At 47.4% G+C, this 288,358-nt stretch overlaps 9 protein-coding genes, 4 long non-coding RNA genes and 3 pseudogenes across 27 annotated transcripts in view; 4 read left to right on the forward strand and 12 right to left on the reverse strand.

Moving 5' to 3' along the window:
* Window positions 1–1,282: 1,282 nt before the first annotated feature.
* On the reverse strand, window positions 1,283–29,599 carry LOC140419507 (uncharacterized). 8 transcript variants are annotated; one of them, XM_072503398.1, is made up of 3 exons: window positions 26,560–29,540; window positions 25,487–25,602; window positions 1,283–2,281 (listed from the first exon to the last, which is right to left on the reverse strand). In XM_072503398.1, exon 1 carries the CDS (start codon window positions 29,379–29,381, stop codon window positions 28,257–28,259), a length of 1,125 nt encoding a protein of 374 aa, XP_072359499.1. In that variant the 5' UTR covers window positions 29,382–29,540; the 3' UTR covers window positions 1,283–2,281; window positions 25,487–25,602; window positions 26,560–28,256. The 8 variants fall into 8 exon arrangements, 7 of the variants coding, with proteins under 7 accessions (XP_072359499.1, XP_072359494.1, XP_072359500.1 ...); XR_011945831.1 differs by lacking the exons at window positions 1,283–2,281; window positions 26,560–29,540 and adding exons at window positions 14,908–15,301; window positions 29,558–29,599; XM_072503393.1 differs by lacking the exon at window positions 1,283–2,281 and adding an exon at window positions 14,908–15,301.
* A 45,390-nt stretch (window positions 29,600–74,989) lies between these two features.
* Window positions 74,990–77,153, forward strand: LOC140419499 (uncharacterized). The gene is made up of 2 exons (XM_072503380.1): window positions 74,990–75,575; window positions 75,706–77,153. The coding sequence occupies exon 2, from the start codon at window positions 76,037–76,039 to the stop codon at window positions 77,039–77,041; it is 1,005 nt and encodes a 334-aa protein (XP_072359481.1). The 5' UTR covers window positions 74,990–75,575; window positions 75,706–76,036; the 3' UTR covers window positions 77,042–77,153.
* A 7,373-nt stretch (window positions 77,154–84,526) lies between these two features.
* Window positions 84,527–87,766, forward strand: LOC140419500 (uncharacterized). 2 transcript variants are annotated; one of them, XR_011945828.1, is made up of 3 exons: window positions 84,527–84,626; window positions 84,996–85,087; window positions 86,674–87,766. It is a non-coding gene; the product is annotated as an uncharacterized lncRNA (long non-coding RNA). The 2 variants fall into 2 exon arrangements; XR_011945827.1 differs by having other exon boundaries at window positions 84,558–84,769.
* A 7,979-nt stretch (window positions 87,767–95,745) lies between these two features.
* LOC140419511 (uncharacterized) lies at window positions 95,746–99,686 on the reverse strand. Of its 2 annotated transcripts, none has more exons than XM_072503406.1 (2): window positions 99,585–99,686; window positions 95,746–97,546 (listed from the first exon to the last, which is right to left on the reverse strand). In XM_072503406.1, the coding sequence occupies exon 2, from the start codon at window positions 97,179–97,181 to the stop codon at window positions 96,147–96,149; it is 1,035 nt and encodes a 344-aa protein (XP_072359507.1). In that variant the 5' UTR covers window positions 97,182–97,546; window positions 99,585–99,686; the 3' UTR covers window positions 95,746–96,146. The 2 variants fall into 2 exon arrangements, with proteins under 2 accessions (XP_072359507.1, XP_072359508.1); XM_072503407.1 differs by lacking the exon at window positions 99,585–99,686 and adding an exon at window positions 98,967–99,575.
* Window positions 99,687–102,969: 3,283 nt separating this feature from the next.
* On the reverse strand, window positions 102,970–103,832 carry LOC140419521 (uncharacterized). Its single transcript, XM_072503425.1, has one exon. The coding sequence runs from the start codon at window positions 103,741–103,743 to the stop codon at window positions 103,126–103,128; it is 618 nt and encodes a 205-aa protein (XP_072359526.1). The 5' UTR covers window positions 103,744–103,832; the 3' UTR covers window positions 102,970–103,125.
* A 2,228-nt stretch (window positions 103,833–106,060) lies between these two features.
* LOC140419524 (dolichyl-diphosphooligosaccharide--protein glycosyltransferase subunit DAD1 pseudogene) lies at window positions 106,061–106,552 on the reverse strand (annotated as a pseudogene).
* A 5,753-nt stretch (window positions 106,553–112,305) lies between these two features.
* Window positions 112,306–158,437, forward strand: LOC140419508 (uncharacterized). Of its 2 annotated transcripts, none has more exons than XM_072503401.1 (3): window positions 112,306–112,343; window positions 112,775–113,796; window positions 117,133–119,960. In XM_072503401.1, the coding sequence occupies exons 2-3, from the start codon at window positions 113,775–113,777 to the stop codon at window positions 118,209–118,211; spliced, it is 1,101 nt and encodes a 366-aa protein (XP_072359502.1). In that variant the 5' UTR covers window positions 112,306–112,343; window positions 112,775–113,774; the 3' UTR covers window positions 118,212–119,960. The 2 variants fall into 2 exon arrangements, with proteins under 2 accessions (XP_072359502.1, XP_072359503.1); XM_072503402.1 differs by lacking the exon at window positions 112,306–112,343 and adding an exon at window positions 156,042–158,437 and having other exon boundaries at window positions 112,379–113,796; window positions 117,133–118,188.
* Window positions 127,797–136,653, reverse strand: LOC140419512 (uncharacterized). Its single transcript, XM_072503408.1, has 2 exons — window positions 136,459–136,653; window positions 127,797–129,619 (listed from the first exon to the last, which is right to left on the reverse strand). The coding sequence occupies exon 2, from the start codon at window positions 129,186–129,188 to the stop codon at window positions 128,166–128,168; it is 1,023 nt and encodes a 340-aa protein (XP_072359509.1). The 5' UTR covers window positions 129,189–129,619; window positions 136,459–136,653; the 3' UTR covers window positions 127,797–128,165.
* Window positions 150,719–155,664, forward strand: LOC140419529 (uncharacterized). The gene is made up of 3 exons (XR_011945840.1): window positions 150,719–150,783; window positions 151,738–151,844; window positions 155,285–155,664. It is a non-coding gene; the product is annotated as an uncharacterized lncRNA (long non-coding RNA).
* A 5,005-nt stretch (window positions 158,438–163,442) lies between the features above and the next one.
* On the reverse strand, window positions 163,443–197,401 carry LOC140419525 (uncharacterized). Its single transcript, XM_072503429.1, is given in 4 exon segments — window positions 163,443–164,332; window positions 185,384–186,697; window positions 195,060–195,182; window positions 197,321–197,401. Coding segments are annotated over 3 exon segments (2,172 nt in total). The 5' UTR covers window positions 195,158–195,182; window positions 197,321–197,401; the 3' UTR covers window positions 163,443–163,572.
* LOC140419520 (sodium/potassium-transporting ATPase subunit beta-1-like) lies at window positions 169,118–171,020 on the reverse strand (annotated as a pseudogene).
* Window positions 197,402–230,959: 33,558 nt separating the features above from the next.
* Window positions 230,960–244,253, reverse strand: LOC140419527 (uncharacterized). 2 transcript variants are annotated; one of them, XR_011945837.1, is made up of 4 exons: window positions 244,006–244,253; window positions 243,824–243,881; window positions 243,408–243,465; window positions 230,960–231,196 (listed from the first exon to the last, which is right to left on the reverse strand). It is a non-coding gene; the product is annotated as an uncharacterized lncRNA (long non-coding RNA). The 2 variants fall into 2 exon arrangements; XR_011945838.1 differs by having other exon boundaries at window positions 230,960–231,738.
* LOC140421367 (uncharacterized) lies at window positions 236,396–237,503 on the reverse strand (annotated as a pseudogene).
* Window positions 244,254–251,986: 7,733 nt separating the features above from the next.
* LOC140419531 (uncharacterized) lies at window positions 251,987–255,475 on the reverse strand. The gene is made up of 3 exons (XR_011945842.1): window positions 255,365–255,475; window positions 253,397–253,512; window positions 251,987–252,140 (listed from the first exon to the last, which is right to left on the reverse strand). It is a non-coding gene; the product is annotated as an uncharacterized lncRNA (long non-coding RNA).
* A 6,300-nt stretch (window positions 255,476–261,775) lies between these two features.
* On the reverse strand, window positions 261,776–266,314 carry LOC140419515 (uncharacterized). The gene is made up of 2 exons (XM_072503411.1): window positions 266,248–266,314; window positions 261,776–262,901 (listed from the first exon to the last, which is right to left on the reverse strand). Exon 2 carries the CDS (start codon window positions 262,783–262,785, stop codon window positions 261,919–261,921), a length of 867 nt encoding a protein of 288 aa, XP_072359512.1. The 5' UTR covers window positions 262,786–262,901; window positions 266,248–266,314; the 3' UTR covers window positions 261,776–261,918.
* Window positions 266,315–286,845: 20,531 nt separating this feature from the next.
* Window positions 286,846–288,358, reverse strand: part of LOC140419519 (uncharacterized) — a 10,654-nt gene continuing 9,141 nt past the window's right edge. For all 4 annotated transcript variants that reach the window (XM_072503420.1, XM_072503421.1, XM_072503424.1 and 1 more), the window contains exon 2: window positions 286,846–288,358. This exon is cut by the window's right edge and continues 2,057 nt beyond it. The gene's annotated coding sequence lies outside the window, so the exon portion shown is untranslated.

Here is a 288,358-nt window from a genome sequence, read left to right on the forward strand (position 1 = left end):
AAGGACTTGGACAGGTTAGGAGAGTGAGCAAAGAAGTGACAGATGTTATAGAATATGGAAAAGTGTGAGGTTATGCACTTTGGAAGGAATAATCGGGGCAAACTATTTTCCAAATGGGGAACGACTTCTTGTTAGGTGAATTGGACATTCTGAATTCTCCCTCTGTGTACCCGAACAGGGGCCAGACTGTGGCAACGAGGAGATTTTCACAGTTGCAGGGTTAATGTAAGCCTACTTGTGACACTAATAAAGATCATCATTATTATTATTACCTGGAATTCTGTGTACAGTTCTGGTCGCCACATTATAGGTAGGATGTGATTGCACTGGAGGGGGTGAAGAGGCGATTCACCAGGATGTTGCCTGGGATGGAACGTTTCAGTTCCGAAGCGAGGTTGGATAGGCGTGGGTTGTTTTCGCTGGAGCAGAGAAGACTGAGAGCCGACCTGATCGAGGTGCACAAAATTGTGAGGAGTGTGGTCAGGGTGGATAGGGAGCCACTGTTCCCCTCAGTTGAAGGGTCAGTCACAAGGGGACACAAGTTCATGGTGAGGGGCAAGATGTTAAGCAGGGGGGTTGAGGAAAAACCTTTTCACCCAAAGGGTGGTGACGGTCTGGAACGCACTGCCTGGGAGGGTGGTAGAGGCGGGTTGCCTCACATCCTTTAAAAAGTACCTGGATGAAGACTGGCATGTCAGAACATTCAAGCCTATGGATCAACTGCTGGCAAATGGGGTTAGGTCGGTAGGTCAGGTGTTTTTCGTGTGTCGGTGCAGACTTGATGGGCGATAGGCCTCTTCACTGCTGCTGTTGATACAATGTTAGGTGGCATTGTAGGCAGCCCAGACGATGGCATAAAATTGCAAGGAGATATTGACAGACCAGGTGAATGGGCAAATTTGTGGCAGATGGAATTCAGTGTAATCAAGTGTGAGGTTATCCATTTTGAACCAAAAAAGAATAAAACCGAGGACTTTCTAAATGGAAAGAGGTTAAGTACAGTGGATGTCGAAGGTGCATAGATCCTTAAAATGCCACGAACAAGTGCAGAAATCATCAAAAAGGAATGCCAGCATTTATATCTAGAGGATTGGAGTATAAAGTCACAGAGGTTATGCTGCAGCTATACAAAACCCTGGTAAGACGCCACTTGGAGAACTGTGAGCCATTCTGGGCACCACACCTTCGGGACAATATTGTGGCCTTGGAGGGAGTGCAATATAGATTTACTAAAACGATACGCCACGATACCTGGACTACAGGGGTTAGGTTACGAGATAGATTATTGATTGATTGGTTTTATTTATTGTCACGTGTGCCGAGGTACAGTGAAAAGTATCGTTCTGCGGACAGTCCATAAAGATCGTTCCATACATGAAATAAACCCATAGGACCTACATAAATACAGAGGCAAGGGGTGAGCATACACAGTGCATTCCTACTCAGTAGAGAAGATGTGTGAAGAGATCAGTTCAGTCCATAAGAGGATCATTCAGGAGTCTGGTATCAACGGGGAAGAAACTGTTGTTGAACCTGTTAGTGCGTGTTCTCAGACTTTTCTCTGATGGGAGAAGTTGGAAGAGAGAATAACCCGGATGGGAGGGGTCTTTGATTATGCTGCCCACTTTCCCAAGGCAGAGGGAGGTGTAGACAGAGTCAGTGGATGGGAGGCAGGTTCGTGTGATGGTCTGGGCTGTGTTCGCGATTCTCTGTAGGTTCTTATGATCTTGGACCAAGCAGTTGCCATACCAGGCTGTGATGCAGCCAGGTGGGATCCTTTCTATGGTGCATCTGTAAAAGTTGGTAAGAGTTAATGTGGGCATGCTGAATTTCCTTAATTTCCTGAGAAAGTATAGACACTGTTGTGCTTTCTTGGTCGTAGAGTCGGCGTGGGTGGTCCAGGACAGATTGTTGGTGATGTGCACACCTAGGAATTTGAAGCTGTCAACCATCTCCACGTTGCACCATTGATGCAGACAGGGGTGTGTACGATGCTTCGCTGAAGTCAATGACCAGCTCTTTAGTTTTGCTGACATTTAGGGAGAGATTGTTGTTGTTACGCCACTCCACTTGGTTCTCTGTGTCCTCCTGTCGATATTGAAGATGTCGAGGGATATGGGGGATAGTGTGTGAAAACGGTGCTGAGGTAGATCAGCCAATGATCCCATTGAATGGTTCAGCAGGCTCGATGGGCCGAATGGCCGACTGCAGCTCATATTTGTTGTGGTCTCCTGGACAGGAAGCTGTGAGCTTGGATTTGTCAATCAGCCTGAATCAGCACCTTCAGGAGAATAGGGAGGGTGAATATTAGATACAGCATAGTGAGAATAGAGGGAGATTGTGTGGGATGGAGATTTTCAGCTTTCAGGGAATAAGAGAGGAAAAAATGTGACATAGAAACTAGAATTGTCTGTTCTGAGTTTCTATCCTGTACTGACAGTGATGAGTTTTGTAAATTGTTTTTACAGGATATTAGACGAGGAATTACAGACAGAAATCTCAAACATCAAGTCTCGATCTGACAGTCACTCCCTTCCTTGGAACCTCACTATCTCCCGCCTTTGAATCTAGAAGGAGAAATGTTTTCCCGAACTGACAGCTAAAGATTTCAAACATCAGTGTGACTGGAAAAACACCGAGACCCACACAACACACACCCGAGTGAGAGTGTTCCAGTGAACTGACCGTGGAAACATCAGTGTGACAGGAAAAACACCGAGACCCACACAACACACACCCGAGTGAGAGTGTTCCAGTGAACTGACTGTGTAAACATCAGTTTGATTGGAAAAGCACCAAGACCCACACAACACACACCCGGGTGAGAGAGTTCATAGACTCCCAGAATTTACAGTGCAGAAGGAGGCCGTTTGGCCCATCGAGTCTGCACCGGCCCTTCAAAAGATCAGCCTGCCTAAGCCCACACTTTCACCCTATCACAGTAACCCAATAACTCCACCCAACCTTTTCCGACACTAAGGGCAATTTATCAAGGCCAATCCACCTAACCTGCACGTCTTTGGACTGTGGGAGGAAACCAGAGCACCCGGAGGAAACCCACTCAGTCACGGGGAGAACGTGCAGACTCCAAACAGAGAGTTCCAGTGAACTTACTGTGGAAAGAGCTTTAACCAGTTACACAGCCTGAATAAACATAACATTCACAGTGAGGAGAGACCATACCCATGTTGTGTCTGTGGAAGAGGCTTCAATAGATCATCCAACCTGGAGAGACACGAGGAGACCCATAACATGGAGAAACCGTGGAAATGTGGGGACTGTGGGAAGGGATTCCGAGCCCCATCTGAGCTGGAAACCCATCGACGCAGTCACACTGGGGAGAGGCCATTCACCTGCTCTATGTGTGGGAAAGGATTCACTCAGTCCTCCAGCCTGCAGAGACACCAGCAAATTCACACTGGGGAGAGGCCATTCACCTGCTCTCAGTGTGGGAACGGATTCACTCAGTTATCCAGCCTGCGGACTCACCAGCGTGTTCACACTGGGGAGAAGCCATTCACCTGCTCAAAGTGTGGGAAAGGATTTACTGAGATATCCACCCTGCGGACCCACCAGCGAGTTCACAATGGGGAGAGACCATTCACCTGCTCTCAGTGTGGAAAGGGATTCATTACTTCATCCACCCTGCGGAAACATCAGCGAGTTCACACTGGGGAGAAGCCATTCACCTGCCCTCAATGTGGGAAAGGGTTCCGTTTATCATGCACTCTGCGGATCCATCAGCGAGTTCACACTGGGGAGAGGCCATTCACCTGCTCTCAGTGTGGGAAGGGATTCATTACTTCATCCACCCTGCGTATCCATCAGCGAGTTCACACTGGGGAGAGGCCACTCACCTGCTCTCAGTGTGGGAAGGGATTCAGTGATTCATGCACCCTGCGGAGACATCAGCAAGTTCACACTGGGGAGAGGCCGTTCACCTGCTCTCAGTGTGGGAAGGGATTCTCTCGGTTATCCACCCTGCGGAGACACCAGCGAGTTCACACTGGGGAAAGGCCGTCCAACTCTCAATGTGAGACGGGATTGCATGCTTGATCGGACCTGCTGTGACACCAACAGTTTCACAATCGATTCCAGAGGTTGGATTCTGCTGTTATTGTTTCTGCTCTACACCCAGGACTGCATTTTGTTCATTCTGACAGGTGGTCAGTGGGGATGGTCGGAGGGTTTCTTTCTGCTGCACTGGCCGGTCTCACCACTTTGCCTCCAGTGGGCTGATGCTCTTTGAGCCTTGTTGCTAATACCTGGCTTCAAATTGCACAAGGATCGCAGAATGAAAGCGTGTTTGGAAGTTGAAAATATTTATTTTCCATTTCTGTTTCAAACCCCTCAAAGCGGGCCACGTTGGCATGGAGATGGACCCTGGTGGTTACATGGTTCCATTTATTTGTGCGTTACAGAAGAAAACTATCAGGATGTCAGGATTAGGGTAGCACAAGTGATTAGCACTGTGGCTTCACAGCGCCAGGGTCCCAGGTTCGATTCCCTGCTGGGTCACTGTCGGGTGGAATCTGCACGTTCTCCCCGTGTCTGCGTGGGTTTCCTCCGGGTGCTCTGGTTTCCTCCCACAATCCAAAGACGTGCAGGTTAGGTGGATTGGCCATGATAAATTGCCCTTAGTGACCAAAAAGGTTAGGAGAGGTTATTGGGTTACGGGGATAGGGTGGAAATGAGGGATTAAGTGGGTTGGTGCAGACTCGATGGGTTGAATGGCCTCCTTCTGCTCTGTTATGTTCTATGTTCAAGGTGAGGGTCAGTTTGTCTGAGGTGGACTGGGAAACTGATTGGTGCAGAGAATACCTAATATTTAAGGAATTATGAATTCCCGTGGCGGCTATGAGGGAGTAAGTCGCACATTTGGTAGCTCCCGCTGTGGCTGGACATTTGGACCTTTCCCCCTGACTTTTTTTCGGTTTTACACGCTAAACTCTAAGGTGGAGGCAATTGGGCACTGTTTCCACATATTGGTGTGTGGAAAAAAGAACCAGACGTGCACAAAAGGCAGAAATAAGAAGACAAGCAAGGGCTGGGTTGAAGCTGCAGCAGAAGACAACATGGCTGATGACTGGACCCCTGGTGTGACGGCCCAGCCATCAACGGAGCAGTTGATGCAGGTCATCCAGGATGGCTTTGCAAGGCAGACACAGGACTGGCTACATCCGATAAAATAGTCGATTGATCGGCTGGAACACAGATTGGACGCCCAGGATCGGGCGATCCAGAAGCTGGAGAAAGTGCTAGCGATCAGGAGGAGCACCAAACGGTGGTGGAGCTGGAGGTGGGGATGCTGAAGGATCAGCAGAAAAGGCTTCTGGAGAAGGTAGAGGACCTGGAGAATAAGTTCCGCCGGCAGAACTTAAGAATCGTTGGACTCGCGGAGGGGACTGAGGGAGCTGATGCTGGCACATACGTCGCGGGTATGTCTCAGAAGCTTTTGGGAGATGGGGCATTTCCCCGACCTGTGGAGGTGGACAAGGCATACAGAGCGCTGGCAAGGAAGCCGCAGCGGGGGACCCTCCGAGGGCGATGGTAGTTAGGTTCTACAGGTTCCTTGACAAGGAATGTATTCTTCAGTGGGCCAAGCGTACGCGGAGCTGTAAGTGGGACAATGGTATCCTGTGCGTTTACCAGGACCTGAGCGTGGAGGTGGCCAGGAAGAGGGCCAGCTTCAACCAAATCAAGGCAATCTTTTTTAAGAAGCAGGTGAAGTTTGGGTTGTTGTATCCGGCTCGTCTCTGGGTCACATATGGGGACCAGCACCATTATTTCGAGTCGCCCGAGGACGCGATGGACTTTGTGAAAAGAAAAGGGCTGATGGCGAACTCAGAACTTTTTGAACTACGATGTAACTTTTTGATGCCTGTTTGTCTTTTTTCTCTTCTGTATTTGAGTTCTGTTTAAGAAGGGGGAAGTAAAAGTTATTTGTTTCTTTGTTCTGGTGGGGGTGGGTGGCAGTGCCTTTTACTTTGAATTACTTTGAATTGCACTACTGTGGGATTTTCTTTTAACTGGGTGATTGTTTGGGGACGGCTAGATGAGAGAAGTTGTTTGGATGAGGGGAGGGAGGGAACAATAGATGGGAGACTATCTGGCGCCGGAGGCGAGGGCCACCAAGCTAGCTGGGTGAGCTAGCTCACGGAAGCAAAGTGGGGGGGGGGTATATGGTTAGTTTATGGCATGGGTTAGGTTACAGAGTGTTGTTGCTGGGAGAGGGGAAGGGGGGTAGTTGTTCTGCTGACGAGGGAGGGACTTGGGTTGAGGGACAGAGTGGAGGTCGGGGCTGCCGGGGGGTGGGCTGGAGGAGGCGCGGCGCCAGACACAAAGACTGGAGGGGTCGCGATTTTGATTAACAAGCGGGTGCTATTTGAGGTGGGCAGCATAGTTTTGGATGGGGAGGTCATTATTTTATGGTTAGTGGTAAGCTGGAAGAGATGAAGGTAGTTTTGGTTAACGTGTATGGGGCAAATTGGGATGACGTGGAATTTATAAAGAGGAGTTGGGGAAGATACCTGACCTGGACTCGCACAAGTTGGTCATGGGAGGGGACTTTAATACAGTTATCGATCCCGGTCTGGATCGGTCGTTTTCAAAAACGGGTAGGGTGCCATCAACGGCAAAGGAACTGAAAGGGTTCATGGAGCAGATGGTGGGGGTGGGGGTGGGGGGGGGGGGGTGCGGGGGGCGGTGGATCCATGGAGATTTAGGCAGCTGACGGTGAAGGAGTTCTCTTTCTACTCCCACGTACATAAGGTTTATCCCCGGATCGATTTCTTCATCTTGAGCAGGGCTTTATTGGCGGGGGTGGTGGATGCGGGGTATTCGGCGACTACTGTCTCTGATCATGCTCCACATTGGGTTGAACTGCAGGTTAGTGAAGAAGGTTATCAGCGCCCGCAATGGAGGTTAGATGTAGGGCTGTTGGCGGATGAAGCGGTGAGCGAAAGGCTGAGGAAATGCATGCAAAATTACCTGCAGGTAAATGACATGGGGGAAGTCTCAGCAGCGGTGGCCTGTGAGGCGCTGAAGGCAGTGGTGAGAGGGGAGCTGATTTTGATCCGGGCCTACAGGGATAGGACAGATAGGGCAGAGACGGACCGACTGGTAAAGGAGATTTTGCAGATAGATAGGAGGTACGCGGAGACCCCGGGGGCAGAGCTTTTAAGGGAACGGCGGAGGCTGCAGGCTGAGCTTGGCGTGCTGACCACAGGGAAGGCAGTGGAGCAGCTTAGAAAGGCAAGGGCAGCGATCTACGAACACTGGGAGAAAGCCAGCAGAATGCTTGCACAGCAACTCAGAAAGAGGGAGGCAGCTAGGGAAATAGGGAAAGTAATTGATGGGGAGGGGAACTTGGTGGGAGATTCGGCAGGGGTGAACAAGGCATTCAGGACTTCTATAGTAGGCTGTACAGGTCAGAGCCCCCCACGGGGCCGGAGAAGATGAAACGTTTCTTGGAGGGGCTGACTTTCCCAAACGTGGGTAGGGAGCTGGTAAAAGGGCTAGGGGCCCTGATCAGGGTGGAAAAGATATTGGAGGGCTTGAAGGCCATGCAGTCGGGTAAAGCAGGGCCAGACGGGTACCCAGCGGCATTCTATAAAAAGTTCTCCGGGATATTGGGGCTGGTCAAGGTTTTCAATGAGGCAAGGGACAGAGGGGTTCTGTCCCCGACGATGTCACAGGCCACAATTTTGTTGATTCTGAAACGGGACAAGAACCCGGAGTTATGTGGGTCTTACAGGCCGATATCCCTGCTGAATGTGGATGCCAAACTGCTGGCCAAAATTTTGTCCTCCAGGATTGAGGATTGTGTGCCGGACGTCATCATGGAGGACCAGACGGGGTTTGTTAAGGGCAGGCAGTTGGTGGCCAATGTAAGAAGGCCCCCGGAAAGTAGGGAGGTGGAGGTAGCAGTTGCGATGGATGCGGAAAAGGCTTTTGACCGGGTTGAGTGGGATTATTTATGGGAGGTACTGGGACGATTCGGATTTGGGAAGGGCTTTATTGACTGGGTCAGGCTGCTGTACCAGGCTCTTGTGGCAAGTATACGGATGAACGGGACAACTTCTGACTATAGATTGCACCGGGGGACGAGACAGGGATGCCTCCTCTCCCCACTGTTGCTCACATTAGCTATAGAGCCACTGGCAATTGCTCTGAGAGCTTCAAGTAGTTGGAAGGGGCTGGTCCGGTGTGGGGGGTGGAACACAAGAGTCTCGCTTTATGCCGACGACCTGCTCCTATACGTTTCGGATCCAATAGAGGGGATGGATGAAATTATGGGAATATAAGGGGAATGTGGCCAGTTCTCGGGGTACAAACTAAATATGGGGACAAGCGAGATGTTCGTAATTCAGGCGAGGGGTCAGGGGAGGTGACTGGGTGAGCTGCCGTTTAGGTAGGGGACAGTTTTAGATATCTAGGTATACAAGTGACGTGGGACTGGGGCCGGTTGCCTACATTGAACTTGTCCCGTTTAGTAGAGCAAATGAGGGGCGACTTTCGGAGATAGGATGCACTCCCATTGTCGCTAGCTGGGAGAGTGTAGACGGTGAAAATGACGGTCCTCTCAAAGAACAAAGAAATGTACAGCACAGGAACAGGCCCTTCGGCCCTCCAAGCCCGTGCGGACCATACTGCCCGACTAAACTACAATCTTCTACACTTCCTGGGGCCGTATCCTTCTATTCCCATCCTATTCATATATTTGTCAAGATGCCCCTTAAATGTCCCTATCGTCCCTGCTTCCACTACCTCCTCCGGTAGCGAGTTCCAGGCACCCACTACCCTCTGCGTAAAAAACTTGCCTCGTACATCTACTCTAAACCTTGCCCCTCTCACCTTAAACCTATGCCCCCTCGTAATTGACCCCTCTACCCTGGGGAAAAGCCTCTGACTATCCACTCTGTCTATGCCCCTCATAATTTTGTATACCTCTATCAGGTCGCCCCTCAACCTCCTTCGTTCCAGTGAGAACAAACCGAGTTTATTCAATCGCTCCTCATAGCTAATGCCCTCCATACCAGGCAACATTCTGGTAAATCTCTTCTGCACCCTCTCTAAAGCCTCCACATCCTTCTGGTAGTGTGGCGACCAGAATCTCGAGATTTCTGTTTGTATGTCTCCCCATCTTCATTCCGTGGTCCTTTTTTAAGCGGGTCAACAAAATTATCATGGGCTTTGTGCGGGTGGTGGAGGTAGTAGTTGCGATGGATGCGGAAAAGGCTTTTGACCGCGAGTGAGGAAGGCGATGCCCGAGCGGAGTCGGGGAGAGGGGGAGCTGGCGCTGTCGAATTTTAGTAACTATTACTGGGCGGCTAACATAGCCATGATTAGGAAGTGGGTGGTGGGGGCGGGGTCAGCCTGGGAGCAGATGGAGGCGGCTTCGTGTAAAAGCACCAGTCTGGGGGCGTTGGTAACGGTGCCTCTGCCGTTCCCGCCAGCGCGGTACTCCACCAGCCCCGTAGTGGAGGCTGCCCTGAGAGTTTGGGGACAATGGAGGAGGTCTGTGGGAGCATCGGTCTGGTCCCCAATTTATGATAATCATCGGTTTGACCTGGGGAGCATGGATGGGGGGGTTCCGAATATGGTGGAGGGCGGGGATTGAGAGGATGGGGGATTTGTTCATAGAAGGGAGCTTTCCGAGCATGAGGTCTCTGGAGGAGAAATTTAGGTTGGTGAGGGGGAACAATTTCAGATATCTACAGGTGCGGGACTTTCTGCACAGACAGATACCATCCTTCCCACTCCTGCCACTAAGGGGGATCCAGGTCAGGGTAGTTTCCAGAGGATGGGTGGGGGAGGGGAGCGTCTCTGACATCTACAAAGTACTCATGGAGGCAAAGGAGACGCAGACAGAGGAGCTGAAGCGTAAGTGGGAGGAGGAGTTTGGAGGTAAGATGGAGGATGGCTTATGGGCGGACGCATTGAGTAGAGTCAACGCGACCGCAGCATGCGCCAAGCTTAGCCTGATCCAATTCAAGGTGGTCCACCGGGCCCACATGACAGTGGCCCGGATGAGCAGATTCTTTGGGGTAGAGTCCAGGTGCGCAAAATGTGCGGGAGGACCAGCGAACCATGTTCCCATGTTGTGGGCGAGTCCAAAACTTAGGGGATACTGGCAGGGGTTTGCTGACGTCATGTCCAAGGTATTAAAAACAAGGGTGGCGCCGAGTCCAGATGTGGCGATTTTTGCGGTGTCGGAGGACCCGGGAGTCCAGGAGAAAGAGGCGGACGTTCTAGCCTTTGCTTCCCTGGTAGCCCGGAGATGAATACTGCTAGCTTGGAGGGACTCAAAGCCCCTGAAGTCGGAGACCTGGCTATCGTACATGGTGAGCTTTCTCTGCCTGGAGAAAATTAAGTTGGCCCTGAGAGGGTCACTCTTGGGGTTCGCCCGGAGGTGGCAACCATTCATTGACTTCTTCGCGGAAAATTAATCGTCAGCAGAAGTGTGGGGGGAGGGGGGGTCAATTAGGCAGGTCCTGGGGTGATGGGAGTTGTATTGTTCCATGTAAATTGTTTATATTGTTGTTTACAATGCCAAAAAATACCTCAATAAAATTGCTTATTAAAAAAAAATATTGAAGGAATTATTACATATTTATCAGGGGGTCGGTTTGCTCAGTTGGCAGGATGACTGGTTTGTGATGCAGAGCAAGGCCTACAGTGAGGATTCAACTCCCGTACAGGCTGAGTTTATTCATGAAGGCCCCGCCTTCTCAACCAAGCCCCTCGCCTGAGGTGTGCTGACCCTCGGGTTAAATCACCACCAGTCAGCTCTCTCTCTGTCAAAGGGAGAGCTGCCTATGGTCCTCTGGGATTTTTGGACTTTTATTTCACATATGTACAACAAATATAGATTCCTTTAAGGAACAAAAATCATTCCAACAGGAAAAAAAATGTAACCGCGGCGAACAAGAAAAGTTAAAGATCCCATCAGATCAATGGAAGAGGCTCACAACCTGGTCAAAATAGTAGTAAACCTGAGGATTGGGAATTTCCGTGAGAATTCAGCAAAGGAGGACCAAGAAACAGATAAAGCAAAATATAATATGAGAGCAAACTGGGGAGAAACATAAAAAACGACTGGAAAAGCTTCCATCGGTATGTAAAAAGGAAAAGATTGTCAAAGACAAATGTGTCCATTCCAGGCAGAGACAGGACAGTTCATAATAGGGAATGAGGAAATGGCAGAGAAACTAAACAATGTGTGTCCGTCTTCACAGAGGAAGATGCAAAAATTTCCCCAAAACACTAGAGACCCAAGGGCCTCGTGAACACAAGGGTCTGGAAGAGATAAGAATTAGTGAAAAAGTAGTACTGGAGAAATTAATGGGGTTGGGAGTGAATAAATCCCCAAATGCTGATGATCTACATCCCAGTGTTGGAATGAGGTGGCTGTAGAGATCGCTATTCCTCATTCTAAATTCTCCTGGCTCTATCTGAATGGACAAACCTTTGTCTGAGCCAAACGTTTCCTTTTTACGTACCTACAGAAGCTTTTAGTCCATTTGTATGTATTTTGCTGGTTCACATTCATATTCTATTCTCCCTCGCTTTCTCAGTATCTTGGTCCTTTGCTGTATTATAAAATCCTCCCAATCCTCAGGTTTATTATTATTTCTGATAACTTTATCAGCCTTTTCTTTCAATCTTATCCAATATTTCACTTCCTCTGGTAGTCACGGTTCTCTTGATGTTTTGGGGTTCTTCAGCCTTGAAGGAATGTAAATTGTGTAATAATTATTGAAAGTCTATCCATTGCCTGTGGACTGTCACACCTTTTAATGTATTTACCCCAATCCACCTCAGCTAATTTGTCCCTTCTACCTTCATAATTTCCTTCAAACTTAATACTCTGGCTTCAGATTGGAATACCTCATATTCAATATTCTGGTCACTCATCCCTAAAGGTTATTTTTCAGCGTGATTATCAATTAGCCCTTTATCATTGCATAATATTAAATCTACAAAAGCCTGTTCTCAAGTTGGTTCCTCAACTTACTGCTGTAGATAACTGTCCCTAACACACACACCGGAAACTTGTCCTCCACAGCATTAGTGCTCATTAGGTTTACCCAGTCTATATGCAGATTTTATGGTGCCCATTAATGTTTTACCCATTCTGCATGCTTCTCTAATCTGATTAATACCATGTCCCACACAACCCCTGCTGTTTGGTGGCCTACAACAGCTCTTACCAATGTTTCCTGCCCCATGCTGTTTCTTGGCTCCACCCAAACACATTCCACATTTTGTATTCCTGATCTGAGATCCACCCTTACTAATGTTCTGATGCCGTCCCTTATTATCCGAGCAACACCACCTCCTTTTCCTTTTTTCCTGCATCATCAACAAACTCAGTGACCATACCTTTGGTCCTGTCATCAAAGTCATTGATATGAATTGTGAAACGTTGATGTTCCAGCACTGATCCCTGTGACACACCGCTCATTACATCTTGCCAACCAGAAAATGGCCTATTTGTGCCTACACTCGGTTTTCTGGCAGCTCGCTAATCTTTCCCTGTGAAAGACAGTTCTGGGATTAAAGACTGCCAGACGGCGAAAAGAACGGAAGTAAATCCTCGGGAATGAATCATCACTTTGGACTGATTCTGAGACAATTAAGTTTCGACTTCCAGGGCAGACTAACTAATCGTGGAGTGCGACTTTAGATTGTGTAACTTTGGTACGGTAGCACAGTGGTTAGCCCTGTTGCTTCACAGCGCCAGGGTCCCAGGTTCGATTCCCACTTGAGTCTGCACGTTCTCCTCGTGTCTGAGTGGGTTTCCGCCAGGTGCTCCAGTTTCCTCCCACAAGTCCTGAAAGATAATAATCTTTATTATCACAAGGTGGCTTATATTAACACTGCAATGAAGATACTGTGAAAAGCCTGTAGTCACCACACTCTGTTGACTGTTAGGGTACACAGATGGAGAATTCAGAATGTCCAATTCACCTAACAGCACGTTTTTGGGGGCTTGTGGGAGGAAACCAGAGCACGCGGGAGAACCCCACGCAGACACAGAGAGAACATGCAGACTCCACACAGTGACCCAAGCCGGGAATCAAAACTGTGACAATGGAGCAGTGAAGCAACAGTGCTGACCACTGTGCTACTGTGTTGCCCACAATGTGCTTGTTAGGTGAATTGGACATCCTGAATTCTCCCTCAGTGTACCCGAACAGGCGCCTGAGTGTGGCGACTAGGGGATTTTCACAGTAACTTCATTGCAGTGTTAATGTCAGCCTACTTGTGACAATTATAAAGATTATTATTAATATTATAAACGGGCAAAGTATGTGTAAGTTAAAGTAGCTTCTAGTTTATTTGTTGCATTAAAAGTCATAAAACGTGAAGTCCGTTGTGTGATTCTTTAATTTGTTGACTGAGAATTCAATTTCTTTTTCTTGCTGACCTGCATGGAGTTTCCAATCCACAAATATTGACTTCCCATTTGAGTCTCGGGCACCTTTCTGTCTGTATCGCTCGTGTCAATGACAGCCAGGTGTTGGAGCTGAGGGCTGAATTTAGCTGAGCATAAAGGGGCCTATCCACTAATACACAGGAAGGCACTGGAGGCCTGACTGGGAAACGGATCTCGTACTAATCGGGGGGGGGGGGGGGGTGGTGACTGGGTCTGATCGTAATGCGACCCCCAGGGTTCAGTGCCCCTGTGTCCAAAGCACGGAGTCGTAGGAATGGAGTACAGAGGAGCTGAAGGAAAACCATTTGGGACCGGAAGATTGTGAACATCTTTTTACTCTGGTTGTCTTTAATCCTCAAGTAATTTTCTGTTAGTTTTTTTAAACCATGTTCTGTTTCGTCAATTAACTTTTAACCAGAAAATATTTGAATTTGTTGGACTTTTCCTGATTAAATATGTTCACTTTCGGGAGAGTGGGTGAGAGGGATTGACAGGCTCTTTAACAGAAAGTGAGTCCCTCTAAGGTAATTGGCAAAGGAGCCAGAGGGGTTGAGGAGATTTGATTTTTCTTTTGACACAGTGTTTGAAAATGGGTTTAAGGAATCAATCGTGACTGACGAATTTATCAAGGTTCACTGAGGAAGTGACAAGGGATGTCAATAAAGGGGAACCTGTAGATGTGCTTTATCTGAATTTCCAGAAGATATTTCCCAAGGTGCCACATCAAAGGTTATTGCACAAAATAAGAGCTCAGGGTGTGGGGGCAACACATCAGCATGGATAGAGGATTGGTTAGCTAACAGGAAGCAGCCAGTAGGTATAAATGGGTCATTTCTGGGTGGGTAAGATGGGACAAGTGGAATGTCACCAGGATCAGTGCTGGGCTCTCAACCATTTACAATCTGTATGAATGTGTTGGATGGTGAGATTGAACGTATGACTCAAATGCAGGCAGGGAAGTAATTTGTGAAGTGGATTGTATGTGTGGAGCAAACATTTCAACATTTGTTACTGAAATGTGGCAACAAGATGGAACAATCCACAAACAATTCAGGGGCTGATTTAAAGGAATAACTAGGCCGTACTTGCATTACTGTCTGTGCGGAGTCTGCACATTCTACCAGTGTCTGCGTGGATTTCCTCCGGGTGCTCCGGTTTCCTCCCACAATCCAAAGATGTGCAGGTTAGGTTGATTGGCCATGATAAATACCCTTAGTGTCCAAAACAAAAAGGCTGGGTAGGGTTACGGGATAGGGTGGAGATGTGTGCTTAGGTAGGGTGCTCTTTCTAAGGGCAGTGCTGACTCGATGGGTCGAATGGCCACCTTCTGCACTGTAAATTCTATGGAGGGAATGTCACCATGGGAACAAAAAGTCCCTGGTTTCAGTTGGTGATTGGGGAGAAGGGTTAGGACAGGTGAGGGAGAAGGTTAATACTGTCATCATTCAGAACAACACAGACTATAAAGGAACAACTGAGGAACTTCTCTGTCCAATTTAATATTCACATAATATATTCAGAGACAGAATGACAGGAACTTGCAATCAGTTTGCAGATAACTCCGATATTTTCCATTCTTAAATATTTTGTCTTGAAAGATACCAAATGGGATGAAGCCAAATCTTTAAAAGGCAAATTCTTTGGTTCAAATCGCCACTGTGCTGTCAGTGGAAAGGGTTAACTTCTCTGCTCTCAAGGGTGTTGGAACAAACGTGCTCAAATGTGCACAACTGTGTTGACTTTACGTAACACCATTTTAAACTTTGTTTTCTCAATTCTTTTGGCAACTTGTTCTGCTTTGCCCAAATGTGTTTTCTCCTCTTTCTTCAGGCACTTTTCCAAATGACTCAAATAAAACTAAAGAAAAATAAAAGTAAAACAATCAGCTTTCACAGGTAACCAAAGCTTCAACCTTCTTAGACCAAAAAGACTTAAAGAGGGTGGAGCTTCCAAATGATTGTGAAACCCAATGCACAACGATAAGGCTGAAGTTTAACTTAAGAGAATCCAACTTTTCTCTGCCTTTTACAATTGTACAAATAAATTGCAATTCATACTTAAAGATTTACTTTCACTCAGTAATTATGATAAGAAGTCTTACAACATCAGGTTAAAGTCCAACAGGTTTGTTTCAAACACTAGCTTTCGGAGCGCAGCTCCTTCCTCAGGAAGAAGGAAGGAGCAGTGCTCCGAAAACTAGTGTTTGAAACAAACCTGTTGGACTTTAACCTGGTGTTGTAAGACTTCTTACAGTAATTATGATGTTACTTTTCTCAGCACAGACTCCTTAGATAAAATCTCAATTGTTCACTTCTCTTGTAGCTGGTGTGTGGAGAAGATCATGTTCACTGTAAACATGTCAGCACAGAAACCGCACTGTGCTTCTGGACACACTCAGTCTGCAAGTAGATGAATCTTGTAAACTTGACCCTCATGAAGGTCTTCCCAGTGATGCTAAGGAGTGAGACATCCCTGTAGTTGTTGCAATCTCCTCTGTCACTGCTGTTTTTATAGGTTATGATGATTTTAGCATCATACACATGGAATTGTTCCGACTTCCCAACAGAGGAGGTCATGAAGGTGTGACAGTCGATGGGATTTTGTGTTTGAGGAGTTCAGCTGGAATTCCATCCTTGCCGGGCACCTTTCTGCTTGCTCAGCAATCAATGGCCTTTTCCAGCTCAACCATGACAGGAAGCTGCAGGAGAGTCAGACAGCGACTGGGAGATGTCCGTCTGACGGAGCACAGCTGTCAGTCATGTTCAACCCAGCGGGACATCTGTTTACATCTGTCAGGATGTCACTCTCTGAGATTTCAGGGAACAACTTTGGTGATGGTCAGACCCAGAGCCCTCTTCTTCCCAGCACACAGAGATTTCTGTTATCTTTTTAATATAAATTTAGAGTAACCACTTATTTTTTTCCAATTAAAGGGGCAATTTAGCATAGCCAATCCACCTAACCAGCACATCTTTGGGTTGTGGGTGTGAGACCCATGCAGTCATGGAGAATGTGTAAACTCCACGCAGACAGTGACCTGGGGCCGGGATCGAACCCGGGTCCTCAGCGCCATAGGCGGCATTGCTAACCACTGAGCCACTGTGCAGCCCGAGATGTCCATTATCACAGGCCGTTTGGAGTTATTGACGTTGGCTGATCCAGTGTTTATTTGCACAATCTCTCCATGTTTTACACAACTGTCTTGACTACTTTCAAGTGATGCCTTGTTCTCGGTGTTGGGTTTATGTTGTACATCAGGTCGGCTTTGCTTTTTGCTTCAATGACAGATGTCATCTCTGCTGAGGGGCTCTCAAACCAATCTGTGTTGTGGGTTCCACCTTTACCTTCGAATCCTGTAGGATCGTTACAGTGCAGAAGGAGGCCATTTGGCCCATCGAGTCTGCAGCGACCCTCTGAAAGAGCACTCAACCTCGGCCCACTCCCCCGCTCTATCCCCTAACCCTGGCTGCTGCTGCTGTGTCAGAAATCATTGAACACAGTGACTTCCAAGTTTCATCAATATCAATGTTGATTGATGAAGTTTTTATTGATGTGCCTGTGAAATATTTCAGTTTAGTTTAATGCTCCTTGATAATGTAATTTCACAATGGACATGTTACTGTGAGGAATGTGTGAGTAACAATTGTCAGCAAGGATTAATCAGCACTTTCTAATTGGAGATGTTAATCAGTGGAACCTTTCAAACTCTGAATTGTAGATTTTGTATCAAACGTCGTTTAGGATGATCCTGTTAAAGAGTTCTTAAATGAAGGAGAATATCAGACGGTGTGCTTTGAAAATGGGACATCGCAGCCTTGAAAATTAGTGACATCTTAAAATATTAAACTGCAGCCAGTTCTATGGTTTGTTCACATCAGCAGAATCAAACCAGATATGGTCAGACCATCAATGCTGGATGTGATTAACAGCAGCATAAACAGTAAAATCCAATCCCTGAACTCACTGGTCAACTTGCTGATGTCGCAGCTCATATTGTGACTGAGTGAATCCCTTCCCACAGCGTCGATGGTCGGTCTCGGCCCTTTGTGAATTTGTTGGTGTGCACTGAAGGTGGATGATTTCCTGAGTGTCTTTCCAATGAAACTACAGCTGAATAGCTTCTCCAAAGTGTAACTTCACTGGTGTCTGAGCAGACTGGATGATTGAGTGAATCCCTTCCTGCACACTGAGCAGGTAAACGGTCTCCCGGTGTGAACACGATTGTGTACACTGAGATTAGATAAAGACGTGAACCACTTTCCACAGGATATGGATATCTGAGGACTGAGTAAATGTGTTGGTGTAACATGAGTCTAGCTGACTGAGTAAATCCCTTCCCACACACCGAACAGGCGAACAGCCTCTTCTCAGCATGATATCGCTGGTGTAACATGAGGCCAGCTGATTGAGTAAATCCTTTCCCACACTCAGAGCAGGTGAATGGTCTCTCTCCTGTGTGAATACGCGGTGGGTTTCCAGCAGGCATCGATAATTGAATCCCTTCCCACAGTCCCCACATTTCCATGTCTTCATCATCCAGATGTCCTTGTATCTCTCCAGTTCGGACACCCAGTTGAAGCCTTGTCCATACAGAATACATGGATGTTTCCTCCTCCACACGAATGGTGCAGGCTGTGTATTTGGTTCAAGCACTTTGCGCAGTCAGTGTTCTGGAACTCAGATGTGCCTGTGTCTCTGTGCTTTCCCAATCACATTGCTGTTCGTACTGTTCTCCCACAGATAGAACAGACAAACATTTCTCAAATAGAACATAGAACATTTCTCCTTCACATTCAATGGCCGTTGATTAACAGCTACTCATGAAGCCATTAACTCCGCCAAATGCTGTTGTAATATTTGGTTGAGTTTCCAGTCTTTGAATTCTCCCCTTTTAATCCCCTGTAAAAGGAGTTTACAAAATCCATCGCTGTCAGTACAAAATAGACATTTAGAAAAGTCAATTCTAGTTTCGCTGGAATGTTTGTTCAATTCTTGTTCCCCCAAAGCTGTAAATCCCAGTCCCACACACTCTCCCTGTGCTGAAATCCAAATCCATCTCACCATTTCTTTCCTCCACTGGCAGTTTTCTCCCTCCCTCTCCTCTGCCTGGGTTCAGTTCTCCAGCTCCTGTCTGCAGACTGACAATAAAACCAATGGGTCTTTTTGGGGGATTGGGGCCTCCAGCGGGTGTTTGTAAATCCTCCCCACCCACCTGCCAGGGTTTCCTTCCTTGCCAGAGATCAGAGTCCTCATTGATTTGAGTGCAAAGTGAACACTCTTATTTCTTGTCCTCCTCCCCCATCCTCTGATGTGAACCATCCTCCAGTGTCTGAAGCAGGATGGTGCCCGTTAACCTGGGCCTGTTCCCAGGTTGCGTTTTGTACTTTAACCTGGTGTAAGACTTCTTACTGCGCTCACCCCAGTCCAACGGTGGCGTCTCCACATAATGATTGTGAAGGGTTTGCTCCAGCTCACAATGCCCGGGGAGTGATTGACGGCTGCTCCGGACCAATAATGCGAGGGCTCGGGACTGGCGGACCGAGTGGGAGCGGCTGGTCCTCCAACCAATCGCAGTGAATGAGGGGCGGGGCTGAGTCAGGATCTCCCTCATTGACTGAGAATCTGCATCATTCTGAGTTCTTCCCATTGGCCGCGGGTTCCACAACCTCATTTCTTGCCTGAGAGGTGTTGACCAATGGGAAGATTTGAGGACCGGATGGACTCGGTCCTCCAGCCAATCAGACTGCGGGCTGTGTGTGAATTACGACTGAGTTTACGATTGAAATGTCTTCCTGAGTCAAACCTCGGAGTAAAACACTTTGTTTCCACTTCAGCGAACTTTAAAAAAAAATTCCATTGCCCGTTCTACAGAACTGTTACAAAAAGCAACAACAAACGTTAACCCTGTTTCTCTCGCCACATGTGGCACAGTCGGTACCACTGCTGCCTCACAGCGTCAGTGACCAGTGTTGAATTCCGGCCTCGGATGACTGTGTGGAGTTTGTGCATTCGCCCCGTGTCTGTGGGGGTTCCCTCCGGGTGCTCCAGTTTTCTCCCATGTGCAGGTTTGGTGGATTGACTATGCTAAATTGCCCCTTAGTGTCCAAAGATGAGATGGGTTTACGGGGCTAGGGGAAGGGAAGTGCACCTGGGTGCGGTGCTCTTTTGTGGGGTAGGTGCAAACCCGATGGGCTGAATGGCCTCCTTCTGCACTGTAGGGATTCTCTGATGCTGTCAGACCCGCTGGGTTAATGTCGCATTTACTGTTTTCAATCTACATTATACACATTTTTAATCCACTAATTATATTTATTGAACCACTGTACCATCAACTACTCGGAGCAGTGTGTTGATGTTTCAGCTACTTTGTAGGATTTTCGCTCTCACAGTCTGATGGGTCTGTCTGGGGGTATTTCCCTGGTACTGTCCATGTGTTTGGGTGTTTGTGTATTTTAGGGAACATGTAGAACTTCCTTCGTTCTGCCCGTTGTCCCCTCAGATATTCCCATCTGTTTTTGGTTAATGTGTCTGGGGTCTGAGTTCTTCTAGTCTGTCTCCAATTCTCCTTCCTGTCTCGGGCATATGGGTCAAGGTAGCTTGGTGTTGTGATTCGTGTTGTTTACTTGTCTGTCTGTCTCCAGCAGGTATTGTTGTCTCTCGATAATGATTGTGCTGATACCCTTATCTTCTGGTCTGATGAACATATCCGTGTTGGATCCAAGCTCCCGGATTGTCTGTCTTCTCTCCGGGTAAGATTCTGTCTCTTGTATTTCACTGTGACAGGGCAGAGACCCGATTGAAGGGATTCAAACATGGGAGTTCTGGGAAAGATGGGCAAGGATTTGGGAGGTGACAACATGTTCAAAGAGTTTGGAGAGGAGAGGGAGGTTGAAGATGGGGCAGTAATTTGTAAGGATGGCAGGGTCAAGGGTTTGTTTTATTGAGGGGGTGATGATGGCAGATTTGAAGGACAGAGGGACAGTAGCTGAAGAGAGAGAAATGTTGACAATATCCATGGACACAGGGTAGTTGGCTGATCAGTAGCTCAGTGGGAATAGCGTCGATGGAGCAGGAGCTGGGTCTCATGGACAACAGAAGAACATAAGAATTAGGAACAGGAGTAGGCCATCTGGCCCCTCGAGCCTGCTCCGCCATTTAATGAGATCATGGCTGATCTTTGTGGACTCAGCTCCACTCTCCGGCCCATACACCATATCCCCGAATCCCTTTATTCTTTAGAAAGGCATCTATCTTTTTCTTTAAAATGTTTAAAGAAGGAGCCTCAACTGCTTCACTGGGCAAGGAATTCCAGAGATTCACAACCCTTTGGGTGAAGAAGTTCCTTCTACACTCCGACCTAAATCTACCTCCCCTTAGTTTGAGGCTATGCCCCCTAGTTCTGCTTTCCCCGACCAGAGGAAACAACCTGCCCGCATCTATCCTATCTATTCCCTTCAGAATTTTATATGTCTCAATAAGATCCCCCTGCATCCTTCTAAACTCCAATGAGTACAGTCCCAGTCTACTCAACCTCTCGTCATAATCTAATCCCCTCAACTCTGGGATCAACCTAGTGAATCTCCTCTGCAATCCCTCCAGTGCCAATATGTCCTTTCTCAGGTAAGGAGACCAAAACTGAACACAATACTCCAGATGTGGCCTCACCAACACCTTATACAATTGCAGCATAACCTCACTAGTCTTGAACTCCATCCCTCTAGCAATGAAAGACAAAACTCGATTAGCCTTCTTAATCACCTGTTGCACCTGCACACCAACTTTTTGCGACTCGTGCACCAGCACACCCAGGTCCCTCTGCACAGCAGCATGTTTTAACATCTTACCGTTTAAATAATAATCCATTCTTCTGTTATTCCTCCCAAAATGGATAGCCTCACACTTGGCAACATTGAATTCCATCTGCCAGACCCTAGCCCATTCACCTAACCTATCGAAATCCTTCTGCAGACTTCCGGTATCCTCTGCCCTTTTTGCTTTACCACTCATCTTAGTGTCGTCTGCAAACTTTGACACATTGCCCTTGGTCCCCAACTCCAAATCATCTATGTAAATTGTGAACAACTGCGGGCCCAACACTGATCCTTGAGGGACCCCACTAGTTACAGGTTGCCAACCAGAGAAACACCCATTTATTCCCACTCTCTGCTTTCTGTTAGTTAACCAACAAGATGAGCTCTGAGAGGGCATGAGGGGAGATGGGAGAGAAACTAGAGAAAGATGTGGGTTCAAGCTCGGGAAAGGATGAAATTTAGAGACAGTTTGGTCCGGTGGGCTCGTGGAAGGGAGGGAAGCAGCAGAGGCAGCTGATCGGATTTACTCAATCTCTGTCACAAAGAAGCTCCACAAGCTCCTCACACTTCTTGTTGGAGGTGAGGATGGAAGAGACAGGGGAGAGCGAGAGTACTTCAAAAGGAACTAACTTGTGTCAAAGATATTGAAATGTTTCAAGACTGCGTATTTAACACAAATCTAATTTATTTGACTTTTAGCAAATATATTAGCCCCTGTAAATGGGCTGGAGTTTGTTATCAGCAGAAAGAGACCCAAATGAACATGGTTCAGTCCTGAATGTGAGGAACAGTAAAATCCAATCACTGTGGTTACTTGTGGCCTCGTTGGTGTCTCAGCAGGTGGGATGACTGAGTGAATCCCTTCCCACAGAGGGAGCAGGTGAATGGCCTCTCCCCAGTGTGCATTCGCTGGTGCTTCAGCAGGTTGGATGACTGAGTAAATGCCTTCCCACACTTGGAGCAGGTGAATGGTCTCTCCTCACTGTGACTGCGTCGATGAGTTTCCAGCTGGGATGGGGAAGTGAATCCTTTCCCACAGTCCGCACATTTCCACGGTTTCTCCTCAGTGTGACTGCATTTGTGTCTCGTGAGGCCTGATGATCGACTGAATCCTCGTCCACACACACAACACGTGTACGGTTTCTCCCCACTGTGACCAATGCTTTTTTCGTCCATGATCAATGATATTCAGCAACGATAAATTGAGGACTCTGTCAGATCCTGATGTGACGCTTGGTTTGCGTTTCCGGACTTTGAAGCCTCCCCTTCGAACACCTTGTAAAACTGATTGAAAACAGAAAATAGGGAGTGAGAGAGAACCCACAAAAACACAAAGGCAGATTGTGAAATTGAGCTGAATGAATCTGGTCATTTGTGGGGAAAAAGTGACCGTGAAAACTGCTGGATTGTCATAAAAACCCAACTGTCCTCTTTGGGAGGAGAGAGAAAGAGGTGAAGAGGGATTTTGTACATCTACAAGACATACTAAGAGAGTAGTTGGCAAAGCAACTTCGATCTTGAGCTTCATAAACAGTAACATTGATACCAAAACTATACTTCTGGTGGCACAGTGGTTAGCACTGCTGCCTCACAGCGCCAGGGACCCGGGTTCAATTCCGGCCTTGGCGACTGTCTGTGTGGAGTTTGCACTTTCTCCCAGTGTCTGCGTGGGTTTCCACCCGGTGCTCAGGTTTCCTCCAACAGTCCAAAGAAGGGCACCTTAGGTGGACTGGCCTTGATAAATTGCCCCTTAGTGTCCAGGAATGTGCAGGTTAGGTGGGGCTATGGGGTTACAGGGACAGGGTAGGTGTGTGGGCCTAGGCAGGGTGCCCTTTCAGAGAATCACTGCAGACTCGATGGGCCGAATGGCCTCCTTCTGCTCTGCAGGAATTCTATGGTTCTAATTCTATTCTATGAATCTTTATAAAACTCTGGTCACCACTCTTCAGGAAGAATGTGAAGGTTCTTGGAGAAGGTGCAGAGGAGATTTACCAGAATGGTTCCAGCAAAGGAGGTTGAGGGGAGATTTGATTCAGGGACACAAGATTATGCCAGATTTCCATCGGGTGGACAAAGAAACTCTGTTTCCATTCACTGATCGTACAAGCAGTCGGGACACAGATTTAAAGCTTTGGGTAAAACCTGGATTGAACAATACAAGATCCTGAGGGGTTTTGACAGGGTGGATGTGGAGAGGATGTTTCCTCTTGTGGGAGAATCTGGAACAAGGGGGTCACTGTTGCAAAGTGAGGGGTCACCCATTTCAGATGGGGATAAGGATTTTGTTTTCTCTTGAGGGTTGCAAGACTGGGGGTGGCACAGTGCTTAGCACAGCTGCCTCATGTCGCCAAGGACCCGGGTTCGATCCCGGCCCCGGGTCACTGTCTGTGTGGAGTTTGCACACACCCACAAATCCAAATTAATGGCAGCACGGTAGCATTGTGGATAGCACAATTGCTTCACAGCTCCAGGGTCCCAGGTTCGATTCCGGCTTGCGTCACTGTCTGTGTGGAGTCAGCACATCCTCCCCGTGTGTGCGTGGGTTTCCTCCGGGTGCTCTGGTTTCCTCCCACAGTCCAAAGATGTGCAGGTTAGGTGGATTGGCCATGATAAATTGCCCTTGGTGTCCAAAATTGCCCTTAGTGTTGGGTTGGGTTATGGGGATAGGGTGGAGGTGTTGATCTTGGGTAGGGTGCTTTTTCCAAGAGCCGGTGCAGACTTGATGGGCCAAATGGCCTCCTTCTGCACTGTAAATTCTATGATCTATCAAAGATGTGCAGGGTAGGTAGATTGGCCACGCTAAAATTGCCCCTTAATTGCAAAAAATGAATTGGGCTCTCTAAATTTATGTTAAAAAAAACAGGGCGAGAGAGTAGATTCAGTAAGGATGTTCCCAATAGTGCGTGTGTCCAGAAATAGGGGTCACAGTCTGAGGATACGGGGTAGACCATTTTGGATAGAGATGAGGAGAAATGTCTTCACCCAGAGAGTGGTGAGCCTGTGGAATTCGTCGCCACAGGAACTAATTAAGGCCAAAACATTGCATGTTTTCAAGAAGTAGTTAGATACAGCACTGAGGGTGAAGGGGACCAAAGGATATGGGGGGAAAGCAGGATTAGGCTATTGAGCCTAATCAGCTCTGGTCGTAATGAATGGTGGGGCAGGCTCGAAGGGCCAAATGGTCTCCTCCTGCTCCTATTTTCTACGTTGCTCCGTATCTCTGCATGTAAATGGTCCAGGAGGTATGAGGAAGAATGTTTTTACACAGCCAGTGGCAATGACCTTAAACTTTCTGCCGATGACGGAGTTTGGAAATAGACACAATGAATGATTTTTTTTTTTAATTGGATAGAAACCTGAGAGAAATAAAGCTGTGAGGATACAGAGACAGAGCAGGAGAATGACTCTGACTGGATTGCTCCAGATAATAATAATAATATTTATTGGTGTCACAAGTAGGCTTACATTAACACTGCAATGAAATTACTGTGAAAATCCCCATCTCGTCACACTCCGGCTCCTGTTCGGGTGCACTGAGAATTCAGAATGTCCAATTCACCTAACAAGCACGTCTTTCGGGGCTTGTGGGAGGAAATCGGAGCACCCGGAGGAAACCCACAACAGACACGAGGAGAACGTGCAGACTCCGCACAGACAGTGACCCAAGCCGGGAATCAAACCCGGGTCCCTGGCGCTGTGAAGCAACAGTGCTAACCACCGTGCCGACTAGAGAGCTAGCATGGACTCAATGGACCGAATGCCCTTCTCTGCCCTTTTTTTTATTTTTTAAAGTAAATTTAGAGTACCCAATTCATTTTTTCCAATTAAGGGGCAATTTGGCGTGGTCAATCCACCTAACCTGCACATCTTCAGGTTGTGAGGGCGAAACCGACGCAAACATGGGGAGAATCTGCAAATTCCACACGGACAGTGACCCAGAGCCGGGCTCGGCCCTGTGAGGCAGCAGTGCTAACCACTGACGTGCTGCCAGCTGACTGAATTTTTTGTCTAATCTCGCCTTGTAATTTAACCCCGGGGGGTTCAGATATCACTCGGGTAAATCTGTGCTACACTCCCTCCGAGGCCACTCTATCCTTCCTCAGGTTTGTTGTCCAGAACTGAACACAATTCTCCAGGTTTGGTCTAACCAGGGTTTGTGAATCTCGGGGCTTTCCCAGTCACACTGAGACCTGAAATCTTCACTCACAGACAGAACAGACACACCTTTTACCTTCCACACCCAGATGCTGCTGATATTCAGGTACTAATGAATCGAGTGATTCTGTCAGATCGCGATGTAACGTTTGGTTTGTGTTTCCCGTCTGTTAAACCTCCACTTCCAGTATCCTGTAAATTTACAGAAACCTCACTGTCAGTTTAGGATCGAAATTCACAACATTCTCTCCTCATCAACTTTGATTAAATGTATTCCTGGAGGTTTAATTACATGACCTGCCCCCCCATCCTCCAGCCATTAATCGGTCAACACATCCATCCTTGTGACACTCTGCCTTCCTCGGCCAATTGGGAAGCAAAAGGACTCATTACCTTACAGGACAGTGTTTGACTAGGGCAGCATGGTGGTGCAGTGGTTAGCACTGCTGTCTCACGGCACCGAGATCACAGGTTCGATCCCGGCTCTCGGTCACTGTCTGTGTGGAGTTGGCACATTCTCCCCGTGTTTGCGTGGGTTTCACCCCCACAACCCAAAGATGTGCAGGGTAGGTGGATTGGCCACGCTAAATTGCCCCTTAATTGGAAAAAATGAATTGGGCACTCTTAATTTATTTTTAAAAAGGACAGTGATTGACTGTAAGTCAATCAACCTTCATCCCATTTTCAATATTTTTATATCCACTGAAGAGAAATGTTCAAAAATCTTTTTTACTGTCCGAATGATTTTCCAGAGACCCAAAATTAATATTTTTACTGTCCTAATCATGTTCCAGAGTCACAAAAATATTTTTGACTGTCCCAATGATTTTCCAGACACCCAGACATGAATCTCACCAAGGCAGAAGGTAAAATTTTAATTCATTGAAAGTTTACTGATGACCATGAAACGATTGTCGATTGTTGCAAAGACCCATCTGGTTCACTCCTGTCCTTCAGTGAAGGAAATCTTCTATCCTTACCTGGTCTGGCCTACGTGTGATTCCAGATCCACAGTCAGCTGGTTGTCTCTTAAAATGCTGTCTGAGATGCCCTCAGTTCAAGGGCAATTAGTGCTGGGCAGTGAATGCTGGCCCAGCCAGCGACACCCACATCCCGTGAATGAATAGAAAAGAAAACTGCCGTCCTTACCTGGTCTGGCCGACACGATTCCAAACCACAGCAATGTGGTTGACTCTTTAAATGCCCTCCGAGATGGCCGAGCAAGCCACTCAGTTCTCGGGAAATTAGGGATGTGCAATAAATGTTGGCCCAGCCAGTGACTCCCACAAATGATTAAAATAAAATCCTGGAGACTCCAGTCAGTCAATCCGGAAGATTTGGCATCTGGTGCAGGCTCGCAGCGCATAATAATAATAATCACTTATTGTCACAAGTAAGCTTCAATGAAGTTCCTGTGAAAAGCCCCTAGTCGCCACATTCCGGCACGTGTTCGGAGAGGCTGGAACGGGCATTGAACCCACGCTGCTGGTCTTGTTCTGCATTACAAGCCAACTGTCTTAGCCCACTGTGCTAAGCCAGCCACTTCCCTGCGGCGCATTGTCCTCTGTAAAGATGGCGTCCGGTAACCCGGGCCTGTCACCGCTCAGCTCTCACTCTGTTCGGTGCTGTTTAAGACGGGACCGTTAACATTTTCCTCGGGAGTTGAAGCCTCCACGGGGTATTTATGAAGCCTCCCGGCTCACTCCGCAGCTTCTATCACTCCCCGGCCACCCACCGGCTCCAATCCTGAAAGTCGCTCGATTGTTTCTTTCCCGCTCCTCGCATCGTCAGCGACAATCTGAACTGGGCCTGCACTGCACACAGCCCGAACAGCGCATGTGCGAGGAGCTTCTGTCATGTGGATAGAGCACATTCTCAGCTGCTACTCATGTTGGGTAATAAACCCACCATTGAAATGGATATTTTTGATATAAATTATGCTTTGCAAACTGACTATGCTTACACACAAAGGTCGATAACTCCAGGTCCTGATAACCCGAATGGTGCTGTCAGAATTCAATATGAGGATTGGTTTTGAGTTTCCCGTCTTCGAATCCCTTTCTAAGCCCCTGTGAAAGAAGTTTACAAAGGCATCACTGTCAGTCCAGTCATGAAATTCAGGAAAGGCAAACTTTCTCCTGGTTTGAGTTTGCTGTGTGTAAATCCTCCCCTACAAATCCCCTGTAAAAGGAGTTTCCAAAATTAATCACGGTCAGTCCAGGATAGAAATTCACAACATTGTCCCCTCCTGCTCCCTGGTCCAGGATGACCGCTCATGCCCCCCGCTGCACACTGACCCTCTTGTCATCAGCAGTGATTTGAGGGTGGTGTCTACTCATGGTTGTGAGTTTCTACCTGGGTCTTCATGTGGCTGAACAGAGCCGCAGAGCTTTGGACACATGGGGCAGGATGACTAATAAGACAGTGAAATCCAGAGACCAGGATTGTCTTCCTTTTCTTTCCATCTCCGCCACCACTTTGCCTCATCAATAAGACATTGGGACTCAAAGACTAATCCAGTTTGATGGACAAGTTGTCTCCATTCTGAACAATGGGGAACAAGCTCCTCCCACTCATTGTAACATCGCCCCCGACAAAGAGACAAATGCGCATGCGCCCTGATGCACATTAAACAACGTACGAAGTCTGACAACACCAGGTTAAAGTCCAACAGGTTTGTTTCGATGTCACTAGCTTTCGGAGCGCTGCTCCTTCCTCAGGTGAATGAAGAGGTCTGTTCCAGAAACACATATATACACAAATTCAAAGATGCCAAACAATGCTAGGAATGCGAGCATTAGCAGGTGATTAAATCTTTACAGATCCAGAGATGGGGTAACCCCAGGTTAAAGCGGTGTGAATTGTATCAAGCCAGGACAGTTGGTAGGAGTTCGCAGGCCAGATGGTGGGGGATGAATGTAATGTGACATGAATCCCAGGTCCCGGTTGAGGCCGCACTCATGTGTGCGGAACTTGGCTATAAGTTTCTGCTCGGCGATTCTGCGTTGTCGCGGGTCCTGAAGGCCGCCTTGGAGAACGCTTACCCGGAGATCAGAGGCTGAATGCCCTTGACTGCTGAAGTGTTCCCCGACTGGAAGGGAACATTCCTGCCTGGTGATTGTTGCGCGATGTCCATTCATTCGTTGTCGCAGCGTCTGCATGGTCTCGCCAATGTACCACGCTTCGGGACATCCTTTCCTGCAACGTATGAGGTAGACAACGTTGGCCGAGTCGCACGAGTATGTATCGCGTACCTGGTGGGTGGTGTTCTCACGTGTAATAGTGGTATCCATGTCGATGATCTGGCACGTCTTGCAGAGATTGCCATGACAGGGTTGTGTGGTGTCGTGGTCACTGTTCTGAAGACTGGGTAGTTTGCTGCACACAATGGTTCGTTTGAGGTTGCGCGGTTGTTTGAAGGCAAGTAGTGGGGGTGTGGGGATGACCTTGGCAAGATGTTCATCGTCATCAATGACGTGTTGAAGGCTGTGAAGAAGATGACGTAGTTTCTCCGCTCCGGGGAAGTACTGGACGACGAAGGGTATTCTGTCGGTTGTGTCCCATATTTGTCTTCTGAGGAGGTCGGTCCGGTTTTTCGCTGTGGCGCGTTGGAACTGTCGATCGATGAGTCGAGTGCCATATCCCGTTCGTACGAGGGCATCTTTCAACGTCTGTAGATGTCTGTTACGCTCCTCCTCGTCTGAGCAGATCCTGTGTACACGGAGCGCTTGTCCATAGGGGATGGCTTCTTTAATGTGTTTAGGGTGGAAGCTGGAGAAGTGGAGCATCATGAGGTTATCCGTGGGTTTGCGGTAAAGCGAAGTGCTGAGGTGACCGTCCTTGATGGAGACGAGTGTGTCCAAGAATGCAACTGATTTTGGAGAGTAGTCCATGGTGAGTCTGATGGTTGGATGGAACTTATTAATGTCATCGTGTAGTCGTTTCAGTGATTCTTCGCCGTGGGTCCACATTAAACAAAGCTGGCGGCCATTAACCCGAGCCAAACATGAGGAGCTGCAGCCCCGCTTGGTGCAAATGGGGTCCCAGAAACTTTTTCCCGAAGATTGCAGCTTGCAACAGCTTTACACAACGTTTCTGCCCACCCCCGAGATCTCTCGCTCCCTCCATATTGTTAAACGCCTCGCACCAATTTCGGATTTAAGGAGGCGCTCTTCTCCTTCGCCATGACCCACACTGCGCATGCTTCAATCACAGCCCCGCCCCTCATTCACTCCGATTGGTTGGAGGACCTGCCGCTCCCGGTCGGTCCTCCAGTCCTGCACCTCCTCCTCCTATTGGTCTGGAGCCGCCCTCAATCACCTGGCATTGTGATGGTTCCAGATGGTGAGAGCGGCCACAGGCTCAGGCTGACTCGCTGATTGTCCAATAATAACAGTGAGAGTCTCAGTGGGACAATCAGACAATAATAGTGGAGATGGGGCCCAGAGGATAAACAGCAAAGGATTCACTCACTTTGAGAGTAACAAACACAGTGTCTGTTCCAATAATAAGAATCAGGCTGCAATGTGTGAGTGAACACATCATTGGATCCAATGTAGAATCATAGAATCTCCTCAGTACAGAAGGAGGCCATTCGTCCCATTGAGTCTGCAGCAACCCTCTGGAAGAGCATCCTACCTTGGCGAATTCCCCACCCTATCCCCACAACCCCTCCCAGTGACAATTTAACACAGTCAATCCATCTGACCTGCACATCTGTGGACTGTCGGAGGAAACCAGAGCATCCGGAGGAAATCTGCGCAGACACAAAGAATGTACAAACTCCACACAGACAGTGACCCAAGGTCAGAATGAATCATAGAATCTACAGTGCAGAAGGAGACCATTCGGCCCATCGAGTCTGCACCGGCATTACCTGATCTGGCCAACTCACTGGAATGTGGTTAATTCTGAATTGCACTCTGAAATTTCGTAGTAAGCCATTCAGTTTAAGGGCAATTAGGAATGGACAACCAAGCTGGTCTTGCCCGTGACACTCACATCCCATAAAGAATAGAGAAAATCAAAGGGCTGTTTCCAGTGCCGGTTTCCAAGGAATCAGTACTGGCCCTTCACTCCTGGTTACATCATTGATTTGAGAGTAAATGTGGGAACATGAACAAGAAGTTTACCTGTGACACAAAAATGATTAAACACTTGATAGTTAGGAAGAAAGCTGTAGGGAAAACAAGGCAAAGGATTACATGATAAATGGCAGGACAGGACTAGTTAGGCCAGAGCTAGTTTCCTGTACACAGGAAGATTGCACTAGAGAAAGTACAGAGGGGATTTAACAACATCAGCCAGAAATTAACAATGTTTGCTCTGAGGAACGTTTGGATAAACTGGGACTGTTTTCTTTGGAACAGAAAAGACTGAGGAGAGACCAAAATTAAATTATGAAAAGCAGCCTGGCTGGCTCAGTCGGCAGAGCAAGGGAGTCTTAATCCCAGGGCCGTGAGTTCAAGACCCACGTTGGGCGCTTCAGCTTCTTTAATCTGAGAACAGTGAGCTGAACTGTTTTATGGGTGGCACAGTGGTTACCACTGTTGCTTCACAGCACCAGGGTCCCGGGGTTCAATTCCCACTTAGGACACTGTCTGTGCGGAGTCTGCACGTTCTCCAGTGTCTGTATGGGTTTCCTCCCACAAGTCTCGAAAGACGTGCTTGTTAGGTGAATTGGACATTCTGAATTCTCACTTTGCATACCCGAATAGATGCCAGAGTGTTACTACCAGGGGATTTTCACAGTAACTTCATTACAGTGTTAATGTAACCCTACTTGTGACAATAATAAAGATTATTCTAAAGGTATAACATTCTGGGGGATCATGGTGGCACAGTGGTTGTGTGCCTGCGTGCTGGGGACCCGGGTTCGATCCTGGCCCCGGGTCACAGTCTGTAAGGGATTTGCACATTCTCCCATTGTCTGTGTGGGTAGGTGGCTTGGCCAAATTAAATTGCCCCTTGATTGGAAAAAAATAGAAATTTACATTTTTTTTAAATTCTGAGGAATCTAAATAGATTGGATAGGAAGGTCCTATTCCCTTTGGTTGAGGGATACATATAAAAGGGGGCAGAGATTTAGGGGGGGACGAGGAGGTTTAGAGGGCGGTGAAGATCTGTGGCATGCTGCTGAAATGATGGCAGAAACCCTCATAACATTTAAAAAGTATTTAGATATCTCAATTGATGTAACTTAAAAAGCTACAGACCACAATCTGGAAATTGAGATTAGGCTCAATACTTACTTTGTAGCCACGATGAGCTGAATGAAATGCAACACAAACAACAAACTTTAATAAAATCTGTGATAGTAACTCTCACCACTAAGAAGATCAGCAGTTTGCTAAGTTTAGCGGCCAAGTATGCTAATGTGGTAATTTTAAAATTTACCTGCACACATAAGAGTACAACAGCAAATTATTTAACTTCCCCAATGTGATCGGTGTAATTAGTCTCAAATTTAACCCGGAATGGTCATTTAAATTTTCCCAGTCACTCTAATATCTGAAATCTTTATCCACGGACAGAACAGACAAACCATTTTACGTCCCAATGATATTCAGGTCCTGATGAATCGAGTAAGCCTGCCAGATGATGATGTGATGTTTGGATTGAAGTTCCCGTTAGTAAATCCTCCTCTTTCTAAAGGAATTTCCAAAGGAATTTCACTCTCAGTCCAGGAGAGAAATTCACAAGATTTTCTCTTCCGGGTCCTGGAGGCAGCGCATGCGCCCTGCTGCACCTGAGAAAGATGACGGCCGCGCATGCGCCCTGCGGCATATCGCCCCCGAATCAGATGACAGCCGTTAACAGGGGCCGATCAGAGAGAAAAGCGCCGATGCGGCCGCCCCATTCCGTACAGACACCGAACTGTGTCAAAAGTGCCTGAACCAATTTATCAGCCTGAGTAACGTAATGGAATAATGGCGGATAAGACTACCCGGAATGCGGGGGCCGATGAATACGCCCTATCTCCGTACTCGCATTCCAAGCATTGTTTGGCATCTTTGAATTTGTCTATATATGTGTTTCTGGAACAGACCTCTTCATTCACCTGAGGAAGGAGCAGCGCTCCGAAAGCTAGTGACATCGAAACAAACCTGTTGGACTTTAACCTGGTGTTGTAAGACTTCGTACTGTGCTCACCCCAGTCCAACGCCGGCATCTCCACATCAGCCCTATCTCCATCACAGTAGCCAGAACGCGCAGGCGTCAGAATGTCCCGCCCCCGGAAGTAGCCTCTCTGTGCGGAGCATGCGGGGTGCTGCTCCGGGCAGAGCGCAGCTGCAGTGAGAGTGAGTGCGGCTCCCACAGGCTGAATGAGAGTCGCCGCAGGCAGGAGCTGGAGAACTGAAACCAGGCAGAGGAGAGGGAGCGAGAAAACTGGGAGTGGAGGAAAGAAATGGTGCAGACGGTGAGATGGGTTTGCATTTCAGCCCAGGGAGGAGGGAGAGTGTGTGGGACTGGGATTGACAGCTTTGGGGGAACAAGAGAGGAAAAAATAGTCCAGAGAAACTAGAATTGTCTGTTCAGAATTTCTATCCTGGACTGACAGTGATGGCTTTTGTAAACTCCTTTTACAGGATATTGGAAGTGAAGGATTGGCCGACAGAAAACTCAAACCAAACATCACATCGAAATCTGACAGTCACTCGATTCATCAGGAGCTGAATATCATCAGTCTTTGAATTTGGAAGGAGAAATATTTGTCTGTTCAGTTTCAGCGGTGCGACTGCAAAAGCACCGAGATATAGGAGAATACTGAGATTCAGGCTACTAGACTAGAAGGGCTTGAGGTTCATAAGGAGGAGGTGTTAGCAATTCTGGAAAGTGTGAAAATAGATAAGTCCCCTGGGCCGGATGGGATTTATCCTAGGATTCTCTGGGAAGCTAGGGAGGAGATTGCTGAGCCTTTGGCTTTGATCTTTAAGTCATCTTTGTCTACAGGAATAGTGCCAGAAGACTGGAGGATAGCAAATGTTGTCCCCTTGTTCAAGAAGGGGAGTAGAGACAACCCCGGTAACTATAGACCAGTGAGCCTTACTTCTGTTGTGGGCAAAATCTTGGAAAGGTTTATAAGAGATAGGATGTATAATCACCTGGAAAGGAATAATTTGATTAGAGATAGTCAACACGGTTTTGTGAAGGGTAGGTCGTGCCTCACAAACCTTATTGAGTTCTTTGAGAAGGTGACCAAACAAGTGGATGAGGGTAAAGCAGTTGATGTGGTGTATATGGATTTCAGTAAAGTGTTTGATAAGGTTCCCCACTGTAGGCTACTGCAGTAAATACGGAGGCATGGGATTCAGGGTGATTTAGCAGTTTGGATCAGAAATTGGCTAGCTGGAAGAAGACAAAGGGTGGTGGTTGATGGGAAATGTTCAGACTGGAGTCCAGTTACTAGTGGTGTACCACAAGGATCTGTTTTTGGGGCCACTGCTGTTTGTCATTTTTATAAATGACCTGGAGGAGGGCGTAGAAGGATGGGTGAGTAAATTTGCAGATGACACTAAAGTTGGTGGAGTTGTGGACAGTGCGGAAGGATGTTACAAGTTACAGAGGGACATAGATAAGCTGCAGCGCTGGGCTGAGAGGTGGAAAATGGAGTTTAATGCAGAAAAGTGTGAGGTGATTCATTTTGGAAGGAATAACAGGAAGACGGAGTACTGGGCTAATGGTAAGATTCTTGGCAGTGTGGATGAGCAGAGACATCTCGGTGTCCATGTACATAGATCCCTGAAAGTTGCCACCCAGGTTGAGAGGGTTGTTAAGAAGGCGTGTGGTGTGTTAGCTTTTATTGGTAGAGGGATTGAGTTTCGGAGCCATGGCGTCATGTTGCAGCTGTACAAAACTCTGGTGCGGCCACATTTGGAGTATTGCGTGCAATTCTGGTTGCCGCATTATAGGAAGGATGTGGAAGCATTGGAAAGGGTGCAGAGGAGATCTACCAGAAAGTTGCCTGGTATGGAGGGAAGATCTTACGAGGAAAGGCTGAGGGCCTTGAGGCTGTTTTCGTTAAAGAGAAGAAGGTTAAGAGGTGACTTAATTGAGGCATACAAGATGATCAGAGGATTGGATAGGGTGGACAGTGAGAGCCTTTTTCCTCGGACGGTGATGTCTAGCATGACGGGACATACCTTTAAATTGAGGGGAGATAGATGTCGGACAGATGTCAGAGGTAGGATCTTTACTCAGAGAGTAGTAAGGGCGTGGAATGCCCTACCTGCAACAGTAGTGGACTCGCCAACACGAAGGACAGTCAAATGGTCATTGGATAAACATATGGACGATAAGGGAATAGTGTAGATGGGCTTTAGAGTGGTTGCACATGGAGGCGCAACATCGAGGGCCGAAGGGCCTGTACTGCGCTGTAATGTTCTATGTTCCCTGAGTGAGAGTGTTCCAGTGAACTGACTGTGGAGAGAGCTTTACCCAGTTACACAGGCTCACGTCATTCACTGCAGGGAGAAATTAAATGGCTGTTTGTGTGTGGACAAAGCTTCAACCGGGAGAAACATGCGGACACCCTCACCATGGAGAAACTGTGGAAATGTACGGATTGTCGAAAAGGATTCAGTTACCCATCACAATTGGAGGTTCATCGTCACAGTCACACTGGGGAGAGACCGTTCACCTGCTCCATTTGTGGGAAGGGATTCACCCATTCATACAACCTTCTTACACACCAGCGAGTTCACACTGAGGAGAGGCCATTCACCTGCCCTGTGTGTGGGAAGGGATTCACTCGGTCATCCCACATTGTGACTCACCAACTTGTTCACACTGATAAAAGACCGTTTACATGTCCTGACTGTGAGAAGAGTTTTAAATGTAAAAAGGATCTGCTGACACATCAACGTATTCACACTGGGGAAGAGACCATTCTCCTGCTCCCTGTGTGGGAAAGGATTCATTCAGTCATCCCACCTGCAGACACATCAACGTGTTCACTCTGATCACAAACTTTTTAACTGTCCTGACTGAGAAGAGCTTTACAAACAAAAAGGATTTACTAACACACCAATATGCTCACACTGGGGACTGACCGTTCACCTGCTCTGAGGGAATGGATTCAGCCGTCCAAGTGCCCTACTGAACTACCAGAGAATTCACACTGGGAGAGGCCATTCACCTGCTCTGACTGTGGGAAAGGATTCATTAATTCATCCAAACTTCTGATACACCAGCAACTTCATACAGGGGATAGACTGATCACCTGTTCTGAATGTGGGAAGGGATTCACACGTTCATACAACCTTCTGACACACCAGCATATTCACAGTGAGGAGAGGCTGTTCACTTGCTCAGTGTGTGGGAAGGGATTCACTCGTTCATACAACCTATTGAATCACCAGCAAGTTCATACTGGGGAGAGGTCGTTCACCTGCTCTGTGTGTGGGTAGGGATTCAGTCAGTCATCCAACCTGCTGACATGCCAGAGTTCAAACTGGGGAGAGGCCGTTTATGTGCTCCATACGTGGGAAGGAATTTTCTCATTTATCTTATCTTCTGAAACATCATCGAGTTCACACTGTGGAGAGGCCGTTCACCTGTAATGTCTGTGGAAAGGGATTTACTCAGTCATCCCACCTGCTAACACACAAGCGACTACAAGGTTTGGATTCTACTCTGATTGATGCTGCTAATTATGTCCAGGACTGAATCAGGTTCACTCTTGACAGTCTTAATCTGCTGATGAGATTTAATATTCTGAATAAATGTGAAATAAATAAGCTTGGTTTGAAATATTGCAGATTTTTGTCTTTCCCACCTGAGTGTTTAACAGCACCTGGCTGGAGCTCAGAAAGGACAATCTGGAGGAGGATCACATGGCAGGAACAGAACTTCAGCCTGGACACAGTCCTTCAGGGTCACACTGAGAGGGATAAAAGACACCTCTCTTCACTGACAGCAAAGTCCCGGTGTGGGTTAATCCTGAGGTGTGAGAGAAATGTGTCCCAGCCGCTCTCTTCATGGTTCAGAGCTCCTAGGCACGGAACAGAAGCTCCTTTACAACTGTGTTCAGAGTCAAGAAGAACAATGGTGAATGCTGGAAACGTGCTGTCAAATCAGAGATTGGTGTAAAACTGGGATGTTCCTGATTGAATGTAAAGCAGCTGGTTTAAGTTTCCAGAGTGAAAATGTGGTTATGTGACAGTCACAATGAATTAATTGAACAGAAACCTACTTAAAATAGATTGTTGAAGTCTGCGTTAAAATAACAGCTGGAGGAGCTCACAGGAGCCTGGTAACTGCCGGGACAATTAGACAACGGTTTGATTCCCAGATAAAGAAGGATTGCCCAGCTAAATAATTCTACAGATTCTCTACCCTCTGAGAGAAGAAATGTCTCCTAATCTCTGTCCTAAATTTGAAATCCCTTACTCTGAGATTATGCCCTCTTGTCCTAGACTCTCCCACAAGAGGAAACAAGATGATTTTTCAGGCTGTGTAAATGGTTCCACAGACAGTTCACTGGATCACTCTCACTCGGGTGTGTGTGTGTCTCGGGGCTTTTCCAGTCACACTGATGTTTGAAATCACTTCCCACAGTCAGAACAGACAAGCACATTGACAGTTTGTGATATTTAGATCCTAATGAATTGAGTGACTTGTCAGATCTCGATGTTATATTTGGTATGAGTTGCCCAGCTGCCAATCCTCCCGTCCTAATGCCCGAAAAAGAAGTTTACAAAAATGATCACTGTAAGAATAGGGTAGAAGTTCACAACAGATCATTCTAGTTTCCATCAAACCTTCTTTCCTCTCTTGCTTTCCCCAAGCATGTGGTCCAGTCAAAATAAAAGACTAAAATCAACTAGAAATCGCAACAAAAGTGCCGGGAACCTTCCTAACTGAACCAGAATATTGTTCCCAGTGTCTCTGAAACACTCTGTCCGCTGAGGTATACACTGGTTGTGGAAGGTGTCAAGCATTCCGGCGGGTACCGCATGCTCCCTCTGCAGGGCCACTGGGAACAGACAAGACCACGGAATAGAAGTCGGCAGCCAGAGTAACCCCCCCACCCACCCATTAACACCGCCAGTTACTGTGAAAAGGGCCAAGTCGGCACATTCCGGCGCCTGTTTGGGTACACAGAGGGAGAATTCAGAATGTCCAATTCACCTAACACCACGTCTTTCGGGACTTGTGGGAGGAAACCGGAGCACCCGGAGAAAACCCACAGGGAGAATGTGCAGACTCCACACAGACAGTGACCCAAGCTGGGAATAGAACCTGGGACCCTGGAGCTGTGAAGCAACAGTGCTATCCACTTTGCTACCATGCCGCCCATCCCACCCAGCTACAATGCACTGTTTTAACCAGACCCAAGAGTAGATTCAAGATGTCACATTCGGCACAAGGATACTAGATATTATAGACTGTAAGATCCACAAACTCTGTCAAGATGGCTGCAACTTAACAGGTTATTATGGACATTAAACTGTGGGCAATATCCGATTCTGTGACCAATATTTAGTTTAACACGGACCTGAATAAGGAAACTTTGCAGCCACCTGTAAAGTTTAAATGTCTCATTGTGTCAGGATGAACCACCATTTGAGGAAAATGAAATCTCTGGACTGTTGGATGTTGGACTGTTGGACAGGAGAATGAGCTCGAATTGGGACAGAGTGAGTGAGTGAGCATCGTAAACTGCGATTGTATCGGGGTGTTCTGGGTCTCAGAGTTGTAACCCTGCAGTTAATCGTCAGGGATGCATTACAATAAACCCTGAACAAAGCAAAAGTGTGTGTGAGAAGCATCTGACGCAGCAGGAAACAGCTGAAACAGCTGAGCTGAATGTCTGCCAGTTCAGCCACAAGACTGAACTTATTCCAGCTTCCAGGTCCTTCCACCTGAGAACCAACGTCCTGGCTATTCACCGACAAGAAGCTTCAGAGCCTCATGATAATTATTTATTTCTAAAAGCGCTTCACTCCAACTAAAGGACCTGCTCAACAAGAAGACAACAGGCCTGCAGCGATATAAAGATTGCAGCCTACATTCCATTTTCATCATTACAGCTTCAACTTGATTATCATAGAATTTACAGTGCAGAAGGAGGCCATTCGGCCCATTGAGTCTGCACCAGCTCTTGGAAAGAGCACCCTACCCATGTTCAGCCCCTCCACCCTATCCCCATAACCCAGTAACCCCACCCAACACTAAGGGCAATTTTGGACACTAAGGGCAATTTATCATGACCAATCCACCTAACCCGCACATCTTTGGACTGTGGGAGCACCCGGAGGAAACCCACGCACACACAGGGAGGATGTGCAGACTCCGCACAGACAGTGACCCAAGCCAGAATCGAACCTGGGACCCTGGAGCTGTGAAGCAATTGTGCTATCCGCAATGCTACCGTGCTGCCCACTAATTAGTTGATCTGTAACTAATTTCTGTGTATGTGTCAGTGAGTGTGAAAGAGACGAGAGACTGAGATGTTCAAACATCCAGGGAAATAGTGTGATAATAAATAACCTTTCCTTTAAAAATCACCAGTAAGCCTGCTGCTGAAATGTATTTTAAATAAAGAAAAATCACACTTGAGGGCAAGGAAATATCACACAAACATCCTGATAAATGACTGGAAAGGACCACGAAATGTAATCAAACGCTGTATAACCCCCTTCAGGTCGCTATACAGAGGCTGCAGCCTCTCACGCTGAATGTCTACGTAATTCAGAGATACCTCCAGGCTACAAACATCAGCTTCGGCCTGGGAGTGGGTGAAAAACAGGCTAGGTGGATTGGCCACACTAAATTGCTCCTTGGAATAAAAATGAATTGGGTACACTAAATTTTTAAAAAAGAATACCATGACAGGGAAAGAGTCCGGATTAGAACCTGAGTTAGTCCGAGATATAGAATGTATCCGCGATAGTTTCCTAGAACAGTATGTAATGGAACCTACGAGGGAACAAGCGGTCCTAGATCTGGTCCTGTGTAATGAGACAGGATTGATTCAGGATCTCATAGTTAGGGATCCTCTCGGAAGGAGCGATCACAATATGGTGGAATTTAAAATACAGGTGGAGGTTGAGAAGGTAAAATCAAGCACTAGTGTTTTGTGCTTAAACAAAGGAGATTACAATGGGATGAGAGAAGAACTAGCTAAGGTAGACTGGGAGCAAAGACTTTATGGTGAAATAGTTGAGGAACAGTGGAGAACCTTCCAAGTGATTTTTCACAGTGCTCAGCAAAGGTTTATACCAACAAAAAGGAAGGACGGTAAAAAGAGGGAAAATCAACCGTGGATATCGAAGGAAATTGGTAGAGGGATTGAGTTCCGGAGTCGGGAGGTCATGTTGCAGCTGTACAGAACTCTGGTACGGCCGCATTTGGAGTATTGCGTACAGTTCTGGTCACCGCATTATAGGAAGGACGTGGAGGCTTTGGAGCGGGTGCAGAGGAGGTTTACCAGGATGTTGCCTGGTATGGAGGGAAAATCTTATGAGGAAAGGCTGATGGACTTGAGGTTGTTTTCGTTGGAGAGAAGAGGGTTAAGAGGAGACTTCATAGAGGCATACAAAATGATCAGGGGGTTGGATAGGGTGGACAGTGAGAGCCTTCTATGGATATGGCTGTCACGAGGGGACATAGCTTTAAACTGAGGGGTAATAGATATAGGACAGAGGTCAGAGGTAGGTTCTTTATGCAAAGAGTAGTGAGGCCGTGGAATGCCCTACCTGCTACAGTAGTGAACTCGCCAACATTGAGGGCATTTAAAAGTTTATTGGATAAACATATGGATGATAATGGCATAGTGTAGGTTAGATGGCTTTTGTTTCGGTGCAACATCGTGGGCCGAAGGGCCTGTACTGCGCTGTATTGTTCTATGTTCTATGTTCTATGCAAACCATCCCTCCAGATCCTTGCCCTTCATGGATTTAATGAAGGCCAAGGCAATAGTTGGATTACTGAAAGACTTGACGGAGTTGTTGGATACCATTTTTCGGGTCTCACGATAAAGCCTGACGTAATTCACTCCCCACAGGATTGAGCTGCCTTTGAACTTCATCGAAGCATGAATGCTTTGTTTGTGTTGCTGCCGAAAGTCCTGAATCCACCCTCCCTCCTGGAGCCAGACGCCACCTCACCGTGCCAGTCTCCAGGACCTTCTGGCGATCTTTCCAGTTGTGGAAGTGAATGATTACAGGCCTGGGATGAAAACTATCCCTCAGCCTCAAAGACCGATGCACCCTTTCTAATTTGAAAAACCCAGGCTTCACATCCAGCTTGAGAAAACATGGCTTCTGGTCCTCGAAGAATTGACGGGAGCCTTACCCTCCACACCTTCTGACAGGCCGACGACTCGGATGTTCTTTCTCCGACCCTCAGTTCTCCAAGTCCTCCAGGACCTCCGCCAGCCACTCGGCTGGTTTTCAAAGGATTGAATTCTTGCCCCCGTTGAGGAGGCATCTTGCTGAACGTTCAGGATTCTCTCCTCCGGATCATCGAGCCTCTTCATGGTGTTTTGCAGCTGGGCCTCATGAGCTCACAGATATTGAGTCAGCACACTCCACCTCTGGTCAATAACACGGATAATATCAGCAGTCATCATTTTCGCCGCCTCCCAGAGAGCTCCGGAGAGCTCGGGGTCGAGAGACCTCCCGAGTGTCAGGCCGCCATGTTGAAAAAGGGGGCTCCATTTCCGCTGAATCCACCTGCGCTGTTTTATTGGTGCATTTCTTCACTTTTCTGGCATAATCCTACCAGACCGAACCCTGAAGTCTTCCAGGACATAACAAATATGAATTCAGGATTAGGTAGATGAGTGCCGGGCGATCAGGATAAGTGACAGATTATAGGTGAGTGGCACCAGAACCTGCAGAAAATCAGCTACTCCCATGCCAGTGTCACATGCCCCCCCTCTCCCCCCCCCCCCCCCCCCCCCCCCCCCCCCGCAGGGTTATGGGGAACTGGCAGGAAAATGGAGAGAAAGCTGAGATGAGGAGGGATTTCTTTATTCGAGGATGTGGTGAAGCTTTGGAATTCTCTACCCCAGAGGATTCTGGAGCTTCAGTCATCAAGTATTTTCAAGATACAGATTGATAGGTTTCTAGATACTGAAGACGTCGGGGGATATGGGGGATAGTGTGGGAAAACGGTGCTGAGGTAGATTGACCAATGATCCCATTGAATGGTTCAGGTTCGATGGGCCGAATGGCCGACTGCAGCTCATATTTGTTATGATCCCCTGGACAGGAAGCTGTAAGCTGGGATGTGTCAGTCAGCCTGAACCAGCACCTTCAGGAGAATTAGGAGGGTGAATATTAGATACAGCAGAGTAAGAATGGAGGGGAGAGTGTGTGGAATGGAGATTTACAGCTTTTGGAGAACAATAGAGGAAATAATATTTCATAGAAACTAGAATTGTCTGTTCTGAGTTTCTATCCTGTACTGACAGTGATGAATTTTGTAAATTGTTTTTACAGGATATTAGATGAGAAGGAATTACAGACAGAAATCTCAATCATCACGTCTCGATCTGACAGTCACTCCCTTCCTTGGATCCTGAATATCATCGGCCTTTCAATCCAGAAGGAAAAATGTTTCCCCGAACTGTCAGCAAAATATTTCAACCGTCAGTGTGACTGAAAAAGCACCGAGACCCACACAACACACACCCGAGTGAGAGAGTTCCGGTGAACTGACTGTGGAAAGAGCTTTAACCAGTTACACAGCCTGAAAAACATCACAACATTCAGAGTGGGGAGAGACCATACCCGTGTTGTGGACAAGGCTTCAACTGATCATCCAACCTGGAGAGATGTGAGGAGACCCAAAACATGGAGAAACCGTGGAAATGTGGGGACTGTGGGAAGGGATTCAGAGCCCCATCTCAGCTGGAGATTCATCAACGCAGTCACACTGGGGAGAGGCCGTTCACCTGCTCAAAATGTGGGAAGGGATTTACTCAGTTCTCCAGCCTGCAGGCTCACCAGCGAGTTCACACTGGGGAGAGGCCATTCACCTGCTCCAAGTGTGGGAAGGGATTTACTCGGTTATCCACCCTGCAGACACATCAGCGAGTTCACACTGGAGAGAGGCCATTCACCTGCTCTCAATGTGGGAAGGGATTTACTCACGTATCCAACCTGCGGAAGCACCAGCGAGTTCACACTGGGCAGAGGCCGTTCACCTGCTCTCAGTGTGGGAAGGAATTTACTTGGTTATCCACCCTGCAGACACATCAGCAAGTTCACACTGGGGTGAGGTCATTCAACTGCTCCCAATGTGGGATGGGATTTACTCCATTGTCTGACCTGCGGAGACACCAGCGAGTTCACACTGGAGAGAGGCCGTTCACCTGCTCTCAATGTGGGAAAGGATTTACTGACGTATCCAACCTGCGGAGGCACCAGCGAGTTCACACTGGGCAGAGGCTCTTCACCTGCTCTCAGTGTGGGAAAGGATTTACTCGAGTATTCAACCTGCAGTCACACCAGCGAGTTCACACTGGAGAGAGGCCGTTCACCTGCTCTCAATGTGGGAAAGGATTTACTGACATATCCAACCTGCGGAGGCACCAGCGAGTTCACACTGGGCAGAGGCCGTTCACCTGCTCTCAGTGTGGGAAAGGATTTACTCGAGTATTCAACCTGCAGAGACATCAGCGAGTTCACACTGGGGAGAGGCCGTTTACCTGCTCTCAATGTGGGAAAGGATTTACTGCCGTATCCAACCTGCGGAGACACCAGCGAGTTCACACTGGGGAGAGGCCGTCCACTTCTCAATGTGAGACGGGATTGCATGTTTCACCACACCTGTTGTGACACCAACAATTTCACAATCGATTACAGGGGTTAGATTCTGCTGTTATTGTTTCTGCTCTACACCCAGGACTGCATTTTGTTCATTCTGACAGGTGGTCAGTGGGGATGGTCAGAGGGTTTCTTTCTGCTGGACTGACCGGTCTCACCACTTTGCCTCCAGTGGGCTGATGCTCTTTGAGCCTTGTTGCTAATACCTGGCTTCAAATTGCACAAGGATCACAGAGTGAAAGGGTGTTTGGAAGCTTGAAGATATTTAGTTGCCATTTCTGTTTGGAACCCAGCAAAGCATGCCACGTTGTCATGGAGATGGGCCCTGGTGGTTACTCATTCATCCCAACTGCTGACACACCAGCAGATTCACAATGATGAGAGACCTTTTAAATGCAGGAAGTGCTTTAAATGTTCTCGGGATTAGATGTCCCATCAAAGAGTTCACACTGACGCGAGACCGTTTAAATGCTGCCACGAGGTGACATCATCCAAAAGCACCGTGTTAGTTTTCACATGTACACTGACAACACCCAGCTCTACCTCACCCCTCTCCATTCCTCCACTGTTACTGAATGATCAAACTGCTTATCCCACATCCGGTACTGGATGAGCAGAAATTTCCTCCAATTAAAAATTGGGAAGACCAAAGCCATTGCCTTCAGTCACCATTAGAAATTCCGTTCCCGAACTCCCGAGTCCATCCCTCTCCCTGGGAACTGTCTGAGGCTGAACCACACTCTGCACAATCTCCGTGTCAGATTTGACCCCAAGATGAGTTTCTGACCCCATATCCACACCATCACTAATACCAGATATTTCAGTCTCCATAATGTCACCTGTCCACTCCCACACCAGCTGCTGCTGAAACCTCATCCATGCCCCTGTTACCTTTAGACTTGATTCCAACACATTCCTGTCCAGCCTCTCTCATTCACCCCACACGGAAATGGGAGATCATCCAAAACTCTGCTGACTGTGTGTTTTCTCACACCAAGTCCTGTTCACCATCACCCCTGTGCTCACTGACCTACACTGGCTCTGACTGAGCAATGCCTCCATTATAAAATTTGCATTCATGTTGTCAAATCCCTCCTTGGCCATGAACATCATCAGCCTTTAACCATGGAAGCAAAGAGCCCTATTCAATGTGTGGAGAAACAGTTCACGTGGTCTGAATGTAGATGATATTTTAGCCGATTATCTGACCTTTCGAACAATACGTAGTCACACTGGGGAGAAATCTTGGAAATCTGGGGATTGTGGAATGGATTTAATCAGACCTGGAGATTCATCGACCTGTTCACACTGAGGAGTGACCGTTAATGTTCTCCGTGTGTGGGAAGGGATTCACTCAGTTCACCAGCCTCACTTCTTCATGGTCAATCTGTACTGGACTGTTACCAAGTGCAATGTATCTTTCCTGAGGTTTGGGGCCCAGTACGGAACACAGTTCATGCAGCAAGTGAGGAAAAGACAGCAGGAATTTCTCTAATCTGTGATTTACAAGGACACATTCTCTGGTTCCCAGCAGTTACGTTTCTTTAGTTATTTCCTCATTCTCCCTAAACTACCCTGCCTGTTAATTCTATTATTTCTGATAATTCCATTACTGTAGCTATAAACATCACACATTAGAATTTAATCTGTTCCATTATTCACTCTGGTTTCAGTTTATGGTGAGGTTAATAACAGACAACTCTGTCCTCGGGCCCCCCCCCCCCCCCCCGCCCGCCGGCCGCCCCCCCCCGATCCGATTCGAGTTTCCAATGAGTCGATTCTGTGGAATGGAATGTCTGATCAGCGTTTCCACGGTGACCTGTCTGCAGTGAAGAGCCTGCTTGAGTTTCTAATTCAGATTAAACTTCTCTGTCCCATAACACACATTATATCAGACTTTGGATGTCAATGTATTTCAGCTATGTTATGTTAATGTCTCCAAAACCCTAAAAGGAGTTTCAGATACACAAACTTTCAAGTGTGGCAGGACAAGTTGATAAAGTGTTTAAAATTCACAATGGATCCAAAGTTTTATAATTCTGGGTGTGGAGTACAAAACGGACAGAGGTCATGTAAATCTGTACAAATCATTGGTGAGGCTGCAGTTGGAATATTAGATCAGGTTTTGGGGATCTTACACCAGGAAGAATGTCAAGGCCATGGAGAGGTGTAGAAGAGATTCACTGAGATGATCCCAGGGAAGAGAGGCTTTAGTTACCAGGAGAGATTAGAGAAACTGGGGCTCTTTTCATTCGAAGAGAGGCTGACTGGAGATCTAAGGGAGGGGGTTCGATTCCGGCCTTGGGTGACTGTGTGGAGTTTGCACTTCCTCCACGTGTCTAAGTGGGTTCCTTCCGGGTTCCGGGTGTTCCGGTTTTCTCCCACAGTCCAAAGACGTCCAGGTTAGGCGGATTGGCCATTCTAAAAGATTTCCCCTGAGTGTCCAAACGTTAGATCGGGTTACGGGGATAGGGTGGAGGAGTGGTCCTGAGTGGGGTGCCGTTTTGGAGGGTCTGTGCAGACTCGATGGGCCGAATGGCCTCCTTCTGCACTGTAGGAATTCTATGGTTCTAATTCTATTCTACGAATCTTTATAAAGCTCTGGTCACCACTCTTCAGGAAGCAAAGGAGGTTGAGGGGAGATTTGATTCAGGGACACAGGATTATGCCAGGTTTTCGATCAGGTGGACAAAGAAACTCTGTTTCCATTCACTGATCGTACAAGCAGTCGAGACACAGATTTAAAGTTTTGGGTAAAACCTGGATTGGACGATATAAGATCCTGAGGGGTTTTGACAGGGTGGATGTGGAGAGGATGTTGCCTCTTGTGGGAGAATCTGGAACAAGGGGGTCACTGTTGCAAAATAAGGGGTCACCCATTTCAGATGGGTGACAGTGCGGAGACTGCACGTTCTCCCCGTGTCTGTTTGGGTTTCCTCCGGGTGCTCCGGTTTCCTCACACAGTTCAAAGACGTGCAGGTTAGGTGGATCGGCCATGCTAAATTGCTCCTTCATCTCCAAGGATGTGCACGTTGGGTGGGGTGGACCTGAGTGGGGTGTTCTTTCACAGTGTTGAGTCCGCTCCAGTCACAGCCGGACTCTGCGCATGTGCGAAGTTGTGTAATGTGGATCGCGCACATTCTCACCTGCAGTGCATGTTGGGTGATTAACCCGCCATTGAAATCTATATTGGGATATAAATCATGCTTTGCGAACCGATTGTGACTGGTAATATTGGGCCAACGTAACAAATATATGAAGTCAATTAATACAGCACCTAAATAGTACGGGCCCTCCACCACAGTTCTGTCCTGGGTGTGATTGACAACAGTGACGACAGTGAGATGTGAACTCATTGGGGTCTCAACAGGTTAGGGTGAACAAGTGATTTTTGTCCCCATAGACCGAACTGTTCAAACCTGTTGGAGTTTAACCTGGTGTCGTAAGATTTCTTACTGTGCTCACCCCAGTCCAACGCCGGCATCGCCACATCATTACTGCTTAACAGTTGACTTTTTCATTCTTAACCTGTCCGTGATGACATTAAGAATAATGTGTCAGAGAAAGACTGGATTTCAGCTCGGTGACACGAGACTAGACTAAAGTTTACTTCATAGGATTGTTGAGCTAATGTCTCCATATTATAAGATGGATCGAGAAGGCCCGGAGAAGAAGCAGGAGAGTATGCCAGAATGATGTCTGAATGGGCAGGTTACACCCAGCAAGAAATGCTGAGGCCTAATGAGCCAATCTAATCGGGATTTGATGAGAAACCTCTTCAGCCTGAGTGGTGAGAAGGTGGAACTCTGAGCCTGGCCAAACTGGCCATTAACAGGTTTAGGCTGGGGGGGGTGTCGCCGCTCTTCCACGGCTATGTTCACAGCCGGGTGTCCCTGGAGAGAGCACGTGGTGTCTGCCGGCACGGCTGAGAATTTCCATGATCGGTGGGCACCGCGGGGGTTGCAGCTCTTCATTTCCCCCAGAACCACAGCATGATTTGAAGTTTGTAACTATCCTTCGGGGGGTTTAGATTTTTGTTGTCCCTTTAAAGGGCTTCTCCAACTCACTTAATTCAATTGTTTGATTTGTTACTTTGACCCATAGTCTGTTGCTCAAAAGAGTAAAAAGGGGAAATGTATTATGTATTGTTGACATTGTGTTGCATAAATACTGATACAGACCAATTGCTCTGACCAGCCTGGCCCTGTGCTGTAGACTCAATGGAACAGAGACAAATGTATTTATTTGAGATCTGCCTGTAGTGGTAGAAGCAGAGTCTACCAAATAAATTCAGGCCAGAACTAAGGGCCATGATGTTATGATCTCACATAAAGAGTGTGGAGCAGTCGCAGCATCTGGGTTACAATGAACATTCATCTTCTGAAAGCCCTTGTGTGGCCTGTGACAATGTGCGGCTGTGAAAGCTTGAGTATAAGAATTGGCAAGTCATGTTGCAGCTTTACAGAAACTTAGTTAGGCCACACTTGGAGTATAGTGTTCAATTCTGGTCGCCACACTACCAGAAGGATGTGGAGGCTTTAGAGAGGGTGCAGAAGAGATTTACCAGAATGTTGCCTGGTATGGAGGGCATTAGCTATGAGAGGTTGAATAAACTCAGTTTGTTTTCATTGGAACGACAGAGGTTGAGGGGTGACCTGATAGAGGTCTACAAAATTATGAGGGGTATAGACAGAGTGGATAGTTAGAGGCTTTTTCCCAGGGTAGAGGGGTCAATTACTAGGGGGCATAGGTTTAAGGTGCGAGCGGCAAGGTTTAGAGGAGATGTACGAGGCAAGTTTTTTTACACAGAGGGTAGTGGGTGCCTGAAACTTGCTGCCGGAGGAGGTGGTGGAAACAGGGACGATAGTGACATTTAAGGGGCATCTTGACAAATATATGAATAGGATGGGAATAGAAGGATATGGACCCAGGAAGTGTAGAAGATTGTAGTTTAGTCGGGCAGCATGGTCGGCACGGGCTTGGAGGGCCGAAGGGCCTGTTCCTGTGCTGTACATTTCTTTGTTCTTTGACATCATCATAATCACAGCCCTTGAAATCGTTCCTGATAAAATTACCAACTATTCTGAAATCTCCATTAGGTATAACTCCCTCACTGAAAGCATACTTCTCTGGCAAAAAAAAAACCGCACACAGCTTTTGCACAGCAGAAAGGAAATCATTCATCCTGCACTCCAAACTCTGAATGATTTGGGATGTTGCTGATCAGAGTCCAGGACAAATTGTTATTTGTAAGGTGAAGGTACATCAGCAGCTGGAGTTAGTGAAGGGGGTAATGGTAATAACCAGACAGACTGACCCAAAAGATAAAACACAATCATTGGCATCGGTATGACAGACTCCAGTTAGACCTGATTTTAAAACTTTTCAGGACCCTGACCCTGATGTGATGGTGCAGAGGTGGGACACCATCGCAAAGACATTTCCTCGTCCCTCACAGCAAGTAATTATCATAGAATTTACAGTGCAGAAGGAGGCCACCCGGCCCATCGAGTCTGCACCAGCTCTTGGAAAGAGCACCCTACCCAAGGTCAACACCTCCACCCTATCCCCATAACCCCACCCAACACTAAGGGCAAATTTGGACACTAAGAGCAATTTATCACGGCCAATCCACCTAACCTGCACATCTTTGGACTGTGGGAGGAAACCGGAGGACCCAGAGGAAACGCACTCACACACGGGGAGGACGTGCAGAATCCGCACAGACAGTGACCCAAGCCGGAATCGAACCTGGGACCCTGGAGCTGTGAAGCAATTGTGCTATCCACAATGCTACCATGCTGCCCTCTTAGTAAGGTCTCACCCATCCTACATGATGAGGTTTTCTATCACAATGTGGCTCTAATTTGACATGCATTACATCTTGATGTCTTGCAAAAGAATTAATTTTGTTTAGGGATCAGATTGGGGGAGTGTTGCTCTTTCATGTCCTCCATATATTCATAATAACTACTGGTGGCTGAGGAAACCCCAGGATGTTCGTCAACACCTGAACCTGTGTCCAAACTAATCTGGCTGAGCGAAAGGAAGACTAATTGGGAAGTTCCACATGATGATCTGGATAAATTGGGAGGAACAAGTCATTTATTGGCTATTCACAAATGAGTGAAGGAAGCACAGTATCTGTGTTACCATGGGGATAAATGTGTCAGGTACAAAATGAAAAGAAAAATGTCCGATAACTAGATTGTGAATAAATACTGTGCTTGATTTTTTTCCAACAGGGACGAGATGTAGATGGTCACCGTGCTTGTGGACTGTGGCCAGGCTGAAATTCGGTTCTTGATCCCCACCCCCTGCCCCACCCACTCCAGCCAGGTGATATTAACATTTAATTGGGAAAGCCAAAGAGTATCAGGGGAAGGTGCTAGTCCAGAGCTTTCTCTATGATAGTTCTCTCAATGCTTGAATTATGATGAAACTGTTATTACCTATCCCTGGGTCGCCTCTCGTTAGTTGGAAGAAGTCAGGCGCCCAGAACTGTATACAATATTCCAGCTAAGGTCCAACAAGTGTCTTGTGCACGTTCAACACAACCAGCTTGTTCCTGTAGTCCATGGCTGTGGAAGGTAAATTAATGAGTTGCCAACTTCGAAGCATGCTGAGAAATGCTTGACTATCGTTCAACACTGCTTTTGAACGAAAATAAGTAAGTCAGGTAACATAAACGAAATACTGCTTAATATTCTGGTCTCGGCCTTATTATGACAACACAGTGTCCTCCGAAAGATAACAAAATGTGTACTCGAGTTTTTAAGCCACCGCCATGCTACCCTGAGAACATACGTACTACGCATTTCATCTTACATACTTTCCAAGGTCTATTTAATATAAACATGGCTGTTTACTTCAAGCTGTTATTTCAGACTATAAAAATATGCTTTCTTGGGTCGAATCTCAGAGTGCAGTGCCCTGGCTTTGCAGCCAGAACACTCTCGCTCTGCAAATATATTTGTGTAAATAAATTTCCTTAAATCGAACCTCAAGGAATTTGTCTTTATTATAATTTCCACGACAATGGCCTTATAAATCAATCTCAGAATATTATATGCTTTAACTGCTCTCTTCATCTATCATGTCACATTTAATGACTTCTGCACAAATACACCCAGGTCCCACTGCTTCTGCATCCCCTTAAGAATTTTATCCATTATTTTATATTGTCTCTCTATGTTCTTCCTTCCAAAATGTATCACCTCACACTTCTCCACATTGAATTCAATCTGTCGACCATCTGCTCAGTCCGCCAGCCTGTCTTTGTCCAATTTGAAGCTCTACACTGTACTCTTCACAGTTCGTAATCCTTCCAAGTTTTGTGTCATCTGCAAATATTTTAATTGTCCGCTGCAGACCATCAATCTAGATCATTAATATACACCAGGAAAAGAAAGAGTCCAAATACAGGCCACTGTGGAACACCACTACAAACATTCCTCCAGCCTGAAAAATATCCATTGACTGTTACTCTCTGCTTCCTAGTATTCAACCACTTTTGTATCTATATTGCTACTGGCCCTTTCATTCTACGCACTATAATTTTTCTCACAAGCCTGTTGTGTTGCATTATATTAAATGCCTACTGAAAGTCCATGTACATGATATCAACAGAATTCCCTCATCAATCCTTTCGGTTACCTCCACAAAAAACTCCAGCAAATTAATTAAACATAATTTTCTCTTTAGAAATCCATGCTGGTCGTCCACATAAGCACTCATTTTTCATGTGGCGATTAATTCTATCTGGAATAATTGATTCATGAAGCATACCGAACAACTGGTGTTAAACTAACTGGTCTATATACTGGAGCTATCCTTACAACCCTTTTTGAATAAAGGTGTAAGATATGTAATTCTCCAGTCTGGCACCTCCTGGAAAGACTGGCGAATCATTTCAGCACCCCTGAAATATACATTTTCACTTCAACAGTTCCTCCTTATCAATTTTAAACCTATTTATGGACAGGGCTTTCTAGTCTGCCTACATGGCCTGGGTAGCGTCCATCTCCTTCGTAAAGACAACCAGTTATTTTTGTATCATTTTGAACAGGGTGGGATTCTCCGTTGGCCGACGGCGGAATCGCGAAACCCGATTGGGCGGAGAATCGGTTCCGCCTCTGAAATTGTGGCGAGCACCTATTTCAAGGGAAATCGCAATTCTCAGGGTAGCATGGTGGTGCACTGGTTAGCACTGCTGTCTCACGGCTCCAAGGTCCCAGGTTCGATCCCTGCTCTGGGTCTCTGTCCATATGGAGTTTGCACATTCTCCCGTGTCTGCGTGGGTTTCGCCCCACAACCCAAAGATGTGCAGGATTGGTGAATTGGCTATGCTAAATTGCCCCTTAATTGGAAAAAATGAATTGGGTACTCGAAATTTATATTTAAAAAAATTACAATTCTCTGTCGCCTTGACATCATTTGCATATCATTAGCAGGGCCAACCCGGTATTCTCAGGGGCCTCCATGATTCGCCTCCAAAGGCCTGAATTCTCGACGGTGAGGTTCATTTGTGCTTTTAAAAATCGTGAAACAGGCTTCGGGCTGCTGAGCAAGAGGGGGTATGGAAAGTGTCCAACAGTGCCATAGTTTGCTGACAGTTGTGTTGCTGGCCAGGAGACTTCTGCCAGGATTGGGGGAGTAGTAGGGGATGGCCAGGCGGTGCACAATGGGGTGAGGGTGGATGGGCACAGAGCACAATTGCTGCAGCCTGCAAAGTAGCCATGCAGCTGCGCTCGCCGGGGACTGCCCACTGTGAAATTAGCACCACAGATCGTATGGGTGTCCCCCAGGGCACTCCCCTAGGTGCCCTTGGGACTTAGCTGACCCATCAGTGGGATGGACGCACTCCAGTGCAACCAATGCCATCTTGTTGGCTGGGATGAGTGTGTGTGGGGAGTGTAATGTGTATACTCTACTCCCTGTACACACACGACTGCGTGGCAAAACTTGGTCCCAACTCCATCTACAAGTTTGCTGACGATACGACCATAGTGGGCTGGATCTCGAATAACGACGAGTCAGAATACAGGCTGGAGATATAGAACCTAGTTGAGTGGTGTAGCGACAACAATCTCTCCCTCAATGCTAGCAAAACTAAAGAGCTGGTCATTGACTTCAGGAAGCAAAGTACTGTACACACCCCTATCAGCATCAACGGGGCCGAGGTGGAGATGGTTAGCAGTTTCAAATTCCTAGGGGTGCACATCTCCAAAAATCTGTCCTGGTCCACCCACGTTGACGCTACCACCAAGAAAGCACAACAGCACCTATACTTCCTCAGGAAACTAAGGAAATTTGGCATGTCCACATTAACCCTTACCAGCTTTTACAGATGCACCATAGAAAGCATCCTATCGGGCTGCATCACAGCCTGGTATGGCAACTGCTCGGTCCAGGACCGCAAGAAACTTCAGCGAGTCGTGAACACCACCCAGTCCATCACACAAACCTGCCTCCCATCCATTGACTCCATCTACACCTCCCGATGCCTGGGGAAAGCGGGCAGCATACTCAAAGATCCCTCCCAGCCGGCCTACTCACTCTTCCAACTTCTTCCATCAGGCAGGAGATACAGAAGTCTGAGAACATATACGAACAGACTCAAAAACAGCTTCTTCCCCACTGTCACCAGACTCCTAAATGTCCCTCTTATGGACTGACCTCATTAACACTACACCCTGTATGCTTCATCCGATGCCAGTGCTTATGTAGTTACATTGTATGCTGTGTTGCCCTATTATGTATTTTCTTTTCTTCCCATGTATTTAGTGATCTGTTGAGGTGCTCGCAGAAAAATACTTTTCACTGTACCTTGGTACACGTGACGATAAACAAATCCAATCCAATCCAATATGCGGCCACAGCATGTCAGCCTCCCGTGAGTCAATCATGGACTCGGTGAATCCCGCACCGTTTTAATTCGAATTGATTGTGTTCCACGTGGCTCCGGTCCTAGCCCCTCCAAAGTCACTGGATCGGTACTCCCTCCCTGCCCTGTTCTTTTTTGAAGTCAGCCCTTGAATTGTGTGAATATAGTTTCATATTTCCACACTTCAGTAACAAATGTGGAAATGTTTGCTCCACACCCACAGGGTTTCATCTGTTTAAAGCTACAAACAGAAAGGTCCAGTTTTTTCCTGGGGTTTGAGACAAATCAGCTTTCAAAATGCAGAGGTTCAGCCAATAAGGGAGAACCGGGCTCAGCCCCGCCCCCCCCCCCCCCCCCCATTCACACCGATTGATTGGAAGGTCAGTGCCGCCCCGTCTTCCTATTGGTCCAGAACTTCCGTTAATCAGTTGGGCATTGTGATACAGAGCATGCGCAATCCAACTGCTGTAGATGGACACCAGTGCATAGGCGTAGAGACAGAGTTAGGAGCATGCGCAATCCAACTGCTGTAGATGGACACCAGTGCGTAGGCGTAGAGACGGAGTTAGGAGCATGCGCAATCCAACTGCTGTAGATGGACACCAGTGCGTAGGCGTAGAGACGGAGTTAGGAGCATGCGCAATCCAGGTGTTGGCCTGGGCGACGTGTTCTTTGTCCCGGAGAAGCGGAGTCAGCATCAGGCAGTGGGTGGGAGGATTTGGAAACACTTTGTGGATCCGCAAACCCTTTACAATCATTGTCAGCTCCCTGGTTTGCAGCTGCGGGGCTTCTCCCTCCCGGGAACAGGCCCAGGTTAACGGGCACCATCCTGCTTCAGACACTGGAGGATGTTCACATCAGAGGATGGGGGAGGGGGAAAATAAATAAGAGCTTCCACTTTGCACTCAAATAAATGAGGACTCTGATCTCTGGCAAGGAAGGAAACCCTGGCAGGTGGGCAGGGAGGATTCACAAACAGTCGCTGGAGACCTCAAACCCCCAATAAGAACCTGCCGGTCCCGGGTTTCCAGCTCCCGGGGATTGTTGGCTTCAGATGCGGCCAACTTGGTGAAGGAACAGAGTGGGCGGGGCTTCAGGGTCCCAGTGATCAGGAGGAAAAATTATTAATTAATTGACTTTATTCTCACTTTGCACAGGGGGGCTTGAGAACTGAACCCAGCCTGAGGGGAGGGAGGGGGTAAACTGTAAGGAAAAGAATTGTGAAGGTGATGTGCAGGGTTTGCCGAGCTGACCAACTCTCCTGGTGAAAATTCAGGCACAGTCTGCACTGAAAGACTGGCGTTCTGCCAGAGCTGGGAGCAGGCCGCCTCGGGTAAGTGTCTGTTTCTGGGACACAGAAACAGGAAGGAACATGGTTCTGTGCATTGAGAAAGGTCCAATCTATGTGACAGACAACATCTAGGCAGCACGCAGTCTGAGACAATGGACTCAAATACATTCCAGTAAAATATGGGACTGTTCGTCACCCCGGGTTTTGCATCCACCCCGGGAGGTGAGAGTGCATGGGATTAGGATTTACTGCTTTACAGGTACAATTGAAGAAAATATGCTTCATGGAAAATAGAATTGTATGTTCAGAATTTCACTCCTCTATTTAAAGTTTTGTAAACTCTTTTTCCAGTGCATTAGAATGGGTGGATTTACAAACAGGAAGCTCAAACTGAACATCTCAGCATGATCTGGCAGAGTTACTGAGTCACCACGGCCTGAATATCATCAATCATTGAATTTAGAAGGAGAAATGATTATGTTTTCATAGATTTTACATAAGAACATAAGAACTAGGAACAGGAGTAGGCCATCAGGCCCCTCGAGCCTGCTCCACCATTCAATGAGATCATGGCTGATCTTTTGTGGACTCAGCTCCACTTTCCGGTCCGAACACCATAACCCTTAATCCCTTTATTCTTCAATTTACAGTGCAGAAGGAGGCCATTCGGCCCATCGAGTCTGCACCGGCTCTTGGAAAGAGCACCCTACCCAAGGTCAACACCTCCACCCTATCCCCATAACCCAGTAACCCCACCCAACACTAAGGGCAATTTTGGACACTCAGGGCAATTTATCATGGCCAATCCACCTAACCTGCACATCTTTGGACTGTGGGAGGAAACCCACGCACACACGAGCAGAATGTGCAGACTCCGCACAGACAGTGACCCAAGCCGGAATTGAACGTGGGACCCTGGAGCTGTGAAGCAATTGTGCTATCCACAATGCTACCGTGCTGCCCAATGCTACCGTGCTGTCTGTGCGACACCATTTAAAACATCAGTGCGACTGGAAAAGCATAAAGACTCACACTGGAGTGAGAGGTTCCAGTACACTCAATGTACAAAGAGCTTTAACCAGTTAAACAGCCTGTAAAAATCATCACACGATTTGCAGTGGGGAAAAAGCGTACTCGTCTTCAACTGATTGTCCAAACTGGAAAGACGCAGGGAAACTAGAATCATGGAGAATCCGTGGAAATGTGAGGACTGTGGTAAAGGATTCAATTCTTCATCCAGGCTGGAAATCCATCGACGCGTTCACACATGGGAAAGGCTGTTCTGTGTGTGAGAGGAGATTCACTCAGTCATCTGCCCTTCGGTTACACCAGCGAGTTCACACTGAGAAGACGCCATTCAGCTGCACAACCTGTGAAGAGAAATTCAAGTCCTTATCCATGCTCACTGAACACCAGCGAATTCACACGGGTCAGAAACCATTGTTTCTCCTCTTTTCCTGCTGTCTCCCATCATGCTCTCTCAGCGCGCATCTTGTCTGTGAGACTTACCCTTTGCTCCTTTGACCCAATTCTCACTAAACTGTTCAACATCAAACTTCCACAATCATATAATTTACAGTGCAGAACAGGCCATTCGGCACATTGAGTTTGGGCACTCTTTCCTTGGGCACTGGCCCAAGGAAAGAGCATCCTTCTCAAGCCCACACCTCCACCCTATCCCTGTAACCCAGTAACCCCACTTAATCCTTTTGGACACTAAGAGCAATTTAGCATGGCCACTCCGTCAAACCTGCATATCTTTGGACTGGGGGAAAACCGGAGCACCCGGAGTAAACCCACGCAGACACGAGGAGAACATGCAGACTCCGCACAGACAGTGACCCAAGCGGGAATCGAACCTGGGACAGTGGAGCTGTGAAACAACTGTGCTAACCACTGTGCTACTGTGCTGCCCCTGATTTATTGGATTCGAGTTCAAATACCAGCCACGATGGAAGCATCTGCTGTGGTGGGATTTGAACCTGCATTCTCAGAGAATTGTGCTGGGTCTCAGGATTACTCATCCAGTAACAATACCACTACAGCATCACCTCCCCAGTCAAGCGCTTTGCAGAGCTCGTCCGGGATATGAACCTGGGACATCTCGCATTTTGGAAAGCCCCGAAGCGAAAATCATACTCCACGGTTTCGACGGTATCTCCATGGAGTCAGTGTCTTTGTCGTTTCCTCTTTAGACAATCAAGTGAAGCTTGGTCCTCACACAGAACACGTGTATGGTTTCTCCCCTAAGTGAATGTTGTGGTGTTTTTTCAGGCTGTGTAACTGGTTAAAGCTCTTTCCACAGTCAGTTCACTGGAACACACTCACTCAGGTGCGTGTGTGTCTCGGTGCTTTTCCAGTCACACTAATGTTTGAAATATTTTCCCACAAACAGAACAAACATTTTTCACTCCACATTTATTGTCTGAGGATATTCAGGCCCTGATCAATTGAGTGACACTGTCAGATCTTAATGTGATGTTTTGTTTGTGTTTCCTGTCTGAAAATCTTCTCCTAATGCCCTGGAAAAGGAGTTTACAAAGGCCACACTATCAGTGCAAGATAGAAATTCAGAACAGACAATTCCAGTTTCTGCGTTACATTTTTTTTCTCTCTTCTGTCCCCAAAACTGTAAATCCCTGTCTCACACACTCCCCCCTCCTCCCTGGGGCTGAAATCCAAATAAAGTATTTGATCATTATTTCTGTATCCTTTTACCAAAGTTATATAATTAGAGGCAAGAATATGCTTTATAAGTCACTTCATTCATGACTTGTGACAGACATTAATCTGAATCACCCTGACTGACCAATTAGAATAACAGAGGTGAACCTTGTGTCCAGAACAGACCATGTGGAGATTTGACGTGAAGATTGTTTCTCCAAATCTTCCAGGGTTTCCTTTGTTCTTCCTCTCCCTCTCGAACTAAGTTATACCGGATATCAGACTTAGAGCTCATTCTGGTTCTCTTCCTGCTGACTAAATAACTTCAATCAAATATGGAGAAGACTGAATCCACTGGTCGGTCCCTGCTCCAATCTCCATTCCTGAATACCAACTCTATCCATCTCCCTGGCAACAGTCTGAGACTTAGCCAGTCTCTTTGTAAACTTGGTTTCACACTTGATCCAATATGAGCTTCTGACCTCATAGAATTTACAGTGCAGAAGGAGGCCATTCGGCCCATCGAGTCTGCAACGGCCCTTGGAAAGAGCACCCCAGCTAAGCCCACAGCTCCACCTATACCTGTAACCCCCAACCTTTTTAAGATACTAAGGCAATTTGCCATCATCACCTCCCAATTCGACAACTCCATTACACACCTGACTGCTCTACTACACTCTACCTCTGTAAACTTAAAGCCATCCAAAAGTCTGCTACCCATGTCTTAATTCACAGCAAGTTCCTTTCCCCTATGATCCCTGTGCTCCGAGACTTGCATTCGCTCCCAATCAATTCTCACCCTCGTTTTCAAATCCCCTCCATGGCCTCATCTCTCCCTGTGTCTGTCATCTCCTCCAGCCCCACAACCCCCTGAGATATCTGCTCTGATCCTGGACTCTTGTGCACTTCCGATTCCAATTACTCCACCATGGATTTGTTACCTCGGCCGCAAGCACTATATTCCCTCACAAACCTCCCCGCCCCCACCTCACTTACCTCCTTTAAGATGATGTGGAGATGCCAGCGTTGGACTGGGGTGGGCACAGTAAGAAGTCTGACAACACCAGGTTAAAGTCCAACAGGTTTGTTTCAAACACTAGCTTTCAGAGCGCTGCTCCTTCCTCAGATGAATACCTTAAGATGCTCTTTAAAACTCACCTCTTTGACCCTCCCGGCCGAGCCCAGCATCGGCACTGCGCATGCTCCAGCTCACAATGCCCATGAAGTGATTGACGGCAGCTGTGGACCAGTAGCAGGAGAGGATTGGGCCTGGAGGACCGAGTGGTTGCAGCGGGTCCACGAACCAATCGGAGTGAATGGGGGGCGGGGCTGAGCCCGGTCTCCCACGTGGTCTAGAGCATGCGCAGTACCGATGACAACTCAGGATTCAGACGGTCGGGTGGAAATCCTCAGCCGGTCAAATTCGCTCGGGTGAGTTATGAGGGAGGGATGGAGCCGGCGGATGGGTCGGGACGATTCATAAAAACCCCGTGCAGGCCCCAAGCACCGAATGCGAAGCTAGGATACAGCAGTTGAACCGGCGAAAGCTGCTCGGGCTTTTCCCCGAGACAGGCCCGGGTGGCCGGGCGCATGCGGAGGGAGGGAGAGTCTCGGTTTTTCTCCGCCTCCCATTCACTCTGATTGGCTGGAGGACTAGCCGCTCTTGTTCGGTCTTCCAGCCCCGCCCCCTCTTAGTGGTCCGAACCCGCTGTCAATCAGTCCCCGGGCATTGTGAGCTGGAGCAAACCCTTCACCATCATTGTCAGCTCCCTGGTTTGCAGCTGCGGAGCTTCTCCCTCCCTCCCGGGAACAGGCCCAGGTTAACGGGCACCATCCTGCTTCAGACACTGGAGGGTGGTTCGCATCAGGAGGATGGGGGAGAGGGACAAGAAATAATAGCTTCCACTTTGCACTCTAATCAATGAGGACTCTGATCTCTGGCAAGGAAGGGAACCTTAGCAGGTGGGCGGGGAGGGTTCACAAATACCCGCTGGAGACCCCAAACCCCCAATAAGACCCATTGATTTTATTGTCAGTCTGCAGACAGGAGCTGGAGAACTGAACACAGGCAGAGGAGAGGGAGGAAGAAAACTGGGAGTGGAGGAAAGAAATGGTGCAGATGGTGAGATGGGTTTGGATTTCAGCCCAGGGAGGAGGGAGAGTGTGTGGTGTGCTGGGATTGACAGCTTTGGCGGAACGAGAGGAAAACATGTTCCAGAGAAATTAGAATTGCCTGTTCAGAATTTCTATCCTGGACTGACAGTGATGGCTTTTGTAAACTCCTTTTACAGGGGGTTAGAACTGGAGAATTTGCACACAAACTGAACCCAACAAAAAGGTTTGTCTTTGCGAATTCTATCTTGCATTGACCGTGATGACTTTTGTAACATGAGAGATTACAGCTCTCAGGAGAGATTAATTGGAGTGGGTCCTTTTTTCTATCGACAACAACAAATTAAGCAGTGACCTGCTATAAATCTTTTAAATTACCAGTAGTTTGGAGAGGGGCAATGTGAGAGAGTGACAATCAATAAACAACAAGTCATAAATACAAGAAAGTTACAAATAAATCCAAGGGGACAATACGGACAAAATTATTTATTACAGATTCAGAATGTGCAACTCATTACCATGGAAAGGAGTTGAGGAAAGTGCTGTGATGTTTTCAAAAGGAAACGGGACAAGCACATGAGAGAAAATGGAATCGAAAATCAGCTGAAAGGCTGAGATTTGATAGGTGTGACAGTCGGAGATGTGTGCCGAGTATTGACAGCAGCAAAATCTGTGAAAGAATGGTCTGTTTGTGTCTTATATATTCACAGTATTTCAATGTAATCTCCTTTTACAGAATACTTGCAGATGCAAACATCATATTGAGATCTGACAGAATCACTTGATTCATCAGGACCGGCCTTTCAACGTGGAAGGAGAACTCTGTTTTGTCTTTCGGAAAAAAAATCAAAAATCACTGTGATTGGAAAAGCACCTAGACACAGACATCGAAGTAATTTTCCACAGTTAGCTGAGTTACAGAGGAACTGAGCTTCAACCAATCACATGGCGTGAAATTGAATTGCAGCATTTACATCAGGGAGACACCGTACTCAGGCTTCAACTGATGATCCAAGTTGGAGAGACATAAGGACATTCGCACCAAAGGAATCAAGAAGCAGCAATAGGACATTCAGCCCCGTGAGCCTGTTCCACCATTTAATAACATCACGGCTGATCTGATAGTGACCTCAAATCTGCATCCCACCTACACCTGATAACTTGTCGATAACCATGAAGAAAGCATGGAAATGTGGGGACTGTGGGATGGGATGCTACTACCCGTCTCAATTGGAAACTCATCGACGTATTCACACTGGGGAAAGGCCGTTCACCTGCTCCGTGTGTGGGAAGGGATTCACTCGGTCATCACTCCTCCTGAGTCACCAACTTGTTCATACTGATCAGAGACGTTTTAAATGTGCTGACTGTGAGAAGAGCTTTCAAAGTAAAAGGAATTTATTGATGCATCAACACACTCACACTGGGGAGAGGCCATTCATCTGCTCCGTCTGTGGGAAGGGATTCACTCAGTCACCCCACCTCCTGACACACCAACTTGTTCATACTGATCAGAGACCTTTTAAATGTGCTGACTGTGAGAAGAGCTTTCAAAGTAAAAGGAATTTACTGATGCATCAACACACTCACACTGGGGAGAGGCCATTCATCTGCTCCGTCTGTGGGAAGGGATTCACTCAGTCACCCCCACCTCCTGACACACCAACTTGTTCATACTGATCAGAGACCTTTTAAATGTGCTGACTGTGAGAAGAGCTTTAAAAGTAAAACTTATTTACTGATACATCAACGCACTCATTCTGGGGAAAGGCCATTCACCTGCTCCGTGTGTGGGAAGGGATTCACTCGGTCATCACTACTTCTGAGACACCAACTTGTTCATACTGATCAGAGACCTTTTAAATGTGCTGACTGTGAGAAGAGCTTTAAAAGTAAACAGAATCTGCTGAAACACCAGCGAGTTCACACTGAAACAGAATCATAGAATTTACAGTGCAGAAGGAGGGCATTTGGCCCATCGAGTGCACCAGCCCTTGCAAAGAGCACATTACTTAAGCCCATAGCTTCAACCCAACCTATAACCCCACCTCACCTTTTTGGACACGAAGGGCAATTTAGCATGGCCAATCCATCTAACCTGCACATCTTTGGACTGTGGGAGGAAACCGGAGCACCCGGAGGAAACCCACGCACACACAGGGAGGCTGCGCAGACTCCTCACAGACAGTGACCCAAGCCGGGAATCAACCCTGGGACCCTGGAGCTGTGAAGCAACGGTGCTAACCACTGTGCTAGGGTGTGGGAGGAGATTCACTCAGTCAAACAACCTGCACAGACATCAGCAAGTTCACAGGCAACAGCAGGGTTTGGATTCAGCTGTTGTTGCTGCTGTTAGCCACATCCAGGACTGAATGATGCCTGGATGTCTGTTTCCAGTGGGGCTCCACAGTTTCCGGTATATATCAATGATTTAGACTTAAATGTATGCACCAGGATTATACAAAAGTTGCTCATGTGTATTAGACAATGAGGGAGAAAGCCACGGACTGGGTCAGGTGGATAGAAAAGTGGTAAATGGAAATTTAGATAATGAGAGGTTAGGAACACACTTCAGTTAACTCCTGATAAAAATGAGGTCAATTAAGGAAAATGGGAAAACTGATTGGTGGGGAAGCTACAAATAATCCTTTCTAAAAAAATTAATTCAGAATACCCAATTAATATTATTTTTTCCAATTAAGGGGCAATTTAGCGTGGCCAATCCACCTAACCTGCACATCTCTGGGTTGTGGGTGTGAAACCCACGCAGACACGTGGAGAATGTGCAAACTCAACACGGACAGTGACCCAGGGCCGGGATTCAAACCCGGGTCCTCAGTGCTGCAGTCCCATTGCTCCACGTGCTGCTTTGGCTACAAATAATTCTAATAACTTTATTGAACAGTTCTCAAATGGAAAGGCACTTGACCACATTACACAAAGGATCTGCAATAGACATTTGGTCTACCAGGTCATATTTAGGGCAAGATTATAAACAGAGAGCATTCATAAAGTGATTATAAAAAGAAGCAATGCTGAGCAAGGCTAGGAGAGTGAGCAAAGAAGTGGCAGATGGAATACAATATGGAAAAGTGTGAGGTTATGGACTTTGGAAGCAGACATAGACTGTTTCCTAAATGGGGAAATGCTGAGGAAATCACAAGCACAAAGGGAATTGGGAGTCCTTGTTCAAGATTCTCTTCAGGTTAATGTGCAGGTTCAGTCAGCAGTTAGGAAGGCAAATGCAATATATTCATGTCGAGAAGGCTAGAATACAAGACCAGGGATGTAATTCTGAGGCTATACAATGCTCTGATCAGACCCCATTTGGAGTATAATGAGCAATTTTGGGTCTCCTATCTAAGGAAGGATGTGCTGGTCTTGGAAAAGGTCCCGAGGAGGTTTACAAGAATGATCCCTGGAATGAATAGCTTGTCGTACGAGGAACGGTTGAGGACTCTGGATCTGTACTCGTTGGGAGTTTAGACGGATATGGGGGGATCTTATTAAAACTTACAGGGATACTGCGAGGCCTGGGTAGAGAGGACATGGAGAAAATGTTTCCAGTTGTAGGAAAAACTAGAAGCAGAGGACACAATCTCAGACTAAAGGGCGATCCTTTAAAACAGAGTAAGAAGTCTTACAACACCAGGTTAAAGTCCAACAGGTTTGTTTCGACTCACTAGCTTTAGGGGCACAGTTCCTTCCTCAGGTGATGAGGAGGAATTAAAACAAGAGATGAGTCGGAATTTCTTCAGTCGGAGGGTGGTGAATCTGTGGAACTCTTTGCCACAGAATGCCGTGGAGGCCAAATCACTGAGTGTCTTTAAGATAGAGGTAGATAGGTTCTTGATGAATAAGGGAATCAGGGGTTATGGGGAGAAGGCAGGAGAATGGAGATGAGAGAAATATCAGCCATGATTGAATCTGCTCCGCCATTCAATGGGCCGAGTGGCCTAATTCTGTTCCTATGTCATATGATGTGAAGAAAAACATTCTGTGCTGCGTGTGGGATCATGAAGGCACTGCTCGAAAATGTGGTGGAGGCAGATTCAGTTGATGCCTTGAAAATAATTGGACAACTATCTGTTACTATCAGATCAGCCATGACCTTATTAAATGGTGGAGCAGACTGGGCTGAATAGCCAACTCCAGCTCCTTGCTCATCTATTCGTATCTTTTGAGGAGAAAAATATCTGCAGAGTTCAGGGCCAATGACAGGGGATTGTGTCTGTTGCAGAAAGTTGGGTGAAAACAGCTTCTTCCTCGCTATTACCAGACTCCTAAAGGACCCTCTTTTGGACTGACCTGATTAATACTACACTCCTGTATGTTGCACTCAATGCCTTTGTCTATATATTTACATTGTGTACCTTGTGTTGCCCTATTATGTATTTTCTTTATTTACTTTCTTTTCATGTACAAAATGATCTGTTTGAGCTGCTCGCAGAATAATACTTTTCACTGTACCTCGGTGCACGTGACAATAGACCAATCCAATCCATATCGAGGGAGCAATCTGCCTCTCTTGCATTGGTGCACTGCATTTCCCTCATAACACAGAGGCATAGAAGGTGACAGCACAAAACAAAGGTTGTTGAGTGCCTTTGTTTTGTGCTGTCACCTTCTATGCCTCTGTGTTATGAGGGAAATGCAGTGCACCAATGCAAGAGAGGCAGATTGCTCCCTCGATATGGATTGGATTGGTCTATTGTCACGTGCACCGAGGTACAGTGAAAAGTATTATTCTGCGAGCAGCTCAAACAGATCATTTTGTACATGAAAAGAAAGTAAACAAAGAAAATACATAATAGGGCAACACAAGGTACACAATGTAAATATATAGACAAAGGCATTGAGTGCAGCATACAGGAGTGTAGTATTAATCAGGTCAGTCCAAAAGAGGGTCCTTTAGGAGTCTGGTAATAGCGAGGAAGAAGCTGTTTTCAATCTGTTCGCGCGTGTACTCAGACTTGTATCTCCTGCCCGATGGAAGAAGTTGGAAGAGTGAGTAAGCCGGGTGGGAGGGGTCTTTGATTATGCTGCCCGCTTTCCCCAGTCAGCGGGAGATGTGGACAGAGTCAATGGATGGGAGGCAGGTTCGTGTGATGGACTGGGCTGTACTCTCTGAAGTTTCTTGTGGTCTTGGGCCGAGCAGTTGCCATACCAGGCTGTGATGCAGCCAGACAGCATGCTTTCTATGGTGCATCTGTAAAAGTTGGTAAGAGTCAGTGTGGACATGTCAAATTTCCTCAGTTTCCTGAAGTATAGGCACAGTTGTGCTTTCTTGATGGTAGTGTCGATGTGCGTGGATCAGGACAGATTTTTGGTGATGGAGACCCTGTAGCCCAGTGCAGGAGAGGCTGGTTGTTGGGCAGTGTGAGCTGAACATACATGGCTGGATAAAGACTGAGGCAGATGTCAAGTACCTTGGAGTGAAAACAGGTCTGGAAGGAGTGGGTCAAAAAACCTGGGGAGTTGCATTTTGCATGAATCGTGAGTGTGACCCAGTGACAATTATGAACAGTAAACAAACCTATCACTGATTTGATGAGATGATTTACCGTGTCCCAGGTGTTGTAAATACTGTAGATCAACCTGCTTTCTGCCCATGTCTAAGTGTTATCTTAGACCAAGAATAATGTGCTTCTGTATTAAATAAAGTATCCAAACTTTTCATTGTGCTTCATGCCCAGCATCTTGCCTAACTGTGGATCTTCTGTTTGGCTGACTGGGAAATAGAATCTTCCTGTTTACTAATGGCTCTATGGCGGCTGCGTTACCCAGAATCCCCCGCGCTGCAGAAAGTTCCCGATCAGTGAGTGTACGAGGCCAGTGCGCAGGTGCAGTGTGGGCGTGTGCTCGGAGCATGCTCAGTGTCAGTCATGGTGAGAGAGTGAGGAGGAGCTGGGTTGAACACAACAGTGAGCTGTACCCCTGTGAAAAGGGCATCTGCCAGTCTCTGTTTGACTCTCCTGCAGCTTCCTGTCATGATTGAGTTGGACAAGGAACCCTCATCATTTGAGCTGGAAAAGGCCATTGATTGCTGAGCAAACAGAAAGGTGCCCGGCAAGGATGGAATTCCAGCTGAACTGCTCACACAGAAAGTCCCATCAACTGTCACACCTTCCTGCCCTCCCCTTTTGGGCTGTGAGACTGGTCCACAAAACATATCTGATGCAATAAAAACAGCAGTGACAGAGGAGACAGCATCAACTACAGGGACATCTCACTCCCTAGAGTCAGGGGAAGACCTTCACTTGGGTGATGTTTAAAAGATTCATCTACTTGCAGACTGAGTGTATCTAGAAGCACAGTGCGGTTTCTGTGCTGACAGATCTACAGTGAACATGATCTTCTCCACACACCAGCTACAAGGAAAGAGAACAATTGGGATTTGATCTAAAGTGTCAGTGCTGAGAAAGTGAAATGTTCTAATTACTGAGTGAAAGTAAACCTTTCAGTGTGAATCACAATTTACTGGTACAATTGGAAAAGGCACCAAAACGTTTCGATCTCTGAAGATAAACTTCAGCATTGAAGTTATGTTTCGGAGCTCACAAGCTGTGGGAAGCTTTGTGAATGTTTCCTCTTCCCTTTTGTAAACAAGCAGAGAAGTTAACCCTTTGCCCTGACAGCACGGCAACAATTTGAAATAAAGACTTTGACTTTTAAAGATTTGGCTTCATCCCATTTGTTGGGGTCATATTTCCGGCTGCGGGAATCATTACGGACGGGATGGAAATTTGCCGGAACATTTAAAAAAATAATCCTACTCTTTATTGTCACAAGTAGTCTGACATTAACACTGCAATGAAGTTGCAGTGAAAAGCACCCAGTCAGCACATTCCGGAGCATGTTCAGGTACACAGAGGGAGAATTCAGAATTGTCATGTGAGAGTACCTTTAAGAACTGTGTGTTTATCAAATAGCTGTAGTGAAGACAGACAGCCCAGCTCCACCCACACTCTGATATCACTGCAGCTATTTGAGTTTGCACATTCTCCACGTGTCTGTGTGGGTTCCCTCCAGGTGCTCCAGTTTTCTCCCACCATCCAAAGATGTGCAGATTTGGTGGATTGCCGATGCTAAATTTCCCCTTAGTTACCAAAGGTGAAGTGGGGTTACGGGGAAATGTCAGAGTAAGTGCGCCTTGGTGGGGCGCTCTTTTGTATGGTTCGTGCATGCAAACTTGATGGGCTGATTGGCCTCCTTTTGCACTGCAGGGATTCTGTTGAATTAATCTCACATTTTCTGTTTTTACTCTATATGACATACCTTTTCAATCCACTAATTATATTTATTGAACCACTGTACCATCAACTGCCAGGAGCAGTGTGTTGATGTTTCAGCTATTCCAGCATTGAGTGACTGTGTGGAGTTTGCACATTCTCCCCGTGTCTGTGTGGGTTCCCATCAGGTGCTCTAGTTTTCTCCCACCGTCCACGGGTGTGCAGGTTATGTGGAATGACCACGCTAAATTGCCCCTTTATAATATAATCTTTATTGTCACAAGTAGGCTTACATTAACACTGCAATGAAGTTACTGTGAAAAGCCCCGATTCGCCACATACCGGTGCCTGTTCGGATACACAGAGGGAGAATTCAGAATGTCCAAATTACCTAACAGCACGTCTTTCGGGACTTGTGGGAGGAAACCGGAGCGCCCGGAGGAAACCCACACCGACACAGGGAGAATGTGCAGACCCGACACAAACAGTGATCCAAGCTGGGAATCGAACCTGGGACCCTGGAGCTGTGAAGCAACGGTGCTAACCACTGTGCTACCAAAAATGTTTAGTTGGAGTTACTGGGTTACGGGGATGGGCTTAAGTAGGGTGCTCTTTTCAATGGCCTCCTTCTGCACTGTAAATTCTATGATTCTGTAGGATATCCTCTCTCAGTCTCATCCGATGGTTCTGTCTGGTGGTATTTCCCTGACGTCAGCAATGTTGCTGCACAGTGCTAACCACTGTTTGTCTCTTGTATTTCACTGTGACAGGGCAGAGACCTGATTGAAAGGATTCAAACATGGGAGTTTTGGGAAAGATGAGCAAGGATTTGGGAGGTGACAACAAGTTCAAAGAGTTTGGAGAGGAGAGGGAGGTTGAAGATGGGGCAGTAATTTGTAAGGATGGCAGGGTCAAGATTTTTTTTATTGAGGAGGGGGTGATGACGGCAGATTTGAAGGACAGAGGGACAGTACCTGACGAGAGAGAAATGTTGACAATATCCATGGACACAGGGTAGTTGGCTGATCAGTAGCTTAGTGGGAATTGGGTCGATGGAGCAGGAGCTGGGACTCATGGACAAGATGAGGAGCATGAGGGGAGATGGGAGAGAAACTAGACAAAGATGAGGGTTCAGGGCTCAGGCAAGGATGAAATTTAGAGACAGTTTGGTCCAGTGGGCTCGTGGAAGGGAGGGAAGCAGCAGAGGCAGCTGATCGGATTTACTCAATCTCAGTCACAAAGAAGCTCCACAAGCTCCTCACACGTCTAGTTGGAGGAGAGGATGGAAGAGACAGGGGAGAGCGAGAGTACTTCAAAAGGAACTAACTTGTGTCAGAGATATTAAAAAGTTTCAACACACTGCGTATTTCACACAAATCTTATTTGACATTTAGCCAGAATATTAGCCCCTGTAAATGGGCTGGAGTTTGTTATCAGCAGAAAGAGACCCAAATGAACATGGTTCAGTCCTGAATGTGAGTAACAGCAAAATCCAATCACTGGTTATTTGTGGCCTCGTTGGTGTCTCAGTAGGTGTGATGAAGTGGTGAATCCCTTCCCACACTCGGAGCAGGTGAACAGCCTCTCCCCAGTGTGGGTTCGCTGATGTACAATGAGCTGAGATGATTGTGCGAACACATTCCCACAGTGAGAGCACCTATACGGTCTCTCGTCAGTGTGAACACGTTGATGGCGTGTTAGATTCCCAGAATTTTTATAGCAATTCCCTCTTGGCAAGAGTAGCCTACTTAAGCCCACGCCTTTACCCGATCCCCGTAACACAGTAACCCCACCTAACCTTTTTGGACAGTAAGGGGCAATTTAGGCAACAAGACCAATCCACCTAATCTGCACATCTTTGAACTGTGGGAGGAAACCGGAGCACCCGGAGGAAACCCACGCAGACACGGGGAGAACATGTAAACTTCACAAGGGAGTCACCCGAGGCCAAAATTGAACCTGGGACACTGGAGCTGTGATGCAGCAGTGCTAAACATTGTGCTACCGTGCCTCCCTTGTGTCATCGTGCCGCCCTCATCTTATTTTACATTTTAAAAATACAAATGTAACTAATATGTCAGCTGTGTTAACAGGCTTTTCCCGTTTACCTGATACATGATCCAAAACTGGAATGCCAACGTGACCTTCAGATCTTTAATCGTTTGGTCCTTCGCTATGAAATGGCCGCCTTGAATCGCATTTACTCTCTTCCTCAATCAGCCTCTGCAATGCTTTTCTTAAACTTACCTGCTTGGCCAATTATCCGACATCTGACACAATACCCTCTCATGTAGTGAGGTGTCACATGGGGAAGGGAATCCTTTCCCACAGTCCGCACATTTCCGCGGTTTCTCCTCAATGTGACTGCATTTGTGGCTTGCGAGGCCTGATGATAGAGCGAATCCTCGTCCACACACACAAATCAAGTACGGTTTCTCCCCACTGTCAACGATGCTTTTTCCTTCCATGATCAAAGAACGATGATATTCAGGAGATGATAAATTGAGGACTCTGTCAGATCCTGATGTGATGCTTGGTTTGAGTTTCCGGACTTTGAATCCTCCCCTTCGAACACCCTGTGAAACTGATTGAAAACAGAAATTAGGGAGTGAGAGAGATCCCACAAAAATACAAAGGCAGGTTGTGAAATCGCTGAATGATTCTGGTCATTTGTTGGGCCGGCACTTGGAAAAAATGACCATGAAAACGGCTGGATTGTTCTAAAACCCATTTGACCTCTTTGGGAGGAGAAAGAAAGAGGTGAAGAGGGATTTTGTATATCTACAAGACATATTAAGACAAAGCATATTCGAGCTTCAGCTTCATAAATTGAAATATTGATACTGAAACTATGCTTCTGGTGGCAAAGTGGTTAGCACTTCTGCTTCACAGCTCCAGGGTCCCGGGTTCAATTCGGGTCTCGGGTGGCTATGTCTGGAGTTTGCAATTTCTCCCTCTGTCTGCGCGGGTTTCCTCCGATTTCTTCCCACAGTCCAAAGATGTGCAGGTTAGGTGGATTGGCCGTGATAAATTGCCCCTTAGTGTACAAAGGTTAGTTGGGGTCATTGGGTTCCAGAGACAGGGTGGAGGGGTGAGCTTAAGCTTAAGTAGGGTGCTCTTTCCAAAGGCCAGTGCAAACCCGATGGGCTGAATGGCCTCCTTCTGCACTGTAAATTCTATGATTCTGCACTATAGGAATTCCATGAAGCTCTGGTCACCACGTTTCAGGAAGGATGTGAAGAGGGCAGCACGGTGGCACAGAACGTTATCCCTGTTGCCTCACGGCGCCGAGGTCCCAGGTTCAATCCCAGCTCTGGGTCACTGTCCGTGTGGAGTTTGCACATTCTCCCAGTGTTTGCGTGGGTTTCGCACCCACTACCAAAGATGTGCAGGCTAGGTGGATTGGCCACGCTAAATTGCTCCTTAACTGGAAATAATTAATTGGGTACTCTAAATTTTTTTAAAAAGGAACGATGTGAAGGTTCTTGGAGAAGGTGCAGAGGAGATTTATCAGAATGGTTCCAGCAAAGGAGGTTGAGGGGAGATTTGATTCAGGGACACAGGATTATGCCAGGTTTCGATCAGGTGGACAAAGAAACTCTGTTTCCATTCACTGATCGTACAAGCAGTCAGGACACAGATTTAAAGTTTGGGGTAAAACCTGGATTGAACTATACAAGATCCTGAGGTGTTTTGACAGGGTGGATGTGGAGAGGATGTTTCCTCTTGTGGGAGAATCTAGAACGAAGCGTCACTATTGCAAAATAAGTGGTCACCCATTTCAGATGGAGATGAGGATTTTTTATTCTCTTGAGAGTTGTAAAACTTTGGAACTCGCGTCCTTAAAAGGCAGCGGAAGTAGAGTCCTTGAATATTTTTAAGGCAGAGTGGGATAGATTCTTGATGGTCAAGGGGGTGAAAGGTCATCAGGGGTAGGCAAGAATGTGGAGTTGAGGTTAAAATGAGATCAGCCGCAATCTTATGCAATGCTGATCAGGATTGAGGGACCGAGTGGCTTGTTCCGAGTTTGTATGTAAAAGGTACAGGAGATATGAGGTGATATGAGATGTATGTTTTTACACAGCGAGCGGTAATGACCTGAAACTTGCTGCCTATGAGGGAGTTTGAAAATAGACACAACGAATGATTTGATTTCAAAAGGAAATTGGATGGACATCTGAGGGAAATAAACCTGCGAGGATACAGGGAGAGAGCAGGAAAATGGGACTGACTGGATTGCCCCAGAGAGCTAGCATGGATTCAATGGGCCGAATGCCCTTCTTTGTGCCATCATGTCTCTGACTCTTTTGTGCAATCTAGTTTTGTAATTTAACTCCGGGGGTTCAGATATCACTCAGGTAAATCTGAGCTACACTCCCTCCGAGGCCATTCTACTTCCTCAGGTTTGTTGCCCAGAACTGAACACAGTTCTCCAGGTTTGGCCTAACCAGGGTTTGTGAATCTCGGGGCTTTTCCAGTCACACTGAGACCTGAAATCTTCCCTCACAGACAGAACAGACAAACCTTTTACCTTCCACACCCAGATGCTGCTGAAATTCAGGTTCTGATGAATTGAGTGACTCTGTCAGATCGCAATGTGACGTTTGGATTGTGTTTCCTGTCTGTTAGAACATAGAATTTACAGTGCAGAAGGAGGCCATTCAGTCCATCGAGTTTGCACCGGCTCTTGGAAAGAGCACCCTACTTAAGCCCCACACCTCCACCCTATCCCCAAAACCCCACCTAACCTTTTTTGGACACTAAGGGCAATTTATCATGGCCAATCCACCTAACCTGCACATCTTTGGACTGTAGGAGGAAACTGGAGCACCCGGAGGAAAACCACGCAGACACAGGGAGAACATGCAGACTCCGCACAGACAGTGACCCAAGCCGGGAATCGAACCTGGGGCCCTGGTGCTGTGAAGCAACCGTGCTAACCACTGTGCTACCGTGCTGCCCTAAACCTCTACTTCCAGTATCCTGTAAATTTACAGAAACCTCACTGTCAGTTTAGGATAGAAATTCACAACATTCTCTCCTCGCCAACTTTGATTAAATGTATTCCTGGAGGTTTGATCACATGACCTGCCCCCATCCTCCCGCCATTAATCGGTCAACACATCCATCCTTGTGACACACTGCCTTCCTCGGCCAATTGGGAAGCAAAAGGACTCATTACCTTACAGGACAGTGATTGACTGTCAGCCAAACAACCTTTATCCCATTTTCAATATTTTTATATCCGCTGAACAGAAATGTTCAAAGAAAATTTCAAAAAAATCTTCTTTACTGTCCTCATGATTTCCCAGACACCCAGACATGAATCTGACCAAGGCAGAAAGTAAAATTTGAATTCATTAAAAGTCTAGTGGTGACCATGAAACGATTGTCGATTGTTGCAAAGAGCCACCTTGTTCACTGATGTCCTTCAGTGAAGGAAATCTTCTATCCTTACCTGGTCTGGCCTACACGTGACTCCAGATCCACAGTCAGCTTGTTGACCCTTAAAATGCTCTCTGAGATACACTCAGTTGAAGGGCAATTAGTGCTGGGCAGTGAATGCTGGCCCAGCCAGCGACACCCACATCCCGTGAATGAACAGAAAAGAAAATCTGCCATCCTTACCTGGTCTGGCCAACACGATTCCAAACCACAGCAATGTGGTTGACTCTTTAATGCCCTCCGAGATGGCCGAGCAAGCCACTCAGTTCCAGGGAAATTAGGGATGGGCAATAAATGTTGGCCCAGCCAGTGACTCCCACAAATGATTAAAATAAAATCCTGGAGACTCCAGTCAGTCAATCCGGGAGAGTTGGCATCCGGTCCAGGCTCGCAGCGCATGCGCCCTGCGGCTCCTTGTCCTCTGTAAAGATGGCGGCCGGTAACCCGGGCCTGTCACCGCTCAGCTCTCACTCTGTTCGGTGCTGTTTAAGACGGGACCGTTAACATTTTCCTCGGGAGTTGAAGCCTCCACGGGGTATTTATGAAGCCTCCCGGCTCACTCCGCAGCTTCTATTGTTCCCCAGCCACCCACCGGATCCATTCCTGAAAGTCGCTCGATTGTTTCTTTCCCGCTCCTCGCACCGTCAGCGACAACCTGAACCGCGCATGCGCTGGGCACAGCCCGAACCGTCACAATGCCCAGAAGTGATTGGCGGCGGCTCCGGCCAATAGGAATAGAGCGGGCGGGAGCCGCTGATCCTCCCGCCAATGGGAGCGAATGAGGGGCAGACTGGACTGTGAGTGAAGCATGCACAGTGCAGGTGATGGGCAGACGGGTCCACAATGGGTAAAGGGGGTGATGGCGGGGCGGAGGGTCCGGCGAGTGGGCGGAGAGGCTCCAGAAACCCCGGGAATAAATGGAGCGGATCCCCCTCCCCCCCGTTTACACCGAGCTGGGCTGCAGCTTCCAGATCAATGAAGAGCCGCTTTGTATCAGGTTGGCCATTGGTTCCAGAGGTTGTTCCCTGGTCTCCAGCGTCGCTTCTTTATCAGTAAATCATTGAATTGTTACAATACAGACTGAGGCCATTCAGCCCGTCCTGTCTCTCTCTGCAAGAGACTATCAGCTCCTCCCACTCCCCTGTCCTTTCACCAACAAGACCAGCAGCAAATATTCCCCATCCCCAGTTACCTGTGGAGAAGATGATGTTTGACCTTCTTGAACTGCTGCAGTTTGTGAGGTAGCATGGTGGCGTGATGATTCTGATGTGATGTTGAGTTTCCCAATGCCCAACCTCCTGTAAAATTGACTGAAAACAGAAAAGAGCGAGTGTGACAGTGAAATTGAGCTGAATTAATCTGGTCATTTGTGGGCAGGCACTAGGAAAAAGTGACCATGTAAACTGCCCCAACTGGTTCAGTAATGTCCTTCAGAGAAGGAATCCTGCCAACTGGCCTGGGCCAACACAAGATTCAGACTACTATAGGAGGAGGGAGAGGGGAAGAGAGAGTGAGAGAGGTGGGAGAGGTAGGCAATGAAGGAAAGGGTTTTTATACATCTACAACTTGACCAGAAGTTTGACAAATTTCTCAAACCTTCAGCCTCCTTCACTGTAAAGGACCAGGGCAACATGTGTATGGGAATGCTATCACCTACAAATTCCTCTCCCAGTCACACACCGTACTGACATCCTGTACTGGATGAGCAAACATTTACTGCATTTAAACATTGCAAAAAATGATCACATTGTCTTTGCTTATCTGCTATGAACTCCATTTCCTCAACACTTACTTGGTAATGGATTTTGTAAAACATTTTTTTTTTCACATTTTGGCTTTTGTTTATTTTTAATGACATTTTTTTTTTTAGATTACCCAATTGTTTTTATCCCAATTGAGGTGTAATTTTAGCATGGCCAATTCACCTACCTTGCACATCTTTTTGAATTGTGGGGGTGAGTCCCACACAGACACGGGGAGAATGTTCAAACTCCATAAGGACAGTGACCCAGGGCCGGGATCAAACCCGGGTCCTCGGTTAACCACTGAGCCACCGTGCCTGCCCCTAGTGATTTATTTTATAAACTTTTTTACAGAATATTACAAGGGGAGAATTTACAGATGGAAACTCCAATCAAACTTCACATCAAGTTTTAACAGAGTCACTCCATTCAGCAGGACCTGAATATCATTGGCCTGTGAATGTGGTAAAATAAAAGTTTGTCTGTTCCGTCCGTAGGAAAAGATTTTCTTTTATAAAAATAAATTTAGAGTACCAAATTATTTTTTTACAGTTAAGGGGCAATTTTGCATGGCCAATCCACCTCACCTGCACATCTTTGGGTTGTGGAGATGACACCCAGGCAGACACGGGAGGATTCACCCACAGTGACTCGGGGCCGGCATCGAACCCAATTCCTTAGCGCCACAGGCAGTGTTAGCACTGCACCACCGTGCTGCCCCTAGGGTTGAGAGTTTCCGACATGGATCTTCATGTGACTGAACAGAGCCGCACATGGAGTCAGACATCCGTTGAGTTAGTGGGATTCAGGGAGCAGGATTTGGTTCTGTTTCTTTACTTCTCTGTTGCTACTCTGATCATAGATATCTGGGTCTGTGCAAATCGGGGTAATGGAAGGTCAAGTAACCAGGACAAAGGATAATGCAGTTTGCTGGCCAGGTTGTCTCCATTCTGAGCAATGTGGAATAAGCTTCTCCCAGTCATTGAAAATGTTGCCCCCTACAAACATGGCGGCCGCACATGCGCTCTACTGCACATTGTCCCGCATAAATATGTCGGTCGTTACCCCGAACCGATCACTGGAACCTCGCGGCCCCGCTCCGTGAAACGGGGGAACTAGGAAGTGATCTTTACGGGTATGGACTTGCACAACATGCTTAGAAACCTTCTCCACTCACCAGGCAGATCATCGCTCCCCGCGTTCCACAATATTCATCTTACCCTTTGTGGATCCGAGATAACAGCTTCTGGGCATCGCCATTACCCGCAGTGCGCATGCTTCAGACGAAGTCCCACCCACCCTCACTCACTCCGATTGGTTGGAGGACCAGCCTCGTCCGCTCACTTAGCCAGCCCCGCCCCTCTTTCTATTGGTCCGGAGCTGCCGTCAATCACTCCCCGAGTATTGTTTGTGGAGCATGCGCAGTGCGGTTCATGTCCAGGGACAGAAGCTTGTTTGTCTCATCTTCAGGCGGGAAGAAGGCGGATAAGCGGAGGCAGCGTCAGGGGCAGTGGGTGGGAGTGGAGGCCTCAACACCCCCAATAACAAACTAGCGGCACCGCCTCAACACCCAACACAACGGCAGCTGCCGCTTTCTCCCGGTGCCGGGCCCCAGTGGACAAATGTGGCTTCAGGAAGGAAATGCAGCAATGGATTTGTTCAGGAGAAATTATCTTCAACTCACTTTGCTGATCCTGAACATGAAATGAAAATGAAAATCGCTTATTGTCACAAGTAGGCTTCAATGAAGTTACTGTGAAGCCCCTAGTCGCCACATTCCAGCGCCTGTTCGGGAATTGAACCGTGTTGCTGGCCTGCCTTGGTCGTCTTTAAAAGCAGCGATTTAGCCCAGTGTGCTAAACCAGCCCCAGATCCTGGAGCAGGAGGAGAGAATGGGGGCAATTTCCTGCTCTCACACTGATGGATTTGTTAATGCAGATAGTAGAATTTAAATTCAGTGAACAATCTGGAATTTAAAGCTGTACTCAGTATTAATGACCTTGAACCATTGTGGTGAGTTTATGGGAATGGCAAAATGTATGCGACTGGAATTTGCAGCTTTGGGAAATGAGAGAAACAATTATTCCCCAGAAACTAGAATTATCTGTTCTGAATTTCTGACATGTGTAAACTGATTTTACAGGGTTACAAGGCATGGATTGACAGAAAGGAAACTCAAATCAATTATCACATCGAGATCTGACAGTCACTCAATTCATCAGGATCTGAATGTTATCAGCTTTTGAATGTGGAAAGAGAAATGTTTGTCTGTTCTGTCTGTGGGAAAGGATTTCAAACATCATTGTGACTGGAAAAGCACAGCGACACACACACACCCGAGTGAGAGTGCTGCAGTGAACTGACAGGAAAGAGCTTTAACCAGTTGCACAGCCTGAAAAACACCACACCCTCACAGCGAGAAGAAACTGTACACGTGTTCTGTGTGTGGAAGAAGTTTCAACTGATCATCCAAAATGGAGAGACAGAAGGACGCCGGCACCATTGAGAAACCGTGGAAATGTGGGGATTGTGGGAAGGGATTCCGTTTCCCTTCTGAGCTGGAAACTCATCACCGCAGTCACACCGGGGAGAGACCATTCACCTGTTCCGAGTGTGGAAAGGGATTCACTCGACTAACACATCTGACTGCACACCAACTTGTTCACTCTGACATGAGACCTTTTAAATGTTCCGATTGTGAGAAGAGCTTTAAAAACAAATTTAATCTTCTGACGCACCAGCGAGTTCACACTGGGGAGAGGCCGTTCACTTGCTCCGAGTGTGGGAAGGGATTCACTCAGTTATCCAGCCTTTTGACACACCAGCGAATGCACAGCGGGGAGAAACCATTCACGTGCACTGATTGTGGGAAGAGATTCGCTCAGTTATCCAATCTTCTGACACACCAGCGAGGTCACACTGGAGAGAAACCATTCACCTGTCCTGAGTGTGGGGTGACATTCGCTCAGTTATGCAAACTGTTGGATCATCAGCGGGTTCACACTGGGGAGAGACCATTCACATGCTGTGTGTGTGGGAAGGGATTCGCTCAGTCATCCACCCGGCTGAGACACCAGCGCATTCACACTGGGGTGAGACAGTTTATCTGCTCTGAATGTGGGAAGGGATTCACTCAGTCTGCCCAACTCACCTCACACCAACGTGTTCACTCTGACGCGAGACCTTTTAAATGTTCCACCTGTGAGAAGAGCTTTAAAGGCAAAATGGATCTGCTGATTCACCAGCGCAGTCACACTGGAGAGAGGCCGTTCACCTGTACCATGTGTGGGAAGGGATTCACTCAGCATTCCCTCCGGCTCAAACACCAGCGCAGTCACACCAGGGAGACATTATTCATCTGCTCTGTGTGTGGGAAGGGATTCACTCATTCATTCACCCTGCAGAAACACCAGCGAGTTCACAAGCGATTACAGGGGTTGGATTCTGATATTGCTGCTGTTAATCACATCCAGGACTGAACCATGTTCATTCTGACAGTTGGAGTTTGTTTCAGTTGTTGTTAATTATTCCTGTGACTCGGCCGGAGTTTAATATTCTGTATATAGATTAATTAAATTAGATTTGTGTTAATGACAGTGTTCCAGTCCTTGATTTCTGTCAGATAGGAGGAAACTGATTGATGTCCTGTTCCTGACTGTTCCATTGTTGTGTCTTTTCTGATTTGTTTTGTATGATGTGGTAAAGTAAAGAGTAAGACCAGAGAGAAAGGTAAGAATATGGGAAATGATAAACAGATTGTGGCAGGAAGAGACGGAAAGAACACATTTAAAATTACATCAGATAAACGTTACAAATATAATAAAAGAACAAAACCAAAGGCTCTGTAGCAAAACACAAGTAGCATTTGAAACAAAACTGATGAATTGCCAGCACCTATAGAAATAAGTAAGTACGATCTGATGGCCATTGCAGACATAGATTGGGACCTGAATTTTTTTATATTCATTCATGGCATGTGGGTGTCACTGGCCAGTCCAACATTTATTGCCCATCCCTCATTTCCCTTCAAAAGGTGGTGATGAGCTGAATATTGTAATGCATGTGAAATTTAAGAAGGACAGAAATCTTGGAAAAGATGGAAGAGTGCCTCTGTTAATTGTTGATGGTGTTAGCACATTAGACAGGGATGACCGAAGTTCAGGAAACCAGGATGTAGGAATGGTTTGGTTTGAGATGAAAAATGGTAAAGGCAAGAATTTACTTCTGGGAGTGGTGTGCAGGCCTCCTAATTGTAACTACACAGGAGACCAGAGTTAAAAGAAAGAGATAATGGGAGTTTGTCAGAAAAGGTACAGCGATAATCAAGGGGGATTTTAGTAAAGTTATAAACTGGAAAAATCAGATGGTCGAAGGTAGCATAGGTGAGGAGTTCACAGAATGATTTTGCGATAGTTTCTACAATCAGCACATTTTGGAGCCATCCAGAGGGCAGTTTATACCAGACATCGTATTGTGCAAAAGGATGAATTGATAACCTCATGGTGAAGACATCCCCAGGTAACAGTGATCATAATTTGATTGAATCTGACATGCAGTTTGAGGGGAAGAAGATTGAGTCCAAGACGAGTAAGTTAAGCTTAAATAAGAGCAATTATTTTTATTTATTTATTCATTTTTTAAAAATTTAGGATACCCAATTATTTTTTCCCAATTAAGGGGCAATTTAGCGTGGCCAATCCACCTAGCATGCACATCTTTGGGTTGTGGGGGAAATAAGAGCAATCATTAGGGCATCAAAACAGAGCTAGCTAAAATGAATTGGCAAATGAGCTTGTGTGTCAGGTAAATAGAGATTCTGTGCCAGACATTCAAAGAGATATTTCATTATACACAGAATAGATATATTTTCGTGAGAATGGAAAATTCCAGGGGAGGACCCAGCATCTGTCTTTAACTAAAAAAGTTAAAGAAATATTGATATGGGCCAGGGTTTAAAAAGCTCCAAACTATTTCATGGAGTTCACCTGACCTCCAATAGTTTATCAATTTTGATTACGAGGAGCACAAGGGCCTACTTTTCAGGTGTTATTCAACAGAGGCCTTAAACACTTTCAAACAAAACAAAGATAATTCGACAAATTCAGCTAACATTTTATAAGCACACACACTAAGCATTTTTATCAACTGCAAACATAAATACCCCACACAGCTACAGTTCTCTCTCTCTCTCTATATATATATATATATATATATATATTTATATATATATAACCCTTAATAACTTCCCTTTCAACTGTTTCAATTTGATATCAATATCCACTAAACTAGGAAAAATTATTTTACCCAAAACAGTAGGTTTGAATTCTTTCCAGAGAACAGTTATCACTTTTAAATTATCAAGTGATCTGGACACCTTTTAACATGCAGAGGGAGACAAAATAAACCTTCTTTGTCTGAATTCAGCTTTCAACTGTCTAAACCGAAAGTAAAACTCAGCGCCACAGCCCAGCTCCACCCACACAATGACATCACTGAAGCCATGTGATAATAGAACTCATTTCTTAAAGGGACAATCACATTACAATATCAATGTTTTTTAAAAATTATATAGCAGTGCAAAGGCAGATGACAGGTCAGAACATTTGGCAGAGTATAAAAGCACAAAAATATTAATAAGATGAGAATAATTAGAGTACCAGAGAAAGCTGGCGAGAAATATAAAGACAGATAGTAAGAGTTTCTATGGATATTTGTGGAAGTAAATAATTCAAGTGAGTGTTGATTCTCCAGAAAGCTAGTCTGGAGAATTAACAATAGAAAGTAAGGAGATGTCAAATGAATTGATCAGGTATTTTCATCAGTCTTCACTATAGAGGAATCACGTAACATTCCAGAAATATCCGTAAATCAAGAAATTGAAGGGATGGAGGAACACTCACCAGGGAAGTGGTAATGAGCAATGTTTTGAGTCTGCGAGCTAACAAAACCCCGGTTCCTGGCGGACTTCATCATCAGGTCTTGAAAGAAGCAGCTTAAAGAGGGAGTTGATACACTCTTTTCATTGTCCAAAATTCACTAGATTCGAGGAGGATCCATTAAATTGGAAAATAATAAATGTAATTCCTTTATTCACAAAGGGAGGGGAACAGGTGGCTGGAAACTACAGGCCAGTTAGCCTAATATTAGTCATAGGGAACATGTTTGAAGCTATTATTAAAGATGCAATGTCAGATCTCTTAGAAAAGTCAAGGCAATCAGGCAGTGTCAACATGGTTTTATGAAAGGAAAATCACATTTAACCAATTTATCAGAGTTACTTGATGGGGTCACATGACTGTGGATAAAGGGGAACGGGTGAATGTACTGTCCTTAGATTTCCAGAAAGCATTTGATAAGTTATATCAAAGGTTATTACAGAAAATAAAAACTCAGGATATAAGGGATAACATACTGGCATGGACTGAAGATTGGCTAACCAGTGGGAAACAAAGAGTAGACATAAATGGGTATTTTTGTGATTGGTTAGATGTGATGAGTGGTGTGCCACAGGGATCAGTACTGGAGACTCAACTTATTATAATTTATATAAATTACTTGGATGAAGGTACTGAAGATTCTGTTGCTAAATTTGCTGATAACACAAAAAAAGGTGGGACACTAAATTGTGAGGAATGCAATACAGCCACATAGGGACATCGATAGGTTAAGCAAGTGGGCAAAGGCCTGGCAAATGGAGTATCATGTGGGAAAATGGGAAAATGCACATTTTGTTGGGAAGAATAAAACAGGCAGATTGTCCAAATGGTGAGAGACTTTTAGAGTTCTGAGATACAGAGGGACCGAGGTGTTATTGTGCATTAATAACAAAAGGCTAGCATGCAGGTACAGCAAGTAGTTAGGAAAGCTAATAAAATGTCATTTGAATGTTAATTGAATATTTATTGTGCGGGGAATTGAATACAAACTGGGGAGGTTATGCCTCAGTTATACAGGGCATTGGTGAGACTGCACGTGGAGCACAGGGTACAGTGTTGGTCTTATTTTTTTTTTTAAATCCAATTGAGGGGCAATTTGGCGTGGCCAATCCACCTGCCCTTCACATCTTTGGGTTGTGGGGGCGAGACCCACGCAGACACGGGGAGAATGTGCAAACTTCACATCAGACAGATCTCCTTATTTAAGAAAGGCTGTAAGACCATAAGACATAGGAGCAGAAGTAAGGCCATTCGGCCCATCGAGTCCACTCCACCATTCAATCATGGCTGATTTCAACTCCATTTACCCTCTCTCTCTCCATAGCCCTTAATTCCTCGAGAAATCAAGACTTTATCAACTTCTGTCTTAAAGACACTCAACGTCCCGGCCTCCACCGCCCGCTGTGGCAATGAATTCCACAGACCCACCACTCTCTGACTGAAGAAATTTCTCCTCACCTCTGTTCTAAAGTAACTCCCTTTAATTCTAAGGCCCCCGGGTCCTAGTCTCCCCTGCTAATGGAAACAACTTCCCTACATCCACCCTATCTAAGCCATTCATTATCTTGTAAGTTTCTATTAGATCTCCCCTCAACCTCCTAAACTCCAATGAATATAATCCCAGGATCCTCAGACGTTCATCGTATGTTAGGCCTACCATTCCTGGGATCATCCGTGTGAATCTCCGCTGGACCCGCTCCAGTGCCAGTATGTCCTTCCTGAGGTGTGGGGCCCAAAATTGGTCACAGTATTCTAAATGGGGCCGAACTAATGCGTTATAAAGCTTCAGAAGTACATCCCTGCTTTTATATTCCAATGTTTGTTGGACGTCATTCAGAGAAAGTTTACGAGATTAATACCTGGAACGGACCTGTGGCCTTATGAGGAAAGGCTGGATGGGCCAGGCTTGTATCCTCTCCAGTTATGAGGAAAGGATGGATGGGCCAGGCTTGTATCCTCTCCTGTTATGAGGAAAGGATGGATGGGCCAGGCTTGTGTCCTCTCCAGTTATGAGGAAAGGCTGGACAGGCCAGGCTTGTATCCTCTCCAGTTTCGAAGAGTGAGGGGTGACTTCATTGAATCATATAAGACTCTGAAGGGTCAAAGCTAGTAGAATGCTTGCGCAGCAACTCAGGAGGAAGGAGGCGGCCAGAGAAATAGGCAGGGTAGTGGACGGTTTGGGGAACAGAGTGGATGACCCATCAGGACTGAACAAGGTGTTTCGAGAGTTTTACAGGAAGCTCTAAACCTCGGAACCCCCTGGGGAGCCGGAGGAGATGCAACGTTTCTTAGACGGACTGACCTTCCCAAAAGTGGGTAGGGGGCTGGTAGATGGACGTGGGGCCACGATCAGAGCAGAGGAAGTGCTGGGGGGCTTGAAGGCCATGCAGTCAGGTAAATCCCTGGGGCCAGATGGATACCCAGTGGAGTTCTACAAAAAACTTCTCAGAGATAGTGAGGCCGGTGTTGACTAGGGTATTTAACGAGGCGAGGGACTCTACCCCCGACGATGTCACAGGCTACCATTTAGCTGATATTAAAACGGGATAAAGACCCGGAAGCGTGTGGGTCATACAGACCAATCTCCCTGATCAACGTCGACGCCAAGCTCCTGGCTAAGGTCTTGGCGTTTAGAATTGAGGACTGTGTCCCGGAGGTGATCGGGGAAGACCAAACAGGGTTTGTGAAAGGCAGGCAGCTGGTAGCCAACTTGAGAAGACTACTCAATGTGATCATGATGCCCCGGAGGGCAGAGAGGTAGAGGCAGTGGTGGCAATGGATGCCGAGAAGGCCTTTGACCGGGTGGAGTGGGACTATTTGTGGGTGGTACTCGGACGGTTTGGGTTCGGGGAGGGCTTTGTTGACTGAGTTAGACTATTGTACCAGGCCCCAAAAGCTAGCGTGAGGATGAATAGGACAACATCAGAGTACCTTAGAGTACACCGAGGGACCAGACAGGGATGCCCACTCTCCCCGTTGCTGTTTGCATTGGCCATAGAACCTCTGGCGATTGCCATGAGAACTGCGAGGTGGTGGGGAAGGGAATGATTAGGGGAGGGGTGGAAAACAGGGTATCGCTGTACGCAGCCGACCTGCTCCTCTACGTATCGGACCCGCTGGCTGGGATAGACAGTATAGTAGGAATATTGAGAGAATTTGGCAGGTTTTCAGGGTACAAACTGAACATGGCTAAGAGTGAGATGGTTGTAGTGCAGGCGAGGGGCCAGGAGAACAGGTTGAAGGAGCCACCATTTAGGATGGTCGGGGAAAGTTTCCGATACTTAGGGATACTGGTGGCACGAGACTGGGGCAGACTGCATAAGCTAAATTTGACTAGAGTGGTGGAACAGATGAAGAGCAAGTTCAGGAGATGGAATGCACTCCCGCTATCACTTGCGGGGGCAGTGTAGACGGTACTGGGCGGCCAACATAACCATGGTAAGGAGTTGGATGGTGGGTTCAGGGTCTATTTGGGGGTGAGTAGAGGCAGCTTCCTGCAGGGGCACCAGTTTGGCAGCCCTGGCCAGGGCCTCCCATCGCTCCCGCTGGCCAGGTGCTCCACCAGCCCGGTAGTGGTGGCAGCCCTACGGATCTGGAGCCAGTGGACAAAGCATCTAGGGAAGGTGGGAGCATCGGTCTGGTCTCCAATATGCGACAACCACTGATTCGCCCCTGGGAGTATGGACGGTGGATTCCGGGCATGGTGGCGGGCGGGGGTGGGAAGAATGGGCGATATGTTCTTTGGGGGGAGCTTCTCGAGCATGAGAGCCTTGGAGGAGAAATTCGGACTAGTAAGAGGGAATGACTTTCGGTACTTGCAAGTGTGTGACTTCATACGTAGACAGGTCCCAAAGGCGAGGAGATGGAGGAGGGGGGTATGGGCGGAAGCCCTGAGTAGGATAAATTCAACTGCAACATGTGCTAGGCTCAGCCTGATTCAGTTCAAGGTCGTACACCGGGCCCAAATGACGGTGGCCCGAATGAGTACATTTTTTGGGGTGGAGGACAAATGCACTAGGTGTGCGGGAGGGCCAGCGAATCATGTCCACATGTTCTGGGCATGCTCAAAACTTCGGAGATACTGGGAGGGATTTGCGGATGCCATGTCCCAGGTACTGAAAACTAGGGTGGTGATGAGTCCAGTGGTGGCAATTTTTGGGGTCTTGGAAGATCCGGGGGTCCAGGAAGAGGGGGAGGCCGACGTCTTGGCCTTTGCTTCCCTGGTAGCCCGGCGACGTATACTGCTGGCATGGAGGGTCTCCAAGCCCCCAAAGACCGAAGCATGGCTCTCGGACATGTTGAGCTTTTTAGAGCTGGAAAAAATTAAGTTTGCCTTAAGAGGATCTGTATTAGGGTTCACCCGAAGGTGACAACCATTCATCGAATTCTTCGCGGGGAATTAAATGTCAGCAGGGGGGTGGGGGGGGGAGGGTTAGATTAGAGTAGAAACGAGGGATAAATAGGCGGGTACTATTTATGAGAGAGGATTGGTCTTTTGCACTATATTTCTGCTTTGTGTTGATATTTGCACATTACTGTACACTGTAACTGGTTACAATGCCAAAAAATACTTCAATAAAATTGTTTATTAAAAAAACGACTATGAAGGGTCTTGACAAAACCGGATGTGTGGAGGATGATTCCTCTTGTCAGAATCTAGAGTCACTGAATATTTTTCAGCCGGATGTAGTATTTTATCGATGGTGGGCGGCAATGTGGAATTATATTCCAATCTGATCAGCCATGATGGTATTGAATGGTGCAGCAAGCTCGAGGGGCTGAGTGGCCGCCTCCTGCTCCCAATTCCTGTGTCGCCCTGCCTCGTCCCCTTCTCCTTCCATTGGTCCGGTGCTGCCGTCAATCATTGCCTCAACATTATGAGGTGTCAGGTGAGAGGTCAGTGTCGGGGGGCGGGGTTTACAAATACCCAGTGCGGCCCCAGAGCCGAATGTGAATAAATTAACATTCTCCACTCTGTCTATCCGCCACTATTGGACATGCGCAGTGTGACTTCGATTGTTGCATGGCGTGGACTCCGGTAGCCGCATGCGCAGTGTGGACTCCGGCAGCCGCCGCCGGGAGATCATTTGGTTTCCGCGATTAGACAGAAACAGCCGCTTGTGGCCGGGTAATGGAGGTGGCCGAGTGGGTGCTGAGGCTTCATAAACACCCAGTGCAGGACTCAAAACCCAAATAAGACCCGATCGGTCCCGCGTTCGCACCAAATGGGGGCCGCGGCAGCCGAAAAGCCCGAAACCATTTCAACCAAATGTAATAATCTGCAGCAGGGCGCATGCGCGGTGCTCCTTGTCCTGTCAGCAGGAGGAGAGAATGCTGTGAATTTCTCTCCTGGACTGACAGGGATGGAGTCTGCAAACCTCTTTTACAGGGGCTTAGAAGGGGAGGATTTGCACACAGAAAACTCAAATCAAGAGAAATGTTTGTCTCTTCTCAATGTTTGATCTTGGACTGACAGTGTGATGACTTCTGTTTACAGGACGTTGGAAGAGCAGAATTTGAAGACGGAAAACACAAAACAAACATCAGATCAAAATGTGACAGAGTCACTCGATTAATCGGAAACAAAATGTAAGTCTGTGGCAAAAATATTCAAACGTGTGTGACTGGAAACGGGGATGAGCAATATGGAGAGATGAAGTGAAATGAAAATCGCTTATTGTCACAAGTAGGCTTCAAATGAAGTAACTGTGAAAAGCCCCTAGTCGCCACAATCCGGTGCCTGTCGGGGAGGCTGGTACGGGAATTGAACCGTGCTGCTGGCCTGCCTTGGTCTGCTCTAAAAGCCAGCGATTTAGCCCTGTGCTAAACCAGCCCCAGATCTGAAAAGAAAGGTGAGAATTTTAAATTGATTTGCTGTTTAACCAGGAGCCTGTGTTGATCAATGAGGACAGGGTGATGAGTGAGTGAATGGAAATTAGTGTAGAGGACAGAGGCAGCAGAGATTGGGATAAACTCAAGCTTATCACAGGTTGAATGTCGGAGGCTGGTCAAGAGTGTGCAGGAATAGTGAAGTCTCGAGGTAATAAAGGAGTCGATGAGAGTTTCACAAATCTGAGACAGGATCAAGTCCAGTGATGTGAATGAGACAGAAACTCCTTCGAGGAGCTGGCAGAGATTGTGGTCTGAAACTCAGCTGGCGGCTCTGAAGATGTTAAATGGACTGAAACGTTAACTCTGTTTCTTTCTGGACAGATACTGCCCAATCTATTGAGTTTATTCAGCATTTTCTATTCTTATTTCAGATTTTTAGAATCTGGTAGCACAATGGTTAGCACAGTTGCTTCACTGCTCCAAGGTCCCAGGTTTGATTCCCGGCGTGGGCCACTGTCTGTCTGAAGTTTGCATTTTCTCGCCATGTCTGCTCCCAGACTCCAAAGATATGCAGGTTTGGTGGATTGACTGTGCAAAATTGCCCTTAGTGTCCAAAAAGTTTAAGTGGGGTTCCTGGGTTAGAGGGATAGGGTGTCGGTGTTGGCTTAGGTAGGGTGCTCTTTCCAAGGGCTGGTGCAGATTTGATGGGCTGAATGGCCTCCTTCTGCACTGTAAATTCTATGACTGTATTTTGCTTTTATTTTAGTGAAGTATTTTCCCATGGTTATGAACAGCCTGGGTCAGCCTCGCACTGTTTTCATGGTGAAGTGATGGAGTCAGTGGGTCGGGAGTGGAGTTTGTCGTGGGAACTGAAGACAGTGACTCAGATCTTTCCATATTTAAATGGAGGACATTTCTGTTAACCTAGTACTGGATGTCAGACAAGTCAGGATGGTGTGACTTGGATTGTAACTTGAATATGATGCTGTTCACATACGCCTGCCACCCTGGTCTTTCGAGGTGGTGGAGGTTGATGGTTTGGGAGATTCTGTCAAAGTTCTGGCTGAGTTTTAGATATATACAATCCACTCCCTCATGCTGCTCCCACCTCTCTCTCTAAAGGCGAGTTGTCTTGCATCGGCCCAGACCACTGACTCTCTTCCCTGAAGGACATTAGTGAACTAGTAGAGTTTTTACAACAATCCAGCAGTTTTCATGGCCACTTTTCCCTAGTGCCGGCCCCACAAATGACCAGATTCATTCAGCTCAATTTCACAACATGCCTTTGTGTTTTTGTGGGCTCTCTCTCACTCCTTTTTCTCTGTTTTAAATTAATTTCTCAGGGTATTAGGAAAGCATTTGCAGCCAGGAATCTGAAACCAAACATCACATCAGGTCCTGACAGTTGCTCAATTTTTCATAACCTGAATATCATCGTATTTTGAAGATGGAAATAAAAAGCACAGTTCACAGTGAGGAGAAACCATGGAGATGTGGAGACTGTGGGAAGGGAGTCATTTACCCGTCTACACTGGAAACTCATCGACGGACTCACACTGGGGCGAGGCCATTCACCTGCTCCACATGTGGGAAGGGATTCACTCAGTCATCCGACCTGCTGAGTCACCACCGAGTTCACAGTGGGGAGAGGCCATTCACCTGCTCTGTGTGTGGAAAGGGATTCACTCAATCATCCAACCTGCTGATACATCATCAGCGAGTTCACACTGATGAGAGACATTTTAAATGCCCAGACTGTGGAAATGGCTATGTAAATTTCCAGGAACTGGTATACCATCAGCGTGTTCACACTGACGAGAGACCATTCAGATGCTCTCACTGTGGGACTGGGTTCAAGAGATCAGCTGCACTCACTATACACCAGCGCACTCACACTGGGGAGAGGCCGTTCACCTGCTCCGAGTGTGGGAAAGGATTTAATCAGTCTTCTTCACTGCGAACACACCAGCGGCTTCACGCCAATGAAAGACAATTTGTCTGCTCTGAGTGTGGGAAGGGATTCACAGATTCATCTAACCTGGTGACACACCAGCGAGTTCACACTGTGGAGAGACCATTTAAATGCCCAGACTGTGGGAAGACTAAAAAAATTCTGGGGTTCTGATGCACCATCAACGTGGTCACACTGATGAGAGACCATTCAGATGCTCTCACTGTGGGGCAGGATTCAGGCGATTATTTGAGCTTGTTCTGCACCAGCGCACTCACACTGGGGAGAGGCCGTTCACCTGCTCCGAGTGTGGGAAGGGATTCAGTCAGTCATCCAATCTACTGAGACACCAGCGAGGTCACAAGCAACTACAGTGATGGAATTTGGTTGTTAATTACATCCAGGACAAAACCATGTTTTCTGGGGTCCAATTATCGGGTTTATATCTTGCTTACAGCCAAATAAACCAACTTTTTAGCATTGTATTAAGCAGTGTGTTGAGTCTTTTTCCTATCTCAAACATGAATTAGTTCCTTTTGAAGTGTTCTCCCTGTCCCATCTCTGAAATCCTCACCTCCAACAACAAGCGAGGAGCTGATGGAGCTTCTTTGTCACTGAGATTGAGACAATCTGACCAGCTGCCTCTGCTGCTTCCCTCCCACTAACCCACCGCGGACAGACTTTTGTTTCTGAGCCCTGAACTCACACCTTTCTCCAGTTTCTCCGCCATCTTCTCTCGTGCCCTCTCAGTGCTCATCTTGTCCACGAGACCCACATTCTGCTGTATTGACCCTATTCTCACTGAACTACTGATCACCCAACTTCCCTGTTTTACCTGATAATGTCAACGGGTCTCTCTCTTCTGGTACTGTCCCTCTCACCTTTAAACAAACCGTCATCACCCATCTTAAAAAAGGATCTGTCCTCGGCCCCTCCTATTTCTTATCTATAAGCTGCCCCGAGGTGACATCAACCAAAAGCACCGTGTTAGTTTTCACATGTACACTGACAACACCCAGCTCTACCTCACCACCATCCCTCTCCATTCCTCCACTGTTACTAAATTATCAAACCGCTTATCCCACATCCAGAACTTCCTCCCATTAACCTTGGTCACAGCCATTATCTTCAGTCACCACTATAAATTCCATTCCCTAACTCCATCCCTATGAGGTAATACTGGGATACAGTTCCCTGTGTTTGTCAAGCCAGGAATGTTTATTTCTAAGCAAGAGAGACACACACACACACAGCTATTCCTGTAATCAATGCATTTCTGAAGATTTTATTAGGTTACAAGATAGTGATTTCTTACAGATCTCCCCACCTTCAGGAGGGATCATCCTTATTGACGTCTCACAATCTGATTTCTGATTAACCCAGCTATTTCTAAACAACAAGCTTATTTTCCGAATTTCTTGTTACATTCCATAGATAATATTCTAAAGTTGCTGGAATGATCAGAATCAGCAACACAAGCCCTTGAGCTGCCACCGAGAATAAATGTAAAATCTTTTCCAGTAAATTGCGATCATTATTGACTAGATTCATCCCCCCCGCCCCCGCACACCATCTCTCACAATTCTAAATTATTGGCATCGTAAACACACCTGGTTGAAACAAAGGTTCAGGAACAAACTTCAAAGATTCCCCGGTCCCTCTTCACCTGCATCCACCTTGTGGATATTTTCCAAATCCAGATTTGAGATCTCTCTTCACTTTAATTTTACTCCCTCTGATAGATGCCAGTGTGTTTAATTCTGTCCTGATTGTTTTAAAGTCAGATTCTCTGTGCAAGATATGTCAATGTCTTGATAACTTAAAATGCTCTGTCATTTTTTAAAATAAATTTAGAGTAACCAATTATTTTTTTCCAATTAAGGGACAATTTAGGGTGACCAATCCACTTTCCCTGCACATCTTTGGGTTGTGGGGGTGAGACCCACGGAGAAAAGAGGGAGACTGTGCAAACTCCACACGGAGTGTGACCTGGGGCCGGGATCGAACCCGAGGCCAACACTGGATTTGCGCATGCTCCAAACTCCATCCGTACGCCTGCGCGGTGGTGTCTAACTAAGTAGCCGCACTGCGCATGCTCTACATTGCAATTCCCGACTGATTGACGCCATCTCTGGTCCAATAGGAAGAGGCGGCGGGGCTGGAGGACCGGGTGGGAGCGGCTGGTCCTCCAACTAATCAGAGTGAATGAGGGGCAGGGCTGAGCCTGGATCTCCCTCATTGGCTGAAACTCTGCATTTTGAAAGCAGACTTGTCTCAAACTCCAGGAGAAAACTGGACCTTTCTGTTTGTGGCTTTAAACAGATGAAACCCTGTGGGTGTGGAGCAAACATTTCAACATTTGTTACTGAAATGTGGCAGCAGGATGGAATAATTCACAGGCAATTTAAGGGCTGAGTTGGAGAGTTAACTGGGTAGAAAGCACATGTCACCATTAGAACTGGGAGAGTCCCTGGTTTCAATAAATTATCCGGCAGAAAGGTTGGGACAGGTGAGGAAGGTTAACAAGAACAAAGGAAGCTGGAAAAACTCAGGTGCTCTGCCAGCATCTACCATGAAAGAAACAGAGTTAATGTTTCGAGACATGGAACCTTCGTCGGAACAGAGGAAGTTTAATACTGTTAATACTAATTCTGTATAGCATGCAAGACTTTTCACTGTAAACTAATACATGTGACAATAATAAATCAAATCAGCATTCAGAAAAGCATGAATGATAGATGAGGAACTGATCTTAAAGACAATCTCTTGTAGTTTGTCTGGAGGAGGATGTGATGAGTCAATTTTAATGTGGTTTTACATTTGTTCATGGGATGTGCACATTACTGGCTAGACCAGCATTCATTGACCAACCCAAATTGTCATTCGGGTGATGGGGGCTGCCTTCTTGAAGTGAAAATTTGAGGTTACTATCAGGTCACCCGTGATCTTATTAAATGGCAGGGCAGGGTTGAGGGGCTGAATGACCTACATCTGCTCCAATGTTTGTATGTTCACTGCAGTCCATGAAGCGGGGGGACACCCAAAGTGCTGTTAGGAAGGGAGTTCCAGGATTTTTACCCAATGGCAGCGATAGAACAGCGATATAATTCCAAATCAGGATTGTTTGTGACTAGGAGAACTTGCAGGCGGACGTGGTCCCATGTACCTGCTGCCCTTGTTCTTTAGGTGGTAGAGTTTATGCTAAATTGCCCTTTGTGTCCAAAGATGTGCTGGTTAGGGGGTAATGGGAGTTACAGGTATGGGATGGGGGAGTGGGAGGAGGGTGCTCTTTAGAATGTTGGTGCACACACGATGGGCTGAATGGCCTCCTGCACTGTAGGAATTCTATGGTTCTATGGAAGGTAGAGGCCGTGGGGTTGGAAGATGCTGTTGAAGGTTAAATGATGTACGTTTTCTATGATGTTAACAAATAATCAGATGAAAAAGTGGAACTCACATGAGGAAAAGGATTAGTGGCATCAAGATCAATGTATTGCTCGCAGAAATGATCCCTGTGATAGCAGATGTCCCATTGCTATTGGCAAGACCAATGTAAATATTTAAAATGGAGGCCATAGGTGTGTTGTAGGCACACAAGGAATTTGTGAACTATCAGGATAATAGTGAGGGGAAAGGCATCGAGTTGGAAAGCAGCAGACACTTCATGTTGTTCCAGGAGAAGTGGGGTCTGGTTGTGCAGATGGCAGGTTTGGCACAGCACACGGTCAGTCTGTGGATTGGATTTGTTTCTCACGTGTACCGAGGTACAGGGAAAAGTATTTTTCTGCGAGCAGCTCAGACAGATCATTAAGTACATGAAAAGAAAAAGAAAATACATAATAGGGCACCACAAGGTACTCAATGTAAATACATAACACCGGCATCGGGTGAAGCATTCAGGGGTGTAGTGTTAATCAGGTCAGTCCATAAGAGGGTCGTTTAGGAGTCTGGCAACAGCGTGGTAGAAGCTGTTTTTGAATCGGTTCTTGTCTGTTCTCAGACTTTTGTAACTCCTGCCCAATGGAAGAAGTTGGAAGAGTGAGTAAGCCAAGTGGGAGGGGTCTTTGATTAAGCTGCCCGCTTTCCCCAGGCAGCGGGAGGTGTAGATATAGAGTCAATGAATGGGAGGCAGGTTTGTGTGATGGACTGGGCTGTCTTCACGACTCTGACGTTTCTTGCGGTCTTGGGCTGAGCAAGGCCCTGTACAATTGCGGCAAGACATCCGTGCCCCTGTACATCAATCCTCTCGCTAAGAAGTCCAACAGACTATTTGCTTCTTTACTACCTGCTGTATCTGCAATGCTTACTGTCAGTGACTGGTGTACGAGGATACCCAGGTCTCGTTGCACGTTCTTCTCTCTTAATTTATAGCCACACAGATAATATTCCCGTACCAGCCTCCCCGAACAGGCACCGGAATGTGGCGACTCGGGGCTTTTCACAGTAACTTCATTTGAAGCCTACTTGTGACAATAAGCAATTTTTATTTTCATTTCACCTTCCTGTTTTTCCTACCAAACCTCACATTTATCCAAATTATACGAATCAGCCATTCATTTCCCCACTCGTCCAAATCACACTGAAGGATCTCTGCATCCTCCTGACAGCTCACCCTCCCACCCAACTTTGTGTCATCTGCAAATTTGGAGATATTACATTTTGTTCCCTCATCTAAATCATTGATGTATATCGTGAATAGCTGGGGTTCTAGAACCAATGCCTGCGGAACCCCACTGGTCACTGCCTGCCACTCGGTAAAAGACCTATTTGTTCCCTGACTGCCAACCAGTTTTCTGTCCATCTCAATACGGTACCCAGTCCAATGCGTTTTAATCTTACACGCTAATCTCTCATATGGACTTTGTTGAAAGCCTTCTGAAAGTCCAAATAAGCCACATGTACTGGCTCCCCTTAATCAGCTCTACTCGTTGCATCCTCAAAGAATTCCAGCAGATTTCTCAAGCATGAATTGCCTTTTATAAATCCATGCTGACTCTGATGCTCCCACTGACTGTGAATCACTTTGGGATGTTCAGAGGGTGTGAAAGCTGTGAAATAAATACAAGAACTTTCACCTCCACATATATCCACAGGGGAGTTCTCCTGATGCAGTGTGACCAACATTTGTGTTTCAACTAACATCCAAAGAAACACTGAATTAATCAGTCACTGGTCTGCTTGCTGTTTGTGGAACCTTAGTTTGCACAAACTGGCTGTGGTGAAACAATAACAACCTGTATTTATATAACACAATTAATGTAATAAAACATCCCAGGGTGTTTCAGCTAACATGGGGAAAGTAGGCGGTCAGCAGTTTAGTCAGAGTGGGATCGAGGGAGAAGGCAGGTCTCATGGACAAGAGGATATAGAAGGAGCTAAAAGAGAGGAGAGAAACTGGACGATGATGCGAGTTCAGGGCTTGCACAAGCCGGACCTTTAGGAGCCAGTTTGGCCCTGTGGGAAGGGAGAGAATCAGCAGAGGCAGCTGATTGACTGTCTCAATCTTAGCGACAAAGAAGCTCTTGGAGCTCCTCACACTTGTTGGAGGTGAGCATGGAGGAGACAGGGCAGAGGGAGAGCACCTATTTCACAAGTTGAGCCATTTGGCCCATTGGGTCTGCTCCACCATTCGATCATGGCCGATCTTATCCTGGCCGTAACTCCACCGTGCTGCCCATTCTCCAAAACCCATCACCAATTTAAAAACTGTCTAACTCCGCCTTAAATTTACTCACTGTCCCAGCATCCACTGCACTCTGGGGTAGCGAATTCCATTTCACAACCCTTTGGGAGAAGTAGTTTCTCCTCAACTCTGTTTTAAATTTGCTACCTCTTATCCTAAGACTCTGACCTCTCATTCTAGAGCTACAAAAGGAATAAACTTGTATGAGAGTTACTAAACCGGCTGCGGCCAAGGTCCTGAGGGGATTTATGGATCAGATGTGGGGAGTGGATCCATGGAGATTTGCTAGGCCAGGGGCGAGGGAGTTCTCCTTTTCTCATGTGCACAAGGCTTATTCACGGATAGGCTTTTTTGTGGTGAGCAGGGCGCTGATCCCGAGAGTAGAAGGGAAGGAGTATTCGGCCAGCGCAATTTCGGATCACGCCCCACACTGGGTGGGGCTGGAGTTTGGGGAAGAGAGGGGCCACGCCCGTTGTGGCGCATGGATGTGGGATTGTTGGCGGATGAGGAGGTCTGTGGGCGGATCCGGGGGTGTATACAGAGGTATATGGAGGCCACTGACAATGGGGAAGTCTCGGTGAGTGTGGTCTGGGAGGCGTTGAAGGCAGTGGTTAGAGGGGAGCTGATCTCCATCAGGGCTCACAGAGAAAAGAGGGAGAGGGAGGGATTGGTGGGGGAGATACTGAAGGTGGATAGGAGATACGTGGAATCCCCTGAGGGACTGCTGAAGGAGTTCCGGAGCCTCAAACGGAGTTTGCATTGCTGACCACGGGGAAAGCTGAGGCCCAGTGGAGGAAAATACAAGGAGCAGTGTACGAGTATGGGGAGAAGGCGAGTCGGATGCTGGTGCATTAGCTGCGGAGGAAGGAGGCGGCTAGGGAAATTGGGGGAATCAGGGACAAGGTAGGAAATACGGTGTGGAGTCCAGCTAAAATAAATGAGGTCTTCAGGGACTTCTGTGAGAACTTGTATAAATCTGAGCCCCCGGAGGGGGGCCGGGGGTGTGTGTGTGTGGGTGCGGCGGTTCCGGGACCAATTGAGGTTTCAAGGGTGGAGGAGGAGCAGGTAGAGGGTTTGGGGGCCCGATCGGGATGGAGGAGCTGGTTAAGGGGTTGGGGAGTATGTAGGCGGGCAAGGCCCCAGGACCGGATGGGTTCCCGATTGAATTCTATAGGAAGTTCTCGGAACTGTTGGGCCCGTTGCTGTTGAGAACTTTTAATGAGGCGAGAGAGAAAGGAACTCTTCCCCCGATGATGTCACGAGCACTGATCTGGCTTATTTTCAAGCGGGACAAAGACCTGCTGCATTGTGGTTCGTACAGGCCGATTTCACTCCTCAATGTGGATGCCAAGCTGTTGGCGAAGGTCCTGGCCACTAGGATTGAGGATTATTTCCCGGGAGTGATACCTAAGGATCAGACGGGATTTGTGAAGGATAGGCAGTTGAATGCAAATGTGCAGAAGCTCCTGAATGTGATTATGATGCCCTCGGAGGCGGCGGGGTGGGCAGGCAGAAGTGGTGGCGGCTATGGATACGGAGAAGGCCTTTGATCGGGTGGAGTGGGAGTACTTGTGGGAGGTGCTGGGTAGGTTTGGATTTGGGTTCATAGGGTGGGTTAAATTGTTATACCTGGCCCCGATGGTGTGTCGACGAACCGGTTGAGGTGAGAGTACTTTAGACTATACCGTGGAATGAGGCAGGGGTGCCCCTGTCCCCCCTGCTGTTTGTCTTGGCGATTGAGCCATTGGCCATGGCGCTGAGGGAATCTAGAGCACCGCATCTCACTATATGTGGATGATTTGCTTTTGTCTATTACGGACCCGGTAGAGGGGATAGGGGAGGTTATACAGACCCTCAGGGAGTTTGGAGACTTCTCGGGGTAGAAAGCTTAATATTGGGAAGAGCGAGCTCTTTGTGATGCATGCGCGGGGCCAGGAAAAGAGGTTGGAGGAGCTGCCACTCAAGATGGTGGAGAGGAGTTTTCGGTATTTGGGTATTCAGGTGGCCAAGAGTTGGGAGGTCTTGCATAAGCTCAATCTGGCGCAGTTGGTGGACTAGATGAAGGAGGACTTTAGGAGGTGGGACATGCTACCGCTCTCCCTACGGGTAGGGTGCAGTCTGTCAAGATGACGGTCCTCCCTAGGTTCTTGTTCGTGTTTCAGTGCCTGCCCATCCTCATCCCCAAGGCCTTTTTCAAGCGAGTGAGCAAGAGTATTATGGGATTTGTGTGTGGGCCCCGAGGGTTAAGAGACTGTTCTTGGAGCCGAGTTGTGGGATAGCGATATTTGGGGTATCGGAAGATCCGGGAGTGCAGGAGTCGAAAGAGGCCGGAGTTCTGGCCTTTGCCTCCTTGGTAGTCCGGACAAGGCTCTTGTTAATGTGGAGGGACGAGAAGCCCCCAAGTGTGGAGGCTTGGGTCAATGACATGGCGGGGTTTCTTAGGTTGGAGAAGATAAAGTTTGCCTTGCGAGGGTCTTTGCAGTGGTTCTCCAGGCGGTGGCAACCGTTCCTCGACTTTCTCGCGGAGCGTTAGATGGAGGTCAGCAGCAGCACCAAACCGGGAGGGGGGCTGGTGGGGGGCTGATTTATTTTCCTTTTTGAAAGGGGCGCTTGCCCTATTTTGTTTTGAGTTGGGTGTTAATCGTTTAGAGGTTAAGTTGTTCTGTTTGGTTGGCATGTTGCCCTTTTTTATTTGTATTATTTTCCCTTTTGGAGAGTTTTGTAAACTTATTGAAAAACTTTGAATAAATACATTTTTGAAAAAAATGAGAGTTACTAAAATATTCAGCACACTGTGTGTTGAAAATAAAGCTGATTTATTATTCATAGAGAAATATTTTAAAATATAAATTTAGTGTACCCAATTCATTTTTTCCAATTTAGGGGCAATTTAGCGAGGCCAATCCACCTACACTGCACATCTTTGGGTTGTGGGGGCGAAACCCACGCAAACATGGGGAGAAGGTGCAAACTCCACACGGACAGTGACCCAGAGCCAGGATCTAACCTGGGACCTCAGCGCCGTGAGGCAGCAGTGCTAACCGCTGCACCACAGTGTTGCCCCTTTATACAGAAAATTAATCATTCTATCCGGGTTGGCCTTTATTAACATCAGCAGAAACAGATTCAATGAACATGGTTCAATCCTGGATGCGATTAACAACAAAATCCAGTCACTGTGGCTACTTGTGAATTTGCTGGTGACTCAGCAGGGTGGATGGCTGGGTGAATCCCTTCCCACACTGGGAACAGGTGAAATGCCTCTCCCCAGTGTGGACTCTCCTATGTTTCTGCAGGGTGGATGAATCAATAAATCCCTTCCCACACACAGTGCAGGTGAATGGCCTCTCCCCAGTGTGAATCCGCTGGTGAACAGTAAGTTGAGAAGCTCGTCTGAACCCAGTCCCACAGTCAGAGCACCTGAACGGCCTCTCGTCGGTGTGAGCACGCTGATGGAGCATCAGGTTCCCAGCACTTTTATAGCATTTGCTGCAGTCTGGACATTTAAAAGGTCTCTCGCCAGTGTGAACTCGTTGGTGTGTCAGCAGCATGAATGAGTGTTTGAATTTCTTCCCACACTTGGAGCAGGTGAACGGCTTCTCCCCAGTGTGAACGCGCTGGTGTGCAGTGAGTTCAGAAGATCGCCTGAACCCAGTCCCACAGTCAGAGCACCTGAACGGTCTCTCGTCAGTGTGAACACGTTGATGGGATATCAGTTCCCAGGAACTTTTAAAGCACTTCCCACAGTCTGAACATTTAAAAGGTCTCTCCCCAGTATGAACACGTTGATGGCGTATTAGCTCCAGGGAACCTTTATAACACTTCTCACAGTCTGGGCATTTGAACGGTTTTGTGTCTGTGTGAACCTGCTGGTGTCTCTGCAGGTGCTGAGACCGAGTAAATCCTTTCCCACATTCAGAGCAGGCGAATGGCCTCTCCCCTGTGTGAACTCGCCGGTGTCGCAGCAGTCCTGATGATTCAGTGAATTCCTTCCCACACTCTGAGCAGGAGAAAGGCCTCTCCCCAGTGTGAACTCGCTGGTGTGTCTGCAGACTGGATAACCGAGTGAATCTCTTCCCACACTTTGAGCAATTGAACGGTCTCTCTCCAGTGTGAACTCGCTGATGTACAGTGAGGTCAGACGATCGCCTGAACCCAGTCCCGCGGTGAGAGCACCTGAACGGTCTCTCATCAGTGTGAACACGTTGATGGGACATCAGTTCCCAGGAACCTTTGAAGCAGGTTTATGGTTTCTCCACTGTGTGAACTTGCTGGTGTGCAGTGAGATCTGGTGATGAATTTAACCTCTTTCCACAGGATTTGCAGTTGGGGCATCTGAAAAGTCTCTCTCCAGTGTGAACTCGCAGGGTGAATGACCGAGTGAATTCCTTCCCACAGGACGAGAAGTGGTCTCTCCCTTCTGTTACTGCACCGATGAGTTTCCAGCAGAGACAGGGACCCGAATTCCTCCACACAGTCCACACATTTCTCAAAACATCTGATGATATTCAGATCCTGATGTGATGTTTGGTTTGAGTTTTCCACCCACAAATCCTCTTCTTCTAATCCTCTGTGAAATTGACTTAAAACAGAAAATAGGGAGTGAGAGAGAGCCCACAAAAATTCAAAGGCAGGTTGTGAGATTGAGTTGAATCAATCTGGTCATTTGTGGGGCCAGCACTACCTAAACATGACCATGAAAATGGCTGGATTATTGTAAAAACCGAACTGTTTCATTAATGTCCTTCAGGGAAGGGAACCTGCCTCCCAGTCTGGACCTACACAAAACTCGGACCCCTATTGGATCATAAGAAATAGGAACAGCAGTAAAATATTCGGCCCATCGGGTCTGCTCTGTTAATTACTACGATCGTAGATGGCTTTGGTCTATTAACTCCACTTTTCTGCATCTCCTCAACTCCCCTCACCCCCTGAGAGATCAAAACTCTCCATCTCAGCCTGAAGTATATTCAATGATGGAGCATCCACAACCCTCTGGGATAGACAATTCTACGTGACGAGAGAGAAAAAATGTGAGAGAAGTGGGAGAGAAAAAGATTGAGAGGTGGGAGAGAGACAAGTGGTTGGGAACGACAGGGTATAATGGAGAGATATTTTATAGATGTAAAACTGAACCACCATTTGACAATCTCCCAAACCCTCAACATCCACCACATAGAAGGGTCAGTCTAGCAAGCGAATATGAACAACATCATCTCCAAGATCCCGATCAGGTCAAACACCATCCGATCTGTCTGATGTCCAATACTGCATGAGCACACATTTCCTCCAGTTTAATATTGGGAAGACCAAAGCTGTTGTCTTTAGTTCCCAGTATAAACCACACTCCCGAGCCAATGACCCCATTCTTCTCCCTGGGAACTTTCTAAGGACAAACTAAACTATTCACAACAATTCCCAAACTGAGATTCTGACCAGATATTCACATCATCACCAAGACCACCTATTTCTGCTTCAGTTAAATTGCTCAATTCCACTCTGCTGCTGAAACCATCACACATTCTTTTATTACCTCTAGATTTAACAATCCTAAAGCACTCCCAGTCGGCCTCCCACATTCAACCTCCCTGTATTCTGGAGGTCATCAAAATCTTTGCTGCCTATGTGCTTAGTCACACCAAGTCGTGTTCCGCCCCTGTGCTCGCTGACCTACAAAGGCTCCAGTTTAAGAAATCACTGCATCCTTGGTGTCCATTCCCCAGTTTCCAAGCCTATAAACGCTGGAATTTCCTCCCTAATCCTCTCCCCTCTATCTTCTTTTCCTACTTTAAAATATTCCGTAAATTCTATATCCTTGGCCAAACCTTTGACAATCAGTCCTCATGTGTCCCTACATACTTCTGTGCCAAATGTTGCTTTATAAAATTCCCATGAAACACCTTGGAATGTTCCATTACATGAATGATACGATATAAACACACATTGTATGAGACAAATATTGCTGTTCCTTCAACATTGTTGCATGAATAACCTGTAACTACCTATCGAACAACACTGTGAGAGCAACGTCTGCAGCAGTTCAAGAAGATCAGTCATCAACTTCTCCACAGGGAACGGGATAATGAATATTTGCAGCTGGTCCTGTGAGTGAAAGCACAGGGGAGTGGGACTAACTGCTTTGTTCTGGCAGAGAACTGGCACTAACAGGAAGGCTAAGCAGTCTTCTTCTGTAATAGTAAGAAGTCTTACAACACCAGGTTAAAGTCTAGCAGGTTTGTTTCGATATCACTAGCTTTTGGAGCGCTGCACCTTCCTCAGGTGAATCTTCTGTAATGTAATCATTCAATGATTCTACGACTTAACGAACAAGAGACAAACATTGGAAGCCAGGTACTAACTTCTGGAATTCATGGCAAATGCCCCAAATAAAGATGGCGCAGCACATGCGCTATGCTGCCCATTGCCCCCTACAAAGATGGCGGCCGCATTGCTCGCTGTTATCTAAAGATGGCGGCTGCAACATCGGTCCCAACAAAGGGCCTCGATGTTTTTATTTGCGGATGAGGCCTTCGTCCGGTGTTTATGAAACCTTCTATTCCTGCACCAAGTGTTCATGAAGCCTCCCTCCTCACACGCCGGCTGCATTTAACCTCACTCACCCGCTATCTTAATTAGTTCATCTCTGCCTGCAGCTCCTGCACATCCCATCCGAACACTTCCAACACCCGCACTGCGCATACTCCAGTAAGAGAGACACTGCGCATACTCCAGTAAGAGAGACACTGCGCCTGCGCAATGGTCTTCTGGACTGAAGCTGGGGCATAGTCACCCTCTCGGTGAATGCTGGGTAACCGCATCGCCATGGGCAAGCCCCATTGTCCAATATAAAATCATCCATCGCCGATTACGATTTCAGAGATAGATATAAAACAATTAAGTCAGCTGATACAGCATCCGAGCGAATGGGATATGCTCCATAGTTCTAGCCTAGATTTGATTAAAAGCAGAGTTGGTCAGATGCCAACTCATTTGAACCTCAGCAGACAATGTGAACAGGTGTCTCTTTTCTCACAAAGAGAATATTAAAACATCACCTTCGCACTAAGAAGCAGTGACTGTATATTAATTGCTTTGGACTTTCAAAGCTCAAGTGTTAACAGGTAGAAAAATTGAATAAATCTATTTGCATATATGAAGTTCCATGGTTAAAGAAAAGCAAAATACTGTGGATACAATAAATATGAAATAAAAATAGAAAATGATGCCAATACTCAGAATTTGTACAACTTCCAGGTCAAACCTTAAATTGAAGTGATGTGTCACAGCTTTAGCATGAAGAAACTGGTGGGCATCAATATGATTCACAGCAATGGCATCTGCAGTAAATGCAGCACCAGGAATATCAGCTCAGAGTTGTTGAGCTGTCGCCTGAACTATAGAAATTAGACTGGGGAAGGAGAAAGTTTCCTGGATAATTTGATCCAGAAAGTCGTAAATTACATAATTTATGATTTAATCTATGGTCAGGGTTAGGAGGATCATAGAATCCTACAGGAGGCCATTCGGCCCATCGAGTCTACACCACCCCTCTGAAAGAGAATCACACCTCGGCCCAAATCCCACACTATCCCCGTAATCCCACCTAGGGCCAATTCAGCATAGCCAATCCACCTAACATGCACATCTGGGACTGGTTTAGTACAGTGGGCAACCCGCTGGCTTGTAATGCAGAACAAGGCAGCAGCATGGGTAAAACAGAAATCAAACATTCCCATTTGGTTCCAGGCATTCGCAGATTTTATTAGTTTCTTCTCCATTTTGACCCATTATAAAGTGCCTGATGTTTTCTCATTTCAAAATGATCCCAAATCCAAATAACAGTGTTTGCTCCTTAGTTTTATAGAACAGTACAGCACAGAACAGGCCCTTCGGCCCTCGATGTTGTGCTCAGCAATGAAAACCAAAAATCCCTGCAATTGGTTTGTCCAGTCCTTGAAGATGCACTGAAAACCTTCAAGGACCAAGGTTCATTAAATTGCCGTCTAAACAGTTTTTGGTGACATCTCGCAACACCACACACACGACCACTCAGAGTTCCCCAGCTTTACTACTACTGAAGAGGAAGCTGAGAACGACATCTGATCAACATGTCCCCCGAGACGTCTGAGATAGTAGAACACAATCAGCAGTCACAAACCTGAAGAGAAGGTAATCCCAAAAGGCACTCGATTGTACAAGGAGAGCAAGTATTTGTGCACAGCTGTACTACCAGCGAGAAGTGGGTTCCTGCAACTGTATTGGCAATACCATAATAATCATGGGGGACTTCAACATGCAGGTGGACTGGGAAAATCAGGTTGTTAGCAGATCCCAAGAAAGGGAATTTTTGGAGCAACTTGTGGTAGAGCCCACTGGGGAACAAGCAATTCTGGATTTGGTGATGTGTAATGAGGCAGACCTGATTAGGGAACTTAAGGTGAAGGAACCCTTAGGGGGCAGTGACCACAATATGATAGAATTTACCCTGCAGTTTGAGAGGGAGAAGCTGGAATCAGGTGTAACGGTACTACAATTGAATAAAGGTAACTACAAAGACATGAGAGAGGAGCTGGCCAGAGTTGATTGGAAGGGTAGCCTAGCACGGAAGACAGTGGAACAGCAATGGCAAGAGTTTGGGGGGATTATTCGGGAGGCACAACTGAAATTTTGTTCATGTTTAGTTTATTTCTCGACAGCTCGTGTGGTCGAAACCCAGGGCCACCCTGACTGTTTTATAGCTCGCTTTTTAAAATGAACATTTGATTATCCTCCAAAGCTTCAAATACATTTGCTTGAAATTTCCCAAAACATGACCATGGGCCTGTGGATTACTGGTCTAGTTGGAGGACAATATCACTACGCTATCACCTCCCCATATAAAACCTTTCGTCCATGTTGTCACCAGAGTGTTGTTGGGTTGAAATTAGAATCAATCACTTCAAAATCACTTTCCTGTCTAAAATTATTATTTCTCTCTCAAAGGCCTGGTGCAACATTTACTCAGACAAACCAACGACAATTGGTTTATGTATCCAACTGAATCAGGGTTATAAATGTTTTGTTTTAAAACCCGTGCTGGAGTCTTGTTCTGAGCAGAGATCACAGGCTTGTCCTATAATTGTCAGCCAGCAAGCTGCTGTGAAAGCTTTATTCAGGATAGATTGAGCGTGAGCTTTTGCCATAACATATAATGACTTTCTTGAGATTTAAAAGATTAATACATGGTTATTTCTTGAGGTCGATTCCATTCCCGTGCTGAGGAGATTTCTGTACCAGACAGGAGGGATAGCATTTGGAGACTCTCGATTCTCGACCAATTCCCATTCACTGTTGGATAATGGAGGTGTCACTGTGTGTAATGTACAACTTAGTAAGAATTGTCAGCAAGGGTTAATCAGCACTTTCTAATTGAAGATGCTAATCAGTGGCACATTTCAGACACTGAAATGTAGAGTTCTTACCAAAAGTCAATTCAGGAATTACCTGATCAGCGTTTCTGAATTCTGGGGAAAGATCAGACAGCAGTTGTGAAAGGGGCACCACAGCCCCGAGTACGCAATTGGTTGTAGATCCCCAATATTAAACTCTGGTCCAATTATTAACTTTTATTTCTTTATTCTTTAAGGGGATGTGGGCATCACTGGCAAGGCCAGCATTTGTTGCCCATTCCTAATTCCCCTTGAACTGAGTGACCTCGAGGCCCATTTCAGAGGGAAGTTAAGTGGCAACCACATTGCTGTTGATCTGGAGTTGCATGTTGGCCAGATCAGATAAGGATGGCAGCTTTCCTGAAAGGACACTAGCGAACCAAATTTGTTTAAAAAAAAAAAAATCGATGCTGAGTTCATTGTCATCATTAACTGAGACTAGCTTTCCAGATTTTGTAACTGAATTTATATTATCTGCAGTCTTAGAATCAGAATGGTGACGCCACAGAAGGGGGCCATTTGGCCCATCGAGTCCATGCAAGAGCATGTGTCGGAATTTGAACCTATATCCTCAGAGAATTAACCTGGGCCTCTGGATTACTAATCTAGTGACATTACAACAACACCACCATCTCCCCTGAATAACCTTGAACATCAGCAGAAACAAACTCGAACTGTCGGAATGAACATTGTTCAGTGTGATTAACAGCAGCATTAACAACAGAATCCAACTTCACTTGTGAACTCGCTCATGTGTTAGCAGGTTGGCTAACTGAGTGAATCCCTTCCCACACTCAGGGCAACCAAATGCCCTCTTCCCAGTGTGAACCCTCTGGTGTGTCAGCAGGGCAGATGACTGAGCAAATCTCTTCCCACACACAGAACAGGTGAATGGCCTTCTGCCAGTGTGGATTCGCTGGTGTATCAGCAGCTGAGATGACTGAGTGAATCCATTCCCACACAGGGAGCAGATGAATGGTTTCTCCCTGGTGTGACCTCGCTGGTGTACAGTGTGGGTGAATGACTGCCTGAAATTCGTTCCACAGAACGAGCAGCTGAATGGCTTCTCTTGTGTGTGAATTCGCTGGTGTGACTGGAGGATGAATAATGCAGTAAATCCCCTCCCACACACTGAGCAGGTGAATGGCCTCTCTCCAGTGTGACTGCGGCGATGAGTTTCCAGCTCCGATGGGTAATTGAATTGCTTCTCACAGTCCCCACATTTCCACGGTTTCCCCATGGTGTGGCTGCGCTTGTGCCTCGACAGGCCGGATGAATGGCTGAAGCCTCGGCCACACAATGAACATGTGTAGGGTTTCTCGCTCTTGTGAACGGTGCGTTTTCGCTCCATGTTCAAATTCCGATGATAGGTTTCAATAAATGGAGCAGCTGTCAGATCTTGAAATGTTGTTTCTGATGTCTGACTGCAAATCCTCTCCTCTTATCCTATTATTACACGCACTCTGCAAAAAGACTATTCACCAGCTAATTGTGGATTCACGGGGTCATCCATTTACTGACACAATAACACAGAAACATTGGAGAGGGACCATTCAGATATTCCACATGTCCAAATGGATTCACTCGCCATTTCCAATTGTTAACATTCCAATTTTCAACAACGAAAAGAATTGATTCATGATTGGCTGTGCAAATATTTTGCACAGGGAAAAGCTTCATTCGTTAACCCCCATTTACTGACCATTAATGAGTTTACATCTGTTCATCGTCGTTCGTTCTGATATTGTTGCTGTTACAATAACCAGGATGGAATTATGGTGTAGATCCCTTGAGATTCTGTACTAATTCATTCATTTTATATCCTGGCCCACTGGCTCAAATCTCAGGAAGATCATTAACTTGTTTTTTAATCTCTCCATTCAGCATAAAAAATCACTATAAACTAATGGAGACATTCAATGACGGGACTATTACACAGCATTCCCCGCTGTGGCGAATATCCCCGATCCACAGCACAGGAGACCAGAGCACAGGAGGAGAGAATATTCTGAATTATACTGGAATTTGAGGAACATATAGGCCAGGATTGAACGGCGGAGCAGACTCGATGGGCCGAATGGCCCAATTCTGCTCCTATTTCTTATGTTCTTTTGATCTCTATTCTTCACTGATCCTCAATCCTCTTCTTTCCTGTAAATAATGGGAGGAACGTGCACTTCGTTTTATCTACAGTTTTGGTTATTGACACTCATGCCCACGTCTCCATCTCAATACAGTAAAATATCAGTGTAAACGAATGGAGACTGCCAATGGCGATATATATACCCAACATGCCCCGCGATGGAGAATATCCCCCATCCATACAGAAGAGACCAATGCGCAGGCGCAGTGCCAGTGATGGCGATGACCAGAATCTTGATTGTTTCGGCCTGCGCCAGGTCAGAGGCGGCGAAGGTGCGGGAGGGAGCGACGGAGCCGGTGGGTAGATGAGGACTACATTGTAAATACTTTGTGAATTACCCAATACCCGAATAGGAAGCTCCTGGTGCTGCCTTTGTAGTGGCCTGTTCAACCTCTCAATGACCGGCCCGGGTTAACAAGGACAATGTGCAACAGAGCGCATGCGCGGTGATCTCTGTCCTGTCAGCAGGAGGAGAGAATATTGTGAATGTCTCTCCTGGATTGACAGAAATGGATTCTGGAAACTTCTTTTACAGGGGTTTAGAAAGGGAGGATTTACACACAGAAATTTCAAACCAAGAGACATGTTTGTCTCATTTGAATTTCTATCCTGGGCCAACAGTCACGGTTTGCTTAAGCATAGAGATTGAAACGATTGGAGAAGATTGGCTAGTTGGGGTTTTTCATTTAGAAAAAGGAAAATTTGCAATCCCCTGATGGAGGTCTTCAAAATTTATGAATGGATTGCAGGAATAGATGTGGAGAGACTGTTTCAATTTGTGGGAGGTTCCTAAACTAGAGACATGAATACAAGATAGGTACTGACAAATCCACAGGGAAATAAGCAGAAATGTGTTTCCTCAGAGTGGTTAGAATGTGGAACTCACTACCACAGGAGGTGGTTGTGTCAAAAAGCTGAAGATTCTTTCAAATGGAAACTACATGAGAAAATTAGAGCGATGAAGATAAACGGATAAACTGATGAGATTGGATGAGGCAGGTGAAATTGGATGAAGATAGGAGAAGCTTAATCACCTGGAGAAGCTCATTGAGCCAAATAACCTATTTATGTTTCATTTTCCAGGGTATTTGAAAGGGAGGATTTGCAGACAGGAAATCTTATCATAGAATCATAGAATTTACAGTGCAGAAGGAGGCCATTCAGCCCATCGAGTCTGCACCGGCCCTTGCAAAGAGCACCCCACTTAAGCCCACATATCGAACCTATTCCCGTTACCCAGTAACACCACCTAACTTTTTTTGGACACCAAGAGCTATTTAGCATAGCCAATCCACCTAACCTGCACATCTTTGTACTGTGGGAGGAAACCGGAGCACCCAGAGGAAATCCACGCAGACATGGGGAGAACGTGCAGACTCCACACAGGCAGTGACCCAAGCCGGGAATCGAACCTGGGACCCTGGAGCTGTGAAGCAACTGTGCTAACCACTGTGCTACCGTGCTGCCTGACCCCCAGATTATCATCAGCCTTTGAATGTGGAAGGAGAATGTTATTTCTTTTTTTTTTTTTTTTTTTAAAAGATGTTTTATTTTTTATACATATATACGGAATGAAACAAAGTGTAAACAAAGTTCAAACAGATCCATCGATGGGGCAATACGAGTTCCAGTTCCCCTCATTATTTCTGCTGCACGACAATGTGGACACTCAACCTATAAAGTTGATCACCACCAGATGAAGAATGGTGCTGGCAAAGAGAAAGTCTGCAAATGCTCGTTCAGGTGAGATGCCAATGAAGTCTCCTTTGTTCTGAGGGTTGATCTGTATTCGCAAGCAAACTGCCAGCACGAAGGCCCCCACACAGGCGATGAATCCGGACAGGAAGGAGTTGAAGGGGAAGGTACCGACCAGCGCGCAGTAGAGAAACTGAGCTATTCCGCTCAGCGCCATGTACAGCAGGTACGAGTCTAGCAGCTTCAGCCGGAGCGGAGTCCCCGCCGCATATTCCTGAGAAAAGCGACCGAGCACCGACAACACCGAACCCCGCCGAGAATGTTATTTCTGTCTGTGGGAAAGGATTTGAAAGAACGGAGTGACTGCAAAAGCACTGAGATACACACACACTGAGCGAGAGTGTCCCAGTGAGCTGACTGTGGAAAGAGCTTTAACCAGTTATACAGCCTGAAACAAACATCACACCATTTACAGTGGGGGTAAACTATACATGTGGTCTGTGTGTAAACAAGACTCAAAGTGATCATCCAACCTGGAGAGACAACGGCAGCATGGATAAACCGTGGAAATGTAGGGACTGTGGGAAGGGATTCACTTATCCATCCACACTGCAAATTCATCAATGCAATCACACTGGAGAAAGACTCTTCACTTGCTCTGTGTGTGGGAAGGGATTCATTAATTCATCTGACTTTCTGACACACCAGTGGGATTACACAGGGGAGAGACCATTTATCTGATCCGAGTGTTGGAAGGGATATGCTCGCTCATCCCACCTGCTGATACACAAGCGATTTCACATTGGGGAAAGACCGTACACTTGCTCTGTGAGAAAGGTTTCACAAATTCATCTGATCTTTGAACACTCAAGCAAGCTCATGCTGGGGAGAGGCCATTCACCTGTTCCATCTGTGGTAAGAAATTCACTCGGTCATCACTCCTCACTGCGTGTTCATACTAGCAATAGACCATTTAAATGTTCTGACTGTGAGAAGAGCTTTAAAAGCAGATGTGAAATGCTGACACACCAATGTGCACACACTGGGGAGAGACCGTTCACCTGCTCTGAATGTGGGAAGGGATTCGCCTGTTCACCCAACTTTCTGAGACACCAGCGAGTTCACACTGGTGAGAGGTTGTGTACCTGCTGTAAGTGTGGGGAGGGATTTGCTCAGTTAAACAACCTGGTTAGACACCAGCGAGTTCACGAGTGACTGCAGGAGTTGGATTCTGCTGTTATTGCTGCTGTTAACCACGTCCCGGACTAAACCATGTTCATTTTGACTTTTGGTGTTTCTGCTGATGTTAATAATTATAAGTGCTTAGTACTCTTGTTATTTCTCAAATAAATTGGCTTTGTGTTAAACCCATTGTTGTAGATTTTTGTCTTTGCTACCTTAGTGTTTAACCATGATGTGGAGATGCCGGCGTTGAACTGGGGTGAGCACAGTATGAAGTCTTACAACACCAGGTTAAAGTCCAACAGGTTTGTTTCGATGTCACTAGCTTTCGGAGCGCTGCTCCTTCCTCAGGTGAATGAAGAGGTATGTTCCAGAAACACATATATAGACAAATTCAAAGATGCCAAACAATGCTTGGAATGCGAGCATTAGCAGGTGATTAAATCTTTACAGATCCAGAGATGGGGTAACCCCAGGTTAAAGAGGTGTGAATTGCATCAAGCCAGGACAGTTGGTAGGATTTCGCAGGCCAGATGGTGGGGGATGAATGTAATGTGACATGAATCCCAGGTCCCAGTTGAGGCCGCACTCGTGTGTGCGGAACTTGGCTATATGTTTTTGCCCGGCGATTCTGCGTTGTTGCGCGTCCTGAAGGCCGTCTTGGAGAACGCTTACCCGGAGATCAGAGGCTGAATGCCCTTGACTGCTGAAGTGTTCCCCGACTGGAAGGGAACATTACTGCCTGGTGATTGTTGCGCGATGTCCGTTCATTCGTTGTCGCAGCGTCTGCATGGTCTCGCCAATGTACCACGCTTCGGGACATCCTTTCCTGCAGCGTATGAGGTAGACATACGTACGTACGTACGTGGTACGTACTTGTGCGACTCGGCCAACGTTGTCTACCTCATACGCTGCAGGAAAGGATGTCCCGAAGCGTGGTACATTGGCGAGACCATGCAGACGCTGCGACAACGAATGAACGGACATCGCGCAACAATCACCAGGCAGGAATGTTCCCTTCCAGTCGGCGAACACTTCAGCAGTCAAGGGCATTCAGCCTCTGATCTCCGGGTAAGCGTTCTCCAAGGCGGCCTTCAGGACGCGCAACAACGCAGAATCGCCGAGCAAAAACTTATAGCCAAGTTCCGCACACATGAGTGCGGCCTCAACCGGGACCTGGGATTCATGTCACATTACATTCATCCCCCACCATCTGGCCTGCGAAATCCTACCAACTGTCCTGGCTTGATGCAATTCACACCTCTTTAACCTGGGGTTACCCCATCTCTGGATCTGTAAAGATTTAATCACCTGCTAATGCTCGCATTCCAAGCATTGTTTGGCATCTTTGAATTTGTCTATATATGTGTTTCTGGAACATATCTCTTCATTCACCTGAGGAAGGAGCAGCGCCCTGAAAGCTAGTGACATCGAAACAAACCTGTTGGACTTTAACTTAGTGTTTAACATCACCCGGCAGGAACTCAGAAAGGACAATCTGGGGGAGGATCGTACAGCAGGAAGAGAATTTAAGTCTGGGCACAATCCAGGAGATGATGGTCATCTACAACTTGTTTCTAATGGAAAAACCTAACACAGTATTTATATGGGTAGCACAGTGGTTAGCACTGTAGCTTCACAACTCCAGGGTCCCAGGTTCGATTCTGGCTTGGGTGTCTGTGCGGAGTCTGCATGTTCTCCCTGTGTCTGCGTGGGTTTCCTCCGGGTGCTCCGGTTTACTCCCACGAGTCCCGAAAGATGTGCTGTAAGGTAATTTGGACATTCTCAATTCTCCCTGTGTACCCAAACAACGCCCGAATATGGCGACTAGGGGCTTTCCACAGTAACTTCTTGCAGTGTTATTGTAAGCCTACATGTGATAATAATAAAGATTATTATTATATTCAATCTAGTTTTTGGATTTTTCATTTTGTACAGTTTACACGGTCTCCATGATAGCACATAGCTCCTCGGGGGCCTCTGCATATCTCCTGTCTACCCTTAGGATCTCCCCCACTAACCTCTCCCTTTCCCTGCCCTCTCTCTTTTCCCTGTCAGCCCTGATGGCGATTAACTTTCCCCTGACCACCGCCTTCAGCGCCTCCCATACTATCCCCACCTACCTCCCCGTTGTCGTTGGCCTCCAAATACCTTTCAATGCACCCCCGCACCCCTCCTCATCCGCCAGTAATCCCACATCCAGACGCCACAGCGGGCGTTGGTCCCTCTCCTCTCCCGACTCCAGCTCCACCCAGTGTGGGGCATGGTCTGAGATAGCTATGGCTGAGTACTCCGTTCCCTCCACTTTCGGGATCAGCGCCCTGCTCAAAACAAAAAAATCTATCTTGGAGTAGGCTCTGTGTACGTGAGAGAAAAAAGAAAATTCCCTGGCCAGGGGCCTAGCAAATCTCCACGGGTCTACTCCCCCCATCTGGTCCATAAACCCCCTAAGCACCTTGGCCGCAGCCGGCCTCTTCCCCGTCCTAGATCTGGAGCGATCTAATGCTGGGTCCAACACTGTGTTGAAATCCCCCCCCCCCCCCATTATCAAGCTTCCTGCCTCCAGATCCGGAATCCGCCCCAACATGCGCTTCATAAATCCAGCATCATCCCACTTCGGGGCGTATACGTTTAGCAATACCACCCACGCCCCCTGAAACTTACCGCTCACCATCACGTATCGACCTCCATTGTCCACTACAATATTCTTGGCCTCAAACGACACCCGCCTCCCCAGAAGTATTGCCACCCCTCTGTTCTTCGCATCCAGCCCCGAATGGAATACCTGTCCTACCCATCCCTTTCTTAACCTGACCTGGTCTGCCACCTTCAAATGTGTCTCCTGAAGCATGACCGTGTCTGCTTTCAGTACCTTTAAGTGCGCGAACACTCGGGCCCTCTTAACCAGCCCATTCAGGCCCCTCACATTCCAAGTTATCAGCCGGATTGGGGGGCTCCCCACGCCACCCCTGCTGACTAGCCATCTCCTTTTCTAGGCCAGTCCCGTGCCCGCGCCTACTGCACTCTCTCCCCCAGACGGGGGCCCCTGCCCCGACCACCTCTTCTGTTTCCAGTTCCCCATCAGCCAATGCAGCAGCAACCCTTTTTCCTCCCCCCTCCCCCACTAGATCTCACTCTAGCTCTTTTGCTCCCCCCATAACCTTCCCGTAAGTCAGCTGACTCCTGCTGACCCCGGCCTCCCCCGCTGTCCCACTGACCCCCCTGTGTGGGAATCCCCCCTCCCCAGCAATCAGTGTGCGCTCCTCCACCCCCCTCCGTCCTTCCCTAGCGCGGGAAAAAGCCCTCGCTGTCCTGAGCCGGCCCCGCCCCCTCTGGCGCCGCTCCTGTTGCGGCCTTATCTCAATTCCCCCATCCCCAGGCCTCCTCTCCCTCCAGCACCGGCGCCCACACACTCTCACAGTCTCCCCATCAGATCTCTTCCCCCATCCCCATCCATCACCCAACTCGTGGAACATTCCTTACGCATAGTTAAAACCCTGTATACAACTGACACCCGCCCCCACAACCACAAACCCTCAGTTTGAGTCTAACTTTTCAGTTTGTATAAAGGTCCAAGCCTCCTCAGGCGTTTCGAAGTAGTGGTGTTGATCCTGAAACGTGACCCACAATCGCGCTGGCTGCAGCATTCCGAACCTCACCCCCTGCCTATGCAGCACTGCCTTGGCCCGATTAAAACCAGCTCTCTTCTTTGCCACCTCTACACTCCAGTCCTGATAGATTCGGATCTCCGTATTCTCCCACCTGCTGCTCCGCTCTTTCTTGGCCCATCGCAAGACACATTCTCTATCCACGAAACGGTGAAATCTCACCACTACCACCCTTGGCGGCTCGTTGGCCTTGGGTCTCCTCGGCAGGACCCGATGAGCCCCTTCTAGCTCCAGGGGACTCGGAAAGGCCCCCGTACCCATCAGCGAGTTGAGCATCATGCTGACATATGCCCCGGCATCAGCCCCGTCCACTCCTTCAGGGAGACCCAGAATCCGAAGATTCTTCCTCCTTGACCTGTTCTCCAGGTCCTCGAATCTTTCTGCCCACCTCTTGTGCAGCGCCTCGTGTGCCTCCATCTTCACCGCCAGGCCCAAGATCTCATCCTCGTTCTCCGTGTTTTTTCCCCGCACCTCCCGGATCGCCGCCCCTTGGGCCTTCTGGGTCTCCACTAACCCCTCTTTCACCATCAGCATTGGCACCAGCACCTCTTTCTTCAGCTCCTCAAATCAGCATTTGAGAAACTCCAGCTGCTCCTGCACCCCTGCGCTTGATCTCTGCCCGCCGCCATCTTGTTTTTTCTCCCTTGCATTTTTCGCTGCTCCAAAAACGCTTTTTTGACTCCTCCGCTCCTGGTCCAATCCATATACTATGGGGGGTGGACCTTGCTATCACCATCCCACACTGGAAGTCGTCAAAAAATTTCCGTTGGGGCTCCTCTGGAGAGCCCAAAAGTCCGTTTTAGCGGGAACCGCCGCATGTGCGGCTTAGCTCCGCATAGAAGTCAGCACTGCAGTCTCACGGTTCCGAGAATCTGTGTTCAATCCGGCCGCGGGTCACACCCATGTCTGCATGGGTTTACACCCTACGTCCCAAGTAAATGTGTAGGGTAGGTGAATTGGACACTCTAAATTGCCCCTTAATTAGAAACATTCAAAAATATATATATAAGCGATCATCTATTCACAACAATGAGTCTGAAATTTTTGAAAAGCAATTCATCTCAGTTGGGTAACAAATGTATTTTCTCTGCAGTTTCACGGTTCAATGGCGCTGACATACCCAGCATTCACTTCGGGTGTGCAAGTACGCTATTCACTCCACAGGAGCGAGCTGCGCAGGCGCAATGCTGGGCTGTATGTGGAGCATGCGTAGTGTCACTTTGCTCGGGGCCCTGTGCGTGCGGGAGACCATTTTCTGAACGGGTGAGAGTCGGTGGGCCGGAGGGGGGAATGGAGCCGGGAGTGGGGTTGGAGAGGGAGCGGAGGCTTCATAAACACCCAGTGCAGGTCTCACAACCTCAATAAGAACCGGAGGCCCCGGGTTTGGAACGCCGAGGCTTTTCCCCATGAACAGGCCCAGGTCACTGGCCGCCACTAATCAGTGGGGAGTGAAGCGCATGCGCCGTTATGTGACGCAATAGTGTGGGCGGGGCCTCGGTCCCGGTGGCCAGGGGAGAGTCTCCTTTGGGACCTTTCTGTTCTCAGAGCTGGATTCATGTGGACGCAGAGGCGACACTGGTTCAGGTGGCGAGGGACATCCTGGTGCACCCTCAGCCACCAAGAGTAATTATGCAACATGTCGAGGATTTGAAAGAGAGAAACATGCTTCAATTTGATCCATTTTTCTTTCTAAGGCATCGAGGTGTCGCCCAATTCAAAGCAACATTTGACACTGAGCCACACAGGGAGATATCAGAGCAGGTGGACAAAAGCTTGTACAAGGTAGGTTTTAAAATAGGCAAGTAAAGGAGTGAGCAGCGGAGGTTGAAGGAAGAATTTCCAGAGCTTGGCTATCAGGCAACTGAAAGAACAGCCACCATTCATAGAGTGATTAATATTGTAAATGCTCATGACCATAAGATGTAAGATGCAGAGCAGAAGTAGGCCATTCGGCCCATTGAGTCTGCCCTGCCATTGCATGAAATCGTGGCTGATCTGATCTCCTCAACTCCACTTTCCCGTCTTATCCCCATAACCTTGATTCCCTTCCTGATTAACAATTGTCTATCTCAGTCTGCGTCCAGAATTAGATGAGAGCAAACATCTCGGCGGTTGCATGAGATGACAGAGATAGGGAGACACAACCCTGGAGGAAAAGGTGCTTCTTAACGGGAAATTTTATAGGTCAGTGAGCCAGGGGTGATGGGTGACCACGTCTTGGTGTGAATAAGCAAGAGTTTTGGATTCACTCAATATTACAGGGAGGTTGAATGTGGGAGGTCATCCGAGGGTGCGTTAGGTTAGTTGGGTCTAGAGGAAATAAAAGAATGGATTGGGCAACACAGCAGCACCAAGTGGCCAGCACTGTGGCTTCACAGCGCCAGGGTCCCAGGTTCGATTCCCCGCTGGGTCACTGTGTGTACGGAGTCTGCACATCCTCCCCGTGTTACTGGGTTATGGGGATAGGGTGGAGGTGTTGACCTTGGGTAGGGTGCTCTTTCTAAGAGCCGGTGCAGACTCGATGGGCCGAATGGCCTCCTTCTGCACTGTAAATTCTATGATAATCTATGCTAAATTGCCCTTAGTGTCCAAAAAGGTTAGGAGGGGTTATTGGGTTACGGGGATAGGGTAGAAGTGAGGGCTTAAGTGGGTCGGTGCAGACCCGATGGGCCGAATGGCCTCCTTCTGCACTCTATGTTCATGTCGGCCAGACCAGGTAAGGATGGCAGATTTTCTTTTCTATTCATTCACGGTATGTGGGTGTCGCTGGCTGGGCCAGCATCACTAATTGCCCTTGAACTGAGTGCATCTCAGAGAGCATTTTAAGAGTCAGCCAGTTAACTGTGGATCTGGAATCACACGTAGGCCAGACCAGGTAAGGATAGAAGATTTCCTTCACTGAAGGACATGAGTGAACCAGATGGGTCTTTATAACAATCGACAATTGGCCGAGCAAGCCACTCATTTCTAGGGAAATTAGAGATGGGCAATAAATGTTGGCCCAGCCAGTGACTCCCACAAATGAATAAAATCAAATCCTGGAGACTCCAGTCAGTCAATCCGGGAGAGTTGGCATCCTGTCCAGGCTCGCAGTGCCATCATGGTCATCAGTAGACTTTCAATTAATTAAAATTTTACCTTCAGCCTTGGTGAGATTCATGCCTGGATCTCTGGAAAATCATTAGGACAGTAAAAACAATTTTTGGGTCTCTGAAAAAAATAGTTGGCCCCTCGAGCCTGCTCCTTACATACAAACTAGGAGTCGGCGCCTCGAGATTGCTCGTTACATACATACTAGGAGTCGGCTGCTTGAGCCTGCTCCTTACACACAACCCAGGAGTCAGCCCCTCAAGCCTGCTCCTTACACACAAACTAGGAGTCGGCCCCTCGAGACTGCTCCTTACACACAAACTAGGAGTCGGCCCTCGAGCCTGCTCCTTACACACAAACTAGGAGTCGGCCCCTCGAGATTGCTCGTTACATACAAACCAGGAGTCGGCCGCTCGAGCCTGCTCCTTACACACAAACCAGGAGTCGGCCCCTCGAGATTGCTCGTTACATACAAACCAGGAGTCGGCCCCTCGAGCCTACACACAAACTAGGAGCCGGCCCCTCACGTCTGCTCCTTACATACAAACTAGGAGCCGGCCCCTCGAGCCTGCTCCTTACACACAAACTAGGAGCCGGCCCCTCGAGCCTGCTCCTTGCACACAAACTAGGAGTCGGCCGCTCGAGCCTGCTCCTTACACACAAACTAGGAGCCGGCCCCTTGAGCCTGCTCCTTACACACAAACTAGGAGTCGGCCCCTTGAGCCTGCTCCTTACACACAAACTAGGAGTCGGCCCCTTGAGCCTGCTCCTTACATACAAACTAGGAGTCGGCCCCTTGAGCCTGCTCCTTACACACAAACTAGGAGTCGGCCCCTTGAGCCTGCTCCTTACACACAAACTGGGAGTCGGACCCTCGAGCCTGCTCCTTACACACAAACTAGGAGTCGGCCCCTTGAGCCTGCTCCTTACATACAAACCCGGAGTCGGCCCCTTGAGCCTGCTCCATCATTCAAAAATGTTAACCTCCCTCCACATTCCTGCCGACCCCGATACCTTTCACCCTCTTGCTTATCAAGAATCTATCCATCTCTGCCTTAAAAATATTCAAAGACCGAGCAGCACGGTGGTGTAGTGGTTAGCACTGCTGCCTCACGGCGCCGAGGTCCAAGGTTCGATCAAGGCTCTGGGTCTCTGTCTGTGTGGAGTTTGCACATTCTCCCCGTGTTTGAATGGGTTTCACCCCCACAACCCAAAGATGTGCAGGTTGGGTGGATTGGTCACGCCAAATTGCCCAATAATTGGAAAAAATGAATTGGGCACTTCAATTTATTTTTTAAAAAATATTCAAGGACACTCCTTCCACTGCATTTGAAGGACGGAAGTTCCAAAGTCATCGAATCCCGACAGTGCAGAAGGAGCCCATTCGGCCCATCAGGTCTGCACCAACCCTCTGAAAGAGCACTCCACCCAGGCCACCCCCCATCCCACCCACTCCATCCTCATAACCCCACCCAACGTGCACATCCTTGGAGACGAAGGGGCAATTTAGCATGGCCGATCCACCGAGCTTGCACATCTTTGAACTGTGTGAGGAAACTGGAGCACCCAGAGGAAACCCACACAGACATGGGGAGAACGTGCAAACTCCACACAGTCACCCAGGGTCGGTATTGAATCTGAGTCCCTGGTGCTGTGAGGCAGCAGTGCTAACCACTGTGCCAATCCCTGTCTTGCAACCCTCAAGAGAAAAAAAAATCCTTATCCCCATCTGAAATAGGTGACCCCTTATTTTGCAACAGTGACCCCCTTGTTCCAGATTCTACATCCTCTACTCTCCACATCCACCCTGTCAAGACCCCTCAGGATCTTATATTGTTCAATCCAGGCTTTACCCAAAACTTTAAATCTGTGTCCCGACTGCTTGTACGATCAGTGACTGGAAACAGAGTTTCTTAGTCCACCTGATGGAAACCTGGCATAATCTTGTGGACCTGAATCAAATCTCCCCTCAACCTCCTTTATTGGAACCATTCTGGTGAATCTCCTCTGCACCTTCTCAAGAACCTTCACATTCTTCCTGAAGATGAACACGCTTGAACATTGTCGAAAACAGCTTCTTCCCCGCCGTTACCAGACTCCTAAACGACCCTCTTATGAACTGACCTGATTAACGCTACACCCCCGTGTGCTTCACCCGATGCCGGTGTCGATGTAGTTACATTGTATACCTTGAGTTGCCTGTTATGTATTTTCTTTTCTTTTCCTGTACTTAATGATCTGTAGAGTTGCTCGCAGAAAAATACTTTTCACCTTGGTACACGTTACAATAAACAAATCCAATCCAATGAAGAGTGGTGACAAGAGCTTTATAAAGATTCATAATATATAATTAGAACCATAAAATTCCTACAGTGCAGAAGGGGGCCATTCGGCCCATCGACTCTGCACCTATCCTCTGAAAGGGCACCCTGCCTAGGCCCACACCCCTGCACTGTCCCTGTAACCCCATAGCCCCACCTTATCTGCACATCCCTGGACACTGAGGGGCAATTTATCAAGGCCAATCCACCTACCTTCTCTTCTTTGGACTGTTGGAGGAAACCTGAGCACCGGGTGGAAACCCACGCAGACACAGGGAGAAAGTGCAAACTCCACACAGACAGTCACCAAGGCCGGAATTGAACCCGCGTCCCTGGTGCTGTGTGGCAGCAGTGCTAATCACTGTGCCACCAGAAGCATAGTTTCAGTATTAATATTACTCTTGATGAAGCTCAGATCTACTCTCTTAATATGTCTTGTAGATATACAAAATCCCTCTTCACCTCTTTCTCGCTCCTCCCAAAGAGGCCAGTTGTGTTTTTACAACAATCCAGCAGTTTTCATGGTCACTTTTTCCCAGTGCCGGCTCCACAAATGACCAGATTCATTCAGCTCAATTTTACAACCTGCCTTTGTGTTTCTGTGGGTTCTCTCTCACTCCCTATTTATTGTTTTCAATCAGTTTCACAGGGTGTTCGAAGGGGAGGCTTCAAGGTCCGGAAACTCAAACGAAGCATCACATCAGGATCTGACAGAGTCCTCAATTTATCATATCCTGAATATCATCGTACTTTGAACATGGAAGGAAAAAGCATCGTCCACAGTGGGGAGAAACCGTACACGTGTTGTGTGTGTGGACGAGGATTTGCTCGATCATCAGGCCTCACAAGCCACAAATGCAGTCACACTGACAAGAAACCGTGGAAATGTGCAGACTGTGGGAAAGGATTCACTTCCCCATCCAAGTTGGAAACTCATCGACGCAGTCACAGTGGGGAGAGACCATTCGCCTGCTCCAAGTGTGGGAAGGGATTCACTGAGTCATCCGCCCTGCGGAAACACCAACGTATTCACACTGGGGAGAGGCCATTCACCTGCTCCAAGTGTGGGAAGGGATTTACTTTTTCAGCCAACCTGCGGAGACACCAGCGAGTTCACACTGGGAAGAGGCCATTCAGCTGCTCCTTGTGTGGGAAGGGATTCAGTGATTCATCCACCCTGCAGAAACATCAACGTATTCACGCTGGAGAGAGACCATTCACGTGCTCTCAGTGTGGGAAGGGATTCAGTCACTCATCCGCCCTGCAGACACACCAGCGAGTTCACACTGATGAGAGACCGTTCCAATGTTCAGACTGCGGGAAGTTCTATAAAGGTTCTGGGGAATTGATGCGCCATCAACATGTTCACACTGACGAGAGACCGTTTAGGTGCTCTCACTGCGGGACTGGGTTCAGGCGATCAACTCAGCTCACTGAACATCAGCGAATTCACACTGGGGAGAGACCATTCACCTGCTCCAAGTGTGGGAAGGGATTCACTCAGTCATCTGCCCTGCTGAGTCACCAGCGAATTCACACTGGGGAGAGGCCATTCACCTGCTCCAAGTGTGGGAAGGGATTCACTCAGTCATCTGCCCTGCTGAGTCACCAGCGAATTCACACTGGGGAGAGGCCATTCACCTGCTCTCAGTGTGGGAAGGGATTCACTCAGTCATCCAACCTGCTGAGACACCAACGTGGCCATAAGGAACCACAGTGATTGGATTTTGCTGTTCCTCACATTCAGGACTGAACCATGTTCATTTGGGTCTCTTTCTGCTGATAACAAACTCCAGCCCATTTACAGGGGCTAAAAGTCAAATAAAGTTGATTTGTGTTAAATACCTCTCTGACAAAAGTTAGATCCTTTTGAAGTACTCTCGCTCTTCCCTGTCTCTTCCATCCTCACCTCCAACAAGAAGTGTGAGGCGCTTGTGGAGCATCTTTGTGACTGAGATTGAGTAAATCCGATCAGCTGCCTCTGCTGCTTCCCTCCCTCCCACGAGCCCACCGGACCAAACTGTCTCTAAATTTAATCCTTTCCCGAGCCCTGAACCCACATCTTTCTCTAGTTTCTCTCCCATCTCCCCTCATGCCCTCTCAGAGCTCATCTTGTCCATGCGACCCAGCTCCCGCTCCATCGACCTTATTCCCACTGAGCTACTGATCAGCCAACTACCCTGTGTCCATGGATATTGTCAACATTTCTCTCTCTTCTGGTACTGTCCCTCTGTCTTTCAAATCTGTCATCATCAACCCCTCCTCAATAAAACAAACCCTTGACCTGCCATACTTATAAATTACTGCCCCATCTTCAACTTCCCTCTCCTCTCCAAACACTTTGAACATGTTGTCACGCCCAAATCCTTGCCCATCTTTCCCAGAACTCCCATGTTTGAATCCCTTCAATCAGGTCTCTGCCCTGTCACAGTGAAATACAAGAGACAAACAGAAACTTACCCGGAGAGAAAGACAGACAATCCGGGAGCTTGGATCCAACACCGATATGTTCAGAAGACTAGAAGCAAGGGTAGCAGCACAGTCATTATCGAGAGACAACAATACCTGCTGGAGACAGACAGACAGACAACTAAACAACACAAATCGCAACACCAAGCTACCTAGACCAATATACCCGAGACAGGAAGGAGAATTGGAGACGGACTGGAAGAACTCAGACTTCAGACACATTAACCAAAAACAGATGGAATATCTGAGGGGACAACAGGGAGAACCAAGGAGGTTCCACCTGTTGCCTAAAATACACAAACATATAATTAGTTTATTATTGTCACAAGTAGGCTTGCATTAACACTGCAATGAAGTTACTGTGAAAAGCCCCTAGTTACCACACTCCGGTGCCTGTTCGGGTACACAGAGGGAGAATTCAGAATGTCCAATTCACCTAACAAGCACGTCTTTTGGGACTTGTGGGAGGAAACCGGAGCAGCTGGAGGTAACCCATGCAGACACTGAGAGAACGTGCAGACTCCGCACAGACAGTGACCCAAGTGGGAATTGAACTCGGAACCCTGACACTGTGAAGCAACTGTGCGACCCATTGTGCTACCGTCAGGAAAATGCCACCAGACACACCCAGCGGATCAGATTGAAAGAGAAAATCCTACAGAATCATAGAATTTACAGTGCATAAGGAGGCCATTCGACCCATCGAGTTTGCACCGGCCTTCGGAACCGGCCCCCTACCTAAGCCCATGCCTCCACCCTATCCCCGTAACCCCGCCTAACCTTTGGACACGAAGGGGCAATTTAGTGTGGCCAATCCACCGAACCTGCACATCTTTGGACTGTGGGAGAAAACTGCAACACCCGGAGGGGACCCACACAGACACGGGGAGAATGTGCAAACTCCACAGTCACCCAAGGCCAGAATAACTGAAACATCAACACACTGCTCCTGGGAGTTGATGGTATAGTGGTTCAATAAATATAATTAATGAATTAAAAATGTGTGTAATTTAGAATTAAAACTGAAAATGCCAGATTAACTCAACATGTCTGCAGCATCATAGAATACCTCCAGTGCAGAAGGAGGCCATTCGGCCCATTGAGTTTGCACCAACCCTACAAAAGAACACCCCACCCAGGCACACTTTCCCTTCTCTCTCCCCGTAACCCCACTTCACCTTTGGAACTAAAGGGCTATTTCTAGCGTGGTCACACTTGGGAGAGACCATTCACCTACCTTGTGTGTGGGAAGGGATTCACTCAGTCTACCCACCTCACTTCACACCAACGTGTTCACTCTGACACAAGACCTTTTAAATGTTCCGCCTGTGAGAAGAGCTTCAAAGGCAAAATGGATCTGCTGATTCACCAGCACAGTCACACTGGAGAGAGGCCGTTCAACTGCTCTGTGTGTGGGAAGCGATTCACTCAGCACTTAAGCAAGGAGTCAGGAGGGCTAGAAGGGGTCACGAAAAGTCATTGGAAAATAGGGTTAAGGAAAATCCCAAGGCTTTTTCCACGTACATAAACAGCAGGGTAGCCAGGGAAAGGGTTGGCCCACTGAAGGATTGGCAAGGGAGTCTATGTGTGGAGCCAGAGGAAATGGGCGAGGTACTAAATGAATACTTTGCATCAGTATTCACCAAAGAGAAGGAATTGGTGGATGTTGAGTCTGGAGAAGGGTGTGTAGATAGCCTGGGTCACATTGAGATCCAAAAAGATGATGTGTTGGGTGTCTTGAAAAATATTACGGCAGATAAGTCCCCAGGGCCTGATGGGATCTACACCAGAATACTGAAGGAGGCTAGAGAGGAAATTGCTGAGGCCTTGACAGAGCTCTTTGGATCCTCACTGTCTTCAGGTGATATCCCGGAGGTCTGGAGAATAGCCAATGATGTTCCTCTGTTTAAGAAGGGTAGCAAGGATAATCCAGGGAACTACAGGCCGGTGAGCCTTACGTCAGTGGTAGGGAAATTACTGGAGAGAATTCTTCGAGGCAGGATCTACTCCCATTTGGAAGCAAATGGACGTATTAGTGAGAGGCAGCATGGTTTTGTGAAGGGGATGTCGTGTCTCACTAACTTGTTGAGTTTTTCGAAGAGGTCACAAAGATGACCTACCCTGCAGGTAGGGCAGTGGATGTTGTCTATATGGACTTCAGTAAGGCCTTTGACAAGGTCCCTCGTGGTAGACTCGTACAGAAGGTGAAGTCACACGGGATCAGGGGTGAGCTGGCAAGGTGGATACAGAACTGGCTAGGTCATAGAAGGCAGAGAGTAGCAATGGAAGGATGCTTTTCTAATTTGAGGGGTGTGACTAGTGGTGTTCCGCAGGGATCAATGCTGGGACCTTTGCTGTTTGTAGTATATATAAATGATTTGGAGGAAAATGTAACTGGTCTGATTAGTAAGTTTGCAGACGACACAAAGGTTGGTGGAATTGCGGATAGCAATGAGGACTGTCAGAGGCTACAGCAGGATTTAGATTGTTTGGAGACTTGGGCGGAGAGATGGCAGATGGAGTTTAATCCAGACAAATATGAGGCAATGTATTTTGGAAGGTCTAATGCAGGTAGGGAATATACAGTGAATGGTAGAACCCTCAAGAGTATTGAAAGTCAAAGAGATCTAGGTGTACAGGTCCACAGGTCACTGAAAGGGGCAACACAGGTGGAGAAGGTAGTCAAGAAGGCCGGGGTATTGAGTATAAGAATTAGCAAGTCATGTTGCAGCTGTATAGAACCTTAGTTAGGTCACACTTGGAGTATAGTGTTCAATTCTGGTCGCCACACTACCAGAAGGATGTGGAGGCTTTAGAGAGGGTGCAGAAGAGATTTACCAGAATGTTGCCTGGTATGGAGGGCATTAACTATGAGGAGTGGTTGAATAAACTCGGTTTGTTCTCACTGGAATGACGGGGGTTGAGGGGCGACCTGATAGAGATCTACAAAATTATGAGGGGCATAGACAGAGTGGATAGTCAGAGGCTTTTCCCCAGGGTAGAGGGGTCAATTTCTAAGGGGCATAGGTTTAAGGTGCAAGGGGTAAGGATTAGAGTTGATGTTCGAGGCAAGTTTTTTACACAGAGGGTAGTGGGTGCCTTGAACTCACTGTCGGAGGAGGTGGTGGAAGCATGGACGATAGTAACATTTAAGGGGCATCTTGACAAATACATGAATAGGATGGGAATAGAGGGATACCGACCCAGGAAGTGTAGAAGATTGTAGTTTAAAAAGTGCAGAGGGAAAGGTACAAACATCACCAGAGATTGACTATTTTCATGTACTGGAATGTACCTGGATGTCAGATTATTTTTTAAAGTATTTTTTTCATGAGATGTGGCCATTCCTAATTGCCTGAAGACCATTTCAGAGTCCAGCACCTCACTGAGGGTTCGGCCAGACCAGGTAAGGACACCAGAATCATTACTGAACCAGATGGTAACTCAGACCAGCTTCCATTAACTGAATTTAAATTCCTCCAGTGACTATGATGGGGTTTGAACCCATGTCCCCAGAGCATTGTCCTGGCCGACTAGCCCAGTGACTTTACCCCAGCCCATCATCTCCCCCTGATAGATTGATCTGTTCTATTGAACTATACCCAGGCTGAGTTATTCCAATTCCCGTTTGATGGTGTGACTTTTCTCTTTTATTCCAAGTAGGACATACAGAGACACAGGTCCAGGTATTTCCAATCAGCTCGGAGATAACTCCCTCATTTCCCATTCCCAAGAATTTTATTTTGAAAGATAACAGGTGGGATTTTCCGGTCGCACTCCTCCACCTTACCAAACTCCCCAAGCCCAGACCGGAAAGTCCCGCCCAAGGTAAAGGACCTTTAAAGGGGCGGCCCGGTAGCACAGTGGTTAGCACTGTTGCTTCACAGTACCAGGGTCCAAGTTCGATTCCCGGCTTGCGTCATTGTCTGTGCGGAGTCTGCATGTTCTCACCGTGTCTGTATGGGTTTCCTCCGGGTGCTCCGGTTTCCTCCCACAAGTCCCGAAAAACGTGCTGTTCGGTAATTTGGACATTCTGAATTCTCCCTCTGTGTACCCGGACAGGCGCTGGAATGTGGCGACTAGGGGATTTTCACAGTAACTTCATTGCTGTGTTAATGTAAGCCTACTTGTGACTAAAGATTATTATTTAAAAAATGTTCCAGCAAATTTTCATCCCGCCCGCGATGATTCCCGCAGCCGGAAATATGACCCCAACAAATGGGATGAAGCCAAATCTTTAAAAGGCAAAGTCGTTATTTCAAATCATTGCCGTGCTGTCAGGGGAAAGGGTTAACTTCTCTGCTTGTTTACAAAAGGGAAGAGGAAACAGTCACAAAGCTTTCCACAGCTTGTGAGCTCCGAAACATAACTTCAAGGCTGAAGTTTATATTCAGAGATTGAAACATTTTAGTGCCTTTTCCATTTGTACCAGTAAATTGTGATTCGCACTGAAAGGTTTACTTTCACTCAGTAATTAGAACATTTCACTTTCTCAGCACAAATGCTTTAGGTCAAATCCCAATTGTTTTCTTCCCTTGTAGCTGGTGTGTGGAGAAGATCATGTTCACTGTAGATCTGTCAGCACAGAAACCGCACTGTGCTTCTGGATAAACTCAGTCTGCAAGTAGATGAATCTTTTAAACATCACCCAAGTGAAGGTCTTCCCCTGACTCGAAGGAGTGAGATGTCCCTGTAGTTGATGCTGTCTCCTCTGTCACTGCAGTTTTTATTGCATCACACATGTTCCGTGGACCAGTCTCACAGCCCAAAAGGGGAGGGCAGGAAGGTGTGACAGTCGATGGGACTTTCCGTGTGTGGGCAGTTCAGCTGGAATTCCATCCTTGCTGGGCACCTTGCTGTTTGGTCAGCAATCAATGGCCTTTTCCAGCTCAAATGATGAGGGTTCCTTGTCCAACTCAACCATGATAGGAAGCTGTAGGAGAGTCAAACAGAGACTGGGAGATGCCCTTCTCACAGGGATACAGCTCACTGTTGTGTTCAACCCAGCTCCTCCTCACTCTCTCACCATGACTGACACTGAGCATGCTCAGAGCACACACCCACACTGCACCTGCGCACTGGCCTCGTACACTCACTGATCGGGAACTTTCTGCAGCGTGGGGGATTCTGGGTAACACAGCCGCCATAGAGCAATTAGTAAACAGGAAGATTCTATTTCCCAGTTAGCAAAACAGAAGATCCACAGTTAGGCAAGATGCTGGGCATGAAGCACAATGAGAGTTTTGGATACTTTATTTAATACAGAAGCACATTATTCTGATATCACTTAGACATGGGCAGCAAGCAGACTGATCTACAGTATGTACAGTATTTACAACACCTGGGACACGTTAAATCAAAGAATTTAGAATTTACATTGCAGAAGGAGGCCACTCGGCCCATCGACTCATCTCATCAAACCAGTGATAGATTTAGTTTACTGTTCATAATTGTGACTGGGTCACTCACGATTCATACAAAATGCAAATCCCCAGGTTTTTTGACCCACTCCCTCCAGACTTGTTTTCACTCCAAGGGTCTTGACATCTGCCTTAATCTTTATCCAGCCATGTATGTTCAGCTCACACTGCCCAACAACCAGCCTCTCCTGCACTGGGGCACAGGGTTTCCATCACCAAAAATCTGTCCTGGTCCACGCACATCGACGCTACCACCAAGAAAGCACAACAGCGCCTATACTTCTTCAGGAAACTAAGGAAATTTGGCATGTCCACACTGACTCTTACCAACTTTTACAGATGCACCATAGAAAGCATCCTATCTGGCTGCATCACAGCCTGGTATGGCAACTGCTCGGCCCAAGATCGCAAGAAACGTCAGAGAGTAGTGAACACAGCCCAGTCCATCACACAAACCTGCCTCCCATCCACTGGCTCTATCCACACCTCCCGCTGCCTGGGGAAAGCGGGCAGCATAATTAAAGACCCCTCTCACCCGGCTTATTCACTCTTCCAACTTCTTCGATCGGGCAGGAGATACAAAAGTCTGAGAACACGCACAAACAGATTGAAAACAGCTTCTTCCCCGCTTTTACCAGACTCCTAAATGACCCTTTTCTGGACTGACCTGATTAATACTACACTCCTGTATGCTTCACTCAATGCCTTTGTCTATATATTTACATTGTGCACCTTGTGTTGCCATATTATGTATTTTCTTTTTAGTTTACTTTCTTTTCATTTACAAAATGATCTGTTTGAGCTGCTCGCAGAATAATACTTTTCACTGTACCTCGGTACACGTGACAATAAACAAGTCCAATCCATATCGAGGGAGTAATCTGCCTCTCTTGCATTGGTGCTCTGCATTTCCCTCATAACACAGAGGCATAGAAAGGTGACAGCACAAAACAAAGGCACTCAACAAATTGTACCTGTGCCAACTTTCTGCAACAGTCACAATCCGCTGTCATTGGCCCTGAACTCTGCAGATATTTTTCTCCTCAAAAGATACGAATAGATGAGCAAGGAGCTGGAGTTGGCTATTCAGCCCAGTCTGCTCCACCATTTAATAAGGTCATGGCTGATCTGATAGTAACAGATAGTTGTCCAATTCTCTTTTCAAGGCATCAATTGAATCTGCCTCCACCACATTTTCGAGCAGTGCATTCATGATCCCACACGCAGCACAGAATGTTTTTCTTCTCATCATATGACATCGGAACAGAATTAGGCCACTCGGATCGGCTCCGCCATTCAATCATGGCTGATATTTTTCTCATCTCCATTCTCCTGCCTTCTCCCCATAACCGCTGATCCGCTTATTAATCAAGAACCTATCTATCTCCATCTTAAAGACTCTCAGTGATTTGGCCTCCACGGCATTCTGTGGCAAAGAGTTCCACAGATTCACCACCCTCTGGCTGAAGAAATTCCTCCTCATCTGTTTTAATTCCTCATCATCATCTGAGGAAGGAACTGTGCCCTTAAAGCTAGTGAGTCGAAACAAACCTGCTGGACTTTAACCTGGTGTTGTCAGACTTCTTACTCTGTTTTAAAGGATCGCCCTTTAGTGTGAGATTGTGTCCACTGCTTCTACTTTTTCCAACTAGTGGAAACATCTTCTCCATGTCCACTCTACCCAGGCCTTGCAGTATCCCATAAGTTTTAATAAGATTCCCCCATATCCTTCTAAACTCCAACAAGTACAGACCCAGAGTCCTCAACCGTTCCTCATACAAATTCTTCATTCCAGGGATCATTCTTGTAAACCTCCTCTGGACCTTTTCCAAGGCCAACACGTCCTTCTTAGATACGGGGCCCAAAACTGCTCATAATATTCCAAATGGGGTCTGATCAGATCCTTATACAGCCTCAGAATTACATCCCTGGACTTGTATTCTCGCCCTCTTGACATGAATACATTGCATTTGCCTTCCTAACTGCCGACTGAACCTGCACGTTAACCTGAAGAGAATCTTGAACAAGGACTTCCAATTCCCTTTGTGCTTGTGATTTCCTCAGCATTTCCCCATTTAGAAAATAGTTTATGCCTGCTTCGAAAATCCATAACCTCACACTTTTCCACATTGTATTCCATCTGCCACTTCTTTGCCCACTCTCCTAGCTTTGCTCAGCATTGCTTCTTTTTATAATCACTTTAAATGAATGCCGTCTGTTTATAATCTTGCCCTAAATATGACTTGCTTGATCAAAGGTCAATTGCAGATCCTTAGTTTTAATGTGGGCAAGTGCCTTTCCATTTGAGAACTGTTCAATAAAGTTATTTGAATTATTTGTAGCTAGGACAGCACGTGGAGCAGTGGGACTACAGCGCTGAGGAGCCGGGTTTGAATCCTGGCCCTTGGTCACTGTCCGTGTGGAGTTTGCACATTCTCCACGTGTCTGCATGGGTTTCACCCCCACCACCTAAAGATGTGCAGGTTAGGTGGATTGGCCACGCTAAATTGCCCCTTCATTGGGAAAAAAATAAGAATAACTGGGTACTCTGAATTTATTATTTTTTTTAAAAAGGATTATTTGTAGCTTCCCCACCAATCAGTGACCTTATTTTTATCGGGAATTAACTGTCGTGTGTTTCGAACCTCTCCGTATCTAAATTTCCATTCACCATTTTTCTGTCCACCTGACCCAGTCCATGGCTTTCTCCCTCATTGTCTAAAACATATCTGCACCTTTTGTGTAATCCTGGTGCATACATTTAAGTCTAAATCATTGATATATACTGGAAACTGTGGAGTCCCACTGGAAACAGACATCCAGGCATCATTCAGTCCTGGATGTGACTAACAGTAGCAACAACAGCTGAATCTAAACCCTGCTGTTGCCTGTGAACTTGCTGATGTCTGTTCAGGTTGTTTGACTGAGTGAATCTCCTCCCACACACGGAGCGGTTGAACAGCCTCTCCCAAGTACCGCTCCCACGTTTGGGTGACACAGTAGCACAGTGGTTATGACGAATGTGATATAAAATAGTTACTTTAGGGATATTAGTTACTGTAATGTAGAGATAGGCCAGTCTCATTCTGGTGAGTTCACAGACAAAGGATTTCAGACCGCATGGCAAAGCAAGGAGGAGGTGTGTCCACCATAGGGGGAGAAAAGGATGCTGGGTAATAGGGGCCAGAGGAAGGGATTGGAAGTGAGCCAATCAGAATGTCTGACTAGGTCAGGAGTGGTATAGGATGACCTATGGGAATCGTGTATGTGAAACTTGATACCATTTGAATTGATTTGCAGAGATCCCTTTGTCTCTTTGTTCATTCGCTTTCCGGGGTGTAGGAGACTAGATGTGTGTGTCTTATGCCTCTGTGAAATGAATCAAGCTTGCAAGCTAAATAAAATAACTAATGCTGTACCTGCAAATCCATCTCGACTTTTATTGAGGCCAGACTGACGGGTAAAGAAATTTGGGATTTAACAGTTAGCACATTTGCTTCACAGCTCCAGGGTCCCGGGTTTGATTCCCGGCTTGGGTCACTGTCTGTGCGGTGTCTGCGCGTTGTCCCAGTGTCTTCGTGGGTTTCCTCCAGGTGCTCCGGTTTCCCCCCACAGTTCAAAGATGTGCAGGTTAGATGAATTGGCCATGATAAATTGACCTTAGTATCCAAAAAGGTTAGGTGGGGTTATGGGTTAGGTTGGAGGTAACTTGGCTTAAGTAAGGTGCTCTTTGCAAGGGCCGGTGCACTCGATGGGCCAAATGCCCTCCTTCTGCACTGTAAATTCTATGATTCTGTTTCAGTGTGAACTCGCTGGTGTTTCCGCAGACTTGTTTTTCTTTTAAATCTCTTTTCACATTCAGAACATTTAAAAGGTTTCTGATCAGTGTGAACAAGTTGGTGTGAAGTCAGGTCGGATGACCGAGTGAATTTCTTCTCACACATGGGGCAAGTGTACGGTCTCTCCCCAGTGTGAACTCGCTGGTGTTTCAGAAGGTCGGATGAACATGTGAATCTCTTCCCACACATGGAGCAGGTGAACGGCCTCTCCCCAGTGTGAGTCCGTTGATGTGACATTAAATGCTTTTTACTTTTAAAACTCTTCTCACAGTCAGCACATTTAAAAGGTCTCTGATCAGTGTGAACAAATTGGTTTATCACAAGGTCGGATGAACATGTGAATCTCTTCCCACACACGGAGCAGGTGAATGGCCTCTCCCCAGTGTGAGTGCGTTGATGTATCAGTAAATTATTTCTGCTTTTATAGCTCTTCTCACAGTCAGCACATTTAAACGGTCTCTGGTCAGAGTGAACCTGATGGTGAGTCCGGAGGTTTGACAAATCATTAAATCCCTTCCCACATTCCAGACAGGTGAATGGCATCTCCCCAGTGTGAGTGCGTTGATGTGTCAGTAAATTATTTCTGCTTCTAAAGCTCTTCTCACAGTCAGCACATTTAAAAGGTCTCTGATCAGTATGAACAAGTTGGTGTGTCTGGAGGTGAGATGCACAAATGAATCCCTTCCCACACACGGAGCAGGTGAACGGCCTCTCCCCAGTGTGAGTGCGTTGGTGTGTCAGTAAATAATTTCTGCTTTTAAAGCTCTTCTCACAGTCAGCACATTTAAACGGTCTCTCATCAGTATGAACAAGTTGGTGTGTCAGGAGGTGGGATGACAGAGTGAATCCCTTCCCACACACAGAGCAGATGAACGGCCTTTCCCCAGTGTGAATACGTCGATGAGTTTGCATTTCAGACGGAGAATAGCATCCCATCCCACAGTCCCCACATTTCCACGGTTTCTCCATGGTTATTGACAGGTTACCAGGTGTAGGTGGGATGCAGATTTGAGGTCACTGTCAGATCAGCCGTGAAGTTATTAAATGGTGGAACAGGCTCACGGGGCTGAATGTCCAATTGCTGCTTCTTGATTCCTTTGGTGCGAATGTCCTTATGTCTCTCCAACTTGGATCATCAGTTGAAGCCTGAGTACGGTGTCTCCCTGATGTAAATGCTGCAATTTAATTTCATGCTGTGTGATTGGTTAAAGCTCAGTTCCAGCTAACTGTGGAAAATTACTTTGATGTCTGTGTCTCGGTGCTTTTCCAATCACAGTGATTTTTGAATTTTTTCCCGAAAGACAAAACAGACAAACATTTCTCCTTCCACGTTGAAAGGCCGGTCCTGATGAATCAAGTGACTGTCAGATCTCGACATGATGTTTACATCTGCAAATATTCTGTAAAAGGAGATTACATTGAATTACTGTGAATATATAAGACACAAACAGGCCATTCTGTCACAGATTCTGCTGCTGTCCTTACTCGGGCCCCACACCTCAGGAAGGACATACTGGCACTGGAGCGGGTTCAGCGGAGATTCACACGGATGATCCCAGGAATGGTAGGCCTAACATACGATGAACGTCTGAGGATCCTGGGATTATATTCATTGGAGTTTAAGAGATTGAGGGGAGATCTAATAGACACTTACAAGATAATGAATGGCTTAGATAGGGTGGATGTAGAGAAGTTGTTTCCATTAGCAGGGGAGACTAGGACCCGGGGGCACAGCCTTAGAATAAAAGGGAGTCACTTTAGAACAGAGATGAGGAGAAATTTCTTCAGCCAGAGAGTGGTGGGTCTGTGGAATTCATTGCCACAGAGGGCGGTGGAGGCCGGGACGTTAGTGTCTTTAAGACAGAAGTTGATAAATTCTTGATTTCTCGAGGAATTAAGGGCTATGGAGAGAGAGCGGGTAAATGGAGTTGAAATCAGCCATGATTGAATGATGGAGTGGACTCGATGGGCCGAATGCCCTTACTGCCACTCCTATGTCTTATGGTCTTATACATCTCCGACTGTCACACCTATCAAATCTCAGCCTTTCAGCTGATTTTCGATTCCATTTTCTCTCATGTGCTTGTCCCGTTTCCTTTTGAAAACATCTCAGCAGTTTCCTCAACTCCTTCCCATGGTAATGAGTTGCACATTCTGAACATGTGATAAAAAATTTGTCCAAATTGCCCCCTTGGATTTATTCGTAACTATCTTGTAATTATGACTTGTTGTTTATTAATGGTCACTGATTTTGGACTCTCTCACATCGACCCCTCTCAAAAGTACTGATAATTTTAAAGAACTGATAATTTTAAAGATTTCTATCAGGCCACCGCTTAATTGGTTGTTTTCAATAGAAAAAAGGCCCCTCTCCATTTAATCTTTCCTGAGAGCTGTAATCTCATGTTACAAAAGTCATCACTGTCAATGCAGGATAGAAATCAACCTTTCTGTTGGATTGAGTTTTGTGGTAGTATGCATTAGGGGTCATGTGGGACTGGAAGCCCTAATGTCATTGGCTGACGGATCCCGGGTCCTGGTTGGCCGTTGAGCTCTAGCTCCGCCCTGAAGGCGGAGTATAAGAAGCCGGAGTCCTCACCCGCAGGCCATTCTACTATCGAGCTGCGGGGGAACAGACATGCTTAATAAAGCCTCATCGACTTCACTCTATTCGTCTCACGGAGTCTTTGTGCGCTACAATTTATTAAGCGTGCCTAAAAAAAAAAAGGACTATGGAGCTCAGGATCATTCCGGAATGCCTGAGGATCAGCCCCCACGCAGTGAACGTGGCAGCAGCCTTCAAGCACTGGCAGACTTGTTTCGAGGCCTACCTCAGAACGGCCACCGGCCGGGTCACAGAAGACCAAAAACTACAGGTCCTGCACTCGAGGGTGAGCACGGAGATCTTCTCCCTCATCGAAGACTCGGAGGATTTCCAGACGGCGTTTGCAGCACTGAAAAGTCTCTATGTCCGCCCAGTTAACCAAATCTACGCTCGCTACCAGCTCGCGACGAGACGGCAAGGTCCCGGAGAATCGATGGACGAATTCTACGCCGCCCTGCTGATTTTGGGACGAACCTGCAGCTGCCCTTCGGTGAACGCAAATGAACACACGGACATGTTAATGCGCAATGCTTTTGTGGCAGGTATGAATTCCTCCCAAATCCGCCAAAGACTTCTAGAAAGAGAGTCGCTAGGACTCTCAGAGGCCCGGGCCCTAGCAGCCTCCCTAGACGTGGCCGCGCGTAATACCCGCGCCTACGGCCCCGACCGCGCAGCAGCCCATTGGGCTCCGTACGTACCCGTCGCGACAAACCCACCCCCCACCCTCCCCGGACACCCCACAGGCTTGCGCGGTCCAAACGCCAAGTCGCACCGGGGGCGCCCGCTGCTATTTCTGCGGCCAGGCGAAACACCCCCGGCAGCGCTGCCCGGCCCGCGCAGCGATCTGCAAGAGCTGCGGGAAAAAGGGCCATTTCGCGGTTGTGTGCCGGTCCCGTGAGGTCGCCGCTGTCCCGGGAGAACAGGGAGCCCTGCAAGCCGTTTACGCTCCCCACCCGCAGGCGCAGCCGCTCTGGGTCCCGACCACCGCGGTCCCGGGAGAACAGGGAGCCCTGCACGCCGCTTACGATCCCCAACCCCCCCCCCCGCGCACCCCATGTATGACCCGCCGGCGCTACCACTTTGGGTCCCGACCACCACTCCCCACGGAGAAGAGGGAGTTCTGGCCGTCTCTAACGCCCCCCTAACACCCCCCCCCCGCGCCCCACGTCTGACCCGCCGGCGCTACCAACTTGGGTCCCGACCACCGCTGTCCCCGGAGATGAGGGAGCCCCGTGCGGTCCTAACGCTCCCCAACCCCCCCAGCGCCCCATGTGCGACCTGCAGACGCCGCCATTTTGGGTCCCGGCCACCACGAGGGGAGGAAGGGCGCCGCCATCTTGGACCACCCCAAACCTCTACGACGCGTGGGGGTGGCCATTTTGTCCACCCCCGCCACCATCTGCGATGTATGGGGCGGCCATTTTGTCCACCCCCGCCGCCATCTGCGATGCATGGGGGCGGCCATTTTGATCATCCCCGACGCCATCTTGGACGGCAACAACGGACCCCACTCCACTACTACAACCACGTCTCGCTTCAATTACGCTCGATCAAGCTCGGCCCCGGACACTCCAGACGACGACGACAACGGTGCTAATAAACGGCCACGAGACACCATGCCTAGTCGACTCCGGGAGCACGGAGAGCTTTATCCACCCCGACACGGTAAGACGCTGTTCCTTGACCACCTATACCAGCGCACAAAAGATTTCCCTAGCTGCAGGATCCCACTCCGTACAGATCCAAGGATTCTGCATAGTTACCCTAACGGTGCAGGGGAGGGAGTTCAAAAACTACAAACTAAACGTCCTTCCCCAACTCTGCGCCCCCACCTTACTGGGATTAGATTTCCAATGCAATCTACAGAGCCTTACGTTCAAATTCGGCGGCCCAATACCCCCACTCACTATCTGCGGCCTCGCAACCCTCAAGGTGCAACCCCCGTCCTTGTTTGCGAACCTCACCCCGGATTGCAAACCCGTCGCCACTAGGAGCAGACGGTACAGCGCCCAGGACCGGACCTTCATTCGGTCCGAAGTCCAGCGGCTACCAAAGGAGGGCATAATCCAGGCCAGCAATAGTCCCTGGAGAGCGCAGGTGGTAGTAGTGAAGACAGGGGAGAAACAAAGGATGGTCATAGACTATAGCCAGACCATCAACAGGTACACGCAACTAGACGCGTACCCTCGCCCCCGCATATCCGACATGGTCAATCGGATTGCCCAATATAAAGTCTTCTCCACCGTGGACCTCAAGTCCGCCTACCATCAGCTCCCCATCCGCCCAAGTGACCGCAAGTACACAGCCTTCGAGGCAGACGGGCAATTATACCATTTCCTAAGGGTCCCATTTGGCGTCACAAACGGGGTCTCGGTCTTCCAACGGGAGATGGACCGAATGGTTGATCAACATGGGTTGCGGGCCACGTTCCCGTATCTCGACAATGTAACCATCTGCGGCCACGACCAGCAGGACCACGACGCCAACCTCCAAAAATTCCTCCAGACTGCCAAAGCCTTGAACCTCACGTACAACGAGGACAAGTGCGTTTTTAGCACCAATCGGCTAGCCATTCTGGGCTACGTAGTGCGCAATGGGATAATAGGCCCCGACCCCGAACGTATGCGCGCCCTCATGGAATTTCCCCTCGCGCACTGCTCCAAAGCCCTGGGGTTTTTTTCATACTACGCCCAGTGGGTCCCCCAGTACGCAGACAAGGCCCGCCCCCTAATACAGACCACTACCTTCCCTCTGTCGACAGAGGCTTGCCAGGCCTTCAGCCGCATCAAAGCGGATATCGCAAAGGCCACGATGTGCGCCATCGACGAGTCCCTCCCCTTCCAGGTCGAGAGCGACGCCTCAGACGTAGCTCTAGCAGCCACCCTTAACCAAGCGGGCAGACCCGTGGCCTTTTTCTCCCGGACCCTCCACGCCTCAGAAATCCGCCACTCCTCAGTGGAAAAGGAAGCCCAAGCCATAGTGGAAGCTGTGCGACATTGGAGGCATTACCTGGCCGGCAGGAGATTCACTCTCCTCACTGACCAACGGTCGGTAGCCTTCATGTTCGATAATGCACTGCGGGGCAAAATCAAAAACGACAAGATCTTAAGGTGGAGGATCGAGCTCTCCACCTTCAACTACGAGATTTTGTATCGTCCCGGAAAGCTGAACGAGGCGTCCAATGCCCTATCCTGCGGCACATGTGCCAACGCACAAATTAACCGCCTCCAAACCCTCCACGAGGACCTCTGCCACCCGGGGGTCACTCGGTTTTTCCACTTTATCAAGTCCCGCAACCTCCCATACTCTTTAGAGGATGTCCGTACAGTCACAAGGGACTGCCACATCTGCGCGGAATGCAAACCGCAATTTTTCAGTCCGGATGGTGCGCACCTGATTAAGGCTTCCCGCCCCTTTGAACGCCTTAGTCTCGATTTCAAAGGGCCCCTCCCCTCCACCGACCGCAACACATACTTTCTTAATGTGGTGGACGAATACTCCCGCTTCCCATTCGCCATTCCCTGCTCTGACATGACCGCGGCCACAGTCATTAAAGCCCTGAACACCATCTTCACACTGTTCGGTTGCCCCGCATATATCCACAGCGACAGGGGGTCCTCTTTCATGAGTGACGAGCTGCGCCAGTTCCTGCTCAGCAAGGGCATAGCCTCGAGCAGGACGACCAGCTACAACCCCGGGGGAACGGGCAAGTAGAGAGGGAGAACGACACGGTCTGGAAGACCGTCCTACTGGCCCTACGGTCCAGGGACCTCCCAGTTTCACGGTGGCAGGAGGTCCTCCCGGACGCTCTCCACTCCATCCGGTCGCTATTATGTGCGAGCACTAATCAAACGCCTCATGAGCGTCTCCTTGTCTTCCCTAGGAGGTCCTCCTCTGGAACGTCGCTGCCGACCTGGCTGGCGGCCCCAGGAGCCATCTTGCTCCAAAAGCATGTGCGGGCACATAAGGCGGACCCGTTGGTCGAAAGGGTTCACCTCCTCCACGCGAACCCGCAGTACGCTTACGTGGAGTACCCCGACGGCCGACAGGACACGGTCTCCCTGCGGGATCTGGCGCCCGCCGGCAACACACACCCCCCCGACACCATTCACCCAACCCCCCCCCTTCCTGCCACCGCCGCACCCCGCGACCTCCCACTTCCCAGGAGGATCGGTTCCCCTCCCCTCAGGCCCGACCAAGAATAAAGCCCAAGCGGAAACCGTAAGGATCCCGGAGACGACAACACCGGTACAAGCACCACCACCACCACCGGGGCCGCGGCGATCGACACGGACGACCAGACCGCCCGACCGACTCGTGGCGTCGATCTAAATCAATGTATGGACTTTTCACAAGAACATTTTGCTTTTCTCCCGATACCTTCTGTAAATAGTTGAAACAGGACAAAATTGTACAATACTGTATTGCCATGTGACTGTTTTTTCCTCCCAGGACCAGCCCTGTAAACCCTTACCACCATACGAAGCATCACCCCGCCGGGTTCATTTTTGACAAGGATTGAGTTTTGTGATAGTATGTATTAGGGGTCATGTGGGACTGGAAGCCCTAATGTCATTGGCTGACAGATCCCGGGTCCTGGTTGGCCGTTGACCTCTAGCTCCGTCCTGAAAGCGGAGTATAAGAAGCCGGAGTCCTCCCCCGCAGGCCATTCTACTATTGAGCTGCGGGGGAACAGACACGCTTAATAAAGCCTCATCGACTTCACTCTATTCGTCTCACGGAGTCTTTGTGCGCTACAAGTTTATGATGCGTAACTTCTCCAATTCTAACCCCCTGTAAAAGGAGTTTACAATAGTGTACAACAGGCAATTCTAGTTTCTCTGGAACATTTTTTCCTCTCTTGTTCCCCCAAAGCTGGAAATCCCCATCCCACACAGTCTCCCTCCTCCCTGGGCTGAAATCCAAACCCATCTCACCATCGGCACCATTTCTTTCCTCCACTCTGTTTCTCCCTCCCTCTCCTCTGCCTGGTTTCAGTTCTCCAGCTCCTGTCTGCAGACTGACAATAAAATCAATGGGTCCTATTGGGGGCTTGGGGCCTCCAGCGGGTGTTTGTGAATCCTCCCCGCCCACCTGCCAGGGTTTCCTTCCTTGCCAGAGATGAGTCCTCATTGATTTGAGTAAAAAGTGGAAGCTCTTATTTCTTATCGCCCCTCCCCCATCCTCTGATGTGAACCATCCTCCAGTGTCTGAAGCAGGATGGTGCCCGTTAACCTGGGCCTGTTCCCGGGAGGGAGAAGCTCCGCAGCTGCAAACCAGGGAGCTGACAATGATGGTGAAGGGTTTGCTCCAGCTCACAATGCCCGGGGACTGATTGACGGCAGGTTCGGACCAATCGGGAGAGGAGGCGTGGCTGAGGGACCGAAAGAGAGCGGCTGGTCCTCCAACCAACCAGAATGAATGGGAGGCGGGGCAACGCAGGGGCGCTCGCTCCGTGCGCATGCGCCCTGCCCCACACTTCGTCCACCCAGGCCTGTGTTGGGGAAAAGCCCGAGCAGCTTTCGCCGGTTCAGCTGCTGTATCCGAGCTTCGTATTCGGGGCTTGGAGCCTGAACGGAGTTTTTATGAAGCCGCCGGCACATCCGCCGCCTCAATCCCTCCCTCATGACTTACCCGGCGGTAGCAGATCGGACTGAGAATTTCCGCACAACCGTCTCAACCGGAGCTACTCCAGGCACTGCGCATGCTCCAGCCCACCATGCCCTGGGAGTGATTGACGGCAGCTCCGGGCCATTTGGAGTAGGGGGCGGGACTGGAGAACAGAGCGGGAGCAGCTGGTCCCCCAACCAATCGGAGTGAATGAGGGGCGGGGCTCAGCCCGGATCTCCCTCATTGGCTGAAACTCTGCATCATTTTGAAAGTTGATTTGTCTCAACTCCAGGAGAAAACTGGAGCTTTGTATTTGTGGCTTTAAACAGATTCTTCATGTTGTTCCAGGAAAGTGGGGCCTGTGGAATGTCAGGTTTTACACAGCACACCGTCAGCCTGCAGTTTCGCGCTGGGTAAAGAATCTGCAAACAAGGCAAGAGAATAAACAATTAATGGTCGGACCCTAGAGGATCAGAGGGACCTTGGTGGGCATATCCATCGGTCCTTGAAGACAGGAGGACAGGTAGATAGGGGGATTAAAAAGCAATATGGAATCCTTGCCTTTATTAACTGAGGCATAGACTATAAGAGCAGGGAGGTTATGATGGGGCTGTAAAAAATGCTGGTTAAACCACAGCTGGAGTAGTGTGTGCAGTTCTGGAAGGAAGTGATTGCAATTGAGAGGATGCAGAGTAGATTCACCAGGATGGCCTGGGCTGGAGTATTTCAGCAAGCAAGAGAGACTGGATCGGCTGGGATTGTTTTCCTTGGAGCAGAGAAGGCTGAGGGGGACCTGATTGAGGTATATAAAATTATTGAGTGAATTAGTGGTGAATAGATGGGATGAATAGGAAGGAATCTTTCCTCTGAGTGGAAGGGTCAATAACCAGTGGGCATAGAAGGGAACTTTCCCCTGACCGGAGGGGTCAATAAGCAGGTGCATAGATTTCAGGTAATGGCAGGAGGTTTATAGGAGATGCGAAGAAAAACTTCTTCACCCAGAGGGTGGTGGGAATCTGGAACTCACTGTCTGAAAGTGTGGTAGAGAATGTAAACTTCACAACATTTAAGAAGTATTTAGATGAGCATTTGAAATGCCATTGCATGGAAGGCTACGGACTAAGTGCTGGAAAATGGGATTAGAGTAAATAGGTGCTTGATGGCTGGTGGAGACCCGATGGGTCAAAGCGCCTCTTTCACTCCTGGAAAAACTCTCTGACTCAAATCGTACCATTCAAATCAATGGAATTCTCAGGAACCACATTGGGGAGGAAGGTTGCTTACACCTAATGATAAGCAGCACACGCACAAGCAGCAAGACACATAACTTTGGTCAGACAAGATTTTCCCATTTGAAATCCATATTGACTATTCATTGTTATGTTTAACTTTTCCAGATTTTAAAAGTTCCCTCCTTTACTCAGGATTCGATTATTTACCAATGTGCAGCTAATTGTTTCATAATTTCCTGGGCATGTTCTGGCCACCATTTTAATTATAGGAATTACATTACTGAGCTGCCAGTCTTTTAGAACTGAACCTTTTTAATGAATTATTAAATTTGAGCAGTAATGTCCCTCCCTGCGAATCTTTTAAAATACATGGATGTAATCCATTCAGATCAGGGGCTTTATCCCCTTTGAGTTTGATTAGTGCAATCAATAATCACCTTATCATTCAATGTCCTGTTGACCTGTTCTCTCTCCCTGGGAAACAATGATGCAAAGTAATTATTTAATATTTCTGTTATTTCTCCATCGTTCCTGGTGATCTTCTCCTGTCTGAACCTTAATGCTCCCTCAATGCTCCTTCATGCTTCACAGCACCAGGGTCCCAGTTCGATTCCCGGCTTGGGTCGCTGTCTGTGCGGAGTCTGCATGTTCTCCCTGTGTCTGTGTGGGTTCCCTCCGGGTGCTCCGGTTTCCTTCCACAAGTCCCGAAAGACGTGCTGTTAGGCAATTTGGACATTCTGAATTCTCCCTCAGTGTACCCGAACAGGCACCAAAATGTGGTGATGAGGGGCATTTCACAGTAACTTCATTGCAGTGTTAATTTAAGTCCCTATGTGACAATAAAGATTATTATTATTTACTTTCCTCCTAATGTTAACTGGCTGGAGTTTAATCTTCAAGATATATGTTGGTTTTTGTGATGGCAGGGTCCCTTTTTAAAAGCATCATCTGTGATCTTATCCTTCGATTTAAGACCTCCCAAAGAAACTGATGAACAATAAAATTATGAATTTTTACTTCAGTCCTAAGTTGTTTTTGTAAAAAACTCTGCAATTCAGTGCCTGAACGCTTCCTCTGATTAACATCTCCAATTAGAAAATGCTGATCAATCCTCACCGACAATCCTTACTGACTGACACATTCTTCACGGTGCCACCTCCATTATGAAAGTAAATTATCAAAGAAAATATAACAGGTCAATATTTTACAAGAACATCAATAAAACAAAAAATAATAATCTTTATTGACATCAGTAGGCTTACATTAACACTGCAATGAAGTTACTGTGAAAATCTCCAAGGCGCCACACTCCGGCACCTGTTCAGGTGAAAGCTCAATTCTCCTAACAAGCACGTCTTTTGGGGAGAACGTACAGACTGCATAGGCAGTGACCCAAGCGGGAATCGAACCCGGGACCCTGGTGCTGTGAAGCAACAGTGCTAATCACTGTGCTACCGTGCCACCCTAATGATAATGTTTGATGCACATGTTGTCACGATAGTGACCAATTAGCAGCAACCTCTTCCCAGTCATTATGATCAATGCTTATTGCATAAGTGGAGAATGAACAGGAGTGGAGTAAATTCAGAGACAGGCAATGCAGCACCCAGTTATTAGCCTTGACCAGAACATCAGCTTTCTCAGCATTGTTTCTCCAGCGTTATTAAAGCTCCCGAATGTCTCACAGGAAGATCCTGGTGCATCCTCGGCCACCAATAGTAATTATATATAAAATCTAGGATTTGAAATACGTGAAGATTGGAGGTATGATCAATAAGTCTGCAGATGGAAAATTGTTGGTGTGGGAACTAGCGAGGACAAAAGCCTTAAATCACAGGATGATACAGATGGGCTGGTCATATGGGGGCAGAACAGTCGCAAATGGAATTTAACCAGGAAACCATGGCTCTTGTACAAAGTCAGTACAGACATGACAAGACCATAAGACATCGGAGCGGAAGTAAGGCCATTCGGCCCATCGAGTCCACTCCACCATTCAATCATGGCTGATTTCAACTCCATTTACCCACTCTCTCTCCAGAGCCCTTAATTCCTCTAGAAATCAAGAATTTATCAACTTCTGTCTTAAAGACACTCAACGTCCCGGCCTCCACCGCCCTCTGTGGCAATGAATTCCACAGACCCACCACTCTCTGGCTGAAGAAATTTCTCCTCATCTCTGTTCTAAAGTGACTCCCTTTTATTCTAAGGCTGTGCCCCCGGGTCCTAGTCTCCCCTGCTAATGGAAACAACTTCCCTACATCCACCCTATCTAAGCCATTCATTATCTTGTAAGTTTCTATTAGATCTCCCCTCAACCTCCTAAACTCCAATGAATATAATCCCAGGATCCTCAGACGTTCATCGTATGTGAGGCCTACCATTCCTGGGATCATCCGTGTGAATCTCCGCTGGACCCGCTCCAGTGCCAGTATGTCCTTCCTGAGGTGTGGGGCCCAAAATTGCTCACAGTATTCTAAATGGGGCCTAACTAATGCTTTATAAAGCTTCAGAAGTACATCCCTGCTTTTATATTCCAAGCCTCTTGAGATGAATGACAACATTGCATTTGCTTTCTTAATTACAGACACAACCTGCAAGTTTACCTTTAGAGAATCCTGGACTTGGACTCCCAAGTCCCTTTGCACTTCAGCATTATGAATTTTGTCACCGTTTAGAAAATAGTCCATGCCTCTATTCTTTTTTCCAAAGTGCAAGACCTCGCACTTGCCCACGTTGAATTTCATCAGCCATTTCTTGGACCACTCTCCGAAACTGTCCAAATCTTTCTGCAGCCTCCCCACCCCCTCCATACTACCTACCCCTCCCCCTATCTTTGTATCATTGGCAAACTTAGCCAGAATGCCCCCAGTCCCATCATCTAGATCGTTAATATATACAGAGAACAGCTGTAGCCCCAACACTGAACCCTGCGGGACAGCACTCGTCACCAGTTGCCATTCCGAAAAAGAACCTTTTATTCGAACTCTCTGCCTTCTGCCTGACAGCCAATCGTCAATCCATGTTAGTACCTTGCCTCGAATACCATGGGCCCTTATTTTACTCAGCAGTCTCCCGTGCGGCACCTTATCAAAGGCATTTTGGAAGTCAAGATAGATAACATCCATTGGCTCTCCTTGGTCTAACCTATTTGTTATCTCTTCAAAGAACTCTAACAGGTATGTCAGGCACGACCTTCCCTTACTAAATCCATGCTGACTTGTCCTAATCCGACCCTGCACTTCCAAGAATTTAGAAATCTCATCCTTAACAATGGATTCTAGAATCTTGCCAACAACCGAGGTTAGGCTAATTGGCCTATAATTTTCCATCTTTTTCCTTGTTCCCTTCTTGAACAGGGGGGTTACAACAGCGATTTTCCAATCCTCTGGGACTTTCCCTGACTCCAGTGACTTTTGAAAGATCAGAACTAACGCCTCCACTATTTCTTCAGCTATCTCCTTTAGAACTCTAGGATGTAGCCCATCTGGGCCCGGAGATTTATCAATTTGTAGACCTCTTAGTTTCTCTAGCACTTTCTCCTTTGTGATGGCTACCATATTCAACTCTGCCCCCTGACTCTCCAGAATTGTTGGGATATTACTCATGTCTTCTACTGTGAAGACTGACGCAAAGTACTTATTTAGTTCCTCAGCTATTTCCTTGTCTCCCATCACAAAATTACCAGCGTCATTTTGGAGCGGCCCAATGTCAACTTTTGCCTCCCGTTTGTTTTTAATGTATTTAAAGAAACTTTTACTATCATTCCTAATGTTACTGGCTAGCCTACCTTCATATTTGTTCCTCTCTTTCCTTATTTCTCTCTTTGTTATCCTCTGTTTGTTTTTGTAGCCTTCCCAATCTTCTGACTTCCCACTACTCTTTGCCACATTATAGGCTTTCTCTTTTGCTTTGATGCATTCCCTAACTTCCTTTGTCAGCCATGGCTGCCTAATCCCCCCTCTGATAACCTTTCTTTTCTTTGGGATGAACCTCTGTACTGTGTCCTCAATTACTCCCAGAAACTGCTGCCATTGCTGTTCTACTGTCTTTCCCACTAGGCTCTGCTCCCAGTCGATTTTCGTCAGTTCCTCCCTCATGCCCCTGTAGTTCCCTTTATTTAACTGTAACACCTTTACATCTGATTCTACCTTCTTTCTTTCAAATTGGAGATTGAATTCTACCATATTATGATCACTGCCTCCTAAGTGCTCCCTTACTTTACGATCTTTAATCAAGTCTGGCTTATTACATAACACTAAGTCCAGAATGGCCTGTTCCCTCGTGGCTCCGTCACAAGCTGTTCCAAAAAGCCCTCCTCTAAACATTCAATGAATTCCCTTTCCTTGGGTCCACTGGCAGCATTATTTACCCAGTCCACCTGCATATTGAAGTCCCCCATGATCACTGTGACCTTGCCTTTCTGAAATGCACTTTCTATTTCGTGGTGCATTTTGTGCCCCCGGTCCTGACCACTGTTAGGAGGCCTGTACATAACTCCCATTATGTTTTTTTTGCCTTTGTAGTTCCTCAACTCTACCCACACAGACTCCACATCATCTGACCCTATATCGTTTAGTGCAATTGATTTAATTTCATTCCTAATTAACAAGGCAACCCCGCCCCCTCTGCCCACCTCTCTGTCTTTTCGATAGGTTGTGAATCCCTGGATGTTTAAATGCCAGTCCTGAACCCCCTGCAACCATGTCTCTGTGATGCCTACCACATCATACCTGCCAGTCACAATCTGGGCCACAAGCTCATCTACCTTGTTCCATACACTGCGCGCATTTAAATATAGCACCTTTAATTCTCTATTGACCGTCCCTTTTGGTTTTCTTAGTGTGGTGGACCTTGGTTTACTGAGCCTTTCCATACACTGTGTCATATTTTGTGGGATGGGGACTATCATAACCTCTCCTGAGTTTTGTCTTTTCGTGCTTTTTTGTATTCCTAAGCAGCTACGCTTCCCATTGATTACTTCACCTTTTGGTTCCCTGACTTTCCCTCCCCCCCCCCCCCCCCCCCCCCCAATCTTTAGTTTAAAGTCCTATTGACCACCCTATTTATTCTTTTCGCCAGAACACTGGTCATGATCAAGATGATGTGCCGAGTGTCTTCCATCTGTGCTGGATAATTCTAGAAAACACTGAACATTCAGTATGACGAGCAAGAGGGAAGAAGATGGAGGAATTACTGATTCTCGAATTGAACCCAGGAAGAGTTTGCATCTTCTGGGGAAGAGAAAGGAAGAACCCATTGGGGATAAAAACCTTTAAGTGCTGCATTATTCCACAGGAGAGCAGCATTTAATCATTTTGAGAAATGAAGAATAGCAGAATATCCATTGACAATAATTTGTTTGATTATTTTCGCAGTTGGTAACCCAAGTTATTTTGCATTAACTGTTTCAATGGTGCGGCTATTACCCAACATTCCCTGCGTCTGTGAATGTACCCGATTCATTCCACGGAGCCCAGTGCGCGGACGCAATGCTGGGCTGTATCTGGAGCATGCGCAATGTCACTGCTCGGAGGCCTGCGAGCCCGGAATAAGACTCTGCAAATCCCACGTTTGCAAGTGCGGAGCTTTTATCCGGTATCAGGCCCAGTTCCACGGCCACCATCTTTGTTTAGCGGAGCGGCTAAGGGGCCATCTTGATGACGTAACAGAGGCGGTGCTTCAGGGTCCCGGTGACCAGGAGAGAAAATCATTGTCTCGATGATTGACAGGCCCCTCCAGAGGGGGGAGGTGTTACTTCCATGTGTAGCAATCCGAAGAACAGAAGAAGAATAACATCAGAATTAGCAGCAGGAGTAGGCCATTCGGCCTATTGACCCTGCTCTGTCATTCAATAAACGCTGATCCGAATGTGCCATTAATTACATTTTCCTGTCTGCCCCCAAAACCTTTGACCCCCCAGTAGATAAAAAAAAGACGAACTCAGCTTTGAGTATATTCAGTGACCCAGCGCCACTGCTCTCTGGGAAAGAGAATTCCACAAACTCAGCTTTGACAAAGAGTCATCCAGGCTCAAAACGTTAGCTCCCTTTTCTCTCCACAGATACTGTCAGACCTGCCGAGATTGTCCAGTATTTACTGTTTTTGTTTCAGATTCCAGCATCCGCAGTAATTTGCTTTCATCCACAGACTGATGAGCCTCTGAGGGAAGACATTTCTCCTTATCTCAGTGTCAAATTGAAGAACTCTTATCTTTAAACTGTCCCCCTTAGTTCCTGAATCCCCATGTGGGAAAATATTCTTTCATCAAAACCCCTCAGAATCTTAGATGTTTCAATAAGATCACCTCTCATTCTTCTAAACTCCATCAGGTACAGACCAATCAGGTTCAATCTTGCTCCATAAAACAAACTCTCCTAACCCAGAAATCAGACTTGTGAAACTTCACTGAACTGCCTCCAAAGCAACTTCAAAACCAAGGTGGGATTAAAGCCCATTGGACTGCTTGTTTGCTGGCCCCCTCCCGGGTTGACGGCCTGGCCCAGTCTTACCAACTGATAACATCTGCCTTTAGCAAGGACACAACCCACCTTATTCTAACCAGTGTGCTTGTTCCGGGGCAGGGGGATTGAGTGGGCAGTGTGTTTGCTGAGCCTCCTCCCGGCCTGAAGACTCCACAGGAGCAGGGAGGAGGTGGATTCCATTGGGTGGTTGTTCCAGGGTGGGAGCACGGACTGTGTTTTTACTGAGTCCTACTTTGGCCGAAGACCTCGCGAACCAGCACCACTTACCTCCTTGTGAACCTGCTTCTGGGCTTGGCGAAGCGCGTCATTTCTAGCTCCAGGCAGCGGGCAACCGAGGGGGTCATCTGATCAGACTGTTTTCCTCTTTTCCATGGCTACATTCGCAGCTGGGTGTCCCTAGAAAGGGAGCTGCAGTGTCCATGGGCACCATCAAAGCCTGCCATGCCCGGTGGGCACCGCAGGGGTTGGGGTGCTTTATTGACCCCTTTAAATGCACTCTCATTAGATGTTTTTAAGTTTCTGCTGGTCTTTGTTACGTTCGGGCAGTGCCCCTAACGGGAGCGGCCCTTTTTGCTTTGTCCCTAAGTTTGTTTCCTTTGTTCTATTTTGTTGGTGGACCTCAAAAGAGTGGCCAATCCACCTGGCCTGCACATCTTTGGGTTGTGGGTGTGAGACCCACGGAGACATGGGGAGAATGTGCAAACTCCACAAGGCAGTGACCCGGGGCCGGGATCGAACCTTGGTCCTCAGCACCGTGAGGCAGCAGTGCTAACCACTGCCACCATGCCATTCTTTGTCATGATGGTTCCATTCCTATTTTATCACACACCTCCCAGTGACACCCATTGCAACACAGAGACTTCAAAATATCAATGCTATCTTGCATCTTGCCCTCCTATTAGCGTCTAATGATAACAGTAACAGAGTAACACACACCAGAATTGGAATATCAGATAGGTTGTTGTCTAATAATAATAGTGACAGAGTAACAGACATCAGATTTGGAATAACAGACAGGTTATTGTCTAATTATGACAGAGTTTCGGGGGTGGCTCGGTAGTTAGCACTGTTGCCTCAAGCATCAGGTACCTGGGTTTGATTCCGACCTTGGGTCACTGTCTGTGTGGACAAACAACAAAGAACAAAGAAATGTACAGCACAGGAACAGGCCCTTCGGTCCTCCAAGCCCGTGCCGACCATGCTGCCCGACTAACTACAATCTTCTACACTTCCTGGGTCCGTATCCCTCTATTCCCATCCTATTCATGTATTTGTCAAGATGCCCCTTAAATGTCACTATCGTCCCTGCTTCCACCACCTCCTCCGGTAGCGAGTTCCAGGCACCCACTACCCTCTGCGTAAAAAACTTGCCTCGTACATCTACTCTAAACCTTGCCCCTCTCACCTTAAACCTATGCCCCCTAGTAATTGACTCCTCTACCCTGGGGAAAAGCCTCTGACTATCCACTCTGTCCATGCCCCTCATAATTTTGTCGGCCTCTATCAGGTCTCCCCTCAACCTCCTTCGTTCCAGTGAGAACAAACCAAGTTTATTCAACCGCTCCTCATAGCTAATGCCCTCCATACCAGGCAACATTCTGGTAAATCTCTTCTGCACCCTCTCTAAAGCCTCCACATCCTCCTGGTAGTGTGGCGACCAGAATTGAACACTATACTCCAAGTGTGGCCTAACTAAGGTTCTGTACAGCTGCAACATGACTTGCCAACTCTTATACTCAATGCCCCGGCCAATGAAGGCAAGCATGCCGTATGCCTTCTTGACTACCTTCTCCACCTGTGTGCCCCTTTCAGTGATCTGTGGACCTGTACTCCTAGATCTCTTTGACTTTAAATACTCTTGAGGGTTCTATCATTCACTGTATATTCTCTACCTGCATTACACCTTCCAAAATGCATTACCTCACATTTGTCCGGATTAAACTCCATCTGCCATCTCTCCGCCCAAGTCTCCAAACAATCTAAATCCTGCTGTATCCTCTGACAGTCCCCATCGGTATCCGCAATTCCACCAACCTTTGTGTCATCTGCAAACTTACTAATCAGACCAGTTAAATTTTCTCCAAATCATTTATATATACTACAAACATCAAAGGTCCCAGCACTGATCCCTGTGGAACACCACTGATCACAGCCCTCCAATTAGAAAAGCATCCTTCCATTGCTACTCTCTGCCTTCTATGACCTAGCCAGTTCTGTATCCACCTTGCCAGCTCACCCCTGATCCTGTGTGACTTCACCTTTTGTACTAGTCTACCATGAGGGACCTTGTCAAAGGCCTTACTGAAGTCCATATAGACAACATCCAATGCCCTACCTGCATCAATCATCTTAGTGACCTCCTCGAAAAACTCTTATCAAGTTAGTGAGACATGACCTCCCCTTCACAAAACCATACTGCCTCTCACTAATACGTCCATTTGCTTCCAAATGGGAGTAGATACTGTCTCGAAGAATTCTCTCCAGTAATTTCCCTACCACTGAAGTAAGGCTCACCGGCCTGTAGTTCCCTGGATTATCCTTGCCACCCTTCTTAAACAGAGGGACAACATTGGCTATTCTCCAGTCCTCCGGGACATCCCCTGAAGACAGTGAGGATCCAAAGATTTCTGTCAACGCCTCAGCAATTTCCTCTCCAGCCTCCTTCAGTATTCTGGGGTAGATCCCATCAGGCCCTGGGGACTTATCTACCTTAATATTTTTTAAGAAACTCAACACCTCGTCTTTTTGGATCTCAATGTGACCCAGGCTATCTACACACCCTTCTCCAGACTCAAATCTACCAATTCCTTCTCTTTGGTGAATACTGATGCAAAGTATTCATTTAGTACCTCGCCCATTTCCTCTGGCTCCACACATAGATTCCCTTGCCTATCCTTCAGTGGGCCAACCCTTTCCATGGCTACGCTCTTGCTTTTTATGTACGTGTAAAAAGCCTTGGGATTTTCCTTAACCCTATTTGCCAATGACTTTTCGTGACCCCTTCTAGCCCTCCTGATTCCTTGCTTAAGTTCCTTCCTACTTTCCTTATATTCCACGCAGGCTTCGTCTGTTCCCAGCCTTTTAGCACTGACAAATGCCTCCTTTTTCTTTTTGACGAGGCCTACAATATCTCTCGTTATCCAAGGTTCCCGAAAATTGCCGTATTTATCCTTCTTCCTCACAGGAACATGCCGGTCCTGAATTCCTTTCAACTGACACTTGAAAGCCTCCCACAGGTCAGATGTTGATTTGCCCTCAAACATCCGCCCCCAATCTATGTTCTTCAGTTCCCGCCTAATATTGTTATAATTAGCCTTCCCCCAATTTAGCACATTCATCCTAGGACTACTCTTATCCTTGTCCACCAGTACTTTAAATCTTACTGAATTGTGGTCACTGTTACCGAAATGCTCCTCGACTGAAACATCTACCACCTGGCCGGGCTCATTCCCCAATACCAGGTCCAGTACCACCCCTTCCCTAGTTGGACTGTCTACATATTGTTTTAAGAAGCCCTCCTGGATGCTCCTTACAAACTCCGCCCCGTCTAAGCCCCTGGCACTAAGTGAGTCCCAGTCAATATTGGGGAAGTTGAAGTCTCCCATCACCTTAACCCTGTTGTTTTTACTCTTTTCCAAAATCCGTCTACCTATCTGCTCCTCTATCTCCTGCCGGCTGTTGGGAGGCCTGTAGTAAACCCCCAACATTGTGACTGCACCCTTCTTATTCCTGATCTCTACCCATATAGCCTCACTGCCCTCTGAGGTGTCCTCCTGCAGTACAGCTGTGATATTCTCCCTAACCAGTAGCGCAACTCTGCCTCCCCTTTTACATCCCCCTCTATCCCGCCTGAAACATCTAAATCCTGGAACGTTTAGCTGCCACTCCTGCCCTTCCCTCAACCAGGTCTCTGTAATGGCAACAACATCATAGTTCCAAGTACTAATCCAAGCTCTAAGTTCATCTGCCTTACCCGTAATACTTCTTGCATTAAAACATATGCACTTCAGGCCACCAGACCCGCTGTGTTCAGCAACTTCTCCCTGTCTGCTCTGCCTCAGAGCCCCACTGTCCCTATTCCCTAGTTCTCCCTCAATGCTCTCACCTTCTGACCTATCCCTCCCGTGCCCACCCCCCTGCCATATTAGTTTAAACCCTCCCGTGTGACACTAGCAAACCTCGCGGCCAGGATATTTATGCCTCTCCGGTTTAGATGCAACCCATCCTTCTTATATAGGTCACACCTGCCCCGGAAGAGTTCCCAGTGGTCCAGATAACGGAAACCCTCCCTCCTACACCAGCTGTTTAGCCACGTGTTTAGCTGCTCTGTCTTCCTATTTCTAGCCTCACTGGCACGTGGCACAGGGAGTAATCCCGAGATTACAACCCTAGAGGTCCTGTCTTTTAACTTTCTGCCTAGCTCCCTGAACTCCTGCTGCAGGACCTCATGCCCCTTCCTGCCTATGCCGTTAGCACTAATATGTACAACGACCTCTGCCTGTTTGCTCTCCCCCTTCAGGATGCCCTCTACCCGTTCGGAGACATCCTGGACCCTGGCACCAGGGAGGCAACATCCCATCCTGGAGTCTCTTTCACGTCCACAGAAGCGCCTATCTGTGCCCCTGACTATATTGTCCCCTATTACTATTGCTCTTCTGCGCTTTGACCCTCCCTTCTGAACATCAGAGCCAGCCATGGTGCCACTGCTCTGGCTGCTGCTGTTTTCCCCTGATAGGCTATCCCCCCCCCCCCCGACAGTATCCAAAGGGGTATACCTGTTCGAGAGGGGAACAACCACAGGGAATTCCTGCACTGACTGCCTGGCCTTTCTGGTGGTCACCCATTTCTCTGCCTGCACCTTGGCTGTGACTACATTTATATAACTGCGATCTATGACGCTTTCCGCCACCTGCATGCTCCTAAGTACATCCAATTGCTGCTCCAACCGAACCATGCGGTCTGTGAGGAGCTCCAGTTGGGTGCACTTTCTGCAGATGAAGCCATCCGGGACGCTGGAGGCTTCCCGGACCTGCCACATCTCACAGTCAGAGCACTGCACCCCTCTAACTGACATTACGTCAATTAATTAAAATTAATAGTTTAATTATTTTTAAAAAATATATATATTTTTTATTTTTTCAAAGTTACTGTTAACTATCTGTTTCCTAGCACTAGATTTCTAATATAAATGAGAAAGCTAAATATAGTACTCGCCGATCTCTGGCTGAGATACCCCTCTAAATTCTAATCAAGTAATTATGTTTAATTAGTTACCAATGCTTAATTTTTTAAAATTTACTGTAGATTCCCAACCAGCCACTCAGGTCACAGCTTTTCTGTGATGTCACTTCCGTTTCCCCCCGACACACACAATTTGAAAAAGGTATAAAAGTAAAAATGAGTAAAAATCACTTACTTACCTTCTTACCTTCTGAGTGTCTTAGATGTTCTCAGGTTCTCTCCCTGACAGAGACTGCTCCTCCTCCTCTGAACGGCTCCCGAAACTAGGCCGCGATCTTTTAAAATCTCCGCTCTGACTCGCAGCTCCTGCGCTTTTTAAATCTCACGCGCTGTTTTCAATGTCCCGGCTCACTCACCTCTCGCGCTGTTTTCACTGTCCCGGCTCACTCAGCTCCTGCGCTGTTTTCAATGTCCCGGCTCACTCACCTCTCGTGCTGTTTTCACTGTCCCGGCTCACTCAGCTCCCGCGCTGTTTTCAATGTCCCGGCTCACTCAGCTCCCGCGCTGTTTTCAATGTCCCGGCTCACTCACCTCTCGCGCTGTTTTCAATGTCCAGGCTCACTCACCTCTCGCGCTGTTTTCAATGTCCCGGCTCCCGCACTGTTTTCAATGTCCCGGCTCACTCAGCTCCCGCGCTGTTTTCACTGTCCCGACTCACTCACTGCCCGCGCTGTTTTCAATGTCCCGGCTCCCGCGCTGTTTTCAATGTCCCGGCTCACTCAGCTCCCGCGCTGTTTTCACTGTCCCGGCTCACTCACCGCCCGCGCTGTTTTCAATGTTTGCACATTCTTCCCGTGGCTGCAAAGATTTCCTCCCACAGTCCAAAGATGTGCAGGTTAGGTGGATTGTCAGTGCTAAATTGTCCCTGGGTGGGGTTACGGGGTGGGGGTTTGGCCAAGGTAGGGTGATCTTTCAGAGGGTCGGTGTAGATTCACTGGGCCGAATGACCTCCTTCAGCACTGTAGGGATTCTATGATTCTACACTGGATCCAAAGATGTGTTCACTCACACACTGCAGCCTGACTTATTGGAACATACACTGTGTTTGTTACTCTCAAAGTGAGTGAATCCTTTGCTGTTTATCCTCTGGGCCCCATTTTCACTATTATTGTCTGATTGTCCCACTGAGACTCTTACTGTTATTATTGGACAATCAGAGAGCCAGCCTGAGCCTGTGGCCGGTCTCAGGTTCTGTCACCGTCACAATGCCCGGGTGATTGACGGTAGCTCCGGGCCAATAGAAAGAGGAGGGGCGGGTCTGAAGGATCAAACGGGAGCAGCTGGTCCTCCAACCAATCGGAGTGAATGAGGGGCGGAGTCTCCTGTGATTGAAGCATGCGCAGTGTGGGTAATGGCGAAGTGGAAGGGCGTCTTTTTCAGATCGGAAATTGGTACGAGGCGTTCAACAATATGTAGGGAGCGAGAGATCGCGGCGGTGGGCGGAAACGTTGTATAAAGCTGTTGTAAGCTGGAAACCGCGAAAATATTGTCGGGACCCAGTTTGTACCGAGCGGAGCTGCAGCTCCTCACGTTCGGCTCGGGTTAACGGCCGCCATCTTTGTTGGATGTGCATCAGGGCGCATGCGCGTTTGTCATCTTTGACGGGGCGATGTTTCAATGAGTGGGAGGAGCTTGTTCCCCATTGTTCAGAATGGAGACGACTTGTCCATCAACCTGGATGAGTCCTTGAGTCTCAATGTCTTATTGATGATGCAGAGCGGTGGCAGAGATGGAAAGAAAAGGAAGCCAATCCTGCTCTCCAGATTTCACTGTCTGCGTGGGTTTCCTCCGGGTGCTCCGGTTTCCTCCCACAGTCCAAAGTGTGCAGGTTAGGTGGAGTGGCCATGCTAAATTGACCTTCGTGTCAAAAGGGTTTGGGTGGGGTTACTGGGTTGAGGGGATAGATTGGAAGTGTGGCTTGAAATGTGGTGCTCTTTCCAAGGGCCGGTGCAGACTCGATGGGCCGAATGGCCTCATTCTGCACTGTAAATACAAGATTCATTGGACATCCTGTCCCATGTGTCCAAAGCTCTGCGGCTCTGTTCAGCCACATGGAGACCCAGGGCAGAAACTCCCAACCCTGAGTAGACAACACCCTCAAATCAAGGGACTGCTGATGACAAGAGGGATTGTGTGCAGAGGGGGCGCATCAGCGGTCATCCTGGACCAGGGAGAATGTTGTGAATTTCTGTCCTGGACTGACAGTGATTAATTTTGGAAACTCCTTTAAAGGGGGCTAGTCGGGGAGGATTTACACACAGCAAATACAAACCGGGAGAAATATTTATCTTTCCTGAATTGTATTTCTGGACTGACAGTGATGCCTTTGTAAACTTCTTTCACAGAGACTTAGAAAGGGATTCGCAGACCAGAAACTCACAACCAATCCTCACATCAAATTCTGACAGCAACATTCGAGTTATCAGGACCTGGAGATTATCAACCTTTGTGTGTATGCATTGAATTCAGATCATTATCACTCACTGTGTAACATCTCCCCTGTAGATCTTGTACCCAATCTTAAATCTGTGCCCCATAATCCTTTTACAATCTGCTAATGAACAGCTTTTCTTTATCTTTTGCTGGGTTCACCGTTGTCATTTCCGATGCCCGGGTCACTGCCCTGTGATCTGTCCGGTTTCATTCCTTTTTCCTGTTTTTGTAGCAGTTGAATGGGCTTGGACCAGTCCATTTTAGAATCCAGTATGCAATTGATGTTTGCTCCAAGAATCAATTGTTGTGTATCCAGATCTGGGATGGATCCCAACAATTTTTTTTCAAATGACACATCGTCCCAGTTAGGGGCTTGCCATTCACCAGCACCCAACGACATAGTGACCACCACATATCTCCCATTAGTGTCCACAATGATGTTAGTGACCAAAAGAGGGACCTGTTTATCGATTAGAATTGCAGGACCTGACGGGAAGCACAGTGGTGCCCTGGGTAGCACTGCTGCATCACGGCGCCGAGGTCCCAGGTTCGATCCCGGCCCTGGGTCACTGCCTGTGTGGGGTTTGCACATTCTCCCCCTGTTTGCATGAGTTTCACCCCCACAACCCAAAGATGTGCAGGGTAGGTGAATTGGCCATGCTAAATTGCCCCTTAATTTGAAAAAATGAATTGGGTATTCTAAATTTATTTTTAAAAAGAATTGCAGCACCTCGAGCCCTTTGTCAAAGCCCGAGTGAAACACTTGGCTCACCCCTCCACAGTCTGGTCTGATCTCTAACCCGCAAGTGAGTCTCCTGCAAGAACACCACACCAACATTTTGATTCTTTAGGTGAGCGAAAGCCCTCCACCTCTTCACTGGTCCACTCAATCCCCTTACGTTCAAGATGACCAGCTGAATCAGGGGTTCCCCCCCAATCACACAATCAGCCATGAGGGACTATCCAGTAAATCTTCAAAATGTGCAGGCCAAGAACCCCCAAGGTGGGCGCCATATATGCACCCATACACTCAAGAGTAAAACAAAAACAGTTCTTTAGTCATCAGATAGCTAACCCGTCTCCCTCCCCACCCCCTATATGTCTACATTGTGCTTCATAAAGAAAATCTCCCTTCACCCCAAACAGAAAAACAGATTTTATCAGAAAATATCAAAACTATACAGAGGATACAACACCCATCCCACCGCACAGGAAACATAGATCTTGTCCAACAGAGATAATTGGACCCCAGTCCATGCTTTACCATGTTCGCCTCCTCTGGTGTCTCGAAATGGAAGTCTTTGGACTAATTTGTAACCCCCAGCTTTGCCGGGTATACCACCCCGAATCAAACTCCTTTCTTACATGGAGCAGCCTGAACCTTATTAAAGGCCGCTCGCTTCCTCACTAGCTCGGCTCCCAAATCCTGGAAAATCCTCACTCGGATAACTGAGTGAATCCCTTCCCACACTCAGAACAGGTGAGTGCTCTGTCGCCGGTGTGACTACGGTGATGAATCTCCAGCTCACATGGGGATCTGAATCCCTTCCCACAGTCCCCACATTTCCATGGTTTCAGGATGCTGCTGGTGTCCTGGTCCCTCTTCAAATTTGACAATCAGTTTATGTCTGTCCCCACAGAGAGCATGTGTATGGTCTCTCCCCACTGTGAATGGTGTGATGTTTTTTCAGATTGTGTAACTGGTTAAAGCTCTTTCCACAGTCAGTTCACTGGAACACTCACTCGAGTCGAGTGTGTATCGTTTTTTTTTCAGTCACGCTAATCTTGAAAACCTTTTCCTTCAGACAGAGCAGACAAACATTTCTTCTTCCACATTCACAGGCCAATGATATTCAGGTCCTGATGAATGGAGTGACTCTGTTAAACCTTTACAAAAACAATTTTTTAAAATTTAGAGTGCCCAATTTATTTTTTCCAATGAAGGGCCATTCCACCGACTCTGCACATTTTTGGGTTGTGGGGGCGAAACTCACGCAGACACAGGGAGAATGTGCAAACTCCACACGGACAGTGACCCAGAGCCGGGATCGAACCGGGGACCTGCCCCGTGAGGTAGCTGTGCGAACCACTAGGTCACCGTGCTACCCAACTCTGTTAAATCTTGAAGTGAAGTTCGATTTGAGTTTCCATCTGTAAATCCTCCCCTTGTAATACCCTGTAAAAGGAGTTTATAAAAGTCATCATTAGGGGCAGGCACGGTGGCTCAGTGGTTAGCCGAGGTTAGATTGACACTTAATTGGGAAAAAAAATACATGAAGGTTCACGGCTCCACAAAGTGTACCCAACTCCTCCCACCCATCTCCTTAACAGGTTGGTACATTTATTTGTCTGACTAAAAGAATGGTTTCTGGTGGCACAGTGGTTAGCACTGCTGCCTCACAGCACCGAGGACCCGGCTTTGATCTAGGCCTCGGGTCACTGTCCTTGTGGAGTTCGCACATTCGCCCCATGTCTGTGTGGGTCTCACCCCCACAACCCAAAGATGTGCAGGGTAGGTAGATTGGCCACGCAAAATTGCACCATAATTGGAAAAACAATAATTGGTTACTCAATTTATTTCAAAAAAGGATTGTCTCTTTCCTAACGTTCACAATGAAAGGGGTGGATTCCCCAGGAGATGACTGACATTTCAGGGCAATTAAATGAATAATGGACAGAGATATGTCTAGTGTTGTTACATGGTACAAATTAGATATATTATTTACGGTTCTGTAATAAAGTAAATGTTTAATTATATCTCGTGTTGTAATATCAGACTGTAGCTACGTTATAGATTTCCAGTCATCTCTTCCTTCAGAGGGTTGTTAGTCTTTGGATTTCTCTTCCACAGGGACCAGTTGTATCTGGGGGTCATTGAATATATTGAAGCACAAGTTTGACAGATATTCTATTGACAATGGAGTTAAGGGTTATGGGGAACAGGGAGGAAAATAGAGAGAAAGCTGAGATGAGAGATCTCTTCACTCAAGGATGTGGTGAAGCTTTGGAATTCTCTACCCCACAGGACTGTGGAGCCTCAGTCATCTGGTATGTTCAAGACAAATATTGACTGGTTTCTAGATACTGAAGATATCGAGGGATATGGGGATCGTGTGGGAAAATGGTGCTGAAGTAGATCGGCCAAGGATCGCATTGAATGGTTGAGCAGATTCGGTGGGCCGAATGGCCTACTCTTGCTCCCATTCTAATCTCTGTGTTCTGGTGAGGAAGCAGTGAGCTGAGCTTGGATCTGTCAGTCAACATGAGTCAGCACCTTCAGGAGAATTGGGAGGGTGAATATTAGATACAGCAGAGTCAGAATGGAGGGACAGTGTGTGGGATGGAGATTTACAGCTTTTGGAGAACGAGAGAGAAAATCAAGTTCCATAGGAACGAGAATTGTCTGTTCTGAATTTCTATCCTGTGCTCACTGATGACTTTTGTAAATCATTTTTAAAGGTTATTGGAAGAGGAGGAATTATAGACAGAAATCTCAAACATCACGTCTCGATGTGACAAACTCACTCGATTCCTTCTGACCTGAATATCATCGGGCTCTGAATATCATCGGCGAGAAGGAGAAATGTTCATCCAATCTGTCGGCTTCAAAAGATTTTTAACGTGAGTGTGACTGGAAAAGCACCGAGACGCACACAACACACACCCGGGTGAGAGTGTTCCAGTGAACTGATTGTGGAAAGAGCTTCAACCAGATACACAGCGTGAAACAACATCACACCATTCACAGTGAGGAGAGACCGTGCACAAAGTTCTGTGTGGAGACAAGGCTTCCACTGATTTTCCAATCTGGAGAGACACGAGGAGACCCAAAACATGGAGAAACCGTGGAAATGTGGGGACTGTGGGAAAGAATACAGATTCCCATCTGAGCTGGAGATTCATCAACGCAATCACACTGGGGAGAGGCCATTCATCTGCTCTGAGTGTGAGAAGGGATTCACTCAGTTATCCACCCTACGGAAGCACGAGCGAATTCACACTGGAGAGACACCATTCACCTGCTCTCAGTGTGAGAAGGGATTCACTTGGTTATCCAGTCTGCAGAGACACCAGCAAGCTCATACTGGGGAGAGGCCATTCACCTGCCCTCAGTGTGGGAAGGGATTCACAGGGTTATCCAATCTGCAGTCACATCAGCGAGTTCACACTGGGGAGAGGCCGTTCACCTGCCCTCAATGTGGGAAGGGATTCACAGGGTTATTCAATCTGCAGACACATCAGCGAATTCACACCGGGGAGAGACCATTCACCTGCTCTCAGTGTGGGAAGGGGTTCAGTGATTCATCCGCCCTGCGGAAACATCAGCGGATTCACACTGGGGAGAGACCATTCACCTGCTCTCAGTGTGGCAAGGGATTCATTTGGTTATCCAGCCTGCAGACACACCAGCGAGTTCACACTGGGGAGAGGCCATTCACCTGCTCTCAGTGTGGGAAGGGATTCATTGATGCATCCACCCTGCGGAAACATCAGCGAGTTCACACTGGAGAGAAGCCATTCACCTGCTCCCTCTGTGGGAAAGGATTCACTCGGTTATCCAGACTGCAGACACACCAGCGCGTTCACACTGGGGAGAGGCCATTCACCTGCTCTTAGTGTGAGAAGGGATTACATAGAAACATAGAAAGTAGGAGCAGGAAGAGACCATTTTGCCCTTAGCACCTGCTCTGCCAGTCATTATGATCATGGCTTATCATCTAATTCAATAGCCTAATCCCGCTTTCTCCTCCATATCCTTTGATCCCCTACACCCTAAATGCTATATCAAACTGCTTCTTGAAAACATAGAATGTATTGGCCTCAACTATTTCCTGTGGTAAGAAATTCCACAGGCTCACCACTCTCTGGTTGAAGAAATTACTCCTTATCTCTGTCTAAATGATCGACACCGTATCCTCAGACTGCGACCTCTGGTTCCGTACATTCCCACCATCGGGAAAGTCTTTCCCACATCTACCCTGTCAAGTCCTATTAGAATTTTATAGGTTTCTATGAGATCCCCCCTCATTCTTCTGAACTCCAATGAATATAATAAACCTAACTGATTCAGCTCTCATATGTCAGTCCCACCATCCCAGGAATCGGCTTGGAAAACCTTTGCTGCACTCCCTCTAGAGCAAGAACATCCTTCCTCAGATACAGAAATCAAAACTGCACACAATATTCCAGGTATGGCCTCGCCAAGGCCCTGTATAATGACAGCAAGATATAAGAACATAAGAACTAGGAGCAGGAGTAGGCCATCTGGCCCCTCGAGCCTGCTCCGCCATTCAATGAGATCATGGCTGGTCTTTTGTGGACTCAGCTCCACTTTCCGGCCCGAACACCATAACCCTTAATCCCTTTATTCTTCAAAAAACTATCTATCCCCGCTTCTGTACTCTAATCCGCTCGCAATGAAGGCTAGCATACCATTTGCCTCCTTTACCACCTGCTGTAGCTGCCTGCTTACCTTCAGTTACTGGTGTACGAGGATACCCAGGTTTTGTTGCACATTCCCTTCTCCTAATTCATTTTTTGTTTTAATTTAGAGTACCCAATTCATTTTTTTCTGAATTAAGAGGCAGTTTAGCGTGGCCAATCCACCTACCCTGCACATCTTTGGGTTGTGGGGGCGAAGCCCACGCAAACATGGGGAGGATGTGCAAACTCCACACGGACAGTGACCCAGAGCTGGGATCGAACCTGGGACCTCAGCGCCATGATTAATTTCCTCTTGAACCAGCACTGCCACTCCACTGCTCTTCCTTTTTGTCTGTCCTTCCTAAATACTGAATATATTCAGTTCCTATCCCTGGTCACCCTGCAGCCGTGTCTCCATAATCCCAATTATCTCACACCCGTTTATGACGATTTGTGCGATTCACTCGGGTATGCCGTCTGCAGTCACACCAGGGAGTTCATCCTGGGGAGAGGCCATTCACCTGCCCTCAATGTGCAAAGGGATTTTGTAATTCATTGCACTTTCTGAGACACCAACAAGTTCACAACTGATTACAGGGATTGGATTCTGCTGTTATTGTTTCTGTTCTCAATTACACCCAGGGCAGGCAGCACAGCGACGCAGTGGTTAGCACTGGGACTACGGCGCTGAGGACCCGGGTTCGAATCCCGGCCCTGGGTCTCTGTCATTCTCCCCATGTCTGCGTGGGTTTCACCCCCACAACTATTGGTGTCTCCTTCCAGCCCTGATTAGCCTCAACATTTGAAACTGTATGAAAAAGGAATTGTACAGAATCAGATAAAGGAACTGTATGAAACAGTTCAATTGTATTCCTGTCTAAGGTGGTGTCAGGAATTGGAGATTCAAGTAAATTAAACTAGTGCCCAATTGACCAATGGTCATGTTACAACAGGCCCAACTCTGACATGAGGTAATGGTCACTTTGGGGATAAAGGTCGATGTTCCGAAGGTCTTCCTTGCTGGCCAAGTACTGAAGACTCGAGGCCGAGTTCCAAGGAAATTACTGTCAAAGATGAACCCAGGGAGGGTTACGCTTCTACAGACTGATCACCGCCTTGAAGTTGCGAACGTTACTGTCTTCAAGTTGTTCAGTAAACTTTTTCTTTTAATAAACTTTTAATTGACGATCCAGAGAATTCTGCCTTTTCTTTAATTGGTTAAAATTCTTCTCCAAAGGCGGCACAGTGGTTAGCACTGCCTCACGGTGCTGAGGTCCCAGGTTCGATCCCGGCTCTGGGTCACTGTCCATGTGGAGTTTGCACATTCACCCCGTGTTTGCGTGGGTTTCACCCCCACAGTCCAAAGATGTGCAGCGTAGGTGGATTGGCCACGCTAAATTGCCCCTTAATTGGAAAAAATGAATTGGGTACTCTAAATTTAAAAAAAACAATTCTTGTCCAAACCAAAGCAAATTTATTAAATGGGAAGTTGGTGATCGCTGAAATAAATTTAGGATCAGAAAGCATTAATCTTCAATTTAAAACTTTCAGTTCTGTAGTGCCTTTCATTACCACAACATGTCCCAAAGAGCTTCTGAAGTGTGATCACTGATGTCGGAAATGCAGCAGCCAATTTCAACAAAGCAAGTTGCCACACACCGCAATGTGGCAATGAGCAGATGATCGCATTTTGGCAATGTTGATTGAGAGATAAATATTTGCCAGGACACCAGGGTTTATGAGCTGGTCTAGCTCAGTGGACTAGACAGCAGGTTTGTAATGCAGAACAAGGCCAGCAGCAGCGTGGGTTCAATTCCAGTACCGACTTACCCGAAAAGGCGCTGGACTCTGGCGACGAGGGGCTTTTCACAATAACATCATACTTGTGACAATAAAAGATTAGGGCAGGTTTAGCTCAGTGGGCTAGACAGCTGGTTTGTAATGTAGAACAAGGCCAGCAGCACGGGTTCAATTGCTGTACCGGCCATTTCTGTATCCATCTTGTCAGCTCAACTCTGATCCTGTGCAACTTCATCTTCTGTACCAGTCTGCCATGAGGGACCTACCTTGTCAAAGCCCTTACTGAGGTCCATGTAGACAACATCCACTGCCCTACCCTCATCAATCATCTTTGTCACTTCCTCGAAAACTCGCTAAGTTTGTGAGACACGACCTCCGCTTCACAAAAGCATGTTGCCTCTCACTAATATGTCCACTTATTTCCAAGTGGGAGTAAATTGTGTCTCAAAGAATCCCCTCCAATAATTTCCCTACCACTGATGTAAGGCTCACCGGCCTGTAATTACATGGATTATCTTTGCTACCCATCTTAAACAAAGGAACAACATTGGCTATTCTCCAATCCTCTGGACCTCCCCTGTAGCTAGTAAGGATACAAAGATTTATCTCAAGGCCCCAGCAATTTCCTCCCTTGCCTCACAGTATTCTGGGATATATCCCATTAGGCCCTGGGGATGTGTCGACCATCATATTTTTCAAGACCCCCAGTACCTCCTTTTTAATCTTAGCATGATGCAAACTATTTACACACCCTTCCCCAGACTCATCATCCACCAAGTTCTTCTCTTTGTGGAGCACTGATGCAAAGTACTCATTTAATACCTTGTCCATTTCCTCTGGCTCCACACATAGATTCCCTCCCCTGTCCTGGAGTGGGTCAACCTTCTCCCTGGCTAACCCCTTGCTCTTTATATATGGGCAGCACGGTAGCATAGTGGTTAGCACTATGGCTTCACAGCGCCAGGGTCCCAGGTTCGATTCCGGGCTTGGGACACTCTGGAGAGTCTGCAATTTCTCCCTGTGTCTGCGTGGGTTTCCTCCGGATGCTCCGGTGTCCTCCCACAAGTCCCTAAAGGCATGATGTTATGTAATTTGGACATTCTGAATTCTCCCTCAGGCACTGGAATGTGGCGGCTAGAGGCTTTTCACAGTAACTTCATTGCAGTGTTAATATAAGCCTACTTGTGACAATGAAGATTATTAAAATTAAGAAGACTTGGGATTTTCCTTAATCCTGCTGGCCAATGACTTTTTGTGACCCCTTTTAGCCCTCCAGACTCCTTGCTTAAGTTTCTTTCTACTTTCCTTGTACTCCACACTTGCTTTGTGTGTTCCCAGCAGTAGAGTGAGGGATTATGCCGGCCTAGAGCAAATGTTGTCCTCTTGTTCAAGAAGGGGTGTAGAGACAACCCTGGTAACTATTGACCAGTGAGCCTTACTTCTGTTGTGGGTGAAGTCTTGGAAAGGTTTATAAGAGATAGGATGTATAATCATCTGGAAAGGAATAATTTGATTAGAGATAGTCAACACGATTTTGTGAAGGGTAGGTTGTGCCTCACAAACCTTATTGAGTTCTTTGAGAAGGTGATCAAACAGGTGGATGAGGGTAAAGCAGTTGATGTGGTGTATATGGATTTCAGTAAAGCGTTTGATAAGGTTCCCCACGGTAGGCTACTGCAGAAAATACGGAGGCATGGGATTCAGGGTGATTTAGCAGTTTGGATCAGAAATTGGCTAGCTGGAAGACAAGGTTGATGGGAAATGTTCAGACTGGAGTCCAGTTACTAGTAGTGTACCACAAGGATCTGTTTTGGGGCCACTGCTGTTTGTCATTTTTATAAATGACCTGGAGGAGGGCGTAGAAGGATTGGTGAGTAAATTTGCAGATGACACTAAAGTCAGTGGAGTTGTGGACAGTGCGGAAGGATGTTAGAAGTTACAGAGAGACATAGATAAGCTGCAGCGCTGGCTGAGAGGTGGCAAATGGAGTTTAATGCAGAAAAGTGTGAGGTGATTCATTTTGGAAGGAATAACAGGAAGACAGAGTACTGGACTAATGGTAAGATTCTTGGTAGTGTGGATGAGCAGAGAGATCTCGCTGTCCATGTACATAGATCCCTGAAAGTTTCCACCCAGGTTGAGAGGGTTGTTAAGAAGGTGTACGGTGTGTTAGCTTTTATTAGTCGAGGGATTGAGTTTCAGAGCCATGAGGTCATGTTGCAGCTGTACAAAACTCTGGTGCGGCCGCATTTGGAGTATTACGTACAATTCTGGTCGCCGCATTATAGGAAGGATGTGGAAGCATTGGAAAGGGTGCAGAGGAGATTTACCAAAATGTTGCCTGGTATGGAGGGAAGATCTTATAAGGAAAGGCTGAGGAACTTGATGTTGTTTTCGTTAGAGAGAAGGTTAAGAGGTGACTTAATTGAGGCATACAAGACGATCAGAGGATTAGTTAGGGTGGACAGTGAGAGCCTTTTTCCTCAGATGGTGATGTCTAGCACAAGGGGACATAGCTTTAAATTGAGGGGAGATAGATATCGGACTGATGTCAGAGATAAGATTCTTTACTCAGAGAGTAGTAAGGGTGTGGAATGCCCTGCCTGCAACAGTAGTGGACTCTCCAACACAAGGGCATTCAAGTGGTCATTGGATCGACATATGGACGATAAGGGAATAGTGTAGATGGGCTTTAGAGTGATTTCACAGTTCGGCGCAATATCGAGGGCCAAAGGGCCTGTACTGCGCTGTAATGTTCTATGAGGTTTGATTGTAATTGAATATTAGGCTGCTGATGGCCACAGCACCTCTTGGATACCCTGTTTTTATCGAGATGTGTTCTGAATCTACCCCATTTAGCACAGTGATAGTGTCACACGGGACAATGGAGGGTATCCTCAGTGTGAAGATGGGATTTTGTCTCATAAGATCACAAGAATGTTGTTTTTTCGATTCTTCCTGCCAAACTGGACAAGTGAAATACATCCCATGGCCCGAGGCCAGGACAAAGTTACACTTTAATGGTTTAATTACAGGGCAACTGCTGTGAATCCCATAAAGGTTGGATGAGCAAAGGTCTGGAACCGTTAACTCTCCTGCCATTGAAAATTAACAGTTATACATCAGTTTGAGTGAAGAAAACTGTGAGATTTCAAACCTTCAGCCTTGTGTCTTAAATTTGTTTAACCTTTAACTTGCAGTTTCTGGAAAGAAGCAGTCACTTTCTGTCACACTATGTAACCACCTTTGGTTTGTGAACTTAAAGAATTTAAGTTCTCCAATCAGTTTTCATAGTTCTTTCGTCAGTTTAACTCATATTATTTACAAATATGTTTTATTTGCATATGTCATGCTGTATTTTATAATATATTTTGCTCTCTCAACATTTACACACTGACACCTTTATGCACTGATTTTATGCACACTTGTTATAAATTGTATGTGAGATAACTTTGTAATTTCTGTATTAGTTTAAGGCTGTGTGTCACTTTGGATCCTTTTCATTAACTTGTGCTGGCGGACACTGAGTCCACATGATCACCTGAACCCACAGTGAGATCCTGAATGGTCAGTGTGAACATGCTGATAGGACATCAGCTCCAGAGAAATTTTAAAACACATTTAAAATAGCTTCCGACGGTATGAACCCACTGGTGTGTTAACAGGTTGAATGACTCAGTGAATCCCTCCCCACACATGGAGCAGGTCATAGAATCATAGAATTTACAGTGCTAAGGAGGCCATTCGGCCAATTGAGTCTGCACCGGCCCTTGGAAAGAGCACCCTACCCAAACCCACACCTCCATCCTATCCCCGTAACCCACTAACCCCACTTAACCCAGTAACCCCACTTAACCTTTTTGGACACTAAGGCAATTTAGCATGTCCAATCCACCTCACCCACACATCTTTGGACTGAATGACCTTTCCCCGGTGTGAACTCACTGGTGCTGCTGCAGGATGGACAATCGGCTGAACCTCTTCCTGCACTGAGAGCAGATGAATAGAGTGGAACCAGAGTGACTGCACTGGTGAACCATCAGTGAATGTGGGTTTTACAGCTCCTGTCACAGTCTCAGCATTTAAACCCTCTCTCTGCAGTATGAACTCACTGCTGTGTGTGTGGGGGCTGGATGGAGAAAGATGGGTGTTCAGGACTCAGGCAAGGGGGAAATTAAGAGTCAGTTTGTCCCGGTGGGCTAGTGGGAGGGAGGGAAGCAGTGGAGGCAGCAGATCGGATTGTCACAATTTTAGTTACAAAGAAGCTCCAAGAGCCCCTCACACTTGTTGTTAGTGATGAAGATGGAGGAGACTGGGGAGGGGGAGAGCATTCAAAAGGAATTAATTTGTGTTAGGGACAGTAAAAACATTCACCAAACTGCTCAACACAATGTTGTTTTTTTTAACTTTTATCGATAACATGTCCTACAACTGTGCTGGGGTCTATTAACCTCAGCAGAAACAGATGCCAATAAAAAGATTTGGTCCTGGATGTGATTAACATCAAAATCCAATCACTGCAGTCACTGGTGAACCCGCTGGTGTTTCAGCAGGTGAGATGACGGAGTGAATCCCATCCCACATTTGGAGCAAGTGAATGGCCTCTCCCCAGTGTGAACTCGCTGGTGTTTCTGCAGGTTGGATGACTGAGTGAATCTTTTCCCACACTTGGAGCAAGTGAATGGCCTTTCCCCAGTGTGAACTCGCTGATGTCTCAGCAGGGTGGAAGAATCAGTAAATCCCTTCCCACAACTGGAGCAGATGAATGGCCTCTCCCCAGTGTGAACACGCTGGTGTTTCAACAAGATGAATGACTGAGTGAATCCTTGCCCACACTCAGAGCAGGTGAACGGTCTCTCCCCGGTGTGACCTCGCTGGTGTTTTTGCAGGGTCTTTGACTGAGTAAATCCCTTCCCACACACAGAGCAGGTGAATGGCCTCTCCCCTGTGTGAACTCGCTGGTGTTTCAGCAGGATAGACGAGGTAGGGAATCCCTTCCCACACTCGGAGCATGTGAATGGTTTCTCTCCAGTGTGAACCCGTTGGTGTGTCAGCAGGATGGATGAGGTAGTAAATCCTTTCCCACACTCCTGGCAGCTAAACGGTCTCTCCCCAGTGTGAACCCATTGGTGTTTCAATAGGTGGGATGAACAGATGAACCCCTTCCCACACTTGGTGCAGGTGAATGGTCTCTCCCCAGTGTGAACTCGCTGGTGTGTCAGCAAGATGGATGAGGTGGTGAATCCCTTCCCACAGTCGGAGCAGGTGAACGGTGTCTCTCCACTGTGATTGTGTTGATGAGTTTTCAGCTCAGACGGGTATCTGAACCTCTTCCCACAGTCCCCACATTTCCATGGTTTCTCCCCAGCATGTTTGCATTTATGTCTCAAGAGGCCAGATGATCGGCTGAATCCTCGTCCACACACAGAACACGTGGACGGTTTCTCTCCATTGTTTTCTCCTTCCATGTTCAAGATTAAATGATATTCAGATTACAATAATTCAGGCAATCGCGTCAGATCCTGATGTGATGTTTGGTTTGAGTTTCCTGCCTTCATCTCCTGCTTTTCCAACATCCTGTGAACACAATGTCGAAGGTTAAAAATTCAACAGAGACAAATATTTTTTTTGGTTTGAGTTTGCGGTGTTACACCCTATAAAAGGAGTTCCAAAATCCATTGCTGTCAGTCCAGGATAGCAATTCAGAACATTTACATATATATTTCATAGAATCCCTACAGTGCAGGAGGCCATTCAGCCCAGAGTCTGTATTGACGCTCCGAAAGAACACCCGACAGGACCCACTCCCTCACGCTATTCCCATAACACCACCGGACCTTTAGACATGAAGGGGCAACTGAGGGATGCCAATCCACCGAACCTGCACACCTTTGGACTGTGGGACTAAACCAGAGCACCAGGAGGCAAGCCTGACACACAGACAAGGGGAGAATGTGCAAACTCCCCGCAGTCACCCAAAGTCGGAATCAAACCCGTGTTCCCAGTGCTGTGAGACTGCGGTGCTAACCACTGTGCCACTGCTCAGGGACAGTGATGACCCTGCACATGTCCTGCCCCCCGAGGAAGATGACTGTCATTAACCCAAGTCCATCAATTTTTCCTTTGTTATTTTATGGGATGTGGGTTTCATTGGATTTGTTTCTGACCCCTTATTACCCTTGTCAGAGGGCTGTTGAGAGTCTGAATCTCCTGTAGGCCAGACTAGGGAAGGACAGCAGGTTTCCATCAGTTTACAATTGATGATAGCTGTAATGGTCATTCCTACTGAAAGTGGATTTATGTTCCAGATTCCTCCCCCTTTATTAATTTAATTTAAACTTCCCCAACTCCAGGGTGGGATTTGAGCCCCTGTCCCCAGACCATTGGCCTGGGTCTCTGATCCACTGGAATTACCCCCATCTCCCCAGTTACAGAGGTTCTGCAATTACCACCGGGGTCGGTGCAAATTGGGGACGGGGAGCTTCTTGTTCTGGGTTTGAGGCCTCCTCCACTGGGTGTTTCTGAAGCCTGTGCATCCACTCCGCCGCGTCCCTGCAGCTCCAGCACCCAAACTGCGCATGATCAGGCTGAACACGCACGGCGCATGCTCTATTCACCAACATCCGCTGCGCATGTGCACACATCTGCTATTGTGATGATAGGACATATTCTCTTTCGCCAGGAATGCTGGGTACCACCCCGGCCATTGAAAGGTGATATTGTTTGACGAAAATTGTATTTCATGTCTGATTATGATCGCAGTTATAGGGTTAACATGTAAAATTATTGAACTAATTGATGCATCAACCAATTTCTCAGGAAGCATAGTCCTGTCCTCAGTGTAATTAACTGCAGAATAAACCCCAATAGTTCGATATGTACTCACTGGCGCCTCAGCAGGTGGGGTGAACAAGTGAATTTTCCCCATACACCGAATATTTAAACTCTGTCTTGCCATTAAGAATTCAGCAATTGTGGATCAGAGCCTTTCGAACCTTTAAAGCTGGAGTGTTAATGAGTAGGGAAACTGAGTAAATCCCTCTCATACACATTATGTATCTGAATGGTCTCTCTCCAGTGTGACTGTGTGGCCAAGTCAGTAAATGACATGACCGAGTGAACTCTTTTCCACTTTCAACTGGTGAACAATCTTTTTACAGTGAGATTTACACATGAGTTTCCAGCCCAGAGAGGGATTTCAAATCCCAAAATACACTTTCCAGATGACGCGGGACATACTTGTGCTTCTTGCAATTTAGTTATGTTCACTTGCTGCTCACTATGTGATCTTCACACAGTTTAGGACAGTGGAATTACGGCCAGGATAAGATCAGACATGATTGAATGGCGGAGCAGATTCGATTGGCCAAATGGCCTAATTCTGCTCCTATATCTTATGAACTTATCGACACAACCAGACCTCACTTCCCTTGGAACAACATGAAGTGTCTACTGTTTTCCAGATCCCTTCCTTTCAACTCACTTTTCAATTCGACTGCTTTGCATTATTCTGAAACTAAATTCAGATTTTGTGACTGCTTTGTGGAACATCACCATTCAGTCCATGAATGTGATTCTGAGCATTCATTTGAATTCTCTGCTCCACTCCTCGTCTGACCTCTGTACCCTGGATGTCCTGCACTGTTCCAATGAAGCTGAATGGTAGGTCAGAGAACTCATCTGTTGATCAGGCACATTCATTTCAACAATTTCCGATCGTGACCATCATTCAATCTTTCAGATATTAGATGTTGATAGTGGTTTGTCTCTTATAATTTTAAATCGGACCTTTCTTTTGTTTCTTTTCTTGGTCTATTAGTTTTTTTACTTCTCTCATTATTACAATATTGCCCTGTACCATCATCCTCTTTGTCATTTAATCACTCCATTTATCAATCCCATCATAAGATCATTTGTTCTTTCTTCCCCAGTGTTGCTCTTTTTAGCCTTAGTTTATTAGCTCTGATTACGTCACCTTTGCTCACGAGTCGCCAGGTATCTTTCTGATACCACCACGTGGTTCAATTTCAAGTTATGATTAATAAGTCAGCACACCGCTTAGTACGATTGAAATCAACGGTCATTTATTATATACAACAAGTAATGTTTACACAATAATACTACTATCTATATAATAAACCTATCACTACTGGCCAATACTTAACTTTAGGAAGAGCCCACCAAGTCAGGGAAACGAATGGCTTATCCAATCGGATCTGGCCTGCGGGATTCAAAAGGCTGCTCCAGGTCGATGGCTAGGAGTCTTTACCGGATAGCGATCGCTGGATTCAAACTTACAGTTGCCGGTTGCTGTTCTTGCGAAGGTCTCGAGCAGGCGTAGAAGGGAGAGAGAGAGAGATCTGAACTTGGCCCCTCACCTTATAGGGCCCAGGGGCTTCCCGCCTCCCGGGGCGGCCCTTGACCCTGAGTCCCAAGTGATTGGACCTGTTCCCAATCACTGGGGTCGATACGTCCAATTGCGAGGCGATTCCCCGATCGGTGGGTGGTCGTTGACCTGCCGTTGTTTGGGCCACTGCAGGCGCCGACAGGTCTGGCCCAGTATTCAATTGCTAATATGTTGCAATTGTTCCTGGGGATAGCTGATTACACTGCAGATGTCTGGGTGGATGGGCTGTTAATAGCCCTGAGTATCGATCTGGGCCAACTTCCCCAGAGCCGAATATGCTATTCTGTCTGCAGCTGTCCGTTTCTGTCTTGTTACCTGCTTTTCCCAGCAGCCTTTCCGGTTAGCCATTTTACGTGGCTACACCAGCTCCTCTCTTTTTCCTGACTCTCTGCTGGCACTGTTTAAATCTAAGTATTTTTTCCTTCTTTCTGTCTGTTAATCTAAGTTAGCAATCATATGGAATGGTGAAATGTATCTGCTGCTTTTAATGTCTACCCCATTCTGTCTCTCTTTGTTTCTATATTTGGCTCAGTCTCCTTCACTCTTATATTCTGCCTATCTGTGTCCCTATCACTTTTCCCCTTTCTGCTCTTTCTTCTCTCTATTCGCTCACTGCCAGTGAGGAGCTACGTTTCACTGGATTGATTCCTGAGATCAGGCAGTTGTCCTTGGAGGAGAGGTTCTGTGGGATGAGTCTGTTCTCTCTGGAGTTGAGAATAATGCAAAGCAGTCGAATTGAAATGTGAGTTGAAAGGAAGGGATCTGGAAAGCAGTAGACACTTCATGTTGTTCCAAGGGAAGTGAGGTGTGGTTGTGTCAATAAGTTCATAAGATATAGGAGCAGAATTAGGCCATTTGGCCAATTGAATCTGCTCCCCCATTCAATCATATCTGACCTTATCCTGGCCGTAAGTCCACCATCCTTCCCATTCGCCATAACCCTTCAACCCATTACCAATTAAAAATCATGATGTGGAGATGCCGGCGTTGGACTGGGGTGAGCACAGTACGAAGTCTTACAACACCAGGTTAAAGTCCAACAGGTTTGTTTCGATGTCACTAGCTTTCGGAGCGCTGCTCCTTCCTCAGGTGAATGAAGAGGTCTCTTCATTCACCTGAGGAAGGAGCAGCGCTCCGAAAGCTAGTGACATCGAAACAAACCTGTTGGACTTTAACCTGGTGTTGTAAGACTTCGTACAATTAAAAATCTGTCTAACTCCTCTTGAAATTTACTCACTGTCCCAGAATTCACCGCACTCTGGGGCAATGAAGTCCACAGAGTCAGCCCTTTGGGAGAAATAGTTTCTCCTCAACTTTGCTACCTTCACTCAGTCATCCAGCCTGTTAAGACACCAACGAAGTCACACTAAGGAGAAGGTTCACAAAGGGCCGAGATCAACATCGACTCTGTGGGAAGGGATTCACTCAGTCATGATATGAGCTGAGACATCAGCAAGTTGTCAAGTGCCTGCAGGGATTGGATTTTGCTCTTTGTGCTGCTGTTAATCAAATCCAGGATTGATGGTCTGACAATATCTGCTGATGTTAACAAATGCTATAATTGGCTACAGTTAAATACTTTCAGATGTCACTGATTTTCAGAGTTACAACGTCCCATTTTAAAAGCACCATCTGTGATATTCTCCTTGAGTCAAGAACTCTTTTTTTTAGGTTCATGAGTTTTATTTGTTGATGTTTTAAATGGGGTGGAGTATTGATCTCCCAACAAGTTTACAGATGTTACATTGCACACCATGAACACCATCCTACTGCATTGGTTTAAAATAAAGATTATGATTTTACCAATGACTTTGGTCTCTTTTATAATTACACTTTGCAAAAAATTTTACAACTGCATAAATATAAAATCTTCCATGAAAATGGTTTAAAACATTCCTGGACACCACCATGTGATGGTTCCAGCAAACAACTTTAATAACTAATCACAATAGCTTGATAGCCAGACGCAGATCTCAACATGGATTGAAGACTAAACAGATCTAAAAGGAAGCATAATAAAACCCATCACCATACACTTAACGTTGCCAAAAAAAAAGCAACTTTTCCTCCCTCCCCGACACAAACTTCAGAGTGCAGTATATTCATACACATGGGCATAACAGAAACAAAATCAAATACCATGGCAATTTTCAGAGTATTTACAACTTGGAAAGCAAAGTGTGCTTAAAAACTGCAACATAATTTGAAGGACCTGTGAATGTACACTCAAACTCACATGAGGCACAAGGCAGCAATACCCAAGAACACAAACACTGCTACACATTAGTGGAATTATAGTTTACAGTAATGGGCATTCCCATAGCTCAAGTATTATCATTTACAGTGGAATAAATATGTACTACTATTGTTTTTAATGTTACATACCGAGGTAAATGCAGAAAGCTAGTGTAAAGCATATAGATTAAGTGTAGGTCCTATATATACGACAGTTTGTTCAAGACTAATTTGAAATAATGGGGAAAATTGTATTATGTAGTTATCACCATACACTTTACACTCAATGCGCACTTCCGTGTTCTGTTTGACGTTCATAAATTGAATAGCAACAAAGAACCGAAGGTATTTTTCCTGCAGACGCTTGCCATGTATGGGTAGTACTGCAAAGGAAAGCCGCTGAATCCTCCCAGTCCAAAGATGTGCAGGTTAGGTGGATTGGCCATGATAAATTGCCCTTCGTGTCCAAAATTGCCCTTAGTGTTGGGTGGGCTTACTGGGTTATGGGGATAGGGTGGAGGTGTGAACCTTGGGTAGGGTGCTCTTTCCAAGAGCTGGTGCAGACTCGATGGGCCGAATGGCCTCCTTCTGCACTGTAAATTCTATGAAAACTATTTCACAGGTCCAACTTTATCTCAGTCTTCTTTCTTTGCTGCACAATGAATGGGAATAATAAACGGATTATAATTGATTTGCAAATCTTCTGCAAGTTCGGTGGAATTCTTTGGAGGCCCGGGATAAAAGTTAAGAATCCTGTTGAGCTTCGGAACAATGCGGGGTTTTCAGCATAACCGTAATTAGGATCATTTAATCCAGAGCAAGTCTTAAACCACGTCCGGTAAAATCTGCACGCTCTCTTCTGTCCTGAATCACCCAGTGGGCCTGCATGAATGTAGGCTGGAGGAATCTCTTCACAGTTCTCAAAAGGAGTGTTGCCACCCTGACTGGAGTCATTGTAAAGATCCAAGAACGTGTTCAAACTTTTCGCAAAACTTTCGTAGGAGTTTGGGTCTGACATACTAAAGGAACTTTCTGTTTTGAACAAATACAGCGTTTGTGATAGTCCTGGGGGTGCAACTCTGTCTTGGTGTTTGGGTTCAAATGGACTAATCGTGAGCAGCAGCGCTTGAATGGTTCCAATGAAGATCCCAGCGAGGCAGCCATAAAAGATCAAGAAGAACCAGAATATCTTGAGCCAACGACTGCCGGTCCTGCCTAAAAAGTGCTTTTTTATTTCGGAATCGCAGAGGAATTTCTTCCAGTCTCCACCTGCCTCCTTGCCCTTGGCCCGGGCCCGGGCCATGCTGTCTCGAGGAGGCTGAGCGGGGGATTGTGGGAGAGTTTGAGGAAAGCTTGGCCTCGCTGTTGAGCAGATGCTGGCCGGCGGCGCGCGCACTCCCTCGCGCGGCGGCCGTTGCTTTTCAAACAAGAAAGGGGCGGGGCGGGGGGGGGGGGGCGGAGGAAGGGAGGGGGAGGGGCGCGGGCATCGGTGGGGCTGGGGGGGGGGGGGGGGGGGGGGGCGGGAAGTGGAGTTGAGAAGCTCCAGGTGTCAGGAGTCCCGCGGAAGGTGAAGCTTCATTCAGGAACTCTGAACAAGAACAAGACAATTCTGAACTTTTACTTCAATCCTAAATTGATGTTTGATCCAAAATCTACAATTCAGAGTTTGAAAGGTTCCACTGATTAACATCTCCAATTAGAAAGTGCTGATTAATCCTTGCTGACAATTGTTACTCTCACATTCCTCACAGTAACATGTCCATTGTGAAATGACATTATCAAGGAGCATTAAACTAAACTGTGAAATATTTCACAGGCACATCAGTAAAAACTTCATCAATCAACATTGATATTGATGAAACTTGGAAGTCACTGAGTTCAATCATTTCTGACACAGCAGCAGCAGCCAGGGTTAGGGGGATAGAGCGGGGGAGTGGGCCGAGGTTGAGTGCTCTTTCACAGGGTCACTGTAGACTCGATGGGCCAAATGGCCTCCTTCTGCACTGGAAAGATCCGACAGGATTCTACGGTAAAGGTGGAACCCACAACACAGACTGGTTTGAGAGCCCCTCAGCAGAGATGACATCTGTCATTGAAGCAAAAAGCAAAGCCGACCTGATGTACAACATAAACCCAACACCGAGAACACGGCATCACTTGAAAGTAGTCAAGACAGTTATGTAAAAGACGGAGAGATTGTGAAAATAAACACTGGACAGCCAACGTCAGTAATTCCACACTGCCTGTGATAACAGAAATCTATGTGCTGTGTGTGCTGGGAAGAAGAGGGCTCTGGGTCTGACCATCACCAAAGGCGTTCCCCTGAAATCCCAGATGGTGACATCCTAACAGATGTCCCGCTGGGTTGAACATGACTGTCAGCTGTGCTCCATCAGACGGACATCTCCCAGTCGCTGTCTGACTCTCCTGCAGCTTCCTGTCATGGTTCAGTTGGACAAGGCCATTGATTGCTCAACAAGCATAAAAGCGCCCAGCAAGGATGGAATTCCAGCTGAACTGCTCAAACACAAAGTCCCATCGACTGTCACACCTTCACGACCTCCTCCTCTGTTGGGAGGTCGGAACCATTCCATGTGCATGTTACTAAAATCATCACAACTGATAAAAACAGCAGGGACAGAGGAGGTTGCAGCAACTACAGGAATGTCTCACTCCTTAGCAGCACCAGGAAGACCTTCACTAGGGTCATGTTTAAAAGATTCATCTACTTGCAGACTGAATGGATACAAAAGCACAGTGCGGTTTCTGTGCTGACAGATCTACAGGAACGTGATCTTCTCCACACACCAGCTGATAATAATAATAATCTGCATTGTCACAAGTAGGCTTATATTAACACTGCAATGAAGTTACTGTGAAAGCCTCTTATCGCCACATTCCAGCGCCTGTTCGGGTACACAGAGGGAGAATTGAGAATGTCCAAATTACCCAACAGCACCTCTTTCGGGACTTGTGGGACGAAATCCACGCATACATGAATAAAACGTGCTTACTCTGCGCATTCAGTCACCTGAGCCGGGAATCAAACCTGGGACCCTGGCGCTGTGAAGCAACTGTGCAACCTACCCACCTACCCACAAAAAGTTGACAAATGAATTGAGAATACAAAGTTTAAAATGGTGTTTGATTCATTTCATATCTGAAAATAAAGTTACGTAAAGTCAACACAGTTTTTCGCATTTCAGCACATTTGCTCCAACACCTTTGAGAGCAGAGAAGTTAACCCTTTCCACTGACAGCACGGTGATGATTTAAACTAAAGACATTGCCTTTTCAAGATTTGGCTTCATCCCATTTGGTATCTTTCAAGACAAAATGTTTAAGAATGGAAAATATCGGAGTTATCTCCAAACTGATTGCAAATTCCTGTTCTTCTGTCTCTGATCTACAAATATATTATGTGAATATTAAATTGGACAGTAAAGATCCTCATTTGTTGCTTTATAGTCTGTGTTGTTCTGAATGATGACAGTATTAACCTTCTCCCTAACCTGTCCTAACCCTTCTGTCCATTCACCAACTGAAACCAGAGACTCCTTGACCTCAGGGTGACATTCCCTGTCTGCCTAGTTATTCCTTTAAATCACGCCCTGAATTGTTGTTAGATTGTTTCATCATGCTGCCATATTTCAACAACAAATGTTGAAATGTTTGCTCCACATCCACAGGGTTTCATCTGTTTAAAGCCACAAACAGAAAGGTCCATTTTTCTCCTGGAGTTTGAGACATGATGCAGAGTTTCAGCCAATGTGGAGAGGCCATTTACCTGCTCTGCCTGTGGGAAGGGATTCACTCAGTCATCACACCTCCTGACACACCAACTTGTTCATACTGATCAGAGACCTTTTAAATGTGAGAAGAACTAGAAAAGCAGAAAGGATTTACTGATTCATCAAGGCAATCACACTGGGGAGAGGCTATTCACCTGCTCCAATTGTGGGAAGAGATTCAACTTGTCCCTCCCACCTTCTGACTCACCAATTTGTTCACACTGATCAGAGACCAATTAATTGTTCTGATTGTGAGAAAACATTTAAAAGCAAAAAGGATCTTCTGTAACACCAGCGCACTCAAACTGGGGACAGGCCATTCACCTGCTCCAAGTTCGGGAAGGAATTCAGCCGATTACCTCACCTTCTGAGACACCATCGAATTCACACTGGGGAGAGACCGTTCATCTGCCCTGTGTGTGGGCAGGAATTCATTGATTCATCCGACCTTCTGATACACCAGCGGGTGCACACTGGGGAGAGACTATACACTTGCCCCGTGTGTAACAAGAAATTCACTCAATCATCCCACCTTACAACACACCAACTTACTCACACTGATCAGAGACCTTTCAAATGCTCTGATTGCGAGAAGGGATTTAAAAGTAAATGGAATCTGCTGACACATGGTTCACAGTGGGGAGAGGCCGTACACCTGCTGTGTGTGTGGGAGGGGGTTCGCTCAGTCAAACAACCTGCAAGCAAGTTCACAGGCGACAGCAGGGGATGGATTCTGCTGTTATTGCTGCTGTGAATCACATCCAGGACTGAATGATGTCTGGATGCCTGTTTCCAGTGGGGTTCCACAGTTCTCTGGTACATATGAATGATTATGAAATTTGCAGATTATACAACAATTCTGCGTATGGTTGACATTGCGGGAGAAAGCCATGGACTGCAGGAAGATATCAGTGGATTGGTCAGATGGGGAGAACAATTGCAAATGGAATTCAATATTTTTTAAACTCCAGCGCCTTTTCAGGTACACAGGGAGAATTCAGAATGTCCGATTCACCAAACAAGCAAATCTTTCAGGACTTGAGGGAGGAAACTGGAGCACGCAGAGGAAATCCAGGCAGACACGAAGAGAACGTGCAGACTCCACACAGACATAATAATCTTTTATTGCCACAAGTATGAGGTTACTGTGAAAAGCCCCAAATCGTCACATTCCGTCACCAGTTGGGGTAAGCTGGTACGGGAATTGAACCCACGCTCTGGCCTTGTTCTGCATTACAACCCAGTGACCGAAGCTGGGAATCGACCCTGGCGCTGTGAAGTAACAGTGTTAACCACTGTGCTACAAACGGTGAGAGATAATGAATTTCAGAGTGAAAACAAGACAAGTGAATGAACTATAAATAGGATGAGACTTAGAACTGGTGAGCAACAGGGAGGCATTGGAGTGCCTATCCACAGGTAGCTGGATAGATCGATCAGGCAGCCAAGAATCCTTTCTTGGATGAGGCCTGGAATATAACAGCAAGGAGATTATGCTAGAACTTTATAAAACACGAAGAGTACAGTGAGAGAATGGAGAAGCATTGTGCTCACTGTATTAATGAACTATAAGTCATGATTCATTAATTAGTATAAATTTATATAATTGCAGTCAGTGTTCAATTGATCAAATCTTGCGGATAAAGTTGAAGCTGAATGACAAGCGATTATAACAGTAAAGAAGTCTGAATTCTTCATTAAGTTAAAATCCAAACTGTTTATATAACAAAAATGAAGAAAATCATTTCAGTTAATTCCTGATAAAAATAACGTGACTTCAGGCAAATGGAACGAGCTGATTGGTGAGTGGCTGATGAATCTTTATTTATTTTAACCAGAAGTTTATTGTTGCTTCAGTCAGTTAATAATGGAATAAATAAAGGCAATGACAGGGCATCCCAATCCTGTGGCGAGCACATCCTGGTCACTGCATTCATCAATGATAAAGTGAGATGATTCATTAATTATCACAAAACTAAAATCAATCTGATCATCGTTCATAGAATTACAGTACGTGGTCCATTCATCAAATCTAGGGGATAAAGATGAAGTTGCGATTGTCAGAGTGAAGACATCTGAATTTTTCAGTCAATTAATCATTTGCGAGGTTTAGATATTAACAATCAACAAAACAGGGTGGCATGGTGGCACACTGGTTAGCACTGCTGCCTGAAGGCGCTGAGGACCTGGTTTCGAGCCTGGCCCCGGGTCACTGTCCGTGTGGAGTTTGCACATTCTCCCCGTGTCTGCCTGTGTTTTACCCCCACAACCAAAGATGTGCAGGGTAGGTGAATTGGCCACACTATATTGTCCCTTAATTGGGAAAAAAAAGAATTGGGTACTCTAAATTTATTTTAAAAAACAATTCACAAAAACATTTCAGTGAATTCCTGATAAAAGTAAGGTGACTTCAGCTCAATGGAAGAAACTGATTAGTGAGAAGCTGATGAATCTTTATTTATTTTAATCTTAAATTTATTTTGTTTAAGTCAACTAATCAAATAACTAAAGACCTGGCCGGGGATTCCAGTCCTGCTCCACGTGGGAAACCAGGATACTTCTCATGTCCAGAACAATCACAAGTGCAGGAAGTGAATCAGCTGGAGCAGCAAGAAGGGCAGTGGTCGAGAGGTATGTTTGTGATTGGTGGAGTATTTCCAGTGGGATTCTAGATTTCCCAGGACATGATTCCGTGCTTCTTGAGTTCTATATCAATGCTTTAGACTTTAACCTGGGGACATGATTAAGTCATTTGCGGTCCTCTTTTTGACAGTGAGCAAGAAAGCTGCAGACTTTTATTATTAATTTATGGGATGTGGCTTCACTGGTTAGGCCAGCATTTATTGTGCATCCCTCGATGCCCTTCAAAACGTGGTGGGGAGTTTCCTTCTTGAACCGCTGCAGTCCTACAGGTGTAGGTACACCCACTGTGCTGTTAGGGAGAGAATTCCAGGATTTTCTCCTAGCGACAGCAAAGGAACGGTGATATATTTCCCAGTCAGGGTAGTGAGTGACTTGGAGGGGAGCCTCCAGGTGGCGGGATTCCCAGTGATCTGCTGCTCTTGGCCTTCCAGATCATGGTCATGGATTTGGAAGGTGCTGACTAAGGAACATTGGTGATGGTACACATGGCTGTCACTGTTCGTCGGTGATGGATGGTTTGAATGTTTGTGGAGGAGGAGCAATCAAGCGGGCTGCTTTGTCCTGGATGCTGTTGAACTTCTTGAGTGTTGTTGGAGCTGAACTCATCCAGGCAAGTGGAGAGTATTCTATTACACTCCTGACTTGTGCTTTGCAGATGGTGGACAGGCTTTGGGGGGGGGGGGGGGGGGGTGGTCAGGACATGAGTTACCCTTTATAGAATTCCTAGTTTTTGACCTGCCCTGGTAGCCGCAATGCGAATATGGCTCGTCCAGTTGTTTTTGATCAATGGCACCCCCCAGGATGTTCATTGTGGGGGATTCAGCGATGGTAATGTCATTGAATGTCAAGGGGCGATGGTTAGATCCTCTCTAGGAGGAGGTGGTCATTGCCTGACACTTGTGTGGCACGAATGTAACTTGCCACTTATCAGCCCAAGCCTGGATATTGTCCAGGTCTTGCTGCATTTGGACAAGGGCTGCTTCATTATTTGAGGAGTCACGCATGGTGCTGAACATTGTGCAGTTATGCGCAAACATCCCCACTTCTGACCTTATGATGAAGGCAGATCATTAATGAAGCAGCTAAAGATGGTTGGGCCAAGGACACTGCTCTGAGGAACTCCTGCAGTGATGTCCTGGAGCTGAAATGGTTGGCTTCCAACCACCACTACCATCTTCCTTTATACCAGGTACGACTCCAACCAGCGGAGAGTGTTCCCCGATTCCCATTGACTCCAGATGAGCTGGGGCTCCTTGATGCCATACTCGGTCAAATGCTGCCTTGATGTCAAGGGCAGTCACTCTCACCTCACCTCTGGCATTCAGCGCTTTTGTGCATGTTTGAACCAAGGCTGTAATGACTGCAGGAAGACATCATTAGACTGATCAGCGGGCCAGAAAAGTAGCAAACTGAGGTCAATCCAGAGAAGCGCGGGGTAATAAATACATTTGGGGAGGAAAAACACGACAAAGGGAAAGAATATGAATGGTATGATAGTGAGGTGTAGAGGGACAGAGAGGCATAAGAGTGCATGTCACAGATCCCCGAAGGTGACAGGAGAGGTAGATACAGTGATTGTAAAGGCAGAGAGGATACTTTGTTATTCACAGGGACACAGAGTACTAGAGCAGGGAATATTCCCAGAAATGTCCATTGGAGTAAAGACCTGAAACCCCTCTCTGCACAGATGCTGCCAGAGCTGCTGAGTATTTCCAGCATTTTCTGTTTTTATATAAGATCAGGGAGGTTATACTGGAGCTATGCAAAACACTAGTTAAACCACAGCTGCATTACTGAGTACTGTTCTGGTCACCACATTACAGGAAGGATGTGTTCATACTAGAGAGGATGCAGAGGGGATTGACGAGGATGTTGACACAAATGGAGAATTTTACCAGTGAGGAAAGATTGGAGAGGCTGAGGTGGTTTTCTGTGGAACAGAGAATGCTGAGGAGAGATTAACTGAGGTGTTTAACATTATGAGGGGCCCGGATAGAATGGATAAGAAGGATCTATTTCATTAACAGATCAATAACCAAGGGGTTTAGATTTAAAGTAATTAGCAGAGGATTGGGAGTGGAAGGGGGATAATGGATCTCTGTATCTATTCAGAACCCTGGATATGCGTTATCCCTTCTCAGTTCCCGAATAACAGAGATCAAGTCTGTGCTTTTTGGCAAAATCCAGTTGAACTTTATTTGTCAGCTGTGCCACTGGAAAACTTGTTTTTGATACAAAATTTAGAAAGAACTAGCCCTGCAGCAAGCTAGTCAGATTAATTGTCTTTCATGAATATAGAAATTGAGTTTTCATTCAAATCATAATACACCAGATAAAATAACTGGGCAATTGCAATTAGCATGGTAGCATTGTGGATAGCACAATTGCTTCACAGCTCCAGGGTCCCAGGTTCGATTCCCAGCTTGGGTCACTGTCTGTGCGGAGTCTGCACATCCTCCCCGTGTGTGCGTGGGTTTCCTCCGGGTGCTCTGGTTTCCTCCCACAGTCCAAAGATGTGCAGGTTTGGTGGATTGGCCATGATAAATTGCGCTTAGTGACCAAAATTGCCCTTAGTGTGGGGTGGGGTTACTGGGTTATGGGGATAGGGCGGAGGTGTTGACCTTGGGTAGGGTGCTCTTTCCAAGAGCCGGTGCAGACTCGATGGGCCGAATGGCCTCCTTCTGCACTGTAAATTCTATGATAATCTAAGCACAGCGAGCAGCAAAGGTTTCAGAAATATCGATGGAGTGAGCAAGAAGAGAAACAGAACAGAGCAACAGAAGCACTTTTCCATTCCGGTAAGTGATTCTTAAGAGAATTGTTATCTCAAAGTCTGGCCTTTTTACTGCTGATTGGCTTTAACTAATTTATAATTAATCAATTCGACCAAAGTGTCTGTCCATCAATTCAAGAGATTAGGTATGTGAATATGTTGGTGTAATTTTCCCATTCCATCGCTTGCCAATTCTCCAAATTATCGACAACTGCATCTCAACATTTATTGAAAAAACACAGCCTTCAGGGCATTATGACCTCAGACTGTCTATTACCATGGAAACGGGACAGCTGTGCTGGAAAAGCAGCAGCATACAATGGGGTCTTTTAGCTAGTTGGTGTCACTGACCTTGCTTGTCTCAAGCAATTTGCAAATGTTAAAATCTAGGTTTAATGAAAGAAAATGAAAGTGTATGATCTGTATTAACCCTTAATGGGTTTCCAGCTACTGTTGCACTCAAATAATGCTTAATATGCTAAATGAGTTCTCACTTCACCCTTTTACCTTTATCATCTCTAGCTAACTAGAAAAGCCAATTTCTCTCAGTCTTCTCCCTTTTGATTCTTCTAAAGATTAATAAGATGAATCAAAATAACGCATTGAAATTAAGGAAGAAATGCGACAGGATAGAAGTAAGCGCGGGGAGGAACTCATTCACATTGTTGTGAATGGTTCACTTGTTTGAGAACAGCCTTCAACACTGGAGCGGGCAAAGCTTTGCAAGCATTACAAGCATTCTGGAAGTATTTTATTCAGAAAAGTAATTATACAGTACAATAACAATTCAGTAATAATGGAAATTGATTATATGATTGCAGTAATAATTGGGTAATAATGCTGCAATAAAAGTTCAATAGTAGGAGCCTTGTTCAATGTCTTGGGCTGGTGGTGCAGTTGGACCACTATGAACCACTTTGATTGTTGGGGTATTATGGGTAGCCATACATTGGCCAATGCATCTGATCAGCAAGACCCACTATGTAAATGACAAGTCCAAAAATGAACAATCAGAGAAATCCCTGAATGATGGAAATTCCTGTGCCACCCACCCATCCAGAGAGCCATCCCCAAAGAGTGGTGTCAGAGGGTTGGTAAAGTTTCCCAACTTCCTCTTGAATATGTGCTGAGAAGCTTTTGATTTATTCTGATCACTGGGATGTAGGTGCAACACTCTGCACCAATCAGGGCACAGGTGCCACCTTTTTCGGCTAGCAAATAGTCAAGTGCCACCCAATTCTGTAAAGCCACAGTTCGAATGGCTAGCATCTCGGCTGAAATGCTACTTAAGGTTCGGGCAGTGTCATTGGCTATTTTCTCTAAGGCTGCGGCCAATTTAATGTATTCTCTGGTCAATACAATGACGCCATAGGCAGGGATGAGAGCAGAAAAGAATTTCTCAGCCCCTGTGATCTCGCGTTTAGATCTCATGATGATAGTGGTAGGTTGATATTTCTCAAACTGTGGGATGAGAGGTCCATGTTTTGAGTCTGCATTTATAGCATCGGCTAGGGAAAGGGAATGGCAGATGAAGGGGACAATGAATCAGAAATAGCACGCTCCTCTCAAGCTCATTGGGAGCCAAGGGTATGCAGTATTAGCGCAGATGTAATAGGTGACATGATAGGTAGAATATTGGGCAACCACTTGTGGGGACCAACGTTCTGTACAATTTGTCCCATTGGTGTGATCAGATAGCCCTTTAAAGTCGATGGGATTCCCTTCATGTCCATAGACCTTTCTTGTGTCATGAGTGCACTGTGTACTGGCACTCACATCCAAATAATATTCACATTTACTGTGTCCCGCATTCCAAGCTCTATGATTATAGCCGATTAAACATATGGTCCCAGTTGGGAAGGTTACTTGGGGTGGTTTCTGTTTCCGATCACAGACATGTTGATACCAACCCTTGAAAGTGTTTAATGGGAGGCCTGCAGATCGCCATCTCTGAACCTCATCGTTTATCATTTCTTTGGTTCTGGTGTCTCCACATTGGGGAAGGGAAGAGTCGGGATTTTGGAAAATGTACCATTCTGCCATTTGGGATAAAGTAAAAGGAACAGGCTGCAGTGGGATACCTGCTTGGGAATTGGTAGGAATAGAAGAACATACCCAGTACTCAGAGACATTAAAGTCTCTGGCATAGGTATAGGACATGTAAAGGAACGTGTTAACATTGAACTCCTGGGTAAGGCCTGCTGGGCCAAACATGTAACTGAAAATCAATATTATGGCAAACAATTTTACAGATTCTGATTTTGGTACGCGTGCTTCACATGTGACGTGTGAAGCCATGATTTATTTCCTTGGAGTTTCACGGCTGATTGGGTTGTGAGTAATATCTGGTAGGGGCTTTCCCACTTGGCTCCTAACGGTTCGCGCTGAATTTGTTTGCTGTAAACGGATTCGCCAGGCACCAAGTTGTGGCCCCCCTCAGGAGGATCGCCCCACGCCGCCAACACCTGACAGCATTTGTTAAGTTTTGACAATAACTAAGTAAAGCATCAACTCATCAGATGACAGTCTGCCTTTCTTAAGTCAATAGTTCCCGGCAGGGACATGGGTCTGCCAGTGATGACCTCAAATGGGCTTAGGCCTGTGGTTCAGTTTGCACAAAACTAGTGGCAAGGCTTGAATCCAATTCCTGCCTTCTTGATTGTATTTGGACAATCGTTCTTTTAAAGTCTGGTTCATGTGTTCCACTTGTCCTGATGATTCTGGATGATCAGGGCAGTGTAGATTCCAATCGATGTTCAGTAATCTGCACACCTCCTGGCAAACAGCAACTGTAAAGTGGGTTCCATTGTCTGAATCAATGCTAGCTGGTACTCCCCATCTGGGAATATAGTCTTTGCACAGAACTTTGGCTGTATGGTTGGCTGTTGCCCTCCTGGCTGGAGCAGCCATGACCCATCGAGAGAACGTATCCACTATTACAAGGATGTCAGTGTATCTTTGACATGTAGGAAGGGTGATGTAATCGACCTGTATGTTCTGGAATGGTCCTGCAGGGGCAGGAGCTTTTAGCTGAGGCATTGATGTTATAGGTCGTAAGTTCTTTTTACAGGTTACACAGCGGTTTGATACCAATTGTGCATGTTTTTTGAATCTTTGCCACACCAACTTTTCTGGAATTGAGCCATCATCTGTCCTGGGGCTAATTGTCCCCATGAATGGATCTGTTGGGCCAGAAATGGCATCAGTGCCTGTGGTGCAACTGGTTTATCAGTCTGAACTTGTCTCCAAATATCATCACCATACAACTGGATACCTGAGTCTAACCATGACCATTTCTCTTTGTGCCGAGTCATGTTGCATTTCACGTAGATCTTGTAATAAATCGGTCACTCCCAATTTGTAGATGTGTCTTCGTTCTGCTGAAGAATCCCACTGGGAGGCAGCTTCCTTTGCTACTCGGTCTGCAAGGGCGTTTCCTTGTGCTTCTGTAGTGTTGTCTTGAGTATGGGCCTTACACTTTAGAATGGATACTTCTTTTGGCAAAGCTATGGCTTCTGGGAGGTCATCATTTCAGTGGTGGGAATCTAGAACTCACTGTCTGATAGGGTCAAAGAAGCAGAAATCCTGATCACTTTAAAATAAATGTCTTGGATATCCAATTGAAGGACTGGGATATACAGGACAATCGACTGAGATCTGCAAAATGGGATTAAGCAGAATAGCTCCACTTCAGCCAGCACTCACACAATGGGCCAAATGGCCTCGATCTGCACTAGAACCTTTGAGGTTTTTACTCTGATAGTTGGAGTTTGTTTCTGATGATAATAACCTCGAAGGGACTGGAGTTTAACATTCTAGATATTGGTGAAATAAATCAGCTGTTTTAAACACGTTGTACATTTTTGTGTTTCCAGCCGAAGTGGTTAACATCACCTGGCTGGAGCTCAGAAAGGACAATCTCACCTCATAGAATCAGAGAATTTACCTGTTCATTGATGGGACGTTTGCGAGCCGAGGGGCACTGGAGGAGAAGTTTGGGCTACCCCCGGGAAATGCTTTCAGGTACATGCAAGTGAGGGTGTTTGTGAGGCGACAGGTGAGGGAATTCCCGTTGCTCCCGGCACAGGGGATTCAAGATAGGGTGATTTTGGGTGTATGGGTCGGAGAGGGCAAGGTGTCGGCGATATACCAGGAGATGAAAGAAGAGGGGGAGTCGTTGGTAGAGGAGCTGAAGGGTAAATGGGAGGAGGAGTTGGGGAAGGAGATTGAGGAGGGGCTATGGGCTGATGCCCTAAGTCGGGTTAATTCCTCTTCTTCGTGTGCCAGGCTTAGCCTGATACAATTTAAGGTGGTTCATAGAGCGCATATGACGGGGGCGAGGCTGAGTAGGTTCTTTGGGGTGGAGGACAGATGTGGGAGGTGCTCAGGAAGTCCGGCAAACCATGTCCATATGTTTTGGTCATGCCCGGCACTGGAGGGGTACTGGAGGGGTTCTGGAGGGGAGTGGCGGGAACAGTATCTAAGGTGGTGAAAGTCCGGGTCAAGTCAGGCTGGGGGCTAGCACTATTTGGAGTAGTGGATGAACCAGGAGTGCAAGAGGCGAAAGAGGCCGGCATTCTGGCCTTTGCGTCCCTAGTCGCCGAAGGATCTTGTTAATGTGGAAGGAGGCGAAGCCCCCCAGCGTGGAGGCCTGGATAAATGATATGGCAGGGTTTATCAAGTTGGAGAGGATAAAGTTTGCCTTGAGAGAGTCTGCGCAGGGGTTCTACAGGTGATGGCAACCGTTCCTAGACTACCTCGCAGAGCATTAGATGAAGGTCGGTCAGCAGCAGCAGCAACCCGGGGGAGGGCGGGGGGGGGGGAGGGGGGGGGGGGAGGGGAGCAGGGGAGGGGGGGAGGGGGAGGGGGGGGAGGGGAGCAGGGGAGGGGGGGAGGGGGAGGGGGGGAGGAAAGGGGAGGGGGAGGGGGGGAGGGAGGGGGAGGCTGGGGGGGGGAGGGGGAGGCTGGGGGGGAGGGGGAGGCTGGGGAGGGAGGCTGGGGGGGAGGGGGGAGGCTGGGGGGAGGGGGGGATATCTTTTGTGGGGGGGGGGAGGGAGGGGGAAGAGAGGTTTATTTGGGGGGCATTCGAGCAAGAAAATACATGAATGAGCCGGAAAACTGACATGTACGGGAGGAATCCAATGTACAAAGCTCTGTATCATATCGAATTACCATGTTCATGTCTTGCTATGTGAGCTTTCTTTTTGTTACGGGGGGGGGGGGTGGGGGTTTGTTTGTAAGGGTGAAAAGTTTTGTTTAAAAAATTCTTAATAAATATATATTTTTAAAAAAGAATAAGAGAATTTCATAGATATCATAGAATTTACAGTGCAGAAGGAGAATTTACAGTGCAGAAGGAGGCTATTCGGCCCATCGAGTCTGCACCGGCCCTTGGAAAGAGCACCCTAACAAAGGTCACACCTCCACCCTATCCCCACAACCCAGCAACCCCGCCCAACACTAAGGGCAATTTATCATGCCCAATTCACCTAACCTGCACATCTTTGGACTGTGGGAGGAAACCGGAGCACCCGGAGGAAACCCATGCACACACAGGGAGGATGTGCAGACTCCGCACAGAAAATTACCCAAGCCGGGAGTCGAACCCGGATCCTTGGAGCTGAAAATCAACAGTGCTAACCACTGTGCTACCGTGCCACCCTTGTATCCAAGCTCCCGGATTGTCTGTCTTTCTCTCCGGGTAAGATTCTGTTTGTCTCTTGTATTTCACTGTGACAGGGCGGAGACCTGATTGAAGGGAGTCAAACATGGGAGTTCTGGGAAAGATGGGCAAGATTTGGGAGGTGACAACATGTTCAAAGAGTTTGGAGAGGAGAGGGAGGTTGAAGATGGGGCAGTAATTTGTAAGGATGGCAGGGTCAAGTGTTTGTTTTATTGAGGGGGTGATGATGGCAGATTTGAAGGACAGAGGGACAGTACCTGAAGTGTGAGAAATGTTGACAATATCCATGGACACAGGGTAGTTGGCTGTCAGTAGCTCAGTGGGAAGAGGGTCGATGGAGCAGGAGTTGGGTATCATGGACAAGATGAGCTCTGAGAGGGCATGAGGGGAGATGGGAAAGAAACTAGAGAAAGATGTGGGTTCAGGGCTCGGGAAAGGATGAAATTTAGAGACAGTTTGGTCCGGTGGGCTCGTGGAAGGGAGGGAAGCAGCAGAGGCGGCTGATCGGATTTACTCAATCTCAGTCACAAAGAAGCTCCACAAGCTCCTCACACTTTTTGTTGGAGGTGAGGATGGAAGAGACAGGGGACAGCGAGAGTACTTCAAAAGGAACTAACTTGTGTCAAAGATATTAAAAAGTTCCAGCACACTGCATATTTCACACAAATCTAATTTATTTGACTTTTAGCCAGAATATTAGCCCCTGTAAAATGGGCTGGAATTGTTATCAGCAGAGAGAGAGCCAAATTAACATGGTTCAGTCTCAATGTGAGTAACAGCAAAATCCAATCACTGTGGTTACTTGTGGCCTCGTTGATGTGTCTGCAGGTTGGATGACTGAGTGAATCCCTTCCCACACTTGGAGCAGGTGAATGGCCTCTCTCCAGTGTGAACTCGCTGGTGTGTCTGCAGGGCAGATAACTGAGTGAATCCCTTCCCACACTTGGCGCAGGTGAATGGCCTCTCCCCAGTGTGAATTCGCTGGTGTGTCCGCAGGTTGGATACCTGAGTGAATCCCTTCCCACACTTGGCACAGGCGAATGGCCTCATCCCAGTGTCAACTCGCTGATGCTTCTGCAGGTCAGATGACTGAGTGAATCCCTTCCCACAGGGTGCGCAGGCGAATTGCCTCTCTCCAGTGTGAATTCGCTGATGTACAGTGAGGTGAGATGATTGTCTGAACCCAGTCCCGCAGTGAGAGCACCTGAACGGCCTCTCGTCAGTGTGAACACCTTGATGGCTCATCAGTTCCCCAGAACTTTTATAGCACTTCCCGCAGTCTGGACATTGGAACGGTCTCTCATCAGTGTGAACTCGCTGGTGACTCAGCAGGTTGGATGACCGAGTGAATCCCTTCCCACATTTGGAGCAGGTGAATGGTCTCTCCCCAGTGTGAATTCGCTGGTGCATTTTCAGGTTTAATGACCGAGTGAATCCCTTCCCACACTTGGAGCAGGCGAATGGCCTCTCCCCAGTGTGACTTCGCTGATGTACAGCGAGGTCAGATGATCGCCTGAACCCAGTCCCGCAGTGAGAGCACCTAAATGGTCTGTCATCAGTGTGAACACGTTGATGGCGAATCAGTTCCCCAGAACTTTTATAGCACTTCCCGCAATCTGAACACTGAAACGGTCTCTCATCAGTGTGAACTCGCTGGTGACTCAGCAGGTTGGATGAAGTGGTGAATCCCTTCCCACACTGTGAGCAGGTGAATGGTCACTCCCCAGTGTGAACTCGCTGGTGACTCAGCAGGTTGGCTGAAATAGTAAATCCCTTCCCACACTTGGAGCAGGTGAATGGTTTCTCCCCAGTGTGACTGCGTCGATGAGTTTCCAGCTGGGATGGGGAAGTGAATCCTTTCCCACAGTCCGCACATTTCCACGGTTTCTCCTCAGTGTGACTGCATTTGTGGCTTGTGAGGCCTGACGATTGACTGTATCCTCGTCCACACACACAACACGAGTACGGTTTCTCCCCACTGTGAACAATGCTTTTTCCTTCCATGTTCAATGATATTCCAATGATATTCAGGATATGATAAATTGAGGACTCTGTCAGATCCTGATGTGATGCTTGGTTTGAGTTTCCGGACTTTGATGCCTCCCCTTCGAACACCCTGTTAAATTGATTTAAAACAGAAAATAGGGAGTGAGAGAGAACCCACAAAACACAAAGGCAGATGGTGAAATTGAGCTGAATGAATCTGGTCATTTGTGGGGCCGGCACTGGGAAAAAGTGACCATGAAAACTGCTGGATTATTATTAAAAACCCAACTGGCCTCTTTGGGAGGAGAGAGGAAGAGGTGAAGAGGGATTTTGTATATCTACAAGTCAGATTAAAGAGAATAGATGGCAAAGCAAACTCGATCTTGAGCGTCATAAACAGTAATATTGATACCAAAACTATGCTTCTGGTGGCACAGTGATTAGCACTGCTGCCTCACAGCGCCAGGGACCCGGGTTCAATTCCGGCCTTGGTGACTGTGTGGAGTTCCTCCCAGTGTCTGCGAGAGTTTCCACCCGGTGCTCAGGTTTCCTCCAACAGTCAAAAGAAGGGCAGGTTTGGTGGATTGGGCTTGATAGATTGCCCGTTAGTCTCCAGGGATGTGCAGGTTAGGTGGGGCTATGGGGTTACAGGGACAGGGTAGGGGTATGGGCCTAGGCAGGGTGCCCTTTCAGAGTTGGTGCAGACTCGATGGGCTGAATGGCCTCCTTCTGCACTGTAGGAATTCTATGGTTCTAATTCCATTCTATGAATCTTTCTAAAGCTTTGGTCACCACTCTTCAGGAAGAATAGGAAGGTTCTTGAGAAGGTGCAGAGGAGATTTACCAGAATGGTTCCAACAAAGGAAGTTGAGGGGAAATTTGATTCAGGGACACAAGATTATGCCAGATTTGCATCAGGTGGACAAAGAAACTCTGTTTCCATTCACTGATCGTACAAGCAGCCGGGACACAGATTTAAAGTTTTGGGTAAAACCTGGATTGATCTATATAAGATCCTGAGGGGTCTTGACAGGGTGAATGTGGAGAGGGTGTTTCTTCTTGTGGGAGAATGTAGAACGAGGCGTCACTGTTGCAAAATAAGCGGTCACCCATTTCAGATGGAGATGAGGATTTTTTATTCTCTTGAGGGTTGTAAGACTTTGGAACTCGCGTCCTTAAAAGGCAGTGGAAGCAGAGACCTTGAATATTTTTAAGGCAGAGCTGGATAGATTCTTGATGAGCAAGGGGGTGAAAGGTTGACGAATGTGATATAAAATAGTTACTTTAGAGATACTAGTTAATGTAATGTAGAAATAAGCCACTTTGATTTTTGCAGTTAGGGACAAAGGACTTTGAGACCGCATGGAAAAAGCAGGAAGAGGTGTGTCTATGAGAGTGAGACTGCATTGATAGGGGCCAGAGAAAGGGATTGGAAGTGAGCCAATCAGAATAGATCGAACAGGTCAGGAGGGACCTAGGCTGACCTATGTCCGTCGAGTATGTGAAACTTGATACCATTTGAACTGATTTTGCAGAGATCCCTTTGTCTGTTAGTTCAGTCGTTTTCTGGAGTGTAAGAGGCAGGATGTCCTGTTACATTTCTGTAAGATGATTCAAGCTTGCAAGCTAAATAAATAACTTCTGTTTACGTGCGAATCCGTCTCAACTTTTATTGAGGCCAGACTGACAGAGAAAGAAATTTGGGGATCAACATTTGGTGCCGAAAACCGGGATTTCTCTGGGCGATCCTGATCCAACTGCGAAATCAGAATTAGACTGATTATGAACAGGAGGACGGGAACAAAGGGCCCTCAATGTAGAAATGGAAAACGACCAGCATTGATTGTTCCCCTCTTCTTATCGTCTGATTAGTCTGGTCACTCGCGGTTGGCACAGAAAGACCGCCTCGACGAAATCACAGGTCAGTCTGGGGATTAGCACTTTAATTGATGGGATTTCATATTGTTGTTTCGGCTTAGGTTAGGGTTTTGGGCTGATGGGACTTTAAATAATGAAGGTTCAGTCTATTATCGGGGTTCAGAGGCTGATGGGACTTTAAATAATAAAGGTTCAGTCTATTATTAGGGTTCAGAGGCTGATGTGACTTAAATAATAAAGGTTCAGTCTATTATTAGGGTTCAGAGGCTGATGTGACTTAAATAATAAAGGTTCAGTCTATTATCAGGGTTCAGAGGCTGATGGGACTTTAAATAATAAAGGTTCAGTCTATTATATGGGTTCAGGGGCTGATGGGACTTCAATAGATGGGGGTTCAGTCCAGTATAACTGTTTTTAAATCTGAAGATGGTTCAACTCTATGTGTGAGTGTTTTAAATATATAGTTGATTAAGCTAAAATTGTCTCCTTGGACTGTAAAGTTCCGAGGTCTAGTTGAGATTGTGAGGTTGAAGCAGAAGTCTCTCAAAGGGTTAACAGCAGCAGGCGGAGTTGAAAACAGACAGTGCTTCTCACTCAGGCCTTGAGATAACAGCGCCAGTCTGCAGTGTAATCGGATACCTTTCCTTTGAGTCAGTGAACACCAGCAAAGTTACGTTTTGAATTAATTAAAGGAAACCAGTGGGTTTCTCCACCTCTTTGATAAAAGTTATTATTTTCGAAAGCAATTGATTGAAATTGCCAGAATCTTAAATTTTACTTACTTGAAATAAGGTTTATCTCATTTTATATGGAGATTAATAGAAACTTAAAGAAGATCATGGACACCATTTTAAAAAGTGTCAATCTGGAGATGATAATTGATTTTGCTAATACTTATGATAGTTGATTTTGCTAATACTGTGTATGTAACAGAAAAAAAACTTGTTAAAAGAAAAATTGTTAAGATAAAGAAATAATTAAGTTGTAAATGTTATACAAGTTTGTGTTAAGCAAATTGTAAATTTAGTTCTGAGTTGAGATCAGAGCTAAGCTTGCAAGTTGCAGTAATTCAATTTGAATTTTCAAACATTTTTAAGTTTTAAAAAAAAGAGAGCAAATAGAGAAAAGAAGGACACAGATCTTGAATGCGTTGAATAGCACATTTCAAAGGCCCATAAATCTTTCTGTTATCTTAGACCTAAAACCTAGGAAGATTGACGAGCCATAGGAATGTCTGGGGCGTTTTAATGAAATCTACCGGGGGCAGTCAGGCGATTTGCTATATCAAACTGGTCAGAATTCCCCTCAATACTGTGCTATGTTAATGCATTGCCTACCACCTTCTGTGGTTACTGCTGTGAAATGTAATAACATGAATTGGACAGAGAACGACCCTTCCCAGATGGCAAGGGCAGTCAGATTTTACTGGAAGGAGGGTGTAGGCCAAGAAGGAGGCTCAGTTACAAAGGTTAAGACTGAGTATGTAATGAAAAAGGATGATCTGCGATCCCAACAAGCGGCAGAAATGGTAGTTTACCAGCAGGAGCTCCAATATAGTGACTTTGGGTGGGTGGATCAGCGAAGAGGAGGATGAGACAACAGTGCTATATTTCTATCACCCCCCAGTGGTGGACGTTAGACATTGAACAGTCACTGCATCACGTTACCCTGGCCTATGACAGAACTGGACGAAACAGGGAGTTGGAGGACAAATACCGGCCATTACTTGAGACCGAATGGCCAGTCAAGGTTACAGCCACAGTCACGGGAAAAGAAGGTACAGCCGATTTTGTTACAATATCACCACATTTATGGCCACAGTCAGCTTCGGTAAGCCCTCATATTACACGTCAGGTCCATGACCAGTACCATGCCAGGGATATGGGGCGAATGGTCAGCACCTTACCGCAGCTCGTCAGAATAGGTATGAGATATACCTTTTGAACAATCCACGTCTGACATTTAAATACTGTACCACTATCAATCCAGCCTGTTTTCTTAGTGGTCCCCCTGTCCATGAAGACGCACCTGGCCACGACTGTTTAGCCTTGATTCAGGAAACTACCACAATAAGGGGCGATTTGAGTGACATTTCGTCAGAACAACCTGACATGATTATGTGTGGTCAAATATCCCACCGGGGTTTAGTTAATGACCTACTGCAGGCCCTCCTTCTGCCAGCGCAGATTTCCGTTATTAAATGCGCTGCCCACACGAATGGTACAACCCCAGTTGACGTTGGTAATGAACGAGCAGATTGTGCAGCGCGCACAGCCGCACAAATTCAGCAAGTGATGGTGCCTAAAATGTTAAGTCAGACTAAACGATCTACTATGAATGTGTCTGCTTCTGACAAGCCAATGCCAGACGTCATAAGGTTACAGGAGGACGCTCCTGAGAGTGATAAACAAATGTGGAAACGGTTAGGTTGTACATATGATTCTGTTTCCTCTTTATGGACCACGCCTGCACATCAGACTTGTATGTCTGATGTACTGGCTTTATGGGTCATCGAATGTGTACACTTTGCAACTCATTGTGGGGCTCGAGGGACTAGTGATTTGTTGCTGGACACTTGGTGGCACCCTAAAATGCAGGGGTTGGCCCAAAGTATCAGTAATCGGTGTTTGATTTGTCAGCAATATAACACCGGAAAAGGTATCCCTTGTGGGAAGGGGCAAACCCCGTTGCCCAGTGGTCCCTTTGAGACGCTCCAAATGGATTACATTGAGTTGGAAAGGTGTCAATGTTATAAATATGTTTTGGTCATTGTGGATGTGTTCAGCAGATGGGTTGAGGCGTATCCGACTATCTATAGTAAAGCTGCTACTGTGGTTAAAGTCTTGATGAGGGAAATCATTCCCCGGTACGGTATACCAGCTCAGATAAGTTCTGATAATGGGCCTCATTTTATTGGACAAATTAACAAGGAGTTTTGCTCCCAGTTGGGCATACGCCAGCAGTTACACTGTGCTTACAGACCGCAGGCAGCCGGGGTGGTTGAGAGACACAATCAGACCCTCAAAACTAAATTGGCTAAATTAAGAGCAGACACGGGACTGACATGGCTTAAGTTGCTCCCCGTTGCCCTCTTCCAGCTGCGGGTTACACCTGCGGGACCAGCCCGGCTCTCTCCCGCCGAGATTCTTTATGGCAGGCCTCTTAGAATTCCTTGGAGCCTGCAGGTTCCCAGACGGGTTCAGTTTCATCAGATGACTGAAGAAATGACCACCTATGTTCTAGCCTTTACGCAAGTGCTCAAGGAACTCCATGGCCCAGTCCGTGCGGCTCACCAGCCATTGCCCCAGTACCTAGCTCACTTTCAGTCCAGCCCGGTAGTTATGTAATGGTCAAAAATTGGACTAGGAAGGGGTCGGAGCCGCGATGGGATGGGCCCTTCCAAGTTCTCCTTACCACCCCCACAGCAGTTAAAGTGGAGGGGCGAAGTGCTTGGGTCCACCTACATCACTGTAAATTGAGTCCATCTCCACTACTGTAAAAGGTTGGATACTAACCTGCCTCCCTTCTCCAGTGCTATTTTACAGGTGTGGAGCATGATGGAGTGGCTACGCATCGTCTGTCTGATATTTGGCCTCACTTCGCTTGGCGTGTTATTGGCGATGGACATGGAAAAGGGGAATATTATGTATCTGTGTAGCCCCAACCAATCTACAAGGATACATCACCTATGCACAGGTGATGTTCTTCACTGCCCCCATATACGAGGACATGGTATCGACTCATGGAAGGTCATCAAAGTTAAGGAGAATGCGGGAGTCATGAAGCAGCTGCACCGGTCCCGGCGATGGGAAGGGAACATTATATGGACATTGCCTTGTTTTTGGAATACATGTAAATTTGAATTTGGATGTGTTAAAAGTGGTACAATAAAGGTAACATCAGGCTGTCAGAAGAGTGTAGGAAGAGACCATGAGAAAGAGAAAGGGACTAGAGAGAGGACGGGGCGTGTGAGAAGGGAAGTACAGCTAGAACGTAGGTTACCGGGAGATGCACTTAAGTTAATTAAAGGCCAAACTGAGGAAAACCCGGGTAGTATGAATCTCTTCTACCAGATTTACCACCGTCTGTATGGCCAGGGACGGGTTGTCTGCAACCCAAACCCCGCAGCGGTGTCTAGGTTATTTTCTGTTTCACCGCTTTGGGGCACTCCCCAAACGGTGGTTCATTGTCAGCGTTCCGAGCCATTGCCCGAGCACGTCACTCTTCCTTACGATCCGGATTCAGCACCACCGGCTATTTGCCTTCCCCTCCCTCGGGATAATTCCCATTCACAGTACGATAGGCTGCGACGGTGGAGGGCGTACATACCTAGCCACTTCACTCCCAATAGGGATTCCCGGTCGTACGAGAATTGCTTCAGCAGTGAAGGATATGGCTGTTTGCTGGTAGAGGTGGATACAAATATAACATGTCTGTTTCCCACCTGTACGGACAGGAGGTGCCATATCACCCAGGCGTCTGGCCAATGCGTTTGTTACAACATCACTTGCGTTCCATTGAACGCTGGCCTCCAGCTCCTTTGTGGCTGGGCGAATGTCTCTCATATCACTGTTGGGAATAGGGCTTTCTGCATTGCTGGGCGGCCCGAATGGGCATTTCAAAATTGGATAAACTGGGCTACTGGGAGGTCCTTACGCAACCGATATGCTGATTGTGATGCTAGCCTGCACACGGAACAAGGATACTACTTTTTATTTAATGGTACGGCGACCAACGTTTTGTCACCCCATTTCCCCACCGAATTGCTAAAGGGACTCTAGTCCCTACCACAGTCCCCTGCCCTTCGGCGTGGAACCTGCATAATCAGTTAGCACGCCGGGCAGTCTCTGCTGAATTTTGCGAGAACTGGAAAAAAACTTCAGGTTCTTGCACCCAACCGGGGCCACTCAGCCGGGTGGGGCATTCTGAGCGTATTGACACTGGGAGGTGTGGGGGGTTCCTTGGCTGTTAGTGATCGGAATTATTTTATTTGCGGCCTTACCATTTTGGGAAATGAAACCTTGGGAGCCCTCGGGGCAATAACTAAGGAGTTGTCTCAGCTACGGTTGTTTGCAATGCAGAACCGGTATGCTCTTGACTATCTTCTGGCCCGTGAGGGTGGGGTATGCGCCATAGTACAGGGCAAGTGGATCATGTGTGTTCAGGACTTGACCGCTAACATTACTAAATTTATGGATCGCATACGGGATCACTTGGACGGGATGCAGGATCCTGACTCTTGGGGTAACTGGGGATCTGGAGGATGGAAGGACTGGTTGATAAATATGGCCATGTATCTAGTGGTAGCTATCGGCTGTATCTTTGTGGGCCTGGCCATCCTTAAATGTGTGATGGGTAGAATGCGGGGTGCACTAGATCAGATCACCGCCCCAATCACCGAGAAAAAAATTTTAACTGTTAAAATCCATGAGGGTGAGGCAGATGAAGGGGGGCTAAGACCAGAATTGGAAATGCAGCGACGGATCTTTTTAGATGAGGAACCGTAGCTATAGATTGGATAGTTCGGTTATCATGGAATGATAAAAGGAGGGAATGACGAATGTGATATAAAATAGTTACTTTAGAGATACTAGTTAATGTAATGTAGAAATAAGCCACTTTGATTTTTGCAGTTAGGGACAAAGGAATTTGAGACCGCATGGAAAAAGCAGGAAGAGGTGTGTCTATGAGAGTGAGACTGCATTGATAGGGGCCAGAGAAAGGGATTGGAAGTGAGCCAATCAGAATAGATCGAACAGGTCAGGAGGGACCTAGGCTGACCTATGTCCGTCGAGTATGTGAAACTTGATACCATTTGAACTGATTTTGCAGAGATCCCTTTGTCTGTTAGTTCAGTCGTTTTCTGGAGTGTAAGAGGCAGGATGTCCTGTTACATTTCTGTAAGATGATTCAAGCTTGCAAGCTAAATAAATAACTTCTGTTTACGTGCGAATCCGTCTCAACTTTTATTGAGGCCAGACTGACAGAGAAAGAAATTTGGGGATCAACAAGGTCATCAGGCGTAGGCAGGAATGTGGAGTTGAGGTTAGAATGAGATCAGCTGTAATCTTATTGAATGCTGAGCAGGCTCGAGGGGCCGAGTGGCCTGTTCCGAGTTTGTATGTAAAAGGTACAGGAGATATGAGGTGATATGAGATATATGTTTTTACACAGCGAGCGACAATTACCTGATTCTTGCTGCCTAGGAGGGCGTTTGAAAATAGATACATGAATCATTTGATTTCAAAAGGAAATTGGATAGACATTTGAGGGAAATAAACCTGCGAGGAAACAGGGACAGAGCAGGAGAATGGGACTGACTGGATTGCTCCAGATCTAGCAAGGATTCAATGGGCCGAATGCCCTTCTCTGTGCCATCATATCTCTGACTCTTTTGGGTAATCTCGTTTTGTAATTTAACCCTGGACGGTTCAGATATCACTCAGGTAAATCTGTGCTACACTCCCTCCGAGGCCATTCTATCCTTCCTCAGGTTTGTTGTCCAGAACTGAACACAGTTCTCCGGGTTTGGTCTAACCAGGGTTTGTGAATCTCGGGGCTTTTCCAGTCACACTGAGACTAGAAATCTTCCTTCACAGACAGAACAGACAAACCTTATACCTTCCACACCCAGATGCTGCTGAAATTCAGGTTCTGATGAATCGAGTGACTCTGTCAGATTGCGATGTGACGTTTGGTTTGCTTTTCCCATCTGTTAAACCTCCACTTCCATTATCCTGTAAATTTACAGAAACCTCACTGTCAGTTTAGGATAGAAGTTCACAACATTCTCTTCTCGCCAACTTTGATTAAACGTATTCCTGGAGGTTTGATCACATGACCTGCCCCCATCCTCCAGCCATTAATCGGTCAACACATCCATCCTTGTGACACACTGCCTTCCTCGGCCAATTGGGAAGCAAAAGGACTTATTACCTTACAGGACAGTTACTGCCCTAATGATTTTCCAGACACTCAGGTAAATGAACCTCGCCAATGCAGGGAGCGGAGTTGGTGTGAACTCGGGGAGAGGAGCTTCGGAACAGTAAACATAAATAACTTACCTCAGGGATTCACGGCCTAGCCGGCAGGGAGCGGAGTTGGTGCGAATCCGAGGAGGAGCAGCTTCGGAACATTTTATTTTTTTAAAATTCAGAATACCCAATTCATTTTTCCAATTAAGTGGCAATTTAGCGTGGCCAATCCACCTACCCTGCACATCTTTTCGGGTTGTGTGGGCAAAACCGACACAAACATGGGGAGAATGTGCAAACTCCACACGGACAGTGAGCCAGAGCCGGGATCGAACCTGGGACCTCAGCACCGTGAGGCAGCAGTGCTACTCACTGCGCCACCCTGCTGCCATCAGTAAGTATAAATAACTTACCTGTTGGATATCTGGACTGGGGGCAAAAACTGAAATGTGACATCAGAGTAATTAACTAAGTTGGGGAGTAACTAGGAGATTAGTAACTAGGAGATTGCTGAATGTTATCTATATCAGGGGCTGATTGCTGAATGTTATCTTTCTCAGGGGCTGTTTAGCACACGGCTAAAACGCTGGCTTTGAAAGCAGGCCAAGGCAGGCCAGCAGCAGCATGGTTCAATTCCCCGAACAGGTGCTGGAATGTGGCGACTAGGGGCTTTTCACAGTAACTTCATTTGAAGCCGACTTGTGACAATAAGCGATTATTATCATTATCTTCTTACAGTTTTATGCTGTCATCAATGCTGTCTACGATGCCACCGAACTTTGTATTATCAGCAAAAGTGCAGAAGAGGCACTTCGATCCATCGAGTTTGCACCAACACATCAAAATCTGACCCACCTACCTAATCCCATTTGCCAGCACTTGGCCCATAGCCTTGAATGTTATAATGTGCCAGTCTTCATCCAGGTACTTTTTAAGAGGATGTGAGGCAACCCGCCTCTACCATCCTCCTCAGCAGTGCATTCCAGACCCTCACCACCCTCTGGGTAAAAATGTTTTTCCTCAAGATATGTGTCAATAAATCTAATATAATCTAACCCCACTCTCTGCTGTCTGTTGGTTAGCCAATCCTCCATCCAAGCTAATATATTACCTCTAACCCCCGTGGGATCTTACCTTGTTTATTACCTTTTGTGTGACACCTTATCAACTGTATTTTGGAAGTCCAAATACATCCACAGGACCCCCATTATCCACCTGGCCTGTCACATCTTCCAAGAACTCCAACAAGTGAGTCAAACACTTCACCAAACCACGCTGACTGATGGATTGCGGTTTGACTTTCCAAATGTCCAGTTACTACTTGTCAATAATGAATTCCAGCAGTTTCCCAACAACAGGCATTAAACTAACTAGTTTCCTACTTTCTGCCTTTTTGAACAGGAGGGGTGCCATTAGTCTTTTCCTCTCATGCAGTGACATTGTCACTGGGTCAGTGTCTCCCCCCTGGTCTCTGTGACGTTGTTTGTGGAGAGAAGCCGGAAGCGGCGGATCGTGAGAGTGGAGAATGTTCATTGTTTAGCTCTGGGGCCGCACTCGTGATTTCTAAACCCCGCCCCCCGACACTGACCTCTCACCTGACACATCACAATGCACGGAGTGATTGACGGCAGCACCGAACCAATAGGTGAAGAGTGGACAGATCCGGAGGACCGGTTGGGAGCGACTGGTCCTCCAACCAATCAGCGCGAACGAGGCGGCGGGACTGGGCTGAGTGAAGCATGCGCAATGTGATTAATGGCGAGGCAGCAAAAGGTTCTATCTTGGATCCACAATCCGTGAAGTTGGGAATGGCGGGACGGAGGGAGAGATAAATCAGGAGGGTCGTTCGGCACGCTTCGTGCACATGTTATATAGACCAAAAATCCGGAAAAATTACCTACCAATACCTGGGGATCTGAGCGGGAGCTGCAGCTTTGTTACAGACAAGATTAAGCAAACGCCATCTTTATTTGACTCTGGCAGACGTGCGCATGCGCCGTCTCAATATTGGGTTCGCGGCAGCAGTGGGTATGCGCCCTCGGCACCCTTATTTGGATCACGAGCAGTAGTGCGCATGCGCCCTCGGCATCCTTCTTTGGATCACTCGCAGCAGTGCGTATGCGGACCCACCATCTTTATTGGGGCACGAGCAGCAGAGCGCAGGCTCAGTCGCCATCATTGTTGGGGGCAACATTTTTGAAATGTGTCTTCATGACAGAATGTCCAGCAAACTGCTTCACTCTGAGTTACAAATTCCTATTTATGGGGCAGAATATATGTCCAGGGCTGTGACAATAATTCGAATTTATATTGTGACTTGAACGGAATAAAACTTTGAAGACTTTCAGAGAAACGTTACAAAATAACAATTGACACTGAGCCACAAGAGGAGATATTAGATTTTAAGGAGAATCTTAATGGAGGAAAGTGAGTCGGAGAGTTTTAAAGAGGAAATTGTGACCTTGGCAACTCAGTAATGGTGGAGAGATTAAAATCAGGAATGCTCAAGTGGCTGGAATTAAATGAGTGCAGAGATCTCAAAGGGGTGTATGTGGAGGAGATTACAGAGATCAGGATGGTCATTACCTTGGAGTAAAACAATGAGAAATTTAAACTTTTTGTGCCTTTTAAAAGGAAACGTTTGTAGATCAGGGGCTGGTGTGAGTAAGCACATGGGTAGCAGAGCTTTGGAGGGTGTTTATTGTTGGAGTCTGGCTGCGAGTGTATTGTAATAATTTGTTTGAGAGGTAACAGAAGAATGGATGGTGGTTTCTGCAGCAGATGAACAGAGACTAAGGTGGAGTCGAGCTGTGTTCCTGAGGTGGAAGTCGGCAATCTTGGTGACGATGTAGATCTGTGGTCAAGAGCTCATCTGGGCTTCCGGATGCGGCAATGACCAGCTAAGTCGCACGTTTCGGCACCTCCCGTTTTAACAGACTTTTGGGCTCTTATCGGGAGCCCCAACGGCAATTTTCGAAGGCTAAACCCACTATGAGGCGACATAGAAGGGAGTCCCCCCGGATGTGAATGGACAGAAGAGATAATAGTGGCCAGATTGCGGAGGATCCTCTGGAGCAGCGGCATAGAAGGGAAGTGAGAAGCAAGATGGCGGCGGAGGGAGGCCAGTTGGTATGGGGCCTGGAACAGCAGGAGTTCCTCCGCCGATGTGTGGAGGAGCTCAAGAAGGAGGTGCTGGCGCCGATGCTGCAGGCGATTGAGGGGTTAAAGGAGGCTCAGAAGACCCAAGAGATGGAGTGAAGGCAAAAGCTGCCGAAAATGAGGACGAGATACAGGGCTTGGTGGTGAAGACGGAGACGCACGAGGCACTGCATAAGAGGTGTATGGAGAGACTGGAAGCCCTGGAAAATAGCTCGAGGAGGAAGAATTTAAGAATCCTGGGTCTTCCCGAAGGGGCAGAGGGAGCGGACGTTGGGGCGTATGTGAGCACGATGCTCCATACCTTAATGGGAGATGAGGCCCCGATGGGCCCCCTGGAAGTGGAGGGAGCGTATCGAGTCCTCGTGAGAAGACCAAAGGCAGGAGAAATACCTCGAGCAATAGTGGTGAGGTTCCACCGATACAAGGACAGGGAGATGGTCCTGAGATGGGCGAAAAAGACACGGAGCAGCAGGTGGGAGAACGCGGTGATCCGCGTGTATCAGGATTGGAGTGCGGAGGTGGCGAGAAGGAGGGCGAGTTTCAATCGGGCCAAGGCGGTGCTCCACAAGAGGAAAGTGAAGTTCGGAATGTTGCAGCCGGCAAGACTGTGGGTTACACACCAGGGTAAACACCACTACTTTGAGACGGCAGAAGAGGCGTGAGCATTTATTGAAGAGGAGAAGTTGGACAAGATTGGAGAAAGAGTGTTTGAAATGAAGTAGTGAGGTGGTGGCAAGGGACTGTGAATCAGATGGGGGAACATTTTCTTTCCCCTCGAAGGGGGGGTCACGAAGAAATGTGGGCGCCGGTGGGGAAGGGGAGGGGGAAGGAGAGAGGGAGCTGCGCCATCAGGGGTGGGGCCGAGAGGGAAGCGCGGGCTTTGTTCCCGCGCTATGGAAATTGTGGCGGGAAAAGGGGGCGCAGGAAGGAGGGGGCCTCACATAATGGGGGCTAAGGATAAACGGGGGAAGCCGAGGTCAGCCAGAGTTTGCTGACTTCCGGAAGCAATATGGGAGGAGCAACTAAGCTAGAGAGGGATCTAGCGGTGGGGGGGGGGGGGGGGGGGGGGGGGGGTGGTAACTGGGTTGCTGCTGCTAAGGAGAAGGGGGAGCTGTTACGGGATGGGATGGTCGGGACGGGAGGGCGCTGTCGGGGGGATAAGCGGGTGCGTGGGAACCGGGTGAGGAGCTGGTCTAAAATAGGGGATGGCTAGCCGACGAGGGGGGGGGTGTGGGTAAAGAGCCCCCCAACCCGGTTGATCACGTGGAACGTGAGAGGGTTGAGGGTTGAATGGGCCGATTAAGAGGGCAAGGGTACTTGCGCACCTAAAGAAGCTAAAGGCAGACGTGGTCATGCTTCAGGAGACGCACCTGAAACTGGCGGATCAGGTCCGATTAAGAAAAGGATGGGTGGGACAGGTATTCCACTCGGGCTTGGATGCAAAAAATAGAGGGGTGGCAATACTGGTGGGGAAACGGGTATTGTTTGAGGCGAAGACCATAGTGGCGGACAGTGTGGGTAGATACGTGATGGTGAGTGGCAGACTGCAAGGTGAGGCGGTGGTGCTGGTGAATGTATATGCCCCGAACTGGGATGACGCGAACTTTCTGAAGCGTATGTTGGGGCACATCCCGGACCTGGAGATGGGAAAGTTGGTAATGGGGGGGGACTTCAACACGGTGCTGGACCCAGGGCTGGACCGGTCCAGATCTAGGACCGGGAGGAGGCCGGCAGCGGCCAAGGTGCTTAAGGACTTTATGGAGCAGATGGGAGGAGTGGATCCCTGGAGATTTACTAGGCCAAGGAGTAAAGAGTTTTCCTTCTTCTCCCATGTCCACAAAGTCTACTCCCGGATAGACTTCTTTGTCCTGGGAAGGGCGCTGATCCCGAAGGTGGCAGGAACGGAGTATTCGGCTATAGCCATTTCAGATCATGCCCCACATTGGGTAGATCTGGAAGTAGGAGAGGAAAAGGAACAGCACCCACTCTGGAGATTAGATATGGGACTGTTGGCGGACGAGGGGGTATGTGTAAGGGTGAGGGGATGTATTGAAAGGTACCTTGAGATTAATGATGACGGAGAGGTCCAGGTGGAAGTGGTCTGGGAGGCGCTGAAGGCAGTGGTTAGAGGGGAACTGATCTCCATAAGGGCCTATAAGGGGAAACAAAAGGGTAAAGAAAGGGAGAGATTGTTGAGGGAGATTTTGAGGGTGGATAGGCAATATGCGGAGGCTCCAGATGAAGGGCTATACAGGGAAAGATGAAGATTGCACACGGACTTTGACTTGTTCACCACGGGTAAGGCGGAGGCACAATGGAGGAAGGCACAGGGAGTGCAGTATGAATATGGAGAGAAGGCGAGCCGGCTGCTGGCCCAACAACTTAGGAAGAGGGGGGCGGCGAGAGAGATCGGAGGGGTTAGGGACGAGGAGGGAAAGATGGAACGGGGAGCGGAGAGGGTGAACGGGGTGTTTAAGGTATTTTACGAGAGGCTATATAAGGCTCAACCCCCGGAAGGGAAAGAGGGAATGATGCGTTTCTTAGACCAGCTGGAGTTCCCGAAGGTTGAGGAACAGGAGATGACAGGACTGGGAGCGCAGATTGAGGTGGAGGAGGTGGTAAAAGGAATTGGGAACATGCAGGCAGGGAAGGCCCCAGGACCGGATGGGTTCCCGGTGGAGTTCTATAGGAAATACGTGGACCTGCTGGCCCCACTTCAGACGAGAACCTTTAATGAGGCTAGGGAAAGGGGGACACTACCCCCGACGATGTCGGAGGCGACGATATCGCTGATCTTGAAAAGAGACAAAGACCCGCTGCAGTGCGGGTCATACAGGCCTATTTCCCTCTTGAACGTAGATGCCAAGCTTTTGGCCAAGGTGATGGCAACGAGGATAGAGGACTGTGTCTCGGGGGTGGTGCATGATGATCAAACGGGGTTTGTTAAAGGGAGACAATTGAATGCTAATATACGGAGGCTGCTGGGGGTGATGATGATGCCCCCACCGGAGGGTGAGGCGGAGATGGTGGTGGCGATGGATGCAGAGAAAGCATTTGATAGAGTGGAGTGGGACTACCTGTGGGAAGTACTGAGGAGATTTGGATTTGGAGAGGGGTTCATTAGATGGGTTCAGCTCCTGTACAGGGCCCCGGTGGCAAGTGTGATTACAAATAGGCAACGATCTGACCACTTCCGACTATATAGGGGTACAAGACAGGGATGTCCCCTGTCCCCGTTACTGTTTGCGTTGGCAATTGAGCCACTGGCCATAGCGCTGAGGGGCTCTAGGAAGTGGAGGGGGGTACTTAGAGGAGTAGAAGAGCATCGGGTGTCACTATACGCGGATGATTTGTTGTTGTATGTCGCGGACCCAGTGGAGGGGATGTCTGAGATAATGCAGACACTCAGGGAGTTTGGAAAATTTTCAGGATATAAATTGAATATGGGGAAGAGTGAACTGTTTGTGATACACCCCGGGGAACAGGGCAGGGGAATAGATGATTTACCGTTGAGAAGGGTAACAAGGGATTTCCGGTATTTAGGGATCCAGGTGGCCAGGAACTGGGGAACCTTGCATAAGCTTAACTTGGCACGACTGGTAGAGCAGATGGAAGAGGACTTTAGGAGGTGGGACATGGCGCCCCTGTCATTGGCGGGCAGGGTGCAGGCGGTTAAAATGGTTGTCCTTCCGAGGTTTCTTTTTGTGTTCCAGTGCCTCCCTGTACTGATTACAAAGGCCTTTTTTAAGAAGGTGGACAAGAGTATTATGAGCTTTGTGTGGGCTGGAAAGACCCCAAGAGTAAAGAGGGGGTTCCTGCAGCGCAGTAGGGACAGAGGGGGACTGGCACTGCCGAGTCTAAGTGATTATTATTGGGCCGCCAACGTGTCAATGATATGTAAGTGGATGAGGGAAGGGGAAGGAGCAGCGTGGAAAAGACTGGAGATGGCATCCTGTAGGGGAACTAGCCTAAAAGCACTGGCGACGGCGCCTTTACCGTTCTCCCCGAAAAAATACACCCACAAACCCAGTGGTGGTGGCAACTCTGAAAATTTGGGGGCAGTGGAGACGACATAAGGGAGTGACGGGTGCCTCAGTGTGGTCCCCGATAAGGAACAACCATAGGTTCATCCCGGGAAAGATAGATGGGGGATTTAAATCTTGGCAGCGAGCAGGAATTGCGAAATTGAAGGACTTGTCCTTAGACGGGACGTTCGCGAGTCTGGGAGCACTGACAGAAAAATATGGGTTGCCACCTGGGAATGCATTTCGCTATATGCAAGTGAGGGCATTTGTGAGGCAACAGGTGAGGGAATTTCCGCAGCTCCCGGCGCAAGAGATCCAGGACAGAGTGATTTCGGGGGCATGGGTGGGTGATGGTAGGGTGTCAGATATATATAGGGAAATGAGAGACGAGGGGGAGACGATGGTAGAGGAGCTGAAGGGAAAATGGGAGGAGGAGCTGGTGAAAGAGATTGAGGAGGGGCTGTGAGCAGATGCCCTAAGTAGGGTAAACTCTTCGTCCTCGTGTGCCAGGCTCAGCTTGATACAATTCAAGGTTCTACACAGGGCGCATATGACTGGAGCAAGGCTGAGTAGATTTTTTGGAGTGGAGGATAGGTGCGGGAGATGCGCGGGAAGCCCGGCGAACCACACCCACATGTTTTGGTCATGTCCGGTATTGCATGGGTTCTGAGTGGGTGTGGCAAAGGTGATTTCAAAGGTGGTGGGGGTCCGGGTCGAACTTGGCTGGGGGTTGGCTATATTTGGGGTTGCAGATGAGCCGGGAGTGCAGGAGGCGAGAGAGGCCGATGTTTTGGCCTTTGCGTCCCTAGTAGCCCGGCGAAGGATTCTACTTATGTGGAAAGAAGCTAAACCCCTGGGAGTGGAGGCTTGGATAAACGACATGGCAGGGTTCATAAAATTGGAGCGGATAAAGTACGCACTAAGAGGTTCGGCTCAAGGGTTCACCAGGCGGTGGCAACCGTTCCTCGACTATCTCGCAGAGCGATAAGGGAAAATAGGAAAGGTAGCAGCAGCAACCCAGGGGTGGGGGGGGGGGGAGGACTCATTTGGGTCTTCAGGGGTTTTATGTGTGTGTTTATATATTATTTATATTAGATTTTACGAAGTTACTATTTTAGTTACTATTTCTGTTGTTTCTTATTTTGTTAGCCGTTGCCGTTAGTTAGCATATTATTTATTTAAAAAACGATCAATGTATATATTATTACAAAGTTGTAAAATGGGAAAATTTTGTTTTTGTTTGATCGAAAAACTTTAATAAAATATATATTTTTTTTAAAAAGAGCTAATCTGGGGTGAATTATTCCACCAAGGTTCTGAACAGTCATCTTCAGCCTCAGTCATTGGACAGGGATGGAATTGGTGACAAGGGAGTGGAGTTTGTAGCGGGCATGAAAGGGAATGGGTTCAGTCTTGTCAATATTTAAATGGAGGAAAGTTCTGCTCATCCAGCACTGGTTCAGACAGTTTGTGTCTTGGAAAGGAACTTTCAAGTGGTGATGTTGTTGCTAACTTTTGGTTGGCTCTTAAATGTTGCCCGTTGTATCTTTACTTAATTTGCTCTGTTTCTATAACCTTTGCTCTAGAGTCGCCAGGTATAACTCAACACACCAATTAGTAAGATTCAAATCAAAACACATTTATTATACACAGTAAATCACTACTCATGCATAAACTCTACTTTCTAGACTATTCTCTATCACTAAAAGGCCTATACTTAGCCTCGGAATTGGCCCACCAAGTCAGGGGAACAAATGGCCTTTCGTTCGATCTGAGTCTGCAGGATTCAAAAGCTGGTATGAACTGGTAGCTAGGAGCGCCTATCTCGTAGCGTGCGTTGACTGGAGACTTACTTGGTTGATGTGGCCGCTTGTGCAGTTCACTCTCAGGGGTTGATTCGCATTGTTGAGTGACCCTGCCAAGAAGGACAATTTGAACTTGGGGGCTTTACTTTATAGTCCCCAGGGGCTTCCCGCCCTTCGGGGCGGACCCCGTATCTGGTTCCAAGTGATTGGACTGCGTCCCGATCACTTGGAACGATTTCTCCAATACTGGAGTTGTTCCCTAAATGTCCGTTGGCCTTCCTTTGTCTTGGCTCCTGCTGGCGCCGAGGAGTCTGGCTTGGTTTTATTCACCTTAAGTGTTGCAATTGTGCCTTGGAATCGCTCATTGCTATGCAGATAGCTGCTGGTTTCAGTGCTGTCTGGTTTTTGTGCTGTCTGGTTTTTGCAGGTTCCAACACACAGGATTTCTGCACTTGCTCGTTTTTGCCTGTGTTGGCTGAATTTCCCTTTAGTCTTTGCGGTTCTCCATTTTAAGTTGGGAAGTGACCACCCAGGTGGCTACAATGTTCACATACATCTGCTGTCCTGGTCCATCCAGATGGTGGAGGTTAAGGGTTCAGGAGATTTTGTCAAATTGTGATTCAGTTGTTGGTCCATTGCTTGCTGTTACCCTCACTCCGTTCTCACTCTCCCTTTCCATCAATCTTTTTGTCTCTCTCTCTCTCCCCCACTACTCACTCTCTTTCTCTCTCACTCTCTTTCTCACATAACATTCTCTAGCCCAGAGGGTTGTGGATGATAATAATCATTATTGTCACAAGTAGGCTTACATGAACACTGCAAAGAAGTTACTGTGACCATCGTTGAATATATACAAGGCTGAGATGGTGAGATTTTTGGTCTCTCAGGAAGTCAAAGGACGCAGAGAGCTCACGGGAAAGTGGAATTGAAGACTGAGATCAACCACAATCGTGTTCAATGGCAGAGCAGGTTCGACGGGCCGAATGGTCTACTGCTGCTCCTATTTCTTGTGTTCTTGCAGAGGCCCGAATCTTGTGTGGGCTCAGACCGGGCGGCAGGTTCCCTTCCCTGAAGGACATTAACAAACTAGTTCACTTTTCACAAAAGGTTCAACAGTTTCCGTGGTCACTTTCCCAGTGCCGGCCCCACAAGTTACCAGATTCATTCAGCACAATTTCACAACCTGCCTTTGTGTTTCTGTGGGATCTCTCTCACTCCCTTTTTTCCGTTTCAACTAAATTTCACAGGGTATCAGCAGGGAAGGATGTGCAATTGGGAAACTCCAACCAAGCACCACATCAAAATCTGACTGTTGTATAACTGATCGTAACCTGAATATCATCAGATTTTGAACATGGAAGGAAAAAGCACAGTTCACAGTCGGGAGAAACCGTACACGTGTTCTGTGTGTGGACGAAGCTTCAGCCGATTATCTGGCCTGTCAAAACACAAGCGCAGTCACAGCAGGGAGAAACCATGGAAATGTGGGGATTGTGGCAAGGCGTTAAATTACCCATCTGACCTGGCAACCCAGCGACACATTCACACTGGGGAGAGGCCTGTCACCTGCCCCGAGTGTGGGCGTGGATTCACTCAGTCATACAGCCTGTTGATGCACCAGCGAGTTCACACTGGGGTGAAGCCTGTCACCTGCCCTGAGTGTGGGTGTGGATTCACTCAGTCATCCCAACTGCTGACACACCAGCCGATTCACAATAATGAGAGACCTTTTAAATGCCTGGTGTCAATGTGTTCACACTGACGAGAAACCATTCAGATGCTCTGACTGTGGGACTGGGTTCAGACGATCATCTCAACTCACTCTACACCAGCGGATCACACTGGGGAGAGGCCATTCACCTGGAAAGGGATTCGTTCACTCAGGCAACCGGCTGAGACACCGGCGGGTTCACAAGTAACTGCTGTGATTAGATTTTGCTGTTAATCACATCCAGGACTGAAGCATGTTCATTGGACTCGGGTTTGACTCATATTTATAAACGCTAACCCAGTTATAAGGGATAATATTCTGGATAAAAGTCAATGATTTAACACAAGTGTGTTTCGAATCTTTTAACATCCCATCACAAGTTAGTTCTGTTTGAAGGTCTCTCCCTCTCCGCTGTCTCCTCCATCCTCACCTCAAGTGTGTGGAGTTCATAAAGCTTCTTTCTCACTAAGGTTGAGACAATCTGGTCAGCTGCCTCTGCTGCTTTCCTCTCTACCACTGGGCCAAACTGTCTCGAAAATTCCAAACTCCTCTTTCTCCAGTTTGTCTCCTGCCCTCTATCTTCATCATAGCTCATCTTGTCCATTTGACCTGCCTCCTGCGCCAGGGTCCCAGGTTCGATTCCTAGCTCGGGTCACTGTCTGTGCGGAGTCTGCATGTTCTCCCCGTGTCTGCATGGGTTTTCTCCGGTTTCCTCCCACAAGTCCCGAAAGACGTGCTGTTGAGTGAATTGGACATTCCGAATTTTCCCTCTGTGTAACCGGACAGGCGCCGGAGTGTGGCGACTAGGGGCTTTTCACAGTAACTTCATTGCAGTGTTAATGTAAGCCTACTTGTGACACTAATAAAGATTGTTTGATTATTACTGTTTAACCACATTCTCACAAAACTGCTGACCATTCAACTTCTCCATGTTGTGTGATATTGTTCATAGTTCTCTCTCTTCGTCCTGTCGCTCATCTTTAAATGCACCATCACCCATCCTCAAAAAATATTTAACCCCACCATCATTGCAAACTACCAGATCAAAACCTCTTTCTTCTCCAACTCCTTGTACTCGGTGTCCCCCAAGGATCTATTCTCAGCCACTCCTATTTCCCATCTACACGCTGCCACTAGGTGACAACATCCAAAAGCACCGTGTTAGTTTTCACATGTACACTGACAACACCCAGCTCTGCCTCACCCCCATCCCTCTCCATTCCTCCACTGTTACTAAATTATCAAACTGCTTATCCCACATCCAGTACTGAATGAGCAGAAATTTCCTCCAATTAAAAATTGGGAAGACCAAAGCCATTGTCTTCAGTCACCATTCGAAATTCCATTCCCGAACTCCCGAGTCCATCCCTCTCCCTGGGAACTGTCTGAGGCTGAACCACACTCTGCACAATCTCCGTGTCAGATTTGACCCCAAGGTGAGTTTCTGACCACATATCCACACCATCACTAATACCAGATATTTCAATCTCCATAATGTCACCTGTCTCCCCCCCACCCCAGCCCATCTGCTGCTGAAACCCTCATCCATGCCCCTGTTACCTTTAGACTTGATTCCAATACATTCCTATCTGCCTTTCACATTCACCCCACACGGAAACGTGAGATCATCCAAAACTCTGCTGGCCGTGTATTTTCTCACACCAAGTCCTGTTCACCATCACCGCTGTGCTCACTGACCTACACTGGCTCTGATTAAGCAAAGCCTCCATTATAAAATTTGCATTCATATTGTCAAATCCCTCCGTGGCCATGAACACCGTCAGCCTTTAACCATGGAAACAAAAAGCCCTGTTCAATGTGGGGAGAAACAGTTCACGTGTTCTGAATGTAGATAATGTTTTAGACGATGATCTGGCCTTTCGAACGATACGTAGTCACGCTGGGAGAAGCTTTGGAAATCTGGGGACTGTGGAATAGATTTAATCAGAGCTGGAGATTCATCGACCTGTTCACACTGAGGAGTGACCGTTAATGTTCTCCATGTGTGGGAACGGATTCACTCAGCTAACCAGCCTCACTTCTTCATGGTCAATCTGTGCAGGACTGTTACAAAGTGCAATATATCTACTGAGGTTCGGTGCTCAGTACAGAACACAGTTCATGCAGCAAGTGATGAAAAGACAGCAGGAATTTCTCTAATCTGTGATTTACAAGGACACATTCTCCGGTTCCCAGAAGTTACTTTTCTTCAATAATTTCCTCATTCTCCCTAAACTACCCTTCCTGTTAATTCTGTTATTTCTGAAGGACTTCCGGTGACGGCGGGCGGGAGGCGGCCGCACAATGGAGGGCTCCCATTCGGGAACGGCATTTTCGGGGCTTTAAGCCCGGTCCCAGGGTCCACGGATGCGGCAAAAGCAGGGAGAAGGCACAGAGGCGGCATCGTGAAGGCACAGGGAGGAAAAATGTCGAGGGTGAGCAAAAAAACGTCCATTAGGAAAAAACCTGAAGGTCCGTCGGGGAGTGGAAAGGTCACCACGGGGTCACCAAGGAAAATGGAGGCTGGAGCACCAGGGGAGGCCGCATTGCTTACGGCTGAAGAAATAACTAAGGTGATGGCTGCGGAATTCGAAAGGCAATTTACAAAATACATGGAGACAATGAGGAAGGAGATGAGAGAGGTTTTGAGTGTGCTGGTGGAGGAGGCGATTTCCCCGGTGACGAGCGCAGTGGCGGATGTGCGAGAGCATGGGGAGGCGCTGAAGGAAGTGGAGGAGACGTTATTGCAGCACGGTGATCAACTTGCCTCGATGGGGAAGGAGATGCGGAAGGTGATGGACATTAACAAGGATCTGCGAGGAAAAATGGAAGACCTGGAAAACAGCTCCAGGCGATAGAATTTGAGGATTGTGGGGTTGCCCGAAGGAGTTGAAGGACCGAGGCCGACTGAGTATTTTGCCTTGATGCTGGCGAAGCTATTGGGGAGGGGGAGGATCCCTCCCGATATGAACTGGATCGGGCTCATCGGTCGTGGAGGCCTGTACCAAAGGCGAGTGAGCTGCCAAGGGTAGTGACTCTGAGCTTCCGTAGGTACATTGTGAAGAAGAAAGTCCTGAGCTGGGCCAAGCAGAAGCGGGTGGTGCAGTGGGCTGGAGCTGGTATACGTGTATACCAGGACTTTACGGTGGAGCTGGCGAGGAGGCGGGCTGCCTTCAACCGGGTGAAGAGGGCACTGTACATTAGCAAGGTGCAGTGCGGCATTGTATATCCAGCGAAGCTGAGGGTGACTTACAAGCTCAGGGACTTTTATTTTGGAACGGCGGAAGCAGCGGAGGAGTTTGCGAAGGCAGAAGGACTGTGGCAGAACTGAGAAATTGAGAAAAGGCCATGTGCCGATGTAACCTCATGACTGTATTTTCTTTTTTTTTGTATCACTGCGTGCGGGTGTATGGGCTAAAGGAGTCAATGTTGTATATATTTTGACAAGGGAAGTGATGGGACTTTCACTCGAAATGAGGGCTCTTTGGGGTGTAGGTGGATATGCGGAGTGTGTGTGCTAATGGGGGATTTCTGGGCTTTCCTAGGGCCGGGCAAGGGGGAAAGGGATCCGGGCGAGGGCCTCCACGCTGGCCGGTTTAAGCTGGCCAGTGAACGGGAGTGAGGTGGGGGGAGGGGCTGCGGCCATCGGAACCTGGCAGAACAGGGTCTGAGTGGTCTAGCCGGGGTGAAAAGTTGGGGGGGAAGGAACCGAGGTTGGGGGGAGGGGTTTTACAAGAGGCAGTGGATGGGACGAGTTGGAAACTGGGGGGGTGCACAACTCTTGGGTATCATGTATGGTACTCTTTCAGAGGTTGGAGGGCGTTGAGTGTAGGGTGGGGAGGGGGAGTGGACTCTGTAGGTCAATAGTGACCATGGGCGGTCCCGGGCTCCTTTTTCCCCTTTTTTTTTTGTTTCCACCGTGGGAGGGTTTGTTTTATTGGATGCATAAATTGACTGGTGGGCTGTTGTTTGGGGTGGTGGGAGGATGGGATCGTTGTTATTGTTCAGGGGGTTGATTTTGTATTTGTTACCGTTTACTATCTGTGGGTGGGGTGTACATTTTGAAGGAAAATGGAGAATAAAAACATTTTTAAAAAAAAAATGTTATTTCTGATAGTTCCATTACTGTAGCTATAAACACCATACATTAGAATTCAATCTGTTCCAAGGGCAGCACGGCGGCACAGTGGTTAGCACTGCTGCTTATGGCACTGAGGACTCAGTTCGATCCCGGCTCTCGGTGTGGAGTTTGCACATTCTCCCATGTCTGCATGGGGCTCACCCCCACAACCCAAAGATGTGCAGAGTAGGTGAATTGGCGATGCTAAATTGTCCCTTAATTGAAAAAAAATAATTGGTACTCTCAGTTAATTTTTAAAATTCGGTTCCATTATTCACTCTGGTTTACGTTTATGTTGAGGTTATTAACAGACAAACTCTGTCCTGAGGCCCTGATCTGATTAGAGTTTCCAATAAGTCGATTCTGTGAAACGGAATGTCTTATCAGCGTTTCCACGGTGACCTGTCTGCAGTGAAGGAATGTCTTATCAGTGTTTCCACGGTGACCTGACTGCACTGAAGGAATGTCTTATCAGCGTTTCCACGGTGACCTGTCTGCAGTGAAGGAATGTCTTATCAGCGTTTCCACGGTGACCTGTCTGCAGTGAAGCGCCTGCTTGAGTTTCTAACTCAGACTAAACTTCTCTCTCCCATAACACACATTATAGCAGACATTGGATGTCAATGTATTTCAGCCATGTTATGTTAATGTCTCCAAAACCCTAAAAGGATTCAGATACACAAATGTTTAAATGTGGGAGGACAAGTTAATAAAGTGTTTAAAAATCACATGGGATCCAAGGTTTTGTAATTCTAAGTGTGGAATACAAAAGAACAGAGGTCACGTAAACCAAAACAAATCATTGGTTAGGCTGCAGTTGGAATATTAGATCAGGTTTTGGGGATCTTACACCAGGAAGGATGTCAAGGCCATGGAGAGGGTGTAGAAGAGATTCACTGAGATGATCCCAGGGAAGAGAGGCTTCAGTTACCAGGAGGGATTCGAGAAACTGGGGCTCTTTTCATTCGAACAGAGACTGACTGGAGATCAGAGGGAGGGGAGGGGGTTCGAGTCCGGCCTTGAGTGACTGTGTAGAGTTTGCACTTCCTCCCCACGTCTGCGTGGGTTCCTTCCGGGTGCTCCGGTTTCCTCCCACAGTCCAACGATGCACAGGTTAGGTGGATTGGCCATTCTAAAAGATTTCCCCTGAGTGTCCAAAGGTTAGGTGGGGTTACGGGGATAGGGTGGAGGAGTGGTCCCGAGTGGGGTGCCGTATTGGAGGGTCTGTGCAGACTCAATGGGCCGAATGGCCTCCTTCTGCACTGTAGGGATTCTATGGAACAGAAAAAGGCTCATATGAAATATCAAGCAGACTGTACAACAATGTTCAGGACTCTCACTGTCCCCCTGGACCTGCGGGGGGGGGGGGGGGGGAACAGTGGGAACCGGTGATGGTTTTTCTGATCTCGGAATGAAATATTTTTTAAGTGAAGGGTGTCTGTACTGGAAAATCTGAGTACCAAGTGCCAGCTTGAACCATTCTCTAATCCGTTGCAGCACAGCTCCCTCTACATTGCCCCATGAGACACTCCCAAGGCAGTTTCAAAATGGTGTTAGATACAAAGTAAATTTCCCTCGATGCTGTCCCCATCAAACGCTCCCACGATAGGTATAGCACAAAGTTAGATATAATGTATATCCTCCTCTGCACTGTCCCCATCAAACACTTCCAGGACAGGTACAACACAGAGTTAGATGCAGAGTAAAGCTCCAGTTCCCCTCTGTCATCAAACACTGCCAGGTGCAGATACACAGGCAGGTTAGCAAAACCATCCCTGGATGCCAAGGCTAGGAGTGACAGTATGGAAGGTATGGTGAGCTGGGACTGTTAAAATTTGGTTTTGGGATTGCAGCTTACCCACAAAGTGGAGCGGGGAATGGGGTGAGATCAAGCTTAAAGCACATCTAGGTAGATAAATCCCCAGGACCTGATGAAATGTATGCCAGAATGTTATGGGAGGCTAGGGGGGGGAAATTGCAGGTTCCCTAGTAGAGATCGAGGGAGATTTACTCTCTAGTAGAGATATTTGAATCGCCGATAGCCTTAACGTGAGGTGCCTGAAGATAGGAGGGTAGCAAATGTTGTGCCTTTGTTTAAGAAAGGCCAGAGGGAAAAACCTGGGAATTAAAGACCGGTGAGCCTAACATCTGTGGTGGATAAGTTGTTGGAAGGTATTCTTTAAAAAAAAAAAAATTTAGAGTACCTAATTAATTATTTTCCAATTAAGGGGAAATTTAGTGTGTTCAATCCACCTACCTTGAACATCTTTGGGTTGTGGGGGCGAAACCCACGCAAACATGGGGAGAATGTGCAAATTTGGTTGAGTTTTTTAAAGGGTTAACCAACAAGGTAGATGAGGGCAGTGCAGTCGACGTTGTCTACATGGACTTTAGCAAGGCCTTTGTCAAGGTACCGCATGGTAGGTTGTTGCACAAGGTTAAATCTCACAGGATCCAGGGTGAGGTAGCCAATTGGTTACAAAATTGGCTTGACGACAGAAGATAAAGGGTGATTGTAGAAGACTGTTTTTCAAACTGGAGGCCGGTGACCAGCAGTTTGCCTCAGGGATCGGTGCTGGGTACACTGTTATTTGTTATTTATATTAATGATTTGGATGAGAATGTAGGAGGCATGGTTAGTAAGTTTGCAAATGACACCAAGATTGGTGGCATAATTACCTGTGAAGAAGGTTATTTAGGATTGCAACGGAACAATTGGGCCAGTGGGCCGGTGAATGGCAGATGGGAGTTTAATTTAGATAAATGTGAGGTGATACATTTTGGTAGATCGAATCGGGGTAGGACCTACTCAGTTAGTGGTAGGGAGTTGGGGAAAGTTAAAGAACAAAGAGATCGAGAAGGTTCATAACTCCTTGAAGGTGGAATTACGGGTGGACAGGGTGGTGAAGAAGGTATTCGGCATACTTGGTTTCATTCGTCAGAACACTGAATACAGGAGTTGGGACGTCTTGCTGAAGTTGTACAAGACATTAGTAAGGCCACACTTGGGATACTGTGTACACTTTTGGTCCTATTATAGAAAGGATATTATTAAACTAGAAAGAGTGCAGAAAGGATTTACTCGGATGCAACCAGGACTTGATGGTTTGAGTTATGAGAGGCTGGATAGACTAGGACATTTTTCCCCTGGAGCGTAGGCTTAGGGGTGATCTTATTGAGGTCTGTAAAATAATGAGGGGCATAGATAAGGTAGATAGTCAACATCGTTTCCTAAAGGTAGAGGACTCTAGAACTAGAGGGCATAGGTTTACGGTGAGAATGGAGATATATATAAAGGAGCCAGAGGGGCATTTTATTCACACAGAGGGTTGTGAGTATCAGACAGTTATATAGGAAAGGTGGGTTAGAGGGTTATGAACCAAATGTGGGCAATTGGGACTAGCTCAGTGGTTAAAAACTGGGCGGCATGGTCAAGTTGGGCCGAAGGGCCTGTTTTCATGCTGTAAACCACTCTGACTCTATACAACTGCAGCAAAACATCCCTACATCTATATTAGATTTCCTTTGCAATAAACAATAATATTCCATTGACCTTCCTAATCACTTGCTGTACCTGCAGACTAATTTGGGATCGGGCACCCCGATCCCTCTGTAACTCAGAGTTCTGCAATCTCTCTCCATTTAAATAATATTGTTTTATTTCATACTTCCTGACAAAGTGGACAATCGACATTTTCCCAAGTTATGCTCCATCTATCAATTTTTTGCCCACTCGTTTAACCTGTTTGTAGTCCTTTGCAGAATCCTTAAATCCACTTCACAAATTACTTTCCTCCCGGTCTTTGAGACATCAGAAAATTTAGCCGCCATTCAATCCCATCATCCAACACATTCATACCGATTGTAAATGGGTGGGAGCCCAGCACTGATCCTGGTGACATTCCACTTGTCACATCTTACCCACCCAGAAATGACCCATTTATACCGAATGGCTGCTTCCCATTCGCTAACCAATCCTCTATCCATGCTGATATGTTGACTCCACAGCATGAGCTCTTATTTTGTGTATTAACCTTTGCTGTGGCACCTTGGGAAATACCTTCTGGAAATCCAGACAAAGCACATCTACAGCTTCCCCTTTATTGACATCCCTTGTTACTTCCTCAGAGAACCTTGATAAATTAGTCAATCACGATTGATTCCTTAAACCCATTTTCAAACACTGTGTCAAAAGAAAATTCAAATCTCCTCTACCCCTCTCGCTCCTTTACCAATTACCTTAGAGGGACTCACTTTCTGTTATAGAGCCTGCCAACCTCTCACCCACTTTCCCAAAAGTGAAAAAAATTTAATCAGGAAAAGTCCAACAAATTCAAATATTTTCCTGTTAAAAGTTTATTGATGAAACAGAACATGGTTAAAAAAAACTAACAGAAAATTACTTAAGGATCAAAGACAACCAGAGTAACAGGATGTTCACAATGTTCTGGGTCTCAACTTGTTTCCCTTTGGCTCCTCTGTACCCTGTTCCCGTGACTCCCCGCTTTGGACACGGGGGCACTGAACCCTGGGGGTCGCATCACCATCAGCCCCGGTCACCCTCGCGCCTGAACCCTGATTGGTTGGAGGTGCAGTTCCCAGTCAGTGCTCCAGCACCTTCCTGGCTCTATTAGCGACGCCCATGGCAGTTTCCCAACTGGGCCACAGGCCCCATTATTCTCAGCTAAATTCAGCCCTCAGCTCCATCACCTGGCTGTCAGTGACACGAGCAACAGAGACAGAAAGGTGCCCAAGGTTCAAATAGGAAGACAAAACTTGTGGATTAGGATCTCCATAAAGGTCAGCAACTTCTTATAAAAAATCTAATTCCCAGTCAATAAATTAAAGGTTCACACGACGGGACTTCAAGTTTTATGAACAAACAAACTAGAAGCTACTTTAACTCGGAAACCTACACATTAAACTATAAACTAGAACTTTGCCCTTTTACACAACCGAGAATCACACTCCACGATTATAGTTACTCTGTCCTGGAAGTCGGAACTTAATTCTCAGAACCTGTCCAAAGTGATGATTCATTCCCAAGGATTTACTTCAGTTCTTCAACCAAGACACTGAGAAACAAAGGGAGCACAGAATAGAATGTGAACTGGCAAAATATGTAAAAGCTTCTATGGCTACGTAATAAGGAAACGTTTGGCTCAGACAAAAGGTTTGTCCATTCCAGATAGAGTCAAGAGAATTTAGAATTAGGAATAGCGATCTCTCCAGCCACCTCATTCAACACTCTGGGATGTGGATCATCAGCTTTTGGGGATTTATTCACTTTCAACCCCATTAATTTCTCCAGTGCTACTTTTTCACCAATAATCTCTGCCAGTCCCTTGGTTCTCTGGTGTTTTGTGGACAATTTCTGTACCTTCCTCTGTGAAGACAGACACAGATTTGTTTAGTTTATCTGCCATTTCCTTACTCCCCATTATAAACTCTCCTGTCTCTGCCTGGAATGGACCCACATTGGCCTTCGCTAATCTTTTCCTTTTCACATTCCTGTAGAAGCTTTTCCAGTCGTTTTTTTATGTTTCTCGCCAGTTTGCTCTCATCAGTTTCTTGATCCTCCTTTGCTGAATTCTAATGGATCTCATGGAATCTTTTAACTTTTCTTGTTTGCCACGGTTACATCACTTTTCCTGTTGGATTTTTATTCCTCAAAGGAATCTATATTTATTGTATATGTGTGAATTGAAAGTTGCAAAACCAACATAGGACCATAGGCTGCTCTCCCCTTTGACAGAGAGAGAGCTGACTGGAGGTGATTTAACCTGAGGGTCAGCACACCTCAGGCAAGGGGCCTGGTTGAGAAGGCGGGGCCTTCATGAATAAACTCAGCCAGTACGGGAGTTGAATCCTCACTGTTGGCCTTGCTCTGCATCACAAACCAGTCGTCCAGCCAACTGAGCTAACCGACCCCTGATAAATATGTAATAATTCCTTAAATATTAGGTATTCCCTGTACCAATCAGTTTCCCACTCCACCTCAAGACAACTTGCCCCTCACACCCTGATAGTTTTCCTCTGTGAGGAACACCCAGATAAATTAAACAAAAGAACCATGTAACCACCAGGACCCATCTCCATGGCAACGTGGCATGCTTGGGGGGGGGGGGGGGGGTTGAAACAGAAATGGAAACTAAATATCTTCACACTTCCAAACACCCTTTCACTCTGTGATCCTTGTGCAATTTGAAGCCAGGTATTAGCAACAAGGCTCAAAGAGCATCAGCCCATTGGAAGCAAAGTGGTGAGACCGGCCAGTCCAGCAGAAAGAAACCCTCCGACCATCCCCACTGACCACCTGTCAGAATGAACAAAATGCAGCCCTGGGTGTAGAGCAGAAACAATAACAGCAGAATCCAACCTCTGTAATCAATTGTGACATTTTTGGCGTCACAGCAGGTTCGATGAAACATGCAATCCAGTCTTACATTGAGAGGTGGACGGCCACTCCCCAGTGTGAACTCACTGGTGTGACTGCAGGTGAGATAACTGAGTGAATCCCTTCCCACACTGAGCAGGTGAATGGCCTCTCCCCAGTGTGAACTCACTGGTGTGACTGCAGGTTGAATACTCGAGTAAATCCTTTCCCACACAGAGCAGGTGAATGGCCTCTCCCCAGTTTTTGATTTGATTTATTATTGTCACATGTATTCGTATACAGTGAAACGTATTGCTTCTTGCATGCTGTACAAACAATGCATACCGTACATAGGGAAGGAAGGAGAGACTGCAGAATATAATGTTAGTTATAGCAAGGTGTAGAGAAACGACCAACTTAATACGAGGTAGGTCCATTCAAAAGTCTGATGGCAGTAGGGAAGAAGCTGGTCTTGAGTCGGTTGGTACGTGACCTCAAACTTTGGTCTCTTTTTCCTGACGGAAGAAGGTGGAAGAGAGTATGTCCGGGGTGCGTGGGGTCCTTAATTATGCTGGCTACCTTTCCGAGGCAGCGGGAATTATAGATAGAGTCAATGGATGGGAGGCTGGTTTGCGTGATGGACTGGGCTACATTCACAACCTTTTGTCGTTTCCTGCAGTGTGGGCAGAGCAGACTCCATACCAAGCTGTGATACAACCAGAAAGAATGCTTTCTATGGTGCATCAGGAGAAGTTGGGGAGAGTCGTAGCTGACATGCCAAATTTCCTTCGTCTTCTGAGAAAGTAGTCGTTGGTGGGCTCTTTTTTTTTAAACAAACAATTTTATTGAGGTATTTTTTGGCATTGTAAACAGTTACAGATAACAAAAATGTGCAAACATCAATATAAAACCAATACTTCAATCAAACCATACTGCACATGCCCGCTCCTCTCCCCTAGACACTAGTTGGTGGGCTTTCTTAACTATAGTGTCGGCATGTGGGACCAGGACAGGTTGTTGGTGATCTGTACACCTAAAAACTTGAAGCTCTCGACCCTTTCTACTTCGTTCACGTTGATGTAGACTGGGGCATGTTCTCCACTATGCTTCCTGAAGTTGATGACAATCTCCTTCGTTTTGTTGACATTGAGGGAGAGATTATTGTCGTCGCACCAGTTCACCAGATTCTCTATCTCATTCCTGTACTCTGTCTCGTCATTGTTTGAAATCCGACCCACTGCGGTGGTGTCATCAGCAAATTTGAAAATCGAGTTGATGGGGAATTTGGCCACACAGTCATAGGTGTATAAGGAGTATAGTAGGGGGCTGAAGACACAGCCTTCTCAGGCACCCTTGTTGAGGATGATCGTGGAGGAGGTGTTGTTGCCTATCCTTACTGATTGTGGCCTATGGGTTAGAAAGTTCAGGATCCAGTTGCAGAGGGAGGAGCCGAGGCCAAGGCCTCGGAGTTTGGAGATGAGTTTCGTAGGAATGATGGTGTTGAAGGCTGAGCTGTAGTCGATGAATAGGAGTCTGACATAGGTGTCTTTGTTATCTAGGTGTTCCAGGGTAGAATGCAGGGTCATGGAGATGGCATTTGCTGTGACCTGTTATAGCGGTAGGCGAACTGTCGTGGATCAAGGCAATGCGGGAGGTTGGAGTTGATTCGTGCCATGAGTAACCTTTCGAAGCACTTCATGATGATGGATGTCAGAGCCACTGGATTATAGTCATTTCAGCACGCTGCTTGGCTTTTTTTTGGTACAGGGATGATGCTCGTCTTCTTGAAGCAGATAGGGACCTCAGATTGTTGTAAAGAGAGGTTGAAGATGTCTGCGAATACCTCCGCCAGCTGATCCGTGCAAGACCTGAGTGCTCATCCGGGTACCCCATCCGGGCCAGTGGCTTTCTGTGCATTGACCTTCGAGAAGGCTGCTCTGAGTGTGAACCCCTGATGTCTCCTCAGGTGAGGTAATTGAGTAAATCCTTTCCCACACTAAGAGCACATGGACGTCCTCTCCCCAGTGTGAACTCGCTGATGTTTCCGCAGGTTGGATGAATCAATGAATCCCTTCCCACACTGAGAGCAGGTGAATGGCCTCTCCCCAGTGTGAACTCGCTGGTATGTCTGGAGGTGAGATAACCGAGAGAATCCCTTCCTACACTGAGAGCAGGTGAATGGCCTCTCCCCAGTGTGATCTCGCTGGTGTCTCCGCAGGTTGGATGAATCACTGAATGCCTTCCCACACTGCGAGCAAGTGAATGGCCTCTCCCCAGTGTGAACTTGCTGGTGTGTCCGCAGGTTGGATGAATCACAGAATCCCTTCCCACACTGAAAGCAGGTGTATGGCCTCTCCCCAGTGTGAACCCGCTGGTGTTTCCGCAGGGTGGATGAATCACTGAATCCCTTCCCACACTGAGAGCAGGTGAACGGCCTCTCTCCAGTGTGACTTCGTCGATGAGTTTCCACCTTTGACGGGGCTCTGAATCCCTTCCCACAGTCCCCACATTTCCATGGATTCTCCATGTTTTGGATCTCTTTGTGTCTCTCCAGGTTGGGCAATCAGTTGAAGCCTCGTCCACAGATACAACACGAGTACGGTCTCTCCCCACTCTGAATGTTGTGATGTTTTTCAGACTGTGTAATTGGTTAAAGCTCCACAGTCAGTTGACTGGAACACTCTCACTCGGGTGTGTGTTGTTAGGGTCTCGGTGCTTTTCCAGTCACACTGATGTTTGAAATCTTTAGCTGACAATCTGGGCAAACATTCTCCTTCTCGATTCAAAGGCTGATGATATTGAGGCTCCAGGGAATCGAGTGACTGTCAGATCGAGACGTGACGTTTGAGATTTCTGTCTAATTCTTCCTCATCTAATATCCTGTAAAAACAATTTACAAAATTCATCACTGTCAGTACAGGATAGAAACTCAGAACAGACAATTCTAGTTTCTATGTCACATTTTTTCCTCTCTCTTATTCCGCGAAAGCTGTAAATCTCCATCCCACACACTCTCCCTCCATTCTCACTCTGCTGTATCTAATATTCACCCTCCTAATTCTCCTGAAGGTGCTGATTCAGGCTGATTGACAGATCCATGCTCCAGGAGATCATAACAAATATGAGCTGCAGTTGGCCATTCGGCCCATCGACCCTGAACCATTCAATGGGATCATTGACTGATCTACCACAACACCGTTTTCCCACATTATCCCTCATTTCACAGTGGTTAGCACAGTTGGGTAGCACGGTGGTTAGCACTGTTGCTTCACAGCACCAGGGTCCCAGGTTCGATACCCTGCTTGGGTCACTGTCTGTGCGGAGTCTGCACGTTCTCCCCGTGTCTGCTCCGCTTTCCTCCCACAGTCCAAAGATGTGCAGGTTAGGTGGATTGGCCATGCTAAATTGTCCTTAGTGTCCAAAAAGGTTAGGTGGGGTTACTGGGTTACGGGGATAGGGTGGAGGCGTGGGCTTAAGTACGGTGCTCTTTCTAAGGGCGGTGCAGACTCGATGGGCCGAATGGACTCCTTCTGCACTGTAAATCCTCTGGGGTACAGAATTCCAATGGCTTCACCACATCCTCGAGAAAATAAATCCCTCGTCATCTCAGCTTTCTCTCCATTTACCTGCCAGTTCCCCACAGCACCGAGGTCCCAGGTTCTATTCCAGCTCTGGGTCACTGTCTGTGTAGAATTTGCACATTCTTTCCGTGGGTTTCGCACCCACAACCCAAAGATGTGCAGGTTAGGTGGATTGGCCACGCTAAATTGCCCCTTAATTGGAAAAAATGAATTGGACACTCTAAATTTATTTTTTTAAAAGGAAAAAAAAGAGACTCGCTGAACCGGAGGAGAGAATCCTGAACGTTCAGCAAGATGCCTCCGTTGAAATTCGATCCTTTGAAAACCAGCCGAGTGGCAGGCGGAGGTCCTGGAGCATTCGGATAACCGAGCGTCGGAGAAAGAACAACCGAGTCGTCGGCCAGTCAGAAGGTGTGGAGGGTAAGGCTCCCGTTAGGTTCTTCGAGGACTGGCTGCCATGCTGGGCGCCACGGTAGCACAGTGGCTAACACTGTTGCTTCACAGCGTCAGGGACCCGGGTTCAATTCCCAGTTTGGGTCACTGTGCAGAGTCTGTATGTTCTCCCTGTGTCTATGTGGGTTTCCTCCGGGTGCTCCAGTTACCTCCCACAAGATGTGTTTGTTAGGTGAATTGGATATTCTGAATTCTCCCTCTGTGTACCCGAACAGGCGCCAGAATGTGGCGACTAGGGGATTTTCACAGTAACTTAATTGCAGTGTTAATGTAAGCCTCCTTGTGACAATAATAAAGATTATAATGAATGAGCCAAAGTGCCTCTATCCGTGCTGTAAAGAGAGGGACTTTATAGAGAAACTGCCAAAGCCACAACATTCACCAGCTCGGAGGACACACCTTAGCTCCCTTTCCAATCTGAAAGCAGCCTGAGCTGGATTTACATTCCCCTTAATTGATCATTGCTGGGTGATAATCCTGTACTTCCTGACCTCACACCACTGTGACAGCACCTTCACTACACAGACTGCAGCAACTGCCCAAACATCACCTTCCCAGTTATTCCTGAAGGCACCGCCTTCCCAACCTGGCTCCTTGCCTGAGGTCCGGTGATCCTCAGGTCACATCACCGCCGGTCAGCTCTGTCCCGGGACCAGGCCCTGGTTCACAGCCGCCATCTTGGGGAAGCAGGGCGCATGCGCCGGCATCTTAGTGACGCAACATCTCGTGGGCGGGACCTGAAGGTTTCTGTTCCGCAGCCGGGTCCTAGTGCCCGTCATAAATAATATGGGAACAGGTTTTTAAAGAGTTTCACCCACTCTCAGGCTGCAGCTGATGTTTGTGGCCTGGAGGAGTCTCTGGATCACGTAGACATTCAGTGTGAGAGGCTGCAACCTCTGTATAGTTACCCGAAGGGGGTTATACAGCGTTTGATTACATTTCGTGGTCCTTTCCAGTCCATTATCAGGACGTTTGTGTGATATTTTCTTCCCCTTTGGGTGATCTTTCTTTATTTAAAATACATTTCAGGAGCAGGCTTACTGGCCATTTTTAAAGGAAAGGTTATTTATTATCACACTATTTCCCTGGATGTTTGAACATCTCAGTCTCTCGTCTCTTTCACACTCACTGACACGTACACAGAAATTAGGTACAGACCAAGTTGAAGCTGTAATGATGAAAATGGAATGTAGACTGCAATCGTTATATCGCTGCAGGCCTCTTCTTGTTGAGCTGATCCTTTAGTTGGAGTGAAGCGTTTTCAGAAACAAATAAGTCTCATGAGTCTCTGAAGCTTCTTGTTGATGAATAGCCAGGAGGTTGGTTCTCAGGTGGACTTGGAAGCTGGAATGGAATAAGTACAGTACTGTGGCTGCACTGGGAGACATTCAGCTCTGCTGTTTCAGCTGGTTCCTGGTGCTTCAGATGCTTCTCACACACACATTGTTCAGGGTTTATTATACTGCATCCCTGACAATTAACTGCAGGGTTAAAACTCAGACCCAGAATACCCCGATACAATAGCAGTTTACGAAGTTCACTCACTCAGAGATAACTCTGCCCCAATTTGAGCTCATTCTCCTGTGTTCAATAGGACACTTGGAGACCAACACTCCAGAGATTTCATATTCCTCAAATGCTGGTTCATCCTGACACAAGACATTTAAACTTCACAGGTGGCTGCAAAGTTTCCTTATTCGGGACTGTGTTTAACTAAATATTGGTCACAGAATCGAATATCGCCCACAGTTTAATGTCCATAATAACCTGTAAGTTGCAGCCACCTTGACAGAGTTTGTGGATCTTACAGTCTATAATATCTAGTATCCTTGTGCTGAACGTGACATCTTGAATCTATTCTTGGGTCTGGGTAAAACAGTGCATTGTAGCTGGGTGGTATGGGTGGCTTGGTAGCACAGTGGTTAGCACTGTTGCTTCACAGCTCCAGGGTCCCAGATTCGATTCCCAGCTCGGGTCACTGTCTGTGTGGAGTCTGCACGTTCTCCCCGTGTCTGCATGGGTTTTCCTCCGGGTGCTCCGGTTTCCTCCCACAAGTCCCAAAACGTGCTGTTAGGTAATATGGACATTCTGAATTCTCTCTCTGTGTACCCAAACAGGCGGCAACTAGGGGCTTTTCACAGTAACTGACACTGTTTTTTAAAAAAAAAAATTTAATTCTCCTTTTTCACATTTTTCCCCAAATTTACACCCACCAACAATAAACAATAATCAGTAACAAATATGTCAATCCTTATATCAATAACAACGATCCCATCCTCCCACCAAACCCCAAACATTAGCCCGCATGTTCACACAAACAAATGACATAAAGGAATTAGGGATCACCCATAGTCACCACTTACACACACAGCCCCCCTCCCCCCAACCCTCCCACCCACCCGCCCCAACTAATGTTCGATGTTATCGAGTTCTTGAAAGTGCATAATGAATAATGCCCATGAATTGTAGAACCCCTCCATCCTTCCCCTCACTTCAAACTGAACCTTCTCAAGAGTCAAGAATTCTAACAGGTCCCCCCACCACGCCAGGGCACAGGGTGGAGAGGTTGCTCTCCAACCTATCAGGATCCGCCTTCAGGTGATCAACGAGGCGAAGGCTACAACATCTGCCTCCGCACCCGTTTCCAACCCTGGCTGGTCAGACACCCCGAATATGGCCTCCCGAGGTCCCGGGTCCAGTTTCACGTGCACCACTTTAGAAATTATCCTAAAAACCTCCTTTCTTCCAGTAATCTTCTAGCTTTGGACAGGGCCAAAACGTATGACCGTGATTACCCCCCTCCCCCCCCAAACGTTCACACTCATGTTCTACTCCTTCAAAGAACTCATAGAATCATAGAATCTACAGTGCAGAAGAAGGCTATTTGGCCCATCGAGTCTGCACCGGCTCTTTGAAAGATCACCCGACCCAAGCCCACACCTCCACCCTATCCCCATAACCCAGTAACCCCACCCAACATTAAGGGCAATTTTAGACACTAAGGGCAATTCAGCATGGCCAATCCACCTAACCTGCACATCTTTGGACTGTGGGAGGAAACCGGAGCACCCGGAGGAAACCCACGCACACACGGGGAGAACGTGCAGACTCCGCACAGACAGTGACCCAAGCCGGGAATCGAACCTGGGACCCTGGAGCTGTGAAGCCATTGTGCTAACCACCATACTACCGTGCTGCTCATCCTCGCCCTTGTGAGGTGTCCTCTGTATGCCACCTTCAGCTGTATCAGCCCCAATCTCGCGCACGAGGTGGAGGCATTCACTCTCCGGAGCACCTCACACCAGAACCCCTCCTCCATATCCTCTCCCAACTCTTCCTCCCACTTTGCTTTGATCCCTTCCAGTGGTGCCTTCTCCTCTTCCAAAATAGCTCCGTAAACCGCTAACACTCCTCCCTTCTCCAGTCCCCCTGTCGTCAGCACCTCCCCCAGCAATGTGGAGGCCGGCTCTACTCGGAAGCTTTGTATCTCCTTTCTGGCAAAGTCTCGAACCTGTATGGATCTAAACAATTCCCCCTGCTCCAGCCCATACTTCGCTGCCAGCTCCTTTAATCCTGCAAACCGACCCCTAAGAAACAAATCTTTTAGTGTCATAATCCCCTTCTCCTCCCATTTCCGAAAATTTCCATCCCACCTCCCTGGCTCAAATCTGTGGTTCCCCCGAATTGGCATTTCCCTTGACCCTGCCCCCTACCCAAAGTGTTGGCGAAACTGCCTCCAAATTCTCAATGAAGCTATTATTACCGGACTCCCTGAGTATTTCCACGGGTCCATCGGGAGCAGCGCTGTTGCTAGTGCTTTCAATCCCGACCCCCTGCACAAACGCTCCTCCATTCTGACCCACTGGGAATCAAACCCTATGACCCAGCTCCGCACCTCCTCCACATTCACCGCCCAGTAGTAATACATCAGGTTCGGAAAGCCCAAACCCCCTGCTTGCCTTCCCCTCTAGCAGCACCTTTCTAACTCTGGCCACCTTCCCTCCCCATATGAATGAAGTCATCCTTCCCTCAATCTCTCTGACAAAAGCCTTTGGTAGGAAAATCGGCAGGCATTGGAAAATAAACAGAAATCTTGGCAACACGTTCATTTTAACCGCCTGTACCCGACCCGCCAGTGACAGAGGGAGACAATCCCACCTTGCCACATCAGCTTTCACACTACCCACCAAACTAGAAATGTTGTACCTGCGGAGCCCCCCTCCCCGTCCCCCCGCCCCCCACTCCCGGGCAACCTGCACCCACAGGTTTGTAAAGTGAGTCCCTGCCCTACGGAATGGCAGCCCCGACACACCGGCCCCCACCCCCGGCCGAGACACCACAAAATACTCACTCTTGTCTAGATTTAGTTTGCATCCCGAGAAAGACCCAAACACCCGAAGCAGCTCCAATATTCCCCCTATCGACACACTCGGTTCCGACACGTATAACAGCAAGTCATTGGCATATAAGAAGACCCTATGCTCTATCCCCCCCCCCCCCCCCCCGGACTATTCCTTTCCATACCCCCGAACCTCTTAATGTGATGGCCAACGGCTCAATCGCAAGTGCAAACAGCAGGGGGGACATAGCACATCCCTGCCTAGTCCCATGGTGGAGAGAAAGTTATTTCAAGCCAATGTTGCTTGTGCGGACACTTGCCCTCGGCTCCTTATATAGTAGCTTTACCCAGTTCACAAATCTTGGTCCAATCCCAAGCCGCTCCAGAACTGCCATCAAGTACCCCCATTCTACCTGGTCGAACTCCTTCTCAGCGTCCAATGCCACAACCACCTCTGTTTCCCTCCCCTCCACTGGTGCCATAAAAACATTCAATACCCTTCTAACGTTTGAAAAGAGCTGCCTCCCTCTCACAAACCCGTCTGATCTTCACCTATCATCTTCGGGAGGCACTCCTCCAGCCTACTCACCAGTGCCCTGAAATAGATTTAAGGACATTTTTATGGGCTGGAGACGAATGCAAAATAGGAGAGGGTGGGCGTAGTTATTGTAGTGGATGTTGTTGCCAGCAACATAGGTGGAATAAAGCAAAAAGGTTCTTCTCAGGGAGCATGAGCAGCTCGGTTTGAATTCAAAAGCAACCAAAGAAGTAATAACCTCTCGAGTACTATCTGGGCCATGAGCAAATTGGCATTGGGTAAATGGGATCAAAATGTTGAATGTGTGATTTGTGCAGTAGAAATGGGTTTCGATTCATACGGTACTATTGCCAGTAGTAGGGAAAGAGGGAGCTGTATCATTGGGATAACCTTCACTTGAACCACATTGGGTCGAGTGCCCAGGTGAATCACATATTTGGGCTGGAGAGAGAGAGATTTGAACAAAATAGTTGGTGAGGGGACAGGGCTGAGGTGAGGGGAAAGACTGAAAGTTAACGAGAAAAGATAAGGTTATAGTTAGAGTAGCAATGCAGGCAATGATGCCCAGAGTGTAACAGGAATGGTCAGAACAAACAAATACAATGATGAAACAGTAAAGAGGGTCAGAGTAGGAAAACATGATAGAAAGTCAGATTTTAAACTTTATCTGACTGCATCAGTATTTCTAATAAGATTGATGAACTTATGGAAGAAATAGAAATAAATTTGTATGATATCATAGCCAATGTAGGGATACATTTGTAAAGTTACTAAGGCTGGGGACTGAATATTCAGGGTTGGGTGACTTTTCAGACGCTTAGGACAAAATGAAAGGGTCTGGTTTAGCTTGGTTCATCAAGTTTGAGATCGATACAGTTGTGAGAAATGATCTCGGTTCAGAAGACGAAGACGTGGAATCAACTTGTTTGGAGATAAGGAAAGTGAATGAAGTAAGTCACTGTTGGAAGTATTTTATATGTCATCTAACAGGAGCAGCATCATCGGATTTATAATAACTGCAGAAATAATGGGGACTTGTAAGAAAGGTACCTCAATAATCGTGGGTATTTATAACTTGCTTATCAGTTGGACAAAGTGAATTGACAGGGGTAGGATTCAGGATATGTTCATTGGGAGTATCCAGGACAGTTTAAATTAACATTTTTTTTTGTACATTCAAGGGACGTGCATTAACTGGGTAGGCCAGCATTTATTATGCATCTCTAATTGACCACAAGAATGTGGTGTTGATCTGCCTTCTTGAACAGCAGCAGTCCATGTGGTGTAGGTACACCCACAGTGTTGTTGGGGAGTTCCACAATTATGAGCCAGTGACAATGAAGGAATGACATTATATTTCCAAGTCAGGATGGTGAGTAACTTGGAGGGGAACTTCTGGGTGGTGGTGTTTTCATATATCTGTTGTCCTCGCCCTAGTGGATGGTAGTGGTTGAGGGTTTGGAAGGTGTTGTGTAAGGAGCTTTGGTAAATATCATCAATGCACACTGTAGATGGCACTACTGCCACTGTTCATCTGTGGAGGTGGGAGTGAGTGTGTGGAAGGGGTGCCAATCAAGTGGACTGCCTTGTCCTGGATGGCGTCAGGTTTCTTGAGTGTTGTTGGAGCTGTACTCAGACAAAGGCAGAGTATTCCATCACACTTCTGACTTGTGCAGTGTGGATTGTGGACAGGCTTTGGGAGAAGCAGGTGAGTTACTCGCTGCAGCATTCCTAGCCTCTGACCTGCTCTGTAGTTACAGTATTTATGCAGCTCATCCAATTCACTTTCTGGTCACCTGCAAATACCTAAATGCACTCGTCCTCGAGAGTTGAAATTTCTCCTCCATCTCGTCTAGACCCGGAAATCTACCTTCCAGAAACAAATCCCTGAACCTCTCAACCCCTTTTTCCCCCCAGAGTCCAGCCCTGACGGTGCAAACCTATGATTATCACAAATTGGCGACAGTAATGACATGTCTCTCAGTCCAAAATGTTGTCTAAACTGGTTCCAATTCCTTAAAGATGCCACTACCACTGGGCTCATCGAGTCTGGCTGGGGAGAACAGAAGAGTGGCCGTAACCAATGCCCTTAGACATGACCCTGCACAAGAGGCCTCCTCCATCCATCCCCACCCCACGTCCGGCTCCTCAAACCATCTTCGCACTTTTCCAATGTTCGCGGCCCAGTAATAGAGCATCATGATTGGTCGCGCCAACCCACCTGATTGTCTCCCTCTCTGCAGGAAAGCTCTTCTAATCCCGGGAGTCTTTCCCTCCCAGACAAAGACAGAGATGAATCTATTAAATGTAGTGAAAAGAGATTTAGGGAGGGAGATCTACAGGCTCCAGAACACGAATAGAAACCTCGGTGAAATGTTCATTCTGACCATATCTCCTCTATCCGCCAAGGTTAGTGGGAGGGCATCCCACCTATTCACGTCCTCCTTCACCAGACCGACCAAGTTCAGCTGATGTGACAGTGTCCAATCGTGTGCCACCCGTCCCCAAATACCTAAACCTGGACTTGGTCAGTTTAAAGGGCAGCCTCCCCAGATCTGTCCTGTACCCCAGGGAATTTAGTGGGAAGATTGCACTCTCGCTCATATTCGGTCTGTACCTTAAAAAGGATCCAACTACTTCAACAGTTTAATAATTTTTCCCATACCCGAGAGATCAGAAACGTACAACAACTGATCATCTGCATAAAGAGGCACTCTCTGTTCCTCCCCCTCTCCCCTCTCAATCCTTTCCATTTCACTCACAATCTGTGTGCAATGGCCAACCATTCAATCGCTAGCGCAAACAACAGTGGAGTCAGCAGGCATCCCTGTCTTGTGCCTGAATATATGAGTCAGAAATATCCTGAGCTCACAGCATTGGTCCGGACACTAGCCATAGGAATTATATCGCAGTTTCACCCAGGAAATAAAAGTACGACCAATCCCAAATCGCCCAGACCTCGAAGAGGTAGCTGCCCTCCACACGGTCAACGGCCTTCTCCAGATCCATGGAGGTGGTTACCTCCGGCACCTGCTCCATAGGGGGCGACATGACCACATTCAAAAGCCTCCTGATGTTGGATGATAACTGTGGCCCCTGACAAACCCTGTCTGGTCCTCAGAGATCACTTCTGTTGTGCACTCCTCCAAACATTTCGCCAGAACCATAGCTGGTATTTTCACATCAGTATTTTATCGTGAAATAAGTTGATAAGACCCACACACAAGGGGATCTTTGTCCTTTTCCAGGGATTAGAGAACTCAGGGTCAACGACAGTGTGGTCGGCAGCAGTCCCCTCAGCAGAGAGTCATTGAAAATTCCCAGTAAGTACAGCACCAACAAGGCCGCAAACTGTTTGTAAAATTCCACCGGAAAACCATCCGGCCCCAGGGCTTTCCCCGATTGCTAGGAACGAATACAGTCAATAACTTCCTCCAACCCCATTGCTCATCACTCTCTCTACCACTGGGAAGTCCAATCCGTCTAAAAATTGCTCCCTCTCCGAGCCAACCTCCAGTGGTTCAAACTTGTATAGCCCTCAATGAAAAACCTCAAAAGCTCCATTAATCTTATCTGGGGCAGTAACCAGCTCTCCCCACTCACCTTTAACCTGAGCTATTCCCCATGTGGCTGCCTGCCGTCTCAATTGGTGAGCTAATAATCGACTGGCTTTATCCCCATACTCATAAAATGCTCCTCGCAAACGCTGGCTCACCGCATTCCCCGTCAATTCAAACTCAAACATCATTTGTACATCTTTCTCTCTGCCAACAACTCTGCCGTAGGGGCCGTGGAGAACTGTCGAGCCACCTCAAAGATTAAATCTACCAACCTCTGCCTTTCAGCCCTGCCAGCCTTGTCCATGAGGGAGATTTTATTTAAATGTTTTGACGCGAGTTGTTCTGATCTGACTGAATGCAGATTTAATGGTATCTTTCCAAACGTAAAAAGGTCTGAAAGGCAGAGGTTGGCAGATTTAATCTTGGAGGTGGATCGACAGTATTCCATGGCCCAGATTCACATGATGAAGCAGGAGTCCTTTTAGCCCAAGATTCCCCTGCTATCTCTTCGAAAGTACACTGATTCATCCAACTGCTCTGCTCTTCCCCACAGCCCTGCAAATTATTCCCTTTCAATTATTTATGTTTGGAAAGATACCATTGAATCTGCATTCAGGCAGATCAGAACAACTCACGTCAAAAAATTTGAGTACGGGGTTAAAGTCAGTCGATTATTGGCTCACCAATTGAGACGGCAGCCAGCCACATGGGGAATAGCTCAGGTTAAAGATGAGGGGGGAGAGCTGGTTACTGCCCCGGAAAAGATTAATGGAGCTTTTGAGGTTTTTCATGGAGGAATGATGGGCTAAAAGGACTCCTGCTTCATCATGTGAATCTGAGCCTCCTGCCTTTATGCAGGTGAAAAGAGACAGATTTCATTGCAGCCTCTTCCCTGTATATGTATTGAAAGAGAAGGGTTTTGTGTTCGCTCTGAGTGACTGATATAACTGGTTGAAGGCCCATTTCCCACTCAGTCCTCCAGCACCTCCCTGTCTCTCTATTAGTGCGATGCCCATGGCAGTTTCCCAACTGGGGCTGCAGACCCTGTTATTCGCCGCCAAATGCAGCCCTCAGCTCCGTCGCCTGGCTGTCATTGACACGAGCAATAGAGACAAAAAGGTGCCCGAGTCTCAAAGTCAAAACTTGTGGCTCTAAACCAACGCTCTCACATTTGTTGAAGTTAAATCCATGTTATCCAGACTGAGGTCTTTATTATTAAATTTAGGCAAAGGGTTTTAAAGGCTAACTTTCCCTTTCTAACTTTGGATTGTCTACAGTTTCAGCCCTGACTCAGTGGGTGGCACTCCCACCCTGAATCAGAAAGTTGTGGGATTAAATCCCAGTCCAGGGACCAGAGGACAAAAATGACATCCAATATTCCTTGTGCCAGCCCTGAGGGAGTGCTGCACTGTCAGAGTTTCCTTCTTTCAAATAAGATGTTCAACTGAAGCCCTGTCTGTCCCTCTCAGGTCCAGTAAAAGTTCCCACTATTGTGAAGAAGAATTGGGGATTTATCCCATGTGTCCAACATTTATCCCTCAATCAACATCACCAAAATAAGATCTGCTTATTATCACATTGCTGTTTGTGGGATCTTGCTGTGTATAAATTTGCTGCTGTTTTTCCTACATTACACCAGTTACAACCCTACAAAAGTACTCGATTGGCTGTAAAGCACTTTGTGACGTCCTGCGATTGTGAAAGGCGCTACAGAAATGCAAGTTTTTAAATCGAAGATTGATGTTATCTGATCTTCTTATCTGTAACTTAATTGATTTCAGCCACCCCAACTTACCATTTAATGAATTCACTTTGTTTCACTGTTTCAGACACGTTTTTAACCAATTAAAACAAGGCAGAATTGTCTGGATAGTAAATTTAAAATGTGTATTAAAAGAAAATGGTTTACTGAACAACTTGAAGACATTGACTTTTACAATTTCATGCAGGTGATCAGTCTGTAGAAGCGTAACCCTCCCTGGCTCCTTCTTTGACAGTAATTTCCTTGGAACTCGGCCTTGAGAGTCTTCAGTACTTGGCCAGCAAGGAAGACCTTCGGAACCTCGACTTTCATCCCCAAAGTGACCATTACATCAGGTCAGCGTTGAGCCTGTTGTAACATAACCATTGGTAAATTGGGCACTAGTTTAATTGAACTGGATTCCCAGTTACTGACACCACCTTCTCTCATTAACTTAGACAGGAATACAATCGAACAGTTTCATACTATCTCTTTACCTGATTCTGTACAATTCCTGATTCATACAGTTTCAAATGTTGAGGCTAATCAGGGCTGGAAGGTCTCTCTTGCCGATACATTTATTCTCATTGCACATACACAGCAATTAAGCTTTTACAATTTTACAGCAAATAAAACTCAATCCTTTACTATAACTACTGATTCATTCATTACTACTATTTTGACTACTTTATGAGCCCCTTCCTTTGATCTAATGGAATATTTCCATTTCCAAGGAATTGATCATCGATTTCAGGAAGCGTAGCACGACACACACTCCCGGTTGCATCAATGGCTCAGAAGTGGAGATGGTCGATAGTTTTAAGTTCCTGGGTGTCACCATCGCCAACAGTCTGTCCTGATCCACTCACGTTGATGCAACAGTCAAGAAAGCCCAACAACGTCTCTACTTCCTATAGAAGCTAAAGAAATTTGGCATGTCTGCATCGACTCTCACAAACTTCTACAGATGTGCAATAGAGAGCATCCTATCCAGCTGCATCACGCCTGGTATGGCAACTGCTCGGTCTGTATCACGAACCAGCCGTCCAGCCAACTGAGCTAACCGACCCCTTGGTAAATAGGTAATAATTCCTAAAATATTAGCTATTCTCTGTCTCCCATCAGTTTCCCAGTCCACCTCAGACAACCTGCCCCTCAAACCCGGATAGTTTTCTTGTGTAAGTAACACCCAGATAAGTGAGTAACACCCGGAGATTTTGTTTTTTTAAATTGAGAATACTTTTGTAAGGGCCACGAAGAATCCAGCACGAGTTTTAAGGATACAAAGTAATAACATTTATTTACTATAACATATATACATAACAGTAACTTCCCTTGCTACATACTCCTTCCTGCTGGTTCCTGAACTGGCCAGCTTATTTATACTGGGAGTTTACTAGTGGTTTCTCCGCCCCCCTCATTGGGGAAGCTCATACTCCCACAGGATTGTGGGATAGTCATTAGTCCCCAGCCAATGGTAAGTAGGCAGGTTATAACATCCCTCCCCCCCAAAGTCCAAGGAATCCACCGTAGACCCTGGCGAAGGAGGGCGTCGGACTCGTTTGGCCCAGGCCGGACACCACATGCACGCGGCGCTGGATCAGGCGGCGTGTAACGAGACGGAGACCGCCGTGATGAACGGCGCGGTTGTACATCCACGGCCCGTGGACCCAAGGATTCCCCCTCTGATGCATCCTGTGTCTCCATCTCGGAGTCAGAGTCTGCTGCCTCCGTCATGTCAGCGTCTCTATCTCCATTCGGTCCCGTAACGACCTGCGCAGGCTTAGAGTGAGGCACCAGTGGCAGATGGTGAGGACTACCTTCCCTTGTCTCTGGTCTCTGCGGCTGTTGAAATGAGCTCCGGGGGCGGGGAATCTTTTGAGGGGATGGTCTTCTGGACTGAACGTGGTCTACATGTTTTCGCTGGAGACGACCCTGGGCTTGCACTTGGTAAGATATAGGGCCCGTTTGGCGAAAGATTACACCAGGAACCCATTGGGCACCACCAGCAAAATTCCGAACGAACACTGGGTCACCGGGCACAAACTGCCGAATCGGCCGATGCCGAGAAAATCCCTGTCCCTGCCGTTCTTGTGTGCGGCGTACTTTTGCGCCAATGTCCGGAAAAACCATACTAAGGCGGGTGCGAAGTCTCCGGCCCATTAGGAGTTCTGCGGGAGCTACCACAGTCACTGCATGGGGGGTGGTCCTGTACGTAAACAAAAAGCGAGCCAGTCTCGTGTCCATTGATCCGGAAGACTGCTTCTTTAGGCCTCTTTTGAATGTCTGCACTGCGCGCTCTGCCAACCCATTTGAAGCCGGGTGGTAAGGGGCAGTGCGGATACGGCGGATGCCGTTACCCTTCGTGAACCTCGCAAACTCCTCACTCGTGAATGGAGTGCCGTTATCCGTGACCAGCACCTCGGGGAGGCCATGCGGACTAAACGATAAACGCATCTTTTCAATTGTTGCGCAGGACGTTGTCCCCTGCATCTTATGCACCTCTAGCCATTTGGACTGGGCGTCAATTAGTAGAAGGAACATGGATCCTTGAAAAGGGCCTGCGAAATCTGCATGCAAGCGTGCCCAAGGCCGCCATGACCATTCCCAGTGATGTAGGGGCGCGGCCGGTGGAAGCTTCTGATGCTCCTGGCAAATGGAGCAGTTTTGGGCCACCTTCTCAATGTCGGTGTCGAGGTCTGGCCACCAGACATAACTCCGGGCCAACATTTTAATTTTGGTCACGCCTGGATGCCCATTGTGCAAGTCTGTTAGTATCAGCTCCTGGCCTTTTACCGGGACAATCACACGCGTCCCCCACAAGAGGATGCAGTCTTCCACGCTGAATTCTGACAGCTTGGAGGAAAATGCCCGCAACTCGCCTGGGAGCTGTCTATGCTGCCCACCATACAGGACTATGTGCCGAACCTTTGACAGGACTGGCTCCGTCTGGGTCCACTCACGGATCTGTGATGCCGTGACAGGCAAGGTGTCCATAAAAGTTAGGGTTGCAACCACCTCACCGGTCGTGGGGGTCGACATGGGGCCGGTCGATAAAGGCAATCGGCTCAGTGCGTCGGCATTTGCTATCTGCGTACCTGGTTTGTACTCCAGAGAATACTCGTATGCAGCAAGCAACAAAGCCCAGCGCTGGATCCGTGCAGAAGCAATGGGCGGTATTGGCTTATCCTCTCTGAAAAGTCCCAGCAGGGGCTTATGATCAGTCACGATAGTGAAATGGCGGCCGTACACATACTGGTGGTAGCGTCTCACCGCAAAAACCACTGCCAGGCCCTCCTTCTCGATCTGCGCGCACTTTTTCTCCGCTGCAGTCAATGTGCGGGAGGCGAAAGCTATCGGTCGTTCGGCCCCGTTCTCCATCTTGTGGGACAGGATGGCCCCAATACCATACGGGGATGCATCACATGTGACGAGCAAAGGCTTTCCAGGATCATAGTGGGTTAGTAACCCAGACGACGACAATTGTTGCTTTACCCGCCGGAAAGCGGTTTCTTGCGGCTGACCCCAAACCCAGGAGTGATTTTTCTTTAGCAGAAGCTGCAAAGGGGCCAGCGTAGTTGCCAGATTGGGGAGGAACTTCCCGGAATAATTTACGAGACCGAGAAAAGAACGAAGATGTGAAGTGTCAGTCGGGGCGGGGGCATGTTGAATTGCACGAAACGTCTCTGCGATGGGGTGCAGACCTTCACGGTCCACCCGATAACCTAGCTAGGCTACTTCCTTTGCCTGAAATACGCACTTTGTGCGACGTAAACGGACTCCAGCCTCCGAAAGGCGCCCAAGGACAGCCTCCAGTATTTCCAAATGTTCCTGCTCCGATGTCCCTGTAATCAAAACGTCATCTAGGTAGACAGCCACACGTGGTAAACCTCTCAAAATGCCCTCCATAACACGTTGAAAAATTGCGCAGGCAGAGGATACTCCAAAGGGCAACCGTGTATATTCATACAGGCCCCAGTGTGTATTAATCGTTACATATGGTCGGGAGGCAGGGTCCAGCTCCAACTGCAGATAGGCGTGACTCATATCTAATTTTGTGAACGAGAGTCCACCTGCAAGTTTCGCGTAGAGATCCTCTATGCGCGGCATTGGATATCGGTCGAGTCAGGAAACCGTATTCACTGTAAGTTTATAGTCGCCACACAAGCGAACTGTGGCATCTGGCTTCATTACAGGTATAATTGCTGCTGCCCAGTCAGCAAAACAGACGGGCTTGATAATACCCAAACTCTCCAAACAAGTGAGCACCCCATCTACCTTCTGGAGCAAGGCGTAAGGCACTGGGCGCGCCCGGAAATAGCGCAGCGTGGCTCCTGGTTCAACTTGGATACGGGCTACGGCCCCTTTTATTTTCCCCAAACCAGGCTGGAATACATCTGGGTATCGTCCTAGCACCTCAGTCAACCCTTCAGAAACTGTTTGGAGGATGTGCTGCCATTGCAACCTCAAATGGCGCAACCAGTCCCGACCCAACAGGCTGGGCCCATGGCCGCGCACCACGATAAGTGGGAAACGCCCCTCCTGGCGTCCATAGACAACAGGGGTCATTGTAGTTCCTGCAATGTCCAGTGGTTCCCCCGTGTAGGTGGCCAACCTGGCCTGTGAGTCGGTTAATGTAAGGGTCTGTATACCCTGCTTGATGCGGTTGAATGTCCTCTGGGTGATCACTGAGACCACTGCGCCAGTATCCAACTCCATCTCAAGCGGGTGGCCATTGACCCGTACTGTCACCTTAATGGGGGCCACACGGGGAGCTGCCACACAATGCAGCTGCAGGCAGTCGTCCTCCGTCTCCACGTCCTCAGGAGTAGTCGCCGCAGGTTCATCCACGTGGAAGGTACGGCCTCTGGGCTGGTCCCAGTTACGGCCCCTGGGCTGGTCCCAGTTTCGGTCGGAACGACGGCGCCTCTGGCGCCCCCAGGACCGCCATCCGCGACGGGGTCGGTGCCTACAAGTCTGACAAGGACATGGCTCCTCATCCATGGGCTCTGGAGAAGGCTCCCTTCGGGTAGGAATGTCCGACGGCCACTGGCGTCGGTCCGGATGTTGCCTCACCCAAGTGAGTGCGGAGGGACGTTTTCGGACGGAAGGGGTTGCGCCCCAAGGCATGCACTTCCATTCCCTGTAGCTCCTGTACTCCTCGCTCTGCGCTCTCTCGGGACAATACTATTTGAATGGCCTGTTGAAAAGTCAATGTTGGCTCCACTAACAACTTTCTCTGGATGGCCGCATTGTTAATATCGCAAACCAAACAGTCGCGTAACATTTCTGACAAGGTCTCACCATAGTCACAGTACTCCGCAATCCTGCGTAGCCTGGATAGAAAATCGGCAAGGGATTCTCCAGGGGTCCTCTCAGTGGTATTAAACCGGTAACGCTGGACTATCATGGACGGGGTTGGGTTAAAATGTTGCCCCACTATATTCACAAGTTCATCAAACGTTTTGGTGTACGGCGCAGCTGGGTACGTAAGGCTCCTAATCACCCCAAACGTATGCGGGCCGCAGGCGGTGAGCAATATTAGCAACAAAGCCCAAAGAGCATCAGCCCACTGGAGGCAAAGTGGCGAGACCGGCCAGTCCAGCAGAAAGAAACCCTCCGACCATCCCCACTGACCACCTGTCAGAATGAACAAAATGCAGTCCTGGGTGTAGAGCGGAAACAATAACAGCAGAATCCAACCCCTGTAATCGATTGTGACATTGTTGGTGTCACAGCAAGTGCAATGAACCATGCAATCCCGTCTCACATTGAGAGGTGGACGACGTCTCCCCAGTGTGAACTCGCTGGTGTCTCCGCTGGTGAGATAACGAAAAGAATCCCTTTCCACACTGAGAGCAGGTGAATGGCCTCTCCCCAGTGTGAACTCGCTGGTGTCCCCGCAGGGTGGATAACCGAGAGAATCCTTTCCCACACTGAGAGCAGGTGAATGGCCTCTCCCCAGTGTGAACTCGCTGGTGTCTCCGTGGGTGGAATAACTGAGTGAATCCTTCCCTACACTGAGAGCAGGTGAATGGCCTCTCCCCAGTGTGAACTCGTTGGTGTTTCCGCAGGGTGGATAATTGAGTAAATCCCTTCCCACACTGAGGGCAGATGGTGTCCTCTCCCCAGTGTGAACTCGCTGGTGTGTCTGCAGGTTGGATAATTGAGTGAATCCCTTCCCACACTGAGAACACGTGAATGGCCTCTCCCCAGTGTGAACTCGCTGGTGAATCCGCAGGGTGGATAACCGAGAGAATCCTTTCCCACACTGAGAGCAGGTGAATGGCCTCTCCCCAGTGTGAACTCGCTGGTGTTTCCGCAGGGTGGATGAATCATTGAACCCCTTCCCACATTGGGAGCAGGTGAATGGCCTCTCCCCAGTGTGAACTCGCTGATGTCTCTGCAGGGTGGATAACCAAGTGAATCCCTTCCCACACAGAGAGCAGGTGAACGGCCTCTCCCCAGTGTGACTGCGTCGATGAGTCTCCAGCTGCGATGGGACTCGGAATCCCTTCCCAGTCCCCACATTTCCACCGTTTCTCCATGTTTTGGGTCTCCTCCTGTCTCCAGGTTCGACAATCAGTTCAGAATATGGGTACGGTCTCTCCGCACTGTGAATGGTGTGATGTTTTTTCAGGCTGTGTAACTGGTTGAGGCTCTTTCCACAGTCAGTTCACTGGAACACTCTCACTCGGGTGTGTGTTGTGTGGGTCTCGGTGCTTTTCCAATCAGACTGATGTTTGAAATCTTTAGCTGACAGTTCGGGAAAACATTTCTCCTTCTCGATTCAAAGGCGGGAGATATTGAGGTTCCAAGGAAGGGAGTAATATCAGATCGAGACGTGACATTTTAGATTTCTGTCTGTAATTCCTCTTCGCCTAATATCCTGTAAAAACAATTTACAAAAGTCATCACTGTCAGTACAGGATAGAAACTCAGAACAGACAATTCTCGTTTTGGTGGCACATTTTTTCCTCTCTTATTCCCTGAAAACTGTAAATCTCCATCCCACACAATCCCTCCATTCTCACTCTGCTGTATCTAATATTCACCCTCTCTATTCTCCTGAAGGTGCTGATTCAGGCTGATTGACAAATCCAAGCTCACAGCTTCCTGTCCAGGAGATCACAACAAATATGAGCTGCAGTCGGCCATTCGGCCCATCGAGCCTGCTGAACCATTCAATGGGATCATTGGCTGACCTACCTCAGCACCGTTTTCCCACAATATCCATCATATCCCTCGACATCTTCAATATCTACAGGAGGGACATAGAGAACCAAGTGGAGTAGCGTAACAACAACAATCTCTCCCTAAATGTCAGCAAAACTAAAGAGCTGGTCATTGACTCCAGGAAGCAAAGTATCGTACACACCCCTGTCTGCATCAATTGTGTCGAGGTGGAGATGGTGGACAGCTTCAAATTCCTAGGTGTGCACATCACCACAAATCTGTCCTGGTCCACCCACGCCGACTCTACGACCAAGAAAGCACAACAGTGTCTATACTTTCTCAGGAAACTAAGAAAATTCAGCATGTCCACGTTGACTCTTACCAACTTTTACAGATGCACCATAGAAAGCATCCCATCTGGCTATATCACAGCCTGGTATGGCAACTGCTTGGTCCAAGATCGTAAGAAACTTCAGAGAATCGTGAACACAGCCCAGTCCATCACACAAACCTGCCTCCCATCCACTGACTCTGTCTATACCTCCCGCTGCCTGGGGAAAGCGGGCAGCACAATCAAAGACCCCTCCCATCCGGGTTACTCACTCTTCCAACTTCTCCCATCAGAGAAAAGTCTGAGAACACATGGTGACAGGGTCAACAACAGTTTCTTCCCCACTGTTACCAGACTCCTGAATGATCCTCTTATGGACTGAACTGATCTCTTCACACACCTTCTCTACTGAGTAGTAATGCACTCTGTCTGCTCACCCCTTGCCTGTGTATTTATGTAGGTCCTATGGGTTTATTTCATGTATGGAACGATCTGTATGGACTGTCCGCAGAACAATACTTTTCACTGTACCTCAGCACACGTGACAATAAATAAAACCAATCAATCAATAATCTCTCATCATAACCTAACCCCCGTAGTCCAGGTATCGCAGCGAATCGTTTTAGTAAGCCTATATTGCACTCCCTCCAAGAACACAATATCCTCCTGAAGGTGTGGTGCCCAGAATGGCTCACAGTTCTCCAAGTGGCGTCTTACCAGGGTTTTGTATAGCTGCAGCATAAGCTCTGTCTTTATACTCCAATCCTCCAGATATAAATGCCAGCATTCCTTTTTGATTATTTTCTGCACTTGTTCGGGGCATTTTAAGGATCTGTGCACCTTCGCCATCCACTGTACTTAACCTCTTTCCATTTAGAAAGTCCTCTGTTATATTATTTTTTGGTTCAAAATGGATAACCTCACACTTGATTACAATGAATTCCATCTGCCACAAATTTGCCCATTCACCTGGTCTGTCAATATCTCCATGCAATTTTATGCCATCGTCTGGGCTGCCTACAATGCCACCTAACATTGTATCAACAGCAACAGTGAAGAGGCCTTTCACCCATCAAGTCTGCATGAGTCGGAATCCAGGAGGGAGAGAGAGAACCTAGTGGAGTGGTGTAGCGACAACAATCTCTCCCTCAATGCCAGCAAAACTAAAGAGCTGGTCATTGACTTCAGGAAGCAAAGTACAGTACACACCCCTGTCAGCATCAACGGGGCCGAGGTGGAGATGGTTAGCAGTTTCAAATTCCGAGGGGTACACGTCTCCAAAAATCTGTCCTGGTCCACCCACATCGACGCTACCACCAAGAAAGCACAACAGCGCCTATATTTCCTCAGGAAACTAAGGAAATTCGGCATGTCCACATTAACTCATACCAACTTTTACAGATGCACCATAGAAAGCATCCTATCGGGCTGCATCACAGCCTGGTATGGCAACTGCTCGGCCCAAGACCGTAAGAAACTTCAGAGAGTCGTGAACACCGCCCAGTCCATCACACAAACCTGCCTCCCACCCATTGACTCCATCTACACCTCCCGCTGCCTGGGGAAAGTGGGCAGCATAATCAAAGACCCCTGCCACCCGGCTTACTCACTCTTCCAACTTCTTCCATCGGGCAGGAAATACAAAAGTCTGAGAACATGCACGAACAGACTCAAAAACAGCTTCTTCCCCGCTGTCACCAGACTCTTAAATGACCCTCTTATGGACTGACCCGATTAACACTACACCCCTGAATGCTTCACCCGATGCCAGTGCTTATGTAGTTACATTGTGTACCTTGTGTTGCCCTATTATGTATTTTCTTTTATTTCCTTTTCTTCCCATGTACTTAATGATCTGTTGAGCTGCTCGCAGAAAACTACTTTTCACTGTACCTCAGTACACGTGACAATAAACAAAATCCAAATCCAACACTGACACACGAAAAACACCTGACCTACCGACCTAACCCCATTTGCCAGCAGTTGATCCATAGCCTTGAATGTTATGCCGTGCCAGTCTTCATCCAGGTACTTTTTAAAGGATGTGAGGCAACCTGCTTCTACCACCTTCCCAGGCAATGCGTTCCAGAACGTCACCACCCTCTGGGTGAAAAGGTTTTTCCTCAAACCCCCCCTAAACCCCCTGCCCCTCATCATGAACTTGTGTCCCCTTGTGACTGACCCTTCAACTGAGGGGAACAGCTGCTCCCTACCCACCCTGTCCATGCCCCTCATAATCTTGTGCACCTCGATCAGGTCGCCCCTCAGTCTTCTCTGCTCCAATGAAAATAACCCAAGCCTACCCAACCTCGCTTCATAACTGAAACATTCCATCCCAGGCAACATCCTGGTGAATCGCCTCTTCACCCCTCCAGTGCAATCACAGCCTTCCTATAATGTGGCAACCAGATCTGCACACAGTACTCCAGCTAATAATAATAATGATAATCTTTATTAGTGTCACAAGTCGGGGCAGCACGGTAGCATAGTGGTTAGCATAATTGATTCACAGCTCCAGGTTCGATTCCCGGCTTGGGTCACTGTCTGTGCGGAGTCTGCACATTCTCTCCGTGTGTGCGTGGGTTTCCTCCGGGTGCTCCGGTTTCCTCCCACAGTCCAAAGATGTGCAGGTTGGGTGGGTTGGCCATGCTAAATTGCCCTTAGTGTCCAAAATTGCCTTTAGTGTTGGGTGTGGTGACTGGGTTATGGGTATAGGGTGGAGGTGTGGGCTTGGGTAGGGTGCTATTTCCAAGAGCCGGTGCAGACTCGATGGGCTGAATGGCCTCCTTCTGCATTGTAAATTCTACGATAAGTAGGCTTACATTAACACTGCAATAAAGTTACTGTGAAAATCTCGTCGCCACAGTCCGGCGCCTGTTCAGGTCACAGAGGGACACAGAATGTATTGAATAGCTGTGGTTCCAACACTGACCCCTGTGGAACCCCAATAGTCACCGGCTGCCATCCTGAAATAGACCCCTTCATCCCCACTCTCCGCCTTCTGCCTGTCAACTAATTCTCGAACCATTCCAGTACCTTGCCCCTAACGCCATGGGCTCTTATATTTATTTAGCAGCCTGTTGTACGGCGCCTTGTCAAAGGTTTTCTGGAAACCCAAATGGATCACATCCACTGGCTCTCCTTTGTTGAACTTCCTTTTTACCTCCTCAAAGAATTCTAACAGATTTGTCAGGCATGACCTCCCCTTGATGAAGCCATGTTGACTCAGTCCTATTTTACCATGCACTTCCAAGAACTCCGTAATCTCATCCACAATAATGGCCTCTAAAATCTTATCAACAACCAAAGTCAGAGTAACCTGCCTATAATTTCCCATATTCTACCTTCTTTCTTTCTTAAACTGGGGTGTTACATTAGTCACTTCCCTGTCCCCCGGGAGCCCCTTGACTCGTGATCCCTGAAGGATCACCACCAATGGCCCCACAACCTCCGCAGTTATCTCCTTCGGTACCCTGGGGTGTAGTCCACCCGGACTGGGTGATTTATCCACCTTCAGACCTTTCAGCTTCCCCAGCACCTTCTCCTTAGTGATGGCCACTACACTCACCTCTGCCCCCGACTTTCTTTCCTCCACTCCCAGTTTTCTCTTTCCCTCTCCTCTGTTGGATCGCCCTCCTTGCCCCTGGATTTGGAGCATCTTGTGAAGGCACTGCTGGAAGTACTGCTCCAGTGCCTTTTAGGTGCCTGCTCTAGGTTTTCCAAGTTTCTGAAGCCTTTAGAAGGTAGAAAGAGTGAGGGATAGCCAACAGCTCATGGATAGCAATGACATGCACAATTTCACCAGTGCTGCCAATACAATTGATGACCTAAGCAGTCAATGGCCCACCCCACTGAGAGCAAAGTGTGGAGGGGAACTCATCAAGGACAGAGTGTCAGTCAGTGCTCACTGGAGGGAACATTCTGAAGATTCCCTCGACCGAGACTCTGTCTTTGGCTTTAATATGTCCTTAAATCTATTCCCCAGTATCCTGTCCGGCTCAGTCCATGTTGGACCCCAATCGGGAGCAGAGTGAAAAAGCCATTCAACAGCTGAAAAACAACACGGCCTCTGGAGCAGAATGAATCGCTGCTGAAATTCTGAAGCATGGCGGGGTTACACTCCTGGCACAGCGACACAATCTCATATTCCTCACCTGGGGAGATGGATGCATGCCCGGGGATCTCCGAGACACTGTGACTATATTCACGAGAGCCAAGTCTGATTGTGGTAACTGCACAGGCAACTCCCTGCTGTCTGCCACACAGAAGATCATTGCCAGGATCCTCCTCAATGATCTCCTCTTCGTGGCCAACGAGCTCCTTCCAGAGTCACAGTTAGGTTTTCTCCCTTCATGAGGCACCAAAGACATGATCTACACTACTTGACAAACCCAAGGAAAATACAAGGGACAGCATCAATCGCAGTTCTTGGTCTTTTCTGACCTCACAAAAACGCTTTATACCGTCAAAGAGATGTTTTATTCAGTATGTTCTTCAAATTTGGCTGTCCTCAGAAATTGGCCACCATCCTCCGCCTGCACAATAATGACACACAAGCCATGATCCTCATCAATGGAAACACTCCAGACACTATTTCAGTGAAGACTGGGATCAGACAAGGCTGTGTCACTGCACCAACCCTCTTCCCCTTCACGGTAGCACAGTTGTTAGCACTGTTGCTTCACAGCACCAGGGACCTGGGTTCGATTCCCACTTGGGTCACTGTGCGGAGTCTGCAAGTTCTCCCCGTGTCTGCGTGGGTCTCCCACAAGTCCTGAAAGACGGGAGGTGAATTGTAAGTTGAACTGGACATTCTGTATTTTCCCTCAATTTACCCGAAAAGGCGTCAGAGTGTTGGACAAGGGGATTTTCACAGCACTTCATTGCAGTGTTAATATAAGCCTACTTGTGACAATAATAAAGACTGTTATTATTATTCTGTATAAACTCCAACCCGGTTATAAGAAATTAAATTCTGAATAAAAATCAAGTCAAATCAGTTTGTGTTAATCATAGTTAATCACTGCAGTGTTGATGTAAGCCTACTTGTGACACAAATAAAGATCATCTCACCTCCAGCAAATTACCCACGGGTGTGGAGATAATCGACAGGACAGGAAACCGACACCACCTTCAAAACAAAACCAGAATCAGTTCAACCTCAGACATGAAGCTCCAGTTTGCAGATGCCTGATCTGTTTTTCAATCCATCCATCTCCCTTGATTCTATAACCATTAATACTCTTGTCTCACAAACTTCAATCAATCTCAGTTTTTATAGTTTCTATTGACAGAATCTGAACAGAATTCCAGATTTCACTATATTTTCTGTGAAGTGATTTCTGACATTGCCCCTGAACAGCCCAGTCTCAGTTAAACAAATAAATATCACTGATTTGGACATTTAAATGGTGACAATTGTTTTACTCTTAACAGGTTATGTAACAAAATTTCAAAAACATAATAATTTGAGTAAAACTCTGCAGAACCTGGAAATGTGAAGTGAAAACAGAAAGTTGTGGAAATCCTCAGCAGGTTTGGCAGCTTCTGTGAAGAGAGAGAAAGAGAGTTAACATTTCCAATGCAACCTGATTCTTCTTCAGAACTGAGTGTTTGCAGCATTGTGATTTCATTTGCCAAACATAACGAATGTGAACTTTGTGGTTCTTACAGATATCTGGCTGTAAATCTGATTTCAGACTTTCCTCTGAACACTTTCCAACCTCAGCTCCAGCTCATTGTCCTTCACTAAAGTCCCGGATAGAGAATCACCGCCACAAGCTGGCGGCGGCCGCCGGGTGACCCGGGTGTTGTCACCAGAGCGGAAACCCGCCCACAACTTCTTCCCGTACTAAGATGGCCGCCCAAGCGCTCCGCTCCAGAACAAAAGACCCGACTTCCATTCCCAAGAAGGTGGTTGTCGCTAGTTGCCCCGGGCCTGTCACAGGGGAGGAAGCCCCGCCCACTCCCTGTTCCCTTACTAAGATGGCCGCCCCAGCGCTCCGCTCCAAGAACAAAAGACCCGACTTCCTTTCCCAAGATGGCGGCTGGTTGCAGGATCAATCCAGACCCGGATTACCTTCTTCTTATTGGTCGTGACCTGCCGTCAATCACTCCCCAACCATTGTGAGCTGGAGCATGCGCAGTGTGAATATGAAGCTGGACTCAGGCGGGTGAGTGGAGGCCCCAAACCCCCAATAAGACCCATTGATTTTATTGTCAGTCTGCAGACAGGAACTGGAGAACTGAACCCAGGCAGAAGAGAGGGAGGGAGAAAACTGGGAGTGGAGGAAAGAAATGGTGCAGATGGTGAGATGGGTTTGCATTTCAGCCCAGGGAGGAGGGAGAGTGTGTGGGACAGGGATTTACAGCTTTGGGGGAACAAGAGAGGGAGATGTTCCAGAGAAACTAGAATTGTCTGTTCAGAATTTCTATCTGGACTGACAGTGATGGCTTTTGTAAACTCCTGTTACAGGATATTCGAAGCGGATGATTGGCCGACAGAAAACTCAACCAAACATCAAGATCTGACAGTCACTCAATTCTTTAGAACCCGAATATCCCAGTCTTTGAATGTGGAAGGAGTAATGTTTGTCTGTTCAGTTTGTGAGAAAAGATTTCAATTATCAGTGTGACTGAAAAAGCACCAAGACCCACACAGACATTGAGTGTTCCAGTGAACTGATGTGGGAAGAGCTTTAACCAATTACATAGGCAGAAAAAACATCACATCATTCACAGTGGGGAGAAACATACACGTGTTGTGTGTCTGGATGAGAGTTCAATTTGTCATTCAACCTGGAGAGACACAAGGACACCGGCACTATGGAGAAACAGTGGAAATGTGGGGACAGTTGGAAGGGATTCAGCTACCCTTCTGAACTGGAAATGCACCGACGCAGTCACACTGGGGAGAGGCCATTCACCTGCTCCACCTGTGGGAAGGGATTCACTCAGTCATCCAGCCTGCTGACACACCAGTATGTTCACACGATTAGACACCTTTCAAATGTTCTGACTGTGAGAAGAAATTTAAAAGCAAAAAGTATCTCTTGAGACACCAACACATTCACAGTGAGGAGAAGCCATTCACCTGCTCCTTGTGTGGAAAGGGATTCACTGCTACATCTAACCTGCAGAAACACCAGCGAGTTCACACTGATAAAAGACCTTTTAAATGTCCAGGCTGTGGGAAGTGCTTTAAAACGTCCGGGGAAGTGACCTGTCATCAACGTATTCACACTGACGAGAGACCATTCAGTTGCTCTCACTGCGGGACTGGCTTCAGGCGATCATCTGAACTTACTGTACATCAGAGAATTCACACTGGGGAGAGACCGTTTACCTGCTCTGTGTGTGGGAAGGGATTCATTCAGTCTTATCACCTACTGAAACACCAACAAATTCACTCTGATATAAAACCTTTTAAATGTTTTGACTGTGAGCAGAGCTTTCGAAGCAGCAATGGTCTTGTGATGCATCAGCGAATTCACACTGGGGAGAGACCGTTCACCTGCTTTGTGTGTGGGAAGGGATTCACTCAGTCATCCAACCTGCTGAAACACCAACAAATTCACTCTGATATAAAAGCTTTTAAATGTTTTGCCTGTGAGCAGAGCTTTAGAAGCAGCAATGAGCTGATGATTCACCAGCGAGTTCACGCTGGAGAGAAATCGTTCACCTGCCCCGAGTGCGGGAATGGATTCACTGACTTACAACTTATGCTGAAACACCAGCGACTTCATGAGTCTCTCCAGGAATTGGATTCTGCTGTTTTTGCTGCTGTCAATCAGATCCAGGACTGAATGTGTGGGTTAACCCTGAGGTGTGTAAGAAACATGCCCCAGTCACTCTCTTCCATGGTTCAGAGCTCCGAGATACAGACAGAAGGCTCCTTTACAACTGTGTTTAGAGTCAACAAGATTAATTCCCGTACCAGCCTCCCCGAAGAGGCGCCAGAATATGGCGACTCAGGGCTTTTCACAGTAACTTCATTGAAGCCTATTTGTGACAATAAGTGATTTTCATTTCATTTCGTGATGAATGCTGAAAACTGAAAGATTTTAGTCCAGGAGTCAAGAGTTTACCCAAAAAGGGGATCCAAGTCATTGGTGATTTTAAAGCAATTTGTGAAAAAGCGACAGTGTAGATTTGGTACACAAGCTAAATCGGCTGGAAATACATGTGACCCACAACATGTGAGAATGGTTTACTGGTCCTGGATCAGGGAGATGCTGATCTCCGAGGCTGGAGGTGACAGTCTCCTCTGAATGGTTTACTGATCCCGGATCAGACACTTGGACAGATGGAGCCGATCTCCGAGGCTGGAGGTGACGGTTTCCTCGGAATAGTTTACCGATCCCGGATCAATCACTCGGACAGATGGAGCTGATCTCTGGGGCTGGAGGTGACGGTCTCCTCTGAATGGTTTACTGATCCTGGATCAGACACTCGGACAGATGGAGCTGATCTCCGGGGCTGGAGATGATGGTCTCCTCGGAATGGTTTACTGATCCCGGATCAGACACTCGGACAGATGAAGCTGATCTCCGGGGCTGGAGTCTCTTGTGTTCTCCTTCCTCTGGATCCAGTCAGAATGTTTGGTGTTAGTCTGAATCCAGCACCGATCATTTTGAAAATCTTTCCTATCCAAAGTGATTTTCCTGTCGAACCGTTTTAACCTTTACTCAGACAGTTGGTTTATATTTGGGTCTTCAGATCCAACCGTCTCCAGTTTAGAAATCTGGTTCCAGGGTTTGTGACAGAGAGAACAGGCCTGTGCTGTGTGTGTCACCCAGCAAGCTGCTGTGGAAGCTTTGTTACTGAGAGCCAGAGAGAGCTCATTCTATTCACAGTCAATGAATTTCTGACATTTTATGAACATTATTAGATGGTGATATTAGATGGTGATTTTTTGTACACAATGTGCTGTCCAATCAGAGATGATGCAAAGCTGTGATCTGTTCCTGACTGAAGGTGAAGTTTCCAGCTGAGAATCTTCGGTCTGAAGTTTCCGAGTGTTTTTGTGACATTCCTGAGTTTTCCAATGTGAGGCAGTGACAACAACAACTGACATTTACCCATCAACAGGTTAAAATGTCGGAGACCCTTCACAGAGGGACAGAATCTGGGTGGAAAAGGTAAGGAGACAGGTTTAGTGAGGGGCTTCCAGCCCTTAGGACCTCGGTAGGTGAAGGTGCCTCTGCCAATGGTGGAGTGAAGCAAGTCAAGGAGCTGAAGGGGGTGAGGTTTTTTTTGTGATTGTTTTATGGGATGTGGACGTCACTGGAAAGGCCGGGTTTAGTTACCCATCCCTAATTGCCCATCAACTGAGTGGCCAACTCAGCACTAGAGTTAACCACAGTGCTGTGGGTCTGGAGTCACATGGAGGCCAGACCAGGTAAGGCGGCAGATTTCCCTCCCTAAAGGACATTCGTGAACCAGATGGGTTTTCCCAACAATCGATGATAGTTGTCACGGCCGCTGAGACTAACTTTAGAATTCCAGGTTTATTCATTGGATTTGGGATTTGAATCCGTGTCTCCAGAGCATTAGCCTGGGCCTCTGGATCACTAATCCAGTGACATTACCACAATGCCACCTTCTCCCCTAATTGGACGAGTGAGGGAGCTTGGACAGTTGTAGGGCTAGAGGAGGTTCCAGAGACTGTGTCATGGAGAGAGTGGCTGCCTCCATGGAGCTTCAAGCACGGCTCTGAAATGGGTCAGTGTAGGTCATGACCACGGCCATGCAGGAGATGTCTGCTGCCTTGAACAGGATGACAGATACTGTCAACACGTCACTGATCTCCCCCAAGCTGGTCAGCAGCAGAGTGGGAGGAATGATGTGACGCTGGTCCAGGAGAGGGATGGTGGAGGAAGGAGACATGGATCTGGGAACTCCACTCAAAGAGCTCCCACCTTGGACCCGTTCCCCCCAAACCCACAGGCAGTATCCAACGCGCCGCCCCGTCTCCAGCTGAATCTGCCCGGTACAGGATCAGATGGGTCAGTCTGTCCCAGGACCCTCAGGGGCTCTGAAACCCAGAGGGTGGAGACCACAAGCCTCTGGGCAGTGAGAGCAGGGATGTGAGCAGCCTGTCTCTACCTCTGCTGAAACCACACAGGATGCACCAAGTAGAAGCAACAGGAAGGGTCTGGGCTCCAAATTGTAATTCACCAAGTGTCTGAAATGGGGATTTGACAAGATATGAAGTTTCTTTGTTTAATAATGATGCACAAACTGTATTGACTGGAACCACTTCCAGCTCTTGTCCGTTCTTACATCCCGGGGCCAGCTCAGCCTCTCACTGAGTTCATGCTGAATGTGAATCCAGGCTGGGGGCCATTGGGTGGATGTGCAATGGGAGGATGAGTGGGTGAACAGGGAGGGGGAGGGGGGTTGGTGCTGCTGGTGGGAAGTGTTCTTTCTGAAGGAGTCCCACCTGAAACAGAGACCATTCATTTCTCACTTTGAAATGATTGAGCTGCTGTCTTTCCCCATTTTGGTTCAGTTTTTCAATATTTATATATTTGAATCTCGACTGAAACATATTCTTGTTGTAACGCTGAGATCCAGAGGATTTTAAATCTGTTAAAGTCAATCCCCATCGAGTACACAGGACTCAACTGGTCCGAACTTTTTATGTTAGAAATAAACCAAAATCTTACAAGATGTTTATCGGAGAATTGTTTTTCTCTGAGACCAGGGATGGTCAAACTCTGTCCCAAAGTTCAGATTTGGGCCTTGAGCCTGGGCTATGGGGCCCACGTACATGGAGCGCCATTCCCGGATGTCCTTCATCCCTGATTTTAATCACATTCCAATTGATGGCCGTTAGCTGCCTGGACCCTAATCTCTGGAATTTCGTCCGTAAACCCCTCTACTTTTCCACTTCATTTTCCACCTTTAAAACCCTCCTTATAACCAAACCCTTTGACCAAGACTTTGGTCATCGACCCCAATGTGTTCTCATGATCTTGTGAAACTGCTTGAGACATTTTATTATGTTAAAAACTCATTATAAATAGAGCTGTTGTAGCTCAGTGAGATCTGATCACTTACTGAGTGAGTGAGTCTGTATAAATGTAACTCAGATACACACAGCTTGTGTCATAGTTCAGTGAGATCTGATCGCTGAGTGAGTGAGTTTGTATAAATGTAACTCAGATACACACAGCTTGTGTCATAGTTCAGTGAGATCTGATCGCTGAGTGAGTGAGTCTGTATAATGTAACTTAGATACACACAGCTTGTTAAACCAGTCCTGGGGAGGAGGAAGTTCTGAGCTGCCCACTGGATTTCTGTTCTCCATAATTGGGAAAAGGTGATTCTTTCCCAATATTGGAAATTACTAATAAAGTTGTTAAAGATGATAGCTGCAGTATTTGTTGGAATGAGAGTGAAGGAGTGGGATTGATTCACAGCCTGAGTCACCAGTTTAAGGACATGAGGAGAGACAATCTGGAGAGGAGAAAAGAATCAGGAGGAGACTGGAGACTGAATCTAGAACAATGAGCAGAGAGGGAGAGGAGTGTGTGGGACTGAGATTCATAGATTTGGGAGAATGCACCATAGAAACTAGAATGGTCCTGAATTTCTATCCTGTATTTACACCAAAAACCTCTGTAAACTCCTTTTACTGGGAGTTAGAGGGAGAGGATTTGCAGACAGAAAATTCAAAGTAACAATCTTGACAAGATCTTTCAGAATGATTTATGACATCAGGGGTGCAAACAGGTCTGGTTTAGTGTCAGACGTTACCAGGGAGAGGAATGGAGTTGTTAGCTCGGGAATGAAAACAATGACTTTGGTTTTCCCAAGATTTAATTGAAGGAAATGTCTCCACATCCACCACTGGATATCAGACAAACAGGCTGAGAATTTCACAAAGGCAAAGGTGGAGAGAGGTAGTGGTGAGGTGGAGCTGGGAGCGGTCAGTGTAAATGTGACAACTGACACTGTGTTCAGATGGTGTTATTGTGGGGAACATGTGGATGAGAAATAAGAGGACACAAGTCTGGATCCTTTGGGAACACCAGAGGTAACTGTGCGAGTGGGAAGGGAAGACATTACAAGTGATTCTCTGACTCTGATGGAGAAGAATGGAACCAGGAGAGAGCAGCTGGGTGACAGTGGAGAGGTGACGGAGCAGAATGGTGTGGTCGACCTTGTCAAAGGCTGCAGACAGGCTGAGGACAGAGGGGAGGTTTATCTTTGTCACAGAGGATGTCATTTGTAACTTTGATAAGAACTGTCCCAGTCCTATGACAGAGCAGAAACCTGATTGGAGGGGCTCAAACATGGAGTTCCAGAAAGATGCACAGGGTTTTGGGAGGTGACAACATGTTTGAGGAGTTTGGAGAGAAAAGGGAGGCTGGAGATGGGGCAGTAGTTTGTAAGGAAGGTGAGGGTTTCGAGGAACAGGTGATGATGGCAGGTTTGAAGGACAGAGGGACAGTACCAGCGAGAGAGAGACATGACAATGTGAGTGAACATGGGGAAGTTGGGTGATAAGTTTTGTGAGAATAGGGTCGATGAAGCAGGAGCTGGATCTCATGGACAAGATGAGCTCTGAGAGGGCATGAGGGGAGATGGGAGCGAAACTAGAGAAAGATGTGGGTTCAGGGCTCTGGAAAGGATGAAATTTAGAGACAGTTTGGTCTGGTGGGCTAGTGAAAGGGATGAAAGCAGCAGAGGCAGCTGATCAGATTGTCTCAATATCAGTGATTAGAAGCTCCATGAGCTCCTCACACTTGTTGGAGATGAGGATGGAGGAGACAGGGGAGGGGGAGAGAACTTCAAAAGCAACTAATTTGTATTAGAGATATTAAAAAGTTTCAACACTGTGTTTTACACAAAACTGATTTATTCGACTTTTAGCCAGAATATGACCCCCTGTTAGTGGGCTGGAATCTAATAACATCAGCAGAAACGTCCCGATGAACATGGTTCAGTCCTGAATGTGATTAACAGCAAAAACTAATCATTGTAGTTACTTGTGAACTCGCTGGTGATGCAGCAGGTTGGATGAGGTAGTCAATCCCTTCCCACAGTCTGAGCAGGTGAATGGCCTCTCCCCGGTGTGAATTCGCTGGTGTACAGTGAGTTGAGATGACCGTTTGAACCCAGTCCCACAGTCAGAGCATCTCAACGGTTTCTCATCAAAGTGGACACGTTGATGGGACATCAGTTCCCAAGAACTTTTGAAGCACCTCCCACAGTCTGGACATTTAAAAGGTCTCTCGTCCGTGTGAACCCGCTGGTGAGTGATCAGGTGGGCTGAAATAATGAATCTTTTCCCACACTCCAAGCAGGTGAATGGTCTCTCTCCCGAGTGAATTCGCTGGTGCGTCAGCAGGTCGGATGACTGAGTGAATCCCTTCCCACACTCGGAGCAGGTGAACGGCCTCTCCTCGGAGTGAATTCGTTGGTGCTTCAGGAGGTTGGATGAATGACTGAATCCCTTCCACACACACACAGCAGGTGAATGGTCTCTCCCCACTGTGGCTGCGTCGATGAATTTCCAGCAGAGATGGGGAAATGAATCCTTTCCCACAGTCCCCACATTTCCACCGTTTCTCCCCAGTGTGACTACACTTGTGCCTTGACAGGCCAGATGATTGCCAGAATCCTCGTCCACACACATAACACGTGTACGGTTTGTCCTTACTGTGAACGGTGCTTTTCTCTTCCATGTTCAAAATCCAATGATATTCGGGTTACAATAAATTGGGCGAGTCCGTGAGATCCTGATGTGATGTTTGGTGAGAGGTTTTTGACGGCGATGTCTTCCCTTCGAATACCCTGTGAAATTAATTTAAAACAGGACAGGTTGTAAAATGGAGCTGAATGCATCTGGTACTTTGTGGGGCCGGGACTAGGAAGAAGTGATCATGAAAGTTACTGGTTATTGTGAAAACTCAACTGGTTCACTAATGTCCTTCGGGAAGGGAACCTGCCACCTGGTCTGGCCCAACACAGGACTCTGGCCTCTATGGGAGGCGAGAGATAGAGGTGGGAGGCGAAGGACGAGGATTTTGTATATCAGCAAGATATATTGAGAGGGTAGTTAGCAAAGCAAATGGGGTGTTGAGCTTCATAAGCAGGAATACTGATAGAAAAACTGGGGTTATGCTCTGGTTAGGTCACATCTTGAGTATTGTGTACATATCTGGTCACCAGACTTTAGGAAGGATGTGAAGATTCTTGAGAAGTTGCCGAGGAGATGTACCAGAATAGTTTGAGCAAAAGAAGCTGGGGGGGAGACTTGATTCAGGTTCTCAAGATTCTGACGGGTTTAGATAAGGTAGACAAAAAAATCTGGGACAGAGATTTACATTTTTGTATAAGAGGTAGAGGGGGATGTGAGGGAGAATATTTTTACACAGTGAGTGATAATGACCCAAAACCTGCTGCCCATGAAGGGGAGGAACTAGACACGCTGAATAATTTTGAAGGGAATTGAAGAGACACTGGAGGGAAATAAACCTGTGAGGACACGGGCTAGAGCAGGGGAATGGGACTCACTGGATTGCTGTATAGAGCTGGCACGGACTCAATGGGTGGAATGCCATCCTCTGTACCATTATGACTTTGTGGCTCTCCAAGAAATCCTAGAATCCCTACAGTGCAGAAAGAGCCCATTTGGTCCTTCGAGTCTGTACCAACCCTCTGAAAGAACACCCTACTGAGGCCCACTCCTCCACCTTATCCCCATAACCCTACCTAGCCTTTTGTACACAAAGGGACAATTCAGCACAGCCAATCCACCTAACCTGCACATTTTTGTGGGAGGTAACCGGAGCATCCGGAGGAAACCTACGAAGACTATGGATTCCTATAATTGCACCTTGTAATTTAACTCTGGGCATTCAGATATCCCTCGGTAACTTTGTGCTAAGCTCCCTCCAAGGCCATTCTATCCTTCCTCAGGACTGTTGCCCAGAACTGAACACCGTTCTCCAGGTTTGGTCTAACCAGGGTTTGTGAATCTCGGGGCTTTTCCAGTCACACTGAGACCTGAAATCTTTCCTCACAGACACAGCAGACAAACCTTTTACCTTCCACACCCAGATGCTGCTGAAATTCAGGTCCTGAAGAATCGAGCGGCTCTGTCAGATCGCGATGTGATGTTTGGTTTGAGTTTCCTGTCTGTCAATCATCCACTTCCAGTATTCTGTAAATTTACAGAAACCATCACTTGTCAGTTGTTATCGCGTCTCAATCTGTCACCGTTAACTTCTACGAACAAATGATTCACAGGAGTACCAGAGCAGATTTATGGTCATTTATTCAGGCATATGCAGGGAGAGATAGCTCAACAAGCATTCTCGCTGAACTAAACCATTTGTTTACACAATGTGGCAAATAGTTATAATTTTTTTTAACACATGCACAGTCATTGTTTAAAGTTTTGATCTGGTATTACATATAAACACGCACTCTCACCTACCCTTGCAGGCACCTCTTATCTTGTTATTGTCCACTGTCCCTCCCTGTTACTGAGACAGCCGTTACCTACTGTTCCTTGTTATTGAAGCTCGCTGTCCTTGCGAGAACACAGCTGCAAATTCTGCTGACTTGTGCTTTAAGTTTTACAAAGGTCAATTAGAATTTTAGTAACAATCTGTATCCCCGTATCTGTTGTTTTATTCAGTCTGAAACCTCATTCTTAAATCATATCATAACCTTAACATGTACTATTTATTTCCCCTTTACAGTCCAGAATAGAAATCCACAGTATTCTCTCTGCCTGCTCCCTGGTCCAGGATGACCGCTCCTGCTCCCTGGTCCAGGATGACCGCTCCTGCTCCCTGGTCCAGGATGACCGCTCATGCTCCCTGGTCCAGGATGACCGCTCCTGCTTCCTGGTCCAGGATGACCGCTCCTGCTCCCTGGTCCAGGATGACCGCTCCTGCTCCCTGGTCCAGGATGACCGCTCCTGCTCCCTGGTCCAGGATGACCGCTCTTGCTCCCTGGTCCAGGATGACCGCTCCTGCTCCCTGGTCCAGGATGACCGCTCCAGCTCACTGGTCCAAGATGACCGCTCCTGCTCCCTGGTCCAGGATGATCGCTCCTGCTCCCTGGTCCAGGCTGACCGCTCCAGCTCCCTGGTCCAGGATGACCGCTCCTGCTCCGTGATCCAGGATGACCGCTCCCGCTCCCTGGTCCAGGATGACCGCTCCTGCTCCCTGGTCCAAGCACCAATCCCTAGCTAGCTCACGGAAGCGCCTGGGAGGCGAGCAGGTGACTAGTTTCATATAGGGGGGGTTGGGATTGTTGGTGGTGGACCAGTTCTGCTGATGGGGGGGGTCAGCAGAACAGTTCACCCGTACACCCAAAAAAAAAAATCAAACTAGTCACCTAATGGCAGCATGGTAGCATGGTGGTTAGCACAATTGCTTCACAGCACCAGGGTCCCAGGTTCGATTCCGGCTTGGGTCACTGTCTGTGCGGAGTCTGCACATCCTCCCTGTGTGTGCGTGGGTTTCTTCCGGGTGCTCCGGTTTCCTCCCACAGTCCAAAGATGTGCAGGTTAGGTGGATTGGCTATGATAAATTGCCCTTAGTGTCCAAAATGGCCCTTAGTGTTGGGTTGGGTTACTGGGTTATGGGGATAGGGTGGAGGTGTTGACCTTGTGTAGGGTGCTCTTTCCAAGAGCCGGTGCAGACTCGATAGGCTGATTGGCCCCCTTCTGCACTGTAAATTCTATCTATGAAAACCTGCTCGCCTCCCACTTCGCTTCCGTGAGCTAGCCTGGTTGCCCCCAAGCAAATGGCGCGTTGATTACCCAGCATTCCCCGCGGTGGTGAATTTCCCTTATCAACAACACAGGACAGCAATGCGCAGGCGCAGTGCCTGTGAGTAGTTGGAGCATGCGCAATGTGTGATGGCGCTTGGAAACAGATGCTTCTTTGTTTCATGGGCAAGTGGTAAAGATGTGGAAATCCGGAGGAAGCGATGGAGCCGCCTCTGGATGGGGAAAGTTTCTAAACAATGCGTGAAGGCCCCAAAGCAGGAATACGGACCTGTAGGTCCTGCGTTTGCAGCTTTGGATCTTTTTCCTGATATCAGTCCCTTAACGGCCGCCGTCTTGATTGAAATGGAGCGGTGCGCATGCGTGGATGCGGTGACGTCTGTAATTGGCGTGGCTTCGTAGTGTGTACCCGGTCAGGTCCGAGTGCCAAGTTAAACAACTTCACTCATCCCCAACTGCAGTTCAGAGGAGGGACTATTGTACATATTCAGTGTGAGAGGTTGCAGCCTCTGTATAGTTTCCTGAAGGGGCTGCTCCTCAACTTTGGTTACATTTCAGCCCCAGGCTCCTAATCCTTGGCTGCTCAGTGTGGAGGAGGCTGGGCGAATCTGAAATTCTTCTCCTGGATCTTTTTTGGGGGCTGATTAACAAAGACATTTGTTGAACCTCAATGAGCAGTTCCTATGGAGGTTGGGCAGCTGTCAGATTGCCTTCCAACGTTTCATTGAAAGGGAGCAGTGGCGGCCAATGGTATACTTGCTACCTTCCACGACTGGTGGGAGCCTCAGGGTACAGAGCAACTCCTAAACACTGGAAACAACATTCTGGTTTAGTGAGGAAGCTTCCCTTTGATTATGTTGCTAATTTTGTCTTCTTTCAGTTTGTTTGGACCACTTATTTGGGGTAACAAGAGATAAAAGATTAGTCCACAGAAACTGGAATTGTCTGTTCTGAATTTCTAATATACTGTACAGTGATGATGTTTATAAACTTATTTTAAAGGGTATTAGAGGAAATTTTGCAAGTGGAAACTCAAACAAAACATCACAGAGATGTAACAATCACTTGCTACATCAGAATCTGAATAACATCGGCCTTTGAATGTGAAAGGAGAAATGTTTCTCTGTTCTGTTTATGAGAAAAGATTTCAAACATCAGTGTGACTGGAAATGCGCCGAGACCCACACAACACACACCCGAATGGGGAATTTTAACTGAGGAAAGATTGGATCGACTGGGATTGTTTTCTGTGGAACAGAGGAGGCTGACTGGACATATAATTGAGGTGTGTAACATTATGAGGGTCCCAGATATAGTGGATCAGATGGCAGAAGGACCTATTTCATTAAGACAGGTCAGTAACCTGGGGGCAGAGATTTAAGTATCCATTGGAAGGATTAGAGGGGACTTGAGGATTTTATTCACCTGGGGGTGTGGTGGGGATCTGGAACTCTGTCTGAAAGGGTGGTAGAGACAGAAACCCTCATCACATTTAAAGACACCCTGATGTGGAGTTTCTGTGACCTGCAGGGCTACAGACCAAGAGGTGGAAAGTGGGCTGAATGGCCTCCTCTGTGCTGTAAATTTCTAGGATTCTGTGATGACAAGTGGTCCTCGAGTTTTTAATCCAAGACAGACCTCACCCTGAATGTGACAGTCACCCAGGTTTTGATTTGATTTATTTATAATAATAATCTTTATTGTCACAAGTAGGCTTACATTAACACTGCAATGAAGTTACTGTGAAAATCCCCTAGTCGCCACATTCCGGGGCTGTTCGGGTACACTGAGGGAGAATTCAGAATGTCCAAATTACCTAACAGCATGTCTTTCAGGACTTGTTGGAGGAAACACGAGCACACGGAGGAAACCCACGCAGACACAGGAAAAATGTGAAGACCCTGCACCTACAGTGACCCAAGCCAGGAATTGAACCTGGGACCCTGGTGCTGTGAAGCCACAGTGCTAACCACTGTGCGGCCTACACTGCTGGCCTTGCTCTGCATCATATAAAAATTGTCAATATATCTGGTTCAAAACAGTCTTGTTTGATTTCACTTTGCTGTGTTTAAATCCTCCCCTTGTAACCCCCTGTAAAAGGAGTTTCCAGAATCCATCACTGTCAGTCCTGCTGAGTGGACAGGGATCGCCGCGCATGCGCCCTGTCCCCGATGAGGATGCTGGTGGTTAACTGGGGAAATACTCTGCAGGAAACCTTCCCACTCAGTGCAAACTCGAGACTGGTAATTTCTTGTTTTAAGCTTTGAGGCCTCCCCTCCCACCCACTGCCCCTAACGCTGCCTCCGCTTATCCGCCTCCTTCCAGCCTGAAGAGGAAACAAACAAGCGTCTGTCCCTCGACACGAGCCGCACTGCGCATACACCACATCACAATGCCCGCGGGAGTGAATTACGGCAGCTCGGACCAATAGGAAGAGGGGGCGAGGTTGGAGGCCCGAATGGGAGAGGCTGGTCCTCCAACCAATCGGAGGGAATGAGGGGCGGGGTTGACCGCGGATCTCCCTCATTCACTGAGGCTCTGCATCATTTGGAGTTCTTCCCATTGGCCACGTGGGCCTGGGTTCCAGGATCTCATTTCCTGCCTGAAAGGTGTTGACCAATGGGAAAACTTGGAGGATCGGGTGGACTCTGGTCCTCCAGCAAATCAGACTGTGGGCTTTGTGTGATTGAAGATTCAGCTTCACACACACTAAAACTTCTTACTAACTCAAACTTCAGAATAAAACATTTTCTTTCCACTTCAATGGACTTTTTTTTAGAGTCCATTGACCCTTCTACAGAACTGTTACAACAATGAACAACAAACGTTATTGTTAGTCAGAGAGATCTAGGTGTACAGGTCCACAGGTCACTGAAAGGGGCAACACAGGTGGAGAAGGTAGTCAAGAAGGCATACGGCATGCTTGCCTTCATTGGCCGGGGCATTGAGTATAAGAATTGGCAAGTCTTGTTGCAGCTGTATAGAACCGTAGTTAGACCACACGTGGAGTATAGTGTTCAATTCTGGTCGCACACTACCAGAAGGATGTGGAGGCTTTAGAGAGGGTGCAGAAGAGATTTACCAGGATGTTGCCTGGTATGGAGGACATTAGCTATGAGGAGCGGTTGAATAAACTCGGTTTGTTCTCATCGGAACGAAGGAGGTTGAGGGGCGACCTGAAAGAGGTCTACAAAATTATGAGGGGCATAGACAGAGTGGATAGTCAGAGGCTTTTCCCTAGGGTAGAGGGGTCAATTACTAGGGGGCATAGGTTTAAGGTGCGAGGGGCAAGGTTTAGAGGAGGTGTACGAGGCAAATTTTTTTACACAGAGGATAGTGGGTGCCTGGAACTCGCTGCCGGAGGAGGTGGTGGAAGCAGGAATGATAGTGACATTAAAGGGGCATCTTGACAAATACATGAATAGGATGGGAATAGAGGGATACTGACCCAGGAAGGGTAGAAGATTTTAGTTTAGATGGGCGGCATGGGCTTGGAGGGCCGAAGGGCCTGTTCCTGTGCTGTACTTTTCTTTGTTCTTTGTTAATTCTGTTTCACTCGCCACAGATGTAGCATGGTGGCACACTGGTTAGCACTGCTGCATCACAGCACCAGCGACCTGGGTTCAATTCCAGCCTGGTGTGAATGTGTGGAGTTTGCACATTCTCCCCGTGTCTGTGTGGGTTCCCTCTGGGTGCTCCAGTTTTCTCCAAAGATGTGTAGGTTGGGTGGATTGACCACGATAAATTGCCCCTTATGTGTCCAAAGAAAGGTTAGGTGGAGTTGAGGAAATAAACAGAAAGGCAAGATGGGTAGGTAGGCCAAATTTGGAGTAAAATCTTATTACAGTAGAATAAGGAGTTAGGTTAGCGGACTTTTAAACATCTCTAGCTTAGGCTGGAGAAAATGGGGGGCAGTCTGTAATTGCCTGTAACTGGGATTTCGCAAACCATGAAGAGGGGGCTGGGCAGCCATTAGGATCGGTTCTTTGTGCAGAGGATGCTGGGTAAGAGGGGCCCAGGGTCAGCTTATATGGCAAGTCAAGGAATGTGAGAGAAAGACCTATGAGAATCTTGTATTTGTCACCATCTTCAACACCATAATCCCAGCCAAGCTCATATCAAAGCTCGAAAACCTAGGAGTTGGCTCCCCACTCTGCAACTGGATCCTCGATTTTCTGACCAACAGACCACAATCAGTAAGAATGAACAACAACACCTCCTCCACAATAGTCCTCAACACCGGCGCCCCGCAAGGCTGCGTACTTAGCCCCCTACTGTACTCCCTGTACACACACGACTGCATGGCAAAAATTGGTTCCAACTCCATCTACAAGTTTGCTGACGATACGACCATAGTGGGCCAGATCTCGAATAACGATGAGTCCGAATACAGGAGGGAGATAGAGAACCTAGTGGAGTGTTGTAGCGACAACAATCTCTCCCTCAATGCCAGCAAAACTAAAGAGCTGGTAATTGACTTCAGGAAGCAAAGTACTGTACACACCCCTGTCAGCATCAACAGGGCCGAGGTGGAGATGGTTAGCAGTTTCAACAGCAGCGCCTATACTTCCTCAGGAAACTAAGGAAATTCGGCATGTCCACATTGACTCTTACCGACTTTTACAGATGCACCATAGAAAGCATCCTATCCGGCTGCATCACAGCCTGGTATGGCAACTGCTCGGCCCAGGACCACAAGAAACTTCAGAGAGTTGTGAACACCGCCCAGTCCATCACACAAATCTGCCTCCCATCCATTGACTCCATCTACACCTCCCGCTGCCAGGGGAAAGGGGGCAGTATAATCAAAGATCCCTCCACCCGGCTTACTCACTCTTCCAACTTCTTCCATCGGGCAGGAGATACAGAAGTCTGAGAACACGCACGAACAGACTCAAAAACAGCTTCTTCCCCACTGTCACCAGACTCCTAAATGACCCTCTTATGGACTGACTTCATTAACACTACACCCTGTATGCTTCATCCGATGCCAGTGCTTATGTTGCCCTATTATGCATTTTCTTTTATTCCCTTTTCTTCTCATGTACTTAATGATCTGTTGAGCTGCTCGCAGAAAAATACTTTTCACTGTACCTCGGTACACGTGACAATAAACAAATCCAATCCAATCCGTTACCTTATTTGGTCGTGAGTATGTGAAACTCGATGCTGAATCCATGTGTGTGTGAATCCAGATGCTGTGCTTCCTTTGTCTCACTCGCTCTGGAGGTTTCAAGAGACATGTTGTCTCCTGCCTGTTATCAGAGTGAGTGGAGCTTGCAAGCTATTTGAAATAAAATAAATCAATGCCTACAGTCCGACTCAGCCTTTGACTGAGACTAGACTGGGGCCAGGAAGAACTCAATATCATCAGAGTTACTGGGTTACGGGGATAGGGTGGAGGCTTGGTCTTAAATAGGGTGCTTTTCCAAGGGCCGATGCAGGCTCAATGGGTGGAATGGCCTCCTTCTGTATTGTAAGTTCTCTGATTCTGGAGGATTTTCTCTCTCAGTCTGATCCGATGTGTCTGTCTGCTGGTATTTCCGAAGGTAGCACTGTGGGTAGCACTGTTGCTTCATAGCGCCAGGATTCCGAGTTCAATTCCCGTTTGGGTCATGGTCTGTGCGGTGTCTGCACGTTCCCTCCTTGTCTGCGTGGGTATCCTCCGGGTGCTCCGGTTTCCTCCCACAAGTCCCGAAAGATGTGCTTGTCAGGTAATTTAGACATTTTGAATTCTCCCTCTGTGTACCCGAACAGGCACCGGATTGTGGCGACTAGGGGCTTTTCACGGTAACTTCATTGCAATGTTAATGTAAGCCTACTTGTGGCAATAATAAAGAATATTAATAATATGTGTTTGGGTATTTTAGGGAGCAGGTAGAACTTCCTTTGTTCTACCTGTTATCCCCTCAGAAATTCCATCTGTTTTTGGTTAATATGTCTGGCTGTTTTGGGTATATGGGTCTAGGTAGCTTGGTGTTATGATTCGTGTTGTTTAGTTGTCGGTCTGTCTCCAGCAGGTATTGTTGTCTCTCGAGAATGACTGTGCTGCTACCCTTGTCTTCTGGGTCTTATGAACATTTCCGTGTTGGATCCAAGCTCCCGGATTGTCTGTCTTTCTCTCCGGGTAAGATTCTGTTTGTTTCTTGTATTTCACTGTGACAGGGCAGAGACCTGATTGAAGGGGTTCAAACATGGGAGTTCTGGGAAAGATGAGCAAGGAGTTGGGAGGTGACAACATGTTCAAAGAGTTTGGAGAGGAGAGGGAGGTTGAAGACGGGGCAGTAATTTTTAAGGCTGGCAGGGCCAAGGGTTTGTTTTATTGTGGAGGGGGTGATGATGGCAGATTTGAAGGACAGAGGGACAGTACCTGAAGAGAGAGAAATGTTGACAATATCTGTGGACACAGGGTAGTTGGCTGATCAGTAGCTTAGTGGGAATAGGGTTGATGGAGTAGGAACTGGGTCTCATGGACAAGATGAGCTCTCAGAGGGCATGAGGGGAGATGGGAGAGAAACTAGAGAAAGATATGGGTTTACTCAATCTCAGTCACAAAGAACCTCCACAAGCTCCTCACACTTCTTGTTGGAGGTGAGGATGGAAGAGACAGGGGAAGAGCGAGAGTACTTCAAAAGGAACTAACTTGTGTCAGAGATATTAAAAAGTATCCACACACTGCGTATTTAACACAAATCTAATTTATTTGACTTTTAGCCAGAATATTAGCCCCTGTAAATGGGCTGGAGTTTGTTATCAGAAGAAAGAGACCCAAATGAACATGGTTCAGTCCTGAATGTGAGGAACAGCAAAATACAATCGCTGTAGTTATTTGTGGCCTCGCTGGTGTGTCAGCAGGTTGGATGAAGTGGTGAATCCCTTCCCACACTTGGCGCAAGTGTATGGCCTCTCCCCAGTGTGAATCCGCTGATGTACAGTGAGGTTAGATGATCGCCTGAACCCAGTCCCGCAGTGAGAGCACCTGAACGGTTTCTCATCAGTGTGAACACGTTGATGGCTCATCAGTTCCCCAGAACTTTTATAGCACTTCCCGCAGTCTGGACATTGGAATGGTCTCTCATCAGTGTGAACTCGCTGGTGTGTGGACAGAGTGGATGACTCAGTGAATCCCTTCCCACATTTGGAGCAGGTGAATGATCTCTCCCCAGTGTGAATTCGCTGGTGACTCAGCAGGGAAGATGACTTAGTGAATCCCTTCCCACACTTGGAGCAGGTGAATGGTCTCTCCCCAGTGTGAACTCGCTGGTGTCTCAGCAGGTGGGATGACTTACTGAATCCTTTCCCACACTCTGAACAGGTGAATGGTCTCTCCCCAGTGTGAATTCGCTGGTGTGTGGACAAAGTGGATGACTGAGTGAATCTCTTCCCACACTTTGAGCAGGTGAATGGTCTTTCCCCAGTGTGAACTCGCTGGTGTTTCCGCAGGTCGAAAGACTGTGTGAATCCCTTCCCACACTTTGTGCAGGTGAATGGTCTCTCCCCAGTGTGACTGCGTCGATGAGTTTCTAGCTTGGATGGGGAACTGAATCCTTTCCCACAGTCCGCACATTTCCACGGTTTCTCCTCAGTTTGACTGCATTTGTGGCTTGTGAGACCTGATGATTGACTGAATCCTCGTCCACACACACATGTGTATGGTTTCTCCCCACTGTGAACGATGCTTTTTCCTTCCATGTTCAAAATCCGCTGATATTCAGGATATGATAAATTGAGGACTCTGTCAGATCCTGATCTGATGCTTGGTTTGGGTTTTTGGACTTTGAAGCCTCCCCTTCGAACACCCTGTGAAACTGATTCAAAACAGAAAATAGGGAGTGAGAGAGAACCCACATAAACACAAAGGCAGGTTGTGAAATTGAGCTGAATGAATGTGGTCATTTGTGGGGAAAAAGTGACCATATAAACTGCTCAATTGTTGTAAAATCCGACTGATCTCTTTGGGAAGAGAGAGAGGTGAAGAGGGATTTTGTATATTTACAAGACATATCAAGAGATAGTTGGCAAAGCAAATTCGATGTTGAGCTTCATAAACAGTAATATTGCTACCAAAAACTATGCTTCTGGTGGCACGGTGGTTAGCACTGCAGCCTCGCAGCACCAGGGACCCGGGTTCAATTCCAACCTTGATGACTGTCTGTGAGGAGTTTGCACTTTCCCCCCGGTGTCTGCGTGGGTTTCCACCCGGTGCTCAGATTCCCTCCAACAGTCCAAAGAAGTGAAAGTTAGGTGGATTGGCCTTGATAAATTGCCCCTCAGTGTCCAGTATGTGCAGGTTAGGTGGGGCTATGGGGTTACAGGGACAGGGTTGGAGTGTGGGCCGAGGCAAAGTGCCCTTTCAGAGAATCAGTGCAGACGGGATGGGCCGAATGGCCTCCTTCTGCACTGTAGGAATTCTATGGTTCTAATTCTATTCTCTGAATCTTTATAAAGCTCTGGTGACCACTCTTCAGGAAGAATGTGAAGGTTCTTGTAGAAGGTGCAGAGGAGATTTACCAGAAAAGTTCCAGCAAAGGAACTCATGTCACTGAACAGAGCCCCAGAGCTTTGGACACATGGGACATAATGTCTGACAAGACAGTGAAATCCGGAGAGCAGGCTTGGCTTCCTTTCCTTTCTCTCTCTGCCTCCACTCTGCCCCACCAACAAGATATTGGGACTTTCTATAGATATGTCAGGAATAAAAGAATGACTAGGGTAAGAGTAGGGCCAGTCAAGGACAGTAGTGGGAAGTTGTGCGTGGAGTCCGAGGAGATAGGAGAGGTGCGAAATGAATATTTTTCATCAGTATTCACACAGGAAAAAGACAATGTTGTCGAGGAGAATACTGAGATTCAGGCTACTAGACTAGAAGGGCTTGAGGTTCATAAGGAGGTGGTGTTAGCAATTCTGGAAAGTGTGAAAATAGATAAGTCCCCTGGGCCGGATGGGATTTATCCGAGGATTCTCTGGGAAGCTAGGGAGGAGATTGCTGAGCCTTTGGCTTTGATCTTTGTCATCTTTGTCTACAGGAATAGTGCCAGAAGACTGGAGGATAGCAAATGTTGTCCCCTTGTTCAAGAAGGGGAGTAGAGATAACCCCGGTAACTATAGACCAGTGAGCCTTACTTCTGTTGTGGGAAAAATCTTGGAAAGGTTTATAAGAGAAAGGATGTATAATCATCTGGAATGGAATAATTTGATTAGAGAAAGTCAACACGGTTTTGTGAAGGGTAGGTCGTGCCTCACAAACCTTATAGAGTTCTTTGAGAAGGTGACCAAACAGGTGGATGAGGATAAAGCAGTTGATGTGGTTTCTATGGATTTCAGTAAAGCGCTTGATAAGGTTCCCCACAGTAGGCTACTGCAGAAAATACGGAGGCATGGGATTCAGGGTGATTTAGCAGTTTGGATCAGAAATTGGCTAGATGGAAGAAGACAAAGAGTGGTGGTTGATGGGAAATGTTCAGACTGGAGTCCAGTTACTAGTGGTGTGCCACAAGGATCTGTTTTGGGGCCACTGCTGTTTGTCATTTTTATAAATGACCTGGAGGAGGGCGTAGAAGGATGGGTGAGTAAATTTGCAGATGACACTAAAGTCGGTGGAGTTGTGGACAGTGCGGAAGGATGTTACAAGTTACAGAGCGACATAGATAAGCTGCAGCGCTGGGCTGAGAGGTGGCAAATGGAGTTTAATGCAGAAAAGGGTGATGTGATTCATTTTGGAAGGAATAACAGGAAGATTACTGGGTCAATGGTAAGATTCTTGGCAGTGTGGATGAGCAGAGAGATCTCGGTGTCCATGTACATAGATTCCTGAAAGTTGCCACCCAGGTTGAGAGGGTTGTTAAGAAGGCGTACGGTGTGTTAGCTTTTATTGGTAGAGGGATTGAGTTTAGGAGCCATGAGGTCATGTTGCAGCTATACAACACTCTGGTGCGGCCGCATTTGGAGTATTGCGTGCAATTCTGGTTGCCGCATTATAGGAAGGATGTGGAAGCATTGGAAAGGGTGCAGAGGAGATTTACCAGAATGTTGCCTGGTATGGAGGGAAGATCTTATGAGGAAAGGCTGAGGGACCCGAGGCTGTTTTCGTTAGAGAGAAGGTTAAGAGGTGACTTAATTGAGGCATACAAGATGATCAGAGGATTGGATAGGGTGGACAGTGAGAGCCTTTTTCCTCGGATGGTGATGTCTAGCACGAGGGAACATACCTTTAAATTAAAGGGAGATAGATATAAGACAGATGTCAGAGGTAGGTTCTTTACTCAAGAGAGTGGTAGGGGCGTGGAATACCCTGCATGCAACAGTAGTGGACTCGCCAACACTAAGGACATTCAAATGGTCATTGGATAGACATATGGACAATAAGGGAATAGTGTAGATGGGCTTTAGAGTGGTTTCACAGGTCGGCGCAACATCGAGGGCCGAAGGGCCTGTACTGCGCTGTAATGTTCTAATGCAGTTTGATGGACAGGTTGTCTCCATTCTGAACAATGGGGAATAAGCTCCTCCCACTCATTGAAACAACGCCCTGACAAAGATGCCAAACGCGCATGCGCCCTGATGCACATCCAATAAAATGGCGGCCATTAATCAGAGCCGAAGATGAGGAGCTGCAGCTCCGCTCGGTACAAACTGGGTCCAGGAAACTCTTTTCCGCGGTTTACAACAGTTTTTCACAACGTTTCCGCCCACCCCCGCGATCTCTCTTTTCCTCCATACTGTTAAAACAGCTCTGACGAAGGCGCCCTTCTACTGCGCATGCTTTCATCACAGTGGGTCCTGCCTTTTATTCACTTGGAGGACCCGCCCCTCCTCTTCCTATTGGTCGGGAGCTGCCGTCAATCACCCGGGCACTGTGACGGTTTCAGATGGTTAGAGCGGCCACAGGCTCAAGCTGACTCGCTGATTGTCCAACAATCACAGCGAGTGTCACCGGGATCCTGAAGCACCGCATCTGTTACGTCATCAAGGTGGCCCCTCAGCTCCGCTAAACAAAGATGGCGGCCTTGGAACTGGGCCTGACACCGGATAAAAGCTCCGCAACTGCAAACACGGGACTTGCAGGGTCTTATGCCGGCCTTGTGACCAGCAGGGGGTGTTTATTAAGCTTTCACTCCCTCCCCACTCCCAGCTCCATTCCTCCCTCTGCCTCACCGCTGGAAACAGCCGCTCCAACACGCGCAGACCTCCGAGCAAAGTGACATTGCGCATGCTCGATACACCCAGCAATGCGTCTGCGCACTGGGTTCCTGTGCAGTGAATCGGGCACATTCACATCCGCAGGGAATGTTGGATAAGAGCCGCACCATTGACACCACAAACAGTAAATTGGTTACCAGTTGATAAAAATAATCAAACAAATTATTGTCAATGGGTATTCTGCTATTCTCCATTTCTCAGAATGATTAAATGCTGCTCTCCTGTGGAAGAATGCAGAATTTAAGGTTTTCTTCCTCAATGGGTCCTTCCTCTATCCTCCCCAGAAGATGCAACTCTTGTTGGGTTCAATCCCAGAATCAGTCATTCCTCTATCTTCTTCCCGCTTGCTCGTGATAGTGAATGTTCAATGTTTTATGGAATGATCCAGACCAGATGTCACTCGGCATACCATGTCTCTACTGACTCTGTACAAGAGCTGCCACTTTTCCTGCTTAAATTCCATTTGCCACTGTTCTGCCCATATCCAGTCCATTAATTTAAGGCTTTTCTCCTCGCTAGTTACCACACCAACAATTTTTGATCTGCAAACTTATTGATCGTACCTTCACATATTTCAAGACCTCGACTTTATATATAATTACTATTGGTGACTGAGGCTGCACCTGAACCTGTGCTTCCTTCCTTCGAGTGGTTTAATAACTCTGGAGAAACAATGCTGAAAAAGCTGGTGTTATGGTCAAGGCTAATAACTGGGTGCTGCCTTGCCTGTCTCTGAATTTACTCCACTCCTGTTCACTCCCCACTAATGTAATAAGCATTGACCGTAATGACTAGGAAGAGTTTAGAACATAGAACAGTACAACACAGTACAGGCCCTTCGGCCCACGATGTTGTGCCGACCATTTATCCTAATCGAAGATCAACCTAACCTACACCCCTTCAATTTACTGCTGTTCATATGGCTGTCCAAGAGTTGCTTAAAAGTCCCCAATGACTCTGTCTCCACCACCTCTGCTGGCAGTGCATTCCACGCACCCACCACTCTCTGTGTAAAGAACCTACCTCTGACATCTCCCCGATATCTTCCTCCAATCACCTTAAAAGTATGTCCCTTGATGACATTTCCGCCCTGGGGAAAAGTCTTTGGCTACCCACTCTATCCATGCCTATCATCACCTTGTACACCTCGATCAAATCACCTCTCTTCCTTCTTCACTCCAGTGAGAAAAGCCCTAGCTCCCTCAACGTTTCTTCATAAGACATGCCCTCTAGTCCAGGCAACATCCTGATAAATATCCTCTGCATCCTCTCCAAAGCATCCACATCCTTCCTATAATGAGGCGACCAGAACTGGACACAATATTCCAAGTGTGGTCTAACTAGGGTTTTATAAAGCTGCAGCAAAATCTCACGGCTCTGAAACTCAATACCCCTGTTAATGAAAGCCAACACAGCATATGCCTTCTTAACAACCCTATCAACCTGGGTGGCATCTTTGAGGGATCTATGTCCGTGGACCCCAAGATCCCTCTATTCCTCCACACTTCCAAGAATCCTGCCTTTGAACTCTGTATTCAGCATTCAAATTCGATCTTCCAAAATGAATCACTTCACATTTATCAAGGGTGAACTCCATCTGCCACTTCTCAGCCCAGTCGCTCAACACTATCTACAACTCCCCCAACCTTTGTGTCATCGGCAAACGTACTAGCCCACCTTTCCACTTCCTCATCCAAGTCATTTATAAAAAAACACAAAGAGCAGAGGTCCCAGAACAGATTCCTGCAGGACACCACTTGTCACCGGCCACCAGGCGGAATACTTTTCATCCACTACCACTCGCTGTCTTCTATTGGCCAACCAATTCTGTATCCAGACAGCCAAATTTCCCTGTATCCCATGCCCCCTAACTTTCTGAATGAGCCTACCATGGGGAACCTTATCAAATGTCTTACTGAAATCCATTTACACCACATCCACTGCCTGACCTTCATCAATGTGTCTCGTCACATCGTCAAAGAATTCAATGAGGCTTGTGAGGCATGACCTGCACCAATCAAAGCCATGCTGACTATCTTTAATCAAACGATGGTTTTCTAAATAATCATAAATCCTATCTCTTAGAATCCTTTCCAATAATTTGCTCACCACAGACGCAAGACTGATGGGTCTGTAATTACCAGGGATTTCCCTATTCCCTTTCTTGAACAGGGGAACAACATTCGCCTCCCTCCAATCATCTGGTACCAATCCAGTGGAGTGCGAGAACGCAAAGATCATTGCCAATGGTGCAGCAATCTCCTCCCTCACTTCCCGTAGTAACCTTGGGTATATTCCGTCAGGCCCAGGGGGCTTATCTATCCTGATGCTTTTCAAAATTTCCAGCACATTCTCCTTCTTAGTGTCAACCTGTTCGAGTCTATTAACCTGGTTCACACTGCTCTCATGAGCAACAAGATCCCTCTCTCCCGTGAATACTAAAGCAATATATTCATTTAGGCCCTCCCCCATCTCCTCAGACTCTAGGCACAAGTTCCCTCCACTAGACCTGATCGGCCCTACTCTCACTCTGATCATCCTCACTTCTCACAGAAGTATAGAACGCCTTGGGGTTCTCCCTAATCCTTCCCGCCAGGGCTTTTTCATGCCCCCTTCTAGCTCGCCTCAGTCCATTTTTGAGTTGCTTCCTGGCTACTTTGTAACCCTCTAAAGCTGTGCTAGATCCTTGCTTCCTCAACCTTACGTAAGCTTCCTTGTTCCTCTTGACTAGAAGCTCCACTTCTCTTGTCATCCAAGACTCCTTCACCTTACCATTCCTTCCTCATCTCACTGGGACAAAACTATTCAGCACTCGCAGCAAGTGCTCCTTAACCAACCACCACATTACTGTTCTGCATTTGCCCAAGAACAATTGTTCCCACATTATGCTCCTCAGCTCCTGTCTCATAGCTGCCAATCAGTCACTATCGTGACAAAGTGCTCCTCAAACTGTATCATTAGGGCAGCACGGTAGCACAGTGGTTAGCACTGTTGCTTCAGAGCCCCAGGGTCCTGGGTTCAATTGCCACTTGGGTCACTGTCTGTGCAGACTCTGCACATTCTCCCCGTTGGGTGAATTAGTCACCCGAACAGGTGGCGACTTGGGGATTTTCACAGTAACTTCATTGCTGTGATAATGTAAGCCTACGTGTGACAAGAATAAAGATTATTATTATTACATTTGAATTCCAACGCCTCAATGAAGAGGCAGAGAGTGGCAGAGAGGGATCTCTGCCAAAGATCTGCGGGTCGAGAAACACCTTCTCCAATCACAGAAAGACTACAAGAGAAACACATGACTCTGAGTAGATGTCATCCTCGAAATGTACAAAAAGGACGTGTTGCCTCTCAACTGGAGGGGCACCAATATCCTGGCTGGGAAGTTTGCTTGAGTCACTCGGGAGGATTTAAACTAGTATGGCAGGGGGTTGGGAAACAGAGCGCTAGCGTAGAAGGTGTAATAACTGAAGGGGAATTGGAGAACAAAAATAAGAGAACAACATCATCCTGTCTGCTCAAACATAATGGTTTGAAGTGTATTTGTTTCCACGCCAGAAGTATAGTGGGGAGGCAGATGAACTTAGAGCACTTATTGGTACTTGGAATTACGATGTTGTGGCTATCACAGAAAAACATGTTTAAAGGAAGGGTCGGATTGGCAGCTGAACGTTGGAGGATAGGGATGCATCTGGAGTGATAGAGAAGGATGTAAAAGTGGTGGAGGAGTAGCATTAAGGAGAATATTATTATATTGTGAGGGGAAATATACCGTAAATGGCAAAACTCCTGGGAATATAGAAAGTCAGAGAGATCTGTGTGTTGCATGTGCACAGATGTTTGAGGTTCGCAGCACAAATGGACAAGGTACTCAAGAAAGCATACGGAATGCTTGGATTCATTGGACGGGGCATCAAGTATCATAGATTATCATAGAATTTACAGTGCAGAAGGAGGCCATTTGGCCCATCAAGTCTGCACCAGCTCTTGGAAAGAGCACCTTACCCAAGGTCAACACCTGCACCCTATCCCCATAACCCAGTAACCCCACCCAACACTAAGGGCAATTTTGGACACTAAGGGCAATTTATCATGGCCAATCCACCTAACCTGCACATCTTTGGACTGTGGGAGGAAACCGGAGCACCCGGAGGAAACTCACGCACACACGGGGAGGATGTGCAGACTCCGCACAGACAGTGACCCAAGCCGGAATCGAACATGGGACCCTGGAGCTGTGAAGCAATTGTGCTATCCACAACGCTACCGTGCTGCCCTCTATAAAAACTGGCAAGTCATGCTACTGTTGTATAGAACCTTGTGAAGGCCACATTTGGAATATTGTCCATAATTCTGGTCGCCACAGTACCAGAAGGATGTGGAGGCTTTGGAGAAGGTGCAGAGGAGGTTTACCAGGATGTTGCCTAGTCTGGAGGGTGTTAGCGATGTGGAGAGGCTGAATAGACTCGGACTGTTTTCCTTCGAAAGACGGAGGTTGAGGGGTGACCTGATAGATGTCGACAAGGTTATGAGGGGCATGGATAGAGTGGATGGGCGGGCACTCTTTCCCAGGGTGGAGGGGTCAGTCAGCAAGGGGCATAGGTTTAAGGTCCCTGGGGTAAAGTTAGTGGAGATGTGCAAGGTAGGTTATTTTACGTAGAGGGTGGTGAGTGCCTGGAATGCATTGCCAGGGGAGGTTGTGGAAGCAGATACATTAACGGCGTTCAAAAGGCATCTTGACAAACACATGGGTAGGATGGGTATAGAGGGATACGGCACAAGGAAGTGCTGAGGGTTTTGGCAAAGGTTGGCATCATGACTGGTACAGGCTTGGAGGGCTGATGGGCCTGTTCCTGTGCTGTATTGTTCTTTGTTCAAAGACCCTGTTCAATGGGGGAGAAACAGTTCATGTGTTCGGAATGTGGATGACGTTTTAGCTGATGGTCTGACCTTTCGAACGATATGTAGTCTCGCTGGGAGAAGCTTTGGAAATCTGGGGATTGTGGAATAGATTTTTTTAAAAAATAATATTTTATTGAAAATTTTTGGTCAACCAACACAGTACATTGTGCATCCTTTACACAACATTGTAACAATACAGATAATAATGACCTTTTTTAATTTAAACAAAAACAACAACAAATAAATAAATATTAAATAACAAAAAAATAAAAACTAGCCCTAATTGGCAACTGCCTTGTCTCAGGCCACACCCCCCCCCCATCCCTCCCCCCCCTCCCCCAAGTCCTGGGCCGCTGCTGCTGCCTTCTTTGTTCTCCCCCATCTATCTTTCCGCAAGATATTCGACGAACGGTTGCCACCGCCTAGTAAACCCTTGAGCCGACCCCCTTAGGACGAACTTAATCCGCTCTAACTTTATGAACCCCGCCATATCATTTATCCAGGTCTCCACCCCCGGGGGCTTGGCTTCTTTCCACATTAGCAATATTCTGCGCCGGGCTACTAGGGACGCAAAGGCCAAAACATCGGCCTCTTTCGCCTCCTGCACTCCCGGCTCTTGTGCAACCCCAAATATAGCCAACCCCCAGCTTGGTTCGACCCGGACTCCTACTACTTTCGAAAGCACCTTTGTCACCCCCATCCAAAACCCCTGTAGTGCCGGGCATGACCAAAACATATGGGTATGATTCGCTGGGCTTCTCGAGCACCTCGCACACCTATCCTCCACCCCAAAAAATTTACTGAGCCGTGTTCCAGTCATATGTGCCCTGTGTAATACCTTAAACTGAATCAGGCTGAACCTGGCGCACGAGGACGACGAGTTTACCCTGTTTAGGGCATCTGCCCACATCCCCTCCTCAATCTCCTCCCCTAGCTCTTCTTCCCATTTCCCTTTTAGTTCGTCCATCATAGTCTCCCCTTCGTCTCTCATTTCCCTATATATATCCGACACCTTACCGTCCCCCACCCATTTCTTTGAGATGACTCTGTCCTGCACCTCTTGTGTCGGGAGCTGCGGGAATTCCCTCACCTGTTGCCTCGCAAAAGCCCTCAATTGCATGTACCTGAATGCATTCCCTTGGGGCAACCCATATTTCTCGGTCAGCGCTCCCAGACTCGCAAACTTCCCATCCACAAATAGATCTTTCAATTGCGTTATACCTGCTCTTTGCCACATTCCATATCCCCCATCCATTCCCCCCGGGGCAAACCTATGGTTGTTTCTTATCGGGGACCCCCCCAGTGCTCCGGTCTTTCCCCTATGTCGTCTCCACTGTCCCCAAATCTTCAGTGTAGCTACCACCACCGGACTCGTGGTATAGTTCCTTGGTGAGAACGGCAATGGGGCTGTCACCATAGCCTGCAGGCTGGTCCCCCTACAGGACGCCCTCTCTAATCTCTTCCACGCCGCTCCTTCCTCCTCTCCCATCCACTTACTCACCATTGAAATATTAGCGGCCCAATAATACTCACTTAGGCTCGGTAGTGCCAGCCCCCCCCTATCCCTACTACGCTGTAAGAATCCCTTCCTCACTCTCGAAGTCTTCCCGGCCCAAACAAAACCCATGATACTCTTTTCTATCCTTTTGAAAAAAGCCTTCGTGATCACCACTGGGAGACACTGAAACACAAAGAGGAATCTCGGGAGGACCACCATCTTAACCGCCTGCACCCTCCCTGCCATTGACAATGCTACCATATCCCATCTCTTGAAATCTTCCTCCATCTGTTCCACCAACCGCGTCAAATTTAGCCTGTGCAATGTGCCCCAATTCTTAGCTATCTGGATCCCCAGGTAACAAAAGTCTCTTGTTACCTTCCTCAACGGTAGGTCTTCTATTTCTCTACTCTGCTCCCCTGGATGCACCACAAACAGCTCACTCTTCCCCATGTTCAATTTATACCCTGAAAACTCCCCAAACTCCCCAAGTATCCGCATTATTTCTGGCATCCCCTCCGCTGGATCCGCCACATATAGTAGCAGATCATCCGCATATAAAGATACCCGGTGTTCTTCTCCTCCCCTAAGTATTCCCCTCCATCTCTTGGAACCTCTCAGCGCTATCGCCAGGGGCTCAATCGCCAGTGCAAACAGTAATGGGGACAGAGGACATCCCTGCCTTGTCCCTCTATGGAGCCGAAAATATGCCGATCCCCGTCCATTCGTGACCACACTCGCCACTGGGGCCCTATACAACAGCTGCACCCATCTAACATACCCCTCTCCGAACCCAAATCTCCTCAACACCTCCCACAGATAATCCCACTCCACTCTATCAAATGCTTTCTCGGCATCCATCGCCACTACTATCTCCGTTTCACCCTCTGGTGGGGCCATCATCATTACCCCTAACAACCTCCGTATGTTCGTGTTCAGCTGTCTCCCCTTCACAAACCCAGTTTGGTCCTCATGAACCACCCCCGGGACACATTCCTCTATTCTCATTGCCATTACCTTGGCCAGGACGTTGGCATCTACATTGAGGAGGGAGATTGGTCTGTAGGACCCGCATTGTAGCGGATCCTTTTCCTTCTTTAAAAGAAGCGATATCGTTGCTTCTGACATAGTCGGGGGCAGTTGTCCCCTTTCCTTTGCCTCGTTAAAGGTCCTCGTCAGTAGCGGGGCGAGCAAGTCCAAATATTTTCTGTAAAATTCAACTGGGAATCCGTCCGGTCCCGGGGCCTTTCCCGTCTGCATGTTCCTAATTCCTTTCACCACTTCTTCTACCGTGATCTGTGCTACCAATCCCATCCTTTCCTGCTCTTCCACCTTGGGAATTTCCAGCCGATCCAAAAACTCCATCATTCTCTCCCTCCCATCCGGGGGTTGAGCTTCATACAATTTTTTATAAAATGTCTTGAACACTTCATTCACTCTCTCCGCTCCCCGCTCCGTCTCTCCATCTTCGTCTCTCACCCCCCCTACTTCCCTCGCTGCTCCCCTTTTCCTCAATTGGTGTGCCAGCAATCTGCTCGCCTTCTCTCCATATTCATACTGTACACCCTGCGCCTTCCTCCATTGTGCCTCTGCAGTGCCTGTGGTCAGCAAGTCAAATTCCACATGCAGCCTTTGCCTTTCCCTATACAGTCCCTCCTCCGGTGCTTCCGCATACTGTCTGTCCACCCTCAAAAGTTCTTGCAGCAACCGCTCCCGTTCCTTACTCTCCTGCTTCCCTTTATGTGTCCTTATTGATATCAGCTCCCCCCTAACCACCGCCTTCAACACCTCCCAGACCACTCCCACCTGAACCTCCCCATTGTCATTGAGTTCCAAGTACTTTTCAATGCATCCCCTCACCCTTAAGCACACCCCCTCATCCGCCATTAGTCCCATGTCCATTCTCCAGGGTGGACGCCCTCTTGTTTCCTCCCCTATCTCCAAGTCTACCCAGTGTGGGGCATGATCCGAAATGGCTATAGCCGTATATTCCGTTCCCCTCACCCTCGGGATCAATGCCCTACCCAACACAAAAAAGTCTATGCGTGAATAGACTTTATGGACATAGGAGAAAAACGAGAACTCCTTACTCCTAGGTCTACTGAATCTCCACGGGTCCACCCCTCCCATCTGCTCCATAAAATCCTTAAGCACCTTGGCTGCTGCCGGCCTCCTACCAGTCCTGGACTTCGACCTTTCCAGCCTTGGTTCCAACACCGTGTTGAAGTCTCCCCCCATTATCAGCTTTCCGGTCTCTAGGTCTGGGATGTGTCCTCGCATTCGCCTCATAAAATTGGCATCGTCCCAATTCGGGGCATACACGTTTACCAACACCACCATCTCTCCCTGTAATTTGCCACTCACCATCACGTATCTGCCCCCGTTATCCGCCACTATAGTCTTTGCCTCGAACATTACCCGCTTCCCCACTAATATAGCCACCCCCCTGTTTTTCGCATCCAGCCCCGAATGGAACACCTGCCCTACCCATCCTTTGCGCAACCTAACCTGATCTATCAGTTTCAGGTGCGTTTCCTGTAACATGACCACATCTGCTTTAAGTTTCTTAAGGTGTGCGAGTACTCGTGCCCTCTTTATCGGCCCGTTAAGCCCCCTCACGTTCCACGTGATCAGCCGAGTTGGGGGGCTTCCCACCCCCTCCCCTTGCCGGTTAGCCATCATCTTTTCCCAGCTTCTCGCCCAGTTCCCACGCAGCTATATTTCTCCCAGACGGTGCCCCCCCGCCCATCCTTTCCCGTACCCACTCCCCCCTTTCCCCAGCAGCAGCAACCCAGTAATTCCCCCCTCCCCCCCCCCTGCTAGACCCCCCGCTAGCATAATTACTCCCCCCATGTTGCTCCCAGAAGTCAGCAAACTCTGGCTGACCTCGGCTTCCCCCCGTGATCACGGCTCGCCCCGTGCGGCGCCCCCTCCTTCCTGCTTCTCTATTCCCGCCATAATTATCATAGCGCGGGAACCAAGCCCGCGCCTCTCCCTCGGCCCCGCCTCCCATGGCCAACGCCCCATCTCCTCTCCCTCCCCACCTCCCCCCATCACCACCTGTGGGAGAAAGAAAAGTTACCATACCGCAGGATTTTTTTTTTTTTTTTTTTTTTAAATAATATTTTATTGAAAATTTTTGGTCAACCAACACAGTACATTGTGCATCCTTTACACAACATTATAACAATACAGATAATAATGACCTTTTTTATTTAAACAAGAACAAAAGAAAACAACAACAAATAAATAAATATTAAATAACAAAAATAAAAACTAGCCCTAATTGGCAACTGCCTTGTCTCAGGCCACCCCCCCCCCCCCCCCCCCCCCCCCACACCCCAAGTTCTGGGCTGCTGCTGCTGCCTTCTTTGTTCTCCCCTATCTATCTTTCCGCAAGATATTCGACGAACGGTTGCCACCGCCTTGTAAACCCTTGAGCCGACCCCCTTAGGACGAACTTAATCCGCTCTAACTTTATGAACCCCGCCATATCATTTATCCAGGTCTCCACCCCCGGGGGCTTGGCTTCTTTCCACATTAGCAATATTCTGCGCCGGGCTACTAGGGACGCAAAGGCCAAAACATCGGCCTCTTTCGCCTCCTGCACTCCCGGCTCTTGTGCAACCCCAAATATAGCCAACCCCCAGCTTGGTTCGACCCGGACTCCTACTACTTTCGAAAGCACCTTTGTCACCCCCATCCAAAACCCCTGTAGTGCCGGGCATGACCAAAACATATGGGTATGATTCGCTGGGCTTCTCGAGCACCTCGCACACCTATCCTCCACCCCAAAAAATTTACTGAGCCGTGTTCCAGTCATATGTGCCCTGTGTAATACCTTAAACTGAATCAGGCTTAGCCTGGCGCACGAGGACGACGAGTTTACCCTGTTTAGGGCATCTGCCCACATCCCCTCCTCAATCTCCTCCCCTAGCTCTTCTTCCCATTTCCCTTTTAGTTCGTCCATCATAGTCTCCCCTTCGTCTCTCAATTCCCTATATATATCCGACACCTTACCGTCCCCCACCCATTTCTTTGAGATGACTCTGTCCTGCACCTCTTGTGTCGGGAGCTGCGGGAATTCCCTCACCTGCTGCCTCGCAAAAGCCCTCAATTGCATGTACCTGAATGCATTCCCTTGGGGCAACCCATATTTCTCGGTCAGCGCTCCCAGACTCGCAAACTTCCCATCCACAAATAGATCTTTCAATTGCGTTATACCTGCTCTTTGCCACATTCCATATCCCCCATCCATTCCCCCCGGGGCAAACTATGGTTGTTTCTTATCGGGGACCCCCCCAGTGCTCCGGTCTTTCCCCTATGTCGTCTCCACTGTCCCCAAATCTTCAGTGTAGCTACCACCACCGGACTCGTGGTATAGTTCCTTGGTGAGAACGGCAATGGGGCTGTCACCCATAGCCTGCAGGCTGGTCCCCCTACAGGACGCCCTCTCTAATCTCTTCCACGCCGCTCCTTCCTCCTCTCCCATCCACTTACTCACCATTGAAATATTAGCGGCCCAATAATACTCACTTAGGCTCGGTAGTGCCAGCCCCCCCCTATCCCTACTACGCTGTAAGAATCCCTTCCTCACTCTCGGAGTCTTCCCGGCCCAAACAAAACCCATAATACTCTTTTCTATCCTTTTGAAAAAAGCCTTCGTGATCACCACCGGGAGACACTGAAACACAAAAAGGAATCTCGGGAGGACCACCATCTTAACTGCCTGCACCCTCCCTGCCATTGACAATGCTACCATGTCCCATCTCTTGAAATCTTCCTCCATCTGTTCCACCAACCGCGTCAAATTTAGCCTGTGCAATGTGCCCCAATTCTTAGCTATCTGGATCCCCAGGTAACGAAAGTCTCTTGTTACCTTCCTCAACGGTAGGTCTTCTATTTCTCTACTCTGCTCCCCTGGATGCACCACAAACAGCTCACTCTTTCCCATGTTCAATTTATACCCTGAAAAATCCCCAAACTCCCCAAGTATCCGCATTATTTCTGGCATTCCCTCCGCTGGATCCGCCACATATAGTAGCAGATCATCCGCATATAAAGATACCCGGTGTTCTTCTCCTCCCCTAAGTATTCCCCTCCATCCCTTGGAACCTCTCAGCGCTATCGCCAGGGGCTCAATCGCCAGTGCAAACAGTAATGGGGACAGAGGACATCCCTGCCTTGTCCCTCTGTGGAGCCGAAAATATGCAGATCCCCGTCCATTCGTGACCACGCTCGCCACTGGGGCCCTATACAACAGCTGCACCCATCTAACATACCCCTCTCCGAACCCAAATCTCCTCAACACCTCCCACAGATAATCCCACTCCACTCTATCAAATGCTTTCTCGGCATCCATCGCCACTACTATCTCCGTTTCACCCTCTGGTGGGGCCATCATCATTACGCCTAACAACCTCCGTATGTTCGTGTTCAGCTGTCTCCCCTTCACAAACCCAGTTTGGTCTTCATGAACCACCCCCGGGACACATTCCTCTATTCTCATTGCCATTACCTTGGCCAAGACCTTGGCATCTACATTGAGGAGGGAGATTGGTCTGTAGGACCCGCATTGTAGCGGATCCTTTTCCTTCTTTAAAAGAAGCGATATCGTTGCTTCTGACATAGTCGGGGGCAGTTGTCCCCTTTCCTTTGCCTCGTTGAAGGTCCTCGTCAGTAGCGGGGCGAGCAAGTCCAAATATTTTCTGTAAAATTCAACTGGGAATCCGTCCGGTCCCGGGGCCTTTCCCGTCTGCATGTTCCTAATTCCTTTCACCACTTCTTCTACCGTGATCTGTGCTCCCAATCCCATCCTTTCCTGCTCTTCCACCTTGGGAATTTCCAGCCGATCCAAAAACTCCATCATTCTCTCCCTCCCATCCGGGGGTTGAGCTTCATACAATTTTTTATAAAATGTCTTGAACACTTCATTCACTCTCTCCGCTCCCCGCTCCGTCTCTCCATCTTCGTCTCTCACCCCCCCTATTTCCCTCGCTGCTCCCCTTTTCCTCAATCGGTGTGCCAGCAATCTGCTCGCCTTCTCTCCATATTCATACTGTACACCCTGCGCCTTCCTCCATTGTGCCTCTGCAGTGCCTGTGGTCAGCAAGTCAAATTCCACATGCAGCCTTTGCCTTTCCCTATACAGTCCCTCCTCCGGTGCTTCCGCATACTGTCTGTCCACCCTCAAAAGTTCTTGCAACAACCGCTCCCGTTCCTTACTCTCCTGCTTCCCTTTATGTGTCCTTATTGATATCAGCTCCCCCCTAACCACCTCCTTCAACGCCTCCCAGACCACTCCCACCTGAACCTCCCCATTGTCATTGAGTTCCAAGTACTTTTCAATGCATCCCCTCACCCTTAAGCACACCCCCTCATCCGCCATTAGTCCCATATCCATTCTCCAGGGTGGACGCCCTCTTGTTTCCTCCCCTATCTCCAAGTCTACCCAGTGTGGGGCATGATCCGAAATGGCTATAGCCGTATATTCCGTTCCCCTCACCCTCGGGATCAATGCCCTACCCAACACAAAAAAGTCTATGCGTGAATAGACTTTATGGTCATAGGAGAAAAACGAGAACTCCTTACTCCTAGGTCTACTGAATCTCCACGGGTCCACCCCTCCCATCTGCTCCATAAAATCCTTAAGCACCTTGGCTGCTGCCGGCCTCCTACCAGTCCTGGACTTCGACCTATCCAGCCTTGGTTCCAACACCGTGTTAAAGTCTCCCCCCATTATCAGCTTTCCGGTCTCTAGGTCTGGGATGCGTCCTAGCATTCGCCTCATAAAATTGGCATCGTCCCAATTCGGGGCATACACGTTTACCAACACCACCATCTCTCCCTGTAATTTGCCACTCACCATCACGTATCTGCCCCCGTTATCCGCCACTATAGTCTTTGCCTCGAACATTACCCGCTTCCCCACTAATATAGCCACCCCCCTGTTTTTCGCATCCAGCCCCGAATGGAACACCTGCCCTACCCATCCTTTGCGCAACCTAACCTGATCTATCAGTTTCAGGTGCGTTTCCTGTAACATGACCACATCTGCTTTAAGTTTCTTAAGGTGTGCGAGTACTCGTGCCCTCTTTATCGGCCCGTTAAGCCCCCTCACGTTCCACGTGATCAGCCGAGTTGGGGGGCTTCCCCCCCCCCCCCTTGCCGGTTAGCCATCATCTTTTTCCAGCTTCTCGCCCAGTTCCCACGCGGCTGTATTTCTCCCAGACGGTGCCCCCCCGCCCATCCTTTCCCGCACCCACTCCCCCCTTTCCCCAGCAGCAGCAACCCAGTAATTCCCCCCTCCCCCCCCCCCCCGCTAGACCCCCCGCTAGCGTAATTACTCCCCCCATGTTGCTCCCAGAAGTCAGCAAACTCTGGCTGACCTCGGCTTCCCCCCGTGATCACGGCTCGCCCCGTGCGGTGCCCCCTCCTTCCTGCTTCTCTATTCCCGCCATAATTATCATAGCGCGGGAACCAAGCCCGCGCCTCTCCCTCGGCCCCGCCTCCCATGGCCAACGCCCCATCTCCTCTCCCTCCCCACCTCCCCCCATCACCACCTGTGGGAGAAAGAAAAGTTACCATACCGCAGGATTAATCATACAATACAATCCCTCTTCGCCCCCCCCCCCCCCCCACTCGTCCCACCACTTTGTCCAAACGTTCATTTTCGTAGTCCAATCATTCCAATTTTTCTTCTACAATAAAAGTCCACGCTTCACCCGCCGTCTCAAAGTAGTGGTGCCTCCCTTGATATGTGACCCACAGTCTTGCCGGTTGCAGCATTCCAAACTTTATCTTTTTTTTGTGAAGTACCGCTTTGGCCCGATTAAAGCTCGCCCTCCTTCTCGCCACCTCCGCACTCCAATCTTGATAGACGCGGATCACCGCGTTCTCCCATTTACTACACCGAGTTTTCTTCGCCCATCTAAGGACCATTTCTCTATCCTTAAAACGGAGAAATCTCACCACTATGGCTCTGGGAGCTTCTCCTGCTCTCGGTCCTCGCACCATAACTCGGTATGCTCCCTCCACCTCCAACGGACCCGTCGGGGCCTCCACTCCCATTAACGAGTGCAGCATCGTGCTCACATATGCCCCGACGTCCGCCCCCTCCACACCTTCAGGAAGGCCAAGAATCCTCAAGTTGTTCCTCCTTGCGTTATTTTCCAGTGCCTCCAACCTCTCCACAGATCGTTTCTGGTGTGCCTCCTGTATCTCCGACTTCACCACCAGGCCCTGTATATCGTTTTCATTCTCAGCTGCTTTCGCCTTCACGACCCGAAGCTCCTGCTCCTGGGTCTTTTGTTCCTCTTTCAGCCCTTCAATCGCCTGTAATATCGGGGCCAACAACTCTTTCTTCATTTCCTTTTTTATCTCCTCCACGCAGCGTTTCAAAAAACTCTTGTTGTCAGGGCCCCATATGAAACTGCCACCTTCCGACGCCATCTTGGTTTCTGCTTGCCTTCCTTGCCGTTGTTCCAAGGATCCGCTGCAATCCGGCCACTTTCCTCTCCTTTTTCCATCCGTGTCCAGGGGGAACACCCTTCTGGTTTACCGCACGGTGTTTTCAGCCGTTAAAATTGCCGTTGGGGCTCCTATCAAGAGCCCAAAAGTCCGTTTCACAGGGAGCTGCCGAAACGTGCGACTCAGCTGGTCATCGCCGCACCCGGAAGTCGTCCCATACCGCAGGATTAATCATACAATCCCTCTTCGCCCCACTCGTCCACCACTTTGTCCAAACGTTCATTTTCGTAGTCCAATCATTCCAATTTTCTTCTACAATAAAAGTCCACGCTTCATCCGCCGTCTCAAAGTAGTGGTGCCTCCCTTGATATGTGACCCAAGTCTTGCCGGTTGCAGCATTCCAAATTTTATCTTTTTTTTGTGAAGTACCGATTAAAGCTCGCCCCTCCTTCTCGCCACCTCCGCACTCCAATCTTGATAGACGCGGATCACCGCGTTCTCCCATTTACTACACCGAGTTTTCTTCGCCATCTAAGGACCATTTCTCTATCCTTAAAACGGAGAAATCTCACCACTATGGCTCTGGGAGCTTCTCCTGCTCTCGATCCTCGCACCATAACTCGGTATGCTCCCTCCACCTCCAACGGACCCGTCGGGGCCTCCACTCCCATTAACGAGTGCAACATCGTGCTCACATATGCCCCGACGTCCGCCCCCTCCACACCTTCAGGAAGGCCAAGAATCCTCAAGTTGTTCCTCCTTGCGTTGTTTTCCAGTGCCTCCAATCTCTCCACAGATCGTTTCTGGTGTGCCTCCTGTATCTCCGACTTCACCACCAGGCCCTGTATATCGTTTTCATTCTCTGCTGCTTTCGCCTTCACGAAGCTCCTGCTCCTGGGTCCTTTTGTTCCTCTTTCAACCCTTCAATCGCCTGTAATATCGGGGCCAACAACTCTTTCTTCATTTCCTTTTTTTATCTCCTCCACGCAGCGTTTCAAAAACTCTTGTTGTTCAGGGCCCCATATGAAACTGCCACCTTTCCGACGCCATCTTGGGTTTCTGCTTGCCTTCCTTGCCGTTGTTCCAAAGGATCTGCTGCAATCCGGCCACTTTCCTCTCCTTTTTCCATCCGTGTCCAGGGGGAACACCCTTCTGGTTTACCGCACGGTGTTTTCAGCCGTTAAAATTGCCGTTGGGGCTCCTTTCAAGAGCCCAAAAGTCCGTTCCACCGGGAGCTGCCGAAACGTGCGACTTAGCTGGTCATCGCCGCACCGGAAGTCCCGGAATAGATTTAATCAGACCTGGAGATTCATCGACCTGTTCACACTGAGGAGTGACCGTTAATATTCTGTGTGTGGGAACGGATTCACTCAGCTAACCAGCCTCACTTCATCATCGTCAATCTGTACTGGACAGTTACCAAGTGCAATGTATCTTTCCTGAGGTTTGGGTGCCCAGTATGGAACACAGTTCATGCAGCAAGTGAGGAAAAGACAGCAGAATTTCTCTAATCTGTGATTTACAAGGACACATTCTCGGTTCCCAGCAGTTACGTTTCTTCAGTAATTTCCTCATTTTCCCTAAACTACCCTGCCTGTTAATTCTATTATTTCTGATAATTCCATACTGTAGCTATAAACATCACACATTAGAATTTAATCTGTACCATTATGCATTCTGGTTTAAGTTTATGTTCAGGTTAATAACAGACAAAATCTGTCCTCGCCCCAATCTGATTAGAGTTTCCAATGAGTCGATTCTGTGGAATGGAATGTCTTATCAGCGTTTCCACGGTGACCTGTCTGCAGTGAAGGAATGTCTTATCAGTGTTTCTACGGTGACCTATCTGCAGTGAAGCGCCTGCTTGAGTTTCTAACTCAGACTAAACTTCTCTCTCCCATATCACACATTATATCAGACATTGGATGTCAATGTCTTTCAGCCATGCTATGTTAATATCTCCCAAAGAGTTTCAGATACACAAACTTTTAAATGTGGGAGGACAAGTTGATAAAGTGTTTAAAAAACACATGGGATCCAAGGTTTTATAATTCTGGGCGTGGAATACAAAAGGACAGAGGTCATGCAAATCTGTACAAATCATTGGTGAGGCTGCAGTTGGAATATTAGATCAGGTTTTGGGGACCTTACACCAGGAAGGATGTCAAGGCCATGGAGAGGGTGGAGAAGAGATTGAGAAACTGGGGCTCTTTTCATTCGAACAGTGGCTGACTGGAGATCAGAGGGGAGGGGGTTCGATTCCGGCCTTGGGTGACTGTGTAGAGGTTTGCACTTCCTCCCGTGTCTGCGTGGGTTCCTTCAGGGTGCTCCAGTTTCCTCCCACAGTCCAAAGATGCACAGGTTAGGTGGATTGGCCATTCTAAAAGATTTCCCCTGAGTGTCCAAAGGTTAGGTGGGGTTACGGGGATAGGGTGGAGGAGTGGTCCTGAGTGGGGTGCCGTATTAGAGGGTCGCTGCAGACTTGATGGGCCGAATGGCCTCCTGGAATGAAGGGATTCTATGGACCAGAAAAAGGCCCTATGAAATATCGAGCAGACTGTACAACAATGTTCAGGATTCTCACTGTCCTCTGGGCTGTGTGTGTGTGTGTGTGTGTGTGTGGGGGGGGGGGGGGGGGGGGGGGGGGGGGGGGGGGGGGGGGGGGGGGGGTTAAAGTGAAGGGTGTCTATACTGGAAAATCTGAGTACCAAGTGCCAGCTTGAACCATTCTCCAATCAGTTACAGCACAGCTCCCTCTACATTGCCCCATGAAACACTCCCCAAGGCTGATACAAAATGGTGTTCGATACAGAGTAAATCTCTCTGATGCTGTCCCCATCAAACACTCCCACAATAGGTATAGCACAAGGTTGGATACAACATAAATCCTCCTCTGCACTGTCACCATCAAACACTCGAGGACAGGTACAACACGGAGTTAGATGCAGAGTAAAGCTTCAGTTGCACTCCATCATCAAACACTCCCAGGCCAGGTGCAGCATGGGTTAGCTTCAGAAGAAATCTCCTTATACACTGACCCCATCAAACACTCCCAGGACATGAACAGCACGGGGTTAGATACAGAGTAAAGCTCCAGTTACACTCTATCATCAAACACTGCCAGGTGCAGATACACAGGCAGGTTAGCAAAACCATCCCTGGATGCCAAGGCTAGGAGAGACAGAATGGAAGGTATGGCGAGCTGGGAATGTTAAAATTTGGTTATTGGGATTGCAAAGTGGAGGGGGGAATGGGGTTAGATCAAGCTTTCAGCGTATCCAGGTAGATAAATCCCCAGAAACTGATGAAATGTATCCCAGGACATTGTGGTAGACTAGGGGGGAAATTGCGGGTCCCCTAGCAGAGATATTTGAATCGTCGACAGCCACAGGTGTGGTGCCTGAAGATTGGAGGGTAGCAAATGTTGTGCCTTTGTTTAAGAAAGGCCAGAGGGAAAAGTCTGGGAACTACAGGGCTGGTGAACCTAATGTCTGTGGTGGGTAAGTTGTCAGAAGGTATTCTGAGAGACAGGATCTACAGGCATTTATAGAGGCAAGGACTGATTAGGGACAGTCAGCATGGCATTGTGAGTGGAAAATCATGTCTCACAAATTTGATTGAGTTTTTCAAAGTGGTAGCCAAGAAGGTAGATGAGAGCAGAGCAGTCGACATTGTTGACATGGACTTTAGCAAGGCTTTCGTCAAGGTACCGCATGATAGGTTGTTGCACAAGGTTATATCTCACGGGATCCAGGGTGAGGTAGCCAATTGGTTACAAAATTGGCTTGACGACAGAAGACTAAAGGTGGTTGTAGAGGGTTGTCTTTCAAACTGGAGGCCTGTGACCAGCGGTGTGCCTCAGGAATCGGTGCTGGGTCCACTATTATTTGTTATTTAGATCAATAATTTGGAGGAGAATGCAGGAGACATGGTTAGTAAGTTTGCAGATGACACCAAGATTGGTGGCATAGTGAGAGTGAAGAAGGTTATCTAGGATTGCAACGGAACTTGATCAATTGGGTCAGTGGGCCGATGAATGGCAGATGGAGTTTAATTTAGCTAAACGTGAGGTGATGCATTTTGGTAGATCGGGGCAGGACCTACTCAGTTAGTAGTAAGGAGTTGGGGAAAGTTATAGAACAAAGATCTCGGAGTACAGATTCATAGCTCCTTGAAAGTGGAGTCACAGGTGGACAGGGTGGTGAAGAAGGCATTCGGCATACTTGGTTACATTGGTCAGAACATTGAATGCAGGAGTTGGTACGTCTTGCTGAACTTGTACAAGACATTGGTATGGCCACATTTGGAGCACTGTGTACAGTTCTGGTCCTATTATAGAAAGGATATTATTAAACTGGAAAGAGCGCAGAAAAGATTTACTCGGATGCGACCAGGACTTGATGGTTTGAGTTATGAGAGGCTGGATAGACTAGGACTTTTTCCCCTGGAGTGTAGGAGGCTTCGGGGTGATCTTGTCGAGGTCTGTAAAATAATGAGGGGCACAGATAAGGTAGATAGTCAACATCTTTTCCCAAAGGTAGAGGAGTCTAAAACTAGAGGGCATAGGTTTAATGTGAGAGGAGAGAGATATAAAAGGGTACAGAGGGGCATTTTGTTCACACAGAGGGTGGTGGGTGTCTGGAACGAGCTGCCAGAGGCAGTAGTAGAGGTGGGTACAACTTTGTCTTTTAAAAAGCATTTAGACAGTTATGTGGGAAAGCTGGGTAGAGGGATATGGGCCAAATGCGGGCAATTGGGACTAGTTTAAAAACTGGGCGGCATGGACAAGTTGGGCCGAAGGGCCTGTTTTCATGCTGTAAACCTCTCTGACTCGATACAACTGCAGCACAACATCCCTACATTTATATTAGATTTCCTTTGCAATAAACAATAATATTCCATCGATCTTCCTAATCACTGGCTGTACCTGCAGATTAACTTGGGATCGGGCACCCCGATCCCTCTGTTTCGCAGAGTTCTGCAATCTCTCTCCATTTAAATAATATTGTTTTATTTAACACTTTCTGAAAATGTGGACAATCCACATTTCCCAAAGTTAGGCTCCATCTGTCAGTTTTTGCCCACTCACTTAACCTATTTGTAGTCCTTTGCAGAGATCTTAAATCCACTTCACAAATTACTTTCCTACCCGTCTTTGAGGCATCAGAAAATTTAACCGCCATACATTCAATCCTGTCATCCAACACATTCATACAGATTGTAAATGGTTGGGAGCCCAGCACTGATCTTGGTGACATTCCACTTGTCACATCTTACCAACCCAGAAATGACCCATTTATACCTTCTGGCTACTTCCTGCTCGCTAACCAATCCTCTAGCCACGCTGATGTGTTGCCCCCACACAATGAGCTCTAGTTTTGTGTCTTAACCTTTGATGTGGCACCTTGGGAAATACCTTCTGGAAATCCAGATAAAGCACATCTACAGGTTCCCCTTTATTGACATCCCTTGTTACTTCCTCAGAGAACCTTGATGAATTAGTCAATCACGATTGATTCCCTGAACCCATTTTCAAACACTGTCAAAAGAAAAATCAAATCTCCTCTACCCCTCTGGCACCTTTGCCAATTACCTTAGAGGGACTCACTTTCTGTTAAAGAGCCTGTCAACCCCTCTCACCCACTTTCCCAAAAGTGAATAATCAGGAAAAGTCCAAAAAATTCAAATATTATCCAGTTAAAAGTTTATTGACGAAACAGAAACATGGTTTAAAAAAAACCCTGAAAATTACTTGAGGATCAAAGACAACCAGAGTAACAGGATGTTCACAATGTTCTTGTCCCAAATGGTTTCCCTTCGGCTCCTCTGTACCCTGTTCCTGTGACTTCCAGCTTGGGACACGTGGGCACTGAACCCTGGAGTCACATCACCATCAGCCCCAGTGATCCTCGCCCCTGAACCCTGATTGGTTGGATGTGCTGATTGCCAGTCAGTCCTCCAGCACCTTCCTGTCTCTATTAGCGACGCCCATGGCAGTTTCCCAACTGGGACACAGGCCCCGTTATTCTCAGCTAAATTCAGCCCTCAGCTCCATCACCTGGCTGTCACTGACACGAGCAATAGAGACAGAAAGGTGCCCGAGGGTCAAATAGGAAGACAAAACTTGTGGATTAGGACCCCATAAAGGTCACCAACTTCTTATGAAAATTCAAGCTCCCAGTCAACAAATTAAAGGATCACACGACGGGACTTCCAGTTTTCTGACTTTTAATGCAACAAAAAAACAAACTAGAAGCTACTTTAACTCGGAAACCTACACAGTAAACTATAAACTAGAACTTTGCCCTTTTGCACAATCTAAAATCACACTGCACGATTATAGTTACTCTGTCCTGGCAGTCAAAATTTAATTGTCTCAGAACCTGTCCAAAGTGATGATTCATTCCCGAGGATTTACTTCAGTTCTTCAACCAAGACACTGAGAAACAAAGGGAGAATAGAATAGAATGTGAACTAGCAAAATACATAAAAATGGACTGTAAACTCTTCTGTGGCTACGTAAAAAGCAAACGTTTGGCTCAAACAAAGGTTTATCTGTTACAGATAGAGTCAGGAGAATTTAGAATGAGGAATAGAGATCTCTACAGCCACCTCATTCAACACTCTGGGTTGTGGATCATCAGCTTTTGGAGTTTTATTCACTTTCAACCCCATTAATTTCTCCAGTGCTACTTTTTCACCAATACTAATCATAGAATTTACAGTGCAGGAGGAGGCCATTTGGCCCATCGAGTCTGCACCGGCTCTTGGAAAGAGCACCCGACCAAAGGTCAACACCTCCACCCTATCCCCATAACCCAGTAACCCCACACAACACTAAGGGCAATTTTGGACACGAAGGGCAATTTACCATAGCCAATCCACCTAACCTGCACATCTTTGGACTGCGGGAGGGAACCGGAGTACCCGGAGGAAACCCATGCACACACCGGGAGGATGTGCAGACTCCACACAGACAGTGACCCAAGCTGGAATCGAACCTGGGACACTGGAGCTGTGAAGCAATTGTGCTAACCACTATGCTACCGTGCTGCCCTTGGTTCTCTGCCAGTCCCTTGGTTCTTGGTGTTTTGGGGACAATTTCTGTATCTTCCTCTGTGAAGACAGACACATATTGTTTAGTTTCTCTGCCATTTCCTCATTCCCCATTATAAACTCCCCTGTCTCTGCCTGGAATGG

Source organism: Scyliorhinus torazame, chromosome 5 (assembly GCF_047496885.1).
Source record: "Scyliorhinus torazame isolate Kashiwa2021f chromosome 5, sScyTor2.1, whole genome shotgun sequence".
NCBI lineage: Eukaryota > Metazoa > Chordata > Chondrichthyes > Carcharhiniformes > Scyliorhinidae > Scyliorhinus > Scyliorhinus torazame.

What these genes read in the sequence shown, in the direction of transcription:
- LOC140419507 (XM_072503398.1), bottom strand. Translation starts at nt 29,381, where the DNA reads ATGTGGACCCACGGCGAAGAATCACTGAAACGACTACACGATGACATT.
- LOC140419521 (XM_072503425.1), bottom strand. Translation starts at nt 103,743, where the DNA reads ATGGAGCGAAAACGCACCGTTCACAAGAGCGAGAAACCCTACACATGT.
- LOC140419508 (XM_072503402.1), top strand. Translation starts at nt 113,775, where the DNA reads ATGTTCATGTCGGCCAGACCAG. An exon ending in GTTCATGTCGGCCAGACCAG is followed by an intron (nt 113,797 to 117,132) that starts GTAAGGATGGCA and finishes GTTTTCAATCAG; the next exon opens with TTTCACAGGGTGTTCGAAGG. An exon ending in CAACCTGCTGAGACACCAAC is followed by an intron (nt 118,189 to 156,041) that starts GTGGCCATAAGG and finishes AGGGATTCACAG; the next exon opens with GGTTATTCAATCTGCAGACA.
- LOC140419512 (XM_072503408.1), bottom strand. Translation starts at nt 129,188, where the DNA reads ATGGAGAAACCGTGGAAATGTGGGGACTGTGGGATGGGATGCTATTCT.
- LOC140419499 (XM_072503380.1), top strand. Translation starts at nt 76,037, where the DNA reads ATGGAGAGACAGAAGGACGCCGGCACCATTGAGAAACCGTGGAAATGT.
- LOC140419511 (XM_072503406.1), bottom strand. Translation starts at nt 97,181, where the DNA reads ATGTCCCATCAACGTGTTCACACTGATGAGAGACCGTTCAGGTGCTCT.
- LOC140419515 (XM_072503411.1), bottom strand. Translation starts at nt 262,785, where the DNA reads ATGGAAGGAAAAAGCATCGTTCACAGTGGGGAGAAACCATACACATGT.